Source organism: Dasypus novemcinctus, chromosome 19 (genome assembly GCF_030445035.2).
Source record: "Dasypus novemcinctus isolate mDasNov1 chromosome 19, mDasNov1.1.hap2, whole genome shotgun sequence".
In the NCBI taxonomy this organism is placed as follows: Eukaryota; Metazoa; Chordata; class Mammalia; order Cingulata; family Dasypodidae; genus Dasypus; species Dasypus novemcinctus.
In genome coordinates this window covers 19,343,025-19,612,497 of record NC_080691.1, presented here as the reverse complement: position 1 = coordinate 19,612,497, position 269,473 = coordinate 19,343,025, and the positions used below count along the sequence as shown (strand labels likewise).

Genomic DNA, 269,473 nt, shown 5'->3' with positions numbered 1-269,473 from the left:
GACACTAATAAGCATTATTTTCCTCCCCATTTCACAAATACTAGTTGCAGACAGGTCAGGATCAAAAGGGCCGTGTATTCTCACGTGAAATAGGTGATAAACAATGTCACCTGCCTGTGGGGGCTCTGTGTTTCTTGCCTAGTAAACTACAAAATCCTTAGTCTGGCATTCAAAGCCCTCCAAGATCAATCCCCAATCAATAATTTTCAATCTAGATTTTTCACAACCACCCTCCTCCAAGACACTTCGCTCTCTAAATAGCCTGAATTGTTATTAATAATGGTTTGTTTTCCCTACTAGCTTTTCTGTCCTTGGAAAGAAGGATCCAGGTACTATTCACCTATGGTTCTTCACACATTCACACGCAAATACATTCACACACATGTACATAACACACATACACTGTGCTTTGTGTCTGCTACATGGCATGTTTCAATCACTATTTGTTTAATGAATAATGAATGAATATATGATTTTATTTCATAAAAGAGTAAAGAAAGCAGATACACATAATGCTAAATTACTGTCAGAAAATAAGCCATTCATAGCTTGGAATACAAGATGCAACTTCCATCTCTTGAAAGCAGGGTACATTTTAGTTACCACATGCATACTATGTAACTGTCTTTTATGTATAAAAGGGGAAACTGGCTTTTTGCAGAGAATTCAATGTTTACTTAAATAGCTTCTTCCTAGACCTCAGTTTATAAAGTTTTATTGTTTTATACTTTGTTCACGGGTTGTTAGAGGACTGCAAGGTGATTGGATAAAAAGATGCCTCCTGGCTGGAAGGAAGGGATAGGCAGAAACCCAGATGCCAGGGGAATGCACAGGGTTCCCCCCATAAAGGCCTCTGGACTCCGGAGGATTGAAGTCCCACTTGAAGGTGAGCCTTTGGCAGAGATACTCGCTGAGCCCAGCCTGCCAGCCAGTCTGCAGAGGATAGTCAGGTGGTTCCCCATCTTCTTGATGAGCTTCACCTCCTCCTCTAGGGAATGACTCTCTAGAAGAATCCATTTTCTAACATAAGATCCAAGAGATTTCCCCCTATGTTTTTTCCTAAGAGTGTTATAGTTTTAGTTTTTATATTTAGATCACTGATCCATTTAGAGTTAACTTTTGTATATGATGTAAAATAAGGGTCCAATTTCATTCTTTTGCATGTGGAAATCCATTTACCTTGGCACAACTTGTTGAAGAGACTATTCTTTCCACATTGAGTCAGATCATCCTTGTCAAAAGTCAAGTGGCATAAACAACCAGCAAGATGGTAGCAGAGTAAGGAGCTCCTAGAGTCAGCTCGTGCTACAGGGGAGTTAGTAATCATTCAGAGCTATGTAAAGTCCCTGTTAGGGGGCTCCAGGAGACCAAAAGAGCATCCCGCAACATCCTTGAAAGAATGGATGGAGGAAACTGCACATGTGCAAAAAAGACTCATAAGTAGAGTGCTCCATGCCCCGAGGCCGGTGCCCATCCTCCACTGGAGGCACAAGGCCCCTCAGGACCTGTTCCGTGGTTGGAATTAGAACTCCACTTCCCAAAAAACAGGGGAGGAAGAGACAGTTGGATACCACTTCAGCTACTGATTAGTAAGTTGGGCAGGCTAAAGCATAATTCTAAGGACAGCTAAAGTTTGAAACTGTCCAAGTCAAAAGGAGGCCGGTAGCCACCATTTTAACTCCACCCCTGGCACGAGGGGAAGTGGGGCAGACTGAAAATCACAGTTCTGGCAGGGACGGGCTTCTTTCCATTCAGAATGTATTGTAGCTCGAGCTTAAGCCCCAGCTCCATCTGCAGCAGGGAGGAAGCTGGGGGAAACTTCACCAGCCTCTCCAGGAAAATATAGGCCACTCCACAGAGGCTGGTGATCATCCTACTCTGGTGGCACAAGCCACCTCAGGAGCTATTCTGTGACTGGAGTTGGAAGCTCCATTTCCCAAAAACAGGAGAGGGAGAGATGGCTGGCCACTAACTTCAGGTACTGGTTAGTAAATTCAGCTGGCTAAAATATAACCCTAAGAACAGCTAAGGTTTGAACCTGTACAACTAGGGAAGACGTTGTTAGCCACCATTTTGGCTCCACCCCAGACATGAAGGGAAGGTGGGCTGACTGAAAATCAAAGTGACGGTAGGGAAAGGCTTCTTTCATCCAGATTGGATTGCAGCCCTAGCCTAGGCTGCAGCCCTAACTCTGGTAGGGCCAGCTCCATCCTTTCCTGGTAACTGCAGGTATATCTGGCTGTCACAGACTGTATAGTTGGAAGTCTACCAGGGTACCGCAGTCATTTTGGACCTGCACAGCATAGATTTCTGCCCACACTTGCAGCTCCATTCCCCACCCCAGGCAGGGGAGGAAGGGGCATGAAACTTTATCAGTCTCTCTGGGCAACTAGAGTCTAGGCCTGCAAGGCTTGGATTATTACACATTGCTGTGGCTCTGTCCTTACCCCTAGCAAAGGAGAAAGTTGGGAGAAGCTTCATTGGTTCCTGGGGCAATGAGGGCAGCTTCAGCCTCCACAGCTTGCAGCACCAACTACATGCTTGGCTCCTACTACACAACCAACAGGGGAGAAAGTGCAAGAAAGCCCTAAACTAAGGAGAGAAACTGTACCCAGGATAAACACATCTAGTAAGCCAGATGCCAAGATGCCAAGACACCAACAAAAAATTATAATCCACACCAAGAAATGAAAGAAATGGCCCAGTTAAAGGAACAGGATAAACCTCCAGGTGACATAAAGGAGTTGAGACAACTAATCATAGATATCTAAATAAATCTCCTTAATAAATTCAATGAGATGGCTAAAGAGATTAAGGATATTAAGAAGATATTGGATGAACACAAAGAATAACCTGAAACTATACATAGAAAAACAGCAGATCTTATGGAAATGAAAGGCATAATAAATGACATTAAAAATATACTTGAGGGAAGTGGACTTAGCCCAATGGATAGGGCATCCGCCAACCACATGGGAGGTCTGCGGTTCAAACCCCGGGCCTCCTTGTCCCATGTGGAGCTGGCCCATGCACAATGCTGATGAGCGCAAGAAGTGCCCTGCCACGCAGGGGTGTTCCCCGCATAGGGGAACCCCACACGCAAGGAGTGTGCCCTGTAAGGAGAGCCACCCAGAGCAAAAGAAAGTGCAGCCTGCCTGAGAATGGCGCCACATACACGGAGAGCTGAGACAACAAGATGATGCAACAAAAAGAAACACAGATTCCCATGCCACTGACAACAACAGAAGCAGACAAAGAAGACGCAGCAAATAGACACAGAGAACAGACAACTGGGGGGGGAGGGGAGAGAAATAAAAGAGAAATAAATCAATAAATCTTTAAAAACAAAAGAGAGAGAGACTCACCTTAGACCCAAGGATAACAATAGGTTGAAAGTGAAAGACTGGAAAAAGATATTCCATGCATGAGGTAACCGAAGAAAAAAAAAGGCGGAGTAGCTATACTTATATTAGATAAAATAGATTTTAAAAGATACTATTAATGCACAATCTGAGGAGAAAGTCAGGGGGAAAAATTCCATTTGCAATAATGACTAATAAAATCAAATATTTAGGAATAAACTTAACCAATGATATAAAGCACTTGTATTCACAAAACTACAACTCATTTTTAAAAGAAATCAAAAAAGACCTTAATAATTGGAAGAACATCCCATGCTCACTGTTTGGAAGACTAAATATCATTAAAATATCAATTCTACCCAAATTGATATACAGATTCAATGCAATCCTGATAAAAATACCACCAGCATTTTAAAAATAAATGGAAAACATGATTATGAAATTTATTTAGAAGGGTACGGTAACCCAAATATCCAGAAACATCTTAAAAAGGAAAAGAGAAGTTGAGGGACTCTCACTTCAGACTTTAAATCATATTACCTAGCTACAGTGGTAAAAACAGCATAGTACTGACATAAAGACAGACACATAGACCAATAGAACCGAATTGATGGTTCAGAAACAGACTCTCACATCTATGGTCAAGTGATTTTTGACAAGCATGTCAAATTCACCCAACTCAGGCAGAACAGTCATTCAATAAATGGTGCTGAGAGAACTGGATATCCATAGCCAAAATGAATCAAAAACCTAAATGTAAAAGCAAGAACCATAAAGCTTTTAGAAGAATTTTTAGGAAAATATCTTCAAGATCTGGTAGTAGGTGGTGGATTCTTAAAGGAGATAAGAGGATGACTGAGATGGACCACTGATGTTTGATGTATGTAGAAGTTTTAATTAACTTTACTGTGAGGGTGTGGAGGTTTATGGAGTTGGTGTTGGCACACTGTAGTGGATAACAGCTGGTTTGTGGGTCAGAGTGTGGCTGGGGGGATCAGCTGGGGATGTGGATGCTGGTTGGGGGAGAGCTGGAGGATAGTCTAGGGACTGAATAGCATAGTAAACCCAGAGGAGGATGAGAACTGTGGTTGATGGTACAGATGCAAGAGTGTCCTTTGTGAGCTCGAGCAGAGGTACATCACTATTGCAAGGTGGTGGGAATGTGGAGAAGCATGAGAAAAATACAACTGGAGTGACCTATGGACTGTGGTTAATAATAATAATGTAATATTCATGCATCTATGCCAAATATCCTGTGTTGATAATGGGGGAGTATTATGGGATATGTGTGCCAAATGTACACTATGGACCTGGTAATAGTCAGATGATATTATCTCACAATTTGTAAAAAATGTTCCACCACAGTGTGGTGTGTTGATAGAGGAGTGTTGTATGGGAATTCTGCACATGCACATGATTGTTTTGTAAGTTTACAACTTCTGTCATAAAAATGTATTTCTTAAAATGGTAGTAGGGTGGGTTGGGGGAAAAATACACCCAGTGTAGGATGGAATAGGGACTGTAGTTGGTGTTAAGATTTTGATGATGTACTTTCATCATTTGTAACAGATGCCTCACAGCAATGCAGGGTGCTGGTGGTCGGTTTATGTGTGGGACACCTGTACAATGTTTTGCATGTTTTCTTTCTAAGTTCACAACTTTTACTATACACTTACTGTTTATGTATGGTCATATATAAATTATATAAAAATAATAATAATAGGCTGTGTTGGGGGGAAAATACACCAAATGTAAGATACCTTAGTTGGTAGTAATATTTTGAGGATGGTCTTTAATCATTAGTTAAAAATGTTTCACAAGAATGCAAGGAATTGTTTGTAGGGTAAGATATGAGAGCCCTGTATGATATCATGTATGTTTGTTTTGTAAGTTCGCAACTACTACTATACACTTATTGTTTATGTATGTTTATATATGAGTGATATAAATTTTTTAAAAACTAAAGAAAAGTCATGTGGCATAAACGCTTTTGTGAATCAAAGGACTTCATTACGAAGGTGAAAAGGCAGCCCACTCAGTGGGAGAAAATATTTGGAAAGCACGTATCTGATAAGGGTTTGATTTCCATTCCATGTAACAAGATCATAAAGCTCAACAAGAAAAGAGCAAGCAATCCAATTTTAAAATGGGCCAAAGACTTAGATATTTCTCCAAAGAGGAAAACAAATGGCCAAAAAGCACGTGAAAAAAATGGTCAATATCACTAGCTTTTAGGGAAATACAAATCTCAAAGAATGATCATTATTTTTAAAACAGAAAACAGTTAAGTGCTGGAAAGGATGTGAAGAAATAGGAACGTTCTTTCACTGTTGGTGGGATTGTAAAATGGTGCAGTCTCTGTGGAAGACGTTTGGTAGCTCCTCAGGAAGCTAAATATAGAACTACCATATGATCCAGTTTCCTCTACTAGGATTATATCCTGAAAACTATGACACGAATAGACATCTGCACACTAATGTTCATAGCGGAGTTATTCACAATTGCCAAAAGATGGAAACAAGTCAAGTGTCCATCAACCAGTAAATGGATAAACAAAATGTGGTATATATGTACAATGGAATACTATGCTGCATTAAGAAGAAATGACCCCCAAGTGCAACGGCAAAGACCAAAAAAGAAGGAAGGTCCAACAATGAGCCCTTGATACTAATAACAATGCTTGTGAGCCTGTGCACCTGAAATAAGAACAAGGCCTAGAGCTGTAGGGTGCCTAAGAGTTCCCTCCTGAGAGCCTCTGTGTTGCTCAAATGTGGCCAGTCTCGAAGCCAAACTCAGCATGTAAATGCATTGCCATCCCCCCAGTGTGGAACATGACTCCCGGGGATGAGCCTCCCTGGCACTGAGGGATTACTACCAAGTACCAGCTGATGATATAACTAGAAAATGACCTTGAATAAAAGGGTCAACTCGGACCAACAGAATATCTCAGTCTACATATAATACCAGGAGTTAAAAATGCTTTTTGACCTGAATCAAGGGGGAAATGGAAAGGACAAATGAGTTTATATGGCTATGAGTCTCCAAAAAGAGCCAGGAGGTTATCAGAGGGGTTGCCCTTATGTACACCTCAGCAGAGTCCCAGAGACAGATAAAGTAGATACAACCCAGGTACTGGCTCTTCTGAGGACTACAGAGACCCACAGGTTCTATGGTCATGGTAGATGGAGTTCAGCACCATGTCAGTTGGCCCTACTTTGGAGTTTGTGTTTCTGTGTGATGGAGCTGGATCCAGATGTGATCTTTGTTCACAAGCCTCTCCTGTTACTTTTACCAGAATTGTAGTTGGTGCTGGGGTTTAATATATACCCAGGGAACCTGAATCTCTGGACTAACCATGTGATAGCCAGGCCCTGAGTGTCAACAGACTTCAGCTCCTATAATCTGGTTTATTGGACTTACCCCACTTAGCTAACATGGAGTTGAAGAAGGTCAACCACCACACCATGGAGCCATGAGTACCTACAACTGAAAGCAGGAGGATTGCACCCAGCATCCATGTGGAATCTAAGTCCCCTCTTGTTACAGACGTGGAGTGGACACATTCCAAGGTCCACAGGATAGAGGAATAGAGTATGGATTAGAGTGGGCTTACTGATAATCTATTCATGAACTATTGTGATTAGTAATCGAAGAAAATTGGTGTGGCATTGGTGTGGAGAAAGTGGCCATGGTGGCTGCTGGGGATAGGGAATGGGAGGAAGAGATGAAGATGTGGAGGCATTTTCGGGGCTTGGAGTTGTCCTGGGTGGTGCTGCAGGGACAGTTACCTGACACTGTATGTTCTCCCATGGCCCACTGGGTGGAATGTGGGAGAATATGGACTATGATGTGAACCATTGACCATGAGGTGCAGCGGTGCTCTGAGATGTATTCACCAAATGCAATGAATGTCTCATGATGATGGAGGAGGTTGTTGTTATGGCGGGAGGAGTGGGGTGAGGGGGGTGGGAGGTATATGGGGACCTCATATTGTTTTAATGTAATATTAAAAAAATAAAGACAAAAAATAAAAAAAGAAGAAATGAAATTGAGACACATATGATAACATGGACGAATCTTGAAGACATTATGCTAAGTGAGGTAAGCCAGACACAAATGTATCAATATTGCATGATCTCACTAATATGAACTAAATATGAAGAATAAATGCATGGAGTTAAAACCTAGAGTGTAGGTTATTAGGAGATAAGAGGAGGGTTGTGAAGGGGATCTGATGCTTAGTTTTTGCAGAACTTTTAATTAATTTGGCTGTAAATGTGTGAAAATGGATAGAGTTGATGATAATACATCAGTGTCATAAACTAGCAGCTGGTTTATAAATGGAATTGTGGCTGGAAAGAGTAGTCTAGGGATGTAAAGGTCAATTGAAAGAAAGCTAGAGAACAATCTAGGAACTGAATAACACAGTGAACCCAAAGTGGACGAAAACTGTGGTTAATAGTACAAATGCAAGAACATCCTTAAGTGAACTAGAACAAATGTATGTCACTATGGCAGTTGGTGGGAATGTGAAGAAGCACGGAAAAATACAATTAATGTAATCTATGGATTATAGTTAACAGCAATACTGTAATATTCTTGCATCAATGTCAAAGATGTACTGTGTTACTAATAGGGGAGTAGAAAAAAGTGTGCCAAATGTACATTGTGGATCATAGTTAGTGGTAATAGTCTGATATTATCTCAAAATCTGTAACAAATGTTCCACAACGCTGTGGTGTGTTGGTGAAAGGTTGTTGTTTGGAAATTCTACGTATGTGCGTGATTGCTTTGTAAGGTCACAGCTTCTGTAATAAAATTATATTTAAAAAAGAAGTCAAGTGGCAGAGATGTGAGAGTTTATCCCTGAACTCAGTTCCACTCCATTGGTCTAAATGTCTATTCTTATGGTAGTACCAGAGTGTTTTAATTATGGCGATTTTGTAGTAAGTTTTGAAATTGGAAAGTCTGAGTCCTTCGACCTTGTTCTTTTTCAAGATTGTTTTGTCTATTCAGGGCTCCTTGTGATTCCATATGATTTTGAGGATTGGCTTTTCCATTTCTGCAAAAAAAGGCTGCTGAAATTTTAATTGGGGATTATGTTGACTCTTTGGGTCATATGGTAATGATCCTTTCCAAACTGGCTGCACCATTTTACAGTAACACCAGTAATATATAAGGATGTACTATACATTCAAATGCATACTGGGAACCTAGTACTTGCTATTTTCTTTTTAACTTTTATTTATTTATTTATTCTGTTTTTTTTAAGATTTATTTTTTATTTATTTCTCTCCCCTTCCCCCCCTCCCTCCATTGTCTGTTCTCTGTGTCCATTCACTGTGTGTCTTCTTCTGTGTCCACTAGGATTCTGGTCAGTGGCACCTAGAATGTGTCTCTTTTTGTTGTATCATCTTGCTGTGTCAGCTCTCCATGATTGCGGCCCCACTCCTGGGCAGGCTGCACTTTTTTCATGCACGGCAGCTCTCCTTACGAGGCGCATTCCTTGCACGTGGGGCTCCCCTACACGGGGGACACCCCTGCATGGCACGGCACTCCTTGTGCGCGTGAGCTCTGCACGTGGTCCAGTTCACCACACAGGTCAGGAGGCCCTGGGTTTGAACCCTGGACCTCCCACGTGGTAGGCAGAAGTTCTATCAGTTGAGCCAAATCTGCTTCCCTATTTATTTATTTTTAATTAAATTGTCTTTGTTGCAGTCTCTCCAAATTGATGTCCAGATACCTCCTGCTTTGTAGGTTCCCAAAACTGCCCATTCAGGCAGGATTCTGTCCCCACTCTGCGAGTTTTTTGCAGGAGAGATGACAAGGATGTATTCACTTGGACACTATCTTGCCCTGCCTCCCTCTCTCTCCTTGCTATTTAATCATGAATCCTATTCAGTAATGTCATGAGACAAAAATAACTGAATAATTATCCAAGATTTTAAAGTTACTCAGTAATGGATGATTATATTCATGATTTTTGTTTTTTTGGAGGTACCAGAGATTGAACTCAGGACCTTGTACATGGCAAACAGTTCAACCATTTGAGCTACATCCACTCCCCCATCCATGATTTTTTGTATCTCTGAACACTATACACCCCAAGTAGAATTGTGGCATGGCCAACTTTCCTCACTGCTCATTAGGCAGTAGCTTACCAGCAGCTAAGTGCTTTCATGTCATCACTAGCTCCCACAACAGATGGGAAAGCCAGCTGCGTTACAGAATGCATGCTTTACCTACTGCCGATCGGATCTAAAACTTTTGAAAGTTACAGACCCCGTGCAATTCAAAGACATCATGTTAGGGAAAATAGACAATTGCTCTGATTGCTCTGAACAAGAAAAGTATAATCTGTGAACCAGTTCTCCTGTGTTGCATGCCTAAACACTCTCTTTTGATAATCCAAGAAAATCCAGCTGAGGAAAGAAAATATTGAATAAAATGAGCTGTGACTTTGAGAGAGTCATGCAGAATCTCATGGTTCAATCAATACAGAAAGTTCTGAGTAATTAACTGAGCTGCTGGAGAAATTTGATCCTGGCCTGACAAGCACCATTAAGTGTTTCCAGATCCATGGTAACATTCCAGCTTCTCAAAGCTCAGGAACTGAACTGACCTCACTCCCAGGGGAAAGGAACTCTCATCACTGTCTCTGGACCTCCTATTTCATCCAAAGTTGATATCACAATCTGCAGATGAACTGACCAAATGAATTACATTTCCATTGTTAACTCTCATCATTTGTTTGAACCCACCTAGTGGATCTCCTAGGACTAGTCAGTGAAAGATAATGAACATAACTTTCGACAAGTATGTGGGTGTATTTTCCACCTACCTTTTTTTTTTTAGGTATCGAGGACCAGGGATTGAACCCAGGACCTTGTATGTGGGAAGCCGGCCTTCAACCCTTTGAGCCATGTCCATTTCTTTGCAGAGACCCTGACTCATTCCATTTCCAATAGAAGTGCTCATGTCAGTTGCCAGCTGCCTTTAATAATAGAAAGAAAAACTAAATTTGCTCTTTGCTTTTCCTTCTTTGAATGTTGTTAATTTCTTGGTGCTTTTTTGTTTTGTTTTGTTTTGTTTTCTAGCTGTTTACGTTGTTGGCAGGAGTATCTAAACCCATAATGTTTGATAAGCTTTAGTGTGACCACAATGCTGAGTAAGGGCCACAAAACCTCAGAGGTATGACAATAAGAGTGCTTGCTCCCATAGCTGGCGCCCCATCCCACTCAGGGCTGGCTGACCAGCTGACCTAGGACGGATGTGGCTGGGACAACTGGGGTGGTTCTCTTTGTGTTCCTCTCTTTCTCTAGCAGGCCTACCCAGAGAATGCTCTCACGGTGAAGGCAGAGGTTCAAGAGAGCAAGTGGAAAAGCCTCTCGAGTCCTGAGCTCAGAAATGGTACATGACGACTTGCACCGCATCCTGTAGGCCAAAGCGTAAGGCCAGCCTTGATTCAAGGGTCGCGAAACAGACTTTGCCTCTTTAGTATGAGGAACTGCAAAGTTACGTGGCAGAAAGTGTGGCTACATGGAGGGACACAAGTTACAACCACAATGAGATACCACTGACAGTGCCGTGTTGACTTGTGAAGCAACGCTCATGCATTGCTGGTCAAGACTGTCAAATGGTACCGTCATTCTGTGTGAGGAAAGGGTTAAGTTTAATTTTCACATAAAGACAAAGCCTGAGCTGGCTCTGCAGTTGGAAGAGGGAGGGAAAGGGGTTCCAGGGGCTTTGGCGCCAAGAATTTGAAAAGTGGTGCCAAAGCAGGGGCGGGGCCAAAGAGAGGGCAGGGCTAAAGGCAAGGCAGCCAATGGTGAGAGGTGAGGGCGGGGCCAGCAGTGAAAGCCGCTCCCGGAGTGAAAGTGGCGCCGAGCCCACGCAGCCGGTGGGAGGTGGGAACGTAGGGAAGGCAGGAGCTGTGGCTCACAGCAGCGCGGGTAAGCTAGTTCAACCTCTCGGATAGGCTGTAACCCCTTAAGTACCCGGGAACAGGGGAGGGACCTGCGTATTAGGTTCAGGGTATAAATGTCATTGTTTCTTGCTGTTTGGCGCAAAGGCCATTTTATCCAGGTCGAGCCCCCGTTCTTGCAAGATTGTTAATAAAATTCTTTTCTCCTCCACAAATGGGGGAGCTTTTGTTCTCTTACAGGTGCAGCTTTCTTTCTAACACTTTGGGAAACTGGCAGTTTCTAATAAAATAAAACACCTCCCCTAGTGTGGACACAGGGATGCTGAAGAATTGGGGCCGTAGGTGCACCCCACCACAGGCTGTCCGGTCCAAGCAAGGAAAGCATTAAGTTCAAGAGGACTAGATATGCATGACTTTTGTGTTTTTAACCTCACTAAGCAATTGTATAAATAGATTAATGGGCTACCTTTAACAATTTTAGGTTTGATTCTTGTTTTTAAAAAATTCTGTCCTCTAAATATATGTTTCACTTCTGATTGGAACCATCTGTGAATAAACCTCCTAATAATAGAAATCAACATCAGACCTTAACTCTGCAAAGTCTCAGAACAAATTGGAAACACATCCATCGCATTTCTTCTTTTGTCATTAAAAAAAACCTTTTTCTGCTAGAACTCAGGATATACTATAAACTTGATTTAAAGCCTAATCCAATCTTGAGGGAATGAATAACTAGTCCTTGTCAAACCAGATTTATTGGAAAATTCAAAGTGGTTTCGTGCTTTGCAGCTCCGTTTCCTATAAGGTTCTGAAACTTCTGAGCATTATTCATTTGATCTTAAAAACTGAATGATTCTTTCATTCTTTATTTTCAGGCTCTTAAAGGCCTTGATCCACAAAAGCAATTAAGTTGTCAGAGAACCTCTCTAATATCTAATATCCTGCTCATTTTAAGTACTTTGAAGAGGTATTTTATTCACTGTGTGTATAGATGAGAAAGGAAGGAAATTCTTCTCCTGGATCTTGTGTCAATTAATGAGTAAAAAAAAAACAAAGGACATTTCTTAGGAAGGGAGAATGGTTTCATACTGTGTGTGTGTATGTGGGTGTGTCTTACAGAGAAGAAATCCATTATTCTAGAGAAAAGATGAGAATAATTTGTTCAGAGAGCCTGGTGGAGATGGACTGTGTCTTGGCTTCCTAGAATTTATTCTCTTATATAGTTCTGGAGGCCAGAAGTCCAAAGTCAAGGTGCTGGCAGTGAGGGGGTGGGAGGACAACACATGCTCCATTAGAAACCTGTGGATAAGGATCGTGCCTTGCCTCTTCCAACTCCTTTGCAGCTCCTTGGCCTGCAGATGCATCGCTCTAGCCTCTGGCTCTGTCTTCACATGGCCTTCTCCCTGTGCCTCTCTCCTGCTCTCCTAAGGACACCGGTCATTTTAGGGCCCGCCCTAACGCAGCATGTCCTCATCTTAACTTGAATACATCTGCAAAGACGCTATTTCCAACTAAAGTCCCATTCACAGTACCAGAGTTAGGACTTGCTGCAATCAGCTTACAATAGTTTGGCTCAAAGGGAAGGCAGCGCAAAACTTTATGAAATAAAAGACAAAGTGACAGACACAAGAGAGGAGATAAAGATGGGACCAGGAGACTCACAGCTTCTGGAACTGAGAGCCTCAACCCTTGTTTCCACCTTGTATTTATTGGAAACTACCAAGGAGCTGTGTGCTATTAGAACTGCAACATCATCTACAGTAATAGGAAACAACTGCAACACCTAACAACTGCAACATCTACAATAGAACAGGTGTAACATTTACAATAAGGAACAGGTAAGCCAGTTTCCCACAACAAGAACTCCTACATATCCTTTTTTTGGGGGGTTAGGGGTGGGGGACAATTCAACCCACAGCAGATGGATATATTTGTGACCAATTTCTGGCTTTGCTGCTCCCTCTCCACACTTGGAGAGGCATAGCCTTTGGAACAGGCATGCGAAGAAACTGGTTAATTCTAATAAATATCTCACGGCAAGATCATTATTGGTAAATTTTCAATCATAAAAAGAAACTTTAGCATCTTTCCATGATGATATTAATGTTGCTGTGTGAGGAATTTATGAAATAAAAACTGGATTCAAAAAATTTAAGGCCAAAGCTCATTCCTTCTATCAAATATTTTAGGTTTAAAAGTGTTTCTGTCGGTGTGGGAGAAGTGGGGTGGGGAGGTGGGGGGCATAAGGGAACCTTTTATTTTTTTAATGTAACATTTTTTGAGATATATATCTTCAAAAAATATACAATGTACAAAAATGATGGGGGTGGGGGGTGAGGAGTGGGTCATATAGGAACCTCTTATGTTTTTCAATGTAACGTTCTTTGTGATCTATTAACTTTAATTAAAAAAAAGTGTTTCTGTGGGAAATGGTCATGGTTCAACCAATTGGGCTCCCGTCTACCATATAGGAGGTCCAGGGTTCAATGCTCAGGGCCTCCTGGTAAGGGCAAGCTGGCCCATGCGGCGAGCTGGCCCACGTGGGAATGTTGCCCTGCACAGGAGTGCCATCCTGTATGAGAATGCTGCACAGCACAGGAAAGCTGCCCCGTGCAGGAGAGCCAGTCAACGTGGAGAGCTGGTGCAGCAAGATGACACAACAAGAGACACAGAGGAGAGAAAATAAGAAGATGTGGTGGAACAGGGAGATGAGGTGGTGTAAGAGAGTGATCGCCTCTTTCCCACTATTTATGCTGCCTTGCTACATCTAAAATTTATAAAATGTCGACAACTCCACATTGAAAGTGAAGCTAATTCTTCATTTCCAAATTTTCCTACTGCCCTTCAAAACCGGGAAATCCCAGCTCTCAGATGGTTGCTGAGGTTGCTTGTTTTCTGGGAGAAACAAATACCTTTAGTAGGAATTTTTCATATCAAGAAGTAGGGCCTGGGGAAGCAGACTTGGCTCAACAGTTGGGGCATCTGCCTACCACATGGGAGGTCCACGGTTCAAACCCCGGGCCTCCTTGACCCGTGTGGAGCTGGCCCATGCGCAGTGCTGATGTGCGCAAGGAGTGCCGTGCCACGCAGGGTTGTCCCCTGCGTAGGGAAGCCCCATGCGCAAGGAGCGTGCCCCGCAAGGAGAGCTGCCCAGCGCGAAAGAAATTCCAACCTGCCAGGAATGGCAGTGCACACATGATGCAACAAAGAGAGACACAGATTCCAGGTGCCTCTGACAAGAATAGAAGCAGTCACAGAAGAACATACAGTGAATGGACACAGAACCGACAACTGGGGTGGGGGGGGTAAGGGGAGAGAAATAAATAAATAATAAATTTAAAAAAAAAGAAAGAAAAGAAGTAGGGCCTGGGAAATGCAAATCAAAACTACAATGCAATTCCATTCCACACCCATAAGAGGACTAACAAACAAAAACTGAAAATAACAGTGTTGGTAAGATTCTGAAGAAACTGGAACCCTAGGACATTGCTGGTGGGATTGTAAAATGGTGCAACCACTGTGGAAACAGTTTGGTGATTCCTCAAAAGTTAAACATAAAATTCCCATATGACCAGCTATTCCAGTTCCAGGTAGATACCCAGGAGAACTGAAAACAGGGACTCATACAAATATAGATGTTTCCCATGTAATGAAGTCCCGGGCTCAATCCCTGGTACCTCCTAAAAACAATAATAATCAACCTCTATTACAAAAAAAAAACAACTCACTGAACTGAAAACTTAAGACCCATGTATTTTCTTACATCTTAATTAATAATTTTTTTAAAAGAAGGGAAAAAACTAGTTCCAATACAGTGTGATAAATGCTATGATGTTCTGAGTACATGATGAGATGTGCACATGAAATCTGGGTACTGGCCAGCTTTGGGGTTTCAGTGAAGGCTTTCTCATGAAACAGAGCCGGGTAGTGGTCGTGGCTCAACTGATAGAGCATCCGCCCACCATATGGGAGGCCCAGGGTTCAAACCCAGGGCCTCCTGACCTGTGTGGTGATCTGGCCCACGCGCAGTGCTGCTGCACGCAAGGAGTACCATGCCACACAGGGGTGTCCCCTGCGTAGGGGAGCCCCACCCGCGAGGAACACGCCCCTGCAAGGAAAGCTGCCCTGTGTGAAGAAAGCGCAGACTGCCCAGGAGTGGTGCTGCACACATGGAGAGCTGACACAGCAAGATGATGCAACAAAAACAGACACAGATTCCCAGTCCCGCTGACAAGAAAGAACACACAGTGAATGGACACAGAGAGCAGACAATGGGGCGGGGGATGGGGCGATGAATGAATGAATGAATGATCTTTAAAAAAAAGAAACAGAGCCAGTACTGGATGTGGCACCCACAACAAAGAATTATCCAGTCCACAATGTCAGTAGCGCCAGGGTTGAGAAACTGATTCAAATGGAAACATTTTTCCTACCTAGCATAATATTACTGGAATTATTTCAGAATCATATTTTCACGTAGCAAACAATGTATAAGGTGCTAGGTAAGCACTGTTGAAAGCACTTTTAAAAACAAACATAAATAAGTAAGGTGATGAATGCACAATTATGTGATTATACCTAATACCATTGATTGCACATTTTGTATGAATTGTATGCTTTATTAACATGTATCAATAAAATTGATTTGTTAAAAACAAAAACAAAAACAAGCAAACACTCATATGATAAAGAGTAGATCAGTGGTTGGTAGGGCTTCGGGCTGGGAGAAAAGTATAACTAGAGAGAGGAACTAGGAGGAAGAGAAGATTTTTGTAACCATATTTATATGTGCCCAGTTTTCATAGAAGTGTACATTTATAAAGGATGTAAAAACTGGTGGAACAGCAATGTGGAGAAAGGACCCCAGTTTCACCCAAGGCTGAACTGCAAGGAGAGAGGCACCCAAGAGGCTCAAAGAGCTGAGGTCCAGGGAGAGATGAGCCATATGCCTGATAGCTTGCAGCTGAACTCGGGAAGAAAGCAGAGCAGCTGAGACTGAGAGAGGAGGCCCAGGAAAGAGGCCCCTGCTGCTCACAGCCAAGTTGTTCACAACTTACTTGCATTTCGTGTCATCAGTATTTTGGATTTTAGTCATTTTAGTAGGCAAGTAGTAGTATGTCATTGTTTTAATCTGCAATTCCCCTATGTGGTAATTTGAGTCTTTTGTGAAGCCCAGAAAATTATGTTCTTAAATTGATCCACTCCTGTGAGTGTGGGATTCTTTTGATTAGATAGGATTTAGTTGAGAGTCATTTTATTGGATTGCATCAGGAGAGCATATCCCAGGCTGGGTTTAGGTTCTCTTGCTGGAGTCCTTTATAAATGGGAGAGACAAGACTGCAGACACAGAGAAAAACTCCTAAATTCTGAGCAAGAAAGCCACAGACAGAGGAGTCAGAAGCTGAAAGCAACAGTACCTGGAGTGAAGGCAGACACCAGCAGACACCTCCGCTGTGCCCTGCCATGTGCCTGGGACTGCCCACAGCTGCAGCTTGGGAAGAAGGCATCTCCTGATGATACCTTGATTGGACATTTATTCTCAGCCTCAGAAACTGTAAGCTTTTAAACTAATAAATTCCCATTGTAAAAGCTAACCCATTTCTGGTATATTGCCTTGACAGCCTTTAGCAAACTAAAACACCTAATGACATATGACGTTCAGCATCTTTTTTTTTTTTAAAGATTTATTTATTTATTTCTCTCCCCTCCCCGCCCCAACCCCGGTTGTCTCTTCTCTGTGTCTATTTGCTGCGTCTTGTTTCTTTGTTCGCTTCTGTTGTTGTCAGCAGCACGGGAATCTGTGTTTCTTTTTGTTGCATCATCTTGCTGTGTCACTGTGTGTGCGGCGCCATTCCTGGACTTTCTTTCACGCTGGGCGGCTCTCCTTATGGGGCGCACTCCTTGTGCGTGGGGCTCACCTACGTGGGGGACACCCCTGCGTGGCACTGCACTCCTTGCGCACATCAGCAATGCTCATGGGCCAGCTCCACACGGGTCAAGGAGGCCCGGGGTTTGAACCTCGGACTTCCCATGTGGTAGACGGATGCCCTAACCACTGGGCCAAGTCCGTTTCCCAGCATCTTTTTTATGCTTATTTGCCATCTGTATATCTTTTTTGGTGAAGTGTCTGATCAGATATTTTGTTTGTTTTCCTATTGTTGAGTTTTCAGAGTTCCTTGTATATTTTGGATACAAGTCCTTTATCAGATAAGTGTTTTGCAAATGTTTTCTCCCAGTCTATGGCTTGTTTTTTCATTTTCTTAACAGTGTCTTTAATGGAGCAGTTTTAAATTTTAATGAAGTCTTCTTTATCAATATATTCTTTCATGGATCATGCTTTTAATGTTGTACCTAAAAAGTAATCGTCAAACCTGTCACCTAGTTATTTTCCTCTGTTATCTCCTAGAAGTTTTATAGTTTTGTGTTTTACATTTAGGTCTATGATCCATTTTAAGGTAATTTTTGTGAAAGGTATAGTGTCTGTATCAAGATTAATTTATTCTGACTCTTTTTGCCTCATTTGCCTATCTTTCTTATCATAATTTGTCTTCTTTTTTTATTGAGTTATAAGAATTTTTAAAATATGTTCTAGATATGTTTGTTATCAAATACATGTTTTATAATTATTTTCTCTCAAAAAACAAAACAAAACAAAACTGGTGGAACCTGAATAAGGCCCTCTGTTAATAGTACTGTACCAATATCAATTCCTAGTTTTGACAATGTCCTATGATTATATAAGCCGCTAGCATTGGGAGAAGATGGGTAAAGTGTACCCAGGAATTCACTGTACTATTTTTGCTACTCCTTATGGATCTTAAACTATTTCAAAATAAAAAGTTGTTTTAAAAAAAGTAACAATGCATATATAATTTGCTATATGTGAGGCACTGTTCTAAGTCATATATATATATATACACACATAAATTGAAATCTCACAACCTTATGAGGTGCATACTATTATTGTGCCCATTTAGCAGATGAGAAAACAGAGTTTTAGTAACTTACCCTAGGCCATGCATCTCCTAAATGGCAAAGCTATAATTCAAATGCAAGCATTCTGATTCCAGACTCTTGACTCTCATCAATAGTCTGTATTTCCTTCTGTGTAAACTATTAGTTCATCTCTTTTCATCAATTTTGGAGTGGTCTATAAGTATTCACCTTATATGTTTATATATTTTAATTAGGAGTAATATTGATTACACATATTTCTTTATTCTCTCATTTCATTTTGAAGATTGAAGATTATTTTTATTTATTTATTTATTCCCCCCACCCCATTGTTTGAGCTTGCTGTATGCGTGTCTTCTTTTTAGGGGGCACCAGGAATTGAACCTGGGGCCTCCCATGTTGGAGGGAGGCACCTAATCACTTGAGCCACCTCTGCTCCCTCACTTCATTTTGTTGATTATTTTATTACTATCTTTGTTTAAAAGTTTTTAAAGTCTATCTGTATCCATAAATTGTGCCCCTGGTAATTTTTTTTTTAATTTTTTTTTATTTTGAGATTCATCCATGTTGCACGTATCAATAGTTCATTCCTTTTTATTGCTGAGTTGTATTCTATTGCATAGATATGCCAGTATTATTTTATCCATTCACTTTTTTTTTTTTAAGATACTGGGGATTGAACCCAGGACCTTGTACATAGGCAGCAGATGCTCAGCCACTGAGCTACATCTGCTCCCCTCTCCTTTTTATTTCATATTTACATCCAGAATAAATATATTATGCTTTAAGTTTTTAAATTTTTATTTGTTTTTTGAAAGATTTATTTATTTATTATTTATTTCTCCCCCCACCTCACCCCCCGGTTGTCTGCTCTTTGTGTCCATTTGCTGTGTGTTCTTCTGTGACTGCTTCTATCCTTATCAGTGGCACCGGGAATCTGTGTTTCTTTTTGTTTGGTCATCTTGCTGTGTCAGCTCTCCATGTGTGCAGCACCATTCTTGGGCAGGCTGCATGTTCTTTCGCACTGGGCAGCTCTCCTTATGGGGCGCACACCTTGCGCGTGGGGCTCCCCTACGCGGGGGACACCCCTGCGTGGCAGGGCACTCCTTGCACGCATCAGCACTACGCATGGGCCAGCTCCACAGGGGTCAAGGAGGCCCTGGGTTTGAATCGCGGACCTCCCATGTGGTAGGCGGACACCCTATCCATTGGGCCAAGTCCACTTCCCTAAGTTTTTTTAAAAGATCTATTTAATTTTTGTCTGACGTAGAAGTTGTGGTAGCTTGGGGTTTAAGATTTGCCCAGGCACAAGTCCTCAAATCCTCATCAAGCACAGTCATCACACATTCTCAAACTCTGAAACCTGGGTCTTCTTTAGTATGAACTTAGAGCAAAGAATGGTCAGATTTTGCCAAAGTTGCCAGTAAAAACCTACTTGGCTTCTGGTACCAGCTTTGCCTGTAGGTACCTGTGCGATGCTTCGCACATTTAAAGCTAAGACGCAATTCTTCAACTGTAAAATGAGGAAGGTGCATATTTGAAGGGTTCTTCTGGATGGAAAATTCTATAGCAAACATTGAAGGACTCATTATTCCAGAACCTCCAGGTTTTAGTAAGACTCTTCAACTCATGCCATGTGATGAGACTACTATTTTAAAAAATGGTATACTCTAGCTACTTTTCATTTTTAACTATGATTAGAATTTTCTTTTCTCCTCAAGGACATGCATATTTATTTAGTGCATTTAGTGCAGTCCTGACTATAAGTGCACAAACTAAAAGCATTATCTTTCAATTCAGACAAAAAGGCCAAGAAATCGACAACTAAAAAGGACACCCCAATTGAGATGAGGTTCCCAGTGGGAAAGTCACCCCCTCATGCTCCAACCTGGATACTGCTGGTCTTTACCTAATGAGTGATGGCTTTGTTTTCACACTCAGTGTGACCCAGTTCTCACGTAGTCATCGTTGTAGAGGGTCTTAAAGCGACTGTCACCATCTGACGGCAGTGTCAAAAACACAACTGTGTTCAGTTGGAGTGCCACCCGGCATTGTTTTATGCAAATCCAATCTGTGTACCCCTCTCTATTCCGCCTCTCCAAATGTGGGTCCAGGTGCCTTTTGTCGGGAGAAGCTGCACTGAAGCCTTGGCTCTGATTTCCTCAGCCAGAGAACAAAAGCAGAGAGAGTTTCTGTTCTAAAGAATAACTTCTTTACTCTATCACATATGGTGTGGGAGGCCAAAAGTTACTTTATGATGTAAACAAACAAACAATAAGTTCTCTAGGTTGTAGTTATGATAAGGAGAATAAGGATGTTTTAGGAGGTGGAGAACTTTTTCTACCCTACAGATGACAGTTATACTACTCTTAACATAGACTTGGTGAATAGGATTACTTCAAGTAGAGAATGACGAGGTGGAACACTAAATGTATTTCTCCATCTTCGGCATCTTGCCACTTGTGGGAGGTGAATGGTGGACCCCCTCAAAACCATAAATGATGGTGACCACTGAATCTGTCACCTCATCAAACTGGGTGTGACTTGTGCCTTGTTGGATTGCTAGAATGTAGAAAGAAATGTATTGCTCTGTATTGTTTTCGTTTTTTTAAAACAACGTAATTACTACTTGACAAGGACCAAACATTATTCTAGTTTCACATTTAATTTGAAACAAATATGTTTTCTGGTTTATAAAACACACACACATACCCATGCACGAAACAAACAGACAAAACCTGTGATATTACCTGGAAACAGAATCTGTACAGACGCAATCAAGTGAAGATGAGGAAATACTGGATTAGGGTCAGCCCTAAACCCAATGTAACTGGTGTACTTCTAAGAGGGACATTTGCAGAGACAAACACAGACACAGAGAAGGCCGTGTGAATTCAGAGGCAGAAGCTGGAGTGGTGCATCTACAAGCCAAGGATCGCCAAGTATGGGTAGCACCCATTGGAAGCTGGAAGAGGCAAGGAAGGACTTTCCCCTAGAGGCTTCAGAGGGAGCATGGCACTACTGACATCTCGATTTTGGACTTCTTTTTTTTTTCAGAACCATGAAAAAATTATTTTCTAATATTTTAAACTGCCCAGTTATTGCAGCCATAGCAAATCAAATGCCAGTTCTGGCATTTTTCTTTTTATGGTGGCTGTTTAAGCTCCATGAGGAGATGATCTGTATCCCTTGTTTGGTGCTTGGCACGAGGTAGGCACTCAAGATTTATCAAATGAGATGTGACATGAATATTTGGGAAATTGCACCAATTCAGCATTTCATGGGTAGGTAAATTGTTTCTCCAAGGAAACTGGATGATGTTTACAGTATCCATAAAGAGGTTATAAGTGAATGAAGATTTAATGTACAAGAATTAAGTTGTTTTGCAAGATCTGTCTCTTATTAGAACACATATGAGTGATAATATTGGGCTGGGAATAGGAGACTTGGCAGCTAATCTAACTTTCATCCCAGCCTCACTAAGCCCCAGGCAAGAGAGTGCACATTTGTGACTCAGTTTCCCAACCATGAAAAGAAGAAAAACCTGTCCCCTTTCTGCCTACTAAGGGGGATCATCAAGGGGAAAAGTGCTCTGATGTACTTAAGAGAACTATACATTTACCCAATATTATAGGTTTTACTCTATGGAAACCAGTTTAAAGTTTGGCTTCTCTTATACTTTCAATAGCAGAATTTTCAACCATTTAGCAAAGTTTAAGACCTAAGCCACTAGTTAATAATCATTTCTCCATTTTACAGGTGGGAGAAAATTAAGGCAGAAGAAAAATATATTCAAGTTGACAAAGTAATTCACTGGAAGAATTCTAAAAGGATTTTAGGAGTCCAAAACAAAATGAGTCTGTTGCAGAGATGGTTCTCTAAAGTGCAGTCAGTACTGGTTAAACCATTTTTACTGTACAGGAAGCTAATCAGACAGGATTCATATAAGATCTGGAGTCAACATGCAAATGAAGGCATACTTTTTCATTCTACTAGTGAGTAGGTTTTATGATCTATCTACAACTTTGGCATTTGCAAACTCAGATGGTTAGAGTCCCCCTGGTCTTCTGAGTCATGGAATTTAAGCAATGGCCCCAAAGAAGATGGATTACATTGATTGGGTAAAAGACTTATATTTGTGAAGGTGAGCAAGGATAAATACCACATGGCAAATAAGATCCAATTCTCAGATTCTTTCCTCTTGCTCATATCTAGGCATCCAGAGCCAGGCACTAAACTAATGATGAAATTTAACTCAGGTGTAGGTTGGATAAGAGTGACAAGAAATATAAGTGCTGGAGATGGTACAAGAATGGAAGAAGGTAGAGAATTGTTAAAACTGGGTGATGGTGATAGATACATAGGGTTCGTTCACTTTGAATACGTCTGAAAATTTTCAAAGTAAGGAATGGCTTGGCTCAGCAAGTTTTTTACCAACTTTGGCAAAGGTTCACATGATCTTCCTCCAATACCTTGTTTTTGTTTTTTTTAAAGAAAGAATGATTTAACTAACTTGTCAAATCTTTCCTCTCCACATAGCATTAATACAATAGAATCTTGCATAATGCAATATTTTTCTTTTGTAATGGGGAGATTACATTTTTTTAAAATCATACAATGTTACAAAATATCTTTGGTTCATAGTAATGCAATCATACAGTATGTTTTTTTGTGTCTGATTTGCTTCATGCTCAACATAATGTCCTCCAGGTACATCCATGTTGTCATATGCTTGATGATTTCATTTCTCATAGCTGCATAATATTCCATCGTGTGAATACACCACAGTTTGTTTATCCATTCATCAGTTGATGGGCACCTGCGTTGTTTCTGACTTTTGGCAATCATGAATAATGCTGCTATAAACATCGGTGTGCATATGTCTGTTCATGTCACTACTCTCAGTTCTTCTGGGTATATACCCAGTAGTGGTATTGCAGATCACATGGCAAGTCTATATTCAACTTCTTTAGGAACTGCCAAATAGTCCTCCACAGCAACTGTACAATTCTGCATTCCCACCAACAATGAATAAGTGTTCCTATTTCTCTAATGCCTTGTTGTCTTTGAGAGATTCCATTGCTTGAAAATAGCCAACCTATTGCCCTATTGTCTTACATGATATTGAAAGAAATAAAGTCAGTAACTTAAAAAACAATGTAGTTAATGAAATTTTTGCTGGTTTTTTAACTAAATGAGAGAGGCTTTAAAATTATTTGATTTTCAGTACTCTGTGAATTCAGTAAAGGGTTTGGTTTTTTTGAGGGGTTAAAAAAACTTAATTCAGGGAAACGGACTTTGGCCCAGTGGTTAGGGCGTCCGTCTACCACATGGGAGGTCCGCGGTTCAAACCCCGGGCCTCCTTGACCCGTGTGGAGCTGGCCCATGCGCAGTGCTGATGCGCGCAAGGAGTGCCGCGCCACGCAGGGTGTCCCCCGCGTAGGGGAGCCCCACGCTCAAGGAGTGCACCCATAAGGAGAGCTGCCCAGCGCGAAGGAGGGAGCAGCCTGCCCAGGAATGGCGCCCACACTTCCCGTGCCGCTGACGACAACAGAAGCGGACAAAGAAACAAGAAACAAGACGCAGCAAAAAGACACAGAAAACAGACAACCGGGGGAGGGAAGGGGAATTAAATAAAATAAAAATAAATCTTTAAAAAAAAAAAAAAAACTTAACTCAGAGAATAGCCCCACTCTATCCTGCAACTAGTTGAGCGGTAAATTATCCCACATGTCTTGGCAATTCTGCTTTTTGTCTTTGAAATACAATGCATTAGGCTCTTTTGATTTTAAGTTAGCAAAGAGACCACATTTTCCTAAACCACGATTGGTCGATTAGTATACAACTAAAAGAGTATCATTATATAAAGTTTGAAACAAAGAAAAAATTTTAATCACATAATGCATATCTTATCTTGAAAAGTTTACAGTGGTTAAGCACAAAACCCCTCTCAAGTTTCGACCCCACATTTAAGTATTTAGGGATTATGAGCTCATTTGTACTCTATTCACTCCATCATAATTTTTTTTTTTCATTATTATACTCTTTCTCAGTCTTCCAGAAGGAATTTACTCAACAAACATTTCTTGGGAGCGTGCTTTTTACTAGGAATAAAGCTGTGTGCTGGGAACAAAAGACAAGTCTTCCTCTTCAAGCACTGTAGGGAAACAGATGTGGTTCAAGTGACTGAGCTCTGGCCTACCACATGGGAGGTCCCTGGTTCGGTTCCCGGTGCTTCCTAAAGAAGACAGAGAGCTGGCACAAAGGGCAGGTGCAACAAGAGACACATGGAGGGAAACATTATGAGAGACAAAACAAGGCAGGAAGTGGAGCTGGCTCAAGCTATTAGGCACCTCTCTCCTACGTCCGAGGTCCAGGATTCGGTTCCTGGTGCCTCCCAAAGAAACAAGGAAGATGAACAGACACAGCAAGTGCAAACACTGAGGGAGTGGGGAGAAATAAATAAAATAAATCCTAAAAAAAAAAAAAAAAAAAAGAATTGCACTGCTTTAAAATGTTCCCCAATTCTTAAATCTTGTTCTACCCTTGGATGTTTTAATTTTCCTTCTCTGACCATAGTCCAACTGTATTAATTATTTTTTATATTCCTCACATACCTTCAAAAAATTATTTTAATTATTTCATTGACATATAATGCACTATCATGCAATTTACCCATTTAAAATATGACAGCTCAGGAAACGGACTTGGCCCAATGGATAGGGCATCTGCCTACCATATGGGAGGTCCATGGTTCAAACCCTGGGCCTCCTTGACCCGTGTGGAGCTGGCCCATGTGCAGCGCTGATGCGCGCAAGGAGTGCCCTGCCACGCTGGGGTGTCCCCCACGTAGGGGAGCTCCACACGCGAGGAGTGCGCCCCGTAAGGAGAGCCGCCCAGTGCAAAAGAAAGTGCAGCCTGCCCAGGAATGGCGCCGCATACACGGAGAGCTGACACAACAAGATGACACAACAGAAAGAAACACAGACTCTTGGTGCCACTGATAAGGATAGAAGCATGGAAGAACATGCAGCTAATGGACAGAAAGAGCAGACAACAGGGAGGTGGGGGGGGAAGGGGAGATAAATTTTTTTAAAATCTTAAAAAAATAATAAATAAAAAATAAAAGATGACAAGTCAGTGGTTTGCTTCTTGCACTTAGCATGTTTTCGAGGTTCATTCACCTTGTAACATGCATTAATACTTCATTCCTTTTTTATCATTGAAAATATTCTATTGTATGGAAATACCATATTTTGTTTATCCAGTCATTTGTCAATGGATATTTGGCTTTTTTCCACTTTTTGGCAATTTTTATGCATAATGCTGCAATGAACATTCATGTGCAAGCTTGGATTGAACCTGGAACTTCATATGTAGGAGGTAGGCACTCAGCTGAACCATATCCACTCACCTCATATATGTGGACATATGTTTTCAGTTCTCCCGGGAACATACTTAGGAGGGGAATTAATGGGTCATATGATAACTCGACTTAACCTTTTGAGAAACTGACAGACTGCTTTCCAATGCAGCAGCACCATTTTACTTTTCCACCAGCAGTGCGTGAAAGTTCCAAATTTCTCCATCCTCACCAACAGTTATTATCTGTCTTTTTAAATTTCAGCCATCCTAACGGGTGGGAAGGGGTATCTCACTGTAGATTGTAGAACTGCTTGTTTTCTTCCTAATGAGAAATATGGCTTTGTACTACCAGCCAAGTTTTTATTGTTTGTCTAGAAAATTAGCAGAATTAATACTTTCTCTTTCAATGAAGTTCAGTTGCTAACTGTGAAGCAGGCTAGTAAACATATTTGGCACGCCAGTCCAGGAGCTTATTGGTGAGTGAAACTATGGCCTACAGTGTGTTTCATGCCTTCCTTTGGTTCTCCATTTTAAACAGGTTTCCCTACGAGTCCCCACAGGATACAATCCCAGGAGGGAAGGGGCTGGGGCACAGGAACTCTCTGCATCCATGCCGCATGCCCAGGCTTATTAGATCTGACCCCAGTCAGGAAGGCTGGGGTGCAGGACAGGAGCTCACTGCACCGCTCTTTCAATCCCTTTTAGTAGCCCTCGTCTCTGCCCTCAGGGCTGGCAACCATTGCCTTCTGTCACCCTCTCCCTTAGGGGGTGCACGGCAGTGAGGAAGAACGGGGACCAGCTTCACGGGTCAATGCCTTTGCAGGCTCACTTTTCTAGGAAGGGGTGGGCAGAGCCAAAATGGATGCCATGGGAGTTCCCTTCGCCAGGGCGGTTACAAGCCAGGATACCCCTGCATAATTAACCTTCACCCACACTTTTACCTTCCTACTTCTTGCTACTGAATTTCTCTTTACAGGTTTGTGTTAGAATGTTTTGGAATGTTTTAATAACTGGGAAACTGGGAAAACACCTTTGCTAGCAAGGAAGCTATTGCCTCAGGGCCCCAAAGCCTATTAGTAAAGCAATTGATCATTAATCACTTAATGGCCTTTTGATGGCTGGTTTACTTGGGAAACTATCAGACAGTAAAGTCATAAAACTAGGACTGTGTCTAAGACTTCTGGATGGATAGGAGGAAGGAGCTTTCTGTCCCTTCTCCAAGGAGGGAGCAGTATTCAGCTTGGAGGGCATCTGATCTATTTGATCTCTCTTCCAAGTCCAGGTGGCCCTGGAAATGCCTGGCAGGAGGGTCTCTGATTCCCAGGGTGGCGGGAACCACAGAAGTAACTCTGAATGTCCCCCAAGACTTTTGAGGGCTTGGGTGCTTCGATTCAGAGAACACCAAATGTTTCCTGAGATTTAACTAGGGAACTTCTGTTTGGGTAACAGTGCAGTCAGTCTTGGACCTTGGAATGTAGGGATGCCAAGAATCAGAGCAGTAAACTGAGTGGCCCCCATTCCTTGGGCCCATCCATTCAGAGAGCAGCCAAATATCCCCTGAGATAGACACCTCAGGAGCTTTGATTTGGGGTAACTGCTCAGTCTCCCACCAATTTGGCTTGGGTGCATTGATCTGATATCTGGAATCAGATATTCCCCAAGACGTAGGTCGCCCACAAGGACACTTGCAGGCCAGGCAGGCTCTGAACATTAAAATTCTCAGGATACCGGGAACAGAGTTTCAGCTCCAAATTATGTGGAGCAGTGAACGCTTTAGTCAGATTAGGACTCTGGGACACCAGATCTGTCGACTAAAAGGTGCTTCTTCATTCTTCCTAGAATAATGGGCGCAGCCTCTAGCATACGAAAAGACTCCCCACTGGTGTGTATTCTTGAGAACTGGACAACCCTACCAACTGAATGGTTGAAGAAGGAGAAACTAATCTTCTTCTGCAACACTGCATGGCCACAGTATAGCCTTGACGTGGCCAAAATTGGCCTGTAAATGGTACTCCTCTAAATTATGAACATATTTTGCAGATAAACCTGTGTAAGAAGGAAAGAAAGCAGTCAGAGGTTTTGTATGTTCAGTTTTTTATGGCTCTATGTCAGGATACTTTGCATCCTGATATAAGATATCAACCTGAAAAGGAGGGTGATATCTTAGATGATCCCCTCTTCACTTCTCCCTCTCCAGCCTCTGCTTCCGCACCTCATGTGCCCATAGCTAGCCCAGCGGGAGTCGCTAGGAGTGGAGCATCTTTCCACCCTAATAAGGGATGCAAAAATGGCCTCTATTCAATAGAGGAAGCAGCAAATGGAGAAGTGGAAACAATTAGAGTCCATGTTCTCTTCTCCATGACAGATTTAACTCAGTGTAAGGAACAGTTGGGGCGATTTTCAGAGGACCCAGATAAGTTTACCGAGGAATTCCAGAAGTTAACCTTAAATTTTGAGCTGATGGGAGAGACATGCATGTTATCCTAGTCTTGTGCTACACCCTAAAGAAAAACACCACACTTGGGAAGGGGCCCGGGGGGTGCCAATGGGATGGCTGCCCAGCAACCCCAGCAGTATGCTGCAGGAGTCGTGGCAGTTCCAGAGGCTGATCCTAACTGGAACTACCAAAGGGGCCAAGCAGACATAAGAGAGACCATATGATAGCATGCCTACTAGAGGAAATGAAAAAATGCATCATCAAGTCTGTTAATTATAAGCCACAGGAAATAACCCAGAGGCATGGGAAACGGACTTGGCCCAGTGGTTAGGGCGTCTGTCTACCACATGGGAGGTCCGCGGTTCAAACCCTGGGCCTCCTTGATTCGTGTGGAGCTGGCCCATGCGCAGTGCTGATGCGCGCAAGGAGTGCCGCCCCACGCAGGGGTGTCCCCCGTGTAGAGGAGCCCCATGCGCAAGGAGTGCACCCCGTAAGGAGAGCCGTCCAGCGCGAAGGAAAGTGCAGCCTGCCCAGGAATGGCGCCACCCACACTTCCCCTGCCGCTGACCACAACAGAAGCGGACAAAGAAACAAGACGCAGCAAATAGACACAGAGAAACAGAGAACAGACAACCGGGGGGGGGGGGGGGGGGGGGGGGGGGGGGATTAAATAAATAAACAAATCTTTAAAAAAAAAAAAAAAACCCAGAGGCAAAAGCAAAATTCTGCTCTGTTTCAAGGGAGACTAGTAGAAGCTATGAGAAAGTTATACCCAAGTTAATTCAGACTTACCGGAGGGACAGAGTATATTAAAAGTCTATTTTATTGGCCAGGCAGCTCCAGATATTAAAAGAAAACTCCAAAAGTTAGCTCTAGGTCCTGGAACCTCAAAGAATTCTCTTTTAAAAGTAGCTTTCTCCATCTTCAACAACCATGACCAGGTCTTGAGGAATTGAGGGAAAAGAGGGACAGGCAGAAGGCTCAGCTACTTGCAGTTGCCATAAATGGCAGCCGGCCACCTCAGGGTCACCCGAGCTCAGGCTCCAGACCATCAAGATCCTGCTCCAACTGTGAAGAGCTTAGCCACTGGAAGAAAGACTGCCCTAAACCATGTAAGGAGCTCCCGGTCCCTGCCCCTGGTGTGGGAAAAACCGGCCACTGGGCTCAGGAGTGTGCTGAATCCTGAAGAGGAGGCGGAACACAGCCAGAGGCCCTGGTGGAAACGGCCCCCAGGGAGGACTGAGGTGGGGCCGGGCAAAGAACAGCTCCTTGGATGACTCCGTGGAACATCGAACTAGAGGAGCCCTGGGTGACCTTTGCCGTGGCAGGTAAAGAAATCAATTTTTTAATTGATATGGGAGCCACCTATTCAGTTCTGACCTGTCACTCCAAACCTCCCTCCCCTAGAACCTGTCCAGTTGATGGTAAAACTAAAATTAGATCTTTTACTGAGCCTCTCCTCTGCCAAATAGGAGACCTAGTTGTAAGTCATTAATTTTTAATTGTCCCTGAATGTCCCACCCCCTTACTGGGGCAGGAAATACTTCATACTCTGGGGGCATGTGTCCAACTAGTAGGGATTAATAGAACCTCTAAAGTGCCTGTAGCCCAGTGCTCAAAGGAAGAAAGCAGGACTCTGTGTTTAGTCATGGTCTGGATAAAAAGTCAGGTGTCTCATCAGTAGCTATTCCCCAGGAAATCAATAGTAAAGTAAATTCTATTGTCTGGGAAACCGGGATATCCACAAGGGCCCTCCAGATTCCCCCAGTTTCCATTTCTTACGATACTAACGAGCCATGCCCTCACAGAAAGCAGTACCCCTCAAAGAGGATGTTATTAAAGGCCTCCACCCTACAGTTAAAAGGTTCTTGGAAGGAAGCAGATTTGGCTCAACTGATAGAGTCCACCTACCACATGGGAGGTCCAGGGTTCAAACCCAGGGCCTCCTGACCGTGTGTTGAGCTGGCCCACGTGCAGTGCTGATGTGCACAAGGAGTGCCGTGCCACGCAGGGGTGTCCCCCGCATAGGGGAGCCCCACGCACAAGGTGTGTGCCCCATAAGGAGAGCTGCCCTGCGCAGAAAAAGTGCAGCCTGCCCAGTAGTGGCACTGCTCACACAGAGAGCTGAAACTGCAAGATGACGTAAGGAAAAGAGACACAGATTGCTGGTGCCGCTAACAAGAAGATAAGCGGACACAGTGAATGGACAGAGAGAGCAGACAACTGGGGGGCAGTGGGGGGAAGGGGAGAGAAATAAATTTAAAAAAAAAAAAGGAAGAATGTCATCTTTATGTAAATTACTCTAAAATAGTCCTAAACAGTATTCAAAACCTGCGAAATGAAACCCAATCAATGTCAGAGAGATGCAGCCTTTATAAGCACCTGGCCTTTTCTACTCTTGTGGTCCAGTATCCTCTTAGTGGGACCATATATTTTCAAAATTCTAATCAAGTCTATTTTTTCCAGAATCAACATCTCATTAGTCATATGGGGACTTAATCCATTCACCTAGGATGCCAGATCCATCTTCCTCTGACTGAGATAGAGCAGCCGGAGAGTTTTACCCCTTGTCAGGTAGGTCCTACTGCCTCTAACCAGCAGGAAGTAGCTACAGAAGAAAATCATCTCCCTTTAGCACCCTTTTAAGAATAAAGTTTTAAACTCTCTGCGTGGGGAATGAAGCTGTCTAATAAGACAGGGAATCAATAGATGGATCTGGAACCTGGCAGAGAGTCCACAAGGACATCAATAGTCCCCAAGATGGCTGCTGGAAGACCCTCCCCAAGATTCTGCCATTAAGAACAAAGACTTTTTCTGGAAGCCAGGAGAAACCCCGGATATTCCCCAAGGACACTACCTCACCCATCAATCCCTTATGAGGCCCCAATGATAATCAATCAAAACTGCAAACAGTTGTAACTCCTCCTATGCCATTAGCAAAGGGGTGAAATAATTAATGGTTCAAAAACTGGGTGTGAGGCCTAAACGCTCTCGTGCCTTTGGACCCCAACTCAGGCTGCCTTCTCCCCCACTTGGATAATTACAGAAATAAACCTGGGGATTTATAATCTATAATGGGAAATTGTAGTCTGTAAATCAGCCCACTTTATCACTTTTTAACCCCTTCCTCTCTTCCTGGGACTCCTGCTCTGTTACTTTCTCCCATTTCTCATCCTTCCCTGCCTGAATAAATTACTGGCCTAACTCACCCGACATGCTCTTGAAATTCATTTCTGCAGCACTGTCCAGAAACTAGACAAAATCCAGTAACAAATGGACATGGTGAGTCAAAGATTTTTTTTTTCTCCAAAGAACAGGAGTTTACTGGATAAGAAATTAAAATAGAGTATCTGCTCAGTGCTTAAAGCAAGAAAAATAAGGAAATAAGCTAATATATTATTTCAATTTGAAAAGGAAGAGATGTGGGTGTGTGCCTGTGGGTTTTAGGGTGTTAGTCTGACCTAGGTACATACCAGCAAGTCTATTAACAAGGAACAGAGTAGTTTTAGGTTCTCATTGGAAGTGAGGTGACATTTTACTACATGTTCCTTTCTCTCCCTATTAAAATACTTAAAATTTTGTAGTTACAGGTGAGAGGAAGAAGTGTAGAAAACAGGTTTGTTTTCCCGTCCTAGCTCTCCCAGTATCTTAATATCTTTTAAACAAATCGATACTTTAATATACAATGTTTCTATGCCCACCCCACCCTCCCCCCAAAAATAAAGATGAATCAATTCCAAGGGATTACCCGAATTCTATTGTGCCAGGATTTGGTTATTATTTTGACTATCCTTTTAAAAGAGCAGCTGGGACTTGAGAACCCTGGTTTCTTCAAGTGTTTTCAATAAAACCTTGTATTTAAGGGCGTGTGTAAATGCCCCTCCTCACTGGACCCTCCGGTGAGAACTGAGGTCATGAACGAGAGGCTTGAACGTCTCTACACATCTCCAGAGGAAATCTAAGACGATTGCCACAGAGGCCTTCAAGCCAACCAGCGTTTTCAAAGTTACCACGGCTCTTCCCACCCCCACCGCCCCGAGATCAGGACGATTCACTTATGAGAGCTCTTTGGGGAACCCGACCTCTCCTTCAACGACCCAACCAAGAAGACCGCCCGCGAGCGCCTCCCGCTGCGCCGAGGCCCGCCCACCTCCGCTCCGCGCCCAACCGCGGCGCCGGAGGCCCCCGCTCGGTTCCCGCCACTTCATTGGCTCTAATGACCGGCCCCCCGGAGGTCGGCTTCGGATTGGCTGGCTCGGCCGCCGCTCGGCGCTCCTTCCCCAGGCGCGCGGCGAGCGTGGCCACGCCCCTTACGTCCGGACGCTCGGTGGCCCGGGGAGGCGGCGGCGTCGCCGCCCAGAAGGAGAGTGGTCGGCTGCGCGAGGAGCTGCTATGGTTCTGAGTTCCCGGACCGGGCCGACCCGGACGAGGCTGGCGCGGCCATGAAGGTGAGGGGCCGCCGGAGCCGGGCAGACCCTCCTCGCCTCTCCTCCCCTGCCGGGGCGCCCTAAGCGCCTGTTTTTTTTTTTCACCTCAGCAGTTACCCTGCCGGCACCTCGGAGAGCTCCGTTGGTGGTGGTGGGGTCTCCCCGCCGGCGTGTGGGGCCCTAACCCGCCCAGGGTTGAGCTCCTGGGCCCCCGGACCCTCTCGAGCTCCCCCCAGCGCCTCCGGTTGGCAGCCCGAGGAGAGGGGAGAGGCCGGGCGCCCCCCGCGCCTGGCGGGTCCCTCTGCGCCGGGCCCTGTCCGCCGCCTCCGGGGCCTGAGGCAGAACCACTCCTGCCCGCCTCAGCCCTCCGAGCCTTCGCCTACGGCGTGCCCTCTCCCGCCCCGAGTCCTTGAACTAACCCAAATGTCGGGAACGCCACCGTCGCAGGATGGAAGCTGCAGGACCGAAGGGAAAAGGAGCGGTGCGGGGAGTCGTGAGGCTGGGGCCAGGCTAAATGGTCAGAAATGCCCGGGGAGGGGATCCCACCCTGAAGGATTTCTTTTTAGGCTTAACAGTGGGAACGTGACCTAGAGCGCTAGGAAACTAGATGTGCCTCCGTCACCGCTAGGTACGCAGCAAGTAATTTGACAGCTTGAGTTCTCCAAGGTGGGTGTGAGAGCGTGGGAGCATCACAGAGAAGTTAGAAGAAAAAGAAAGAAAGAAAAAAAGAGGGGTGGGGGGAGATTCTTTCATCCTCATCGCTGAGAGTTCTAAAGAACTCTGTACAGCAGTCAATTCAGGTATTGATTTATTTGCCGAACTCTAAGTGGGATGATAGTCCTTCAGACATGGACGATTTCATTAATCTCAACGAAGAGGAGTGCTTGGTGTGGGTAAGGAAAGTAACAGCACCCTCCCTTCACAGAGCAACAGAGATCTACTTTGGGAGATTGAGAAGGAATGTCAGGTGGCTGAGAAACTTTAGCAACCTAAACAGAACCTATATTCAGCACATATTTTATTGAACATTTACTATGTGCAAGCCAAGAGGGGGGGGGGAACATCACGAGTGAAAGTAATTCACAATACAGTCCCAATGAGGAGTTTGCCAATCAAAAAAGAAGAGGCAGTCACAAGTTACTGCATCACAAGACAGAAATGTAATGTTAGGTATCAATAAAATGTAAAACCCACAGGTCAGAGAAAGGATACTTCTGGCTGCAGGAAGCAAGGAAGATTTTTGGAATAGGTGACTTTTGAACTGTGCCTTGAAGTGTGAGGCTATTTTAAGAGCGGTTTGTTTGTTTGTTTGTTTTTTGAGGTATTGGGCGGGGGATTGAACCTCCGACCTCTAGGACTCCCCTGAGTTGTTTTTGTTTTTAGGAGGTACCCTGGGTCAAACCCTGGACCTGGTATGTGGGAAGCAGACCCTCAACCACTTGGGCTTCATCCGCTCCCCCCAGAACTTGTTTTTAACTTCCTGGTTTGGTTATAAAATACGACTTCAACTTAGAATACCTCTTGAAATACCCATAACCAGCTTTGTTTCCTGAAAGCCATCATCTTGCTTTGTGAAGATCCGGAAACAAAGGAGGCGTCTTTATATATAATGCCGCGAAGAATAGAACTTCTTTATTAGTATTAATATTCTGACCCATCAAGGAACTAAATGTAACAGAGCTAGGGACAGGTACATTGTTGAAACTTTTAATCAAGTTCTTTGAAAAAGAAATGTTTTGATGTAAGAGATCTCCTGGAAAAATCTCTCCTCAAAAAAAAAAATAGGTATTTTCTGAAGCAAAATGCAGATCTGAAAACAAATCATTTTGTGAAAGATGACAGAAGATACTTCTTTGCATGTTTTTATGAAACCAAATTCACAAAATTAGAATTTGTTTATCTTTTAACTTTGTTTTTTATTGAAATTGTTTTTTTTTTTTGTTTCTTTATTTTGTTGAGGTACTGGGGAATGAACCCAGGGCCTCCTAGGTGGGAAGCCTGTACTCAATCACTAAACCACACCCGCTTCCCTGAGTTTGTTTTTTTTCTTGTTCTTTTTGCTTATTGTTTGTTTTTGTTTTTTTTTATGAGGCCCTAGGAGCCCAATCCAGGACCTCCCATGTGGGAGGCTGTCACTCAGTCCTTGAGCCATATTTGCTCTCCTACTGAAATTGTTTTAACTGTGAGCTAAACTCATCTGTAGATGTCTGTTTATAGTCACTGATTCCTGATGTCATAGGAATTCAACATGTGAATGTTCATGTAAGCAAATACTTCATTCACTGGAATTTGAATTTCTTTAAAAGTTAAGAAATTAGATAAAGATATCGTCACTCACAGCCAAGAGTAGGTGATTTTAGTATATGTGTGGAATGGGTATTTACTTCATTTTTTCCCTTTTTTTTGGTTTAGAAATTGATGCTTTGAAATAGGTTTACCTCTGAAAGACGCATGGAGTAACTGTCTAACCTTAGAGTCACATCTCTATACTACTCTCAATAAGGATTTTTTAAAAATCCAAATTGGTGTCCTATGTTAATTTAAGTCTCCTTCCTGTTTCTCTTTTTATTGATCTCACCCTTAATTGTGCTAATCATATTCATTCTTAAAAGCTCAAAATGAGGTATCAAAGAGAAAGTGATTTACTGAATGTAATTTAATTTCCCTTTTTTCCCCTCCTCTGAAAGATGGGGGAGTGGTGTTAAGGATCAAGCATACTGTTTTAAAAATAAAACAAAAAGCAAATATACTTAAGGTAACATTTATGATCTGCACAGGTTATTTTAAGAATTGTATTGTGCTTGCTTTGGGAGCACCTATACTAAAATTGGAACATAACTTGCAGAGAAGATTAACAGAGCCTCTGTACAAGGATTACACTCAAATTTGTGAAGCATTCCATATTAAAAAAAAAAAAAAAAACTTAATAATTTGACCAAATGTCTTGCCTGACAATATTACATTTTTAAGGTCAACATCCGTTTTTGCAACCTGTTTAATGTCCAAGTGGTATGAAAGAAATAATTTAGGGTATAGAATTTTCTCCCTTATGATGTATATGGTTAGATATTTGGTTATTAGGAAAGCAGCATTCCCTGAATGTTGTATGTCAGTTGAAGCAACAGTTTCAGTAAGAAATTCTTTCACGTTCTAAGGAACATGTTTCTAGGATGAATCTGTAAGTAGTATAAAGATTTTGCTGATCTCAACTTTTTCTTTTGCTTTGAGTTCTTGAGGAAAGTTGAAACTAATTGAAATTTAAACCACAAAACTTATTATTTTGTCTTACTGGCATTAGATTTTAAACACCTTTTTCGTATTGTTTAAACACAAGGACATTGAGTTTTAGCAAACTGTAGGCTGTTTGGAGTTTAAAACAAAGCCTATGGTGAGAATTCTCTGAGGCAGTCTTCAATAGTCCTTGTAGCTCCTTACAGCATCTGAGAAAATTAATATTCTAGATTTGAAACATCTGGGTTCATCCTTAAATAACTGTAAAATATTACTATATTTAGAGTTGTGGAAAGCAAAGGAGGTGGCATTATTACTGCTGTTAACCTACTTTAATCAAAAGGAATGGCTTAGGCTATTTAGTTCTCTGTTGTTTTCAAAACCCATCAACTTTCAACTGTCTCTTTTTTGGCTGTCATTTCTTCACCATACGTAACTTTTTAAAAAGATTTATTTACTTATTTCCATCCTCCCCTCCCTGCTTTGTTGTTAGGGCTCTCTGTTTGCTTTGTGTCTGTTTGTGTGTAATAGTCTTCTTTTTAGGAGGTAGGGAGAACTGAACCTGGGACCTCCCATATGGGAGGGAGGCGCCCAATTGCTTGAGCGACCTCCACTCCTAGCTTGCATCAGCTTGTTATTTTGCTCTTCTTCTTTTGGAGGCACCGGGAACAGAACCTGGGACCTCCCGTGTGGTAGGCAGGCACAGCTTGAGCCACTTCTGCTTCCCTCTAACTTTTCTTACTCTTCATTCTAGTGTGGCTGGTTAATACTACACTTTGGTGTAATTGTTAAAAGGGATAATATGCTGATGTTTAGAATAGGATTCAAAATTTGTAGTAAACTATTTTTTTAAATTTTGCATAATGTTTTTTTGCCTGATATTAACATCTTGTAACATTAACATAACATTTGTTGTTTCAAAGAAAAAGTCTTAAATAAGCAATATTACCCATATTCGTATTTCACATGGGATTTTACTATGCTATACAGTCTCATGTTAGATTTTTTAGCATTCCTTTTAGTAATATACAAGACCTTAGACTTCCCTTTCAACCACTGTCATACTGAAATAAACTTTTATTTTTTATTTATTTTTTTATTTTTTTAAATTTTTTTTAAAGATTTATTTATTTATTTAATTCCCCCCCGGTTGTCTGTTCTCTGTGTCTATTTGCTGCGTCTTGTTTCTTTGTCCGCTTCTGTTGTCGTCAGCGGCACGGGAAGTGTGGGCGGCGCCATTCCTGGGCAGGCTGCTCTTTCTTTTCACGCTGGGCGGCTTTCCTCACGGGTGCACTCCTTGCGCGTGGGGCTCCCCCACGCGGGGGACACCCCTGCGTGGCAGGGCACTCCTTGCGCGCATCAGCACTGCGCATGGCCAGCTCCACACGGGTCAAGGAGGCCCGGGGTTTGAACCGCGGACCTCCCATATGGTAGATGGACGCCCTAACCACTGGGCCAAAGTCCGTTTCCCTGAAATAAACTTTTAATTTGAGCATTTTGAAGTACTCCACCCCCGCCATATACAAACACAAACGCAGGGTTTCTAAAAGCACATTAGGTCACATTCTAAGACAGCTGAATCTTGATGTCATTTGAAAACTCTGGCACTTGCAGAAAGAGGGCTGGGCTGCTGCTCTTGTAGAGAAACAACACATTCCCTGCTTTTGTTGATTGCAGTGGTGTTACAGAATGGGCTTACATTGGTTGAGTCTGAGGAACCTGAGTGCTTATAAAATCGGTGGTCTGTTGAGGTAGAAATAAGTGTCAACAGCACTGGGAACTGTGAATCCCACTCACATGCAAATTTTTTAGTTTTGTGGATATACTTCCTTCCCGCCCCACTTATGTTCCTACAGAGGGAGAGGAAATTTCTATTCTAATTCATTTCCCAGGAGGAAACAAAATGAGAACACTTTCAGTTTCTCTGCTACCAACTCCAAGTTGGTGAGAAGGAACTGAACATACTCTCTGGGACCTTCTCAGGTGTGTCTTCCTGTAGGGGGGATGCATTCTGATCTTCCCTCAGCTGGATGATAGACTTAGTGCATCTGCTGTGCTGGTGGCAAATTATCAAGGTCAGTTGGCTATAGCTAAAGTCCTGTTTGCCAGTTGGTGTTATCAGTAAAAATGCAAATATGTTAATTTTCATTTTTCTGTCTTATTTCTTAATTAGCTTCAAAATTCAGAGTAAAAAAAAGATGTGTTAGGGAAAAAAAGTGTGTGTTATTGCTCCCTTAAAATGCAAACATCTTGTACTGGCTTTGAATATTGAAGAGAGACAGAGGCTGCTATTGGATACCAGAATAACATGAGATCTAGGTGTCTGGGGCAGTTCAGACAAGAGTCTTTAGAGTTTAATTTCTTATCATGAGCCATGGAAGTTTTTAATATGATGGCTTTTTTTTGTTTTTTTGTTTTTTTAGGAGGTACTGGGCATTGAATCCAGGATTTGGTATATGGAAAGCAGGTGCTCAACCACTGAGCTACATCCACTCCTCAGTGAGAGTTGTTTTTTTCATTTGTTTTTAGAAGGTACCAAGGATCAAACCTGGGGCCTTGTACATGGGAAGCAGGCACTCAACCACCTGAGCTACATCTGCTCCCAGGCTGTTTTGTTTTTTTAAGATTTTGTTTATTTATCCCCTCCCCCTCGTTGTTTGCAATTGCTGTCTGCTCTCTGTCCATTTGCTCTACTCTATATGCATTTGCTGTATGCTGTCTGTGTCTGCTGGTCTTCTCTTTAGGAGGCCTGGGAACTGACCCTGGGACCGCCCTTGTGGAAGAAAGAGGCTTTCAATCACTTGAGCCACCTTAGCTCCCTGGTTTGTTGTATCTCTCATTGTCTTTCCTCTTTGTGTCTCTTTTGTTGCGCCATCTTATTGCGTCAGCTCGCCTTCTCCAGGAGGCTCCAGTAACGGAACCTGGGACCTTCCATGTGGTAGGCAGAAGCTCAGTTGCTTGAGCAACATCCACTTCCGCAGGCTGTTTGTTTTTTTTTTTTGAAATTGTTTGTTTATTTTTTCCCCCAGGCTGGTTTTTAACTGATACCACCAGGTAAACTTTAGTTGGTCAGTATGGAATGGTCCCATAGAGTTTCAGCCTTAAGGGGGTGAGAAGGAAAGGGATTAATTAGATCATCAGGAAAAAAGGCTTTTACTTTCAGTAAAATAGTTTTGTGTCAGGCGTAGGTAGAAAGTTGTCTTAGTTTGTTAGTCTCTGTTGTTTTTGAACTACATTCATGGTCAAGGGAGGAAATTTAGCTGTCTTACAGATATTGCTCTTTCTAACCTCTTGGATTCATGTGGCTTATCGTGTGGAGTCACACTCTTAACCACAGTCCCAGGTAGGAGCTGGAATTTTTAGTTACATCAGCCCAGGCCATGGCTTTAGTTTTCAGAGATCTGGAGTTGGGCTTTACTCACAGAAGAGTGATAGATTTTTTTTTTTTTTAAACAAATAGAAAATGGATGGGGAAAGATGGTTGAGGAAATATAACTTAGTGAATTTACTGCAAACTCAAAACCTAAAGAGCTACATGTCTGTCTAGGAATTGGGTTTGCTCAGAAAATCTGGGAGGAAATGGTAGTGGTTTGGAAAATATGCTTCGATCTGCCTATCAAAATGCGAGCAGTGTGTGAGTAAGAGAAAAATAAAGGAATATAGGCTGATTAAACTGGAGAAAGATCTTTAGGGAAGACAAATGAAAAGGAAAACATGAACTTAGATATCTAAAACTTTTAAAGGGAAGGCGCATAAAGAGGGAAGATTTTTGGTTATTACCCTGTCAGGTAAAGGTTTTGAGGGTTGCCTTGAGCTTATTATTTTTAATTTTTATTTTATAATGAGAAGGCAGAAAGAACATAGACGTATTCATTATTTTCACTTCTGGGGAATGAAGAGGAAATTCCTTTCCCTTTATAGAAACAGGAATAGAGTAAAATTGTTACCCTCCAATATTAAGGTCTATACAGAGATTCCACCTATTGTGCCCACATAAATCCTTCTATTCCCTTCACCACCAAAGCTGTGTAGTGGTTTTTTGTTTTTTTGTTTTTAAATCTTTTTCAGTCTAGAATTTTAATGATAGGATCATTACCGTGGTTCCAAAATTTAACTCTCATTGTAAAACTGGTCTCCAGTAGAAAAGATAAAACATGGAGCTGTGCTATTTTTAAAATGGAGTGTTGTTTGAGACTTTTGGCCTCCTAGGTCAGAATCTTTTTTTTGCCTTAATTGTGCCTCCAGTGAGAGGCACAATTTGAAGTGTCTAAGAAGCATGCAATATTTAAATAATATTAAATTGCCATTAATATAGAGAGACCTTTTATGTAGTTATTTACTTGTCAGTCATATGATGCTGTGGGAGAAAGAATGGTTTCTGTCCACAAGGATATACCAATCTCATTGTGGAAACAGACTTCACACGTGAATTAGGAGAAGGATAAATGCCAACCTACCTATTTAATTGTTTAGTAGCTAGGTGCATAGGAAACTAAAACTCCTCCAGAATGTCACTGCTTTAAGCTCTTTGGACGAAGAAAAGTTTATCCCCTGTGCAGGATGGGGTAAAGTGCTTTCTGCAGTTGCAGTAGGCCCCCAAAAAAACGATTATGTACAAATCAAGTTTATTAAAATGTTTTCAGTTTTAAGAGAGCTGCTGTTTAAAGGACTGGGCTAATCCTTTGCTAAAAGAACAATTGCCTTAAATTAACTCTTAATAAATCTTTAGATTCTGAAGTATATTCGTTTAAATGAAAATTGCTTTGTAAGTATGAATTACTATACCTGGAGAATTACCCCGTGTTGAAGCCATATAATATTTACATTGACGCTGATACTTAAGACTGTTGGAATCTTGTATTATGGTTTCTTATTGCTTGACCTCCTTTCCCTGTTCTTAATGTAACATTACTTCTGGTTAAGAGCTTGTTGGGCAAACAGTAAATGTTAGAGTTAGATAATAAACAAAATAGAACTGCATTACCATATGCTGCCATTTTAACTAGTAACATCTCACCTACTTGGATTCCCATTCCCTTTCACATTATGCTTAAGAATTAGGACGAAGGGCAAAAGCCTCTTGATTTCAAACACTACAGCTTTTCTATTTTAAGTATGGGAAAATGCCATAGGCCCTCACTAAAATTTGTTTATACTTGCTTCTAACAAATTTGATTATCAGATTTCTGAGTCTGTAGTAAAAAAGAAGACAAGCTGCTATAGGTAGGTATAGGGATAGCAGTGATGGCTCGCAGAGGAGTAAGAGACTAGCGAAAAAACATAAAAAGCAGTTCATTCTTTCTGGGGTCATTTAGTGGAGTGGCAGACAGCCCTCACACCTGGGGAGGCCGTCATGATTAGTGAGTCATCAAAATTATAAATTTACTATTTTCAGTTTGAAAAGGCAGAATAACTACTTTTATTTATTTATTTATTGTTACTTTTTTTTTTTAAGACTTATTTATTTCTCTCCCCTTCCCCTCCCCCCCACCCCGGTTGTCTGTTCTCTGTGTCTGTTTGCTGTGTGTTCTTTTTTTGTCCGCTTCTATTGTTGTCAGCGGCACGGGAATCTGTGTTTCTTTTTGTTGCATCATCTTGTTGTGTCAGCTCTCCGTGTGTGCAGCACCGTTCCTGGGCAGGCTGCACTCTCTTTTGCGCTGGGCGGCTCTCCTTACAGGGCGCATTCCTTGAGTGTGGGGCTCCCCTACACAGGGGACACCCCTGCGTGGCATGGCACTCCCTCCGCGCATCAGCACTGTGCATGGGCCAGCTCCACACGGATCAAGGACCCCCGGGGTTTGAATTGCAGGCCTCCCATGTGGTAGACGGACACCCTAACCACTGGGCCAAGTCCGCTGCCGCAAATAACTGCTTTTAAAAAATATTTCCTTAATGTCAAATTAATATATTCTTTGTAAAGAATTGGAAAGTAGAGAAAGAAAATTAATGACATTTGACATTAAAATCTACATAGCTTTAATTGGCATTTTAATGTTTTCCCAGTCTTTTTTTTTAATAAAAAAGCTTTTATTTACATGTGCCATAGTTTATTATACCCAGCTACAAATGAGAGAAGAGAGTTTAATGAAATTAAGTCATTAGGATTTATATTCTTCCTAATAACTGATAGCTGGGAGAATCTAGCCCAACCTATGATGCTGCTGTGCTGTCTAGTCTGGTAGGTGCCAGCCTAAGGTTGTCAGATAAATACAAGATGCCCAGTTAAATTTGAATTTCAGATAATTAACTTTTCAATATAAACATATCCAAAAATTGCACTGGATATCCTTATATCAAGTAATTTTTCCTATGTGAGCATGTAGTGTTTTTTAATGTAAGGGATTGGGGGGTTGCTTTTTTGTTTATGTCTTTCTTTTTGCTTAACAGTATATAATGAGTATCCCTAATGCCAAATATTCACACAATAGGAAATGGTTTCCTTCCAAATAGCTTGAAAATTTGGTGCTTAAAGGAACAATCTCTTAATTATTTAGGGCAAACTTACCTCTTCAGAATGACATTCCCTAAGGATCCAGAGAGCCCAGGTTTTACTTAGCTCTAAACTGTGGTTTCTAATTATGTTTCTTTTCAGGCGGGTGCCACGTCTATGTGGGCTTCCTGCTGTGGACTGCTGAATGAAGTCATGGGAACTGGAGCTGTCAGGGGCCAGCAATCAGGATTCACAGGAAGCAGTGGTCCATTTAGATTTTCACCAAACCCTGATTTTTCTACGTACCCACCAGCAGCTACAGAAGGACCTAATATAGTATGCAAAGCCTGTGGGCTTTCATTTTCAGTCTTTAGAAAGAAGGTGAGTTGTATGAAATGTAACATACAAAAGACACATGGGTTAGTGTTTTTTTGTATTTTTTTAAAGATTTATTTTATTTTTCCCCTCCCCCTCACTGTTTTGCATTTTTCTCTGTCTCTTTGTTGTGTGGTCTTTTTTTTTTTTTCAGGTACCAGGGCTGGGGATTGAACCTGGGTCCTCGTATGTGGGAAGCTGGTGCTCAAATCACAGAGCTACATCAGCTCCCATGGTCTCCTTTTTAGGAGACAGGAGGAACTGAACCCAGGACCTCTTGATGTAGGAGGGTGGTACCTAATCACTTGAGCCACCTCTGCTCCCTGCTTTGTTGTATCTCATTATGTTTTTTACTTGTGTCTCTTGTTGCATCATCTTGTTGCATCAGCTCACCCTGCCTACCTGTCATGTCAGCTTGCTGTCTTGCTTGTCTTCTTTAGAAGGGACCAGTAACTGAACCTCCCATGTGGTAGGCGGGAGCTCAATTGCTTGAGCTGCATCCATTTCCCAAGGATCAGAATTCTTGACTGTAGGTTATTTTGAATAGCTAATAAAAATCACTTCTTTTTATAAAAATATCAGAAGTCTGGTCCTGTTCACCATTTCCCATTTAGAAAAGTACTCAGTTAAAGGGACCGTATTCTTGCTTGAGTTTTCTAACTGGACAGTTTTACTTCTCATATCATTCAGGCACCTTTTCTCCTGAACTCTGACACCTGTTTATACCATTCGATTTTTGATGCTTATTTATTTTTTAAAGATTTATTTATTTATTTTCACATCCTTGTTGTTTTCATTTGCTGTGTCTGTTCATTGGTGCTGGTCTTTTTAGGAGGCACCAGGAACCTCCCATGTGGGAGGGAGGCACCTAATTGCTTGAGTCACTTCCGCTCCCTGCTTTGTTGTGTCTCTTGTTATGTTTTCATCCTTGGGTCTCGTTGTGACAATTTGTTGTGTCAGCTTGCCATGCCAGCCCGTCGTGTCAGCTGTCTTGTGTGTCCTTTAGGAGGCACTGGGAACCAAACCCAGGACCTCCCATGTGGTAGGGAAGAGCGCAAACGCTTGAGCCACATCCGTTTCCCGAGATGCTCATTTTTTGATGCAAGAGATTTAGCCTGTGGTTTTGTTCAGAGGTGATTTAGTGTATTGCAAGTCTCAAAAAATTTATTCCTCACCATGTTAACTCTCCAATGAAGAAATGAGTATAATGAGGGGCCTATTGTTTATAAATTCTACCATGATAATCTTATTGTGATAAGGTAGTTACTTCACTGGGACATAAAGCAGTTCTTCCTGAGAATCATCATATTGTTAGGTCATCTTGCAGTCTTTGATCATCAATTCAGTCCTTTTGAAATACTTTTTAAAAAATGCTTCAGCTTTGTGGAAACAGTGCACCAAGCAGAAATGACCACATCTTAGTGTTCTCTAGTGGAATGGCTTTGTAATTAAGACTGTTTAGCATACAGATACTGTATAAGTGGGGCCCTCTGTTTTCCTGGATTGACCTTGAGAAATCAGTTGCCTTTCTCATTAGCTCTGTGTTATGCTTTTTTTTTTTCCCCTCTTCTTTAAGTGAAAAAATTGTTCATATAGAAACAGACCAGGAACAGAGTTTGTGGCTGTGCTTTCTGCTCAATGTGGTTCAGATCAGCTATGTTCAGCTAATTATATGTTTGCACAAGGGGGAGGAAAGGTTTTAATTCATTAACACAAGAGTGTATGTTTTTTCTTAAAGTGCTATATTTGAACTTCTATGAATCTAAGTCAGCAGTGATTTTAGATTTTCCATGGCTTTTGGAACACTAAACCCTGTGAAAATAGGTTAGCAAAGAACACTTAATCAGAACTCAAATTAAATTTTAATATTGTAATAGAAGGCAAGAAAAAAACTAGTACTTTCATAATAATTTGTCTGACTCATTAAATGCTTCTTTTTTGTTTCTTAGCATATATGCTGTGATTGCAAGAAGGACTTTTGCTCTCTTTGTTCAGTCTTACAAGAAAATCTCCGTAGATGTTCTACTTGTCACTTACTACAAGAGACGGCCTTTCAGCGCCCTCAGTTAATGCGACTGAAAGTGAAAGACCTACGGCAGTATCTCATTCTTAGAAACATCCCAATTGATACTTGTCGAGAGAAGGAAGACTTGGTGGATCTAGTGCTCTGCCATCATGGACTAGGCTCTGAGGACATGGACACAAGCAGTCTGAATTCTTCCAGGTCACAGACTGCTAGCTTTTTCACACATTCATTTTTTTCAAACTATACAGCCCCCTCTGCTACTGTATCTTCGTTCCAGGGAGAGCTTATGGATGAAGACCGGACCACAGGATCTGGAATGCTGGCACAGGTAACTGCATTGAGGGCATATATAGTAGGGCCTTCAAGGTCTGGTAACTTGAGAAATCACAGGCCGGAGCAGAGGCCTCACATGCAGCTGAACTCAGCACTTGTAGAGCCTTATGATTTGTAGTCTCAGTACTCACATACCGGGCAGTGCTATAGTCAGCTATCCACAGGACCCAAAAGTAGCTCATCATCTCTTGACCTTAATTATACCTCATCTTATATGGAATAGTATTTGCCTCCAAATACGATTTATTGGGGCTGTTAAATAACTATTGAAATAAGAACTGTGAAAGAGTATACATGTTTGGAGGATTATTAGTGCAGGTGTCAGTGACCATGGAAATAACCAATAGTGTAAATTAACCTAATGCCTAGTTGCCTTTCTGCAGTGAAAATGTTCTAATTTAGGTTACAGGAGATTGTCATCTGAATGAGTGAAAAAGTTATTTATTGATGTTAAAAAAATGCCAGTAGAGAGTATTGTCCCAATGAGATCCATGGGCATCCTCACTGAATGGCATGCACGGACTTGTGATTAATATTCATTTGTATATTTGAGTAATTCTAAAATGCTAAAAGAATTAACAATTCTCCCAATATTTAATTTTCTTCCCTGAGAAAAGGAGTAATTAAATGCAGAGGAAAATTTAGCCTGTTGCCTCCCAAATAATAATCATAAATTAGTTAAGTCCAGGGTAGGAGTTTTATTAGTTCCCCAAATGAAAATTAGCATAATTTGGTACAAACATCAGGCCACATCTGACTTTTGTGCCACTTCTGGGTGGTATGGATGGGATGCTACAATCTGATTGCCTGTGAATTGGTGGAACAGAGTATCTGAAATTGGAGCTGATGACTGTTGTAGAGCTTTGGTCAAAATACAGTCAAAAGGGAAAGGCATTAAAGAAGGCATTTCTGTTATTCCCAAAGAAAGGAGTTCCTCTGGTTGTGAGGGATTAAAAACAAAACAAAACAAAACTAGAACTAGCATCAGCCACCAGTGAAGTCTAGAAAACATTCTTTGGGATTACAATGCCAATGTATGTTGTAGTGGGACTGAGATCTTTCAAATTCCATGCCCTTCACACTTGGGCTGATATTAGTCAGAGAGGTTGTGTCTTCCCATCTGTATCTTAGAGTCTGCAGTTAAATTAGCCATTTATAGGTCCCTTGATAATGATTCAGCATAATCCCTGGGGAAGACCTGGTGCTTACAGCTTCAACATTCTTTTTTTTTTAAAAAAAAGACTCGTTTATTTATTTATTTAATTCCCCCCTCCCCCGGTTGTCTGTTCTCTGTGTCTATTTGCTGCGTCTTGTTTCTTTGTCCGCTTCTGTTGTCAGCGGCACGGGAAGTGTGGGCGGTGCCATTCCTGGGCAGGCTGCACTTTCTTTTCACGCTGGGCGGCTCTCCTCATGGGCGCACTCCTTGCACATGGGGCTCCCCCACGCGGGGGACACCCCTGCGTGGCACGGCACTCCCTGCGCGCATCAGCACTGCGCATGGCCAGCTCCACACGGGTCAAGGAGGCCCGGGGTTTGAACCGCGGACCTCCCATGTGGTAGACGGATGCCCTAACCACTGGGCCAAGTCCATTTCCCAGCTTCCACATTCTATGATGAGACCGTCCTCCAGGAGTTCATACTCTTACATTTTATAAATCCAGACACTCAGGCATTTGGCTTTGGGATAACTTTATGGAGAATAAGTTCTTTATGAAATCATGTAGGGCCTTACTCATTAGGAGGGGCAGCAGCATTCTGGATACAAAGCTGTTGGGTATGCCAGTTGTTGGGGTAGTTCTTGGGGAGGTTTTTTGGAAAGGTTTTCTCTAGTGATAAATATGGCTGACACCGTTAGGACAGTATGATTCCTGGCCTAATCAGATACATTTCATGTGTAGGTACACAGTGAAATAGCTTCTGCAAACACAGAAGATGACGACGACGACGATGATGACGATGACGATGATGACGAAGAAAATTTGGAGGAGCGGGTGAGCCCTCATATAAAATCTGATTGCTGACATGTCAGCCTGGCAGGGAGGAAAACACCCAAGTAGACATTTATCTAGATTAACACAGGGTGTTTATTCTGGTTTGAATTTAGGGCATATATTAAAACATTTCAAGGATTGACGAGCAATCTGGAAAGCCATCCAGGGCTCACATTAGACTGTAGGGTTAGTGGGAACAGGCTGTGTTCCTTGCTGTGGGAGGTCTGGATTTGTAGGAACAGAGACGATGGAAACTATCTGTGATTTCAGACCCCTGGTCTCTCTAGAAAGAGAGTGAGAGCTTCTTTGTCTGATCTGTCAAGCCTTGAAGATATCGAAGGGATGAGTGTGCGCCAGCTGAAGGAAATTCTGGCTCGGAATTTTGTTAACTATTCTGGCTGTTGTGAAAAATGGGAGCTGGTAGAGAAAGTAAACAGATTATACAAAGAGAATGAAGAAAACCAAAAGTCATGTAAGTTTCTTTTCCTGTGTTTACCTCCAGTATCCTTCCTCAGGCTTCTAAAAACTGGGCTGTTTTCATCACAATTAAGTCAAATTTAATTCTGAAACACTATGTACCTTTTTTGGTGCACATGAAATAGTTTAGTTTGTGCATCTGTTAAGTAGTAGGTTTATTATATGATGTTGGCTTTGAGGCCACCAGTGCCAGATGAGATGGAGTTTTGTTCAGTCTGTTTTTTTCTTGCCATAATTAATTATTTGGTAGAGCCCTAATGGAATTCGTCTCTAAAAAAAAAAATATTTCTTCATTAATGCCTCTGGCAGCCCAAGCCTTTGGTTATCTCCATTGTAGCTTTTAAATCCTAACAGTGGGGAAAATTTTTCTGTAAATATTAAGAATTTCTGAAGTATTTATGGATGAAGCATGTATCAGAAACCTTCCTGTGGGTCAGGACCAAGCTAGAGCATTTATGGTCAAGAAAAAAAAAAATTCAGTGGCATTCAGAATGATAAGTTTTATATTCTTGTCTAGAACTTAAGAATCCTCTCAATAATAATTCAGCTTTTGTTGATAAATCGTTTATGCTCAGATATGCAGAAAGTATTCTGGCACACCTGTTTTTAAGAATGATGCCATCAGGGAGATAGAGGACTCTTAAACCTCAGAGCCTTCAAAGTTCTGGACTGGTGAATGGTCCACGGCTGGAGAATGGTATTCTAGCCATGAAGGAAAGAATCCATTTATTTAGTAAATAGAAACCATTTTTAGTGTGCTATGCCAGTACGTGGTCCTTCCCATCTTAAGGATGTGAGGTGCAGGAGGCCCAATGGTATGTGTGAGTTCAGAAGCTCCTTTCTCAGTTAACTCACAGCTTAATGTAATTCTGGCTTGGTCTCTATCTTGGCTAGAATACGTTTTGTTTTGAGCTGAGCTGGAATCTTTCCTATTTGGCTTTGGCTCCAAGCCCCTCTGACCAAAATTCACCCTAAATAGCCTTCACAGGCTGGCTCCTTGGCTTTCTGTTCCTAAGTTTTTTTAGGAGGTACCAGGGATTGAACCCAGGACCTTGTACATGGGAAGCAGATACTCAACCACTGAGTTACATTTGCTCCCCAATGAGAGTTGTTTTTTTGTTTGTTTTTAGGAGGTACCAGGGATTGAACCTAAGACCTTGTATGTGAGAAGCAGGCGTTCAACCCTTGCTACATCTGTTCCCCTCTGTTCCTAAATTTTGAAGAGCTATGAGAGAGATCAAGGCTCCAGACCTCCCATCTACTATCAAAAGCCCTCTAGCACCCTTTCCATTGGCTCATCTGTCCTTTCATCCCATTGATCCTTTCTCCCTCAGGTTCCAATTTGTAGTCATGGGCATTTAACCTTAGATTTCACAGCCTGCCTTGTCAAGATATTCTTTGTAAAATTTATTTCAAGCGATGATGGCCCATCAAGCTTGAATCCTGTCCTTAATCCCCTTGACCCATAGAAAACTCTATGGCCAAATCTCAGGCCAATTACAAATCCCTTCATCACCTTTCTTATTCAGAGCTTGGATTTTTCAGAACCTAAACCTGGCCCACAGCCAGGGCAGCCCATGTCTTTTTTTAAAATATTTTTAAATTTATTTTTCCCTCCCTCCCTTGTTTGCCCTTTCTGTGTCCATCTTCCTTGTTTCTTTAGGAGGGACCAGGAACTGAACACTGAACCTGGGACCTTTGATGTGGGAGCGAGGTACCTAATTGCTTGAGTCACCTCCTTTCCCAGCTTTGTTGGGTCTCTCATTGTTTTTCCTTCTTGTGTCTCTTGTTGCCATCAGCTTGCCATACCTGCCTGTCACACCAGCTCGCTGTCTTTCTTTAGGAGGCACCGAGAATCAAATGAAAGACCTCTGGACCTCCCATGTGACAGGCAGGAGCTCAGTTGCTTGAGCCACATCTGCTTCCTGGCCCATGTCTTTTGAATTTGAATACAATAGCACAGCATGGCCCGTTAGCACAGTTAGATGACCTGAGAGGCTTCTGAGGCCTTGGGTGTCTTCTCCCAACTACAGGCCACTTGTACAGTTCCTTTGAACTTCCTTAAGAGTGTGGATGTAAAGTGCCTTTCACTACTTGGTGAGGCTCAGACCCAGACTTTTAGTCATACAAGTGGAGCTGCATTAAGCTGGAAATTCCCAGTGTCCAGACTCCAAAGCCCATGTGTAGGACAGCCTAGGGTTTTAAAATTTTTTATAAGTACAGAAGTAATATATTCATATCACAAAAACCCTGTTACCTAAAGATACAAAGTGGAAGGGAAGCGGATGTGGCTCAAGCAACTGGGCTCCCACCTACCACATGGGAGATCCCAGATTTTGTTCCCGGTGCCTCCTAAAGAAGACAAGCAAGACAGCGAGCTGACGGGACAGGCAGGCGCAGCAAGCTGACACAACATAATGCAATGAGACACACGAGGAAAACATAATGGGAGAGCGGGAGAGCCAGCAAAACAGGGAGTGGAGGTGGCTCAAGCGATTAGGAGCTCCGGGGTTCAGCAAACATCAGACAGACACAGCAAAATGCAAACAATGAGGGGTTAGGGAGAAATAAATAAAGTACATCTTTAAAAAAACAACAACAATCAAGTAACTAATGTGGGTTGAGCACTTTGTACCTGGCACTAAGCCAGGCTTTTCCCGTGTGTTTCACAAAGCCCTTTGGGCTGTAGGCATTATCATCATTGCCATTTCTGGGTGAGAGAAGAGAAGTGTAGAGTAGTTGGGATTCCTTCTTTTACAAAACTGGGGTCACACTGGGCCTCTATTGTTGCTCAGCAGGTGGCCAGTCTGCCTCTGGGCTGGGTGGGTGGCCGTGCCCACAGGCCTAGCTCTCTGTTGCCTTCCAGATGGTGAGCGGCTGCAGCTGCAGGATGAGGAGGATGACAGCCTGTGTCGCATCTGCATGGACGCCATTATTGACTGCGTCCTGCTTGAATGTGGCCACATGGTCACCTGCACCAAGTGCGGCAAGCGCATGAGTGAGTGTCCCATCTGCCGGCAGTACGTGGTGCGGGCCGTGCACGTGTTCAAGTCCTAAGGCTGAGGACTCACCTAGCAGGACACTAGCCCCCTACTCTATCCCAAACCAATCAGTGCACAGAAGGGACTGGAAACTGTTCAAAGGCTAGTTATTTTTTTAAATTATTTTCACTACTCTTGGGGACAAAAAAGTTTACCCTAAGTTGTGAAAACACTGTTCTGTGCCAGAAGCCTGTCTGCCTGTGGACAATCTGAGTGACTCTGGCTCTCCCAAGTTTTATTACACATCCCATGATCACAAATTCTTGAAGTCAGAGTTTATAACATATCACCATCAGCTACTGCTTTCTTTGGAGGACACTTATCCTGGTCTCTTATTTCTCTTCCATCCTATTTTTAACTTAAAACTGCTCAGATGTTTGAAACGTCTGTTCCCTGTGAATGAGATCACTGTCCACAAGTGGCCTAATGGTATCCGCTGAGTAGCGGTCCCTCTGAATTTTCACTTAGTTACATATATTGTAAATGCTAGTATTTGATGAATGTAAGTTTCCACATTTTTGCTATTCCTGCACTTAAGCATAATTGGGAACAAATGACATTCTATAGCCAGGGTCTAGATTAAATATATCTGTTTTTGTTCAGGTACCACTTTTTATAGCAAGGGCTGCATCTAGCTGTTTCATTAGAGTATGGGTGTTAAATTCTTTATTAATGCGTAATCAGTTTACACTGTTTTGTAGAGTGAAAGTATTTTCAGTGGTACCTGTTAGCAAATTTCAACCTTAGACATAAAATTAAAAATTAGATTTTAAAAAATACTTCTGTTGGCATTGTCTTGGTCAGTTTCTAATTCACTTGGATATGGTATGAATGTCTATGTCCCCCGGGCCTCACAAGAGATGTCAAAATGGACTCTCGTGCCCTGTGATCTACCTTTGTTTCTTGCTTATCTCAGCAAGGATATCTGTGCACTCACTCTTCTCTGTGACCATGTGCTGTCCTAGGTGCTTTAAAATTATGCCCAGCAGTCCTCAGAAGAGCATTCTGAAATAGACATTGCTCCACTTTACAGATGGGAAACCTGAAAGCTAAGAAGTTAAGGAACTTGTCTAAAATCTCAGAGTTAAAAAATGGCCATATCAGTATTTGAACCTGGCTTAGATTCCAAAATTTTTCTCAACACTTTCAATACCACATAGTAAATGAGAAACTGGAGACATTAGCTTATGAAGTAAAGTTCTTGGATCTATAACTATCTAAAATCTTTTAGGTCCAGCTCAAATCAGAGTGTTCTGTTGGTTTAGTTGAGACCATCTGTATTAGTCAGCCAAAGGGGTGCTGATGCAAAATACCAGAAATTGGCTGGTTTTTTAAAAGGGTATTTATTTGGGGTAGGAGCTTACCAATACCAGGCCATAAAGCATAAGTTACTTCCCTCACCAAAGTCTATTTCCTCATGTTGGAGCAAGATGGCTGCCGATGACTGTGAGGGTTCAGGCTTCCTGGGTTCCTCTCTTCCCAGGTCTTGCTTCTGTCTGGGCTCAGCTCCTCTGTTTTCTCCACAAAGTCAGCTGTAGGCTATCAGGCAAATGGCTCTGTCTCTTTCCCTGGGGGCTTCAGCCTAAGACTTCAGCATCAAACTCCAACATTAAGAACCCTCAACTGTCCTTTGCCATGCCTCTTATCTGTGAATCCCCACCACCAAGGGGTGGGGACTCAATGCCCTAATGATGTGGCTCAGTCAGAGCCCTAATCATAACTTAATCACACCCAGGTACAGATCAGATTACAAACATAATTCAGTATCTATTTTTGGAACTGATAACCATGTCAAACTGCATACCATCTGATGGATTTAGTCCCAGTGGGAGTAGACAGATATGTTTTTAAGAAATGCCTGACTTCTCAGTTGAGTCCTCCTGTTAATATTTCTCTTTTGACTCTGGAGCATATAACATATGCCTTCAAATGCTCAGATACAACTAGTCAAAATAACCTTGAACTGAGTGAGGCAGTTCAAGTGGTACCTGCTTAGGGCAGAAAAGTTCTTTTATGCTTTTGGTCACGTAAACAAGTTCTTACAGGTATTTTCAAACAGTCTTCTCCTGAAGGGATGGCTCATGCTTGCCTGCAGAGCCCAGGGTGGTGTCTGCATGCAGTGCGTCATAACCAGCTTGAGAAGCTTATTACTTCCCTACAGCTCAGCACCTGCTCAGCTTTATAAGGCTCTTATGAGATGGTGACTCCAAAATTTAACATTTCTCCCAAAGTAACTAATTTGATGGTGGTAAGTCTTTAAATCTAGTCTGGCAGGTGGCAGTAAACAAATGTATATGGAAGCTAAGCAGCACGTACCAGTTTTGTCTAAAATTGGAGAATTCAGATTTATTTGTATAGCTCAGCTTAAAATAGCTTGTTTTAAAGTTTCTCCCAGGGCTACATATTAGGTCTTAGTTGCTTATTTTTAAAGAGTACAGAAAACTCATAATGGTAGACTTTTTCAGAGAACATTTTGAAATGAAGTAACTAGCTTTGTGACCAGCCAACAAATTTTTAGCATAACTGGCTTATGTGGAATAAATGGATTTCAAGGTACTAGAGTTTGGCAGAAGGCAAGCACTTCCCCACCCTGAAATCTGCCATGGCTTTTCAAATTAATTTTTAAAAATAGTAATATATAGTTACAATTCTGAAGGTACACAATGGAATGCAATGAAATCTCCTTGTCCATGTCCTCAGGTAGTAGTTCCCTTCCTTCGGAAACAATGTTGCTGAGTTTCTTGGATGTGCTTCCAGAGGCTGAGTATAAAAATCCAACACTAGGGAATGATGTTTCAGATGTGCTGTGGTATCTTCTTTTGCAAATATTCATATCCCTCAGTGGAAGGGATGGTGTTTCTCTTCTGGGTTAAGAAGCTACAGTCTAACACAGCAAGCATTCCCTAAAACTTTCGGTCCTGTCAGGCTTCTTCATAGTTTGTGGGCTCAGAGAAGCTATTTGTAATCTCAAGCTTAGATTGGCTACTATTCATTTATGAAATAAAATGTTTGTCTGGAGATGGACTTGTAATGGGGTATAATCTTACTGGATGGTCCTTTATACTCAGGGGAAACATCTTTATCCACCGAGCAACTGCAGCCTCAGTCCTGGAGAGACCCTTGTCTGTTCCACTGCATGTTGCTATCATGGCTTTGACCCTGGCCTTGTAGCACAATGGTTAGCCCCTCTCAGCCTCATCTCTTGACAGACTCGCATGCTCCAGAAACAGTGCAGGGAAAAAAAAGTGCCTCTCACCCTGAGTCCTAGAGTCCTTGACCAGTCCCAGCTACAAGGCTCCATATTTGCTATTGAGTGACTGAATGCAAAGATCGTTCCTCTGAAAACCACTGTCAGTAGTAAAAGTAAAATAACCATCTTATTTGATGGTTCGCCTGTAGGCAACATTCCGTGTTGAATGATCAGAACTTGCAAAAGTAAGCCATGTACTGAAATAAACCAGTGTCAGGAACCAATGTGGCTCCAGTGGTTGAGAGCTGACTTTCCACATAAGAGGTCCCAGATTCAATCCCCAGTCCGGGTACCTCAAAAAAATAAAATAAACCAGTGTTAACTAATCCAACTCTAATTAGATCCTCCTGGATTGAATTCTGGGGAGCAAGAAAGGGTCTTTGGGTTTAAGAGAACAGGAGGCACATATCTAGATAGGCTCTTTGTCCCATTATAATAAGGCTTTTTTGCTTGGGCAAAAAGGAAAAAAGGGCAAATATGAACCTACAGTTAGCAGGAAAAGATGGCCTTATGTTACTATTCAGTATTGTGCAAGGAAGTTATCTTCCCCATTTGCAAAGTCACTAGAACAGTTGTTTCTGTACATGAATGAGTGGGCAGGGCCCTGTCTTTACAACAAGATCCATGGTCTAAAAATTCTTTCTCCCTGGTTTGTCTACCACCTGGGGGAATTCTGTCAGAATCAAGCACCTCCTCCAACCAGCCCGAGCCAAGGCTATCAGTGGGATGTGGCCTACTGGAAAGGCTAGAGCGCCCCCTGCCACTCGCAGCAGGAGGCTGAGGAAATTACCCGTCCCCTGCCTCCTCCAGCCTGGGCTACCTTTTTAGGCCCTGGTAATGTCAAATTGGCTGTGGAAGTTACCTTGTACAGATGTGGTAGGAAGAACCACCTTAAAGCAATCTGTACCTAATCCCCACACACAGCCACGGCTGCAACACAGCTCTTTCCCACTGCCTGTATTAGTCATGATCAGGGAGGGTGTTTCTGAAGGGGAGAAACAACAAAACACGTACCAAAGGACTGCTGCATTTCAAATGAGTGAGATAGTAGAGACTGGCCTCGAAACAGTATATACGATTAGGTATATTAGTGTGGAGATGCTGTGACTCCAATCAAATTGTTCACTCACTCCTAGAACAGAAACCCTCCAAGTCCAAGAGTGAGTTTTTGTACAATTGTTTATACAAATTCAACAAAGGTAAAACCGCCTCAGGGAAGGTCTAGGAAAACACCACCTTACAACAATGGCACTTATGAATGCATCACTTTACAGTTAGGAAATAGCCATGTAATAACCCTGAAACGAGAACTCAACGCACACTTCAAAGGAGAAAAAAGGAAAAGAAAGGCTATGCTGGATTATTTATTCTATTTCTTGACTCACTGTATAAATTAGATCTATAGAGAGTACAAGAGCTCATGCTGGAGTGAAGTCCTCCTGAGAGCAAAGGCTGAAGTCTGAATTTAAAAATTTTGAGAAAAAGTGAATTCTACATAGAGAAAACTTGGCAGAGAGAATCTTATTCAACTAATAATTTACATATTTCCACAACATGCTCGTGTAACTTCTTGACATACAAAGCAGGCTATAAACTTCCAGTTAAACATGCTTTTATGTGGAAGATCTTAACCCACTTTGTCAGATCTGGGCACATTTGTAGATGGATTCTTTTTGTCGAATGAAGTACAGGTTAAGTTCTCTCCTATTTTAAGGAAACCACGAAAATTGGCAATCTCAAAACAATAAAAACACTGGTATGTATTCAAACCTTGCATAAATAACTTTTAAACAATTTGTACAAAAATAGTTCTGCATAATGTAAGATGTAACAAACCAAACAAAAAAATGTGTCAAGATGGCAGCAGAAATGTGGTGTATGGTCCACTCTATAAGGACACCGAATCCTTGGAATATAAGGAATGAGATGTCCAAAAACCAAAACCCCACCAACAAAACCAGTAAGCTCATGCTTAAATAAGAGAATCCCCCAAAGTTCGTCCTTCTCTGATGGGAATGTCTTCTTGATAAAGGCCACCTTAGAAATGGTCTGTAAAGCAGTGCAGTTATGTTTCAGAAAGACCAAAGGAAAGGGTCCGGCTTGCTCATTCTAAGAACGGGTAGTTGAATGGTATGTATTTTCCTTGGTGAGACTTGCAAAATGGAATCGTTCTGTGGTCTGTTGTTCCAAGTTCCAAATTGAAAATAAAATCCCTCGTTTTTGTAAAGTCTTTCCCCATTCCCCACTGGCTTCCCTCCCCCCCACCCGCCCAGTATTTACATACTTGTCCTTGGACTAACTCAGTTTTTGCAGGAGTTTTTCTTCCACTTGCCCAAACTGGACACTCACAGACATTTCAGCTATGAACTGCTCACAGCCTTCCTTGGTGACTTGCTTGCAGTACCTTAGGTCAATGTGACAGATATTTCCACAGCGTTTGAAGAAAGACAGGCACTGATCAGTGACCTTATTGCAGTCTGCAGAGAAGAGTAAACAATGTGAGGTGGGAAAAGCCCCACAAGGCCCCGAAATCCCAGACATTCAGTCTTAGAGAAAGGGGCGGAGCTTGCATGAATGTTCAAACCCACAATGCCTGGAGACAACTGTATTTGGCTAAAAGCTCTCTTCTTCAAATGGGGAGTGGCTTCTCACCTACCAACTCTAAAGATTAATCTATGCCTGAAAAGCATTCAGACGGTACCAAGTGAAAACCATTTATAATCTTACCATTTAGCCTCTATATTCTCCCATAAATAGGGCTTCCCATGGTTTTAAAAAAACATAGGATCACATGATAGGTTGGGAATAGCTGGCTTTTTCACTCATTATGTTGTTGTGTATGTTATTGCACACTTAATTGCTTGCTCCCTTCAGATAAATTTCCTGGAGAGAAATGCCCCAAGAGTAAGGAGCGCCAAGGTCAGCTTAGAATTTATTAAAGAGCAAAAAAAAGAACCCCTAAGTCCACACTATACTGTGTATTATTTAATATCACACCTGCACCAACACATCTCCCCAAGAAAAATGCTTTTTTTGAATTTAGTACAAGTTCATGTACCCCTTGTTAGGAACCTCTGGCTTAAATGCTGCTCTGTCACCTAGCTACCAGCATTTCTGAGCCATCAAGGGTTGTTTCTTTACTGAATGTTTTACCCGAAACCTATGGAGAAGACCAGTATGCTAGAAGGGACTGCAGCAGTTTTGTCCACAGAGAACAAAAGCAGAATTCACAGGCCTTGACTATCCCTCCCCTCACTTGCAGACAACTTTTTAAAAAATGTGGTAACATTTATATAAACATAAAATTTTTTAAGTGTACAATTAAGTGACATTAATTACACTCACAATATTGTGCTACCATCAACACCATCCATTACCAAGATTTTTTTGTCACCCTAAAAAGAAACCCTGACTCCATTAAGCAGTCACTTCCCATCGCCCCTTGCCTGTCCCTGGTAGATGCAATATAGACATGCTTTGACTGAATTTCTACCAGCCTGTACTTTGTTTTTTCATCCCCTCTTCTTTTAGAATTGAATCCACAGTCAACTGGCTTAAATGCCAAATAGCATCCAGCTGAGACACAGTCGCCACTCTGGGCAAGACTAATCATTTTTCCCTTCCCTTGATCGCATTAAGTTTGAGGCCTTTGTTTCTCATCACTAGTATCATCGCTTTCATTTTTCTTTGGGCTCCCAATTTCAGGGATTTGGGAACCAAGAACCAGTAAGAACTCTGGCTGGTCACAAGTTAGCCTTCAAAGTGGGGTGGGAGAGTCTGATCCAAAGTTGTCTGCTACGGATGACAACTCTGAAAACAGAGCCACGGAGGCAGCTGGGACTCCAGGTTACCTTTTACATCAAGCCATGCTGCATGTAACAGGCAGTCAAGAGATGCATTGTAGCTCCCTCAGCCATCAAAGATCCCCAAAGGCAGAGTTCTCTGGGGTGAGAGATTCCTGTTCTGGAGAGATGGTGCTGAAAGGTAGGAACTGGGGAACTAGGAAAGTATTTCAAGGGGGAAGAAAAGAACGGAGCAGGTGATAAGGTGGGGACTGATCAGAGGTGCTCGCGAAGAGGTGGCAGAGCTGAGTGTGAGTGAGGAATGAGATACATCCTAAAAATGGGATTAAACGACTAGGGAAGAGATGGAAGGAGCTGGGAAATGGGGGGAAGGGGAAAGGAAAGCTGGAAGGTTCTGAGGAGAAAGAAGTGACCCAAAGCAAGGGCTCCTGAAGGTCACAGGCTGGGCAGCCAGTGGAAGGATGCTGCAGCTGAGGCTGGGAGGCCATCTGGCCACAAGCATGCGCTCCTCGACCCAGGAGTCCCCCTGCTTGTTACAACCTTTTCTTGCCAAAAATTTCTAACCAGAATCTCATCAAAGTCTAAGGCTCTACTTGGACAGGAGATAGAGGGAATGGAATACAAGTTAAATGGCACCACGAAGCCAACACAGAGATCAATCCCAAATGTGGAACATTCTTTTAGAAAAACCCAAATGCCAAGGAGAAAAGATGACAGGAGTGTTCTACAAGAAAAGAGATTACATTTTAGATCTTTCCTTAGGCGTCAGAATGCTCATTCTTAGGAAAGGTCCCCATTCTTAGGAAACATGTTTAGAGGTGTTTTGGGGTGGAGTGTCGTGATGTCTGTAACTTTCAAATAACTAAAGAAAAACATGGCACATTGTCAACAACTGTCATGTAGTGGAGGATGCATGTGTTCCCTTGAAATTCTTCCAGTTTTTCTATACGTTTAAACTGTGCAAAATGGCAATTTGATGTGATGAACAAAATGGGTTAATTAAAGGATGTTTGTCACAGCCAGCAAATAACCTAATGAAAGGAGAAGCATTACAAATTAAGGCAATGTAATTTATAAAGATGAACCCCTACCACACAACAAAAAAGCTCCAGAGAGATCAAATAACAGTTTCTAAAAATGATATTGCAAATAAGAAAATATGAGACATTCAAAAGCTGTAAGTGGAAAAGCCTTTTTAAAGGAAGATAAAACAGCCACATGCCACAAATGAAAAAAAAAATTTTGATCATCTCAAGGTTAAAATTTTTTGCATGTTCAGATCAATCAATCTAGGATCAAGATGGAGTGAGAAATTTCAGAGCTCCAAGCTTTGAACGCCAGCAAGAACTGGCAGAAACCTCTTTCTCAACACTCCACAAAACAGTTAAAGAACTGCAGGAACAGCACAAGCACTGAATCAAGAAAAGGCCTCTTAAAAGCAGTTGGATCTCAAGGCGCCCTGGCTGACGCCTTCATCCCTCACTGGAATGAATCCCTGCCCCCAGTTCCAGAGAGAGCAGAGTAACCCTTGAGCACATTCAGGAAACATGCATGTCTGCCCCAATCTGTCTGGCTGGTGGACCGAGAGACTCATCCCAGAATGTGGCCTGCACGTAGAAGGCAGCTCACCTACAGAACACTATGGGAGCGCAGTCAGGTGGCAGCTTGGGACCAGGGATTGCTGGGTAAATGACATGGTGCAGGGCCCAGGCCATCAGGAAACTGTTTCCTAGGGAAGAGGGCACTTTCTTACTCATGTAAAGGGGGGATTCCTAAAACACACACATGCCCAAGACAGGACACATGCACGCAAAAGATCAGTGAGGCTCCTACACCTTGGCCTGGAGCTATTCTCTAAACTCCTTGTATGGATGAGTCCTGAAGAAAAGCACTAACTAGCACAGGTTAATCTGTAAAGACTGGGAGAGGTGTTGCTTTTTTCTTTATTTTTTTGTTAGCTCTGCCATGACACTGTAACACTAGCTTAAAAGGAATAGATGCTTCAGAATCTATATTCCAGTGATAACATTAAAATACCAAAATGTCCATGTTTCAACCAAAGATTACAAAACATACAAAGAGAGGAAGCAGTGGCCAGGGCAAAGGAAAAGATTAAAGCATTAGAAGCTGTTAAGCAGGAGGATTAGACTGGGGTATTCCAGACAAAGACTTTTATAAAATTAAAAATCCCCCTAAAGGGGTGAAACAGCAGACTGGAGGTAGGAGAAGAAAGAATCAGTGAACTTGAAGAGAAGACTCATGAAATCTTCTAGTGTGAGGAGCAGAAAAAGGAAAGAGCCTGAGAAACTTGTGGAGTACTATCAAGCATACCAATATATGCACTGTGGAAGTCCCAAGAGGAGAGGAAGAGAAAAAGGGCAGAGAGAATATTCAAATAATTCATGTCTGAAAAATCCCCAAATTTAAGGAAATACATGAAATACTTACATCCAAGATGCTCAACAAACTCCAAATACAATAAACAGGCCCACACTATACCATGGTATAATCAAACTGTTGAATGCCAAATTAGAGAAAGCCATGAGAGAGATGGCTACATGTCACATACAGTGGAGCCTCAATAAGATTAAGTGCTGATTTCTCATCAAACTATGGAGGCAAGATAGCAATAGGATTTAAAGAGCCAGTCAGTAATTCACATCTAGCAAAACTATTTCAAAAAGTCTGTCACCCTTAGATCCACCCCTTCAGTAAATTCTAAGGGGAGCTGTGTAGTTGGTAGGACAAGACACGACATGACCGACTAAAGCCATGTAAAGAAATAAAGATTTCCAGTGAAGATAATGACATGGATAAATATAAATTTCAGTAGTACTGTATTTTTGATTTGTAGCTCCATTTTTATTCCTATGAAACATAAAAAGCAAATGTATAAAATGTAATGATAAATCAATGGTTCTGAACTCCTCTCGTATAATAAATATGTCATTTGAGACAAGATCTATGTAAAGGACAAAGGGATACAGGAACATAGTTTATTTCTGCTATTGAAGTTAAAGTGGTATCAAAGCAAATGAGATTTTTACAGATTTAGGATGTTAATTGAAGGGTTTCTTGTTTGGGGTAAAGGGTAAGAGAAAGCAATGGATGGTGGTGAGGGTGCTGCAATACAGCGAATGAGATTAATCCCAATGAATGGTATGCTTCAGAGGGGTTGGGATGGGAAGATTTATATTTCCCCAATTAACAAAAAAAGAAAGAAACTAAAATAAACACAGAATGACAATTAAATGCAATAGATGATACTGGATGGGCTCTGACAATGGAGGAGAAAAGACTTAACTGGATATAACTGGGACTTAAGAAAAAATTGGAATATAGAATTTAAGTTTTATATCAACGTTAAATTTCTTGGTAAGTGCACTTAAGGTGATTACATAAGTGAATATTCTTGTTCATAGGAAATGTACATGGAAGTAGTGTGTTCTAGGAGTATGATGTATGTGAACTCCTTAAATGGTGAGCAAATAGGTGACAGGATGATATGGGCAAAGGTGGCAAATGGTAAAACTGGTAGATCTGGGTGTCTTGGGGGGTGAGGGTAAACTGGAGCTGAGATTATTTCAAAGTTAAGTAATTGGAGGGGAGCAATTAAAAGAAAAACGACAAGCTGGAAAATACAATAACAAGAAAATGAAAAGGGGATAGCTTCCTTAATTTATAAAGTGTTCTCTTAGACCACTATGAAAAAGACTTATCTAAAAACAATTGATTGTACACTTTTGACAGAATAGCCAGAAACAGCAGCTATGTAGAGTGGGACATAGAGGGATTGAGGGGAGAATTTTCTTGTTTGTCTATTTTTTTAAATTATTACTGAAATAATGAAAATGCTCTAGTAATGACTGAAGTGATGAATGTACAACTATGTGATTATAGCAAATACCACTGATTGTACACTTTGGATGAACTGTATGCTTTTTTACTAATAAAATTGATTTAAAAAAAAAAAGACATTATCAACCTAAAGTAGGGAGCAGAAGAAACTTCAAAACAAATGACGCTCTCATAAGATGGGGAAAGAATGCCGCCAGTGAAGCCTGACTATGTTGCTGGGGGGAAGAAAAGGACCTGCCACCAGTTCAGACAAACATGGCAGACTGAACACACTCCTTCATCTCCACTTCCTCTGACACGGCACACAAATAAGAATAAAGTTTTTTTAAAAAAATTTAAAATAAAAGCCACAGAAAGGGAAGCAGATTTGGCTCAATGGATAGAGCGTCCACCTACCACATGGGAGGTCCAGGGTTCAAAACCAGGGCCTCCTACCCATGTGATGAGCTGGCCCACACCCAGTGCTGATGCACTCAAGGAGTGCCCTGCCACACAGGGGTGTCCCCCATGTAGGGGAGCCCCACGTGCAAGGAGTGCGCCCCGTAAGGAAAGCTGCCCAGTGTGAGAAAAGAAAGTGCACCCTGCCCAGGAGTGGCACCCCACACATGGCTAGATGACACAACAAAAAGAAACACAGATTCCCAGTGCCGATGACACAAGAATATAAGTGGACACAGAAGAACACACAGCAAAAGGACAGAGAGAGCAGACAACGGGGTGGAGGTGGGGAGAGAGCCCCAGAAAGAGAATGGATGAGATTACAATGGTAATAAAATTTTGGAAGCTGGAGAGAGGTAACTGACAATAATAGACTCGAGAATGTTTAATCAACTGAGAGGAAGCAGAGAAACAGAAACCTACAAAATACCTCAATGGTTCAGGTATTGGGAACAGGAATGCTGGAAAATGGGAGGAAGTTGGGGTCAGAAACAGAACGACTGGTTGGAGATCTGTTTAAGGATCAGTACGGCCCAGACGTCCCTCTCTCCCCCCCATGTAGAAGTCTGGAGCTTTAGTCTCTCCTATGGGTAAAAGACCAAGTATCTGGAAGTGGCCACAATGTACTGTGAAGTGAGGGACACATACTTAACAACAGGGTGAAAGGAAAATTTACCTCCTGACTGCTGAGACCCGTCCCTCACCTCAGCCTCATTCTCCTAACCAAACCCAGAACACTGGCAGCTAGACCTAAGCCCTCCAATTAGGGGTCTGGGGTCAGAGCCTGCTTAGGGACTTTTGATGAGGTTAAGAGGGAAGAACTAAAGATCTGATGGGTTTCTCCAAAGAAACAATCTAGGGAGAGCGGCTGTGGCTCAAGTGGTTGAATGCCTGCCTACCACATGGGAGGTCCTGGGATTGGTTCCTGATGCCTCCTGAAAAAACAAAAACAATCAACAAGCACAACAAATGATAAAACCAACTGGGGAAAAAGAAAAAAAAACAAAAAACAAAAAAAACACACCCAACTCAGGGGGGCCAATGTGGCTCAGTGGTTGATTGTCAGCTACCCACATACAAGGTCCTGGGTTCAATCCCCAGCCCCAGCCACCTCAAAAGCAAATAATCTAGGCAGACTCCCTGCACCTGCAGGCCAGAGCAGACAAGCTACAACCTGATCATCCTTCTCACGCCCCACTTAGATTATGGAGAGCCAGGGATCAGCAGAAAGCCTCTTAGGAGGCCACTGACCACATCTGAAGAAAACAGACTGTGCAAGGAGAAGAAAACAAAACCAACATTTAATACCCTTAGATAAAGTATCTGTATCCATCTCTTCAACAAATGGTGCTGGGAAAACTGGAAATTCATATGCAAAAGAGTGAAGATAGACCCCTAACTCACCACATAGAAAAATCAACTCAAAATGGAACAAAGACCTAAATATAAAAACCAGAACTATAAATGCCTATAAAAAAGCAGAGAAGCATCTTCAGAACCTGTTATGCAACAATGTCTTTTTTTTTTCACTTTATATCCTAAGCATAAGCAACAAAAGAAAGCAGATAAATGGGACCTCAACAAAATGAAAAACTTTTATGCAAAGAACTTTATGATGAATGTGAAAAGAAAACCTACAGAATGGGAATATTAAGAGTCACATGTCCAATAAGGGTTTAGTATCCAGAAAATATAAAGGAATCCTACATCTCAACAACAAAAACAACCCAATTAAAAAATAGGCAAAGGACTTAGACATTTCTTCAAAGATGATAAACAAATAGCCAAAAAGCACTTATTTCATACCCACTAAAATAGCTACTATTTTAAAATATCAGAAAATTACAAGTATTAGAGAGGATGTGAAGGAACAGGAACAGTCATTCATTGTTGATAGGATTATAAAATGGTACAGCCACTGTGGAAGACATTTTGGCAGTTCCTCAGAAAGTAAAGGATTGGAAATGGATGTGGCTCAAGTGATTGGGCTCCTGCCTACCACATGGAAGGTCCCTGGTTTAATTCCTGGTGCTTTCTGAAGACCGCGACCTAGTGTAACAAGATGATGCCAACAAGAGACACAAGAAGAAAAAGCATAATGAGAGACACAACACTGTACATCAGTTTCAGTAAATATAGTATGAATATAGAAAAAGATTATTGCTGTGGAAGGGAAAAGGGTTTTATGTTGGATATGTGGGAGTACTCTATATTGTATATATGAATTACTGTGATCTAAAACTTTTGTGAAGATAAGCTTAATAATTAGGAAAAAAAAAGAAAAAGGATGTAGACACTGAGGAAAAGATGGAAGTAGGTGCCTTGCCAATTTGCATACAGGGCAACACTTATTGCAGTGATGGAAGGCAAAACATCAAAAAAACAGCTTTTGCATTTTTTAATTCTTTGATACCCCAATTTATTTTTATCTTAATTTTTCTAAATTTATATGTATTCTATATCTAACCTTTAAACTTATCACTATTATTCCATTTTTATTGGGCTTCACTTTTGAAGAAGTTTTGGATCAAAGAGAGGTTCAACAATGGCAGCGGAGGAATACTGGTGTGGGATGTTATTGACAGGGGACACATGGTTGGCAGGGAGTTCCCCAGGGCATATATCCAGGGTACATAAAAATGTTTGGATATTTTCATAGTGGTTACAATTAAAAACAACAACTGAGGGAGTGCTGAGTTCTAGCCAGGGGAGCTCTATCACAGTCCCTAAAGGAACAGCACCAATCCCCTAAGTGCAACGGCAAAGACCAAAAAATAAGGAAGGTCCAACAATGAGCCCTTGTTACTAATGACTATGCTTGTGAGCCTGTGCACCTGAAATAAGAACAAGGTCTAGAGCTGCAGGGTGCCTAAGAGTTACCTCCTGAGAGCCTCCGTGTTGCTCAAATGTGGCCAGTCTTGAAGCCAAACTCAGCATGTAAATGTGTTGCCTTCCCCTCAGCGTGGGACATGACTCCCGGGGATGAGCCTCCCTGGCGCCAAGGGATTACTACCAAGTACCAGCTGATGATGTAACTAGAAAATGACCTTGAACAAAAGGGTCAACTCGGACCAGCAGAATATCTCAGTCTACATATAATACCAGGAGTTAAATGCTTTGTGACCTGAATAAAAGGGGGAAATGGAAAGGACAAATGAGTTTATATGGCTATGAGTCTCCAAAAAGAGCCGGGAGGTTATCAGAGGGGTTGCCCTTATGCACACTTGAGCAGAGTCCCAGAGACAGATAAAGTGGATACAACGACAGGTATTGGTTCTACTGAGGGCTACAGAGACCCACAGGTTCTACAGTCATGGCAGATGGAGTTCAGTGCCATGTTAGTTGGCCCTACTTTGGAGTTTGTGTTTCTGTGTGATGGAGCTGGACTCAGATGTGATCTCTGTCCACAAGTCTCTCCTGTTACTTTTACCGGAACTGTAGTTGGTGCTGGGGTTTAATGTATACCCAGGGGACCTGAATCTCTGAAATGACCATGTGATAGCCAGGCCCTGAGCCTCAAAAGACTTGCAACTCCTACACTCTGGTTTATTGGACTTACCCAACTCAGCTAACATGGAGGAGAAGAAGGTCCACCACCACACCAGGGAGCCAAGAGTGCTTACAACTGAAAGCAGGAGAATTGCATCCAGAATCTATGTGGAATCTAAGCCCCCTCTTGATATAGATGTGGCGTGGACACAACCATTCTAAGGTCCACGGGATGGAGGAATAGAGTATGGATTAGAGTGGACTTACTGATATTCTATTCATGAACTATTGTGATTGGTATGAAAGAAAATGTGGCATTGGTGTGGAGAAAGTGGCCATGGTGGCTGCTGGGGGTAGGGAGTGGGAGGAAGAGCTGTGATGTGGGGGGCGTTTTCGGGACTTGGGAGTTGTCCTGGGTGGTGCTGTAGGGACAGCTCTGGACGTTGTATGTCCTCCCATGACCCACTGGGTGGACTGTGGGAGAGTGTGGGCTATGGTGTGGACCACTGACCATGAGGTGCAGCGGTACTCAGAAATGTATTCACCAAATGCAATGAATGTCTCATGATGATGGAGGAGGTTGTCGTTGTAGGGGGAGGAGTGAGGCGAGGGGGCTGGGGGGTATATGGGGACCTCATATTTTTTTAATGTAACATTAAAAAAATAAAGACACACACACAAAAGACACAACAAAGCAGGGAGCAGAGGTTCCCGGTGCCTCCTAAAGAGGACGAGCAAGACAGGGAGCTGATGCAATGGGCAGGGGTGACAAGCTGACAAAACAAGAGACACAAGGGGAGGAACATAATGAGAGACAACAAAAAAGCAGGGAATGGAAATGGCTCAAGTAATTAAGTGCCTCCTCCCCATCAGTGGGTCTCAAGTTCAGTTCCCAGTGTCTCCTAAAGAAACAAGGAAGATGAAGAGACACGTAAGTACAAACAACAAGGGGATAGGGAGAAATAAATAAAACCTAAAAGAAAGTTAAGTATGACCTGGCAATTTCACTACAGGTTTATATACACAAAAGAATCCAAAGCAGAGTCTCAAACAAATACTTGCACATTGATGTTCATAGCAGCATTATTCACAATTGCCCAAAGATGGAAACAGTCCAAGGTTCTATCAAGAGATAAATGGATAAACAAAATGTGATATACACTGGAATATTACTCAGCTGTAAAAAGGAATGAAGTTCTGACACATAGGCCAACAGGGATGAACCCTGAAGATGTCAGGTTGAGTTAAATAAGCCAGAGACAAAAGGATAATTTATGCCCTCAATGATAAGAAATAATAAGAAACGAGCAAATTCACAAAGTCAGATACCAGAATACAGGTTTTCCCAGGGGCTGAGATGGAGGCAGCGAATGGGGCATTAATCCTTAAACTATACAGAGTCTCTATTTGGGTTGAGAGAAAAGTTCTGGTAATGGATGGTGGTGATGGTAGCACAACATTGTGAATGTAATTAATACCACTGAAGTATATTTGAATGGAGTTAAAAGGGAAAATTTGGGAAGCAGATGTGGCTCACACAATTGAGCTCCTGCATACCACATGAGAGGTCCTGGGTTCAGATCCTGATGTCTCCTAATGAAGATGAGCAAGACAGCCAGCTGATGCAACAAGAGACACAAGGAAGAAAACACAATGAGAAACACAACAAAGCAGGGAGTGGAGGTGGCTCAAGCAATTAGGCACCTCCCTCCCACACAGGCGATTCTGTGTGGATCCCAGTGGCTCCTAAAAGTAAGATGAGCACACAACAGACAGAAAGAGCAAATACAAACAACAAGGGGGCGGGGAGAAATAAATCTTAAACAAAAAAAAATTAAGTTGTATGTTAGTAAAATAGACTTATAGCAATGCAAAACAAGAAAGGGCTGTACAACACAAGTAGACTATAGTTAATAGAATATAATAAAATTCTTTCAATTATAACAAATGTACCATAATACAAGGCATTGAAAATAGGAGAGGGGGTTATATGGGAGCTCAATTTTCTGCATAATTTTTCTGTAAACCTGTAACATAAAAAGAAACATTCACATATATCTGTATCCAAGAAAGAACAACAAGCTATTATACAAAAACTCAGAGAACAAAATATAACTCAAAAATTAGCTCAACAAAATGTACTTCATAAAATTAGGCTGAACTGTATGAAATTACCAACATCTGATTGTGTTTTGACCTATATAAACACCAATTTCTTATGGTTCAACCTCACATAATAGAAATGAACAACTCACTATTATGGGTTTGATAATAAGTTGAGGAAAACAGAAAATAGAGTAAAAACAAACATAAAATAATATAAAAGAGGAAGAAATAAGATATTGGAGCGCTAATCCAGAAGGAGAAAACAGGAAGGAAGAAAATAAAATTTCCCAGAATAAAGTACATTTACAGATGGAAAGGGCTCATGTGTGTGCTTAGCTTGATGAATGAGAACAAACTCATACCAAGACATCAAAAATTTCAGAAAATTAGAGGCAAAGAAAACTTCCCATAAACTCTCAATGAGAGAAAACAGATTCATTGAAGGATGAAGAATGAAATGACTTGGTCTCAGACTCTGGAAAGCAGAAGACAGTGGAGCAATGCCTTCCAATTTCTGAAGAAATGTGGTTCCCAAACTAGAATTTTATATCCAGCTGAACTAGCAATGAAATGTAAAGATGCAATGAGGATCTTCATACATACAATATCTATAGATATATGTCCCCCACCAAAATGAAAGAGTAAACCAAGAAAGAGGACATGGAATCAAGGAGAGAAGACAAGACAGAGGCCGATGGATCCCCGGGATGATGGCTGTGTGCACGCAGGGGTACCCAGTCCACCTGGGAAAAGCAGTCAGAGAGGAGGAGGAAGGACAGGTTGAGGAAGGGAGGTCTCAGACAGAAACTGGTCAGGTGTTTGATGAGTTTGTTGTATAGGGGGAAAAGTAGACAATCTGTTGTACTGTTTGCTTAAAATCAAGCAAGCAAAAATGAGGACATCATCAACCTTAGGGAATCAACAACAAAAGAGAATTGTGCAAGAAGAAAATTAATCATAGTACATAGAAACAGAGTCCTAGTATTGGCTCAACGGCAAGTAATACTCACATGGTCATAATAAGGTAAATAATAAATAACCAAAAATTATGATATAACTGGAAAGATGAAAGAAAAAAGGGGAATAAGAATTTAAGTGTATCAAGTCCTTGCATTTACCACAGAAAATCAATAAACATACAATGTCTGAGCAGACGGAAAATATCAACTAGCAATTTAAGCTAGCTGTTTGGAAATATGGAGATAGATATGAAAGGAAGGGCTATGAGTAGGAAAAGAGTAAGGCAAGGGACTACCTTGGGCACCCACCCAATAAATATCACTAAAATGAAATTCAGCCTGAATAACAACAGCTAGACAACTGTGACTTTGTCACTAGATGAGACCCTCCAACCAAGTTCATGGATCCCAGAATGTCTGAAAGTAGAACGAGTTCTGTGGTATCTCGTTTTATCATTAACTAATTACACTCCAGGAGGAAGAAAAAATTGAATCTGGAAGAAACTGGGCCTAAAGGTCTACCTTAATGTATTTCACAGCTCTTACAGAAGGCAGGCAGAGATCCACATGGATGGATGAAAAGATGACCTCAACACATTACGTGGTGGGAAAATAAAATGTAGAAGATTATTATACACTCAAACATGACCTGGACTGCACTGGGGCAAGAAGGGTTTATACTGGTATCTCTGCTATTCAGACAATCACCGAATCAGAACATAATAGGTTAATATGCAGAAAGTACTTAGAACAGGCCTGGCATAGAGTTAAGTCCTATATGTGAGTGTCACCTACTAATATAATTTGTTTAAAAATTTCCCAAGGTGGGAAGCAGAAGGAGAGGAAAGGCCCTCCTGGGGTGAGGATGGAGCATGCTGTGGGCCGAGGTGCCTGCCTGGTCCTCCTCCAAGGGAAAGTCCATCAGCAGTCAAGTCAGGTGCACGAGCTGAGCCTGGAGCTGGTGCCACTGGTTACCTCACTTCAGGCACCTCTCTTTTCTCTTGCCTCCATGGGGTGGGACAATCCCTGCCACCAAACCATGGAGGGATGGCTTCCTAGTCCTCCAGCTACAGGATTCTCTCCTACTATCCGAACCCGCCATTCTGCAGCATGGGTGGCAGAATGTGTGTGTTTATCAGGCAGAGGACAGGGTTCAAGGAGCAGCAGATGACTACACGCTACGTGACTCCCGGGGAAGCAAACATGACTGGACTGTGCCCAAATGTAATCCAAATTATGTGATGTTCTTTATTGCTCAGTAATTTCTGGAATAAAGTTTCTCTCTCTCTCTTTGGCTCATCCAAATCTCACAACCAATCTAGAACACCCTAAACTATCAGACCATAAACTGGTGAGTGTGGGCTAAGAATGTGGGAGCTTCGCCTCTTTCACAAACCACACCATCAGGCTGGGGTTCTTACTAACCTCCTCCAGCACCACCAGGAAGCAGGGGGAGGGAGGATCCTGCAGTGCGTGTGTCGGAGAATGATGACAGAACTGTGGGGTTTCCTTTTTTATTGTCATTAACAGTTCCCCTGACAGCAAGGGTCACGAGGGGGAACACATGAGCCACAACAACCAAAGCAAGAGGCCAGCGGCAGAGCGGCTCCCCTGGACGACCACGCCCTCGCTGGAAGCCCCGCCCCGCCTTGTTTCCCACTGGCCTCCCACATGCCCTGGCTCTCACCAGCACTACTCCTTGTCTGTATCATTTATTACAAATCTGAAAAGCATTTACTGTTTGTCACATGTCTACCCCCAGCCCCAGCATATCCTAGAACCTGGCCAGACCTGCTCACCTGACAGGTTGATTTCTGTTAAGGAGTCTCGGGTGGTGGTGCCCACGGCAGTGAGCAGGTTGATAGACTGATCTGTCACGTGGTTACAGTAACTAAGGTGGAGCCTGGAGAGCAGGGGCATATGGCGGATGATGAGCCGCAGGGAGGCATCTGTGATGTCTAGGCCTGCCAGGCGCAGCTCCACAATGTTCCGGAGCTTGCTCCGATTGTCCATCTGGCCTGGTGGGACAGGAAGGAGAGTCCCACTGACACAACACTCTAAAAGACCCACCAACCAACAAGAAACTCACATTTTGTTGAAATACAAGTGTTCTCAAAAGCCCCGAATTAGTCCCTATTTACAGATCGGAAAATTCCACATCAAATTTTAGATTTCTAGATTCTCTTGAAAACTGAGAAAACCTAGAAACACGGAGCTTGCATTCCACCCAGCAGTGACCGGTTGACTGGAGGAGAGATGGCGCAGCGTCTCTGAATGACTGCTGTTTGTTTGCTTTAGCTACTCGCAAAAAGTGATGGCTCAGGTGGCTCAACCACCCATACTGACCCAGAAGCGAGAGGAGGTTTGATGAGAGACAGACGCATACAAAAAGCTCCAGGAGTGGAATCTTCGCGGGACCCAAGGAGCCTGCCCTCTCTCAGCAAGATCCCCTCCAAGCCTGAAGCTGACTGAGAACAAAGCAGCCTGTAATCAGGCCAACCTCCAGAAGAGACAACTCAAGGACTTCGAGGCCAAAAGAGGCTTGAGGATGCACATGCCAGATGGCGTGTGTGGTCGACACCACACCAAATGGCAATAGGCACAGATCTCCAGTGAAGCCCTGGGCATGGCCCTGGCCTGGCAACTCACCTGGCCTGTTATCCGTGGGTGGGGACAGGAGATCCCGCATCTGGGCATCCTTCAATCCTTCTACCCACTGGACATCCAGGGTCCGGAGCAGAGGACAACTGGAGCTACAGAGGGCAGAGACTGCAATCCACGAGCAGCCAGACAGCACCAAGTCTCGGAGCCCTGGAGTGACACGCAAGTGGGTGGCGGGTCAGGGGACACACCTCCCTCGTCCCACCGCGGCACGCAGGCGGGCCCTGGCCGGGTGGCTCACCAGGAAGCCGGTTGATGAGCCAGCTCAGCTGCTTCTTGGAGATATTGGTCCAGCTGAGGTCCAGGGAGACAGGCTGTCGCCGGATGATGCCGCTCAGCATCAGGGGCGTGATGGACTTGCAGTGGTTCAGGTCAATGCAGGTCCATAACCGCTTATCGCAGCACCTGGGGGACAGAGCCAGCACAGGTGGTGTTCAGAGCTGGGGGCTCCCTTGGGAAGCACCCCCCAACCCACCGGGCTCGGGGAGGCTGCTCGACTCAGTCCCCTGCCCCCTACTCTGTTTGGCTCCCCTCCTTCCCACCTCAGGCTCCTCAGCTGATTACCACAGGCTGTTCTCAGAAAGTGCCAACAACTCCCCTCAAGCATTTACTGTGGCTTTCCAGGCCCTCCTTGTGCCAGACTGCACGGCCACCCCGAGAGGCAGGCGTCATAGCCTGAAGGCAAGGACCTGGCCAGGTCTAGGAGGCTAGCAAATACCAGAGCAGGGATTCAAGTCAATGCTCAGAGCCCCTATTCTTCACCCAGGCCAATTCTCAAAAGACAAGGACTCCATTTGGTCCTTACTACATCTTCCAAAGAGCTAAATCAGGAATGCCAGCAGCTTTCATCTCGGAACTTGGCAGAGAACAAAGCTGTCCTGGGGCTTAGAAGTAAACAGGACCACAGGTAAGCTGTTGTGTTTGGCGTGGGTACAAGAGTAACAAGTGGGGTGGCACATCTGTGTCCCCGGTCCAGTCTGTGTGACCCTAGAGCAGACGCAGGGTTGACCTCCCTGGCCCCTGCCCAAGACCCTCCCTGGCCCCGTGAGAGCTCGGCTGCAGGTCCCCTCACCAGCGGTTCCAGGTCCTGCAGACCCGCATGCAGACACACAGGTCTTGGTGGCTGAGGTAGCTGAAGACGGCCATCCACACCTCCCTGTGCATGACGTGGGCTGCCCCATCATCCAGGGGCAGCGAGTCAGGTGGGGGGCTGATGGGGGGCGGCCGGATCACATGTCGCTCCATCTGGATGCACTTGGGCGGGGACACAGAAGGGGGAGGCCGGGAGATGACGCGCGGTGGGCTCCGCAGGCCCGGCCCCAGCTGGTGCCGCAGCTCCCTGGCGGTGCCGTTGAGCCCCTTGCTGAAGCGGTGGGGCCGCTCACAGAAGCCCGGCGGCCGCTTGGGCTCCTCATTCTCGCTCTCAGGCTCCGATTTGATGGGCTGGTGGTTCTCGTTGGCCAGGCTGCTCTCAGTCTTCTGGATCTCTTGGTTGAGCTCCTTGCTCAGCTCCTTGCTCAGCTCCTTGTTGGGGAGCCGCCGTTTCCGCCGCATCTTCACCTTTTTCTTCTCCTCGGGGCCCTCTGCACCCTCGGTGCTGGGCCCAGCGGTGGGGGAGCTTGAGCGTGAGTGGTCACTCTCCCTGGTCTTGGGGGGCGCCTCAGGCAGCTCGTCCTCAGGTTCCTGCTTGAAGCGCCGGAGTGGCTTGTTGGCTAGAGCCATGCGATCCTCACTGTTCTTCCAGGACCGCCGCTGTAGGGGCGAGAGGCCGGGGAGGGGTGAGCCCAGGGCCCATCACCCAGGTGCTGGGGTGCAGCTCTGACAACTCAGGATAGGCTGGGAGCACAGGGAGGGCAGGAGGGGAGGGGAAGGGAAGGGAGGTAGTACCTTTTTCCTGAAAAGCTTATCTTCCTTGCCAGGTTTTAGCTGTCACAGGAAAGAAAGGATGCAGAGCTTGTGCCCAGGGTTTGTGGACTGGCTCCCTCCATAGCCAACCCCCCCACGAGCCCACCATCTCTGCAGAGTAGGGGCTGGAGGGAAACCTTCTCCACAAATCCCATCTCCTTCACATCAGACTGATGGAAGGGGTGGCCCTGCCGGCTAACTTCAAGGAGAAGCAAGTAGGAGTATGGTCAAACTGTTCCCACCCAACTGACCTCCCACCCCAGGACCAACCCAGAAATCTGAAATCTCTCATTTAAATTGGACTTTGCTCTGGAACTTGGGCCTCAAAGGCTGGGCCGCTGGGAGGAGCAACTCCAGACGCCACCTTGTGGCTGAGGCCAGGATTGTCGGAAGCTCCCGAGATCCATGGGGCCTCCCAAAGGCAGCTTCAGCTGAGGTCCCGGAGCAGGAGCGAGTCAGAGCCCCCGGGCTGGGCCTGGGGGGCTACAAGGAGCAGGCCCAGCAGCAACGCATCCGTGGACCAAGGGCAAGTAGGCCTGGACGCGCAAGTCCCCAGGGCCTGGGGCGGGCGGGCGGGCAAAGTGGGAGCACCTGCTGCTGGAAGTAAGTGAGACTGGATCTCCACCAAGGGCTGAGGCTGCTGCCTAGAGGGGGCCTCGGCGAAAGGTGAGAGGAGGAACCGGGGGACGTTTGAAGCGTCGAGGCCTAAAGGAGGTGGGAAGAGGAGGGACTCGCTGGTTTCCCCCTCCTTTCTTTTGGGCCAGGCTCCCAGGACTAAGTGGCCCACTCAGGGCAGCAAGAGGCCAGGGCCCTAAGCCCCCACCCCCCCCCCACCCCTCACCCCGCAGCACCCAGGGACCAGCCGGGCCTCCCCCGCCCCTGCCCCCCGCCCCTCCTGGTCCAGCGCCTACTCGCTTGCGTCCACTCAGCTCTTGGGGCTTCTCATATTTCCGCTTCCTCCTCAGGTGCACGTCGTCAGACTTGCGGCGCAGAATGCCATCAGGGGGCACCTTCTTGGGGTGCTCGTCTGACCTGCGCCGGGGCGCCTCCTCACACTCACTCCTCCGCTTGGCAGGCTCCTGCCCTTCCTTGTTGTCCCGGTTCATCTTCTGCTCCTTGAGCAGGGAGCCGGGCAGGTTGGAGGCGTACTTAAAGCCAGGGCCACGCTTTTGCTTGTAGGCCAAAAAGAGAGAAGGCACAGACCGACTGTATATCTTTGGACTCGCCCCCACTCCCTGCGGGTGCAGGGCCCACTGGCCCCTCCCCGCCCCCTGCCAACCCCAGACTCGGAGCCCAGCACTCACTTTCCCGGTCTTGCCAGCATGGTTACACTTGGGACACTCCCAGCAGTTAGGAAGCTCGTCGTTGACCACACCCTCTGACTCCTTAATCTGCGAAGGACACCAGGAGTAAGCACTGGAGGGGGCGAGGGGGCTGCGGGAACAGCAACACCCCCTCCCAGATGCCAGCCCATCCCATCTTTGCCAAAAAAATCCCCGAGTGGTATCGAGGGCCCCCTAAGGGGCTTTGGGTTCAGATCAGCGTTCGAATCCTGATTTTGCATCTTACTTGCTGAGCAAACCTCTCAGTCCCTGGGGCCAGCACCGTCATGGTAAAATGGAAAGAGCTCCCACTTGCTGGCTCCAGTGAGAAAGCGAGGGAAGGCAAAGGGCACTCAACAAAGTGTTCATTTAGCGCACGGTGCCAGGGGCTGAGCACGAACAAGTCCGACGTGGAACTCCCTGCTCTCGTGGAGTTGATGATCCAAGAGGGCCGTGAGCAGGCAATTAAAAGAGCGCCTCCTTTAGAGAAGTGGGGGGTTCAAAAGAAACACCCCCCCAAAGTAAAGCAGGAGCTTCTGGAGTGAAGCCGGGCACATCCACCTGAGCTCCCCAGCACCCACACATCCACCAGCTCCCCAGCCTCTCCCAGCTGACACGAGCTGACACGTCGGTGGGGTGGGCGGGTAGCAGACACGCAGGCATGGCGGTCACCCAGAAGTAACACTGCCCTGGGCATGCCGCAGGAACAGGTTCCCAGCGCAGAAGAACAGGATCACGGCCCTCTGCTTTCTGGGGCCTGCCCTCCCCTGCCTGGGTGCTTGTTCTCCCAGAAGCCCCGAGTCAGTGTCCATAAGCCGCCCGACCACCTGGAGGGCCTTCCTCTGCCCCAGGTTTCCAGCATAAAACACCATGTCCTCGGTCTACGGAGGCTGAGACTCTGCAGTGGGCGGCACTGGGAGGTCAGGGTGCCTGTTCCCTCAGGAGATGCCGGAGGAAGCCCTAAGCGGCTCCAGCTCCTTCCTGCACTACTGCACTAGACTCCTCACCTGACACAAAGAATGTCCAGAACTAACCAAGCCACCGGAAGCCCCCAGCCCCTCCCTGTCAGTCCCCAGGAGGGAACCTAAGCGACCCCCCCCAGGAGCATCACCAGAGGCTGAGGAGGGCCCCTCCCCACTCACCTTCAGGCACCCTGGGTGGATGATCTCATTGCAGATGGAGCACTCCATGAGCATGAGGTTAAACTTGCCCTCTTCCTCGTCCACTGTGTCTTCCTTCCCGGCCTCGCCACACACAAGGCACACGGCGGTGTGGGGCAGCACTGGCTGGAGAGTTGGGAGAGCACAGGAGTGAGCGCGCGTGGGGAGGACGCAGGCCAAGGGCGACAGGGAGATGGCAGACAACCGCTGGGGCACCACACTTTCAACCCCACATCCCCACACCAGGGTGCCAGGCACCCAGTGCTCTGAGAAAGCAATGAACAGGACAGATGTGCATCTATGCCATCTGAGCAGAGGTGGGGCCCAGACAAATGACAAACAGGCGGTGACTAGGAGGGCAGTGCTACAGCACCTGGTAAATGGTGAGCAGGGGTATGCGGGAAAATCAAGAGAGGGCCAGGGCTATTGGAGCTGACAGGTGAGCAAAGATGAAGTTCTTTCCAGGGGAGAGCAGGTAGGCTGAGGCTGCTGCTCACCAAGGAAATCCACCAGACCAGAGGGATCCGAGACTAGTCCAGGGACCCCAGAAGTCCCCAAGACCTTTCTAGGTGGGTCTGTGAGGCCAACACTATTTTCAGAACAATATCCAGACATTATTTGCCTTTTTCACTGTGTTGATACTTTCCCTACTATGGCAAAAGCCGCAGTGGGTCAATGTGCCTTAGCACAAGTCAAGGCAGTGTCCCCACTGGGCTAGTTGCCACCATATATAATTTATTGACACCCACACAGAACAACTGCCACTTTCATTTAGGGATGTCTGACGGAGAGCAAACAGTATTAATTTATTAAATTCTTGACCCATGAGTATACATCCTTTCCAACACTGTGTGGCTGAGGAGCCGCGTGTGCGGCCCGAGGGACACTGGCTATCCACAGCACTGGGCAGAACAAGCCACTCCATGCGGAACATCGTTTTCATGTGAAGAAGTAGTAACGGGCAGACGTTTTCACAAAGACAAAAGAAGTGAGCCTGTCACTTCTGGAAAAATAACAACATTTGTTGCAAATGATAAAAATTCAAGTTTTCAGACAAATGTTAAAATTTTGGAAAACTTACATTAGCCATTGTTAGTTGGAGGTCTTCCCAATATTTTAAAGACTTTTCTGATGAGACTGATGACAATATTAACAGATGTGGCTTTCTGATATTGTGCAATGATGGGTCAACACTCAGAAATTCAGCATTAACTCAGCAAACCAATATTTTCCAAATGACCAGTGCATGAAGTTACAGAATCACACATGAGTATATGAACAATTCAAAGGGCAAGAAGGACTAATAAGTCTTATGTAACAGCTCAGAAGTTCATTGATACAGTTTCAGATTCTACATTGCAACTAACCTTTAAGAAACTGCCACCTGTTGCACTGTGGTGGAATATCAAAGAAAGCCTGTACTTTATTGAAAAGGCTACTACAATATCCCTCCCTTTCTCACTGCACGAGGCCAGATGTTCCTCATGTACTCCCACCAAAACCACACCCCAACAGACAGGGCCTGAGCTCACAGGAAGGCCCAGGGCTAATGAGCTGAACAGAAAAGAGATTTATGAAAACATAAACCAATGTCACTCCCCTTACTATAGTTTGTGTTTTTTAGAAAATAGTTGTGTGTTTTTTCCCATAAAAATAAGTTATTTATGTTAAATGTACAGTTTCTTGTAATTTAAAAATTAAAAAAACCTTTAAGGTTGCTCAGTTTTAACTTCTAAAACAGTAAAAACCAATAAATATAACCCCCCATAAACTTTCCTTGGGTTCCTCCTAATTTTTAAAATTATTTTTGTATTTTTCTTTAGTTTTCATTTTTCTCATAATTTTTAAGAGGCTCAAGGAGTCCTGAGAGCAGACCATTTGTGAGATGATGCACCAGACTAACTCTAAGCCCCTTGAAGAAAGGGGCCACAGCAGAGGCATTCGCCACCGCACACACCTCGCCTCCCTGTGTTTAAAGCAGTGCCCCGTGTGCAAAATAAGCCCACGTTAAATTTCAGGGAGGGGAGTGGATGTCGCGCAAGTGGTTGAGCACCTGCTTCCCATGTACGAGTCCCCAGGTTCAATCCCCGGGACCTCTTCAAAAATAAAAAACAAAAACCTGTTGAACTGTTTTAGGGGAACTTTAAGTAAAATATCTGCGGGATCTACGCTCCATAGATATGGGAAAGTCTTTACAAAATGGCACAAAAAAATCCAAATAAACAGAGCACCGAAGGGAAAAGACAACAAATACCTAATGAGCACCTGCTAAAGCAAGAAACGGCTGCTCCCCTCGAGGTCTGTGGGAAGACAAAGACATAGGTCACTAAACTCCATGGAAAACGTGAAAAGTTGTGTTCAAGTATTAGGGAGGACGAGAAGGGGCAGACGCCTAGTTCTGAAGGGCTTGCAGGACAGGGAATTTGGGCTTGTACAGGTAAAGGACTGGAGGGAACTCCAACAGCAGGGGCTGGCACGAGGAGAGAGAAGAGCGAGCGGCCATGCTCAGCAGGGTGGGCTGCAGGGGCCAGGGAAGGGCAGCCACAGGCATGACGGACGCGAGGGAGTGTGGATGGAGCATGGGGCACACACCAGGTGGCCAGGAGACGGTCCCTGATGGGACAGGGACTGAGAGGAGAACGACTCTGCAGTAGGCAGCACAAGGAGAGGCACCCAGAGAAAGGAAACCCAGGCCTCGCTTGTGACGAAACGGTGCTGGATGCTGGCAAGGGAGGGTGGTCTGTGGAAGCCTTGCGGAGGGAGGGAACAAAGAAGGGCTCAGCCTGGTTCCAGAAAGAGGGAAACTTTGACACATCAAGAGGGGTCCAGGGGAGAGTGGATCTGACCCAACGGATAGTGCGTCCGCCTACCACACGGGAGGTCCAAGGTTCAAACCCAGGGCCTCCTGACACGTGTGATGAGCTGGCCCACACACAGTGCTCATGCATGCAAGGAGTGCCGTGCCACGCAAGGATGTCCCCCACATAGGGGAGGCCCACGCACAAGGAGTGCGCCAAGAAAGGAGAGCCGCCCAGCGCAAAAAAAGTGCAGCCTGCCCAGGAATGGGCACACATGGAGAACTGACGCAGTAAGATGACACAACAACAAAGAGAGACACAGATTCCGGGTGCCACAGACAAGAATACAAGCAGGCACAGAAGAACACACAGTGAATGGACAGAGAGAGCAGACAACTGGGAGGTGGGGGTGGGGGGAGGCGGGGAAGAGTAGAGAAATAAATAAAAAATAAAAGTTAAAAAAAAAAAAGGAGTCCAGGGAGCAGATGTGGCTCAGGCAGTTGAGCCCCTGCTTCCCACATAGGAGGGCCCTGGGTTTGGTCCCTGGTGCCTCCTAAAAACAAAAAACAAACAACAAGCAAACAAAGGAAAACACCAACTCAAGGGAACCAATGTGGCTCCGTGGTTGAACATCAGCTTCCCACATATGAGGTCTGGGGTTCAATTCCTTGCCCCGGTACCTCAAAAAAAGAGGGAGCCAGAAGAAGAATAGAGGTGGGCGTGCTTATGCCGTTTGTGGGTAAGAAGGGGAAGGAAGTGTCCAAGGAAGTAGAACGGCTGGAAGAAGCTTTGTCCAAGGAAGTAGAACGGCTGGAAGAAGCTTAAGAAGGACCCACAGGCCAGGCAGAGTCTTGAATGTGCTAGAAACCACGTTGGGGAGGGCAGGGAAAGGCAGGGGAGGGGAAGAGAATTACAGGAAAGTCAAGGTCCCTCAACCAGCACTCAGTGTGCCAGGCACTGTGTTGGGCCTGAGTTGCAAACATAAATTAGAGACAGCGGAGAGAGCCGGGCTTCCTTTAACTGTGCTTGGGAGAGCAGGGGTGGGAGGAAAAATAAAAGAACCCCTTTGGCCTAGTGGAGGGGTGGAGGTATGAGATGAGACCTGGAGATCCCAGAGCTCAGGGACCACCTGGCTGAGGGAGAGGGGGAGGAAAGCCTGGGGAACTGGTAAGGGTCAGAGGACAAAGTGGAAGAGACCGTCCACTTAGTGCCAACACAAGGAGTTTTAGGCAAGACTACTCTCAAAATATGCAGGCCCTATCAACAAACTCTCTTGAAACCTGACAGAACCCAAAACACACATACACATTCATAGACAGAAATTTATACTTAATTTCAGCAGGGGTGCTTACAAATCCCTGAGAGCCTCTTAAAGGACCTGGGGTGCAGGCACTGACTAAAAACACAAGTGCTGCACGTGGTAGGAGGACAAAGTGCCTCTTAGCTTGGGGGGTGGGGGTGGGCAGCCAGGAAGGCAGGCACCAGGGTCTCAGAGGAGCCGACCCAGAGCCCAGGAATCCCGTCCCTCCGGCTCAGCCTGCTGGCCGGTGGGAGCAGGGAGCACTGCCCTACGGCACTGGCGGCTGGGCCAGGAGGAACTCCCTATGGAAGGGAGAGTGGGGTGTGCAGAGGGATCCACGGGAAGCGGCAGGACCATTCCAAGGCGCCAAACCTGTATCTTCTTGGCCCGTCCTGGGGTGAGGCAAGCCACCCTGTGCTGCTGGCAGAGACGTGTCGAAGCAGCTGGAGGGCCAGCTCCTCAGCACCCAAATCACCGCTCCTTATGGGGCAACCCCTCCGGAGATGCACAGACCTCCCACCTACCAATCACTTGCAGGCAGGGCTGGAAGGGAGGGCCTGGAAGCATCATTAACTGGACTATAAAAGTTGGCGAGGGCACAGCCAGGACAGGACTCGCTGGTAGGGTATCTTTGATGGTAGAAACTTTAAAGTATCTGGCCACAACCATTGGATTATGAAGAAAAAGGAGCCTGGGGGAGCAGATTCAGCTCAGTGGTTGAACGCCTGCTCCCCATGTGCGAGGTCCTGGGTTCAATCCCCGGTACCTCCTAAGGGGCAATAAAAAAAAAAAAAAGCCTAAAAGCCTGAGCTGCCCCAGGTCCTGTCCTGGAGAATCTGACAGCAGCACTTGCCCACCTCCCCATTTTTCCACAAGGGAACACCTATCAGGGCGTTCTGGAGCCCAAACGAGACCAACAAGAGCTAAGCAAGAGGCCAGGCGGGGGCTGGATTCCGAGGCGGTCAGGGTCCTGGGGGTGCAGAACTCCTCCTGGCCGCCCCTCCCTCTCCCCTCATGAGGGGCTGCGGGGCCGGCGCACTCACCGCGATGCACTGCCGCATGATGCAGCTCTGCTTCATCCGCCCCGGGCCCCCAAACTTCTTCATATCCTTGCAGAAGTGGCACTCCCCACACTCGGTCCGCAGGCAGGCCTCGCACTTGCGGCATCGCGTCCGGCGCCGGCGAGCTCCGGCCGTCGTCCGGTTGGCAGCCAACTTCACCGCCGAGGCCGGGCCCAGCTTCCCCTTGGGCCTACCTACCGCCCGGTTCTGCGAGAGAACAGATGGGACGGGTGAAACGGGGGTGGGGGCTGCCGGGCCCCAAGCAGAGGGCACCCTGGCTCAAGACCCTTCTGTGGTTCCCACCCTTAGGGTAGGCCCCTGTCTGCTGCTCTGGCCTCTGCTGCGAGGCCAGGCTGGGCCGCTGGTGCTTCCCCAGACGTGGTGCGTTCGACCCTGCTCCCCCCACTCCTCCCGGCTGGCGCCCACCCAGCCCAGAGGACCAGTTTCTGTGCTGCTTTCTTCCGGCACCCCAACCAGAGGTAGCAGGTAGCCCTCACAGCACTTATCCCACAACGTTAGCCTGTTCTCTCGCTGGCCTTCCCTGAGACCAGGAGCACAGCAGCAGTCACCAAGGTGTCTTGCCTACTACTGGCTCCCTAGAAAACTGCCTGGAACATAAATATTGGTGACATCACCAAACCCCAGGGAGAATGACAGGTTAACCCTGAGGTCCTTCACCTCTGAGACCTTCCCTGAAGTGGGCCCCAGATGCTTCTTTCCTCTCACTCAGAGGAAGACAGACACGTAGATGGTCAGAAAGCAGGACAAGGTCCCCAACGAGCCGGCATGGTTCCTGGCCCCCAGGCCCAGTGCTCCTACACACCCAGGCCCTGTGGTGGAGCTGCTGGACCAGCCACTGCGTCCCGTGTGCACCTGGGGCTGACGGAGGTAGGACCAGGAGGGCAGACAGGTCTTCTGCCCATGTTTAGAATGGCACGAGTGTGCTGAAAACGGTCAGCCCTCTGGCAGGCGGGCACTCCACTCGCCCTGGAATCTAGCCGATCACCTGGCGTGTAATGCCGAAGCCTCTGTCCAGCTGATTGGAATGCCCTTCAGTCCAATTCCATCCTTTTCACTTCAGCATCTGTCACACTTGGACTCCAAGACGAAATCCCAGCCCAGCCCGTCTGTTAACTCCTGTCGTAAGTACATGCACCCCAACGGTAGAGGGGCCTCCCTCCAGACTCCCTCTCCCACGACACCATGCACAGCTCCCAGACACCACCTTATACGAGGCCCCCAGGGAGGAAAATCAGCCCCCTGCTCACGAACAAAGCCTCACCGTCATCCCTTTTCTTCCACAACAGGGGGGGTCCCTGCTTGGTTCCTGACGGTTTCATGGACCGCACCCCATCCTGGTTCCAACACCAAAGCTGACCCTGCCCACAGATGAACCTTCCCAGGGTCGGCAGCGTTCAAGGAAAACACCAAGGCCTCTGGCGGCTGAAGCGCCTGCCTCGGGAAGCCCTGCTGCGCTGGACCTTTGTCCCACTTGCTCTGAACTGAGGTGGAAAGGGAGACGCCGGAATCGGCTTCCCTGACCCACCTGTCCTGGCCGGCCCCTGCCTCCCCAGCCTCGGCTGCCTTTCCCTCAGAACTTATCCAAGGGAGCGGAGGTAGCTCAAGCAGTTGAGCTCCAGGCTTCCCACATACGAAGTACTCGGTTCAATCCCTGGCCCTGGTACTTAAAAAAAAAAAAAAAAAAAAGCATATTACTCAGAACAACAACAACCAAGTAATCCAGACTAGCTCAGTCATGTCCACCCTCACCGCTGGGGCAGCCCAAAGGCCTGTCAGGAGGGAGGTGGGAAAGGGCAGGGTCTGCCGGCACACCAAGCAGCAGCCTCAGGAAACAAGGTTGCTCCAATGCCAAGTTACTCTTCTTTCAAGCTGCCAAGGCTCTCCAGGGTCTTCTAGTGAGGTCTGGGGCTGATCAGACGCATCAGTAGCTCTGCAGCCACTTAGTGCGATAAATAAGACTAGAAAGACCTCACATCAGTTCACGTCAGGTTTTGCCGCCAAATAAGTAGAAAAGTAGGGGGTGGGTATTTTTCAGAGCCTTTTTGATTTTAGAACTCCGCATAAGTGAACCTGAAAACAAAGCAGCCAACACAAAGAGCAGCAAAGACCACGGAGAAGGAGCAGCTGCAAGGGTGGCCCAAGACCTTCTCCAAGCCCTACCACAGCGGGTGCTGTGCTCATCGTTTCAGATGCTCTTACCTCCTTTTTCCAATAACAACCCCTTGAGAGATGGACCAGTGGCCCCATTCTGGAGACGGGAAAACAAGCTAGAGACTGGTCCAAGGCCCCTGAGCAGCATATACCCCAAAGCCACGGTCTGAACACTGTAAATCAGAGCTGAACATGCCCGTGAAGTGCGGCGTGGACGGCACGGCCCTGGGGGAGCATGGCACTTCATGCCAGACGCCATCAGCGGGAAGGGCGCCCGCAGAAGGTGCGGGGAAGTACATCTCCTCCAGGAAGTGGAAACCCAGGAGGTTTCTCCTCTTCCCAGGCCGCAAGTCTGTCTGATTCTAACCCACATCAAGACCACTGGCCTGTTATCAACTTGCTCCTTAAATCCACAAGCCAACTCCAGGGAGTCCAAAGAGGCTCAGGGAGAACAGACGGAGCTCATGAAAAATGGGGCTGTGTTACAGGCAGATCCTGAGAGGCTCGAGTCAGGTGCAGAGTGGGCAGAGCATGACACTTATGGGAAAACTTCTGGGAACAAAACCAGAGGGGGAGGCCTCCAACTCTGACCCTGGGAGCACAAGCTCCCGAGGACCAGCTCTCTCCTCCTACGTAGGAAAGTCAGGTATAAATAACCACTGAGAGCCTCTGGCCTTGCCAGCCATGGGAGGACAGTGTCTCTGGAAGGAAAAAGTTGGGCCAATGCAGCCAGAGCCACAAAGCTGGCATGGGCCTATGAAATACTGCCCCACTAGCACTCCTAACCTACTGAAAAAAACAAATCAACCTGGATCCAACCACAGCTGAAGCATCCAGAAACATGAGACAGCACCAATGCCCCAGCAGAAGAGAAGGACAGAGCTGCTGCTTCTGAAGACCCCAATGCAGGCCCTTCGTACCGGGCTGCCAGGGGCTTCTCTCTCCAACCCTGTAGGAACTGGACACCAGCTGGCTTATCAAGAGGAAACTGAGCAACACGTGAAATGCAGGATCCTAAGAATACTGACAAAATCAACAAGTGAGAAAGAACCTTAGAGGTGGTTTCTATTAAAATCTCCAACTGGGACTCCAAACAGCCAACCAGGAAACCACATGGTAGTAGAGTAATAAAAACAGGGACAAAAAGAATAAAAAGGAAGGTGAACAAGCCAAAGCTCTCTCATTTTTGCATGAAGCTTGTGATCTACTCTCTTTTGGGTGATACCCCAAGATTTAAACACAGTTTTAAACTCTACTTTATCCTGCCCTTACCTCTATTAGTTTTTTAACGTAAAACAGAATGCCTCTGTTAATTTAGGCATGAAGTATTCTCAGCAAAGGGAATGCTGGTATCCATCAACTTTGACCTATAAATCAGCCTCTCCCTCCACAAGCCCATTTGTTGATCTTTATCAGGCTTGGGGTTAGGACAGTATGGAATCCACATATTAAAAGCAGTGTTCCAACACCTTTTCTCCATCAGCAAGTCAAAAGCATCCCCTTAGTATCCCCCTTAGAGAGAATACCATCAGGTGGTCCTTTCATTCACGTATTCACTCCACAAAGATTTAATGAGTGCCTCCTATATACGAGATACTGTCCTCAGAATATTCATGGGCGGAACTCCACAATTCCTCATTTCAATTACTGGCATCAATCAAACCTACTAGGATTAATCTAAACAAATAGGAAGATATCCTGTGTTCACCGACTATAGACAATACTCCCCAAAGCCACCTACAAATTCAATGCAATATGGATCAAAATGCCAAATGGCTTTTTTGCAGAAATTGATGAGCTGATCCAAAAATTCATATGGAAGGGAAAGGGACCCAGGATACCCAAAACAACCTGGAAAAAGCAGCACAGAGTTGGAGGACTCACACTTGATGATTTCAGTATTTTCTACAAAGCTATGGTAATTAAGACAGTGTGGGACAGTCTGAGGGCAGATACAATGATCAAGGGAATCAAGAGCATAAAAACCTCACATTTACCACCAAGTGCCAAGACAATTCAACGACGGAAAGAATAATCTTCAACAAATGGTCCTGGGTCAACTGGATAGCCACATGTAAAAGAAGAAAATCAGACCCCTACCTCACACCATACAAAATGAACTCAAAATGGATCAAAGACCTAAATGTAAAAGCTACAACTATAAAGCAATTAGAAGACAAAGGGGTAAATTTTTGTGATCTTGGATCTGACAATGGTTTCTTAGAAATAAAAGTACAAGGGACAGTAGAAAAATGACAAACTGGACTTCAAAATTCAAAACTATTGTGCTTCAGAGAACATTACCAAAAAAGTAAAAAAGTAAAAGTCCAAAGACTGGGAGAAAATACTTGCAAATCGTGTATATGATAAGTGTTTATATTAAAGAACTCTGACAGTACAATTAAAAAATGGGCAAACTATTTGAATAGATATTTCTCGAAAAGAGAGATACAACTGGCCAATAAGCACATCATTACCCAATAGAGTATAACCTGTACTGCACACTGCAGACTCATTCCCTCTCACAGTCCCCCACCCACCCACCCAAATGTTCACCAGCTGTTAATTATGTGCCAGATTCAATGCTAGGATAGTGAGGACATGCTCCCTGCTTGCAAAGGATTACAGTCTGGGACCACAGAGGTGTAATGCAACATGATGATGATGACCATGACAAAGAGGACATTAAAACCTAACATTTACTTAAGGCTTACTAAGTGCAAATCACTCTTTTCAAATACCTGTATCAATAATTTATGAGGAAGGAACTATTATCTCCACTTATAAGTGAGGAAACTGAGGCACAGAGCAGTTAAGTAACTTTTCCAGTTTTATACTACTAATGAGTGGGAAAGCAGAGAGATGAACCTGGGTAGGTAGTTGCAAAGCCTCTGGCATGCTGACCCAGATGAAATGTCTCATCTCACTGGGAAGGGAGACTGGGCAAAGTGTCACAGAACACAGGAGGTGGCAGCCAAGGTAAGTCTTGGAGGAAGAAGAGGACTCTGCAGGCCAGGGGCTGGGGTGGGGCTGGGGAGTGGAGAGTCTAAGCAGAACGAACAGTAAGATAGAGATGTGAAACTACATGACACATTCAAGGAGCTGCAAATAGCTTGGTATGGCTGCTACAAACAGCTCTGAGGTGGCAGGAGCCCGATCCTACAGGGCCTCCAATAACACATTAGGGAAATCTGCTTCTGGAAACAGTGCAGGGAGTGGATACTTTTGGGTGGGTGGGCAAGGAGATCAGTTAAAGATATAAAATGGAGCTTATGAAGGTGTGAATTAGAGCAACAATAGAAGGTATTGGGCTGGGTGGGGGAGGGGGGTGTGATTCAGGAGATTTTCAGAAGCAGATTCTGAAAGACCCGGCTGATTGCCTGATCAGGAGGTATGCATGCAGGAAGAGACCCGGAAGACTCTGAGGTTTCTGGCTTAGGCAACAGAAGAAAGGGGCTCAGGAGAGGGCAGAGAACAATGTCTCTGCTCTGGAGTTGTTCCTCCTGAGGGACCCATGCGACATCCAAAGAACATGCCCAGAGAGCAAGTGGGACCAGAGAGAAGACACACAACTGGAAATTAGTATTGCATAGGTGTTAAGACTAGTTAAGTCCGGGAGGCTGTCCAGAGAGATGGGTGGAGTGAAAACAGGGTCTTGGGGAGGGTCCTGAAGACTAAAAATATTCAAGGGGCCGGCAAGAAAGTGCAGCCTGCTGAAGAACAGCCAGAAAGGCAGGACAGTTCAAGGGAAGAGTGTTAAGAAGGGAGCAGTCCAGTGTCAACTGCAGATGAGCAAGAGAGTAAAACGTGGCTGTATGTTTTTATAATTAAGACAGTTCTCAGCTTGCCACCATACTACCAACCACCGCAGTGACAGTGCTTCAGGGGATAGCCAGAGCCCCCCAGACAGCCTGGCGTGCCTTGATCATGGGAAGGCTGCGTTCCACTGTACAGTGCATCCAGCCTTAGTTCAACATAGTCCTGGCCAGTATCTTCAAGCAATATGGACATCCTAGAAAATCAAGTATTCTGCCATAGCATTATGGGCCTCATAACACACACCTGTAGACTCCAGGGAGGGCTCTGGCTTGTTTATATAACTAAGCAGAAAGAGCAAGAGAATAAAAACACAAGGACTACCAGAAACCCAGGGGATGGGAGGACCTCTGGAGATCTGGGGAAAGCTAAGGGCCTTTTCCCCAGAAAAATGCACATGGGCAAAAAGTCCAAGACTTTTGCATATAATTTAGGGAAGATTCAGGGACCCCTGTCAAAACCTCACTGCTTAAGAAGCCATATTAAATAACACAGTAGTTATGACTATACAAAATTTCTGGGTGTTTTTTTTTCCCCCATAATTTCCTAATTACTGGTATTTATCAGCAAGAAGCAAAATTCATTGTTTTAATTATTTTAAAAAGCTATAGAACTAAAAAAAGCTATGAAACTATTTTTAATTTGAGGGCTAAAAAAAAAAAATACCACAATGGAACAAGAATTCTTCTCACTAATGGTACTTTTTGAAAGACCATCTCCCCAAACTGGAAAGCAGAGCAGAAGAATTTTCCAATACTTTTTGCACTGGAGAAACAAACTAAGTCTTCAGAAATAGGTCGAAGGGGGCACACTGGCCAAAGAGCATGCAAGTGTCCTGCTAACAGGGCTCACTCGCCATCACCCCCCTCTTCCCACCCACACATTGCAGCATTTGGGATCGGGAGCAGCGGAAACCCAGGGAGCTGCAGGGTAGATGACCCAGTCCAGCAAAAGAGGCCTGAGAAAAACACCCCCGATGCAGCCCAGGACTGGGCACCAGTCACAGATTTTTAAGGTGGGCAGCTAAAATTCTGCTGAGGGTTGGGGTGGGGGCTCGGACCTACTGCAGGAATACAGAGCAAGGCAGCTTCCCAAGAGAGCCTCCCACCAGGTCCTTCCATTAGGCAGGTGGGCAAGTGTGCCCGCAATTCCCCACTCCAGCCTCCTCCGAGAAGGGCCTTCTCCTTGGTGCTAAGCCCACTCTGGTAGGGGGCGTGGCCGTGGAGGTAGGAGGAGTTAGACGTCCTGGGCCCTTCTTCAAAGAAGATTTGGGGGAGACTGAGGTCTAGAGGCTGTGAACTGTGGAAGAAGGAATCTGCAAGAAGGCGCTCCTCAGGCCCCCAAAATTCCAGGGCTGGGAAAACTGATGAAGAAAGGGTAGAGGCACGTAAGGGGCAGCGAGCCTTGGCAGGGTCCCCCAAGTGTAGGGTACCTTATCTGACAACCATCTTCTCTATTGGGACTATGGGAAAAACCTGCTGTCCTACTGTCTTGACTCAGGTATCTTCCCAAAGCACCTGAGAGGGGAAAAAACACACACACACCATCTTAAAATTAAAATGAACATCACAGCCACAAGAACGCCTATTGCAAACCATTTCACAAGTGCCCCAACCCGGCTGATTGACAAGAGGAGAAGGAAAAAAATCTGGCTACAGGGTGTACAGGTCTTCTCTGATGGACGCCTCTCTCAGGAGTGGCAAGATCTGAAAATGTGTTTTTAAACCCAGAAACGTCTTAAGTCTTGTTGCCACAGTGTCAGAAGATTTTATCTACCACAGACCATAGGGCGGAACCAAGTTTAAAAAAAAAAAAAAAAAAGGCAAACAGTAACAAGGAACCTCTCTCCTGAAACACCAAAGCCTACTCAAAACTGAACCCGAATGACCTATGAACGACCAGATGCCACAAAAATGGAAAACTGACAGAAGGGATTAGGCAGCCCCATACTGAACTGCATATCCTCAAACCAGGAATTTAGATGGGCACTAAGCAGCAAGACTCTGAGAGCCATTCACACACTCTGCTACTGAAGTTCCTGGCTACAACCACTTGGACTGGCTCTAGGTGACCCAACTCCAAAAAACCAGCGAGATTCAGTGACACCTCATGAGGTACACTTGCCCGAAGACTGTCCAGCAAAGCTGAACAAATAAAATTCAACTTTCCCTGTTCTTTCAAATAAAACCACTTAATACTATGTGCCACACTGAACAGCAGCATATATAGTACTTCCTCAATAGCGCCTAAAAGGTTCCTCACATTTAGGCCTGAACATTCCAAAACATCTTTATGCCACTAGGGAAATGCACTCCAGATTTCTAAATAAGCACCTTATTCTGCCGGTCTAATGCCCGCATCCTAACTCGGCCCACCCAATTCTCAGCTCCTTCCACAGGTCCACCTGGTCCGTATCCCGCTGCTAATATTATCTAGCAGATCACTCCACAGAACCTAAACTTTCTTCCCGGCTTCCTCGCCAGAAACCTTCCAGGAGTAAATCCACGCCGTAAACTCACCGGGGGCTTTGTTTTACGTGCAGGCTTCTGCCCCGCGGTCCCCAGAGAGGTGGCTTTTCCTTCTCAATCCAGCCCAGGCCGAACACTGCCATCTGGGGTCACTGCTTCCTCCCGCCGCCGCCCGTGCGGTCTCGCCGGGGTTCCGGATTCCCCGCGCCGCCGAGCGCCCGGGCGGCCCGAGCCCGCTCCCCTTCCTGTCGCGCTCTGCCCACGGCGGGCGACGCGCGGCGCCCAGACAAAAGCTCCCGCCGTCGGGCCCACGGGCGTCGGGGCCCCGGGCTGCCCACTGTCCGGGCCGCGGGCGTCCTCCCGCGCCGAGGCCGAGGGTCCCGGTGCAACTTTGCCAACAGAAAGAACGGCGGCGGCGGCGGCGGCCGGGGAGGCGCCCGCGGGGTCCGGGCGGCAGGCACGCGCGGGGGCGCCCGGGGCGAGGGCGCCGAGGGGAGGGTGCGGCGCGCCCCGGGACCGCCCGCGCCCGCAGCCCCGCACCTCGCCCGCCCGCCCGGCCCCCCGCGCCAGGCCCGGCCCGCCCGACGGCGAGGCCCCGCGGCCCACATTGTCCTCGCGGCGCACGGCCGGCCACCCTCGCGCACGGCCGCGCACGCCGCTGGCACACGCCCCCTGCCCGGGCCGCCGGCGGCTCCCGCGGCTCCCGGGCGGCCCCCGGCCTGCCGCGCTCCCCCGCGCCCCGCGCCGGCCCGGCCCCGGCGGCCCCGCCGGCGGCCGCTGCAAAACTTTCTCCTCATCGCGGCGGCCTCCGGCGGCGCGTCAGTCAGGCGGGCGGCCGGCGCTCCCTCCTCAGCCCCACCCGCCAGGCCGACCTGGTCCGGCTCCGAGTCATAGTCGTCGTCCTCGGCGCTCACGGACATGGCCATGGCTCATGGTGGGCCCAGGCTCGGGCGCGCTGACATGGCTGGAGCGGCGCCGCCGCCGCCCGCCGGGAGCAGGCTCGGCTCGCGCGGGCTCGGCTCGGGCTCCCGCTGCCGCCTGGAGGGAGCCGCGCCGCGCGCCTCGCACGCCCGCGCGGGGGGGGGGCGGGGCGGGGCCGGCGGGGCGGGGGGCTCATGCATATGCATGAGGCGAGCCAGGAAGGGGCTGGCCCCCCGGGCCGGCGGGCCAATGGCGCGGCCGCGGCGCTCGGGCCGCACACAAAGGGAGCCCGGCCGGCGCTGACACGGGGGCGGGCCCCGCCGGGGGCGGCCCCTCGGGGCCGGCGCGCGGGGCCCCGGGCTGCGTGGGGGCGTGCCCCGCGCCCCGCCCGGCCCGCGCCCCGCGGGATGCACATGGGTGGCTGCCCGCCGCCGCCGCCGTCATTGCCGCCGCCGTCACAGGAAATGCTCGCCCGAGCTGGGGTGGGGTCTTTTGTGTGGTCCTGCGGGGCGGCTCGCGGGAGCCCCGGGGCGCACGGGCCGCGGCGCGGCGCCCCCCCCGGCTGCGGGCACACGGGCTCGTGCGCCCGCACGGGGCCAGGACGGACCCGCGAACCCCGGAGCCCGGCCCCGGAACTCGCAGGCCGCCGGCCTGGCCACGGCCTGGGGGCCCGGCGTCCCCGGGCCGCGGGCGGCTGGGCCGGGCCGCTCCCCGCGCTGCCCTCTCGGCCTCCCGGGGGCCCTTCCAGGTGGAGGTGGGCGGTGTGGGGCGTGCGGGCGGGAGCTCTGCCGACTCGCCAGCCGCGGGACTCGGGCTGCCAGCGATAACGCCCGCCCTCTGCCCGGGTGGGCGTGCCACCCTCTAGGGCGGAAAGCCCCCCCACTGCCGCACCCAGCAGGCGACCTGCGAAGGGGGGGGGCGCCGCAGGCTGGAGCCCACCCGGTTCTCCTAGGAAACCGGTGTGCCCTGGGCTAGCTCGGGAGGTTGGGTTTCTAAATTCTGGAACTAAAAATTCCTGCGTTTACTCCAAGAGTGGCCCAGTCTTGTAGAAAATTATTGCCAGAAATCCAGATTAAGACTCATTAAAAAATATATAGTCTTTCAGGCCCCTGCGCTGATGGAGGAGCTGGAGTGACCAAAGCTGGATATGCAGATAATGCACAGGGTGGCTTTCCAAGGGACATCACCTATGCACACATGTACCTGCTCAGTTTCTTCATCTATAAAATGGCAAGTTTTGTCCACCCAAGGGATGGCTAACCTGTAAATGGATGGGAGGCTTTCCCCAGAATAAGGCCATTAGCTGTAGAATAGGGGGATGGCCTCTGCCACATCACTGGTGCCCAGGGCCACTGGCAATAAAATCCACGGGTGGGGAAAGAAAGCCTGGGCAGGGAGGCCTGGTAAAGTAACACTCAGGAGGCATCTAGCAGGAACCAGGGCGAGTGAATGAGCAGGATGTCAGTTTTACTGAGTGGATTTTAAAGTTGTCTGAAATTTATGTACCCACTGACACAACGGGAAAAACTCCCAGCAGCCTTGCTCTTTTCCTCAAACATATCTATTCCGGGTTTCCTTCCTCCTCTCTTACATTTTTCATAATCCACTCATGGTTAACAATAAAAGTAATAAGCAAAAGAATAACTTCCTCACCTGATGCCACCCCCAAAGGTCTGAGCTTCTGAAAAGCTACCTGGTCTGGACTGGTCTGTCTGACCCTAGGGGCCACTCTCTGCCCTCAAAGAAAGGGGCAGGGCTTGAGAAAAAATGCTAATCAAGCTTTCACTTCAGTGCAATTCCTAGGAATGGGTCAAAACTGCAAGGATAAGGAGGCCCTGGAAAGACCCAACCTGGTGAGAGAAAAGTCTGGAAGTAGGACTGTTTCTCGAAAGTCTCTCCCATTACATATAAGCAGAGCAAGTATATTTTGAATTGTTTGGGGGGTTGATTTCTTTTGAAGACTCTCAAACGCTCACTTCTGTATTTAAGGAAGTAAAGACAGTCAGTTCTTTTTAATAATCATGGCTCAAAAAAGAGAAAGGCAAAGAGTGGGCAAACGGAAGCTGCCGATAACACACACTTCACATGGACCGCCAACTCCTTCCTCTCGTTATCTCATTTCAGAACTGGAGGCCCCAAGACTATTAGGAAGCAGCTCTGAAGCCCAGGGTCCCTTACAAAAGCACTTGTCTGTGTCGTCCACCCCTACCCCCCGTCCAGGAATATGACCAGCTAACATTTACTGAGCCTTTCTAAGGGCAGACCTAGTGCTAAGCATGCTGTCAACATTATTCACCCCATTTTACAGATGAAGAAGCTGAGGCACATCACTGCTAGGGAGTTAAGGAACCTGGATCTGAATCCGAGGCCTGGGCTCCTAACCACTCACTCTGTGTCTCATGACGCTGGCATAGTAACCCCAGCAAGACGCACATGGAGAAAAAAATTAGCTGCCCCTTACTAGAGTCCATAAACTGTATTCTTGGTTGAAATCTACTTCCCAGGCAGGTAGGTAGGGTCTTGGTAGAAAGGCTGCTGTGTGATCTATTGGGGGCCAGCTGGGGAGCTAGGAAACTAGGATTTAAGACATGATAAGGCAGTGGGTTCTCTCCAAACCCTAGGCAGGCCCCTGCCAGCCACAGTACTAACACCTCCTACAAATTCCTCTTTCTCCCTCACCCATGTTTCCTCTAGCTACCTTGTACACACAATTATCCAGCGGCATCCAGTGGTACTCGTTCTGTAGTCATAGTGTGCTGGACTCAATATAAAATACAAATTACTCCATCCTTTACCCGGGACATGGCCATCGTAAAACTTAGGGTTTACACTGCACGTTGCCCTTGCTTGGTCCTTTCTCCCTCTTGCCCTTTTCTGTGACCCTAAGGACAGCACACTCTCCCCATTCCACTTAGCCCAGGCTTGCTTTCTTAGAAAGAGCTCCCCAAAGCCGCTTCAGTGCTTACTCTGAGCCAGAAGGATCCAGGACTTCATCAAGTGGTGAGGAAATAAACAAAAGCAGATGGAAGCCTAGTCCTCCCCAGCCATGCTCGTCACCCACACCCCCCTGCTTTCTCGCCGGGTGCTATGTGATTTGCTGGTCTGCCTATCAGACCACGGGGCCTCGAATGTTGTAGGGTCTTAGCTGCCTCACAGGGTGGGGCTAGGCAGTGTGCTCAGGTGAGGAGGCGTGAGGGCCACCCTTAACAAGAATTCCCTCCTCCCCCACTTCCCGGAAGGAGAAGGAGAAAGGGATGCCGTGGCCTCTGGGCCTCCTGGGGAGAGGGTTTCTCCTCATCCCCACGTTGCAAAGCGCACGGCTCAAGCTTGGGAACATGATTTTCCAAGGGATCTGGACAGGAAAAGAAAGTGGACTCCCTTTGTGTCCAAACTAACGACAGGCTGGTACCCCGCCAGACCAGCGGCCACCCTTTGGGAAACAGGCCTCCCCAACCTGGTAACAAGTGATGCCTGACAAGCAATAAAGGGGGCAGGCTTCAGGTAGTTTACTATTGTTCTACCACTTTTCTCTCTTCCTCCCTGTGATGGTTGAATCGTGGTCTCCACAAATCCACGTCCACCTGGACCCTCAGGACATGACCTGGCTTGGAAAAAGGGTCAGTGTAGATCTACTTAGTTCAGATGTGGGGACCCTAAATCCAGTGACTGGGGTCGCGGTGAGAAAAGGACACACAGGTCCGTGCAGGGAGGACGGCCATGTGACAGAGGCAGCGGAGGGAGGGCCGCAGCCCCCGGGGAGCCCGGCCTGCCCACTCTCAGATCTTGGACTTCTGGCCCCCAGGTTCTGCTGCTTTATGGCAGCCAGTTTGTGGTCATTTGTTACGGCAGCCCTAGGAGACTAATGTACCTGAAAACAGAAGGTCTTCTGGAGAATTATTTACAAGGCAGGGTAAAATGTAAAAGGAATTTCTGCCTCCTGTCAAATAGAACTCAGGACTCGAGGGTTAACCGGGTGAAGCTGATTCAGGAAGCGACTGACGGACGGAGAGCTGCAGCCATTTCTATTAAGAAAACTACTCATGTTATTAACTGCTCCCCCCACCCCAAAGTCATTCCACAAGCATTTTAAAACTGCATATACTCGTCATTCGGGTCTCCTCTAACGGGACATAGCTTTCTGTTAAATGGGGTTTCTCTTTGAATAATGTCTCCTTATGCTGCCAAACTCAACCAATAAATATTTATTCACTTGAAGTTCTGCATACACAGAATTTTTTAAAAATTAAAAAAAAAAAAAAACCAAAAAAACCAAAAAGCCAAACAGCAAAAAATCTCATATAACAAGTGACTGGCACGGACCTGAGATGCCGTCCCCCTCCCCATTTCCAACACCTTAGCAGATCTTTTCCCTTCTCTGTTCATTTCCTTCCTAAAATCCAAAGACTGAGTGTTCAATTGATGAGAGAAGTGGGTTCACTTTTCAATCTCCCCCCAAAAGGAGTGACTAAATATATATCAAACGCTGGCATAATTCCAGCCTACAGTCAAGACTTTTGTGAACTTTAAAGTATTTTTCTTAACAAGACCAAATCTGCCTTGCCTTCCCTTACTAACCAGAGCTCCATTCACACACTGTCCCACCACCCTCCAAGGAAAGACCCTGGAGAAACAGGATCTAAAATTCTATAGAACTTGGACTCAAGAGAAGAAGAAGAAGATAAAAAGAAGACTCCAAAGATTACTCAAAATGGGATAATAAAGCAGACAGTAGAGACAAAAATATAGCAAAAAAATGTTCATCATTCATAGCAGCGCTATTCACAACAGCCAAAAGATGGACACAACCCAAAACCCATCAACTGATGAATGGTTAAAGAGAATGTGATGTACCCATACAATATCATGTTATTTGACCATAAAAAGGAATGAAGTTCGGATACATGCGACAACATGGATGGCCTTCGAAAACGTTACACTGAGTGAGAAGCCAGACAAAAGTACACAAAATGTATATTACGTGCTATGTCCAGAATACGCAAGTCCATAGTGACAGCAGATTAGTGCAAGGGGAGAATGGGGGGTGACTGCTTAATTTGGTATGGGGTTTCCTAATGGGTGATGAAAACATCCAGGCATAGACAGAGGTGATGGTTACACATTGTGAATGTATTCAATGCCACTGAATTGTACACTTTGTACATTTTATGCTATGCAAACTTCACTCCATTTTTTTAAAAAGTGCGTGTAGTGTGTGTATTCATCAGCCGGTTTTTGCTAGGTTAGTTAAACTGGGCAAAACCGTTACAAACAAAAAATGTCAGTACCAGGAAAAAGCCCGGGCCTGCCCCCAGGGCCTATGCACAAGCTTTCTTCCATCTCCAGGGAGGGGGCCCTATGGCCCTATCATCTAACAGGACCTCAGCAGGGATCTGAGTTCCTATCCCTGAGAGGACGCCTGGCTAGACCCTGAACCCTGGAGCAAATTCAAACTCACCAAACCAGAGTTGAATCACCTTTTAAAGAACTGCTGACTGTCACCGCGGGGGTCTAATGGGCTCCCACAGTGCCTTAAAGCCCTCGCTTAGAGATGGGACGCCTCCTGGGCAGGGAGTGGGCAGGGGAGCCACTGGGCCTCTCCTCTGCTACCATCCACCCCGTTCTTTAGAAATGGCTCATCGCCAGCTGGCCAATTTGCCTCTAAAATCCCCCTGGATGTGTGAAAATTGGTAAGTTTGTCAAGACACTCAAAATAGAGAAAGCCTGACAAACCTCATCTGTCACCATGTGAATCAGCCATTAAACCCTCTACTTTGAAAATTGGTATTTAAAGGAGAAGAGGGAAGCAGATATGTGGCCTTTTCAGGAAGAACTGCATTTAAGGGCATCCCCAAGCCCTGAGGGCAAGCCCCACTTCACAAGAGAATGCCAGCTAACTCATGCCAGAGGGAGGATCGGCTTAAAAGAGGGCTTTGCAACTCCTGATAAAATTATTGATAGTCAACAATTATTGACTTTGTATCGAAACTATTTGTGACAGGTCCCTAGAGGCAGGGAAGCACAGGGCTGCCTTAAACTTACCCAAATTATTCTCTGAACGAAACTGAGTAGGGGGAGGGGGAGAGTCAGGCCTTCTTCACACTTTGAGTTAACTTTAATCTAACCAAGCCTTTGACCTCATTTCCAGCTTACAGAAATTACAAGAGCTAAAGGAACAAGCTAAAAACACCACAAGGAAGCAATTAGACCGACACAGAAGGTGGGACGTTCTGCAGGGCACCTGGTTCCATCTTTTCCACATGCCAGGGTCCTGAGAACTGTCTAGATTAAGAGCCAACAGTTTCAGACTCAAAAGGTCACATATTGTCTGATTCCACTTCTGTGGGATGTCCAAAATAGTAAATCCAGAGAGTCAGAAAGCATTAGTGGTTGCCAGGGGCTGAGGAGAGAGGGAAGGGCTGCTAATGGGTAGGGGTTTCCTTCTGGGGTGATGAGAAAGTTCTGGAACCCCACAGAAAGGGTGGCTGCAAAACACTGTAAATGTGATTAATGTCACATGAGAGTGGTTAAACTGGGGGATTTTGTGTTGCATATACGTTACCACAATAAAAAATTAAGATGAAATAAAATCTCCTCCTCCACAACCACAACCCAGAGTAGCAGGCCTCTCCCCACACTGGCCCCACACCCAGCCCTTTTGTCTCACAAACAATAACTGAGAGCAAAAAGAATCTAAATCGCACACACACAAAAACTATATTCCTTTTTATGAGTGAGATCTCCACACCTCCTTAAAGAGCTCTGCTGGTTCATCATCTCCACTCATTGGTGGAAGGTTGGTGATTCAGAGCAGGAAACTATAGCTTTCACTTTCCACCTAACTTTCTTTTTTTTTTTTTTAATTTTTTAAAGATTTATTTTTATTTATTTCTCTCCCCTTCCTCCTGCCCCAGTTGTCTGCTCTCTGTGTCCATTCGCTGTGTGTTCTTCTGTGTCCGCTTCTGTTCTTGTCAGCGGCACCAGCAATCTGTGTTTCTTTTGTTGCGGCATCTTGCTGCAGGGCCACTCCAGGCAGGCTGAACTTTCTTTCACGCTGGGTGGCTCTCCTTGCGCATGGGGCCCCCCTACGCGGGAGAAACCCTGAGTGGCATGGCACTCCTTGCGCGCACCAGAACTGCGCGTGGGTCAGCTCCCCACAGGTCAGGAGGCCCTGGGTTTGAACCATGGACCTCCCGTGTGGTAGGCGGACACTCTAACCGTTGAGCCGTCCGCTTCCCTACCTACTTTCTTTTGTATAATTAAGATCCCTCTGTCCCAAATGCACTTGGCCTTCCTCTGAAGCAAACATGAAGCAAAATTAAACTCAGGAAATGTTTCACCTGTATTCAGCCAACCCTGCCCTTTGCTCTGTAGCCATCTAAATCTGGAAGATAGGTGAGCTGATGGCAACATTCAGTGGCTCACACCCATCTGCTCCCCAGAGCCAAAGAAAGCAACCTTGAGACAGGACTCTTTGGGGCCTTATAACTATAAACTTTTTTTTTCCAGGAGGCACTGGGGTTTAAACCAAGGAACTCATATATGGGAAGCAGGCGCTCAACCACTGAGCTACATCCGCTCCCAGAGAGTGAAATTATAGAGGGCAGAAAACCAAATGACAACTTACCCCAATGTCTGTGATCAAGTGTCCTCCTTTAAAATGGGAAATATAGGGTGGCATTTAAAGGGGGGGAAAAAAGTGTCTGGAGAATAGGCCATTGTTCCATAAATAAAACCCAATCATGACAAGCAGTGCCTGCCCAGCTTCCTAATTATTCCACCAAAGACAGAAGTCTTTGAGTTCAATATCTCAAGTGCTTTCCAAGAATTTGTCTTTGCCATTATTAACACAGACAGCTGAGCAGGTTATCAAACTAAGAAAGAAAGCCTGGGCTGAAGACTTTAATTACAGATTATTTCAGCTGAACTACAGGTTATTTCAGCTGCTACAGATGAGAGTTGAAAAGTTCCAGGTGGGATAAGATCTCTCTAAGCCCAAGGGTATGGGGAGGGGGCACCTAAATTGTGAAACCAGGGAGCACTGAGGAATTCTTCTGCTGAGTGTTATCCTAACAGTTGACTAGCAATGGAAAGCGAATAAGTCATCAGAGAGAGGACTCGAGGCACTTGCTAAGCACCTTAAGGAGAGCAAAGAGATGGAAACAGACTGGGCATGTCTTCATCTTTTAGGAGCTCTGGGAAAATCCTGCTATCGTGTTCATTCAACAAATAATTCCTGGACGTTTGCCATGTGAGAGCGATTTTCCGTGTCCACATACATGAAATGGGTTAGTGAAAAAAAATGATTAAGAGGAGAGCCCTGGTCTTCAAGAAGCTACTGGAGGCTTAGGACAGAGATGGTCACAATAAACAAAAATTCGGAGTGGAACATGCAAGTCCAGTAGAAAGAGAAATGGGGTTCTCGGCAGGAAATGGATGGCATCCTCATGTCAAGTCCTGGAGGAGAGGTCAACGAGGCTGGAAAACAGGGTGAAGGGGAGACCAACAAGACATGCTGATGCACCCCAAGATCAGCGAGCATGAGCAGTCATGACCTCTCTTCCTTGGAGCTATGGATGAAGGCTGGGCACGATGATCAGAAACGCAGGGAGAAAGGGGGCTGTAGGACAGGAGTGGGGCCTTCAGGAGAAGGAAACAGACCAGGTACAGTAACCCCATAGGGGCAGGTCGGGGAGTAAGGACCCTGACCTACCCCTCCTTGCCGCCTTCCCATCTGCTGGTGCCTCCCAACCCAACCAGAAGCCAGCCCACAGGGCAGGGTGGAGAACGGTAAGAAGCACCTGGACTATATCCAGCTTGGGAAGCCTTCTGGATAAAGCGGGAATTAAGTTGGGTCAAGAAAGGTGGAGAGAATTTGTATGTGAGGAAATGAGAAGAGCATTTGGAGAAGGAGAAAGGTGTGAGCCAAGGTGATGGGGTAGGAAGGTCAATTGAGAATATGGAGGAATTACATTCCCCTGCAGTGTAGGAGAGCCGAGACCAGAGAATGAGATTCTAAGGGAGAGCTACAGTTTGGGACTTCTACAGATTTTGAAGAACATGACCCAACACATTTTATGAAGCCAACATCACCCTAATACAAAGGCCAAATAAAGATACCACAAGAAAATAAAATTACAGACCAATTTCACTAATGAACACAGATGCAAAAATTCTCCACAAAATACTTGCAAATTGAACCCAAAAGCATATCAAAACACTTACATACCACAACCAAGTGGGATTTATTCCTGGAATGCAAGGCTGATTCAACATAAGAAAAGCAATCAATGTAACACACCACATTAACAAATTGAAGGGAAAAAAACCACATGATCATCTCGATAGATGCAGAAAAGGCATTTGACAAAATCCAGGATTCCTTTTTTGATAAAAACACTTCAAAAGATAGGAATAGAAGGAAAATTCCTCAATATGATAGAGGCATATATGAAAAACCCATAGTCAACATCACCCTCAATGGGGAAAGGTTGAAAGCTTTTCCTCTAAGATCAGGAACAAGACAAGGATGCCCACTGTCACCACTGTTATTCAATATTGTACTAGAAGTCCTAGCTAGGGCAATAAGACAAGAAAAAAAAAATTAAAAGCATCCAAATAGGAAAAGAGGAAGCAAAACTCTGTTTGCAGATGACATGATCCTGTACTTAGAAAATTCTGAAGTATCCACGACAAAGCTACTTGAGCTAATAAATTAGTTCAGCAAAGTGGCAGGATATAAGATCAACATGCAAAACTGAGTAATGTTTTTCTACACTAAGACTGAGCAATCTGAGGAGGATATTGGGGAAAATTCCATTTTGAATAGCAACAAAAAGACTCAAATACTTAGGAATCGATTTAAGCAAAGAAATACAGGACCTATATGCAGAAAACTACAAAACAATGCTAAAATAAATTTTAGAAGACCTAAACAAATGGAAAGACATTCCATGTTCATGGATTGGAAGAATAAAGATTGTCAGAAGAGGTCAATCTTACCCAACCTGATTTATAGATTCAGTGCAATACCAATCAAAATCCCAACAGTTTACTTTACAGAATTAGAAAAGGCAATTACAAAATTCATTTGGGGGAAACGGACTTTGGCCCAGTGGTTAGGGCGTCCGTCTACCACATGGGAGGACCGCGGTTCAAACCCTGGGCCTCCTTGACCCGTGTGGAGCTGGCCATGCGCAGTGCTGATGCGCGCAAGGAGTGCCGTGCCACGCAAGGGTGTCCCCCGCGTGGGGGAGCCCCACGCGCAAGGAGTGCGCCCGTGAGGAAAGCCGCCCAGCGTGAAAAGAAAGAGCAGCCTGCCGAGGAATGGCACCGCCCACACTTCCCGTGCCGCTGGCGACAACAGAAGCGGACAAAGAAACAAGACGCAGCAAATAGACACCAAGAACAGACAACCAGGGGAGGGGGAAATTAAATAAATAAATAAATCTTAAAAAAAAAAAAAATTCATTTGGAAGGGAAAGTGCATCCGAATAACTAAAAGCATTCTAAAAAAGAAGAGCAACATAGGAGGAATTTCACTGCCTGACCTTGAAACATATTACAAAGCTACAGGGGTCAAAACAGCATGGTACTAGCATAAAGATAGACACACTGATTAGTGGAATAGATTTGAGAACCCAGAAATAAACCCTCACCTATACAGTCAATTGGTTTTTGACAAACCTACCAAGTTAATGTTAACAGGACAAGAGTCTCTTCAACATATGGTGCTGGGACAACTGTATATCTATAACCAAAGGAATGAAAGAGGACCCCTATCTCACTCTCTATACAAGAATCAACTCAAAATGGATCAAAGACCTAAATATAAAAGCCAGGACCATAAAACTACTAGAGGAAAATGTAGGGAAACATCCTCAAGACCTTGTAATAGACAGTGGTTTCTTGGGCCTTACACCCAAAGCATGTGCAATAAAAGAAAAAACAAATAAATGGGGCCTCCTCAAAACAAAACACTTGTGCACATCACAGGACTTTGTCAGGAGGGTGAAAAGGCAGTCAACTCAATGGGAGAAAATATTTGGAAATCACATGTCTGCTAAGGGTTTCACATCCAGGATATATAGAGATGTTACAACTCAACAATAAAAAGACAAATGACCCAATTAACACATGGGCAAAAGACCTGAATAGACATTTGTCCAAAGAAATGCAAAGGGCAAAAAAACACATGAAGAAATGCTCAACATCACCAAGGATAAGGGAAATGCAAATCAAAACTACAATGAGATAACATTTCATACCTATCAAAATGGTTATGAAAAAGAGAACTACAGTGCTGGGGAAGATGTGGAGAGACAGGAACACTTATCCACTGTTGGTGGGAATGCGGAATGGTATAGCCACCGTGGAGGACTGGTTGGCAGTTCCTAAAGAAGTTGAATATAGATTTGCCACATGACCCTGCAAGACCACTTCTGGATATATACCCAGAAGAACTGAGAGCAGGGACACAAAGAGACATCTACACACCGATGTTCACAGCGACGTTATTCACAATTGCCAAAAGACGGAAACAGCCCAGGTGTCCATCAACAGATGAATGAATAAACTGTGGTATATTCATACAAAGGAATATTATGCAGCTGTAAAAAGAAATGAAGTCCTAAGGCATATGACAACATGGATGAACCTGCTGAATGAAGCAAGCCCGACACAAAAGGGCATATACTATATGATTGTATTATTATGAACCAAATATATTGTGTAACATACTGCATGATTAAAAAGAAAAATTTTTATATGTAATTGAGAAATGTATGTTTTTATTCAACTATGTTTTCTTTTTAAATTGTTTATATTTTCAATTATTAAATGTACAAAATAAAGTTTAAAAAAAAAAAAGGAAATGGAGGCACTCAAGTTTTTATAAAAAAGGAGCGGCATGATGAGACCTAAACTGAGAGATTCTGGCCTGAGAAGGGACTGGGCCTATTGGCAAAGAGGGACATCTACAATCATTCTGCGTCGGGTTCCCAGAAGAAGACAAGAGTCTTCCTGCCTCAGTAAATGGGACCTGGGATCAACCCAGCCACCTCCTCTCCTCCCCCCAACATCTAAACCATCCCCAGATCCTGGATCCTATCCGTTTAATATCTGGCATCTTGTCACGAATCCATTACCTTCTCACTGCCGGCACCCACGCAATCCACCAAGGGACCTTGAGCAATTGCCTCCTAACCCACCTCCAGCCTCCCACTGTCGCCCCTCCTTTGACAATGGCTCCCCATGGAATCTGGGATAAAATCTAGAATCTTGGCCAGACCTCCAGTATATGGGACCACTGCTTAGCCCTCTGTGGTGGCTTGGAGCTCTGTATCCCAGAAAAACCTGTTCTTAATCTTAGCCCATTGCTGCACATTGTAAAGGGGACTTTGTGATAAGGTCCCTTCAGATAAGGGGGGGGCAGCAACTGAAACAGGTGGGTCTATAATCCCATTACTAAAGGTCTAAAAGGGAAGGCCACAGAGGAAAAGGCCAGAGGGAGCAGCCAGGGGAGGTGGCCTCGTGCACTGCCCTGTGACAGAAAAGCCAAAGGCCAAGGTCGCCGGCAGCCAGCCCCGGAAGGCCAGTCTTCTGGGAGAAAGCACTGCATTGATGACGTCTTGATTTTGGACTTCTAGCCTCAGTGAGCCAATAAACCTCATTGTTTAAGCCCTTTGGAAGGCACTTGCTATGGCGGCCAGGAAACTAAAAAATAGCCTCTAAGCCCAGCTGGCACCACATGTTCACCACTTGCCCACCCTGTCCCATGGCCCCCCACCCCCTGGTTCTGAGAACTCTTCACTTGCGCTGTTCCCTCTGTGTGGGGAGCTTTGCTCTCTGACCTCTCACCTTTCAAGTCTCAGCCTAAATGTCTCTTCCTCACAGGCCTTCCGTGACACCACCTGACCCCGGTTCAAAACCAGTCACTGTGCACCACCCTTGTCCATGGCCCTCTTTTTGCTGTTGCTGTTTTTAGGAGACACCAGGGGTTGAACTCAGGACCTAGTACATGGGAAGCAGACGCTCAACCATGGAACTACATCCACTCCCCTACAGTACTCTTGTTTTTCCGCTTGGATTTATCACAGCAACTAATTTTACACAAGTTGATCCTTGTTATTCATAGATTCTGTATTTGTGAATTTGCCTCCTCGCTAAAATTTATTTGTAACCTAAAATCAATACCCGTGGTGCTTCTGCGATCAATCACGGGTGAGCGCGGGGCGGCAAAAAATTCGAGTCGCCCAACACACCCGTTCCCAGTCGAGGTCAAACAAGGTGACACTCTGCCTTCCTGTTTCAGCTCTCACACCCTAAACAGGTGTCCTTTCCCCAGCGTACGGAGGCCCCCATTTCCCACAGTTTGTGCTTTTCCTGGGGGATTTCACCGTTTAAAATGCCCCCACCTAAGCAGAATCCTGAAGTGCTGTCCAGTGTTCCTAAGCACAAGACCACAGACGGACCTTACGGAGAAAACACGGGTTAGAGCAGCTTTGTTCAGGTATGAGTTACAGTGCTGTTGGCAAAGTTCAATGATAATCAACAATTTACGCTAAATAAGGTATATTTAAACAGAAACCCCCGTAAAAAAAAAAAAAAAAGGTTCTGCATTATCAGGTGATGAAAATGTTGTGACCAGAGATTCCCTGGAACCTAATCCCGTCTTGCCGTGGGGAACAGGGGTTCAGCCCTCAAGGATTCGATGCTCCTGGAGGCTTTAGAGAAGGAAACTGCTGTGAATGGCAGGAATCCACTGGCCTGATTTCTGTGTCCACCTGTTAATTGTCTGCACCTCCCCTAAACCGTTAGGTCTGCTTCTTCATCACACACCCAGTACCCAGCACGGGCCATGAGGAATGAATGAAAACATGGAAGGAGAGAAGGCAAGCAGGCAAAGAATTATTTTAAAATAAGCCCTCATTTTGGGTTACCCCAAGGTGGTGTCAATAGCCTCGAGCTCTTCCCTACAAAGGGCCAGCAGCAGGTCAAACTCCTCTTTGGTCACACATGGTGCCATCCTCAAAACGTCCCCTTCCTGGCTTCAGTCTACTCCCCTAGAAAGGGGGATGCGCTGATGGGACCTGGCCATCGGGCTCACCAGCAGGTACCAAATAATGTGTTTCAGCCACTAACAAATCTGGAACCAGAACCCACATACCCTGGTCAGGCCTGGGTAGCAGCTTGTCGGAAATGGGGACATCCTCGAGAACCCTGTGGATTGCAGGTCAGGAGCCCAGGTTTTTGTTTGTTTTTTAATTTGGTTCCTTTCGCTGCAAGCTGCAACCATGGCTAACATGCTTCTCTTGTCTTTCTCTGCACTCCTGAGCTCCACACGCTCCGGCAGGTGCCACGCTCCTCTCAGGCTGGCCCACGAGGCCTTCAGGGGACTGGAAAGGACTGGACCAGCACGCTGAGACCCTGGGCCCCAGGGCTTCTCCTTTCAGGGAAGGGATCAAGGAGAATCTGTTTGGGAAACCAGGAAATACCAGTCCCCTTCAGCACAGCTCTACTACAGAGAAATTAAGCCATTCAGACCGTCCCTTGAGATTAAGTTTTGCACAAGGAAATCATCTTTAGGCATGGAAAATGCCTCTGAATCATTCCTCCCATTCCCTGCTCTTCCTCCAAAGCCTTCAGGGAGCAGATGGGGCGCTATCACTCACTTGCAGCCATAATTATGAAAACTGGGCCCAGCACGGAACAGGGATTTTACTCACAGAGGAGTAAACTGAGGCTCAGACTTGCCCCAGACCAAAAGACTGGTTAGCAGCAGAGCCAAGGGTCAACCTCTAGCTACACCGGACTCCAAATCTCACCCAGGAAGATTTTAGAACCTTCAGGGAAGTGGATTTGGCTCAACGGATAGAGCGCCCACCTACCACATGGGAGGTCCACGGTTCAAACCCAAGGCCTCCTGACCCGTGTGGAGCTGGCCCATGCGCAGTGCTGATGTGTGCAAGGAGTGCCCTGCCATGCAGGGGTACCCCCTGCGTAGGGGAGCCCCATGCACAAAGAGTGCACCCCATAAGGTGAGCCGCTCCACCTGAAAAAAGTGCAGTCTGCCCAGTCTGCCACATACACAGAGAGCTAAAGCAGCAAGATGACACAACAAAAAGAAACAGATTCCTGTGCTGCTGACAACAACAGAAGCGGACGAAGAAGAACATGCAGCAAATGGACACAGAGGACAACATGGAGGGGGGGGGGGAGAAGGGGAGAGAAATAAATAAAATAAATCTTGAAAGAAAGAAAAGAATACAAGCAGACACTGAAGATCACACAGTGAATGGACACAGAGAGCAGACAACTGGGGGGTGGGGGTGGGAAGGGGATAGAAATTTTTTAAAAATAATACATCTTTAACAAACAAACAAAACAGAAACTGCAGGGTCCCAGGCCCCACCTGGACCTACTCACATCGGTGTGCAGGGTGGGGCCTGGGAAGCTGTACTTTCCACAAGCTCCCCAGCTGAAGGCGACGCGGCCCGCCCGAAGAGCGTCCTGCGGAAGCCCTGGAGAGGCCGGACGGCCTGGCAAGGTGACCCCAGCAGCAGCCCCTCTGGTGGGCGCCTCCTCACCAACTCCACCTCTCCAACTCCATTACGCCGGGGCGGCAGCAGTGGGGAGCGGGGCCTCTGTTACTGAATTCCGTGCCTCCAGCGCGCCAACTGCGGAGGAAGGGGGGCCGCCAGGCAGGGCCGAGGTGCCACTGCCCAGGTGTGCCCGCCCTGCTTCTCCGGGGCTCCTGGGTGGCCTTGCAGCGCCCAGGAACGAGGCTGATCAACAACTACCCGAGACGAGTGTCCCCGTGTCCCCCGTCAGGACACTCGTACACCAACACTACAGCCTCTGAGCAGGACCACACTCGAGAAAAACGGCCAAGAACTGAGACTCGAGTGGCAGCCTGGGGTGGCCGCTGGAGATGACGGACGAGGCAGCAGGCTGCATCCCGCTCTCCAGAGGCAGCCACGGCTCTGACTTCCCTCCTTCCTTGGTTTCCTTCCTTGTCAGTGTCCGGCCCAAGCAGGTCAGCTCACTAACAAGGCCGGGGTCACAGGCCGCGCCTCAAATAAGCTCGGTTCTCTCGGCTCGGCCCTGAGGTCGCTGACGGGGCCCCCCAAATCCTGCCACCTGGTCATGAAAGGAAACGGCCCTGGCCGTCGCTTCACAGATCCCTCACCCCTCGTGCCCACGGCCCGTGGGGGAGGGGTGACCCTGGCGGTTCAGGGCATCTGGGATTTGAAGGACGCCACCTCAGAAGTGACCTCCCAACGCCTAATCGCTTCCAGAAAAGGGCTTTGTGCTCCTGGAGGGAAGGGCGCAGATCAAAGCCTTTCTAGCTAATCATCATTTAGCATTAATTGCTTGCTAAGTAACCCGACCCGAGCCAAATACCGCTGCCCCCCCTCAGCTGCCCCCCCTGGCACCGAGAGCCCCAAGGAGCGCCCTTGATCTTTCAACCCCGCCGGCATTAAATTGAGGGGAAGGCAGCTGCAGACCTGGGAATCGAAGGACCCGGTGGCCCAGGCAGTGGCTCGTCGAGTTACCTCTTCCTTTCCTGTTAACTTTTTAACCTCACCAGCCAGGAAATGCATAAAGCAGCAGGGCACTCCCTCCCCCTCCTCGCGGCCACGTTCCACTGCCTGTGGTGAAAAGGGGCTGGCTCTGACAGGCTGTGTGACCCCAGGCAGCCCAGCGTGCCTCTCTGAGCCCCCAGTGCCCTTAGCTGGACCACAGACATAAGAATATCCACCTCCTAGCCCGCTTGAAAGGACTAAATAAGACGATGCCTCTACACACTGGCACGGGGACCAAGGACCCCTAGGAGGGTCGGCCGCCCCGGCAGGAGCTAATTTCCAGAGCTCGATGGGGAGTGCACGGCATTCACTCCTTTTCTTCTTTATACCTTTCTGTGGCTCTGAAATAACTTATAGTAAAGCTTGAACATTTAGAACACATAAATTGAATTAGAAAGAACAAGACTGTGCCAGGATGGCTAAGGTCAAAGAGACAGACAATAACAAGAGTTGGCGAGGGCGTGGAGAAATCAGAACCCTCACACGCAGCTGGTGGGGATGTAACATGCTGCAGCTGCTGGGGGAGACCGTCTGGTGGTTTCTCAAAAGGTTTAGCGTGGAGTTACTCTATGACACAGCACCTCCACCCCTAGGCACATACCCAAGAGAACCGAAACATAAGCCCACACCAAAACCTTTACATCAACGTTCACAGCAACATCACTCGGCAGGGCCGAAAGTGAAACAGCCCAAATGTCCATCAACAGACCATCAAAAGGCAGAAGAGCCATACCATGGGGTAGTCCTCAGCTAAAAATAAGGAATGCTGCAACACTGATGAGCCCTGACAACATGATGCTAAGTTAAAGAAGCCAGTCACAAAGGACCACATATTATGCAATTCCATTTACAAGAAATATCCAGAATAGGGAAATCTATAGAGACAGAAAGTAGACTGGGGTTGCCAGGGGCTGGGGGGTTGCCAGGGGCTGGGGGCGGGGCAGGGGGGGAGTAGAGGGGCTGCTAAGGGGCACAGCGTTTCCTTGGGGGTACAAAAATATTCTATGAGATTGTGGTGATGGTTATACAACTCTGTGGGTTTAATAAATAAACAATCCTGTACCCTTCAAATGGGTGAACTGTATCGGATATGAATTATGTTTTAACATAAACCATTAAAAAAAAAAAAGGCTGGCACCCAGCGAGTCTGCGCTGACGCTTCTTCCTTCTCCCTCTCCACCACTCTTTCCCAACCAGCCCCGGGCTCTGATTTCTCCCACCAGGGTACTGATATGCAGGCATGCTCATCGTGTGCCCAAATCAGATTCTACACGCCCATCTTCCACAGCAATCTTCAAGTCTTTCACACAAAGCCATGTTCTTGTCTCCAGGCCTTTGGAGGAAAGGGGGGGGGGGCCGGTTAAAAAAAAAAAAAGGCTTTTAGCCCCTCAAGGGTCTCAGGCAGGGGAAGGGGGATCCATTCGTCCACCGCTGTGAAGCCCTGGGGAGACCGTGATTTGGCTCCCTCCACTAACTGTGAGATCAGGTGGATGGTGGTGTGTTTTTTTAAAAGCCCATGTCCTGTCAACCCTAATAACCCCCCTGGAGCATCGCTCAGCCAGGACTGAAGCGGGCAGTGAGGCAAGGCCTCATTGTACCGCTCACGGGAAGAGGCGCCGCGGGACCCGAGGGCTGTTTCGGGGTGCTGTATCTGCAAATACAGTTTGTGGTCGATAAGCAGCACTTGCATTTATTGCAGATGCGGGGGTAAGACAACTTTAAAGCCCCACACTTTCCTACAGATTAGGGACCTAAGAAAGAAGTTATGGTGTGGCAAAGCCTTGTTTGGTCCTCTTGTCACCTGTATTGCCACAAAGCTCCAGAGAGAATTCAGCACCCACAAGTAATGGGTACCCACAAATCCACACTTAGGAAAGTACGCTAAGTAGCTAATCAGACAAAAGCGAAAAGAATATTCCACAGCAATGCTGTCCAGTAGAAATAAATGCAAGTCACATATATAATTTTAAATTTCTTCTAACAACATTAAAAAAAAAGGTAAAAAGGAACAGGTGAAATCAATTTTATTTAGCCAGTGTATCCAAAATATCAATTCAACTAGCGCTGCCAGATTTAGCAAATAAATATACCAGATGCCCTATTGAAAATTTTTTTTTTCTTTTTTTGAGGTACAGGGGCCGGGGACTGAACCCAGGACCTTGTATGTGGGAAGTCAGCACTCAACCCCTGAGCCACGTCGCCTCCCTGAGTTTTGTTTGAGTGTTTGTTTGTTTGTTTGCTTGTTATTTGTTTTTGTTTTTCTTTAGGAGGCACCGGAAACTGAACCCAGGACCTCCCATGTGGGAAGCAGGAACTCAATCACTTGAAACACATTCGCTCCCCTGCCATATTAAATTTTAATTCCAGATAAACAATGAATTAAGTATGTCCCAGCAAAATACATGGGGCAGGCTTATACTTAAAAAAAAAAAAAAAAAAAGTTGCTTGACAGGGTAGCCCGATTTTGTTATTTGGCAACCCCAATTTTAACATATAATCAATATGGAATTTTGTTAATGAGGTATTTTACATTCTTCTCACACTAAGTCTGTAAATCTGGTGTGTATTTTACACCTACGGCTCATCTCAGTTTGGACCATTTTGGATAGCACAGATCTAGAATGTTCCTATGGAACTTTTTCTGTAATTGCAAAAAAGAAACAAAGGAATTAGGAAAATGACCATTCACAGGGGCCTGCTGAAGTTAAAACTAACATTTAGAGAGAGTTAATCATGGGCAAGCCCTTGTCCTAAGGTCTTTGTTTGCATTATCTAATTTAGTCCTCACAATAATCATTTCAAGTAGGTACTAGGTAGAGCATTATCCCTTTTTATAAATGAGCAAGGTAAGTTCCAGAAGTGTAGATAATGTACTCAAGAAAGTGGTGGGGCGGATGTCGACAGACAACAGACAGCCACACGGACGTACACACACACAGCCTGCTCTAGCAAGGCCTTTGGAGAGCCGCTCACCGGAACGTCACTGGTTCACTCTGGTGGACTCTGAGTGGGCACTGGTTACGTTTGGTCTCTCTGTCAAACAGACCATCTTTGAGTTCCACCGCTGCCATTTACTAACCAAGGGCCCTAAACAGGCCTCAGTTTCCCTGTCTGTAGAAAATGGGCGACATAACTATCCACATCAACAAGGCAAGGGGCACAGAGGAGTAGCCAACTGCAACTGGCTCCTAATAAGGTCTCAATAAGGCAACAATTGGGCACCAAGGTGGAAGGGAAAATGGACGTTAAATGTGTGGAACCAAAGTAAATGGGGGGTAAGAGAGGAGTTTCTTGAGAGTACACAAGGATGGATATAAAACATGTAATATTACACCATAACATATAGGAGATGACAGACTGATAATGTAAACCATAATGTAAAACATAGGATAACTAAAAATGTAAAGAACTGTGTATCCTAAAGTATGCACCATAATGTAAACACAGATGTCACCTTGTTAGAAAGCTAATGTCTCAGACTCTGTACATCACTTTAAGTAAATATGATATGAATAGGGCGTAAGAGTATCACTGTGGAAGGGAAAAGGTCTTCTGGTGGATGTGTGGGAGTGCTGTATATTATATATATACATTGCTGTGGTCTAGGACTCCTGTGAAGAAAAGCTGAATAATTAGGGGGGGGGGGGGGGAAATAGGATGTGGAATTTTTTCAAGTCAACATTCTTTATCTAAGTTCTTTATCTAACTTTATCCAAGTTCTTTATCTATCCTTTAAACTCATCGCTATATGCCATTCCCTAGTAAGGGACCATGACATTATATTGGGCTTCAAATTTCGGGGAGTTCTGGATCACAGAGTGTTTCAACAATGGCAATGGAGGGATACTGGTATGGGATACCAATGACAGGTGATATATGACTGACAGGGAGCGGTACAGAACATATGTCCAGGGTGCATGGTAATGTTTGGATATACTCATAGTGGCAACAATTAAAAACCACAGTAGGGGGGGGTACTGGGTTCCTGGCCAGTGGTGCTCTGTCGTGGTCCCTAGGGGAGCAGCGACAGTCTCCCAGGTACAGTGGTGGGGACCGGGAGGGAGTGAGGGTTCAACAGTGAGCCCCTGATACTAATGACTATGCTTGTGAGCTGATAAACCCAAAATAATAACAAGGCCTAGAGCAACTTTGTGCCTGGGAATTTCCTTCTGTCAGCCTTCATGTTACTCAAATGTGGCCAGTCTCGAAGCCAAACTCAGCATGTAAATGCAATGCCTTCCCCCCAGCGTGGGACATGACACCCAGGGATGAGCCTCCCTGGCAACGAGGGACCACTATCAACTACCAACTGATGATGCAACTGGAAAATGACCTTATACGGAAGGTTCAATGCGGATCAGCAGAATATACATGTCTACATAAAATACCATGACTTTAAAATGCTGTTTGACCTAAAGTAAGGGGGAAATGGAAAGGAGAAATGAGTTTATATGGCTACGAGTTTCTAAAAAAGAGTCTGGAGGCTGGCAGAAGGTTTGCCCTCATGCACAACTGAGCAGAGTCAGAGAGACAGATAAAGCAGATACAACCCCCAGATATTGGTTCCTTTGAGGGCTAAAGAGACCCATGGGAGTTATGGTCATGGCCGATGGGGTTAACTACCAGGGCAGATGGCCCCTCTTTGGAAATGGTGTTTATGTGTGATGAATCTGGACTCAGATGGGATCTCCCTTCATAAGACTTTCATGCTAATGTGTTGGAGGTGCAGTTAATGTTGGGGTTTAAGATATATTTAGGGGATTTGAATCTTTGGACTGACAATGTGATAGCCAGATCCTGAGCCTCAACAGACTCCAGCACCTACAATCTGATTTATTGGACTTACCACACTCAGCTAAGATGGAGGTGAAGAAGGACAACCACCACACCATGGAGCCTAGAGTGATTACAACTGAAAATGGGAGGATTGCATCCAGCATCCAGGTGGAATCTGAGCCTCCTCTTGACATAAAGGTGCAATGGACACAACCAATCCAGTGTCCACATAGAAGAGGTGGCATTGGATTGGGAAAAGTGGACATAATGGACAAAGGGTATGGGGAAAGGCAGGAAGAGATGAGAGGTGGAGGCGTCTTCGGGACATGGAGCTGCCCTGGATGGTGCTTCAGAGGTAATCACCGGACATTGTAAATCCTCACAGGGCCTACATGATGGAATAGAGGAGAGTATGGGCCATGATGTGAACCAATGTATATGAGGTGCAGAGGTGCCCAAAGATGTACTTACCAAATCCAATGGATGTGTCATGATGATGGGAACGAGTGTTGTTGGGGGGGGGGGAGAGGGGGGGTGGGGGGGTGGGGTTGAATGGGACCTCACATATATATTTTTAATGTAATATTATTACAAAGTCAATAAAAAATAAAAAAATTAAAAAAAAAAAAAAAATTAAGGCAACAATTATTCCTACTAGATTCGATGCCCTTTCCTCTAATTTTTTTCTGGTGAGCATCAATGGTTTTTACCAAGATTTAAAAAGTTATTTTCAAGAGAAGGCAAGCAGCCCTTGCAGCAGCTGGAGGAATGAGAAGGTTAAGAAAGAAGGACTGAGGAAAAGAGGAAGGAGAAATCCACACAAGGACAAGAAAAGGCGAGGCGCGACTTTCCCACCATTTTCGGAAGGACCACCAGAGGGCACTGCAGACAGTTTCCACACTAGGTCAACACTCCCTTCCAAAATCAACGGGCAGCCGCCGGGCGCTTATCCTCCAAGAGCACCACCGCCTTACCTTGGGAGTCTTCTTCGGCCAAGTGACCACGGGGACCCCGGTGATGGCGAGACTGGGGTCATCGTCCGCGTGCTCCTTCAGGACGTTCTGTGGCCAAACAGAGGGAACGTATTAGCTCAGGGCACGGAGAGCCTGGGGAGGGGGCATCTGAGGGGGCCAGAGGCGAGGCCTAACCCAGCAGGACCCCGAGAGCGTTCCACAGTCAACGCCTGCCCCCCAACCCCACCCAAACACTCGGTTCAAATCACCTCACCAGGGTTCATCCACCCCCCAAACCCCCCCACCCTGGGGTCCGCCAAACACGCAACATGCCCCTCTCCCGAGTCACTGAAAGTGCCTTCAACACCAGGCGACTTAAAGATTCATCTGTTTCGAACCAACCATTCATTCATTCATTCATTCATGGGATTTAATCAGCAAAGGCTTCCTGGGTCCCTAATCTGTGCCGTGGCTGTGAACAAAGTACCATCCCCGTGTCTGCAGGAGTGCACATCTGGGGGGAGGCAAAACTCAGGCAAGCTCTACGAAGTTCTCCATCTTGCCTTGGGAAACCAGGGAAGGACTCTGAGCTAAGCCTTGCAGAATGAGCAGGTGCCTGCTTGGTGAGGAAGTGGAGGGCCAGGCTGGCAGGAGCCGAAAGTAGCTGGAGAGAATCAGATTTGGCCCAACGGATAGGGCGTCTGCCTACCACATGGGAGGTCCAGGGTTCAAACCCCGGGCCTCTCTGACCCGTGTGCAGCCGGCCCATGCGCAGTGCTGATGCGCGCAAGGAGTGCCTTGCCACGCAGGGGTGTCCCCGCGTAGGGGAGTCCCACGCATAAGAAGTGCTCCCTGTAAGGAGAGCCGCCCAGCGCAAAAAAAGTTCAGCCTGCCCAGGAATGGTGCCGCACACACGGAGAGCTGACGCAGCAAGATGACACAACAAAAAGAAATACAGATTCCTGTGCTGCTGATAAGAATCCAAGCAGACAAAGAAGAACACGCAGCCAACGGACACAGAAAACAGACAACTGCGGGGGGGGGGGGGGGCCGGGAAAGGGAGAGAAAAAAATATCTTAAAAAAAAAAAGAGAAAAAGAAGTAGCCGGAGCGGAAAGCTGGGAGGATGAACATGGCAGTGAGGCTTCTGCCCCTCACCCCGGGGTTGGGAGGTCTGCAGCATGGCCTGGCAACCTGCCCGCTCGATGACGAGCAGCACTGCTGCCCGAGCCTTTGCTCAGCACACTCGACACACGGCTCAAACCGCTTTACGCGTGTCTTCTCATTTGCTGCTCGTAACACCCCATGAAGTAGGCATGTTACCAACTCCATCTTACGTATGAGGAAACTGAGTCAAAGTGTGGAGTTTGGTCACTTGCCCAAAGGCAACAGCACACACGTGGTGACCGGGGTTTGAACGGGGACGGTGGCCTCCGGAGAGGACGCCCCTGCCACTACCTCCTGAGCATCAAGATCTCTGCTGTCCACAGGCCTGTTCGTGAAAATTACCAAACTGGTTTTAACTTCTGAAAGTCACCCCGTTTTGTGTTCTAAGTCACCAAACCACCAGGGGTAGAAAACAGAAGGCAGTTAAGAGTGACTGGATTCTGGAATCATCCAAACATATACCCTGGGGAAAGTGGTGCTGTCACGCTTTGGCGACATGATCCTCTCAAAGGGCTAATTTACTGTGGAAAACCATAGGAACTTGCTTTGCAGCTTGGTAAACTAACTGCAGATTGTCCACTTTCCTATAAAACATGATTAAAATATACAGGACCCCACGCTTGTACAAAAAACAAACACACATCTCCCTGTGACTCCCACGCATGTGTCACCTTATCACACGACACCAAGCGCTTGCCTGTTCTTGGGCACACAATCTCACTTCACTCTTACCGAGTACGCAGGGAGGGCAGGCAGGCAGCGCTGGAGGCACAGCTAAGGTACACACATCAACTAGGTACTCGCAGAAACAAAAACAAACACACCCAGCTGACACCTGCACAACGCGAGATCTGACCTTGGGCCAACTCCCTGATGCTTCTCGGGGCCAGCAGCTCGCCACATTTATTCTAATCTGGGTGTGGAAAGAGCTGCAATTTTTTCTTGGTAACATGGGCCCTAAACACAGGTAGACACGTGATCTGTTTGACCAAGGATGGAGCTGTCTTGCCAAACTGCTGGCAGAGAAATGGGCCGTGGCGGGCGCGTGCCAGGCGGGGGCACATCGTGGGCTCCCCTTATGAATGAGCTTCAGGCTCTGCAAGGGGAATGCGGACTAGAGGCGCTTCCAGACGTCTGCGGGGCTGACTTTAGACCCTCATGCATGTGTGGGAAGCCACCTCACCGAAATAGCCCTAATCAAGCTCGTGAGGCTCCAAGGACTTTGAGACACTGCCCCAGCCTGGAGAGGGCAGAGCTTGTGACTCCAGATCTGTTACCACCCTTCCTGTCCCACACACTAGGACTCGGGCTGTAGCCACAGTATGCCATAAAAGCCCACGTAGGGACACAGGCCTGTCACCAGCCCCTTCTGAATCTTGGCTGTTAATTTTGGGATTGCACAGAACATCCTTTCAGAGATATCCAAGAAGCCAGGAAGGGCAGAAGAGCTCAGATGATAAACGTCAGCTGAAGATTATTTTACCTCACGTGCCCTAACCCGCCACTTCTAACTGACTCAGTTGACTATCCTGCTCTTCCGAGCACCGTCAGGAAGGCTGCCTTTTCCAGCGTGTCTGCTACCACACACCAAGCCCTCTCCTGGCAGGAGGCAGCAAGTGGCACTAGTGCAGGGCTGCGGCTGTTCGCCGTGCAGCCTGCTGCCCGGGCGCAGACCTGCTCTACCAGGCACCACTTCCTCAAATCCCACAGTCAATGCCAACCATTTCTAAATGCCACTTCCCAAGGGTCTCACTGCTCCATCCCCAGCGCCTCATATAGCACCTGACCTTCAGGAGGCGTCCAGGACATAGCCAGGAAAAAGAAACACAACAAGTAGCAATTGAGGGACATTCTACAAAATCTGCAGTATCCTCCAAACTGTCCACGTTGTCAGAAACCAAGTCTGGGAACTGTCACAGCCAAGCGGGGCCTCGGGAGAAATGACTAAATGAAATGTGGGCCCCTGAGGCAGAAGAAAGGACATCAGGGAAAAACTAAGGAAATGGGAATAAACTACAGACTTCAGTTAATAATCTAGCAGTATGGCTTCATCAGTCAAAAACATGTCATACTCATGTAAGATGTTAAGAGGGGAAACTGGGGGGTGGGGGCGCGGGTTTCCATGGGAACTCCCTTATCTATCTACTCGATTCTTCTGTAAATTTAAAACTATTCTAAAAAATATACATCAATTAATAAAAACAATTTTTAAAATGCCAGTAAGTATATTTATCAGCATTTTAGAAATTGTTTTTATTAATTGACATTACAAGCAAGGAAGACAGGAGTCTTAGGCTGCTGATTTTCCTCGCTTGCATGCAGTGTATTTTAAAGGAAAACGTAACAGGAAGGAGCCGAGAACGGACACGATTCGACTCAGGGGTAGGTTTTCCTGGGGGGGGGGGTCACCCAAGGCTGTGGGGGGCAGTGGGAGCAGTCAGTCCCCGCGAGGAGGGGCATGCCGTCACTGACGTGGTTTAGAATCGCCAGTTCATAATGACGATAAAAAGCAGACTGGCTTTCACTGGGTTTTCTTTTTTAATTATTGTTTTACACCCACTATATATATATATTTTTTTAAATTTCTCTTCCCTCACCCCCCCACCCGTGTCTGTTCTCTGGGTCCATTCGCTGTGTGTTCTTCTGTGTCCGTTTGCATTCTTTGTCCGCGGCACGGGGAATCTGTGTCTCTTTTTCTTTTTCTTTTCTTTTTTTTTTTTAAAGATTTATTTATTTATTTAATTTCCTCCCCTCCCCTGGTTGTCTGTTCTTGGTGTCTATTTGCTGCGTCTTGTTTCTTTGTCCGCTTCTGTTGTCGTCAGCGGCACGGGAAGTGTGGGCGGCGCCATTCCTGGGCAGGCTGCTCTTTCTTTTCACGCTGGGCGGCTTTCCTCACGGGCGCACTCCTTGCGCGTGGGGGCTCCCCCACGCGGGGGACACCCTTGCGTGGCACGGCACTCCTTGCGCGCATCAGCACTGTGCATGGCCAGCTCCACACGGGTCAAGGAGGCCCGGGGCTTGAACCGCGGACCTCCCATATGGTAGACGGACGCCCTAACCACTGGGCCAAAGTCCGTTTCCCTGTGTCTCTTTTTCTGCGTCAGCTCTCCGTGTGTGCAGCGCCACTCCTGGGCAGGCTGCGCTTTTTTCTCCACGTGGGGTGCACTCCTTGCACATAGGGCTCCCCTATGCGGGGACACCCCTGCGTGGCAGGGCACTCCTTGCGCGCATCAGCACGGCACATGGGCCAGCTCCACACGGGTCAGGAGGCCCGGGGTTTTAACCCTGGACCTCCCATGTGGTAGACGGACGCCCTAACCACTGGGCCAAGTCCGCTTCCCTATACCCACCATAGACCATGTCCCACCCCAGGCACAGCACTGCCGCTGCCCCCTTCCCCTCGGTACAGTACGCACCCGGGGGGTTGAACTGGGCGGTGAGGAATGAGTCAGGAGGGCAGGGACCACGTGCTCTGTTGAGCGAATGCGTGAGAGTACCTTGTACTGAGTTACTCCATGCCAAGCATGATAATGAAGATTGCACATCGCTCCCTCATCAAACTGCCTCGACTACCCCGACGGGCTTCATCATTTCTGCGGCACGGGGGTGGCAAGAGGCTTGGGCAGGTGACGAACTCCAGGCCACACAGCAGATGTGGAGACTGGGCTGAACCCGTCCAATTCCAGAGCTTGTGCTCTTTAAGCACGACCTCATTGGGCCTCTCTTGGAAAAGAGGAGGAGCAGGGCAAAACATCCCTCCTTAAGCAAAGGATTCAGAGGTTCTAGAAGGTACAGCGTGGGGACCTAACCCCTCACTAGTTAAACCTTTTCTGTTATGCTTGGGGGAAAAAAAACAGTTGTAAGTCAGAAGGCCTGGGTTCAAGTTCTATGGCTGCAGACTGTGGGACCCCGATTCTGCCCACCTGCAGGTGAGAACAATTGCGCCCATCCACGTCCTCTGTGGAGCTGGATGAGCCCTGACTCCAGTTCTCACTAGCACGTACAGCCTGCGTGCACTGGCCGTAGACCAAGCCTGTCTGTGGAGTAGGGCTGATTCTCCCCATTTCAAAAGCAGAGACTGAAACTCAGGGGTGAAGTGACCCGCCCGAGGTCACACAGCTGGAAGGTGGTGGAACCTGCTGTTCACACACCCGGCTCCAAAGCCTGGGGTGTGAGCACTGGGCAACGCAGCCTCAGGAAACCATCCCAACCCCCTCTGGCCTGAATGGACACTCCGTTCTTGAAAATCTGAAAGAACTGATTTGGCCACCAGCTTCTTAGACAGCCTCTCTCAAAGTTTCCCCCAATCACAGAGGAGGTGCTTATTTGGAAGTGGGCCCCCACAAGCACGATATTTCTTTGACATTTCATGTTTTCTCTTAATAATCCATGTGAATTTCACACCCTCCTCCATGATATATCAGTTTTTGTTTTAACCAAAGAATAAGGTTTTCAAAAAAAGTTTTTTAAGGAACATTAAAAAAAGTTTTCGAGGAAGATCCTCTGCACTAGCCAAAGCCTTTCAATTCCCCCTGACACAGTCACGTATCTATATAGGGCTAAGGAAGGGGCCCTTCACTTCCACAGGACTTTCTATCCTGATCTATCTCAATCCCAGTCTCTAGGCTGGGGACAACAAACTCAAATGCATCCAGGGCCCAGACAGGTAAAGAGAAAGAGACAAAGGAAGGAGAACGCTAGGGAGTGGTGAGGTCTGTGGCAAACTGGAGACCACACGCCCTATTTAAAGAGGGCAGCTGCTACTCAATGCCAACCTACTGACCACCTATGGGAATATAGTCCAGCCAGATGTCTGATTTTCAGAAGAACACAAAGAGCCCCATTTTTATGTGAAATCTCTTTCCACTTTAAATTTTAGTGACAGATAGGAAAGGTGTTTGCTTTTGTAAAAACACATGAGCCAAACACATCTGTGGGCAGGTTCGGCCTAGGGGCCATCAATCTGCAAATGCTGCATTGCATGACTAGAAACACTGCCCACCTGCCTTCAGGTCCTCTGAGTCTCCTTTTGAATTGTCTCGATATTGCCCGTTCAGTCCAATTCAGAGCTGCAGTCGGTAACTCACAGGCATCTGGGGTGAGGCCTCTGTTGTGGACTCCTGGTCTCACGCTATAGCTGGCATCATTGTAAGTTTTATTAAGCAGAGCAACCTCCTAAAGTGCCCGAGACTGAGCATCTCACAGCACCCTCCCCCAGGAAGCCAAGACACCCCCCACTGTGGCCACCAGGGGGCGCCCTGGGCGCTTTCCCGCAGGGAAGTGTTTTCATTTGTGCCTGCCAGGCTGAGAGAAGAGGCGAGGAGTCTAATTGGAGATTTTTCTCTCTGAGAAATAGACTGTGCTGGAGGGAGTCTGTCGCCGTGTCCCTCCGTTCTGCCTGAATTTAGACACTCCCGGGGGTCTCAGGAGCACAGAGACAGGGAAGCCTGGATACCTGCACCCATTCAGCCCCCACAGGGTTACGCCCGCCAAGCCATTTGCAGACTGAAAGCCCAGGGCAGGCTTTCTAAAGGAGAAAAATCCAGGCTCTTCTGGACGCTGTCCGAGTCCTTCTGGAAACTGCCTCCTTTTCGACCTAACAAGATAACCACAGACAATGGACGTGCCAGTTCTCTGTTCCCCTTTATGCCAACTTTCCTCAAAGAGCTTAATTAGTCAACAATGGATTCAGGCCCGTGCTCCCCAGGGTGGGGCGTTAATAATTAGAAACTCCATCTATGCTGCGACTAAAAATATCTCCACTGTGATAATAAGGCAGAGCCAGGCATGAGCAAAGAACTGCCAGCCGCAGGCCCAGAAAAGGGAAAGTGCGGTGTCAGGAGGGCGGCTCCCAGGGCTGCTCTGGGGAGCCCAGCAGCCTCAGGGGTCCCCCCGCTGGCACAGGTAAGGATCCCCCAACCGGGTGAAGAAGTACCTTGTGGGTTGAACCCCCCAAAAAGACACGGTCAAGTCCTAACCGCTGCTTCAGGGAACGGGGCCTTATTTGGAAATAGCGTCTATGAAGGTGTGATTAGTTAATAGTTAAGGAGGGACCCCACTGGAGTAGGGTGGGTCCTAATCCACTAGCACTGGCGTCCTGAAAAGGAGAGGGAGATTTGGACACAGGGACAAAGAGATCCCAGAGAAAAGAGGGTCACGTGCGGACGGAGGCAGATCCGCCGGCTGCAGACACCGGCCATGGAATGCCCTGGAATGCCAACAAACCACCTGAGGCTGAGGATTCTCCCCTAGAGTTTCCCAGGCAGTGTGGCCCTGCCCACACCTAAATTTCAGACTTCTAGCCCCCAGGACTCAAGTACATTTCTGTTGTTTTAAGCCATCCAGTTTGTACGGTATTTGGTGCCAGTAGCCCAAGGAAACTAAGAGGATAATAATGACACTATCAGCTCTAGTTTACTGGGCATTTATAGGTTATCACCTGGTTGAATCCCCACCACCTGACACCAGAACCTTTGGTCTTATAAGAGAACACCTGAAAACACTGGATCCTCACAACCCTTCCAGCCCCGTGGCCCCAGGCATTATCTTACCAATCAGGCCTGCACTCCACCTGTCAAAGGGGTCTCTGACAAAGGCCTTCTATGGTGGTGAAGTTCATGTGTCCATGTGCCAAGGTTATGGCATCAGCTGCTTGGGCCAACACGGGTCCAGTTGTAGCTATGGAGGCACTTCCTAGATGGGACTGGCATTCACCATCAGTTGACCTGAAGATGAGCGACTGTGGTTGCCAGAAGAAGAAATTCTGCCTCAAGACCACACACTCTGCTCCTCTGAGTTTCTAGCCTACTGGCCTCCCCTAGGGATTTTAGATTCAAGACTCTACCATCAACTCACTGGAATTGCCTGCCTCCCATCCTGTCCTACAAACTTAAATTTGCCAGTCCCTGCAATCGCACGAACCAATTCCCTAAATTAAACCTCTTCATATAGAAACACACACACCCTGTTGCTTCTGTTTCTCTGGAGAACCCCAATACACACGCTCCAACCTCCAAGCTCAGTGGACTTGGGGCCCTGGGCCCAGCTTCTCCACCACCTTGCCATCACCCAGTTATTTGGAAATCATTTATGATGGGTTTCAAGATGAGACCTGCCCCCAGAAAGCCACACACCCTGCTGGTCTCCCCTCGGGAGCCACAGCCTCAGTCTGAGCTCTGGTTGATGTACAGATCCAAGGGGCAAGTGCTCAAGGAGGCTCCCATCTTCCTGTGAATTACTTGGTGATGAGTGGCTGCAATCTAAGAGGGGAGAGGGTAAAGATACTGATGGGTAACCCAAGAGAGGGTTGAGGGGAACCTGAGAGGAAGGGAAGGAGGAAAAGGAAGGGAGCTGCAGGGGAAGGGCAGGGAGCTGGCATAAATCCTGTCACCTAAGAGGAGCTAACTTTTCTCCTGGAGCTTATGCTGTATTATGTTACTCAAATTAATTCACAATAGAGGTCCCTGTTATTATCCCATTTCAGTGAGAGCACTGAAGCTACAGGAGGCTAAGCGCTTCATTTGGTCAAGGACCACAGAGCCTAGACCTGGAAGGACGAGGACATCTAGTCCAACATGCCTGTTTAACCTAGAGGTGAAAAGAGAGGTGGAGTGTCTTGGTCAAGGCCACACAGCAAGTAGCTCAGAGAAGAAGCCAAACTGGAAGGTCTCTTGGTCCTGTTCTCCCACAAGCCAAGATTCCTGCACCTCCACCAGAACAAGTCTTTAAAAAGGGGGTAAATGCACCTCGATGCCAAATTCCAAAAGGTTTATGCAAAAATGAGGGAGTTGGATTTCTCAATTACACTTTTACAGGATTATAGAATCTCCTTTCACAAACCAAATTAAATGAAATACTCATTTCCATTTGAATTGAAAGGGAAGTTTTCAGGGTCCAAACACACTCCTCTGATTTGTTCTCATCCAGGTGACAAAAAAGGACAAACTCAACTTTGAGAAGTCCTGCCCACTAAAAAGAGTAAGATAGACTGATGGGGGGGGGAGACTTATGGGTAATGACGTAAAAAGGAAGTTTTAAGGGAGAGAAGCGAGTTGCCATAGAGTATATGACCTAGTTTTCTTTTTATTATGTGTAGTTGTTTGTGTATATAGGAGGGAAGCTCCAGGAGAAAATCACTAAATGGTTACCACTGGTTACCTCAGGGCTTAAGAACTGAGGGGGAGGTTTGCTATTCTGCAGTCTAAAATGTGGAAATTTTTTATAGTGATTGTCTAACATCATTACATTTAAAATTTTTATAATATTTTAAAAAGTAAATGTCAGGATGTAAAAGACCTTACAATGAAACATCCAGAAGAGAGAAATCCGTGGAGACAGACAGTGATCTGGTGGTTCCCAAGGGCTGGGGGAGGAGGGAATGGAAGGGACTGCTTGATGGGCACGAGGTTTCCACTGGGAGATGGGAAGGTTCTGGAACTAGAGAGTGGTGAATGTACTACATGCCACTCAATGATATACTTCTTAAAAATTTTATGTTGTGTGTATTTTACCACAATTTTAAAAGTGCATTACTATCTCTTACAACTGTGTAAGAAACAACAATTATCTCAAAATAAAAAGTAGAAAAAAAAAAAAAAAGAATTTCATATAAAAGCCAAAACCCAGCCGTCTGGGGACAGAGCTGTGTTGGGGACCATCTCCCATCTCCGGAGCTCTGGCCACCGCGAGCAGCAGCCTTTGAGGTCCCACAGAATAGGAGAGAAAGAAAGGTGACTTTTTGAGGTACCACAGATTGAACCCGGGATCTCATACATGCACAGCAGGCGCTCAACCAAGGGGCTACATCCGCTTCCAAGAACTTCTTTTGTGTTTTTGCAAAACAAGGCCAAAGAGCTTAAGTGGTAAATCATTAAGGCAGGAAGCACAACTGGCCGGAAGGGAGAATTACTACAGAGCAGTGGAGGGTACAGGTACTAAGCGATCCTCTAGTTCTCAGCCAAAGCCAAAGAAACCTGAGAAGAGGAAACGGAGCGCCGAGAAATGAAGGGAACACAGCTGCCCATTCTCTGTGACAACACTCCTACACCCTCGAGGTCAGTCTTGGGATCGAAACCTCTTCTTGGTCTCCAGGCCTGGGCGGGGCTGATGGCCAGGTCAGAGATCCAGGAACTCCCCTGCTCCAGAAGAGAACAGCTGGACCCACTTCCTCCACACAGACACCTGTCCACACAGCATTTAGAGGCACTAGCAGCAACTCCTATTTTCCTAGGGATCTCAAGACCTGTCCACTTATTTACAAGGCCTTCGGTCTGAAAAGAGCCTCCTAGGACCAGGCTCAAATATGCAAAGATCTAGTCAGATAGGCAGGGGTAATCAATAAGTGAAGGGCCAGCCTGACCTTAAATGGTAAGTGACACTCAAGGAGGCATTAGAGAGTGGTGGGGACTGAGGCATATGGAAAGCAGGGGCCCATCTAAAGGCAGCAGCTGCTACTCACCTCCTCACACCATTTATTGCCAGCCAGGGCCACAGGCCCAGGGTGGCCAGGATATTTGGCATGGCCCTCCTGAATTTTTAATGTTGACAACTAATTACGAAAACATGCTTAATACTAGGCAGGCCAAGTACAGGGATTGACAATTGGCCTCTTCTGTTCCAGGAGCAAATCTGTTCCTTGTTCTGAATAGAGAGCCAAGCAATCACCTCACTACCTTCTCCCTGGATCTGGGATGGCCTCTGAGAGGAGGAAATGCTTTCCCTACAGCCGCCCAACAGAGCAGAGGGGTGCCTCTGCGGTGTGGAGTGGGCCAGGGACCCCTGCTGGCCTGAATACGTGGCCTTGGGCAAATTACTCGGCCCCTCAGTTCCTCAACTGTCTCATCTGTAAAATGGGGACCATGGAAGCACTACGGAAGGCTGCTGGGAGGTTCAAATGAGTTTATATGTGGAAGACCCCCATACAGCGATGGAGATGTGGCAGCACACCCTACCAGGCTGGCAGGGGAGGGCCACCTGGGCCCTTGCAATCTGTCTAAGCCCTTCGCCCTGGCCTCCTCCACAGCCAGAGGCCCAGCAGGCACGCATAGCTGAGGGATGGTTGGGGGCTGGGTCCCAGCCCTAAAAAGAAATCTGATCAGCCAGGAGCACTGCACGAACAGATCCGAGACACGAAGGTGCTCTGAAAGCAGGGGCTCCTAACCTTTTTTGTCCCATGAACCCCTCTGCCAGTCAGATGAAACCACGGGCCCCTTACTAGGTCCACACTGTACTGTGTATTATTTAGTAAATATATCCCACCTGCACCAACACAGCCCCACAAGAATGTTTTTTTTTCAAATTTCAAGCTCATGGACCCCTTGTTAAGCCCTGTTTTAAACGGGGGGGGGGGGGGGGGAAGGTTTTCCAAAAGCAGAGAACAGCATTTCCTCACCAGACAAATGTGTTCTTAACATCTTAACAGTATCTGAGATCCTGAAACTATTACTAAGTTTATTATTGATGGAAATAACTGTTTTCCGGGAAGCGGACTTACTCCAGTGGTTAGGGCGTCCGTCTACCACATGGGAGGTCCGCGGTTCAAACCCTGGTGCTCCTTGACCCATGTGGAGCTGGCCCACGTGCAGTGCTGATGCACGCAAGGAGTGCCCTGCCATGCGGGGGTGTCCCCCACATAGGGGAGCCCCACGCACAAGGAGTGCACCCCATAAGGAGAGCCGCCCAGAGCAAAAGAAAGTGCAGCCTGCCTAAGAATGGCGCCGCACACATGGAGAGCTGACACAACTAGATGACACAACAAAAAGAAACACGGATTCTCGTGCCGCTAACAACAACAGAAGCAGACAAAAAAAAGAACATGCAGCAAATGGACACAGAGAACAGACAACTGGGGCGGGGGAGGGGGGAAAGGGAGAGAAATAAATAAAAAATAAATCTTTAAAAAAATAAAGTAACTGTTTTCCACCTTATACTATCTCAGAAGAGAAGGAGCCCCATGGCTTCCTTTTAGGGAACCCAACATACAAAACCCTGTCCCACAGGCTTAGGGATCCACAAACAAGCCAAGTCCAGGGTCCAAGAGCCCCGACACTGCAGCCAAAATCTAAACATATTTTGGGGGTAGGGAGAGCCAGTTATTTTTCATAAGACCTTCAGAAGGGATCAGCAATCTCCAAAAGAACCAAGCATCAATGAAACAGACCCTTTAACAAGTACAGATTTTTTTTTTCCGGTACCGGGGCTGGGGATTGTGTGAGGAGCTGGTGCTCAGCCACTAAGCCACATCAGCTCCCCTGAGCTGGTTTTCTCGTTGGCTTTGCTTGTTGTCTGTTTTAGTCTTTTAGGAGGCAGCAGGGACTGACCCCGGGACTTTCCATGGGGGAACAGGTACTCGGCCACTTGGACCACCTCTGTCCCTAGGAGAGATTTCTTTATAAGGATATTCACCACTTTCAATTTCACAGCACTTGGCGGGAACACACCTGCCCATCCAGCGAGGCACACCTGGATAGATGATGGGGGGCACTGTCTCCCTCTGCCGGCTTCCGATGCGGGCGCTAGGTGCCACCCTTGACTCCAAACGCTCAAACCCCCGGGTCACTGAAACCCTCAAGGGCAGGTTTTTCTCAGGATCCATATCCTAGGGCCTGACACAGGTTCCTAAAGGAACAAACGAACTAACAGTTTCTGGGTTGCGTTTGCAACCATCAAAGAAGCTTCATTAACTTCAGTTTCCAACCGCAGCCGGCAGCTGGCCTCACCCGGGGCCTCAGACATTGGAGAAGGGAGCCCAAGCGCCTCCGAGGCCACACACCAAAGAGCCGCACCAAGGTCGAGACAAGAAGCAGTGCCTGGGAGCAGTGCGCACGCAGGAGCGCTGCAGTCACACCTGCATCCTCCTCTGTGACCCACCTGCTGTGGGACCTCCAGCATGTCCCTGAACCTCTCTGAGCCTACTTCCTCATCCGAGGCAGAAGTAACAGTACTCCCCACTTACCCAGCACTGGCGCCTGGCAGGTAACAAGATTTCAGCAAGTGTTACGATTATGATTACCACAGGATAAGGCTTGCCAACGATTTCCCGCTGCTTACTTAAACGCACTGTATATTCACACATGCCACTCCCTCTGCCTGGAATAGCCTCCGCCATCTGGAGAACTCGTATGCAACCATGAAGCCCCATTCAAATTCCCCCTGCAAAACTGTCCAAGAACGCTGGTCTCTGGTGTGGCAATCGGTGTCCCCTCACCCCATGCTCATGCCCTGGGTACATGTGGAATGCTCGGTGGCACTGAAGGCCCTGTCTTGGGATTTCTCCACCTGTCGACCTCCCCGTTAGACTGAGCCACCTGAGGGCAGTGAGGGTGCCCTCCTCCTTCTGCCTGCAACACCCAGCACAGCAGGTGCCCGGTGAGTCCTTGCTTGATGCCCGACCCCAGGCAGCCCGGCAGTGCCCACACGTAGCTGGCCGCCCAGAGGCCCACCCGGGGAAACAGCAGCTCCCACGAAGCAGGGGCAGGCTCCAGGGGCAGCCGGCCCAGAGCGGCAAGTCCTGCTGACCAGGAAGGAGGGGTGGGGCTCCCACACCCAACCGCTGGACCGCCAGCACCGCCCCAGGCCTCAGGCGAGTGCCGCGAAAGAACACGTCCACCGCAGAGAGAGGGTCCACCAAGAGACCCCTCCGCGGCTCCTACCGGCGGCCTTCGCGCGGACACCTGGACGGGGCTGCTGGGACCAGGGGCCCCAGAGGGGCCTTCTCAGTGCTCGGCAGACCCCGGGCACCGCGCCCCTGGCCGCGCCGAGCCGAGCTGCCTCGGCGACCTGCCCACCACGCCCCCTGCCCGCCAACCCCGGGGGCCCACCTTCACGCCCTCCAGGAGCGCCTGGGGGTCCTCGATGCCCTCAGGGACGCACTTCTTGTTCTCGGGGAGGGACTCGAGCTTCTCCACCAGGGCTTTCAGGCCCTTCAGCTCGAACTCGGTGAGGTGGGTCCACTTGGCCGACACCTCGGTCGCTGGCGAGCCGGTGGGCGTCTTGGGGTAGTCCCCGGGCGTGGCTGTGGACTTCACGCTCTCCTCGGACTCGTTGGACAGCGTCCTCTTGAGGAACCGCAGGGCGGGCGCCTTGGGCTTCTTCCCGGGGCCCTCGGGGTCCTCGGAGGGGGTGCTGCCGGGCGCGGCGGGGCCGTCGGCGGGCGGCTGGGGCGCCTTCTCGCCCCCCTCCTCCTTCTCCTCCTCCTCCTCCTCCTGGGGGTGCTGCTCGCAGGACTCCTCGTCCATCTCCAGCCAGGAATCAGACGAGAGGCCGTCTACGCTGGGCTTGCCTGGGGCATCTGCGGGGTGGGAGGGGGTCACGAGAAAGCCCGAGGCAGCTCTGGACGCCCACCCTCCAGAGCTCGAGCGCCTACACAGTCAGAGGGGCCTAAGCCCCCCCGCCCCAGGGGACAGCTCGGGGACAGACAGGTGTGCGTTCAAATCCCAGCTCTGCGTCTTCCCAGCTGTGTGTGCCAGCAGCTTGCGCCCCACCTCCGAACACACCTGCCTTTTACTTTTAAACGTATACAGAGAAGGCGAGAAAAAATATATAATCAGGCATGTTCTCCACCACAAAAACAACTGCGCAAAAATAGTATTGTAACAGAGCAAAGAATACTTCCTCAGCGGGAAGGCTGAGAGAATTAAACAGAGCCTCACCCAGCAGGGTTCCCGGCACACTACAAGAATTCAACAAACGAGGGTCTCCCTAAAGCCGCCCCTTCTCTTTGGCAAATGGGTTAGAAGAGTCCGGGGAAAACTTCTTTTAAAGTTTTAAAGTTTTAAAGTAAAAATTTCTTTTAAAGAAAAAGGTGGACACTGCTCCACCAAACGCTGCCTCAGGATTTTCTCTCAGGCCCACAAATGGAACAGGACGTGTCCTTAGAATTCCCTAAATAGCCTCCGTTTTCTGGCCCTGGGGGCTGCCACCAAGGCAGAAGCCCCTTCAGTCCCCCAAGCCTCTCTGTTCCCACAGGGCCTCGAGGTTCCTGCAATCGGGGCGGGTACGGGCGGTTTCATAATAACTCGCCGTCTCTCCTACTAGGCTGGGACCCGCAGAAGCAGGTTTTAGGGTTTCGGTATTTTTCAGCACCTGGACCCTCCACCATCTGACAGGAACCAGAGCCACAACAGGCACCCATCCCCCCACTAAGGGAACCGTCCCCGTCCCCGAGGCGAACAACCCTGCCGAAGGGAGGCCCTGCCCAAGGGAGGTCCCGTCCCCCACCCTGCCCGAATGCCTAAAATGGCTGAGGATGGGGGTCAGGGAAGGGGGAGGCGGCAGCTCACGGTGAGGACAAACCATCTACTACTCCTCACGCCTGCACAGGACGGCCTGCAGAGCCACCTCGCCCGCCTGGTCCACGAGGAGCACGGGCAGTGAGCAAGGCACCCGGGAAGCCCTGAGCTGCTCTGGGCAGAGCAGGCCCGAGGAAGCGCGTTCTCCCTCCACTGCTCAATCCCTCCATCATTCTCCCTCCATCTCTTCCTCCGGGTGGAGGCCTTTCTCAGCCGCCAGATGCCACTTCAGGGCTGCCGTGGGCCAGTGAAGACTCAAGGGCAGGGTTGGGGGCGCGATGTCCCTGTAAGCACAGGCAGTAGCAGGGCCCGCAGCTGCTGCTCCAGGCACTCTCGGCCCTGCCCCTGTAGCAGCCACTGCTCTCCCGGGCTCTGGGCACCCCTCCCACTGGCTTCGGGATGGCCGGGTTTCTGGGGGACTGGCTGCATCTCCCCAGCCTGCTCCTATAGAAACAAAAGCCCCTCCAGGGCAGGGGTAGGGGTGGGAGGCTAGAAGCCACAGAGGAACAAAAGGCTCTGGGACTCCGCGCCCCAAGGGCCTCCCGTTTCAGCCGCTGCTCCAGCAGGGACCAGGTCCCCTCCTCCGCACTCGCAGAGCCACGACCAGACCTGGACACCACCCACGTGGCCCCTGCAGACGGAGCCCTCCGCATTCCAAGCGGGAGCCTGACAAGGGCTCCGGGATTCTGCCCGACGCCCTGGTTCAAAATGACCCCCCCAACCCAGGGCCCTGGTGAAAAACCATGTCTGCCCGAGTGGAAAGGCCGAGACCGCCGGCCGCCCGCGGCCCACTCACCAACGAGCATCGATTCTCTCTGGTATTCCTGCGTGAGGTGGGACCTCTGGGTCACACAGTACACGTATCGCTCCAGGACATACCAGCACATCTCATAGTAGAAGGGGTAGCGGAATTTGGGCTGCACCTGCAACCAAAGAGCCAGGTGGGGCGGAGGTCAGTTTCCACGGGGAGAAGGGGCAGGGTGGAGGGAGAGAAGGGTCTGGGGAGGGAGGCTCACGGGGGCGTCATTTTCATCAACTTAGCAAGAGCACAAATGATGGGGAGCAGCTGGGGGGGTGCTGGAAGGAAGGGGGGAGGGAGGCGCTGGAAGGGGCCAGAGGCCAGGAACATGCACGGAGGAGGAGGGCTGAGTGCGAGCGCACTGCCAAGGTCACAGACGTGCGCACCCCGGGAAGTGGGATGCAGGAACAGAGCTCCCCTCTGACTACGGGCAGAGCCGAGGGGTACCTGCGGCCGGGTGCCACCCGCCCTTTCTAGCTGCAGCCAACATGGGCTCCTCGCATTTCTAGGAGATGCTTGCACAGACTCTGGTCTCCCTCCCTCCCCAGTAGAAACCAACCTCCAGACTTGACCCATTTGCCATCAGGCCACCAAGCAAGCCCCTGCACCCTAGGAGGCGGACCCATGAGGACCGGAAGCAGGCCCCCCACCTCTGCAGGGGTGGGGCCGCAGGGCTCCACCTCTTGCTCCCCCCACACACACCCACCTGGCACTCCCCTGCCTTGATTTCCACAAAGGGCTCCCAGGGCTCTAGTAGGGGTCATCCTAACGTCAGGGGCTGTGCGCCCGCCCCGGGGCCGGATGGAGAGAGCCTGGTGGAGACAGGCTGGTGCCTGAGGGCTGTGAAAGGGTCTAGGCCCCAGGGAGAGCCTCCTCTGGGGCAGGACAATTAACGGATGAGATGGCGGCAAAGGATGGGAAGGAAGCAACATCACGGATGGCACTGGCAAGGATGAGGTCTCCAGAAACTGCATCCTGAGCGGGCAAGGGAAGGAGGATGTGGCGGAAGGGGGTCCCCGTCTCCCACCGCTGGGCCCTCTTCTCCGGAGGCTGCACATCCACGTTCAAACCTTGCCTGCCTTTCCCACCCTCTTGCCAAGAGCACGTCTGCCTGGAGGGGCCCCTGCAGATGCCAGAGGCCCACCCTTGTCTCCCCTATTCTCCAGGAACTCGGAGCTACAGGTCAGCCAGAATGCTGTCCCACCCCAGCCGCCTTGGCCCTCTGCTGGTCCAGGAAAGGAGTCAGGGAGCAGATAACATTCTACCTCTGGGGACAAGCAGACCTGGGTCCTCAGTCCGCCCTGGAACACAGTATCGAGGTGCCCACCTAGAAAAGGCCCCACTCCGGCCTCGCTGAGCGTGTCCGGCTCTCAGCTCCTCACCCGCGCCAGGCCCCGTGGCCTCAGCTTTCAGCCAAGAGGCCCCTTCCCACTTGGTGGGGTTCACTCCTGCACCTGCCCCAGGGCCCATCGGAGGCCCTGCCTCTGGAGGACGGTGTGCTTTGGAATGAGATCATGGCCATCGCATGCTTTTGAGCTTCTTGGGAGAGGCATGACATCGGGACCACTATCTAGCACTTTCCTGGACTCCAGCTACTCTCCTGAGAACCCCAGTTTTATTGCTGGAAGAGGATAAATCTTTTCTCTCAAAGTCACTGGATCAGTGTCCTCCGGAGACGCTCCAGAGCGTCAGGCAACCCGTGACCTCCAGGGAAGCGGGATCGGGGGTCTTGGCTCCACCCCATTCCAGAGGAAGGGCCAAAGGATTTTGCAACAAAATTGCCAGCACCTCTAAAGCAGGCAGGGGAGACAGGCAGGCCCAGCCCACCCACAGACCCTCACTCACTTCTCTAGACTCTAGACTGGTAAAACTCGAAAGTTCGTTTTAACATTTCGAATGTCTGGAAACTGTTCCACGACACCTGCATGTCTTTCTGGATTAGGGGGGAAAAAATTGGGACTGTATTTCAGGAAGGGGAAGATTAGACTCCCCTCACTGTTGCTGAACCCAAGGGAAACCATTTGGGTGAAAACAAATGCTGATGAGGGAATCTGAATTTTTTTTTTTAGTTTTACTCTTTTATTTTTTTTTTCCAAGAGAGCACTGTGGGAAACAAAATTTGCAAAGAGGTGACTTACAAACAGGTTGCCGCCTTCCACCCTTCGCCTTCAAAAGGTTCCAGCCACATGCCTGGGAACATTAAACACATCATTGCTCAACATTATTTGTTGACGAATGCGGAGCCTCACCAAACTGAGTTGTTAACCAAGGTCAGTCCAGAACGAAAGACAAGGCAGTGAGAAAGCATGCAATGCTCCCGGCCTGGAGGGTTAGCCAGCCCTCGGGGGTCTCCAGGCTGGCCCGTTCCAGTGGCACCTGGCCTTAGCCCTTCCTTGGAGGCCCAAGTCATCTTAAGATCCGCGTGGCCTTGGGAGAGCAGAACCATAGGTGTCTCGGTGGCTCTAGAACTCCCAGGTCTCAAGGACTCGAAAAACTGAAATATGAGGGTGGGTGGAGGTGTTTTTAAAATATGGTTTTCTCCTGGAAAAAAAAAATCAATGAAAAAAAAAAAACCCAAAAGCCCAATGGTAGGGGGAGAAGGGGGCAGGAAAGGTAAATTATTTGCAACTTCCAAATACTTATTTCCTGGCTGGGAGGGAACCGGGCGTGCAGGAACAACCTTGCCTGGAAGATTCCTTTCGCTAGAGCCATTGGGGGCAGGGGAGGAACACACAGAGGCGGCAGATCCACACACCACCCTTAGCAACGCCCCTCTCCCGTACCAACCTAACCAGGTTAAAACCATGGAGTGACAGCTAAGAGCACACAAGCCCCGTATTCCCTCTCGGCTGTAGTCCTCCTCCGCCTGTCTTTAGAATGGGAAGGGAGGGACTTCAGTGGCCCCGTGGGGACCGAGACACCTGCATCTTTTGGTGCCCACCTTCCGTGCAGGGTGAGGTCACCAATCGCCCATCCCAGTAGAACTCAAGACCTGGCAGCCCAAACCACAGATGACGTGGGGGTCCCCCGAGCTGGACAGACGGGGTCACCACCCCAGGGTTGCAAAGTCAAGTTCTCTTTTCTAAGCCTCACCTGAACCATGAGGCTTGGAGACTGACCGTTTCCAACCGAAGCTATGTTTCCCGACTCTTGAAAAACGGTTTTGAAGGGGCCATAACTTCTTAAGAAAAAGCGCAGGGGCGTAAGGAACGAAGCTGGGGTGAGCTGACGAGGAGCCCCAGAGTTTATCTGGCTTTATCCGCTCTCCCCAGGACCTTTGGTCTGCCTTGCCTCCTGAGACATAAACCACTGGGCCCTGTAGCCAAGTCCCACTCCAAAGACCAGAAACCAAAGCAGATTAAATGGCCTGCCCACCAGGCCCCTGCCCCGTCAACCTGTGCCAGTGACACCGACGGGAGTCCCCTCAGACGACAGGGCAGCCAGCTTGGGGGTGGGGAGTGTCCCGCTGCTCGCCACGCCTGGCCTCTGCTGCGTCACCCCACCCACCTACCCACCTCTCAGGGCACTGGGGGAGGGGGCTGGGCTCCTAAGGGAGGGACAGGGGCCCAAATCCACTAAGAAAGATGCAGATTCCCAGGAGGAAGAAGCCTGCTGCACAGCCAGTTGTCGAAGGCTACAGAAGACCCAGCGCCTGGAGTCGGGGGCCCAACCTTGCCCTCTAGATTTCTCCGCAGTGTACACCGGCCAGTCTGCGAACACGAACTGGTCTGTTCACTGGGCCCAGCCCAAGGAAAGCTGGCCGGAGTCCCAGGCGGCACTTGACCCGCTCCTGCTCCCCAACGGCACCTGGCCCCCCGAGCGCCGCGGAGGTGCAGCCTCCAGTCCAGGCCTGGGGCTCACCTTCCCCTTGCCTGCACTCAGAGGGTAGTTGTGTGACAAGAGAAGGTGTACGAGCCCACGCCACGGGGGTCTTGCAAGGACCCCGGGAAAGACTCATCTCTGCATATCTGGACTTTCACACGTGCAGATGCCCTAGCAGCTCAGCAAACCTCACAGCACAGCCCGGGGTCATCCCCAGAGACCCTAGAGGCCCCTCGACGTCATGACTCTTAGGAACATACTTGGAGTCATTTCTGTAATTCCATGCGTCTGCCTCCACAGGAAGTTTCTTTAGGGTCGGGTATGCTAACACCATCTTAAGCCAAAAAAGTCACCTCCAAGGCAAAGCCCAAGAAGAAAGGGTGCAGTAGGCCCATACGCTGGGTTAGAACCCAGCCAAAAAAGGAACCAAGAACTGACACAGGCTACAACACAGAGGAACCTCGAAGGCATGGTGCTCAGCGAAGGAAGCCAGACACAAAAGGGCAAATACTTGATGATTCCATTTCTGTGAACTGTCCAAAAGAGGCAAATCCAGAGGCAGAGGGCGGACGTCAGGGGTTGCCAGAGGACAGCTAATGGTCCCAGGGTTTCTATAGGGGGAATGAGAATGTTCTAGAATGAGTGGTGACGGTTGTGCAACAGAATCAATGTCCTCAAAACCCCTGACCTGTATAAAATGGTGAATTTTATGTTAGGTGAGTTATATCGCCATAAAAAAGGGGAAAAACTGAATAGGTATAAAATAAAAACAAAAACAAAAAAAGAGAAAAAACGGGCCCTCCGTGTCCCTGAGTTCCAGCTTCCTACCCTCTTGAATGGTCTCGAGTGCTTGTGGGACACTAGCGAAGTCCCTGCATGGGAAAGGGGTGGCAGGTTTCCGGCAGTCAGTCCTTCTTCCCAGGAGGGACCCTCGCAGAGCAGACGGAAGGCAGGAGGGGTCTGGCACCTCCGCCTGGTTCTGGGGGTGAGGGTCGGGGGAGCAGAGAGCAGGGGGCCCACCAACCGGACCCCACGCTGCGTTGAGGCACTGAACCGGAGACCCTCACTGACGCCGGCTTCCTCAGGGGCTCGCCATACTATTTGGGGCCAAAACCTGACCTTGAACTAGGCTAGGCTTTCTTTGCACAGTCCCCACCCCCCACACCCCCCAAACAACAACAAAAATCCCCTAGTCCCAGGCATTCTTTACACGCAACCAGAAGGGAAAGGAGAGTTTCTGACATCTCACGGTGCTTTCTGGAGAGATACTTCCTCATTGGCAAGGGGGTTTTGGCTGCCACCAGAGGTGGACTGAAATTCCACGGAGCATCTCCCCACCCTCCACCAGCAGGACCAAGGCCCGGGAGCCAGGAGGAGGGTGGCACCGCGGAGGGCTGCAGACGGCCTGGCGGGGCAGGCCCCAACAGCACCCAGGGCTACGGGAGGGGCTGGGAGCGTCCCCGAGGAGAGAAGGGGCCTCCTTACCCGCGTCCTGTCTTCGATCTCGTAGATCCGCAGCTGCATGGGCACATTAAAGCTGTGCAGGATGTTTCCGCCAAATACCAGAGAGTCTACAGGGGTGTAGACCGCATGGATCCAACCTGGGGCAGGGAGGGCAAAGACGGGGTGAGCCGGCTGGCTGCCTGGGGTGGCCTCGCCTCACAGGCCCCAAGCCAGCACGCAGGAGAGTGCGGGAGTGGACGAGTCCTCACGACCGGGAGCGAAGATGCCAGGGCCGCCTGGCACGGGAAGCCGAGCCCCTCCCGGCTGCACGGAGGCTGCACTGCTTGGCAGTGGGAAGCCACGGGACGGCCCCCATCTCGTGAGGACCTCGAAGCCAAAGGACTCCCCCAGTACTTGGCCGCAGCAGCCAGCGGAACGGCAGGCCCCGTCCTCCCTGCCACAGCTGGCCAGGGAGCTGGAGACCCCTCACTTGGGCTGCGCACACACCCTGAGCCGAGCTTCCAGATCCAGGCCATTCCTTGGCCCGGGTCTGTCTTCTGGCCCCTGGGGACCTTCCGAGGCCACCCCCAGGTGCTCTCCTCGGCTGCCCTTCCTCAGGGCTATGCGTAGGCCAGCCCCTCCCCATCAGCTCTGCTTCCCCTCGGCCCCAAGCTCGGCTGCTGGCAAGCCCGACTCTCCCCGAGACTGCGGCACCTTAACCACACCAGGCCAGGGCTTTTTCTTCTCCCCAAGCTCCTAGCCCAACACCCAGCACCTAGTTTCATGACGATTGTAATAGTAACTGCACACTCGCCTAGCACCAGGTGCTGTTCTAGGCGCTTAACTCATGTAACTCTCGCGAAAGTCCTAGAAGTATAGACTGTCTGCTCAACCCCAGGTTACAGGTGAAGAACAGCCCGGGAAAGTCAAGTCACAGGAAGTGACACTCCACTTGGTCTGTGAAGGCTAAGGGAAAAAACAGCCTCCTAATTCGCAAAGAGCCAGGACATCTCGATTTGGACCAGCCGTATTCCAAGTGCTTCCCAGCCACGCTGGACAGGCAAGAGCCAGGCTGTATTATAACTGCCCGCAACTTCCAGATGCTGACACTGAGGCTAAGAGAAGGCAGGTCACTTGCTGAAGACACAGCTTGCAAGTTAGGACACACTAGTTGGTAGGCTGGTAAGAGTCTTTCATTTTTTTAGGAGGTACCGATGATCGAACCTGGGACCTCATACATGGGAAGCAGGCGCTACACCTGCTCCCCCCCACCTCTTTATTTTTTGTGTTTAACCCTTAAGCTGCACTACTGCTTTTACAGAAGGTTTAGCACAGGCCTGCGAGAGACAAGTAAACAGACGTGTAGGGGAGGTGAAAAACAGACATGGAGAGAGAGGGAGACAAAGACAGGGACTGGCAGAGACAGAGAGATGCCCAGCAAGAGACGGAGGAAACCAGCCAGGGGGACACCCAGACCCCGTACCTTCGCCAGCCTGAGAACAGGAGCCGCCCAGCACCTCTGCTCCCGCCCGCATCCCAGCTTCGGCAGCTCAGAGGAAAATGACAGAGACCCCTGTCCCCAAGCCTCAGAGGCCCAGTGAGGCTGAAACACGTGGCCCTGAGTCACAGGCAGCCACTGCTGCCCAGGCAACCAAGCTGCCACCTGGAAAGAGACGGAGAGGCTGGGGACTGCTGGCTTCCACTTGGCCATAGGCTCCTGGTGGGGGCGGTGGGTGGAAGAGAACAGGTGGGCCTCAGGGGTGGGTGGGGGAGGGGTCGTCGCGCTTGTCTGGAGTGGCTGGGACAGGAGAGCAGGCCTTCTGGAGCCTCCTTGGGCATGCAGCCCCAGTCTCCAGTCCGGCCTGGTCCACGGGAGCTGGCCCAAATGGCGGGTGGGTCACTGCAGTCTTGTCAGTTCCCAGGCCCCCTTTTGCCATCACCTTCACCTCGTCCGCATGCGCCTTTCCTTTGAAGATCCCCGGGCTCTGCACCTGCTCCAGCTCCCTCGCCCCTTCGAGCAGGAGCGAGGACTCCTGGGTCCCCGGCCTCCTGCCAGCCCAGGGCACCGGGCTGACCCCTCTCCTGGTTTCCATTTGCCCCTGAAAAATGAGGGTAACCACTTCCTCCAAGAACTCAATCGCTGCCAACAATCACATCTATGGTGGTGGCCGTTGCATCAGTCTGAAGGGCGGGAAAGTGAGGCACGCCTGTAAGCCCACGGTGCTGAGCCCGGCCCGACCTCCCCTGCACTCTCTGCTGGCGGGAAACGCAGACACACCTGACATACATCTGTTACCGTCACGTGTGAGCCAGGAGGAAACCACAAGAAAGGAGCTGTTAAAAGGAGGGGGCAGGGGGAGGCATGGGGGGAAAGAAAGTCTACATTTGGGGAGTGGATGTAGCACAGTGGCTGAGCCCCTGCTTCCCATGTACAAGGTCTGGGGGTTCAAGCCCGGTTCCTCAAAATAAATAAAAAGTCTACAAAAAGGAAGGGGCAGGGAATCTGTCCTCCCAAGGTGCCGAGGGATTCTGGAAGCTTCTCCCCTTCTCCTTCTAAGTCACGGCCTCACAGGTGGGTCAGGCTGTCCACAGCACCTGACAGCTGGATGAGGTGCTGCGAGTCGAGTCTCCCTCCCCAACCCCAGCCCTTCTCCCAAACCGGCAACAGGAGACAAGGCATCCAGAGGCCCATGCCAGCTTTCCCAACGCATCGCGCTCCTGCCACCCTGACAGTGTGAGTGGGCAGGTGGCCCCAGGCTGGTGACGGGCTGGGGTGGCCGGCCTCGGCCCCGGCCTCCGGCTCCCCACCTCGAGTCGTTGACAACACGGAGGCGATACACAGAGTGGGCCAAGCAACAAGGGACAGATGAGGCCAAGGAAGGAAAGCAGAGGCCCACAAAAGCTCCTGGTGGGGCATTTGCTGGCCGAGAAGGATGGTGGGGACCCACGGGCCTTGTGGGAGTCCATGGGCCCCATGCCCACATCTGCCTCCACCTTCGTGACCGCGCAGGTCCCAAGACTCGAGGCACCTCACGAGCTCGCCCACGGCCTGGCTGGGCCCCCAGGTTCCTCCACAAGCTCCCTGCCCTGGGCTGGGCCCAGGACGGCCACTGGGGCTGCCAGCATGGACCAAGTGTGGCCTCCAGCCAAAACTGGCAGGCCACGGGCAGCACTGGACCCACCTTAGTTTAACCCACCCCGTGTTCTAAAACGGAGAAATTTCACACGGCAATCCGAGTTGCCTTCTTTTGCAGAAAAATGAGAAGCTCAAGCTTCTCGTGTTTTTTTCTGGGTTGAACAGTCTCTCCCCAAAATTCACATCTACACGGAACCTCAGAATGTGACCTTCCTTGGAAATGGGATCCTTATATAATTAGTTAAGAGGCAGTCAAGGCGACTAGAGCAGGCCCTACATCCAGTGATGTGTCCTTATAAGCAGAAAGAGAAGGGGATGCAGACAGACACAGAGGGAAGGTGGCAGGTGGCAGTAGAGGCAGAGACCAGAGTGAGGGGCTACAAGCCCGGGATATCAAGGTGGGCCACCAAACCACCACAGCTGCAAGAGGCAGGGGAGGCCACCCCCTAGGAGCGTCCCAAGGCACTGGGCCCTGCCTGGAAGTCAGGCTTCTGGCCTCTAGCACCGTGAGACAGTAAACCTCTGTTGGTGGCACTGTGTAAGGCAGCCCTAGGAAACAAATGCAGCCAGCATGTTTAATCTGACCCATTCTGTGTAATAAAAACTGGAAGTTTCATGTAACAATCTGAATTGCTTTCTTCCCCAGAATAATGAAAGGATGGATACACTTCCGCCCCACTTCCTCCTGCCCCTAACTGCCTGCAGCTACAGAGCAGTTGCTCCCATTCACTGGGCCCATCACCTTTAAATGGATCCAGCCCACTTCCCTATGTCACCCCTGCTCTATACCCATTTTACAGGCAGAGCACTGGAGGCCCAAGTCCCACCTTTGGAAATTCTTATGATAAGGCGAGGAGGGGAAATACTTTCAGGTGACCCCAGGGCCCTGGCCACAGGGTCATGCCTGGGCACCCCTCCAGGCACGGCTAAGGGCCCCTCTCCTGGGCTCTGCCATCCCGGCCACGACCTAGCTGGACATGTACACAGGAGGGAGGGAACCTGTGTCACATCTCCCCAGGGCCTCCCCCACAGCACCTGGCACAAAGGGGGAGCTTCTGCAAAGTTTGTGAAATGAGCACATTTCCTGTTCCCGATGATCAGGCCAAGCCCTGGTGACACCCCTGCCACTGCTGGCTCCGGCCGCAGTCTTCCTGACCCTGAATGTGGCCTGGCGAGGCCTCCATGTTTTCCTACCTCCTCTGCCTCGTCAAGGGCTGGCCAGCTCAGCAGGACAAACCCAACCATGTCCAGTCCAGGCCCGACTCCTCCATCACCTTCTCCAGTCTTCCTCCTCCAGGCAGCTTCCCTGGACTGCCCAGGAACAGGGCCTGGAGAACCACCACCAGTAGCAACCCCTTCACCCTCAGGCACGAGAAGAAGAAAGATACACTGCGTCTCGCAGAAGTACCTCTTCTCGCATCCCGTGAGCGTTCATGAGAGGCCGGCGCCAGCGTGATGTAGGAAGAGGGGTTTCCTTAGAAGGTCCCTCCATGAGGACGAGAATCCGGGCCAGAAGCAGGAAGCAAGAATTAGATGCTTCACTTTCGATGCAGAAAAATTCCCGTTCCGGGGGCTCCAAACCTACCCTGGACTCCCCGAGGCGTTCCCTCCGCCAGACCCAACTCCCGCGCATCTCAGGTGGGGCTCAGAGAGTGTGGGTGCTGGAGAGAACCCCCACTTCTAAGGGAGGCCCAAGCAGCTCATCTAGCTCAACAACTCCAAAACGCCAGTCCTTAACGGTTTTCACCGGTTGGCAAAGAATGAGAAAAATAAAGATAGTGGAGACTTTTATAGGGGCAGAACTATCAAATTAAAGTACCATCCTATATGCTGAAACTGCATACTTGCAACTTCTTTAGTGTCAAATATCCTTTCTTTCATGAAGCAATTGTAAATGATGGTTTTGTTTGGATTAATGCCCATTTTTAGCAAAATTACAAATGGCAGTAACCTGCATCAGTTCCAAATTCACACTTAGTTCATTTCCTGTCTACCTCTGAGAAGATGACAAATCCCAACTGCCCCTCTTCTACTACTCACCAAAATCCAGAAACACCCTCAAAATCCTCACTCAAAACCAAGCAGCCACGAGTCCTGGCTGGGGTCTAATCAAGCCCCTTCTAGTCCTTTCTTCAGTGCACGGGCCCCATCCACTGCTTCTCCACACTTCCTCAACTTTCCAAAATTAACATCCCCCATCCCAGACAAGGCGGAGGACCCAATCAGCCACTTGGGGGTCTGAGCCAGGCCCTGAGAGAGGAACTATAGGCCATTCTTCCAAGGACAGTTCAGGGCCAGCCCTACCCACCCGCATCTAGGGGAGAGCCTAGCCCAAGGTCACAGAAGAGCCAGCAGCAAGCCTACGTTCCTAGGAAGCCTCCTTCCGGATTCCCTGTTCCCATCTACAATTCCTTCCTGTCCCAAGGGGACCCTCCCTGCCAAGAAGGCCCGAGGACCAACTGTGGCCAGGGTAAGTGTCACTCATCCCCACTATACCCGCCCCCTCCAAATCCTAAATTGTCCTAATAGAGAATTCTCCACCTTCTGCCCAGCTCTCTGGAAAAGCCCAGCTGTGCAGTTCCCATCTCCACTGCAGGAAGTGCTACCAGGACCAGAAACCTCAGCGTGACTGACCAGCTTCTCCATCCAGCAGATCTTAGGGGCCCTGAAAAATAGTCTTATTCCTCAGGCACCACTGATTTTCTGCAGGCTCCTCGATACATCGATATCTAGCCTCTACTTGTATATCTCCAATGATGAGGAGCTCACCCCTTACCACAGCAAGGCATTCCAACGTCATCTCAGGAGACAATCCTTCACCTTCCTCAGGTAAAACAGCTCCAACTCCTCCTTCAAACTCATCTCACCTGATAAGGTCTCCAGACCCCGCTGTCCAGGTCAACTTCCCGTCCAAAGTATGACGCCTCAAAGAACACAGCCTCCTGCCTGACCACCTCCACACTATCCAGGGGGACAGTTCCCTCCCAAATCCCGGCCGAATGCTTCCAGTAAGGCAGCCCGAGACCTCACTCCTGGCTCCGGGGAATCGGCCACATCCACTCTCCACTCAGCTTGTAACCAGTCCCTGGAGCCTGCCCTTCCTCACAGGCTGTCTCCCGAGCCCTGAGGGCAACTGTCTACCCCGTCAAGGCAGGACCCCATCATCCTCTCAGGCAGCAATCTCCCTCAGAGAAATCCTGGCGAAGACATTCAAACTTCCCCAGAAGGAGGGCCCAAGGCTTTTTCCCAGGGAAACTGGGGGGAAAGGGAAAGAGAATTCTAGCCCCCAGGGCAGGGAGAGCCAGGTCAGATGGGAGGGAAAACTGCCACCATTCTTCTCCACAGCCTGAGGCCTGCTCCTGTCAGGGACTGCAGTGACCTGTTCAATCCCCCAGGCCCAGCAACGCCCCAGCCACCCGCCAGAAAACCCTGGCTGCGGGAGACGGGAGACGGCTCGGGAGACGGCTCGGCTGCTAGGGAAGCCAAAGGCTGCGTGAGAGCCCAGCCCCAGGCCTGCCAGAACCTACCAGAAGGGATGAAAAATGTGTAGCCCTGTTTCAGCTCAATTCTTTGGCATCGTTCCACGCGGTCTCCCAGAAAGATGTCGCTCTGTTTGCCTGACAGCACCCACTCCTCGTACAGTGCCAAGTTGTGCAGGGTTGGAGGAATCAGCCAAAAGATCTTGGGAAGAAAAGAAGGCAATCAGCTACACCCCAAGGAAGCACCCCCCACCTGCCTGGGAGGGGAACAAGATGGAGGGGCGGAACCCATCTCCCGGGAGCCCCCTCCATGACCAAGGCCGAAGGGTCACTGGGGTGGCCACGAGGGCCCGGGCAGCCCTGCTGGGACTCCCTTGCCTGACTTTTAGGAATCTTTGTTCCAGCTGAAAATACCAGGGAGGGAATACTTCCTGAACCAAATGGAACATTCTTTCTCCTGAGCCAGGGGCTTGTCGGAGAGGTGGGGGAAGGAGGAAGGGGAATTTCCTAAGTTGTACGATAAAACGGCCCAATAAATAAACCCAGCTTGCGCTCACTTTGGAGAAGGGAGGAAAAACATCTGGAACCAAACAGGATGACTTCCTTCCAGAATTTCTTCCAACACGTTCAGTTAAAACAAATGCGCAGGCAGACCCAGCAGAGCAGGGCGGCACACACATTCTCGGGAAGCCCACACATGCGTGCGGAGACACCTACACGTCCCCCACTTGGACAGACACCCAAGGCAGACACGTCCTGCCTTCTCTCCCAGGCTTAGGTCTCACCCTGGGGGAGAATGTTCCTGGAGGCAGGGGGCACTGTGGGTCCCACTGCTGGGGCAGAGAGGACGGCTGGGGGAACTGTCACCGTGGAGGTTCTTGGGAGCCAAATCAGATGGTCGAATCTGGCCTCAAGAGCTCAGAACATTGGACTGGGCGAGCAGGTGCAAGTGGGTGAGCAGATGGGATGCAGGAGAGCTGACCAGCAGGCCCAGGGGCCACTTACTCCTGAGAGTACTACAGAGCAGGGGCCGGCTGGGGGAGGATGGAAGGCGGGGCAGGAGTGAGGGAGGCCCCTCCATGCACAAAAGGCCAAAAATTCACAGTAAGCTGAAAAGACCCATCCGACTCACCTTCCCACCACGGAAAACGTGGTACCAAACAGAAGTGCCTCCAAAATCGATGTGGAAGTCGGTGAAGCAGCCTTTCACGCTCATCAGACAGTACCTACAGCACACAGCCAGGGGAGCAGAAAAGCCAGCCAATGACGAGACCGCAGGGGGCGAGCCAACAGCCTGACCTGGGGCCCTTTTATTAAGACTGGGGCTGGGGAATTTTTGTTTAAATCCACATCAAATCGGGAGTTCCCCGTGGGGGAAGCCCCTGTGATCAGGTGACACATCGCGAGCACTGGCCACCCGTCCCAGGGACGGGGGTCAGCATTTCTGTCTTCGGGTTACTGTGAGAGCTGACAGCACCCAGGCCACACCTGCCTCCTTCCTCGCTCTGGGTTGACACCCTGGCCCCACCCCACCCCACCCCAGTGAAGAGGCTGCCTTACTGCTCCGTCCAGCTGCTACCTGCAGATCTGCAGGCCCCTCTGCAGCAGCTGGGCCCCCTGGGATTCAGATGTGAGCCAGCTGCACAGCTTGCCAACGGCCAGAGGCACTCGGTCCCCCATTCAGTCCTTCACTCTTTCAACAGTCATTTACGGAAAGCCCACCAGTGGTCCACTGGGACAACCTATGAACGCCTAAGACCCCTGCCCTCAGAGACCCAACACTCCTAACGGAACAAGCACAGGGCAAGTTCAGTAGGATGCAGAGGGCAGCTGACTGCCCAGGGAGCGATGCAGTTCAAAAGCAAAGGGAGAGCAGCCACAGCAGACCACGGATTGTACGATCGCACTTACATGACACGTATAAATAGGCAGACCTATCAAGACAGAAAGCAGATGAGTGGTTGCCTGGGCGTGGGGGGAAGGGGAGTGGAGAAAATAGGTGTGATTGCTGAGGAGCAGGGGTTTCTTTTTGGGGTGATAAAAATGTTCCAAAATTGATTGTGGCAATGGCTGCACAACTCTTACTCTGTGAACAAACTAGAAATCCCCTGAACTGCATACTTTAAATGGGTGAATTGTGTGCTGTATGAATTATATCTCAATAGCACTGTTAAAACAAAAGTGAAGGGCTTAGGGGAGCAGGTGCAGCTCAGTGGTTGAGCACCTGCTTCCCATATATGAGGTCCCAGGTTTGATACCAGGTACCACCTTTAAAAGATAAATAAAGGGTGGAAGAGAAGACCCTAGAGGGGGTGGGGGAGTGCGGGGAGAGAGGCTGGGGTGGAGGGAGGCACTGGGTAGCCAGAGGAGGGGTGCACTCGGGAAGCAAGAACCCAGCAGCCCTCCTCCGGAGCTCGAGCTAGATATAGATAGCCCACCCTTCCTGGCAGAAGCCGCCAGTCCCCGCCCTCCTCCCCCTCCATGCTGCCCTCCTGGGGGGGCAGAGCTTAGGCAGGAGGGGGACGAAGCAGGCTTCCAAGTCCAGGCCTGGCAGGCAGCGGTGCCAGGGGCCCCCCCCCGCCCCCACCCGCAGTGGCACAGCCCCGCAGCAACCCCACCGCCTCCTGCCGTGCACCTGGGGTCCTCCAGAGGCACGCACACACATGCTTACCCCACTGACCTCTTTTCCCCCGCTGCTTTTCCATGGTTTGGGGAAGAGGGGAGGAATGGGGCGGGACAGCAAGGGAGGAGCCAGCAGCAAGCCCCAGGGGAGGTAAGGGGGGGGTGTGGGGCAGAGCTGGTCGGGAGGCGCCCCCTCCCTCGGGCTGCCTTTGGCACCTCACATTCAGGTGCACCCGGGGCTCGGCAGTATGCAGGCGGCGTGCCCCGCGTCCCTCCTCCGGATAGGCTGGAAGGAACCTTAACCATGTGTCTGCGGGAGGCTGACAAATCAGAAGGCCTGCCCGCACATCAGAGCCCCGCTGCCTAGCAACCCCATCGGAGGGGTGTAGCTGACAGCACAGGACAGCGCAGCGCTGTCACGGCGACCGGCGCGGGCTGCGGGCTCGGCTGGGTGCTTCGAGACCGGGCTCCCGGCTCCGCACCTCGCCCGCCAGCCCCCGCGGCCCAGCCCCGGCCCCAGTCGGAAGGCCTGGCTGAGCCTCTTCCCCAAGGCACTGGGGGCGGAGGGGTGCGATGCTGAAGCCCGCACCCTCCCAGCCCACGGACCACCCCGGCCACTTCTCCAAGCACCACTTCAAAATATTAGTCCTCATCTTCCTAAAGCCACCTCTCGTCGTTTTCTTCTAATTTTTCGCCTAACCTTGATTTCGACCCCCCGCCAGAACACCGTCAAAGGGAAAACAGTTTAAGTGTGTGTGGGGGGGGGAGGGGGGAGTGGAGCAAGGAGAACGTGCTGCCTTTGAGCTGCAGCAGGGACCCACCCAGGTACCCAGACCCGAGAAGAAACAAGGGGGACCTGGCTCCCAGGCCTGCAGGCTAAACCGCACCATCCTCCCCAGCACGTGTCGAAAACCGGAGGCCCTACGAGCTGCAGGCCGGCAGTGCAGGGAAAGTTCTCCAAGTTGTGCCCGGGTCGGATCCGCCCTGCGGGACCCCTCCCGCAGCCACTGAGGCCCGGGGGAGCTGGGGGCGCCACTTCCAGGCCCGCCCCTCCCGGAGGCGCCCCTCCTCCCACAGTCCCTTTCCTCCCGGCCAGCGCCAGGCCTCGGGGCTGCCTCTCCCGCAGGGCGATGACAGGCACTGGGCGGTCAGGGAGGCGGTGACAGGACGGCTTTGTCCGAGCCCCCGCCGCCGCCCGCCCGGCGCTCGCCCTGGGTCTCCCCCTGGCTCGCGCGCTCTGGCGTGACGCCTTTGCACTGACCTCTACAGCTTCCTCTTCCAAAGCGCACCGCAGTCACATGGGCACCCCGGCGCGGTGCCACGGCCGCTAAGCTCTCGGCGCCGCCGGCCCTCAGGCCCGGCTCCCGCTTCCGCCTCGGCGGCCCCCGGCCAGCACACGCGCTCCCCAAAGCCCCGCCACCCCCGGGCCGGAAGGCTTGGTATAGGAGGCACCCTCCAAGTTGAGTGGTGGGAATCGGGAGCCCCCGAGCTGAACACTTGGGGGGGGCGGTTCCTGTCCCCCAAGCCCCCGGTGCCTGGGGAGGAGCGTGGGAGGGGGCGCTGCACCTGCAGCGCCAAGTTTGGGGAGCAGCCTGGAGTCTGGGGAGGCGGGGCGGCTCCACCCGCGCTCTTCGCTCCAACTTAGCGCAACTCCCCCGGCTGCGTCCCCTCGGGCAAAGGTCTGGCGGGGGGGAATGGGGCCTGGCAAGGCGCACCGGGTGCCCAGGCCAGAGGCGGCAGCGCGCGCACGCACACACACTACACACTCACACACACCCCGGGAGACACAAAGGGCTGCTCCGCGACGCCGCGCGGGCGGGAGGCGACCCACACCCCGCCCCGGCGCACCACAAAGGCGCGGGGCGCACGGGCAGCCCGGGGCCGCCGGGCGCGCACAGCAGGGACCCCGCCCGGCCCCGCCCGGCGCGCCCGCGGTTACCCTCGGCCGCGCGGCTCCCGCGCGGCCCCTGCGGCGGCGGCGGCTCGACGAGCGCCCGGGCCCCGCGGCGACCCGAGCCGAGCCCTTGCTCGCTTCCTTCCTTCCTCGGGGAGCCCGGCGCAGCCTGCGCTCATCCCCGCGCTGAAACTGAACACCCGTGCGGCGCGGCGGCCGCCAGGGAGGCGGAGGGAGGCCGCGGTGGCGACAGGGAAGCGCGTCCCGCCAGCGCCAGGGGACGCCGCCGCCGCCGCCGCCCACGGCCGCCCCCTTGCCCCGACCGCGTGGGGGCCCAAGGGGAGCCACCCCCGTTCTTCGGGTGGGCGACCGGGGACCCCGGGGACCCCCGTTTCCCACCAGTGTGGGCGCTGCCCGGCGATTGGGGCTGACAACCCAGCAAAGTGCCCCTTTCTTAAATGTGCCGGAGCCCCTGGAGCTCACCTGAGCAGGCTTGGCAAGAACCAGTGCTAGGAGTGGGGGCAGTCGCTCGGGCTTAGCTGTGACCTTGGCGCCTGCCCCCCTGGGCCCATTTCCTCATCCCTACGAGATGCTCTTCTGCTGTCCTCTCCCTAGGCGCCCCCTTAGAGGGCTGTAAACGCCATCGTGGAATCACCGTGGGAATATAAGGGACCTAGCACCATAACGCTAATAGCATCCCCAGGACTGCCCCCATTGCCCAGATGAGGAAGCAGAGGCTCAGAGGTTCAGTTACTCACCCTGGATCACTAACCTAGTCACTGGCAGAGCTGGGATCTGACCTGAGCAGTCTGTCTGTGAAGAGCAGCGCTTCTCCCCAGATCTGGGGCAAATCCCACCTCTAGCAAGCAGAACCTGGAGGCGGCAGCCCGACCAACCACTCGACTTCCGGCAGAAGTAGGGGATTCGGAGCAAATCAGAAGACCCACCTTCCCCCCCGGGCATGCAAACCAGGGCCACCGCCCTCCAACTCTTTCCACTGCGTCCCCACACCCTTCCCTTCCCCCAAACCACAAGGGGGCAGGAGATGGCTACAGAGCCTCTGCAGGGGTAGAAACAGCTTCTTAGGTCAGACTGCATCCCCTGGGGCTACTGGGCAATATTAAGAGTTCCTGATAACAGCTGTTTACATGCACCATCCCATTCACCCTGAAGGCAGTCCTCTAATCCCTGGTCTCAAGAAGAGCACCCTGAGCCGTCTGTAGGTGGTCACCCACTGGGGCCTGGGTGGTACTTCCTGGTGTCATTTATGGGCGGGCTCACCCTTTAGCACCTCCCCAACTGTCTGTCCCCCAGGTCAGACTGTGAACTTTATGGAACTGGCTGAATTTTTTACCTTGTACATGTTTGCCTATTTGAAAATAATAATAATTCTGCATAAATCCAAATCTTAGATTTGAGCACAGGTCATCGTCCTTGAGCAAGGGCTTTTGCCAAGTTCACAGAACAGTGGGGTTCAACGAGCTAAGAGATGAGAAGGCCCCGGCCAGCTGGACCAGGCTGCCCACAGGAGGAATGTTATTACACAGACTCAATTCAGCTCCTTGACGGCAGGGACGACATCCAATTCTTCTGTGTAAGTGCAGCACCCAGCCACCACCCCTGTGATTATTTTAAACAGCCACGTGGCAGTAGACCAGATCTTCATCCTTTCAGCATCCCCATCTGTCAAACCAGCCAGGGGTCTGTAACTCCAAACCAGGCCCCAGATGAATGTGGTTTGGCCACACTATTAAAAAAAAAAGTTTGAATTTTTGAAGGCCCGCCTCTCCAGTTATCCACAAGTGTCACAGCAGTGAACTGCTATGAACCTCAGTTTCTATCTGTGAAATGGAAATACTATCACCTGCCTCTCGATATTGCTAGATATGGCATGCCAAGTCCAAAAGAGCATCTGGGGCCGTTCACAGAGGATGCTGGCTTTACTTGTTCCTCTTTTAAGGAGGCACTGAGGTGGAGAGGAAAATCTGGGAATCCAGAAGCATAGGGCCCACCCCTCACTCCAGTGTGACCTCAACAGCCAGTCTGGATATACTTCCCGTTTGATACATTATTCAGGCATGATCATTTAGGCCTACCAGCAAACATGGCAGCTGAGAAAACCTACCTGAGTTAACAGGTAAAAAGGAGTTGGAGAGACAGACATTCTATGCAAATTTGGAAGAGTTATGCCCCCCAGCAACTGGAGCCCAGGGTCTCTCTCTACATGAAGTCACAAACGACAAGCACCTTGTCTCCCACACGGATGACAATCTTCATATACTGAAGGCTTCATTTTTCACAGCCTCGTGAGGGAGACAGGGTACGGATAACCCGGTCCCCGCTCTGTAGAAGGGAAAGGTGAGTCTCTAGGAGGCAATGAAAGACTTGCCGTGGCCAACAGAGAGGAGAAAAGCCATGAATGAAACTTGTATCCACTTCCATCAGAACTGGATTTCAGCTTTTTACACACAAAAAAACTTCCCCTGTTCTTCCTGCCACCCACAAGGAGAAAAATGTAGCCAATTCTCAATTATTTGGGGGCCAAATGTGCTGTAATTGGGGTCCCCCTTTTCCTGGGCTGCTGGGTTCTTTCACCTCTTACAAACCACAGCATATCTTCACTACACCAGCAAATTTTGATTCTGCAAGCCTGTGTGCTATAGTAGCAGATAAGCAGGAGATAGCTAATTCTTTTGCAGACTGTTTACAAATACCCATCAGTCCAAAGTGGAAAAGGTACGTCCAGGCCATAGACCTGGGAGATTGTGGAGGCTTTAAAATATAGCCACAATTCTTAGATACTCTCCCATCAAGAGGTAGAACTTAATTCCTTCCTCTTATAGTATGGTTGGATTTGCTTTTTTAAAAAATTTATTTATTCCCCATCCTCTTGCCACTTGCACCCACTGTCTGCTCTCTGTGTCCATTTGCTGTGAATTCTTCTGTGTCTGTTTGTCTTCTCTTCTTCTCTTTTAGGAGGTACTAGGAACCAATCCTGGGACCTTCCTTCATGGGAGAGAGTTGCCTGAGGCACCTCAGCTCCCTGGTTTGTTTGTCTCTCATTGTCTTTTCCTGTCTCTTTTTTGTTGTGTCATCTTGTTGCATCAGCTCTCTGCACAGGCCAGCCCTCTGCGCAGGCCAGTCGCCTTCACCAAGAGGCCCCAGGAATCAAACCCTGGACCTCCCATATGGTAGAAGGGAGCCCAATCCCTTGAGCTACATCCGTTTCCCTCAACTTGCTTTTTTTAAAAAAAAAGATTTATTTCTCTTCCCTCCCCCCCTCACCCCGGTTGTCTGTTCTCTGTGTCTATTCGTTGCGTCTTGTTTCTTTGGCTGCTTCTGTTGTTGTCAGCAGCATGGGAATCTGTGTCTCTTTTTGTTGCATCATCCTGTTGTTATCAGTTCTCCATGCGGGTGGCACCATTCTTAGGCAGGCTGCACTTTCTTTCACGCTGGGCGGCTCTCCTTATGGGGCGCACTCCTTGCGTGTGGGGCTCCCCTACGTGGGGGGGACCCCTGCGTGGCAGGGCACTACTTATGCGCATCAGCACTGCACATGGGCCAGCTGCACACGTGTCAAGGAGGCCCGGGGTTTGAACTGCAGACTTCCCATGTGGTAGACGGATGCCCTAACTACTGGACCAAGTCCGTTTCCCTTGACTTGCTATTAATGAGTAGAAAATGGCAGAAGTGACAGTCTGTGACTTCCAAAACTAGGTCATAAAAGTCACTGTGGGCTATGACCTCAGAATGACAAAAAAAAAAAAAAAGAAAGAAAAACTAAAAAGCACCATGGCCTCCTCCTTGCTCTCTCTCTTGAATCACCAGCTTTGGGGAACAAGTCGCCATTTTGTGAGGACACTCAAGCAGCCACGTGGTGAGGAACTGAGGCCTCCTGCCAACAGCCAAGAGCCACTTTGGAAGTGGATCCTTCAGCCCCAGGCAAGCCTTCAGATGAGGGCAGCCCAGGTCCACAGGATCTCATGACCACCCAGCTAAGCCACTCCCAGACTGCTACCTACAGAAACTATGAGAGAATGTTTATTGTCTTGCCTGAGTTTTTTAACTACTAGATTTAGGGGCTTAGTACGCAATAATAAATACCTAATACAGGGATATTTCCAAATAACCACTGCTGTTTATACAGCTATAAGGAACTTCCTAAGACAAACAGTTCTATATAGCTGAAACATTGGTGCCAGGGAATGACAGAGGGGACACAATGGGAGAAACACACAGTGAGGGGAACACTCACTCACCCTCACCCTTCTTTATGTTTCTCCGTGGCAACTGTTGCCTTCTAAATTATATTTGTTCACTCGTTTGCTTGCCTGTCTCTTCCCTCCATGAGAAGGGAGACATTGCTTTGTTCACAGGACTCAGAATATTATATTGCATATGATAGGCACTCAGTAAATGCAGCAATAGGTAACTACGACACACTTACACTCCTTGCAAATCTTTAGTTTCCCAAAAAGTTGCAACCTCCTCCCTCGACTCGTCACCACCCCTTACCTTCATTCTCACAACCAAAACCCACTAATAATCCCTAAAGCCCTCACCACGATCGAGCAGCATAAACCCAGGAGCCAGACAGAAGGCAGCCACGTGTTCCTAACACTTCCCTCTTCCCGCCTGCAAGCCTCCAGTCAGCTGGGCCATCAGCTGTCTGGCTCTCCTGGTGCCTCCAGCTTGGAGCCTCTGTGACTTCTGGAAACACTGTCATTTTAATTAAATTCCATAGAACCATTCTGTGGTCCCAGGGGACTTCATCGTTTTGGGAATTCTACCTACCTTATTAACTGAAATCAGCATTCATTTCAGCGGAACAAATGGACTATTTCCAAGGTGACAATTTCCTTCCTAACAAGGTTCATCTCCTATCACAAGTTCCTACGGCCACTGGTGGGGTTTGTAAATCTATTTGCCACACACACAGCCCAGCCAGTATGTTGAGCATATGGGTCCTGGAAAACTGTAAGAACCCATCTCTTATTTTTGTAATTAATATTCTAAGCATAATAATAGAGCTTGCTCTATTTCAAGGACTCTTTCAGTAAAATAAATATCTGGATATCTCAGGGAGGCAAAATTTCACTAATTTATTGAAATCCACGCCGCACGATACTGTCTATTTGACCTACACGAGCCCACTCCCCGCCTTGCGGGGCCTCTCATCTCCCCTGCCCACCTCCTTCAGCGAGATGACGCAGTCACTCCTTCCTATCTGTTCTGTCCCACTCCCTTCAGTCCTTTCTCCACACAGCAGCAGGACAATCCAGAAATCAAACCTGAAACCCTCGGCCCAAGCCCTTGAGGGGGTTCCCTCTGCTCTTAGTTCAAAGGCCCGCCCCCTTCCCCCAGCCGGCACCCTCTGCCCCTCACTCATTCTGCCCCAGCCCTGCTGGCCCCTCCCTTCCACAGGTCCTCTTTGCGCCCCCACTTCCCGCCAGGTTCTGGGCACAGGGCAAGCTCTTCCCAGTCCAATTTGCCTAATGAACACCCTCGCGCTCTTGAGCCCCCGGCTTGGGGCACCTTCCCTGACCGGACGGGCCAGGCACCCCAGCCTCTGCCTGGCCCTCACAGCTGCTCCATTTCCTTGGTTGCTCTGATTGCTGGATTGCCACCTGTCTCTCTCTCCCCACAGACTCTAAGCTCCCTGAGGCCAGGGACCCTGTCTGGCTTTCTCTCCAGTGCATTCCCTGCTCCTAGCACCAATTGGATCTGCTGAATGAATGAATGAACGAATGAATGAGAGTGGTAATCTGCCTCTAACTAACCTCTGGGCCCTACGCCCATTCCTCTGGCTCAGGATCCCTGCACGTCCTCTGCTCACCCCTGCCTGCATCCTCCCCCTTCCCTCCCAGCACCTCGGTCCATTAAAGCCCAGTTGGAACACCCCCATGTCCCTCGCAGGAAACCTTCCAGATGCCACCAGGCAAAAGGCTTCCTCCCGCCGGTGTTCACCTCCCAGGGAGTGTTGCCCTCTGCCCGGGAGGCAGCTACCCCTAACACTCTGCTGCCTTTGCCACGGGCCAGGGGCTGTTAATTCTTATTCCTCTTTCCACTTCCCCATCCCAGAGGCCCTGTAAATTTTGCTGCCATCGCCCAGCCTTGGACTGGGAAGGAGTCAAAAACCCTACCTTCCCCCAGCCTCCCTTAGCCCAGACTTTTGCCTTCAACACAGCCACGGATGGAACGGGTGTTCTGAGCTTGGAAGCAAAACCTCGAGGGGCGCCTGGGCCGGCAGGAAGCCTGGCACGCGGTCGGCGTTCAAGACGCTGGGCATGAGCCGCTGACAGCCTTCAGGCTCCCGGCATGCCCGGCAGCGGCGCTCCGTGGACACGGAGCAGGCAGAGCCAACTCTTCTAGGAAGCCCAGGGCAGTGGCCAGGCCTGGGACGGCCCAAGACCCAAACACAGGGGCCCGAGATGGTGGGAGCGCCCGAGAGGGCTTCCTCGCTGGGAGGGGGCTTGCCCAAGGAGGGGGCTGAACGCAGCAGCCTCGAGCCTTCTCAGTGACCCTGCAGTGGGAAGACAGCCCCTCGCCCTCCCCCTCCCTCTTCAAGGAGCCCCCAAGGGCGTCTGCTGAATAAGAGGCCTCAGGACTCCTTTCAGGAAAGGGGTTCAGGGGACCAAATCACCAAGGACCAAAAGACACCAGAATCCTCCCCAGCCCTCCCCAAAGCAGGGTCCCCTGAAAATGCCCACACCAGGTCATGCTGTCACCCGGACGGAGTAGACAGATGGACAGGCAGACACACTCCCATCTCACCCCCCGCTGGATCCCAGACCCCAGGAAGAGCTGGCGGGGATGGAGATTCCAGCCCCAAAGCAGCAAGCAGAGCTGCTGCCTTCCAGAGAAGCAAGAGGCCAAGCTGCCCGCACCAAGGCCCCTCAGCCCCGGGGTCCCCGGGGTTCCCGGGGTCCTCGCCGCTCTGTGGCCTCAGCCAGGCCCCGCCCAGGAGGGGAGCGGCTCCCAGGCCCCGGCCACGCCTTCTGGGCGTCCAGGACCTCCCTGCCAGCCTCCCCCCACACCCCGGGCTGGGAAAGCCCCGACGCCTCCCTTACTGCACGCCCCCCGCCCCCAGCTTACTTCTTCACTTTGGGGTACTTCATCTCTGCGATGGCGTTCGTGGCCTCCGTCTGCTTATCCTTCAAGTGCTGGGGCCACATGTTGTCCACCCAGTCCACCAGGTCTATCTGAAAGCCAGACTGCCGTCAGAAGTCCCGTCTCCCCCTGCCCGCCGGGCACGAGGCCCCCGCTCGCCCCGGACCTCCGTCAGCCCGCTTCACCGCGTTCAGGCGCCGTCCTCCCACCCCGACCAGCATGCGAACAAAACCCCCTCCCAGCCCTTCCCTGGGGCCAGCCTGGGCCGTGCCCACCCCGGCCGCCCCCTTCGCCAGGCCCCGGGCAGCAGGGGAGGCAGGGGGAAGGAGATGAGGAAGGAGACGAGGCCGAAGGGGTCGGCGCAGGGGCCGGGGCCTACCACGGTCGGACGCTTGACCAAGTGCTCCAGCTTGGTGTGGCTGAACTCGAGGCTGATGACGTTGTACAGCTTGTCCCGCTGGGCCTCGGGCGTCTCATAGTAACGCACGAACTGGGACATGCTCATCTCCGTGCCCTTCTGGGTGTTCACGTCCATCACGTCCACCAGCCGCCGGCTCCCTGCGGGAGGAATCCATACGTTGGGGGCTGCTGCCAGTGTAGGGTTCCAGATCCCACTTGGATGACCCATAAAATCCCCACTCTTCCTCCAGGGCTCTCCATATGCCTCACCCCTTATTCCAGGTCTATCCAATGGCCTCATCTGGTTTGTTTCCCTTCCCGAATCTCTTACCAAGCTTTCCCTCCATCACCACTGCCTCCACCCTAGTACAATCTGCTGTGACTGCTCTCCTAGGTGACCCCAAGAGCTCCCTAAGGGGTCTCCAGGCTGCCCATCGTCAACAATGCTGCCAGGAGGCACTTTCTAAAGACCTGACCATGGATGCTCCTCTCTCTGTATAAGACCTTCCATGGCTCCCTATTGCCTACAAAAGAAGCCCTCAGCAGGGCACCTCAGGCCTTGTTTATTCACAGCACTAGGTGTACTCGTAGTTAGTTATAGGTGTTGAGTCGTCTCCCTCTCTAGTCTGTAAGTCCAGGAAACTTACTTGATCTCTCTGAACCTCTGTGCCATCTTCTGATAGGCTGGTTGAGAGGATTAAATCAGATAATGAAAAAAGTACTTGACCCATTTCTGGCACATAAATGAATGGGTCTCTGCGCTGTCATCCCTCCCCCCACCCCAACCACTAGCTCTATACACAGTTCTAAAAACTGGACCAGAGGCCCGTCTGTCTTGCTCACTCGTCTGTCCCAAGGACCTGGCACAGAGGAGGGGCCCGGTATGCTGAGGGAATAAAGGACTGCTGGATGTTATTCACTTTATGTCCTGTCCAGGCGTGACACAACGTCACGTACAAACGAGGGCTGAACGGAGCATGCTCCCTCCTCGGGGAGCCCAGCCCCTCCTCTCCCCGGAGACCGCCGAGTCCCCCACCATGTCCCACACAGAAGGAGAAGGGCTCTGGCCCGGCAGGCAGGAACCCTGGTGCGAGCCCTGGATCCCCCGCCCACTAACAAGCCCCCAGGGAAACCGGGACCCTTCCAGGGCTCTGCTTCCTCATCTGTCCGATGGGAATAACAATGTCTCCAGAAGTCCAGCCGAGGGGAAAGAACACCCCACGCCACACTTAAGTGCTTCAGGTGGAGAGGAAATGGTCAGAAGGGACAGCCCAATCCCTGGGGATTTCTTAGGAAAGCTGGCGCCTCCTGTTGGGACTCAAAATAAGGACCACGGCTAGAAGAGGCAAACCCCATCTGATAAGGACAGCCCCCACACCCCACTAACTCAGTGACAAAGACGTGGCCCACGGAGACTTGGGGCATGTAAACAAAACCAAACAAACCCAACCAAAAACAAGAGGCAGGTGGTGGCCTCCTCACAGGCGGCCTGAAAGGGTGGTCAAACCAGAGGTCAGCAAACTGCCCGGAGCCAAACCCGCCCATCACCTGTTTTCGTCTAGTCCGGGAGCTAAGAAAGGCTTCCACACATCTTTAAATGATGGGGGGCTGGGGACGGGGGGACGAGTCAAAAGAAGACGATTTCAAGATAGGAAAGTTCCATGACATTCAAACTTTAGAGTCATAACTAAATATTTTTTCTTTCGTGTTTATTTTATCACTACCTTTTTATTAGAACATGTTAGGGTTTGAACTGTGCCCACCAAAAAGACACGTTGAAGTCCTCATCCCCAGTACCTCAGAATGTGACGTTATTTGGAAGTGGGATTGTTAGTGATGGCATTAGGAAAGATCAAGGAGGTCACAGTGGAACAGGGCGGGCCTATCGGTATGACCGGTGTCCTCGGAAGAAGGGGAGAGCTGCACCCAGAGCGGGGAGAAGGCCAGGTGAAGAGGCTGAGATGCCTGTACCAGCCGGGGATGGCCAGGCTCCGTGGCAAACTCCAGGAGCCGCGGGGGCCAAAAGGGGCGCCCCCGAAAGCCTGCGAGGGGGCGGGGCCCTGCTGGCGCCTGGACTTCAGACTTCTGCAGCGAGCACGCCCCTGGCGTCATAAGCAGCCCGACCTGGGGGCTCTGCGCCAGCCGCCGTGGGAAACTCGGAGCCCAGCTTGTTCCTTACAGCCGTTCCAAGGTCGCTCTCATGTAGCGCCAGCAGCGGCCACCAACCCTCACAGCCTGCAGACCCGGCAGCGCGACAAACCCTCGTGGTGCTCGCGAGCCCACGGAGGAGGTCCTCGGGCCCCACTCCCCACTCCACGCAGGACCCGGTCAACATTCGCTGAATAAATGGCCCGAGGAACCCAATAATCAAAGCTACCGTCTTTCAGTTTCAGCGTCTCACTTAATTTTTGCAACAACCCCAGAAACCAGGTGAGGGAGCGGAGGCCCGGCGACTCCGGGAGTGGCTCAAGCCTGCAGAGTGCTCTCTTCTTGCCAATTACAGCCGCCGATTGGTAGGAAATAACAGCACGGGACTACATAGCATAATGTGGTTTAAAGGGAAAGTTTTAAGTTGTGTGTATGGCACTAGAATAAAAATTTTAAAAAAAGAAAAACCAGGACTGTACGATAGTGACCCCTACCATAAACGATGGACTGTAGTTAATAGTACAATTAGGGACGTGGACATGGCTCAACTGATAGAGCGTCCGTCTACCGTATGGAGGGTCCAGGGTTCAAACCCAGGGCCTCCTGACCCGTGTGGAGCTGGCCCACACGCAGTGCTGCCGCACGCAAGGAGTGCCATGCCACGCAGGGGTGCCCCCTCATAGGAGTGCCCCACGCGCAAGAAGTGCACCCTGCAAGGAGAGCCGCCCCGTGTGAAAAAAGCGCAGCCCGCCCAGGACTGGCACCACACACATGGAGAGCTGACGCAGCAAGATGACACAACAAAAAAGAAATGCAGTTTCCCAGTGCCGCCGGATAATGCAAGCGGATGCAGAAGAACACACAGCGAATGGACACAGAGAGAAGACAATGGGGATGACAGGGAGAGAAATAAAAAAAAAATAGTACAATTATAAAAATGTCCTTTCATGAACTGTAGCAAATAGACCACACTAATGTAAAGAGTTAATAATAGGGTGGTATGGGAATTCTGTGTCTTACGCGTGATTTTTCTGTAAGCCTACAACTTCTCTAACAAAAAAATAAACTGCTATTTTGAAAAAAAAAAAAAATTTACCGAGCGGTTCAGCACAGACACTGGGCAAGCGTGTTATGCAGAGCTGATCTGAAGTTAATGATGGGAACAGCACTCTGAGGTGAAACTTCCATTATATCCATCTGACCGATGAGAAACTCAGGTCTGGGGAATAGAGTTGCCTGGTAATGCCCAGGTGGCGAGTGGCAGAGCGGGGATTTGAATCCATCTCGACCGAATGCCAGCGCCAGGTTCTTATCCCCCCAGCCAGTACTGGATCTTTACCATAGGCTGCGAGAGAAACATGACCCCGCCTGCCGTGGCTGGCTCTGTGCCCCACGGATCCAGCTGTGTTTTCCATTGGGAGTGCAGATCCACCAGGGGGCATGGCCGACCTTTGATGGAAATCCTGGCCCAGCCCCTCTGACCCAGCTCCCCTGCGGAAAAGGCTGCACTCCCTTACCTGGGGCTCTGGGGCTCCTGAACAGGTGGGCTCAGCTCAGCTGGCTGCACACCTCCTCTCCTCCCCAAGCCTGCTCAAGGATGCTTGTGCGAAGCCTTCCCTTCGCCCAGCCCTCCAAACTCACTGCTTCTGCCCCAGCCGCAGGGTTTGCTGCGCACGTAAGAGGAAGATAAAGGATCCTAAAATCAGCCCCAGAGGCTTGTGGACTGCAGCACAGCAGGGCTGCATAAGGCAAGGCTGGGGCACAGGCTGGGGCTGTGCGGGTTCAAAGCCCCCCCTGGGCCCCTCGCGGGCCTGTCCTGGGGCCACCCAGTGTCTCAGAGCATCCTGGTCTGTAACCCAGGCATAAAAGCAGGGCCCAGCCCACGAGTCGTCCTGCGGTGTGCATTAGATGATGCACATGCTATTACGGGCAGACTCAGGGACTTGCCGAGTCGGCACAAGGTACGTGTCAGCCTGGCAGCCCGTGGACTGAGCACTAAGAACCTCACGACATGATCAGACTACAATGGGTACAGGCGGGATGAGAAGACAATGTTGTCAGTTGGGTAGTGGTGACGGTTGCACAGCTATGACGACATCACTAAGCCGAACACTTAGTAATGGAGATGTATAATATATGACTTGCGGCTCAACAGAACCATAATCAGGCACGAAATGACCAACAAAATTGGTTTTCTAGAAGCATTTTTTTCCTTTCAAAAAAAGTCTTTCATCAATTTAGAAACCACATATAAAAAAATGTAAGATACTATTGTTAAATCACGTATAATCCTTCACTCTTAACAAAAGCAACAATTCTGTTTCTTCTGATCGTTCTCTCGCTTTCTTTTCCAGATTGTTTTCTTTTTTAAAGATTTATTTTATTTCTTTCTTCCCCCACCCCCTCGTTGTTTGCATTCGTTGTGTCTGTTGTGTGCTGGTCTTCTCTTTCTAGGAGGCACCGGGAAGCTCCCGTGTGGGAGGGAGGTGCTCATTGCCTGAGCCACCTCTGCTCCCTGCTTTGTTTTGTCTCTCATTGTGTTTCCTCGCTGTGTCTCTTGGTTGTGTCATCTCACTGCATCATCTTGTTGCGTCAGCTCGCCACACCAGCCCATCGCATCGGCTGGCTCTCTTGCTCATCTTCTCCAGGAAGCACGGGGGACTGAACCCAGGACCTCCCATATGGTAGGCGGGAGCTCAGTGGCCTGAGCCACATCCACTTCCCCAGATTGTTCTTGATATGAACCTCACCCCTCCTCACAGCTTAAGATCCTGGGGCATGGTCTCTTCCAGAAAGTTCCAAGGAGACTTCATTGACTAGCACAACACCCTTCCCTCTGCCAGCTAGGCAATTGTGCTTAGTTTTGCACAATCTTATCTACTTAGGGGTACAGGTGTATGGGGTAAACTCTGCTGACAGGCAAGGAAATGATCAGCCTAACTCAGGTCCGTAGTGGGTTGTGAGGTGGGCCCCAAAAGCTCCACCCACCAGGAAGCTCTGAACATAACCTTATTTGGAAGCAGGGTCTTTGCAGAGGTAAGGAGGGCAAGGGTCTCCCGATGAGACTGTCCTGGCTGCAGGATGGGGCTAGCTCCAGTGATGGGGGTCCTCATAAGAGAAAGGCTGCAGGAGGGTTCAGGCCAGACGCAGGGGAGGAGGCGCTATGATGAGGAGGCAGAGCTGGGGGTGATGCCACTACAAGCCAAGGATGCCAGGGATGGGCGGCGAGCACTGGAAGCCAGGACAGACCCAGGCCGAGCCTCCCTCAGAGCCCCAGAAGGCACCAACCTGCCAGCACCTTGATCCCGCCTTCTGGCCTCCTCTGGGAGACAACACATTTCCCTGTGGTCATTGTGAGAGAAGCTGCAGGAAAGTACTACGCGGATAGTGGTCCCTCTGGGTTAGGGAGGTCCCAGGAGCATCTAAGGAATTGTGATCCTGGTTTTTTTTTTTAACTTCTATCGTGGTAACCTATATGCAGCATGAAATAGCCCATTTTAGCCATTTTCAAGGGTACAATTCAGTGGTGGTAACGACCCTGACAATGTTGTGCTCCCACCACCACCACCATCCATTAGTGAAACTTTCCCACCACCCCATGTGAAGTTTCTTAACCTGGGCAGTGGGTGTTCATTTTGTTATGTTTCTTTAAATTGTCCTGCATATGTCCAGGTGGAATCTGACCCTCCTCTTGACATAGAGGTGCAATGGACACAACCAATCCAATGTCCACATAGAAGAGGTGGCATTGGATTGGGAAAAGTGGACATAATGGACAAAGGGTATGGGGAAAGGCAGGAAGAGATGAGAGGTGGAGGCGTCTTCGGGACATGGAGCTGCCCTGGATGGTGCTTCAGAGGTAATCACCGGACATTGTAAATCCTCACAGGGCCCACTTGATGGAATAGAGGAGAGTATGGGCCATGATGTGAACCAATGTATATGAGGTGCAGAGGTGCCCAAAGATGTACTTACCAAATCCAATGGATGTGTCATGATGATGGGAACGAGTGTTGTTGGGGGGGGGGAGAGGGGGGGTGGGGGGTGGGGTTGAATGGGACCTCACATATATATTTTTAATGTAATATTATTACAAAGTCAATAAAAAATAAAAAAATTAAAAAAATAAAAAATAAATAAATTGTCCTGCATATGAATTCATTTCTCACACGCACCACACACACAAATGCTTCAAGGGACTCAGAAGTTTCAGGCTGAGGTCTGGATAGAATCAGAACTTTAGGCAATGTCCCCAGTTTCTGCCAACGAGCTAAGACTGCTTCCCTCGAAAGACGGTGTGGGTGAGCGGGAAGACCCATGGGCGGTGCTGGCCTCCAAGAAGGCTCGGCAGGAGGTCCGTCTCCTCCCCTCTGGACCCTGACTGTGCTAATGGGCTGACGGGAGGATGACTTAGTGTAGCACTTTGATATTATTTATGAATTCCAAAAAAGATATTGACTATGTTTGTAGACCGCTCTGCTTCTCTGGGTGTGATACCGTTTGATGGTACCAGATTCAGCAGAGATGCCTTTGATTACATTATGTTAAGACTGTGGCTTTGATTCGACCACGTCATTGGGGCGACTCAGTTTGAGTCCTCACCCCCTTCGCGGGCTATATAAATGGACACTCAATCAAGGAGACGACAGAAGTAGATACACAGGAGAAGATGCACAAAGGAAGAGAGACAGCTCCCCAGACAGGCAGAGGCCCTGGGAAGAGAAGTGAGCCATTTGCCTGATAGCCTATCGCTGACCTTGAGAAGAGAACAGAGCAGCTGAGCCAGAAAGAAATGAGCCCCGGGAAGAGAGAAGCATCCTATTCCAGCCTACGGCTAAGATTGAAAGAAGCTGAGACCACGGAGTCTTAAAAGGGAAAAGGAAAAAAGAAAAAAAAAAAACAGAAGAGGGAAGAGGAAGGCTGAACACTCACAGACATCTCCACCATCTTGCTTCAACACATGGCAATTCAAGGAAGTACCTCTGAGTTGGACTCTTCAGGGCCTTGTAACTGTAAGCTTTTCCCTAAACAAATACCCTTTATAAAAGCCAACAGAGGGAAGTGGACTTGGCTCAACTGATAAGAGCTTCTGCCTACCACATGGGATGTCCAGGGTTCAAACCCAGGGCCTCCTGACCCTTGTGGTGAGCTGGCCCACGCGCAGCGCTGATGCGCACAAGGAGTGCCGTGCCACGTGGGGTGTAGAGGAGCCCCACGAGCAAGGAGTGCACCCTGCAAGGAGAGGTGCCCTGCGTGAAAAAGCACAGCCCGCGCAGGAGTGGTGCCGGACACATAGAGAGCCAACACAGCAAGATGATGCAAGGAAAAGAGACACAGATTCCCGGTGTCGCTGACAAGAATGCAAGCAGACACAGAAGAACACACAGTGAATGGACAGAAAGAGCAGACAATGGCGGGGGCGGGGGGGGGGGGGGGGAAAGGGGAGAGAAATAAATATAAAATAAATCTTAAAAAAAAAAAAAAAAGCCAGCATATTTCTGGTACTTTGCACCAGCGCCCCTTTGGCTGACTAACACACTCGGTCGACCCACATGGCTCCACACACGTTAACTGTCCCTTGCCTCCCCCATGAGGCCTGATACAAGGTGGTCACGGGCAGGCATCTACTATAAAAAGTAGCTTCACCCAGAGAAAAAGGTCGTGCACAGATGACATCACACTGCTGGACCCCACACTGTATTTGTCAACTTGTTTCTTCTCTTTCTGCCGACCTACTGTGGAAGCACCATGAGGGCAGCAGCTTCGGTTTCCCTCATTACTCCATCCCAGGGACCGAGCACCCTGCAGGAGCTCAGGAAATGTATGATGAGTGAATCAATGATGACGGTTGGATGTTGCTCTGGACTGAACTGTGCTCCCCAAAAAGACACAGTCAAGTCCCAAATGCCGGTTCCGTGAATGCTAACATATTTGTAAAGAGGATCTTTGGAGATAATTCGCTAAGAAGATGCCAAACTGGATTAATCTAAAATGCCCGGTGTCTTAGAAGGAGAGGAAATTAGCACGCAGTTAGGAAGATGGAAGGGGACAGAGCTGCACACAGCCGTGCGACGGAGGCAGCGACTTCTGCCACAAGGCAAGGAACAGCAGGACTGCAGGCCAGCCATCTCCGGAGCCCGAGACTTCAGAGGAAGCCCGGCCCGGCTGACACCTTGATATTGGACTTCTGGCCTCCAGACTGAGACAATAAATTTCTGTGATCTAAGCCACCTAGTGTGTGGTACTTTTTTATAGCAGCCCTGACAAATGTATCCTATGATTCCACATATAAATGGCAGCTGAATGCAAGAAAGGACCCGGGCTCTTGCCTGGGTGGGTATGTGGGACCATCGCCACAACGGGGAGGAGGATGGTCCCCGATGTGGGAAAACGTCACCCTCCTGAGCCATCGGGAGCCAGCTCTGGGACCACTGTCACTGCACACGGAAGGACGGTCAGTACAGTGTGGGGAAGCCGGACTACATTTCTAGCACTAACCAGAACTCCCAGGCCCCGCACGGTGGTCTCTGGGGTACCCCAGGCACCCCCACATCCCTCTGATTCTTTGCAGATTCCCAGAACCCATGGGGCCTGACTGGAGGCAGAGGCAGGGCCCACCTGACCGCACCTCAGGCAGCCCCACCTTCAGATAAAAGGGAAGGCAGGCCTTGGCGCCGGCTGCGCAGCTTCAGGCAGGCGCCTACCTTCCTGTGACCAGAGCAGAGCCAGGAGGAGCAGCTGGGGCCCGTGGGGGCTGCAGGGAGGCAGGTGAGATTATTGGGAGCCGAGGGTAGGGACACTCGGTTCTAAGAATAGCTTCCTTGGCCTGCTGGGGGCTCCATCCTGCTCCCCAGGTATCCTGGAAGCTCCAGTCCCTGGGGGGCTCAGAGTGGAAGCTGGTGGGAGGAGGAAGGGGAGTCAGCTCCACTCCCTGCTTGGGCTCTACAGACAACCAGGGAAAGTCCCCAAAAAAGTCACTGCTGCTGGGTCCAGGCCCCCAGGTGGCAGCAGGAATTACAGAAACGAAAGCATGGTTCCAAGGGAGGCAGTGATCATTAGCTTTGGAGATAAGGGCCAGGTCTGAACCAAACAGCAGAGGGGGGAAAGTTTCTTTCCATAGATATATCCCAGCCAATAAATGACAAAACAATGCTAGAATTAAACCGCCATTTTGCAGGTCCTAATGAACTGAAGGACTTAGGCACTGAGCATCAACGGCTGCTAACATCACAGAAAGAGAGAGAGGCCAAATCTAAATCTGATCAAGAGTCCAGTTCCAACTACCAATTTACAGTAAATAGAGAAGACAGAGGAACTGAAGTAATCCAAGGAAATGCCGTTGGCAATATCCAATCAGTGAAGTGGCTTTGACTCAACCGATAGAGCATCCACCTACCACATGGGAGGTCCAGGGTTCAAACCCAGGGCCTCCTGACCCATGTGGTGAGCTGGGTGCTGATGCGCACAAGAAGTGCCATGCCACGCAGGAGTGTCCCCTGCCTAGGGGAGCCCCACACACAAGGAGTGTGCCCCATCAGGAGAGCCACACCGTGCAAAAAAAGGGCAACCTGCCCAGGAGTGGCGCCAAACACACAGAGAGCTGATGTAAAAAGATGATACAACAACAACAACAAAAAGAGACACAGGGCGGCAGACTTGGCCCAGTGGTTAGGGCGTCCATCTACCACAGGGGAGGTCCACAGTTCAAACCCAGGGCCTCCTTGACCCATGTGGAGCTGGCCCATGTGCAGTGCTGCTGCGCTCAAGGAGTGCCGTGCCACGCAGGGGTGTCCCCCAAGTAGGGGAGCTTGATGCGCAAGGAGTGCACCCCGTAAGGAGAGCTGCCCAGCGTGAAAGAAAGTGCAGCCTGCCCAGGAATGGTGCCGCACACACAAGAGCTGACACAACAAGATAATGCAACAAAAAGAAACACAGATTTCCGTGCCACTGACAACAGAAGCGGACAAAGAAGACGAAGCAAATAGACAGAGAGAACAGACAACCGGGGTGGGGGGAGGAGGGGAGAGAAATAAAATAAATAAATAAATCTTGAAAAAAAAAAAAAGACAGATTCCCAATGCCGCTTGCAAGAATACAAGCGGACACAGAAGAACACACAGTGAATGGGCACAGAGAGCAGACAACTGGGGCGGGGAAGGGAAGAGAAATAATAAATAAATAAATCTTAAAAAAAAAAAATCCAATTACAAGTCAAACAACTCAACCTCCCTCTCTACTACCTGGTACCTAGGACTGTTGAGGACACAGAGGGGAGTGGAAGTATTTCCTACCCGGCAAAAAACTACAAGCCATACTAAGGACATGGAAGAAATAGCCCAAGAAAAGGAATGTATCAAAGCCCCAGATAAGACGCAGGATTTGAGACAACTGATCAACAAGATGCATGCACATATCCAAAATCAAATTAATGAGTTGAAAGACAATATGGCTAAAGAGATAAAGGACACAAAGAAGACACCATGCAAATTTGAAAACCTGAAAAGTAACAGAGCTCATGGAAAGGAAAGACATGATAGGTGAGATCAAAACCAAATTAGGAGGGAAACGGACTTGGCCCAGTGGATAGGGCATCTGCCTACCACATGGGAGGTTCGCGGTTCGAACCCTGGGCCTCCTTGACCCGTGTGGAGCTGGCCCACGCGCAGTGCTGATGTGCGCAAGGAGTGCCCTGCCACGCACGGGTGTCCCCCGCATAGGGAAGCCCCATGCACAAGGAGTGAGCCCCGTAAGGAGAGCCGCCCAGCGTGAAATAAAGTGCAGCCTGCCCAGGAATGGCGCCGCACACACGGAGAGCTGACACAACAAGATGACGCAACAAAAAGAAACACAGATTCCTGTGCCACTGACAACAACAGAAGCGGACAAAGAACACGCAGCAAATAGACACAGAGAACAGACAACTGGGGCGGGGAGGGAGAAATAAATAAAATAAGTCTTTAAAAAAAAACAAATTAGGGAAGCAGATGTGGCTTAGGCAACTGGGTTCCCGCCTACCACATGGTTCAGTTCCTGGTGCCTCCTAAAGAAGACAGCAAGCTGGCAAGATGAGCAGGTACAGCAAGCTGGCACAAGATGATGCAACCACTGGAAAGGAAAAATTCTGAGAGCACCAAGGGAGAAGCAAACCATTATATACAAGAGATGCCCAGTAAGACTTAGTGTGGATTTCTCATCAGAAACCACAGAGGCAAGAAGACAGAGGTATGGTACAATAAGGATGCTTAAAGAGAAAAACTCCAGCTGAGAATTCTTTATCCAGCAAAATTGTCCCTCCAATATGAAGGTGAGTTTAAAACATTCACAGACAAAGAGAGTTCATAAAAAATAATCCACCTTTACAGAACAGACATCTGCACACGAATGTTCATAGCAGTTATTCACGTTTGCCAAAAGATGGAAACAACCCAGGTGTCCACCAACTGAATGGATAAACAAACTGTGGTGTATACACATGATGGAATATTATGCAGCTGTGAGAAGAAATGAAGTAATAAAGCACTTGACAACATGGATGAACCTGGAGGACATTATATTGAGCAAAGCAAGCCAGACACAAGAGGACAAATACTCGTACGATTGCACTACTATGAACTAAATGTACTGTGTCATCTCATGGAATTAATAACTTGAATATATGGGCCACCAGAAAATAGGGTGAGGTTAGAGAATGGAAAGCCAGCATGGAATAGCCAGAAATAGCAGCTATGTAAAACAGGGGAAACAGAGAGAGATCGAGAGGTGAAGAAATTTTCTTGTTTGTTTCCCTGTTTGTCTGGTTTTTGTTTATTATATTACTGTTGAAATAATGAAAATGTGCTAATAATGACTGAAGTGATGAATGCACAACTATGTGATTATACCAAATTCCACTGACTGTATACTTTGGATGAATTGTATGCTTTATTAATTTGTATCAATAAAATTGATTTATTAGGGAAAAAAAAAGGCACACCAGCCAGTTGCAATGGATGGACCTTATTTATATTCTGATTCATAAAACTGTCAAAAAGAATATAAGAATAGGTAAAGTTTACAATCTATATAAGACAACTGGAAGTTTGAAAAATGAGTTTGGATATTTGGTGGTATTAAGGAATTAATGTGTTTTTTTTCCTTAATTAGATATGATGATAGTATTGTGATTATGTTTTTAAAAATTCCTTATCTTTTTAGAACAATGTATTAAAAAAGTCATGGGTGAAATGGTAAGATGTCTGGATATGCTTCAAAATATTGCAGGAGGTGGTAAGAGATAGGGCATGGATGGGACAGGGTTGACCATGGCATGGGGCTGGGTGATGGGAAAACGAAGCTCACTATACTTTCTGTGTGCTTTTATTACTATAGAAAATGCTCTACAATAAAAACTTTTAAAAAATTAAAAATCCCAGCTGTTATTTCCTGGTGCCACAGCTTCAGGAAACACAACTTTTCTAGACTTGGAGGGTCTTCATTTGTAAAATGAGACTTTTGGGGAAACAGCTGTGGCTCAATCACTTGGGCTCTGGTCTACCGTATGGGAGGCCTTAGGTTTGTGTCCCGGGGCCTCCTTGTGAAGGCAGGCTCACCTGCATGCTGCAGAGAGCCACTGGCCCGCAAGCACTGTGGAGTGCCCAGCCCATGAGCACCGCAGAGAGCCAACTCAACACGGTGACACAACAAAAAAGGAGACAAGCAAAAACACAGAAGAGCATGCAGCAAACGGACACAAAGAGCAGACAGCAAGCAAGCAGCAAGGGGAGGCGGGAATCAATCAATAAAAATAAATACAGACACAGAAGAACGCACAGCGAATGGACACAGAAAGCAGACAGCAAGCAAAAAGCTGCGGGGAGGGGGGAATAAAAAAAAAGAGAGAGACTATTGGTGAGGAGTAGTTGGCCTATAGATGGTAAGAGCCTAACACCAAAAGGACAAATACTGTATCATCCCCAATCATTAGAATATGAAATTCATAGTCAGAAACTAGAATGCAGGTTACCAGGGCCAGGAGTATTTCTGTCTGGGGGTCCTGGAGAAGATTTTGTAATGGATGGTGGTCACGGTAGCACAACATTGTGAATGTAATAAACACCACTGAAATGTATCCTGGAAAGCAATTCAAATGGGAAATTTTATGTTTCATATATGGAACCACAATAAGTAAAAAAAAAAAAAACCCAGAGAGAAACACAAACAAAAACAGAGCTGTACAACACAGAGTGAATGCTAATGTAAACTGTGGATTGTGGTTAGTAATATAGTTATAACAGCATTTTAAGAAAGGTACCAACTAATGCAAAATGCTAAAAATGAGAAAAACTCTGTCTGGGGAGTATGTGGGAACTCTACTTTCTGCATGGTTTTCTGTAAATCTGCTGCTCTAAAAAATAAGTAAATGAATGAAGGAAAGGAGTTTGTTTTAGAATGAGAGCCTAACATGGAGTCTGGTACATGGTGGGGTCTGTAACGCACTTCACCTCTAAGCCACTGAGCAGGCCTGGGGAAAGAACCCTGAGGTTCTAAATATTCTGAATACAAGGTGAGGAATGGTCCCAATCAGACCAAAAGGGAAAAGGAGCTCCTTCTCCCTCAGGAAGCCAAAATCGAACCCTGAGCCACCATACCCCCACTGGAGACAAAGGGCACCCTTACTCTTCCTTGAAGACCAGGCTGGGGCCGCACCTGCAGAATCACGGTGAGTGCCTCAGATGCCCGGGACGGGGCCAAGAGCCCCGCACTGAGTTCTGGTGCCAGCAAGACGGACCAGCTGCATCCTCGGACAAGTCACCGAGCCTGCTAGAGGTCTGCGTCAACAAGAAAGGGCTGGCCTCTAAACTTGTTTTTCTTTACCACAGAACTCTTTCTACAAACAGAAGCTTTGACAGGAGCCACATACATAAATAAAACAAGCAGCCCAAGCTGAAGACAGCCAGGTCCAGAATTCACAACTGGATTCCAGGGAGTTCCCTCAGAAAGCCACCGGGTTAGGTCATTGTCAAGCCCTGTTCTAGGGCCAACACACTGGTTTTTCGTCTAATTCCTACACACTCAGATCATTCCCCTTATATGTGAGCAGAAGGGCTTGGGGGGAGGGGGCAAGAGACTGAGAAGCTCGCCCGAGGGGTCACTGGGGACATTTGGGGCCTGCCCGTCCCTTTCAGCCTGAGCTCAGAGATTAAGAATTAGCGCTCCATCTTCTCAGGTTTCCAGGCTGATCCGCTACTGCTGGCAAAAGCCAGCTGGGCACAGTGCTGGCTTTGGAGCAGGGAGCTCAGCACAGGAGGAGGGGGCAAGTGCCCCAAAGGGACAGAATAAGCTGCCCTTGGGAACCTGTGAGGGACCCGCAGTGCTGGACTCCAGGTCCCTGCAGTCAATGAGTTATGGGAGAAATTTTCCACGTCAGAGAGTGGCTTGGCATTCCCAGGTAGGCCAGGGGCCCACGCTCGGCTCAGCCAGCCTCTCCCTCTCCGTCTCCTTACCATAACCTGTCCGCAGCCCAGTCTCCCTGATTCAGTGGCTCAGAGGCTGCGCACACAGCAGACAAATTCCAGTTGCAGAAATTAATCTGTGGCCCTCGCTTTGAAGGCTCCATCAGTCAGCTCTGAGAGCTGTGGTCTCCAAAGGAGACCCCTGGAAGGCCACCCAGGCGCTGGCCCCACTCCCCTGAGCCCCGCACAGCCAAGGCCTGGAACGCTGCCAACATCTGCAGGTGCTAGACTGGCTTGTGGCTCTGCTGCCTGGGCCAATCTCCCCGTCCACCTCGCAGGGACAGGGAGAATTAGCAAGCCCACCGGCCACAGGTTCAACCTCACAGCAAGGCCTTGGGTATGTTCCTCCACCTCTCTGGGCCTCAGTTTCCTCATCTGTAAAGTGGAGCTAATAAAATCTACCCCATGGACGCGGCACAATCATTAAAAGCAGGGATCCTTTTGAGGACACTGTCCCCACCTGACAATGTGCAAAGCTGTAGGAAAGGAGGAGCCCGTGTCTGGGGGCTGCTTCCCAGGTCCGGCACCAAGTCACTGGGCAACTCGAGAAAGTCTCTCGCCAGATCGAAGCCCCAGTTTCCTTGCTGTGAAGTAAGAGGATGGAGAAGTTCCCCCAGTTTTCCCTAGCCCCTCCTATCTTTGGGGTCTTTACCCTTGGTGCCCTGCCCCTTTTAATTATCCCCAAGGCAGATTCAGTGCCAGAGTGGCAGGCTGGCTGTCGCCTGTGTCCTGGCCTCAAGACTCCAATCCTCATAGGGTCGGGGATGGACACAGAAGGCACAAACTCAGATTAACATTTCTGAACGAAACCCCATCAGGCAAGAAAACCAGAAAAGACATCCAAGCTAACCACGACAACAACAACGAAGTCTGTTTTTTCAGGATACTGAGTTAGCTGCAGTATTGTCCAGAAGTGAAGAGAATGATCTCTAGGTCAGACTTGGGTACACCTCCTTCAGCTCCTTAACCTTGGACAAGTCCTCTGAGCCTCAGCTTCAACGTCAATAAAATGGGCAGAGTGATCAGTAGGGTTTTATGCAGCTCTGACAAAATAATAGCAGAGAGGTCCCTGACGCCTGACAAAATCTCAGTCAATCGTAGCTGATGCTATCAGTCACGTTCCAAAGGAGCTACCCCACTGGGGAATGATTTGCTTTAGGAAAAGAATGCGCAAAAGCAAGCACAGTTTCCCTAGGCCTCCAGCACAACCGAGATTTTGATTTCAGAGCTCTTCCCGGAGAGGGAAGTCAGATCGATTGGGAAGACAGGTGTTCAGCTTGAAGAGAAAACATACCTGAGAATGGGATGCAGCCCCCCACGAGCCCTCCTCCGGGGGCGTGATCCTCAGCTCCCGACACCCCGTGCCTTCCCCCCCCTTCCTCCCCACCCGGTGGACGCCTGCCCAGCCTGCCGTCCAACCCTGACTTCTCTTCTGAGCTCAAATTCAACGTGGCCAGAATCCAGCTCATCTACCCACACACACCGGCCTGCCTTTCTTCTGGGGTCTGTTAGAAGCATCATCTTCTCCCAGGTGCTGAGATCCGCACCCACGCATGAACTCGACTCTCTGATGGGCCATCTCACTGCCTGGGCAACTCCTTTCTCCTCAGGTCTCAGTTTTTCCCATCTGTGAAATGGGAATGCAGGACAAGAACTCTTAAGAGCTCATCCAGGGTTTAAAGAACAAAATGTCTATGATTCCAAACCAGTTTTAAAAAGGGCCAAGGGGTTCCTAAAAAAGTTAAACACAGAACTACCATATTGGGGAAGCGGATGTGGCTCAAGCAGTTGAGCCCACCACATGGGAGGTCCCGGGTGTGGTTCCCAGTGTCTCCTAAAGAAGATGCACAAGACATTGAGCTGACAAGACAGGCTGGCACAGCGAGCTGACGCAACTAGGCAACACAACTAGGCGATACAACTAGATGATGCACCTAGACTATGCACCTAGATGACACAACAAGCAGGGAGCAGATGTGGCTCAAGCAATTGGGTGCCTCCCTCTCACATGGGAGGTCCTGGATTCAGTTCCTGTTGCCTCCTAAAAGACAACAAGCAGACACACAGAGCACACATTGAACAGAGAGCAGACAGCAAGCACAAACAAGCAGGTAAAATAAATAAATAAGTAAAGAAAGAAAGAAACTGCCTTGTGACCAAGCAATTCAACCCCTAAGTATATACCAAAAAAAAAAAAAAAAATTGGGCTCAACCAATTGGGCTCCCATCTACCATATAGGAGGTCCAGAGTTTGATGCCCAGGGCCTCCTGGTGAAGGCAAACTGGCCCACGCAGAGTGCCGGCCCACATGGGAATGCAGCCCTGGGCAAGAGTGCCCCCTGTGTGGGAATACCGCCCTGTGCAGGAAAGCCGCCCCGTGCAGGAGTACCAGCCGATGCAAAGAGCTAGCACAGAAAGATGACAAAACAAGAGACACAGAGGAGAGAAAATAAGAAGACATAGCAGAACCAAGAGATGAGGTGGTGCAAGGGATTAACTGCTGTGTCCCACTCCAGAAGGTCCCAGGATCTGTTCCCAGAACCACCTAATGAGAATACAAGCAGACACAGAAGAACATATAGTGAATGGACACAGAGAGCAGACAACAGGGGCGGGGGGAGAAATAAATAAAAAAATAAAAATAAATCCTTAAAAAAAAATTTTAAACAGGGACTCAAGCAAATACTTGTACCCTAATGTTCATAGTACCATTATTCACAAATTGCCAAAAGGTGGAAGCAACCCAAATATCCAGAGATGGAGAAATGGATAAACAAAATGTGGCATAAACATGTAATTGAATACTATTCAGCCATAAAAAGGAATGAAGTACATGATAATAAAATTTTAGTAATGGAAGGTGGTGATGGTAGTATCACATTTAAAACTAATTAATGCCACTGAATTATACAGTTAAAATGGTTAAAATGGCACATTTTGTTATATATGTCACCACCACAAAAAAGGACTTCTATACTGATACATACAAATCTTAAAAACATGCTGGGAAGCGGATGTGGCTCAAGTGATAGAGCTTCCGCCTACCATATGGGAGGACCTGGGTTCAATCTCTGGGGCTTCCTGGTGAAAAAGAAGAAGAGAAAACGTGCCCCCCCCGCAACAAGCCCACGCCCACGCCAGTGCCTGCGTGGTGAGCCAGTGCTGCATAAGTACCCCCGTGAGTACCCATGTGTGAGCCCATGTCCCGTGCAAGTGAGTCACACAAGACGATGACACATCAAAAGAGAAACAAGGGGAGAGTCAAGGTGAAGCACAGCAGAAACCAGGAACTGAGGTGGCGCAATTGACAGGGAACCTCTCTCCCTATCAGAGGTCTCCAGGATGGAATCCCAGTGAATCCTAGAGGAGAGAAAATGAGAAGACAACACAGACAGCAAAAACAGCAGGGTGGGAGGAGGGGGAATAAATAATTATATTTTTTTAAAAACATGCTAACAAAAGAAGCCAGACAGGAAAGGTCACAAATTGTATGGTCCCATTTATATGAAAAACCTGGAATAGGCGAATCTATAGAGATAGAGAGAAAGCAGCTCAGTGGTTGCCAGGGGCTGGGGGAGGTGAGGGAAAGGATAAGGGCTGAGAATGGGTTCGGGATTTCCTTTGGGGATGGTAAAAATGTCTCCAAACTAGACAGAAGTGATGGTTGCAAAACATCATTTTACGTTCTGTGAATTTTACCTCAATTAAAAAAAAAAAAACAGAAAGAAAAGATGCGAGGACAACTCAGTCCTTTCTGATTTCCAAGGAATGAAAATGGACCCTTTCCTCACAGCATGGCCTGTGGAGGGCAGGGCCCCAGCCTGTGAATCTCTGACTCAGTAAATCTGTAACAGAATGGGTGGAGGAGGAGAAAGTGGTCGGCCAAGGCAAGGGCTCTGTACACGCTGAGAGTGGGCTCGATCCTGGCTCCACCTATACCCACTGCCTCGGTCTCCCTAAGCCCTGATCCCCTTCCTGAAAAATGGATGATAACAACTAATTCCTATGGTTACTTGTGAGGACAAAATGAGGTCATACAGTGAACTCCCCAGGAAAATTAGGTAATTAGTACTCTATTTGAATAGACAGTTGAAGATTATTTTATGAATCCCAAAAAGAAAAAGATTATGTTTGTAAACTAATCCATCCCTCTGGGTTTGATACCCTTTGACTGCATTAAATTCAGCTGAGGTATCTTTGATTCGATTACCTGTTAAGATTAGGGCTTTTGATTGGACTATGTCAGGCGGCAGAGACCCCCTTATTGGGTCTGATATAAATGGACATTCACTCAGATGGACACAGGAAGAGACACCTCTGTCATTTCCGATGTGTGAAAGAAAGGAGAAGGCTCAAACAGCTGGGGGTGGGGAATGAGCCATTTTGCCTGATGGCTTACAGCTGAAATTGGGAAGAGAGTAGAACGGCCAAAACTGATACAGAAGGCCTGGAAAGAAACAAACCCTATGCCAGGAGAGAGAGGAAGTCCTAGTAGACAACCCCTATGCCAGTGTGCTCTGAAATCGGAAAGAAAGCAGAGCAGCTGAGCCTGAGAGAGGAAGCCCAGAGGGGAGGGCTGAACCTTGCAGAGTTAGCGGCCATCTTGCTTTACCACATGGCAACACACCAGGATTGACAGTGGCTGATATTGGTGAGAAAGCACCTTTGCTGATGCCTTGATTTGGCCTTGGAACTGGAAGATTTTATCCCCGAATAAATCCCCATTTTAAAAGCCAAAAGCAGGAAGTGGATTTAGCTCAATGGATAGAGCATCCGCCTACCACATGGGAGGTCCAAGGTTCAAACTCAGGGCCTCCTGACCCATGTGATGAGCTGGCCCACGCGCAGTGCTGATGCGCACAAGGAGTGCCATGCCACACAGGGTGTCCCCCGCGTAGGTGAGCCCCACGCGCAAGGAGTGCACCCTGTAAGGGGAGCCGGCCATCGTGAAAAAAGTCCAGCCTGCCCAGGATGGTGCCACACACATGGAGAGCTGACGCAGCAAGATGACACAACAAAAAAAGACACAGTTTCCCAGTGCCGCTGACAAGAATACAAACAAACACAGAAGAACACTCAGCAAATGGACACACAGAGCAGACAACTGAGGCGGGGGGCCGAGAAGGGGAGAGAAATAAATAAATTTAAAAATTAAAAATTAATTAAATAAATAAATAAAAGCCAAAAGCTTTCTGGGGGGAGTAGATGTGACTCAAGTGGTTGAGCACCTCCTTCCCACATGGGAGGTCCTGAGTTTAGTCCCCAGTGCCTCCTAAAAACAAAAATAAACAATAACAGACAAACAAATGAGAAAAACAACTCAGGGAAGCCAATGTGGCTCAGTGGTTGACAGCTGGCTTCTCACATATGAGATCCTGGGTTCAATCCCTGGCTCTGATACCTCAAAAAAAGACAAAAGCTTTCTGGTAGTTTGCATCGGCGTCCCTTTCTTGGACTAATACAGATGCATAAGTGAACATTAAATAAAGTGATTTTTCATGAACAGATTTTTCAAGAAAAGAACCCAAAGAAAATATTACCTGGCTTAGGTACTCTCATTAGAAAGAAATGCAATAAGGAGATAATATGCAAAACTGGAAAATAAAATGGTGCAGCCATTGTGGAAAACTGTACTTCCTCAGAAAGTTAAGCATAGAATTACCATGTGACCTGACATTCCCACTTCTAGGTCCACACCCAAAACACAAGAAATCACGGACCTGGACAGAAATCTGTACATCAGTGTTCTTAGCAGCATAATGCACAATGGCCAAAAGGTGGAAACCATTCAAATGTCCATCAACAAAATGTGAACTGTCCATGCAATGAAATATTACTCAGTCATAAAAAAGAATGAATTGCAGGTACATGCCACAACATGGATGAACCTTGAAAGCATACTGAGTGAAGTAAGCCAGACACAGAAGGGCAAATACTGTATGATTCCACGTATGTAAAACACCTAAAATATAGAGAGACAGAAAGTAGATTGGATGTCACCAGGGGCCAGGAGCAGGGGAGAATGAGCAGTTACTGTTTAATGGATTCAGAGTTTCCTTTTTGAGGTCATGAAAAAGTTTTGGTAATGAATGGTGGTGATGGTTACACAACATCGTAAATGTAATTAATGCCATGTACACATAAATGGCTAAAATGGCAAACTTTATGTTATATATATGTTACAACAATAAAAAAAATTATACACACAATTGGAATACTATTCGGCCATAGAAAGGAATGAAGTTCTGATATGTGTTACAATATGAACCTTGAAGACAGCAAGTTGAGTGAAGTAAGCCAGACACAAAAGGACATATATTGTACGGTTCCACTTACATGAAATAAGTAGAATATGCAATTCATAGAGACAGAAAATAGATTAGCAGTTACCAGGGGCTAGGGGCAGGGGTAATGGGGAGTTACTGCTTAATGGGGCCACAGTTTCTGTTTTGCATAATAAAAAAGTATTGGTAATGGGTGGTAGTAATGATAACACATTATTGTGAATATACTTAATATCACTGAATTGAGCATATTAAAGAGGTTACAATGGGAAATGTTGTGTTGTAAATGTCACAGTAAAAATTTAAAAATAAATAAATTTCCAAAAAATGTGCTTTGGTGTGTGTGTAGAAAAATAAATCAAACGTGGGAAAATGTTAAGAACTAGTGAATCCTCTCCTCTTGGCAAGCTCGGCCCAGGTGGCTGCCAGGGACCTGACTGGCGCAGGAAAAGGAAAGCCAGAAGGGGCGAGCCAAGTTCAGTTCACCACGGGGCTGTTTGGGAAAACCAGCAGAAGTTAGCAAAGGATCAGAGGAAGATTTGACACACACAGTGAAGGCCCTACGAAGATAGAGCAGAGACAAAATCAGAACAGGTTAGCTTTGAAGACGAGCCATGCAGTCACAACCCAAGGAATGTCTGCAGCCACCAGATGCCGGAAGAAGCAAGAGCCCTTGAAGGAAGCATGGCCCTTTTGACACCTTGGTTTCAGCCCAGTGATACTGATTTTGGATTTCTGACCTCCAGAACTGTTACAGAATAAATTTCTGTTGTTTTAAGTAAGGGGGAAAAAAAAACAAGAAGTGAACCTAGGAAAAGTATATTTGGAATTTTTCTGTAGGTTTGAAATTTTTCAAAATCAAAAGTTCGGGGAAAAGGCAGCAGACTTGGCCCAGTGGTTAGGGCATCCGTCTACCACATGGGAGGTCCGCGGTTCAAACCCCGGGCCTCCTTGACCCGTGTGGAGCTGGCCCATGCGCAGTGCTGATGTGCGCAAGGAGTGCCCTGCCACGCAGGGGTGTCCCCGCGTAGGGGAGCCCCACGCGCAAGGAGTGCGCCCCATAAGAGAGCGGCCCAGAGCAAAAGAAAGTGCAGCCTGCCTAAGAATGGCGCCACCCACACGGAGAAATGACACAAGATGACGCAACAAAAAGAAACACAGATTCCCGTGCCGCTGACAACAACAGAAACAGACAGGGAAACGGACTTTGGCCCAGTGGTTAGGGCGTCCGTCTACCATATGGGAGGTCCGCGGTTCAAACCCCGGGCCTCCTTGACCCGTGTGGAGCTGGCCGTGCGCAGTGCTGATGCGCACAAGGAGTGCCGTGCCACGCAAGGGTGTCCCCCGCGTGGGGGAGCCCCACGCGCAAGGAGTGCGCCCATGAGGAAAAGCCGCCCAGCGTGAAAAGAAAGAGCAGCCTGCCGAGGAATGGCGCCGCCCACACTTCCCGTGCCGCTGACGACAACAGAAGCGGACAAAGAAATAAGACGCAGCAAATAGACACCAAGAACAGACAACCAGGGGAGGGGGGGAAATTAAATAAATAAATAAATCTTAAAAAAAAAAAAAAAAAAAGAAACAGACAAAGAAGATGCAGCAAATAGAAACAGAGAACAGACAACCGGGGTGGGCGGGAAGGGAAGAGAAATAAATAAATAGATAGATAGATAGATAGATAGATAGATAGATAGATAGATAGATAGATAGACAGATAAATAAATAAATTAAATCTGTTTTAAAAAGTTCAGGGGAAAAATAACACTTTTCCTTCCTGCTTTACAGATTTTGTACTATCAAAAGGAATAAAGACAGTGAAAGAGCTTTTAAAAGTATACTCTGGTTGACAAGTCCAACATCCCTTCATAACAAAAGTAGGAGTAAAAGGGAACTTTCTCAACACGATAAAGGGCATTTATGAGACACCCACACCAACTATCACACTCCATGGTGAAAGACCAAAAGCTTTCCCCCTAAGGTCAGGAAGATGACAAGGATGCCACTGTCACCACTGTTACCCAACATTGTACTAGAAGGAAGGGGACTTGGCCTAGTGGTTAGGGCATCCGCCTACCACATGGGAGGTCCACGGTTCAAACCCGGGGCCTCCTTGACCCATGTGGAGCTGGCCCATGAGCAGTGCTGATGCATGCAAGGAGTGCCCGGCAATGCAGGGGTGTCCCCCACGTAATGGAGCCCGATGTGCAAGGAGTGCGCCCCATAGGGAGAGCCGCCCAGCGCAAAAGAAGGTGCAGCCTGCCCAAGAATGGTGCAGCACACACGGAGAGCTGACACAACAAGATGGTGCAACAAAAAGAAACACAGATTCTCGGTGCTGCTGCTAAGGATAGAAGCGGTCACAGAAGAACACACAGCAAATGGACAGAGAGCAGACAACTGGGGCGGGGGGGGGGAGGGGAGAGAAATAAATAAATAAATAAATCTTTAAAAAACAAACAAACATTGTACTGGAAGTTCTAGCCAAAGCAATTAGGCAAGAAAAAGAAATAAAAGGTATTCAAACCGGAAAGGAAGAAATTATCTCTTTTTTCAGATGACAAGATTATATATACAGAAAAATCCAAAAGAATCTACAAGGTACTAAAACTAAATGAATTCAGCAAAGTAGCAGCATACAAAGATAAACGTGCAAAAGTAAGCTGGATGTCTGTATGCCAGGAGTGAACATTTTGAGAAAGAAATTAAGACAACAATTCCATTTACAATAGCATCTGAAAGAGAAAACTACCTAGGAAGAAATTTAACCAAGGGAAGAAAGACTTGGACATTGATAACTACAAAACATTGATTAAAGAAGTTAAATCCCTGGCACCGAGGGATCACTACCACATACCAGCTGAAGAAGCAACTAGAAAATGACCTTGAATTAAAGATTCAATGCAGAACAGCAGAATATACTTGTCTACATATAATAACATGACTTCGGGAAGCGGTTTGACCTAATGTAAGGGGGAAATGGAAAGGAGAAATGAGATTATAAGGCTGTGAGTCTCTAAAAAAGAGTCTGGAGGTTGTCAGAAGGAATACCCCTATGTACAACTGAACAGAGTCTAAGAGACAGATAAGGTAGATACAACCCCAGGTATTGGTTCTTTTGAGGGATAAAGAGACCCACGGGTTCTATGGTCATGGCAGAAGGGGTTCACTGCCATGACAGATGGCCCTTCTTTGGAGCTGGTGTTTCTGCGTGATGGAAATGGACTCAGAGGGGATCTCTTTTCACAAGACTTGCATGCTACTTTATTGGAATTGTAGTTGGTGCTGGGTTTAAGATATATGTAGGGGATTTGAATCTCTGGACTGATAATATGACACCCAGGCCCAGAGCCTCAACAGACTTCAGCTCCTACACTTTGATTTATTGGACTTACTCCACTCAGCTAACATGGAGTTGAAGAAGGTCAGCCACCACAACATGGAGCCTAGACTGTCTACAACTAGAAGCGGGAAGAGTGCATCCAGTACCCATGTGCAATCTAAGCCCTCACTTGACATAGGTGTGCAATGGACACAACCAATCCAATGTCCACAGAGAAAATGTGGAATGGGTGTGGGAACGGTAGCCATGGGGGCTGCTGGGTGTGGGGAACGGGAGGAAGAGATGAGATGTGGAGGCGTTTTCGGGACGTGGAGTTGTCCTGGATAGTGCTTCACGGACAATTACGGGACACTGTAGATCCCCCCAGGGCCCACTGGATGGAACGTGAGAGAGTCTGGGCTATGATGTGGACCATTGACTATGGGGTGCAGTGATGCTCAGAGATGAACTTACCAGGTGCAATGGATGTATCACGATGATGGGAGAGAGTGTTGCTGTGGGGGGAGTGGGGGGCGGGGGTGGTGGGGTTGAATGGACCTCATATATTTTTTTTAATGTAATTTAAAATAATAATAATAAATAAATATTTTAAAAAATTTAAAAAAATAAAAATAAAAATAAAAAAAAAAAAGTTAAAGACCTAAGTAAAAGAAAAGATATCCCATATTCATAGACTGGAAGACTTAATATTGTTAAGATGTCAATACTGTCTAAAGCAATCTACAAATTCTGTGCAATCCCTATCAAAATTCCAGCAGCCTTTTTTGCAGAAATGGAAAAGCTGGTCCTCAAATTCATATGAAATTGCAAATAGCCAAAACCAAATTGAAAAAAGAAGAACAAAGTTGGAGGATTCAAACGTCCTCATTTAAAAACTCACTACAAAGTTACAATAATTTAAGCACTGAAGTACTGGCATAAGAATAGACATATAGACCAATGGAATAGAATTGAGAGTCCAGGGATAAATCTACATATCTTTGTCCACTGAGTTTCAACAAGGGTGACAAATCCACTGGGGAAAGAATTGTCTTTGAAAAATGGTTCTGGGAAACTGAAAGTTCACAGGCAAAAGAATGAAGGTGGACCCATACTTCTCACCATATACAAAAACTAATTCAAAATGGATCAATGACCTACATATAAAAGCTAATACTATAAAACTCTTACAAGACCTAGGGAAATACCTTCAGGACTTTGTAGTAAGCAGTGGATTTTTGGTTCGATTTCAGACCAAAAGAATAACAAGAAAAAATAGATAAAATAAACTTCATCAAAATTAAAAACTTTTATGCATCAAAAGTCAGTATGGAGAAGCATACTTGGCCCAATGAATAGGGCGTCCGCCTACCACACGGGAGGTCCACGGTTCAAACCCAGGGCCTCCTTGACCTGTATGGAGCTGGCCCACACGCAGCACTGATGCACGCAAGGAGTGCCATGCCACGCAGAGGTGTCCCCCGTGTAGGAGGGTCCCACGCAGGAGGAGTGCGCCCCGTAAGGAGAGCCGCCCAGCATGAAAAAAAGTGCAGCCTGCCCAAGAATGGCGCCACACACACAGAGAGCTGACACAACAAGATGACGCAACAAAAAGAAACAGACTCCCAGTGCCGCTGATAAGGATAGAAGCAGTCAGAGAAGAACACACAGCGAATGGACAGAGAGAGCAGACAACTGGGGCGGGGGGGAGGGGAGAGAAATAAATAAAAAATAATAATAATAAAATAAAAAATAAAAACTTAAAAAAAAAAGGCAAATAAGGATATGAAATGATGCAGAACCTCTTTAGCCACTACAGTAATGCAAATCAAAACTACAGTGAGATACCACTTCACGCCCACTAGGATGGCTATTATTTTAAAAACTGAAAATAACAAGAGTTGACAAGGAACTCTAGTATATTGTTGATGGGAATGTAAAGCGGTGCTGGCATGGCGGGAAAACGGTTGGGTGGTTCCTTAGAAAGTTAAACATAGACTTACCATATGACCTGACAATTCCACTGCTAGGTGTATTCCCCAAAGATATGAGAGCAGGGATTCAGTCAGATATATGCACACCAATGTTCACTGCATCATTATTCACAATAGCCAAAAGGTGGAAAGAACTCGTGTCCATTCAGCCAATGAATAGATAAAATGTGGTCTATCCATACAATGGAATACTATTCAGCCATAAAAGGACTGCACTGCTAGTACAGGCTACAACACGGATGAATCATGAAGACATCATGCTGCGTGAAATAAGCCGACACAAAAGGGCAAATATTGTATGATTTCTCCTATATGAAATACTTATAATAAGCAAATTCAAGAGGCAGAAAGGAGAATAGTGGTTTTTCAGAGGTGGGGGGAAGAGAGAATGGGGGATGAGGATTTGGCCCAATGGATAGGGCGTCCGCCTACCACATAAGGTGGTCCGAGGTTCAAACTCTGGGCCTCCTTGACCCGTGTGGAGGTGGCCCATGCACAGTGCTGATGTGCACAAGAGTGCCGTGCCATCAGGGCTGTCCCCCACATAGGGGAGCCCCATGAGCAAGGAGCGTGCCCCATAAGGAGAGCCGCAGCACGACAAAAGTGCAGCCTGCCCAGGAGTGGCACCGCACACACAGAGAGCTGACACAGCAAGATGATGCCACAAAAACACGACACAGATTCCGGGTGCTGCTGACAAGAATACAAGCAGACAAAGAACACACAGCAAAGGGACACAGAGAGCAGACAACTGGAGGGGGGGGTGGGGAAGGGGAGAGAAATAAATTAAAAAAAAAAAAAAGAGGGACTAGGAAGTTATTGCTGAATGAGTATATGTTCTGGTTTGAAATGATAAAAATAATTTTGAAATAGTGGTGAAAGCTACACAGTATCTTTTTTTATTTTTATTTTTTTCTCCCCCCTTCCCCCATCCCCCAGTTGTCTGCTCTCTGTGTCCATTCGCTGTGTGTTCTTCTGTGACCGCTTCTATCCTTATCAGCGGCACTGGGAATCTGTGTTTCTTTTTGTTGCGTCATCTTGTCGTGTCAGCTCTCCGTGTGTGCGGAGCAATTCTTGGGCAGGCTGCACTTCCTTTTGCACTGGGTGGCTCTCCTTACAGGGCACACTCCTTGCGCGTGGGGCTCCCCTATGCAGGGGACACCCCTGCATGGCCCAACACTCCTTGCGTGCACCAGCACTGCGCATGGACCAGCTCCACACGGGTCAAGGAGGCCCAGGGTTTGAACTGCGGACCTCCCATGTGGTAGGCGGACGCCCTATCCATTGGACCAAGTCCACTTTCCTCTTTTTTTCTTTTAAGATTTATTTTATTTATTTCTCCCAACCTCCCTGTTGTTTTTCACTTGCTGTGTCTGTTCATCTTCCTTATTTCTTTAGGAGGCACTGGGAGCCCAACCCTGAACTTCGAATGTGAGAGGAGGTGTCTAATCACTTTAGCCACCTCTGCTCCATTTTGTTGTATCTCTTATTATATTTTTTTCCTCCCTGCATCTCTTCTTGTGTCATCTTGTTGCATCAGCTTGCCATGCCTGCCCATTGCTGTCTTCTTTTAAAGACACCGGGAATCTCTGCTTCCTGCTTTGCTGGGTCTCTCATTACATTTTTTCTTCTTGTGTCTCTTGTTATGTCATCTTGCCATGTCTGCCCATAGCACCAGTTCTCTGTCTTCTTTAGGAGGTATCAGGATCCGAACCAGCAACCTCCCATGTGGTAGGCAGGAGCCCAGTCACCTGAGCCACATCCATTTCCCCACAATATTTTAATATCAAAGAACTGTCCACTTAAAATAACTAAAATTATTTCAACATTATGTATATTTTCCATAACTAAATATGTGTTTTTCTTATTGTTTACGTATGTTCATGTATAAATGATATAATAATAATAATAATAATAATAGGGTGGGTTGGGGGAAAATACCTTGGTTAGTAGTAATATTTTGAGGATGCTCTTTAATCATTAGTTAAAAATGTTTCACAACAATGCAAGGTATTAGTGGTAGGGTGAGGTATGAGAGTCCTGTAGGATATTATGTATGTTTGTTTTGTAAGTTCACAACTATTACTATACACTTATTGCTCATGTATGTTTATATATAAGTGATATACTTCAATAATTGTTTTTTAATGTGTGTGTGTTTTTTTTTAAAGCATACGGTGAGTGGAGCTCCCAGGCAATGCAACAAGGCAAAGAAAATAAAAGGCATAAAGAGTGGAAAGGAAGAGACAAAACATATTATCGGCAGATGACATGATTGTTTAACTTAAAAAGACAGCCTTTACAGTAGCAAAACCACAAAAAAATCAAATACATAGAATAAATCTACCAAGATATGCAAGTCCTCTACCACAGAAACTGAATAGAGGGGGGGTACTGGGCTCCTGGCCGGGGGGTCACTGTTGTGGGCCCTGGGAGAGCAGTGGCAATCCTCCAGGTGCAACGGCAAGAACCAGGAAGGAAGGAGGGCCCAACAGTGGGCTCCTGATACTAATGACTATGCTTTTGAGCCTATACACCTGCAATAAGAACAAGGCCTAGAGTAGCATTGTGCCTGGGGGTTTCCTCCTGACAGCCTGCATGTTACTCAAATGTGGCCACTCTCACAGCCAAACTCAGCGTGTAGATGCGATGCATTCCCCCCAGCGTGGGACATGACACCCGGGGATGAGCCTCCCTGGCACCGAGGGATCACTACCACATACCAGCTGAAGAAGCAACTAGAAAATGACCTTGAATTAAAGATTCAATGCGGAACAGCAGAATATACCTGTCTACATATAATGACATGACTTCGGGAAGCTGTTTGACCTAATGTAAGGGGGAAATGGAAAGGAGAAATGAGATTATAAGGCTGTGAGTCTCTAAAAAAGAGTCTGGAGGTTGTCAGAAGGAATACCCCTATGTACAACTGAACAGAGTCTAAGAGACAGATAAGGTAGATACAACCCCAGGTATTGGTTCTTTTGAGGGATAAAGAGACCCACGGGTTCTATGGTCATGGCAGAAGGGGTTCACTGCCATGACAGATAGCCCTTCTTTGGAGCTGGTGTTTCTGCGTGATGGAATTGGACTCAGAGGGGATCTCTTTTCACAAGACTTGCATGCTACTTTATTGGAATTGTAGTTGGTGCTGGGTTTAAGATATATGTAGGGGATTTGAATCTCTGGACTGATAATATGACACCCAGGCCCAGAGCCTCAACAGACTTCAGCTCCTACACTTTGATTTATTGGACTTACTCCACTCAGCTAACATGGAGTTGAAGAAGGTCAACCACCACAACATGGAGCCTAGAGTGTCTACAACTGGAAGCGGGAGGAGTGCATCCAGTACCCATATGGAATCTAAGCCCTCACTTGACATAGATGTGCAATGGACACAACCAATCCAATGTCCACAGAGAAAATGTGGAATGGGTGTGGGAACGGTAGCCATGGGGGCTGCTGGGTGTGGGGAACGGGAGGAAGAGATGAGATGTGGAGGCGTTTTCGGGACGTGGAGTTGTCCTGGATAGTGCTTCACGGACAATTACGGGACATTATAGATCCCCCCAGGGCCCACTGGATGGAATGTGAGAGAGTCTGGGCTATGATGTGGACCATTGACTATGGGGTGCAGTGATGCTCAGAGATGAACTTACCAGGTGCAATGGATGTGTCATGATGATGGGAGAGAGTGCTGCTGTGGGGGGAGTGGGGGGCGGGGGCGGTGGGGTTGAATGGGACCTCATATTTTTCATAATGTAATTAAAATAAATAATTTAAAAAAAAAAAAAGAAACTGAATAGAGGAATACATGCCATATTCATGGATTAGAAAACTCAACATTATAAAAATGTCAATTTCCCCAATTAATCTACAGAATCAACACTATTCCAACCAAAATCACAGCAGCGTTTCAAAAAATATTACGAGCTGTTTATAAAATTCCCATGCAAAGGATGAAAAACCAAGGCAATCTTGAAAAAAGAACAAGGCTGCTGTGATTGGCGTTGTGGTTTGTGTATGCTCAGGAGACATGAATCTCTGGACTGTCCATGTGCCAACTGGGCTCTGAGCCTCAGCAGAGTTGCGACACCTACCCTCTGGTTCGTTGGACATATCCAGGTCAGCTAACAGGGAGGTGAGGATAGTCAACCTCACCAGGGAACCGAGTGTCTACAACTGCAAGCAAGAGAAGCTCATCCATCAGTCATATGGGATCTAAGCCCCCTTTTGATTTAGAGGTTGAGTGGACATCGCCATCCCAGGGTCCACAAGATGGAGGAATATAATATGGTTTGGAGTGGACTCACTGGTATTGTACTATAGAACGGCTGTGCTTCTAGCAATGGAAGAAATTGCATCATTGATGTGGAGACAGTGGCCATGTGAGTTGCTGAGGGTAGGGAGAGGAGGTGTGATATGGGGCATTTTCGGGACTTGGAGCTGTCCTGAACGATATTGCATGGACAGATGCAGGACACTGTTTATCCTGCCATAAGCCACTGGATGGACTGGGAGAGAGTGTGAACTACAATGTAAACTATGGTCCATGCTGTGTGGCACTGCTCCAGGGTATATTCACCAAATGCAATGAATGTGCCTCACTGATGAAAGTGGATGTTGATGTGGGAGGATAGGGGAAGTGGAGTATATGGGAATCTCTTACGTTTTTTAACATACCATTTTGTGTGATCTACTTATCTTTTTTTAAAAAGGACAACAAAAAAAGATTAAAAAATATGCAGGTTATGAGAAATAAAAGAACAAGGCTGGAGGGCTTTTATCAGATAGCAGACCTATTAAAAAGTTAATTAACACAGTGTGGCACTGGCACAGGAAAGACAAACTGACCACTGGAAATGATTAGAGCAGCCAGATGGAAACACATGCAGTCACCCAGTTTATAACAAAGACAACTGCAGTGCCGTGGGGAGAGGATTCTTTTTCAATAAACAGTGTTGAAACAACTGGATATCCATATGAAGGAAAAAGAAAATCTCGACCCCTAACTCACACCAAACACAAAAATCAATTCCAGATGAACTGCAGATCTAAATACAAGAGTTAATACAATAAAGCTTTTTGAAAAAAACATATGAGCATCTTTATGACCTTGGAGCAGACGTACATTTCTTAAACACAAAAAGAACTAATGGGGAGAAGCGGATGTGGTTCAAGTGATAAGGTCTCCACCTACCATATGGGAGGACCCAGGTTTGATACGTGGGACCTCCTCATGAAAAAGAAGAAGAGAAAGCGCGCCTGCACGGTGAGCCAGTGCCCATGTGGTTAGCCAAGTGCCCACGTGAGGGCCCATGTGATGAGCCAAGTGCCCACACAGTGAGCCAGTGCCCGCGCAAAGTGACTCATGCTACAGGATGATGCCGCAACAAAAGAGAGATGAAGGGGAGAGTCAAAGTGAAGCACAACAGAGATCAGGAATTGAGGTGGCGCAATTGACAGGGAAACCTCTCACTACATCAGAGGTCCCCAGGATCAAATTCCTCTGAATCCTAGAGGACAAAGATGAGAAGACAAAAAAAGAGAAATAGATACAAAAGATCACATAGTAAATGGACACAGCAAAAACACAGGGTGGGGGCCAGGGCAGGGAGGGGAAAAAATAAATAAATCTTAAAAAAAAAAAAGAATAGGTAAAATAGTCTATATTAAAATTAAGAGATTTTGTTCATTCAACTCTATTTTTAGGGGCAGGTGTAGCTCAGTGGTTAAGCACATGCTTCACATGTAAGAGTTCACTTGTACCTCCCTTAAAAAAAAGTGTGAAAAGGCACCCCACAAAGGTGAAAATCTTTGGAATATATATCCATATTTCCAACAAAGGATTCATGTCCAGTATATATAAAGAGCCCTTATGATCAAAAAGAAAGAGACAGACAACTATTTAAAATAAATAGTAAAATAAAATAAGACTGGATCAGATATTTCCCAAAAGAAGATATCCAAATCGCCAAAAAACATACAAAACCGAGTTCAACTTCACTAAATCCACACTGCCTCACTCCCAAAAGCATGGCAGGAGGGCGAAAATGAAAAGGACAGAGAGGATCACACTTCCGTGGAGCAAGCAGGACACTCACATGCTCTTGGTGTGGTTACAAATCAACTATTTGACAGCATCTACTAAAACTGAACACACGTGCATATCTTCTTTCCCAGCAATTCCACTCCCAAGCAGTCACCCAACAGAAATGCACCCATCCGCTCATCTAGAGTCATGTTCTCGAACGTGCATGGCAGCCCCGTACATTCAGCCTTCGGCTGGCCACTACCCAGTAGCCCATCAATACTAGAATGGATAAACGGTGAAAAAGTCACACAATGGAAAAGTGTATGACAATAAAACTTCTACAACTACGCACAGCAATACGGATGAATCTCCTAAGCGCCAACCTCGCTGTTAGAAGCAAGCTGACGGTGGAAGGCGATGGTGGGAATTCTGGGGTACTGTTACCCTGGTGTGTTCAATTTTTTTTTAATTAATTGAGCTGTTCAAGTACTTTACTGCATGAATATTATACTTCGAGAAAAAGTTTTCTAAGTGTACAGTGTTACAGAAATAGGAAATGCTGCTTTTCAAAACCAAGCAGAGCGCTAGAAACATAGCCAAGGTGTCTGGCTTCTCAGCCAGCAAACTAAGAGCACCGCCAAGGGAGAGCCTGATTTGAGGTCACAAGAGAAGAGTGTGTGGCCCCAGGTTCTACACCAACCCCTCTCAAGCAGCCCCCTCCAAAGATCCAGCAGTCAGGGCGAAGGCTGCTGCCACGGAAGAAGCCAGAAGCAAGGAGGCGGAGACTCCACCTCAGTTGGTCCAGCCTCCCTGCCACATCCTTCCCTATTGTTGGGAAGGGCATGTTTATGTCTCCCAGCAACCCTGGAGCACCAGGTTTTCCTTAGCCTCAGTCCTGTGTTTTTGTTCTTATTTTTTTGTTATTGTTTGTTTCTTTCATAGTCATGTACTTTTTTTGTTTGTTTTTTAAAGATTTATTTATTTCTTCCCCCACCCCCCCGACCTGTGTTCTGCTCTGTGTCCATCTGCTGTGTTCTTCTGTGTCTATTTGTCTCTCCTTAGGCTGAACCCGGAACCAATCCTGTGACCTTCCAGAGTGGGAGAGAGGTGTTCAATCTCCACTCGGGCCAGCTTGATGCACAGGCCAGCTTGCCTTCACCAGGAGGACCCTGGTATCGAACCCTGGGCCTATATGGTAGATGGGAGCCCAATCGCTTGAGCCACATCTGCTTCCCTATAGTCATATAGTTTTGTTTTTTTTTTTTTTTTTTTTAAAGATTTATTTATTTATTTCTCTCCCCTCCACCCCCCTCCCTGGTTGTCTGTTCTCTGTGTCTATTTGCTGCATCTTTCTTCTTGTCCCCTTCTGTTGTTGTCAGCGGCACAGGAATCTGTGTCTCTTTTTGTTACCCGTGTGTGGGGCTCCCCCATATGGGGGACACCCCTGCGTGGCATGGCACTCCCTGTGTGCATCAGCACTGCGCATGGGCCAGCTCCACAAGGGTTAAGGAGGCCCGGGGTTTGAACCGCGGACCTCCCATGTGGTAGACGGACGCCCTAACCACTGGGCCAAGTCCATTTCCCTAGTCATATAGTTTTGATGGGGCCAACCCTGGCCACCAGCTCCAGGGATGGGTTGCTTTAAGCCTATTTGAGAGAATCCAGGGACTTTTTTTTTTTTTTACGGTTTATTTATTTATCTCTCCTCACTCCCTTGTTCTTTGCACTTGCTGTGTCTGTTAATCTTCCTTGTTTCTTTAGGATGCACAACAACCAAACCCAGGCAGCGGACATGGCCCAGTGGTTAGGGCGTCCGTCTACCACATGGGAGGTCCGCAGTTCAAACCCCGGGCCTCCTTGACCCGTGTGGAGCTGGCCCATGCGCAGTGCTGATGCGCGCAAGGAGTGCCCTGCCACACAGGGGTGTCCCCCGCATAGGTGTGTCCCCCACGTAGGGAAGCCCCAGGCGCAAGGAGTGCGCCCTGTAAGGAGAACTGCCCAGGGCGAAAGAAAGTGCAGCCTGCCCAGGAATGGTGCCGCACACAGGGAGAGCTGACACACAAGATGACTCAACAAAAAGAAACACAGATTCCCGTGCCACTGACAACAACAGAAGCAGGCAAAGACGATGCAGCAAATAGACACAGAGAACAGACACCTGGGGTGGGGGAGGAAAGGGAGAGAAATAAATAAATCCTAAAAAAAAAAAAAAAAAAAAAGAATGGAGAAACTGAATTTTTAAAAAAATTTTTTTTTCAAAAAAAAAAAAGAACCAAACTCAAGACACCTCAGATGTGGGAGGGAGGTGCCTGATCGCTTAAGCCATCTCTGTTCCCTGCTGTTATAACTCTTCTTATGTTTTTCCTCTTGCGTCTCTTGTTGCAGCATCTTGTCAGGTCAGCTTGCTGCACCTACCCATCGTACCAGCTCCCCATCCTGCTCGTCCTCTTCAGGAGGCACCGGGAACCTCTGCTCCCTACTTTGTTCTGTCTCTCATTGTGTTTTTCTTCTTGTGTCTCTTGTTGCATCACCTTGCTGTGTCAGCTTGCCGTGCCTGCCCATTGTATCAGCTCACTGTCCTCTTTAGGAGGCTCCGGGAACCAAACCACAGACCTCCTTTGTGGTAGGCAGGAGCCCAATAGCTTGACCCACATCTGCTTCCCAATCCAGGGAATTTTTTTTTTCTTTTTCCCCTTCGCCTCCCTAGCCCTGCTGTTTTTCCTGTCTGTGTCCATTCACTGTGTGATCTCTTTCCATTTCTTTTTGTCCTCTTCTCATTTTTTCTCCTCTAGGATTCACCAGGATTCAATTCTGGAGACCCCTGATGTGGAGAGAGGTTCCCTGTCAATTGCGCCAGCTCAGTTCCTGGTTTCTGCTGCTCTTCACTTTGACTCTCCCCTTGCCTCTCTCTTTTTTTTTTTTTTTTTTAAGAGAAATTCACTCCTTTTTTCTTAGATTTATGTTTTATTTATTCCTCCCCCTTTCCCCTTCCGCCGGCCCCAGTTGTCTGCTCTCTGTGTCCATTCGCTGTGTTCTTCTGTGTCCACTTGCATTCTGGTCAGAGGCACCAGGAATGTGTCTCTTTTTGTTGCGTCATCTTGCTGTGTCAGCTCTGTGTGTGTGGCGCCACTCCTGGGCAAGCTGTGTTTTTTTTGCATGGGGTGGCTCTCCCTACGGGGTGCACTCCTTGCATATGGGGTTCCCCTACAGGGGGACACCCCTGTGTGGCAAGGCCCTCCTTGAGCGCAGCAGCACTGCGCGTGGGCCAGCTCATCACACGGACCAGGAGGCCCGGGGTTTGAACCCTGAACATCCCATATGGTAGGCGGACTCTCTATCAGTTCAGCCAAATCTGCTTCCCCCTTGTCTCTCTTTTTTTTTTTAAGATTTATTTTATTTATTTCTCTCCCTTTTCCCCTCCTTCCCCATTGTCTGTTCTCTGTGTCCATTTGCTGCATATTCTTTTTGTCCGCTTCTGTTGTCAGCGGCACGGGAATCTGTGTTTCTTTTTGTTGCGTCATCTTGCTGCATCAACTCTCCATGTGTGTGGCACCATTCTTGGGCACACTGAACTTCTTTCACGCTAGGTGGCAGGGCGCTCCTTGTACTCATCAGCGCTGCATATGGGCCAGCTCCACACAGGTCAAGGAGGCCCGGGGTTTGAACCACTGACCTCCCATGTGGTAGACGGACACCCTATCCACTGGGCCAAGTCCATTTCCCCCCTCCTTGTCTCTCTTTTGATGCATCTTCATCTTGCTGCGTGACTCACTTGTTTCACGGGCACTGGCTCAGCACGCAGGCACTCATGCGGGCACTGGCTCACCACGCGGGCACTCAAGCGGGCACTGGCTCACCACGTGGGCACTCATGCGGGCACTGGCTTGCTGTGCAGGCATGTTTCTCTTCTTCTTTTTCACCAGGAGGCCCCAGGGATCGAACCCAGATCCTCCCATATGGTAGACGGAAGCTCTATCACTTGAGCCACATCCACTTCCCAATCCAGGGCCTTTTGATGGACCTACTGGGGGTGTGGAGGGGGGCCTTAAGCTGATGGAAGCCTAGAGCTGCTGGTCAGGTTTGCCAACCCCTAGGAGAAGCCCACCAGAGTACATGGCAGAAAGAGGAAGCAGAAGCGGAGATCAGGACAAAACAGTCAGCTTCTCAAGGTCACCTTGCAGCACTGCCGTCTAGTATGGAGGTTACACCCTAAACCTGCTGCATCGGCCAGCTTTGCTCAGGCCAGCTTCCGCTGCATTTGCCTGTGTCCCTTCTGACAAATAGGCCTCCTCATCACCCTCTGGAAGCTTGTAGATACTCTCAGAGCCGAAAACGGACATCATAATGCCCCATGCTAACTGCAACCGCAGGCTCCCCTCACATTTTCAGAGCATGCTAAACGGCCACAAAGCCTTCAGTAGTCATCATTCCATTTGATGGTTATGGAAATACCGAGGGAGATATGGGGCAGGTATTACTGTCCTGGACTTTTCAAGAGCTGGCAAGGACATCAGAGACTGTCAAATTGGATCTCCTTGTCTCCACGATGAGAAGAATTAGACTCGAGGAATAGAAGGGGCAGCCTGAACACAACAAAGCATAAGAGGACCACAAAAGACTTGAAAGTTTCTCATGGGGCCCTGCAGACAACGTGTGCCCTTCCTTTTATTTCAGGAAAGCTGCAGGTATAGAGGTTGTGATGTCACCTGAGTTGAGAATCAGGCCCTAATCCCTGCTCCTAAAGAGACTCTCCTCAGGTCCATATCCTGCCTTTACAATAAATACTAATGGGACTAATTATGGAGCATTCATCTCCCACACAACACTCAGCATTCCTTAAATTCATTCTCTTAGATAATCCGTCTTCTTCAAGCAGACTGTTATTACCTCCATTTTGCATATGAGGAAACTGAGACTTGGACAGGTTAGATAACTGGACCTCCAACCGGGTTGTCCGACACCAACATTGAACTGCCTATGCCAAGACCTGATTTAAAAGACACATCATCCCACTTGTTGTATGGATCCATTCATATGAAATATCCAAAACAGGCAAACCTAGAAAGTGGATTAGTGGTTGCCAGGGACTGAGGGGAAGGGAGAGTTGGGAGGTGTGGGGTTTCTTTGTTGGTTTTAGTTTTTATTGTGGAAACATTTGTACAATGTGAAATTTCCCATTTTAACTACTTCCATGTGTAAAATACAGTGACATTAATTACATTCACAATATTGTGCTACTGTCACCACCATCCATTACTAAAACTTTTTCATCACCCAAAATAGAAACTGTGTTCCTATTAAGCAATAACTCTCCATACTCCCTGTCCCCCCAGCCCCTAGTACCCTGTAATTTCGCTCTGTCTCTGTGAATTTGCTAATCACGTGCGTGCTACCATACAGTATCTGTGTACTTTTGTGTTGGCTGATTTCAGTCAACAAGATGTCTTCAAGGTTCGTCCATGTTGTGACAAGTTGAGGTTTCTTTTTGGGGTGATAAAAATATTCTAGAATTATACAGTGGTGACGGTTCCACAACACTGTGAATATATTAAAAACCACTGAACTGTACACTTGAAAAGGAAGAACACGGTAAATGTTACAACATGTATTATCTCAATACATAAAACCTCGTATTAACTCCCCCCATCCTGCCAAAATAATCAGATCCCATCACCACCTCCCCAGCCCCTGCTTAACCCTCCACAACGGCTGCCCGTCGCAATAAGGATCAAACCCAGTTCCCCACCGCCGCCAACAAGACAGACATGACCCGGCCCTGTCGGCCTCTCCCGCCCCTCCTCACTCCGTTCCCCAGCACACCAAGTTCACCCCCACCTCGCAGCCTTTGCCCTTACCAGTCCCTCTTCCTGGAATGCCCTCTCCTCCGAGAAGCCCACCCATCTAAAATAGAGTCCATGGTCCTCCATCCCATTACCCTGCTTTGTTCTGTCATTGCCTTTATCACTATTTCTTTATCTCTTTTTTAAAGTTTGTTTATTTCTTCAGGCCTGACTCTGACCAAGACAGCAGGGACCTTGTCTGTCAGGTTTATGTTTTCAGCTCTGAACGTGCCCACCATGTGGGAGCTACTTGAAAAGCACTTCTGGAAAACACAGATTTATGGAAGGACTTCCAGCGACAACTGCAATGCCACCTGCTACCTGGCCAACAGTCCAGAGTGCCAGTCATCAGCCGCACTCGCCACGGGTGCTAGGAGAGTCAAGGGGCACACGCGAGACCCTCCGTGGTAAGCCCTGCCCTAGGCCTGCGGGAAACGCTGAGGCGGCGGAAGGAACGCTCCCTTCCACCCAAGGCCTGGGCGTCTTTTAGAGTTTACTGAGCAACCCACAAACAAACGCAAAGGAGGGATCTCAGATTGCTTTGCTGACACCCAAGCAGGAGGCCGGGGTCCAAACTGGTTCCATAAAACCAGGTGCTGGGAAACACCCTCTAAAATACAGCTTCTTGTGACTTTGCAATCTGACATGTTCTCCAGAATGAGACGGCTGCAGCTAACACCTGCTCCTCCCTCCTCCCACAGGGGCTGTTTCTTTTCAGAGGCAGTTAAAAGACTAAACAGGCAGGTGGTGATGGCTTTTTTCCCCTTCCCTTCACCTCCTCCCTACTTCAGCAGCTCTGAGCTGCATGCAGGGCAGGCAACTTACCCACTAGGAGTTTGACATCTCGGACTGTGAAATCAGGGTCAGGCATCCTGGAAAAAGACAGCACACAGATTTTTGGTGGGAAGCCAGAAACAAGGGGCTAGATCCTATCCTGGGGACAGGAGGATGCAGTTTTTGCAAGACAGTTCCTTCCCTTGTTCTCAGTCCAGAAACCCAAAGTGAAATCATCCAGAGCAAGCCAGAAGACCAATCAGCGCCTCCAGGGAAGGTCACAAGCCCTTCCCCACCCCAAGAGGCAAACCAAACCCCCTCGCTCTCCCCCATACCTGAACCCCGCACTGCTACGGAAGGTAGCCTGAGATCCACTGGCCACCCACTTTTCTGGGGAAGACGGAAGGTCAAGGGTGAGGGCCAGGAGCTGGGCATTCAGACACCTGCTTTCTTTTAAGATGCGCAGCCTCACTGTGTATTTCTCTCTCCCTATAGAAACTACTCTCCATGAGCAGCTGCATGGGGGGTGGGGAGTGGGGAAGGCACTTTAAGTTGGAGAGAAAAAAAGGACACACATGAGACCCATTCCAGGATCTGTTCACACTGGCTCCACTGACTGTGGTGCCATTTCCTTTTAATCCACATGGGAAGGCAAGCCCTGAGCCAACCCAGCAGGAGATGCTGGAGAAAAGAGGCAGCCTGGAATGCCACCCTCGGCCTCCTCCCCTATCCCCTGCCCAGGGCGGAAACCTGTTTTTCCACCTGGAGCTCTGAGAGATCTCAATGTGGGAGAATGTAAACTGGAGGTGGTGGAGAGGCAGGCAGAGAAAGGAGAGGCACAGGCCTAAAACCCCAGGAATCACACCCTGTGCAGGAGGGAAGGATTTCCCACCCAGGGAGAGTCTGAGAAAAAGAGTACCTAAGGCGGGGGGCCACCGTTCCCTTTAGTAAGGGGGTACACATAACTGGAGGTGGGTTGGGGGTGGAGTCAGCACTGCTTAAAGTTCTGTGTGCCCTTTGCCCAAACTCTCTGGAAATGCACCAATCCTTGGGGAGTTTTTTCCCCTTTGTCAAAAAAACCCAGTCTAGAGCAAGGAGATGCTTTTCCCAGATAACTGAAGAAAGATCCTTCTCAGTGATAAGAGGTGGGGAAAAGTGGGAGAAATCCATCCCAAGCCATATACCGGGTTAGGGAGGGAGAGAAGGGAGAGACGTGATTAGTTGCCTCGACTTACTTAATTCCCAGTCCATCCTTTTCGCGGAATATCAGGGGAACTCTGAGAGCTTCTCTCTGCACGTACTCATAGTTGAAATCTGCTTGGACATTTGAATGAAAGCAAATTGGTTAAGTCACAGAGGGGCAAATGAACCACAAGCAGTTGGGTGGGGGAAGAAAACATGACGCAGGGGCAAGGATGGTCCTTGACGCAAGTACAAGCTCTATGGCCAAATCTCCCTGGAAAAGGATTAGGCAAAGCCCAGGAGAAGCCACGAAGCCTCGCCACCAAACAGTCCTCTGCCTACCCAGTCACTTACTCCCGGCATGCCCCACGGGTCAGAACTCTTCAATGAACAGCCCAAGGCTGGCGAGGGCTGCTGAAGGAGTCCCGTGAAAGAGCTCTGCACAGAAGCAGCCAGGGCTCTTGCCCAGAAAGAAGGACGGACCGAGAAACTCATCCCAGGCTGGGCTCAGGAAGCAAAGGGGCTGCAAAACTGAAGAATGCCAGCTGGGGGATCGGAAGCCCGGGAGAGGCTGGGAGGAGGGCCGACTGGAACTAGACTTAGTATCAGTGAAGATCTCATTGTGATATCCTGCCTAGTGGAGGAGAGGGGAAGGGAGCCGGTTTCCCTGGAAACTGTGTATTTGGTGCCAAAATAACTAGGGAACCAGGCAAAGCTCTGTGGTCTTCAATGGGGAAATTCTCCCGTAGCCAGCACAATAGTTGTTTCAACTGGAGAATGGGGTGGGATGCTCCCTAGGTGAAGGTGGTGCAAAAGGCGCTCGGAAGGCCTAAGAAAATCCACAGGGTGGTTGGCCGTTCTGGGGTCTGTCGAGTATAGCCCCCCCAACACCCCCGCTGCCAAAGCCCTGGAGAATGAAGGCAGTCTTAATTTCTTTCCTCCCCCAGTTCCGAAGCCAGGTAATCTGACCCAGCCGCATCCCTGACAGAGAGCTGAGTGACGCTGAGCTAAATCCTCACGTCCCCAAAGACATCTTGTAACTAAATCAACCCCACGAGGGCACAGGCCTTCCCTGGCCACCAGAAGGGAGCCCACTGTTTCCCTAGCCCCAGGGAAACAGTTCACCAGGGCAGCCTTGGGGGAGGAGGCTAAGGCAGCTCGGCTCACAAGAGAGGGAAAGAACAAAACCCAGAGCCGGGGAAAGCCCTGACCTCAGCAGCTCTGATCCCCAGGGGCTCACATTGAATGGGGATTCCTAAGGATTTAAAGGAAGAGAAGTTTAAGAAGCTTCTATTTTGAATCCAGGCTAAGGGCTGTTTGGGTCTCTCAGCTCCACCCTCGAGTTCTGCGACCAGTTCTGAATTAACTCGCAAAACCCCAGGGCCGTCTCCTTCGAAAGGAGCAGAATTAAGGATACCCTTTCGAGCTCCATTGCTGAAATACCTTCCCCACTCCATAGCCTGCGGTCAGGCGCTTCAGGACAGCTTCAACTTCCTCAAATGAGCCTGAAAAAACAGTTCTAGAGACCCAGGACTAAGAATTCCTCACGAATGACTAGGAAGAGTTTGCACATTGTTTTCTCTTAGGATCTGCCACAGAGCTCTGAAAAGTGCACAGAGAAGGGAGAGGAACTAAAATCCCATTAATGCTAAGGAAATTAAGGCCGGCCACCATGTGTAGCCCGCCAGGAACCTACCAGCTGAAGAAATTTCTTCTTCCCTCCCTCCACAGCTACCCCCCACCTCAGAAGCACAAGCGCCCCAGGAGGCAATGGGCACAAAAGAGAAACTTCAAAAATGCAAAGCTGGGATAGTCTCTTCTTGGGGCTAACCCCTCAGCTCCAGCCACTCGACCGGAACCAGAGGAGGGAGGTACTTCCCACTTATCAGCTCACTGAGGGATGGAAGGATTTTCTAAGGGAGGGAGGATAAACAAAATGCAAACGGTAAAGGAAACTCAAAACTCTGAGGTAAAAAAAAAAAAAAAATGAACCTACACACCTCAAAAGTATAGGAAGATGCCCGGGTAGGCAGGGGCATCTCCAAAACTCTGACCCCACAGGCAGTGTTGGGTTCCTGGCGAGCGGGGCCACCGTGGCCCCCAGGCGGCGGCAAGGGAGGGCCTGGGCCCTGGAGCATCCCGCCCTCCCACTGCCAGGGCCAGGAAGAAACCCAGGCCCTGACGGCCTCAGGCTGGGGGAGCACTTCAAAACCCCAGAGGCTCCCCCAACTGCTCTAAACCGGCAGGGCCAAAAAGGGGGACAGCTCTCAAAGTCTCAGGCCTGGGAAGGGACGCAGATTCCCCCAAGGCTGCCCTAAATCTTCACTTCAAACTGCCAGTGGACATGGATATAGCCTTATGAGGGAGGCGGGCATCACTCCATGTCACTCCTTGAGACTCCAGGCCTCAGGCTTAGGTGGGGGGGCTCACCCCAATAACTCCGAGCTCACTCAGGCCCTGCTCCAATCTAACAGAGGGCTTGAGGGGATGGGGCCCTGCAGGCCACAGGTCTGGGGGGCGTGACCCATCAAATCCCCGGCGCCCCCAGTGCTGGCTCCTAACTGGCAGAATCAACGATGGCACGGGATTCGGGAAGCTTCAGGCCTCAGGGGGCCTTACTCCGTTCCCCCGAGGGGCACCCCGAGCCCCTACTCCTGTCAGGCGGCGGTACCTCAGGTAGCACCCGGAACAGGGAGCGCGGCCGGCTCGGGGTGGGGGAGGACGCGGCGCTCCCGCCTTCCCTGGTCCGCGCGTCCGTCCGTCCGTCCGTCCCCAGGTCCCCCAGTCCGCCGACCCCCTGGCTCTGCCCACCCTGGGGCTGCTGGGGTGGGCGCCAGCCGGGCCTAGGCCCACGCCCGGCCCCCGTTCCCGCCTGCCCTCCCCCCTCGCCACCCCACCCCACCCCCCCAGTGCTCGGCCTCGTTTCGTCACCGGATCCCCTGGAATGGGGGACGCGGGCGCGAAATACGAACCCAGCCACCGGCAGCTCCCTCCCCACGTGCGCGCGGCCCGCGGCGCGGGGGGCGGCCCGGGGAGGGGACGCCCTCACCTTTGCCCTCCATGGCGTGCACGAAGTCCCCCTGGTACAGCTGGCTGCGCAGCTTCTCCTCCAGGCTGAAGCCGCGGACGCTGACGATCTCCTCCACGTCCGACAAGTCCTCGTTCTCGTCGTATCTCTGGCGGTCGATCGGGCGCTGCGGGGACCCAAACCAGAGACCCCGGGACATTACTGGGGAACCCGAGGGTCGCCCCTCACCTTGGGCCCAGCACGAACAGGTGCAGGAGCCGCGCGCCCTGCACCCCACCCCTGCGACCCGAGCAACTTTGCGCAAACGCCAAAGATGCTGAAAATCGGGATAACGAGAAGGGCCCGCACCCCCAGGGTCCGGCAGCGCCCTTCACCGAGCACTCCTCTCCTGCATCTTTGGAGGCCATGGAAGAGACATCTGGGGGGGCCTCTCCCTCGCGGCCCACCCCGAGACGTGCTGGGCTTTGCCCACAAGGCCGGGAGCGCGGTTATGTAAGCCGGGAAGGGGGCTCCGGGCGCGGGCTGACGGGGTATATGTAGGCCCGGGAGGAGCCGCTGCAGCGCCCGGCTCGGCGGTAACTGCAGCCCTGGTGGCGGCGGCGGCGGCGGCGGCGGCAGCGCCGGGAAGCCGGAACCAGGGGCCGGCGGCATTTCTAAGGCTCGAGCCGTCCCCGAGCTACCGGGGAAGCAGGAAAGCTGCAATGGAAGGGTTGAGACCCCCGCCGCCCCCGCCGACCGACCGCCAGTGCAGGAAGGAGGGAGGGGAGTCGGGGCTTGGGAGGGGGAGAGGCAGCCGGCCCGCCACAAAGCTCCCATCGGAGACCCCAAAACGCACCAGCAGCTGCCTCATCTCCCCACAAGCGCTCGCGCACACTCACTTCCTAAGGCGACTCCCCCACCACTCCCCGCATCCCCCTTCCTCCTCCCTCCACCGCCCAGCGCCCGGCCCCGCAGTTCCCCAGATTCCGGGCGAACCCCGGGCCCGCTCGGCCCCCCTCCACGCCTTTCCCCGCCACCACCTCCCCACTTAAGTGTCTGAGACTCTGAGCCTCACAAGGGACTGGAGGAGTAAGCTGCTTGCTTCCTTTTGCATGCAATTTATTATATTTTTTTCCGGTCCTCTTGCAAAATACAGAAAAGGAAAGAAAAGGCAGCAGGAAACAAAAATAAAAATCATATCTATCATTTACCAGATACAGATTTTGGAAAAAAAAAAAAAAAAGCTACACACCAATCTTCTTCCAGAGTCTTTCTCTGCCTCCATTTTTTTTAGGAGAGTTCACCAATTAATTGTCAACACTCCTGCCCCCAGCATTTTGGCCGAGGGGGGAAGGAGGGGAGACCAAAGAAAACAAACCCAAAAATAAATAAATAAAGCAAGCCAGAGCCGAGATCTACAAAGTTCTGCACCAACACTTGGCCAGATCCGTTTGCAAAGTCCTAGGAAACCATTTTCAGCAGTTGGGGGGGGGGAGGCGTCGACGTCATAATCCCCGGAACGTAAACATTGTTGCCGATCCCGCTCGGAGCCCGCGGCCGGGCTAGTTGGGGTGGGTGGGGGTGCTCGGCCCGGGATGGGGGGGGAAGGGGGCGGCGGCCCGAGGAGGTGTTGGGGGGAAGGAGCCCGGGAGGCACCGAGCGCCGTTAGCGCCCTGGCATCGCTGTTTTGTTGTTGGGTCACGAGTGCGCCTCTGCACGCAGGCGCCGCCGCCGCCCGGGAGTAGTGTGCAGAGCTGACTTTTGGAGGGCTGAGTTGCCGGCGGCGGGGGCATCCCGGAGACCGTGGGGCGGGGAGGGGGGGGGGGAGGGAGGTGCAGATTTGCACGGCTCTTCTCAGCGGGAGGCGCGGAAATGCAAGCCGAGGCTGCGGGCATTAAAATCCCCGGGGCCTGGCACCCTCAAAAATGACTCCCCACCCCCCACTCCACCCCCGCCGCGTTTTAATCCCTGCCTCCGGGGCCCAGGGCCCCCTCGGGCTATCCGTTTTCCTCTTCCTTCCCCGCCCCACCCCATTACCTACGTGACCGACCCAAACTCACAGCTTTTTGAATATCTAATGGTTGGGGATTTTTTGTTTTTATTTTTGTTTTTTGCCTTGTTGCTGCATAGTCTTGTGGCCGAAATTCGGGGCGGAGGCTCAGCCTCTCCAGACCTCCGTGAGCGGACCTGCCATATGGAGGAGGCACTTTGGGACTCCAGGAAAGGAGCGCAGCCCATAACTGTTTGGAGTGCAGAATTCTTAAACGCCCGGGACTCAAGACATGGAAACATTCCCCCCACCCCACACCCACCGTGTGGGGTACACAGCCAGCCCCGGGCCTTTTCAGACCTGAGTTGACCCGAAGACATTGCTTTCATTCATTCACTCTGCCGGCCTCGGTGGAGTCCTTTCCTAGGCAACGAGCCCTGGAGCAGAAGTCGAACATTTTTTAAAGGTCCCTGCGCTCGCCAAGAAGAGGAAATAGATGCTCAGGAGGGAAATAAGGAGAGAATCGCATCTGGCGCCTCCTAACGCGGCTGCAAAGAGCGAAGGGTAAGCCCCTAAAGGCCATTTAGGAGATAAGTCGGTGGAAAAGTGCGTGGTGCACCTTGGGAGGGGGCTTGGGGAACTGTAGGCACCTCTTGATTAAATCTAGAGGGCTTCTTGGCTGAGGTGTTGGCACCCTCTATACATATGCGATTGTCTCTGATTAGAACGAGCACGCATCCCTAGCCAAATCTCTAGCACTGGTGCCCATTCCCAGCACTGGCATCTAAGTGTGTTGTCCTAGTCTTCCTTTGTGAATAAACTTTCAAGTTGACTGAGAAAAAGACTGGTCTAGCTCTACCTGGGCATCCTGGTAGGCCTGGTCTCAGTGGGGTGGAGAAGATCACGGCTGGGTGACACGCCAGGGCCACATGGTCATAGCAGGCTTTGCAAAAAAAAAAAAAAAACAACTATGCATTAATTTTTATTCCCTCAACCCTTGGGGCCATAGGAGATGGTCGTTTTGCAGATGAGGAAACTGAGGCTCGGGGAAGTTATGAATCTGGGTAATGGCTCTGCCTCCGTATTGATCAGGCAGATATGTGGGAGGAAGTGGCTCGCCCACAGCAGATCGTCTGTGAACTCAGCCTCGTACTAGTCAACCCTCCGAGACAGCTTCCTCCTCGCTCACCTTAAAGTTTCCTGTCACGTCTTTCCGTAATTCTTTCCCACCCGCCCCCAGAGGCTGCTCTTTGAAGTTTGTTTTAATACAAGTCCACACGCTCTAAAATCTTGAGGTCGGCTCGAGGCTGGCAAACTTCAAAATTTGTTTCCAAATTGAAATCCGCCGCATTGGCACCACCTGGAGCGGCCAGTCCTGCCTTGCTCAGTGCGAGACGGAAGGGGAGAGCCAGGGACCTCCTTTTCGGAGCTTCACTTGCTCACAATAACCCTGGAAGGGAAGTATTACTATTATCCTGCATTTTGCAAATGAGAAAGCCGCCTGGGCCAACACAGCTCACCCGAGATTGCACGGCTTGTTAACAGGGCTGCTGGGGCTCCAGCTCAAGCCTGGCACCCCATCACCTGTTTTTCTGGCATAGAAGGTCTTCGCTACTCCCACATAATGAAATAACCGTGTTCCAAGGAGACTGTGAAAAGTGAGTTATGGAGAATAAAGCAAAGCTGTGCAGAAAGGACACTTCATCTTCCTAATTCCTCCTTTACACCCAGAGACCCTTCTCTCTCCCCATATGGCCTCAAGGTGTCCCAAAAGCTGGAAAGACCCGCTGGCAGTCACCTTAATGTAAAAAAAAAAAAGTTAGGTCCATCCATCACCTTCCCGGGGGATTCCTGGCCTGTCACAGTGGGAAAGGGTTGCGTATCACCCAATTTCATCCCCTCCCTTAACCAACCGCCCGGAAACCGCCAACGGGGGAGAATGGGCCCGCTGGGGGTTTGTTCCCCTTTGACGCCCCCTCCTAAGTGGTCACTCTGTAAGTGTTGGGCCATGATGGATCTCCTTCTCCAGCGATATTTGCATTTTCCCTAAATGCATTTTCCCTAATTGGCAGATGAAAGGCTTTGTCCTCCAGGAGAAAGAATTCCAAGCATCTGCTTGAAGGTGGGGGGAGGTTATTTGGGGCCAAAGGGGGAAGGGCCAAGACCCTTTAGCCCACTGCCTTGGCTAATTGTCCTTGGGGAGCAGAAAGTAGGTGAGCGAGGGGAGCGAAGCCTGAGGTGCTGATCCCAGAGGTGTACTTCTTCCTGCAGGAGAAAGACACCCGGACTGTTCCATAAGCCAGTTAATTCGAAACATCATAATAATGACTTCCGGATGCTCCTGTGCAGTCATACAAAAGGCCCAGTCAAACCCTGCCTGTGTTTCCCCCATTCATTCATTTCTTCATTCATCAAAGGTCGATTGAGCAGCTCTGTGCCCCAAGACGGAGGAGAGGAAAAAGATAGGAGAAACAGCTCCTGTGGTAGACGAACTTCCGGGCTGGGCTGGAAGCGGACCAAAGGCTTTCCAAGGGAGCTTGGAGTCCAGAATGGTTTTTTTGAATTGTTGGAAACTGAAACTGTTCCCATACACATATGTCGTTACAATAGCGCCTGATTTTTTTTTATTAGAGACGTTATAGGTTTACAGAAAAATCATGTTGAAAATACATACAGAGCTCCCATATACCGCCCTATTAACGCCTTGCATTAGTGTAGTCCATTTGTTTCTGCTCCTGAATTCTGAGCGCTTACTCTGAACCAGTCTTTGGGCAAAGCACCTCACATTTGTTCTCTGAATCTTGGCCAAAGCTCCAGGTGGGAGGGGCTGTAATTCCTTACTTTTATAGCTGAGGCACAAAGAAAGGTCAAGTTACTGGTACAAACTTCACTGGTATGAAATAACAGGCAGGATTTGAATCCAAGGTGAGTGGGAAATCAGGGCCCACAGGATTTCAGTATCACTATGCTGTGCCTTCCTGCAGGGCGGACTCATTGAACTTGATGGTGGAAATAGTCCATATCCACACTGTTTGCCACATGAGATTATTGAGCTCGAAATGTAGGTCATGGGCCTAAGGAACTGAATTTTAAATTTTAATTAAATTTTAGATAGCTTTATGTTGCTGAATGTCTACTTTATTGTGTAGCACAACCCTAGAGCATTTTCCAGAATTTGTCTTAACTTACCTATTAGACTATAGGTTCAAAATTAGACAAAATCAGACCTCAAGATCTGTCGTGGTGCTAGATCCCTATAATCAACCCTGCAGAACATTTATGGAATGAGTGAAGGGTCCTGGAAAAAATAAATATTGGAATGACAAGGTTGGGTTGGGGAAAATCCAGGATTTCAGCAAAGGTTTCCCAGAAGAGGCCATCTGGAGTGGTAGCCTGGAAGCCATGGGCTCTGAGCATCAGGCCACCCACATGGCTCTGTGAAGGTGCTTGGGGATGCCAGCTGGATATCAGATTGTCCCACCTTTCCAGATCTTACAAATAAACTTCTCAAGGCCAGGTAATTGATTATGGGGCAGGGAGCCTTAGAAAAGGGTAACCACTTACAAAAATATATCCTAGTGACAGATTCAAGCATAAAATACAATCCATTGTAACCCAGTTTGCAATAGAAGTTAGAAAATGATCTAAAAGTTGGGGAACTAATTAATTCTTGAACCGTCTGTCTGCCCAATGAAGTGCTATTGAATTATTAAAAAGAACAGGGTAACTATATTGATGTGGAATGATTTTATAATATCCTTGAATTTTTAAAAAAGGTGCAGAATGTTAATACAATATTGTGCTGACCGCTTATGTAAAGCAAAAGGGATATCCCAAATATGTGTATTTTTATAGGCGGAGAATTTATTTGGAAAGAAATGTAAAAGGGTGGGGAGGGAATGGACAAAAGGAAGAAGGAAAAAAGAAAACCTATTCTTTGGTAATGTTTGAATTTTGACCACATGTATTCATTAGTGTTGTTTGATTTTTTTTTTTTAATTAATTTTTTTTTTTTTTAGGTACTGGGGCAGGGATTGAACCCAGGACCTTGTATGGGGGAAGCCAATGCCCAACCACTGAACTACTCTAGCTCCCTCCTGATTTTCTTTAATATATATGTTTTTTTATTAGAGATGCTGTGAACTTACAAAACAAGCATGTGCAACATGCAGAATTCTCATCCCACAGCCCTCCACCAACACCTTACTTTGTTGTGGAACATCTGTTACAGATTATGAGAGAACATCATCAGACTAGTACCACTATTACCCTATAGGGTACATTTGGTATATTTTTTACATACCCCCTTATTATTAGCACAGTACCTTCTTTGACATTAATTAGTGTTGCCTGATTTTTTAATCTTACCGACTTCATTTCATTGTACATGCTGTGGTGCCTTTTAAATTTTGTACCACACAGATGTTTATTACCTACTCAAAAATGAATCTCACGGGGGAGTGGATGTGGCTTAAGCAGTTGAGCACTGGCCTCCCACATGGGAGGTCCTGGGTTCGGTTCCTGGTGCCTCCTAAAGAAAAAACAATTGACAAGAAGCAAACAGACAAAGGAGCCATGGGGGGGGTTCATTGTATTCATTTTTTTTTTTTTACCCAATAAAGTTCAAAATGAGGCAAAACTAAATTGTTTAAATATAGCTATAAACATGGTAAAGAATCAATAAAAGCAGGGGTACAATTAACACAATGCAGGAAAAGTTAATTCTGGGGAGAAGGAAAGGGAATGTCATCAGGGTAGAGGGACTAGTGACTTGGTGTTAATCCAGGTGGTAGATGCCTCGATGGATTTCTTTCAACTGCTCTGAGACATTTTATACATTCTTTTTTATTTACAAAAAAGTCCACACAAAAAGAATTGTCTTAAAATTCTTTAAAATCTTTCTCTCCCAGATACTCCCCTCTGAACACATCTCCCCAAAACCCACCTCTAGCAGTCCCTTGGGCATATTTACAAACTTCGACAGGTATTTTCTTTTATTGTTTGACACAAATAGTACACAATGTGCTGCGCCTCACTTTTTCACTGAACATGATCTTGTAGATCTTTCCATATACGACCATACTGTCTGTAGAATTACCTCATTCTAAAATATTTTTTAAGGATAAGGACAATCTTGACTTTAGTAATAAGGAAAAAAACCTCAAGATAGATTACTGGTCAGAGAAAAAACATGTCACAGGATAACTTTCATATTATGATCCCATTTATGTTTTAAAAAAATAAACTATATTTGGGTACATATTCACATATCTATTCTTAAAAAAAAAAAGCTTGGGAGCAGCAAACCATTATTTTTACATCTGGTGAGGGGAGAAAATTTTGAGAGGGTTATATATGGATTATGTATATGACTCATATTTCTAACAGTCTTTGTGACTTTTTAATTTTTAAACTCGGTCCCTAGGAGTTTAAAGTATCAGCCCAAGGACAAATGGGCAGAATTATATATAGCCGAGTGTCAGCCACTGGCCATTTTAGAAGACTTAAGTTTATATCTTAGAGTTCTGCATTTTATGGCTCTTTTCCTGAGTGAAGATTGCAAGATTCTCTGGAAATAACAACAGGTAGGCTAATTAAGGGGTTAATGCCAGGAAGAGAGTTATAAAAGTTCAGAGATTCTTTCAAAACAGGCAATTTGAGGTTGATGGACAAGGGTATTAACCAATGGAAATCAAAATCCAAGCATTACTTCATCATTTTAAACTGTCATTGGTTGACAGTCCCCAAGGGACGGGCAGCTGGGCTGGCAGTTAACCCTTTCAGGGAGGACTGTTCCCTTTCCACTTACTTTATTTTGAAAGTTCAAGTAGAGACAGATGAAAACCCAAGAAAAGTCCCCATACTTTCAAGGGTCACCTTTGATCTCACCCCAGAGGGCATGATTTTACCCACCCACCTCCAAAAGAAGCACAGGAGTACACATTTCCTGGAGAAAAGTTTTGAACTTTTAAAACAGAATCAGCTGATTTTGCTTTGGGAGAGGAGAAGGGAGAAGAGGCGTTTGATTTGCTTTTTGCGTTGTCGGAACAGTGACCCGTGTTTGAGCCGATTCCATTAATCTTGCAAAGTGATCAGTCACTGGAAGATCGAATTGCATTTCCTGCCCAGAGATGTGGAGACAGATGACCTTTGCCGCAGCCCTCGGACCCCCGGTTCACAGCTGGAGAGAGGATGTGTCAGCATTTACTTTCAGGTCTCACCCAGCCCTTTGTTCAAAATTCAAACTCTTTGTGTTCAGGCTGCTGCCCTGATTTTGGTAGTTGTTGATGCTGCTGTTTCTCAAAGTTGCGAGACCTCCCAAGTCTTGCGACTTTGAGAAACAAACTCTTTGGAAGTATCCCTGGAGATGCCCTAGAGAGGGCAGCAGAATGGACAGGGAATTTGAGGAGAGACTAGTGGGTCTTTTGGCTTTAATTATCTCCCCTTCCTGGGCTCCCTGAATGTGGCAGGCTGAATTCCAGGAGCCAGAAGCCCAACAAAACTAATCCTAATAGCGCATGTTTATATGGCTCTATTACGAAAAAAGCTTTTACACGCATTACTTCATGTAAAAGGCACTGCTAAAACAAGCATTTACTCCAGTGAGCTTTTGATACTCTCGAAGGTGGTGAGCTATATGATCTTGGGCAAGGTGCCCAAACTAGGACTCAGTTTTTCTCATCTGTAAAATGGGGGTCTTGGTATCAGACACGTAGGAGTGCTATAGGATTGAATGGACCAATATTGACTTAGCACTTGGTCTGTGGTGGTCAGTAAATGGTGTATCTTCATTCAAATGGTTTGTAGTTGCTGTCTGCCTCATACAGCAGAGCCGGAGGGTTTGTCTTCCGGGAAAACAAAGTCACCTCTAAAAATGCCTCCTACATAGTTGGCAACCAGAAAGTCTAGAGTGTGAAGTTACTCCCAGAGCTCATCACTGTGAACCCAGCCTGGGGCATGACAGCCGTGGAAATGGGTTCCTTCATAACAACATCATCACACACGGTGGTGACGGTCACACGGTGTCGAGAATGGAAGGAACACCACTGAACTGTATACAGTAAGCCGTTAAAATGGGAAGTGTTATGTTGTAGATATGTTACCACAATACAAATTTTAAAAAACGTTTCCAAAATAACGACAGCAACAAAACAGCAGAAAGGAAGTCGGCCTCCTGGGTTTCATGACCTTCACAAACCAGCTGTGAATTGGGGACATTTAGCTCTGAAGGGGAAGGCCGGCAGAGATGGAACAACCCCCGTTCGCCTCTCCATCATCAGGTCTCTCCCCAGCTGGCTCCTTCAACGTCCGAATGCCTAACTATTTTCAGGTCTTTGCATAAACCTGCTCTTTCTCTTCTCCCAGTCCTCACATATGCTGATCCCTTTACCCAGGCACCCGCTCCTGCCAGCCCTCCTCCCCTCCAGAGTTCTTGTTTATCCTTCTGGAACCAGTTCCCTTCCATGCCCCTTCACCCCATGATGCTTATCACATTATCCCATTGTCACTTGTGTCCCCACCGGACTGTAAGGGCAGGGACCACCTCTGGCCCGTTTGTTGTATGGCCTACCTAGCACAATGCCAGCACCTCCTCGGGAAATATTTGTTGAGTGGCGGTCCAGTGCCTCAGTCCTGCTTCTCATCCCCAAACTCCTCACCCTTTCAGAAATCAGGAATAACAGTACGGAGATTTTATTTTCCTGGCTAACCCTTTGCAGATGGAGGCAGCGGCTTTTTAACCCTTCTTGAAATGAGTCATTAATATATCGATTGTTTATTGAGCATCTCCTTAATTCATACAAGCCGTCTTCGTGGGAAAGCCTCAGCCTTATCCCATAGAGAGCGCACCTTTTGCCCAGGGGTTGGGACGTTGTGAACTGAGGGCTCTGAAGACCAACCTCTGAGACTTCCCCCTGCAAAGTGAGAGCAGATGAGTTTGCCCAGTTTCCCCAGCACAAGACCCTTTCTCATTGGAAACATTTCTCATCATTATAATAAAATACTTTTATCTGTGTAGAAGTTTAAAGTCTGTCTCTCTTATTTGAAGAAAAGATCTCTGAGGAGATAAGCGTTGTCTGTCTTGTTCTCTGCTCCATCCTCAGGCCCCAGGGGCTGGCTCATAAAATGTACTCAGCAGAAGGTCGAGTGAATGCTTGAACGCAAACTCTAGAAATGTGTCAGGATGATCAGCTAGACCCTAAAGTGCACCCCTCTGAAGAAGACACAAATATTCGTAAAAGCCCTCTTGAAGTGAAACAGGCATGGTGGTGTGCCTGGGGAGGGGTAGTGCTCTACAACTTTCTAGCTCCCAAGCCCAGGCTTGCCCCCCACTATTGCACACTGCCTCTACGGGTTCAACATATCTGCTGGGTAGAAATGGAATTCGGGAGCCAGCCGGGGAGCAGGCGACCAGCCACCTTGAGCTGCTGGGGCCGAGGGAAAAGCACCCCACTTCATGAGCGGGGGAGGGGAGGCCGCTATTTGCAAGTGACTGTGGCTTCCCCTGGGCGGGCCCAGGCTAATCACTCAGCCACTAACCTCGCCCAGCACGGTGGCCTGGGGGATGGGAGAGGAAGGGGCGGGGCAGGGACTGGTGGGCCTCCAAGTTGCAAACCCGCAGAACCTCTGGGGTGGGTGGTCTTCGCCTTCTGTTCCCAAGCTCTGGGCTCGATTCGTCAGCCTGAGTCTCTGCTCAGGCTACAGCACCGCAGCTATCAGTGTTCACGCTTCATGTCTGCACTGGGCACGGACCTTTCGGTACTGCTTTGGGAGTCCTCTGTTCACTTAGCCTAACTTAACCCGCTGCCAGATCTTAAGATCTTGGGAGGAGGGTGGGTGTGTGTTTTGTCGGCGCCATAGTCCAGTCCTTGGTATGGTAGGAGCACAGTGAGGAGTGATTGGCGGCATGGGCTCCTCAGTCTTGCCAGAGGCTCGACCTCAGCCTATGAGCTGTGTGACGGTGGGGAAGTGACTTGGCCTCTCTGAATCTCATTTTCCCCATCTGTACAATGGGAAAATGACAGCCAGATTGTTGGAAGGATGATATGAAGTAACAATCACACGCCCTGCTTCCCTTTTCTGCTTTCATTTTTTTTTTTTTAAAGATTTATTTACTTATTTATTTCTCCTCCCCCCCCACCCCACCCCGTTGTCTGTTCTCTGTGTCTATTTGCTGCATCTTGTTTCTTTGTTTGCTTCTGTTGTTGTCAGCGGCATGGGAATCTGTTTCTTTTTGTTGCGTCATCTTGTGTCAGCTCTCCGTGTGTGTGGCGCCATTCTTGGGCAGGCTGCACTTTTTTTCATGCTGGGCGGCTCTCCTTACGGGGCGCACTCCTCGTGCATGGGGCTCTCCTACACGGGGGACACCTCTGCATGGCAGGGCACTCCTTGCGCGCATCAGCACTGCTCATGGGCCAGCTGCACACGGGTCAAGGAGGCCCGGGGTTTGAACCGCGGACCTCCCATGTGGTAGACGGATGCCCTAACCAGTGGGCCAAATCCGCCGCCATCTACTTTCATTTTCTGTGTAGCACTGATCACCATCTATCATACTATATAATTTACTTATGTTATTTTATTTTCTCCTTCCTCTAGGATATCAAATCCACAGGACAAGAATTTCATTCTGTTTTGTTCACTCAATATCCCTGGCACCTAGAACAAAGTTTGGCACATGATAAGCACCTCAGTAAATATTTGTGGAATAAATGAATAGATGGATGTAAATTGATTGGTGCTTCATAGGTGCCCAACAAGGGTAGCTACTGTTAATTTAGCATTACGAGGAAGAACTCGGGCTCAAATCTAACTGGAAACAGTTTAGGGCAGGGAAAATTTTGCAACATCATAGGAAGTAGAGGATAGAGGTTCAGGCTGATAAATCTTGTCTGTACCACTTCCTGACTGTATGTCCTGGAGTACATGACTTCATGTCTCTGTGACTTGGTTTCCTTGTTTGTAAAATGGTACACAACAACACCTCCCTGGTAGAGTATGATGATAGAGTGTACACGTAAAGCACTTAGTAAAATACCTAGCACATAACTAGTGTTCAGTACGCATCAGCCACCATTACTCATGATAATATCCAGGATCCAGGGGACTTCTGAGTCTATTAAGCAGTTGCCAAGCACCTTAAATATGTCAGAGGCCAGTGAGCTTAATTAATGTCTGTTCACCTGAATCTGTGAGTGCCTCAAGGGAAATGACCCTGTGTATATCATCAGGGACCTTGGCCCCAGCAGAAGTTAATACTCAGAAATGCTGGAAAAATTACACACTTCACTCAAATATGAGTTAGAACACACAATAGCTGTTAGAATTAATAATATTAAGTGCCTACTACGTGTCAGGCACAAGATCCTGACTTTTGGAGAACTTATAACCTAGTAGGGGAGACAGACCTTGTTGCAATAGTTGTACCAGTTGATGTTACATTGCAACTAATAAATAGGTCACAAAGGAGAAAATATAATGGAGGGGGTTGCCCAGGTCAGGAGTTGGGGCAAAGCCAGGGAAAGCGGTACCTAGGAAGCTGCATTCATTTCCTCCTGCTGCCATAACAGATGACTAACAACGCAGATTTATCCTCTCAAGTTCTGGAGGCCAGAAACCCAAAATCAAGTTGTTGGCAGCGCCACACACCCCAAAGCTCCAGGGGAGAATCCTTCCTTTTCCTCACTTCCTGTGGCTCCTGGCAATCCTTGGGGCTCCTTGGCTTATAGCAGCACCACTCCAATCTCTCCTCTATCGTGAAATTTCCCTCCTCTCTCCTCTCGTGTGAAATTTCCCTCCTCTCATAAGGACACCGGCATATCAGCCTCATTTTAACTAATCACATCTTCAAAAAGATCCTATTTCCAAATAAGCGCCTATTCTTGGGACCGGGAGTTAGCACTTGAACATACCTTTTTGGGGGCCATAACTGCAACCCATAACAGCATCTTAAGAAGGTCCCTGAGGGAAAGAAAAGAGAAGAATTTATCTGCCAGTTCCTGGTTGAAGGTACACTCCTACTTCAGCTCACACATGGGTGAACACTCAGGAGTTCCCTCGGTGCTTCACGATGCCCCGGAGTGGAAGGAGAACTAGGTAAACGAAGGTCAGGCAAGAGGCTAAAGGGTTGTGCTTTTGTGAAGTCTTCAGAGCCCTTACATATTTGGTCACCATATCAAATGCTCAGTATGAAACAAATGGCCAAGAGAAGTCACCTAGATAGGGTGAAGCTGAGAGCATGCAAAGAGGCCCGTTACATGCACATTTGCTCGGCAGTGAAAACTCAATGGCCCACAGTTATATGCATCCAGGTGGATCTAATTTTTAAAAGTTCAACAAAAAAGCAAATTGCAGCAGTATGCATAGAGTATAGTATTCATACAATATCAAAAGCTGGCCAGGACACAGCAAACCCTGCAGTCCCAGGGACCTGTCTCTTGTTTCTACAGTGTTGGTTTTTTTGTGGTTTTTTTTGTTTTTTTCTTTCGTTCCTTTATATTTATTTATTTCATTTATTAGGTTGCTGGAGTTTTTTGGTTGTTTGTTTTGTCGACAGTGTTGGGATGGAACACACCATGGGGATAGCCCTCCACACACACCCTTTAGCCTTTGACCACCCTCCAACCTCCCCTCCAGTTGCCACCTCCAGGACCATCTTTTCCGCCTTCCCCTGCCTCTGGGACCTGCTAACACCCCGTGTCATATGGCTAGCTCCTCCTTGTCAACCAACCAAGAGCTCAGAATCATTTCACCAAAGTGAAGGCCTCTGATAACCGCCTGGTCAACCTGCATCTGCGGCCACCTATGCCCACGTCTGCCTGGGCTTCCACTTTGCCCACGACGATGTGTCCCTGATGGACGTGGGCCCCTTCTATGAGTTGATAAGGGAGAAGCAGGAGGGAGCAGAGCATTTCTTTTTTTCTGTTAAAGATTTATTTATCTTCCCCCACCCCCTCATTATTTGCACTTGCTATGTCTATTCATCTTCTTTGTTTCCTTTTGGAGGCACAGGGAACCAAACCTGGGACCTCCAATGTGGGACGGAAACACCTAATAGCTTAAGCCACCTCCATTCCCTGCTTTTTTGTGTGTCTCATTATGTTTTTCCTCTTGTATCTCTTGTTGCATCCTCTTGTTGCATCATCTTGTCGCATCAGGTTGCTGCACCTACCTGTCGCACCAGCACGCTGTGCTGCTCATCCTCTTTAGGAGGCAGCGGGAACCTCCACTCCCTGCTTTGTTGTGTGTCTCATTATGTTTTTCTTCTTGTGTCTCTTGTGTCATCGGGGGTTCCTATACATTTCCCTAGCATCTGGCTTCTGCCTTAGCCTCTCTCTCTGCCCAGGAGGGTTTGTTGTTTTTTTTTTTTCTGAGGTACCAGGGCTGGGAATTGGACCCAGGACCTTTTATGTGGGAAGCTGGCACTACTAAGCCACACTGGCCTCCCTGAGTTGGTTTTCTTGTTGGTTTGCTCTTTGTTTTTAAGGAGATACCGGGAACCGAACCCAGCAGGTGCTCAACCACTTGAGCTACACCTACTCCCAAGGAAGCATCTTCTTAACCAACCACTTTACAGTCATTTAACAAGCTGTGATCCAAAAATAATGGATAAAACTTTTTGCACTAAAAAAAAATTAAAAAGTCCAGGCTATGTACCTATCTACCTGCCTATCTATCTAATAACATTATAAAGAGAAGCAGTGGGGGAAGCAGACATAGCTCAAGTGATAGGGCTTCTGCCCACCATATGGGAGGATCTGGGCTCAATCCCTGGGGCCTCCTGGTGAAAAAGAAGAGGAGAAAGCATGTCTGTGTGGCAAGCCACTGCCCACATGAGTGCCCACATGGTGAGCCAGTGCCCCGTGCAAGTGAGTCACGCAGCAGGATGATGATGATGCATCAAAAAAGAGACAAAAGGGGTGAAGTGGACTTGGCTCAGTGGTTAGGGCATCCGCCTACCACATGGGAGGTCCGCGGTTCAAACCCCGGGCCTCCTTGACCCGTGTGGAGTTGGCCCATGCGCAGCGCTGATGCGCGCAGGGTGTGCCCTGCCACGCAGGGGTGTCCCTGCGTAGGGGAGCCCCACGTGCAAGGAGTGCGCCCTGTAAGGAAAGCCACCCAGAGCGAAAGAAAGTGCACTCTGCCCAGGAATGGCGCCACACACACAGAGAGCTGACAATAAGACGACGCAACAAAAAGAAACACAGATTCCTGTGCCGCTGACAACAACAGAAGCGGACAAAGAAGAACATGCAGCAAATAGACACAGAGAACAGACAACTGGGGCGGGGGGAGGGGAGAGAAATAAATAAAAAATCTTTAAAAAGAAAGAGAGAGAGAGAGAGACAAAGAGGAGTCAAGGTCAAGTGCAGCAGAGACCAGAAACTGAGGTGGTGCAATTGACAGGGAACCTTTCTCCACATTGGAGGTTCCCAGGATCGAATCCCAGTGAATCCTAGAGGAGAGAAAATGAGAAGAGAAGACAACACAGACAGCAAAAATAGCAGGGTGGAAGTAGGGGAAGGCGGGGGATAAATAAATAAATCTTTTTTTTTTTTTTTAAGAAAAAGCAATGGGACAATAAACACAAAATCAAAACTGCAGTTAGTGATTACTTCTGGGGGGTGAGGAAAAGAAGGTTGGGCTTGAACCCTAGATAATTTCAAAGACACAGATACTGTTGATATTTTATTTCTTAAGTTTACGATGGTAATAATCATTTTTAACCCACAAACATGTTTCATGTACTATTTTTGTGGATGAAATATTTCCAATGTTTTAAGTTTAGAAGTGTATAATATTCCTATTTTTATATTTATCCAAAATGACACAATCTTTATTACTTTGCTTGACTGTATGTAATCCTAAAAGTAATTTAATGACTTAGTTTTTCTGACAAACTCTGTATTAGCCATTTCATACCAAAATAATTGGTACATTATTAAAGTTATTTTGTAAATGTTCTAAACTGACTGATGATTGAATATGAGGCCACAATAAAAAATAATGAGTATCATTTTCTTTATTAAAAAAGAATGAAAATAAAGGGTCAGATCATGCAAGGCTTTGTGCTATAGCAAGGACATGAGTCTTTAATGATTTCTATGTGTTGTTTGAATTTTTGCAACAGGAATAGATTATAATTTTAAAAATTAATTTGTCATTCTAAAAGTCCATCCAAAGGGTTATAGGTATGCCATTGAGGGAGAATGAAACGCTTCATTTTATAGCCAGGGAACTCGGGCCAAATGGAGGCGGGCAGCTTGCCAGAGGCCCCAGTACTCAGTGCCAGCAAAACCAACAGTAGAACCAAGATGCTACCTTCTTGATTGACGCAGGAATGAACAAACAAGGGCTGATGGGGGAAAGGGACAGCAATGGAACAACAGGTATTGATGGAATACATGCCACAGGCAAGGTCTGCCGTGAGTGTCAAGGAGACACCGAGGAAGGTGAGCAGGGGGTGGGTGTGGCCTCACCTTCAAAGAGCTGGTTCCCAGGTGAGAAGATAAGACTGGGAAAGGTACCTCCCAGTAGGAGGTGATAAGGGGACCCTCTGTACTCTGTACACACCCACCTTATAGCCTTATCTCTGCCTGGTCGGGTTACTGATTTACAGGCCTTTTTAGCAGGAAGACTTAGGGCTCCTTGAGGACATTCATTCAGTCATTTATTGAACTACTGTATACCAGGCACTGATCTGGGACAGCTGGTACACAGTAGATGCTTGATCAAGGAACACTGCACTGGATGAAAAGCTCAGAGCCTACCGTTGAGTGGGTATTCAATAATTGCTCCTTGAGGAATAAACTGAATGAATAAATAACTTGTGCCAGGCCTGCCAATAACTGGTATTCAATAACTTTTGAATTGAATGAAGGAAGCGCTAGAGTTAGCCATGGCACACAGTAGGAACTCATTAAATGTTGTAGGAACCTGTCTTCCTGACCCTACCTGGACATGTAACCCCAGAGACCAGACTGGCAGTCCAGACCATCCTCATTTATTCAACAAACATTTATCAAGTGTCTGTTGTGTACGAGTCACCAAGGCTATAGCAATGAACAGGGCAAGGAAGGGTTTTTCTCTCTCTCCTTTGCTTACATTTTAGTGGCAAGAGAGAGAGAAATAAAAAACAGGTAATGATAAGGGCTATGTTAACACTAAGTAAACCTGATGGTGTGAAAGAGACTGGACAGGGTGGTGGGTGGGATGAGGAAATATGGGAAAGGCAAGAAGCCGCCAGCCATGTGATCTGGGGGGAGAGGCCCTGAGGCAGGAATGGTTTTGACCTTGGAAAGAAGAGGGAGAAAGAGGACAGAAGAGCCTGATAGGCAGGGCCAGATCAGAGACGGTCCTGGGTAAGGAACTTGAATTCTCTCCTAACTTGGATGCAACCTTGGGGTTGACTGAATAATGCTCCCCAAAGGTGTCCATGTCCTAAATCTGCAGCCTGTGAATATGTTAACTTATATGTAGCAAAAGGAATTTTACAGATGTGATTAAATCAAGGATCTTGAAATGGGGAGATAATTATCAGGGCGGGCCCAAGGTAATCACAAGGTTCTTCGGGGGAGGAAACCAGATCTGATATGGTTGACTTTTTAGAAGGCTTTTCTGGTTACAGTGTGGAGAGTGGCTTTTAGGAGGTGCAGGAGAAGAAAGAGACCACCGTACAAGTTACTGCAGACGTCTGGGCAAGTGATGATGGCGACCCCACGTACAATGGAAGCCATGAGGGTGGAAAGAAGAGGCAGCTTTTAAGAAAATGTTAAGGGACTTCTGAATGGATTGGATGTGGTGGGGGGCAGAAAGCAAGGACTCAGGGTGATCAGCACCCCAATTTCTCCACCTTCCCTAGGCCTTGCTAGAACCACATTGTACTTGACCAGCAGTTGCAGGGATGCTGGCGTTTTTATATGATTACACCGCGACAGTTCTCAGAGAAATAAATGCCCTCAGTGTAGAAGGTTTTTACGAGCCAGGGCAGGGGATGAAAGGCGGTCAGGCGGAAGAGAAATCCCAGGGTCAGGAGATAGCTGCGCCTGGACACTTTTCATCTAAACCTGAAAACATTTTTAGTTCTCACTCCCTGAAACCGGGTGTCACTTTAAATACGTGTTTGGCAACATCACTGTTCTATTTTCCTTTTTAATTACACAAAGAGATCCTGGAAACAGCCCAACCCCTGGGGTGGGGGAGGCAAGGGAAATTTGACTGCCGTTGGAGGCAGAGCCACCAATTAAAAATCAAGTGGACTTGCCATCCTTTTGAGGGAGCACGGAGTACAAATTTCCAACTCCCCTGAACTCGGTATGGTCAGCCCTGACTCAGGATTTCTAAAAGGAGACTGCGAGAGTAGCCTGCTTAGAATGGAGAGAGGACAGGTGGCCAAGTCTCAAAGATAAAAATATCACCAGTACTAGCCCTGCTGTACCTGCAGTTGGTCCCTAGACCTCTGTCCTCTTCCCTCCTTTCAGCCTCCAGGGCAGAAAACAACTGAGGAGATAGCTCATTCTCCTTTACACCGCACTGCAGCTAAGGAGATAGCTCGTGCACATTTACAAGGCACTCCCTACTATAAGAATTTATAAGAATTCTCTTTTAATAGGCTCAGTCATCCCAAGAGCAGAGATTACCACTATCCCATTTTCTGGATGGGAGACTCAAGAGGTTCAGAATGGCCCTCTCTGCCCACTGTGGTCCACTCCTTGCCCACTCTCTGCTTTGCTCTGAAGCATAAACCCTGGTGGCTGCCCAATCAGTGGAAGTCGGGGGCAGGGGCAGGGAGAAGCCGGCCTGTTTCTCCCTCGCTCCCGCCAGCAGCAGCTGTGTCTTTGGGGTTCCACCTCCCATCCGAGTACCAGAAACGCCACATCTTCCCTCCAAGCCCCGGATCTGACTTCACCCCTAGTTCTTTCATTACCAATGAAACAATTCTCCATATAAATTCCCCTCTTCTAGTAGCTGCTTTTCCTGGTTGCCTTCTCACCGATAGACTTACTGCCTTTGGTAAATCCTCACAGATTAGTCAATTCATTAGGTTTGGAACAAGGCAACTCTTTATTTTTTGAGCACAGCACATCCCACAAGGTGGGGGGAAAAAGCAATAATAATTTATTGAGCGTTGTACTGATTGCTGGAGAAATGGTCTGTCGTGGATCACTCATAATAGTCCCATTACTTTTCCCATTTGACAGATGGGGTTCAGAGAGGTTGGGTTGCTTGCCCTGAGGCACAGTCAGAAGGTGGCAGTGCTGGAATTCAGCCCGAGGTGTGCTGAGCTCTGAGGCCTGTACCCTTCTCTAATCTCCAATCTCCACTGACATCCTCCACGTACTTGTGGCCCCCTGACAACTCCCTTAGACTTCCTGGCCAGCTCTAGACTCCACCCCACCCTGGGTCCTGCCTGATCTCAGGTCTCCAGTGGGCCTCGTCAGTCCTGTTTTTTAATGGAGGATGCTACTGGTTAGTCCTGCTGATACAGAGATGCCCCAGAGACACGTACACATTGATGACACAGATTCCAAAATTTTCTTCCAAAACGTATATAGACATGTAAAGGACCCAGGATAATCCAAACAAGTTTTTTTTAATCTTTTTAAATTTTTAATTAAAAATAAACACCTTGTGTCGAGGGCCGGCTTTCAATAGATCACAGCAAGAGAGCTGCTCTGCTACGTATGAAACTCCAATCCAGGTCATCTGAGAGGTTTAGCACCAGATCCCCCATGGACATGCAGTGCGTGACAGGCGAGGGGGCAGCCCCCTTTCCGGCCACGCCCTGTTTCCCGGGACGAGGGGCATTTCAAACAATTTTGTAAAAGGACAGGCTGAGGGATTTATTCTACTTGAACTTCCAGCCTTATAATAAAGCTAGAGTATCAAGACAGTGTTTAGGGAAGCAGTTGTGGCTCAACTGATAGAGCAGCCGCCTACCATATATGAGGTCCATGGTTGGGTACCCAGGGCCTCCTGACCGATGTGGTGAGCTGGCCCAAGCGCAGTGCTGCCACTTGCAAGGAGTGCTGTGCCACGCAGGGGTGTCCCCCACATAAGGGTGCCCCACGCGCAAGGAGTGTGCCCTGCAAGGAGAGGCGCTCCGCTCCAAAAAAGCACAGCCTGCCCAGGAGTGGTGCCGCACACACGGAAAGCTGATGCAGAAAATGACGCAACAAAAAAAGCGACACAGTTTCCTGGTGCTGCATTACAAGAATGTAAGCGGACACAGAAGAACACAGAGAATGGACACAGAGGAGACAACAGGGGTGGCGAGAAAAATAAATAAAATAAATCTTTAAAAAAAAAAAGACAGTGCTTATTGGCATGAGACCACTAGATCAATGGAACAGAATAGAGTTCAGATATGACCTTCATTATAGCCACCCGATTTTTGACAAAAATGTCAATGCAGTTCAATGAGGAAAATTTACTTCATGCTACTCTCAAAAATTAGCTTGAGTGGGGATGTGGCTCAGTGGTTGAGTGCCGGCTTCCCGCATATGAGGTCTTGGGTTAAATCCCCAGCCCCGGTAACCTAAAAAAAAAAAAGAAAATTAGCTTGAGATGTATCACAGATTGGGAAGCAGACATGGCTCAATTGACAGAGCGTCTGTCTACCATATGGAGGGCCCAGGGTTCGATCCCCAGGGCCTCCTGACCTGTGTGGTAAGCTGGCTCATGCCCAGTGCTGCCACCTGCAAGGAGTGCCGAGACACAAAGGGGTGTGCCCATAAGGAGAGCCGCCTCGCGTGAAAAAAGCGCAGCCCTCCCAGGAGTGGCACCGTACATACAGCAGAGCTGATGCAGCAAGATGACGCAACAAAAAGAGATGCAGTTCCCAGTGCCACCCGATAACGCAAGCAGATGCAGAAGAACACACAGCTAATGGACACAGAGAGAAGACAATGGGGGGGGGAAGGGGAGAGAAATAAATTAAATAAAATCTTTTAAAAATTAAAAAAAAAAGAGAAGCAAAAACTATAAAGCTTTTTAAAGAAAGACATAGATGAATTTCTTCATGACCTCGAGGTTGGCAAAGATTTCTTAGCCAGGACATAAACACACTAACCATAAAAGGCATGAGCACATACCAGAAGGGGAGAGTGAGCCCTACATGCCCATGAATTGGGGAGCAGGGATGCAAAGCGGGCAGTCCCCTCCCCGTGGGTGATTGCGGAGACCTAGGCCCGGATAATCATTTTGGGATTAACACCAGAGTCTAGTGTCCAAACCCCAATTCTGATTTTTGCAACCAGTCCCTTGACAGTCTCTTAACTGTTTCCTTTATCCCAACTCTTCAACTGTGAAAATCCTCTGGATTGCTGCCTTCCAGGTGCCTGGTGGAATTGACACCGGCAGCAAAGGAATTTCACACATTGTGTGTGACACACGGAGGGAATCACAGGAAGACAGGTACCAACTTCATCGAGGGGAAGCTTCTAGACTGTTAGAAACAAGGGAGAGGGAAGTACATGGCTGCTGGAAGGAATGAACTTCCCATCACCAGAGGTATACAAGCTCTGTCCTGCAAAGACCTGAGCTCAACACAGAGGGGCTATTTTTAGTAGTAGTAGTAATTTTGGGGGTCCAAGTTTTAGAGTAATCGGAGGGGAGGCAAAAATGGGAAAAGCAATAAACAGGCAGGTGATGATGGGCTGGGACAAAGTGCTCCCTTTTAGAACTGAAAATGGGATTTCCCTGAGGCTTCTTTGTTGGGTGGGGAGGGGCAAAGTGGTTCCACTTCTGCTGGGCATCAGATCTACCCCTTCCAAGGATCTGTTTATGGGCGTGATTTGGTGTCCAAGTTCAGGGTTCCTAAATAGGTATTTGTAATTTGTAATATTTCCATTTTACCTAAAAACAGCCAGGCCCAGAGAGGTTAAGTAATTTGCCCAAGGCCACACTGAAACTGACTGTAAGGGAACATCCAACCCAGCTTTTAGGATTATAATTTTAAAAGACTTAAAATCATCTCGGAGTGGGGAGTGGCGTATATGGGAACCTCTTCTGTTTTTAAATGTAGGTTTTGTGTCATCTATTTAAAAGATAATTTAAAAATAAAATAAAATCACCCAGCTCAAATTTACTGGAAGAACTTACTAAAACCGTAATTTGCATGTTACGGGAGAGTCTGATGCAGAGGGTGGGATCACCCCCCCACCCCACCCCCACGATTAATACTTTCTTTTTTCCACCCCATGTGATGGAGGTTGCTGCCTCGCAGGGCAGCTCAGGCCTTCTTGGGTCAGCCCTGGGCCACGGTCTGTTTAACTAGTCCTTTTTCCCATTGGTCCCTACACCATCTGGCGCTAAAGGCGACTGGAAAATTCTGATTGGCCTTTTCAGGAATAACCCCCCAAAGGGCTGAGGCACACCTCCCGGCCACTAGGGGGAGGAAAGCGTGGTCCTTGGCGGCCTTGGGGGCAAAGGGAGTCCCAATCCGGATTCTCACCTTCCCCCTCTCCGCCCCCCGCTTGCTTCGGGTCCCTTGGCAAAGGGCGCTCACCCGGGCCTCAGTTTCTCCATTGGGGATGGGGGTTGGTGCGTGTCACGGTCCCAGCTGGCTCTCCCCAGGGCAGAGGACAGCTTACTACCCGCGGGCCCCGCAGCGCTCGAGGACCCCGGGGCGGGGGAGGGGAACGACGACGGCCCAGACCCAGCCACCCCCACGGCGGATTGCGGTTTTCGCTTTTCGGCTCTGCGCACAGGGTGGGATTCAAACCCCAGGGGATCGGAAGGCGAGGAGAGGGGCGCGAGGAGGTGGAGGAGGGAAGCGTGGTCCCCTCCCCACTCCGAAGGCCCCTTCGCAGCCGCTGCTGCAGGTGTTCTTCCCGGATCTGCAAATCTCCCGTCCCAGCGTCCAGCCCTGTCCCCTGGAGCCCCGCGGCCTGGGTCCACCCCCGCACGTCGAGCTTGCACCCGGTTCCAAAGCCCGGCCGTTCTCGGGCCCCGAAGACGTTCCCTTACTTCAGCCGCTGGACGTGTTCGTGGAGAGTCCCCGGCTGTGCCAGGCCTGGGGAGACAGCAGTGACAGAGGAAGACACGAGCTCTGCTCTCGGGACGCTCACCTGCCGCTGGAAGGACAGACAGTCCAAAATCAACTGGACGGTTTCAGATACCGTGGTGGGCAGGAAACTAAAGTCCAGGGAGGTGACAGAAAGTGCCACGGGGCCACTTTGGATAAAGAAGGCCGCCTTTAGGAGGCGACATTTGCGCTGAGACGCAGATGGCCAGTGTAAGGAACAGGAAGTGCAAAGGCCACCTCAAAGAAGCATGCCCAGTGGGGTGAAATTTCAAAATTCCGAGCTCCAACTCTTCATAAAAACACTTAGAAAGGCCTCTGGGGGAATCCCGGAGGTCGTTCGGGGGAAGGGAAGCCTTAGTTGCTCCTGGATGGTGAGTGGATGGAGGGGCGCTCTCTAGTGGTGACAGGACTTAAATTCCACATCACTAGTGGGGAATGCCACACGTTTGCCACTAGACTATGGGCTCATTATGTTAAGCGTCACTCATGCCTGTCTCTCCCACATTTATTCACTCAACAAACATTTACTGAGCGCCGAGTATGGAGTGGGCGCCTGTAGCCCCGCTGGGACCACAGTGAGGTGTTGCTGGGAACCGGACGTCCTCCACCCCCACGCCACCTCTGCTTCCCACTCCTCCGCAGCTAACCTGGGCTTCTAGGCCCCAACAGTCAGCTGCGGCTGTTTCAGCTATTTGCATTTTTTGTCCCCCCCCCTCCCCAAAGTTCCTCTCACGCGCTTTGTAGAGCTGGCTTTCCTCTCATTTCGTCTCAGCTCCAATGTCACCTGCTCAGAAAGGTGTGAACTTACTGGTTTATAGCCTCTTCTCACCACTAAACTACGAGCTCCAAGAAGGTTCCCTTTTTCCTGGACTGCCTGGGCTTAACACTTAAATAGGTACTCAGTAAGCGTTTGCTGAATGAGTTTGTGGATTCAGTCATTCAAAAAATACTTATCGGGTGTCTGCCCAATGCGTCACTCACTCTGGGGATTTGTACTGGGAAGAGGAAAGTGAACAGTCAGATCAAAACCTCCCGCCTTACAAAACGTAACCCTGCCCCGAGCAGTCTAAAATTAAAATCGTATCCCTCGAGCTCGCGTCCCCTTTAGCCTGCTTTATCTTGTCGATACATCTTCAAAACTATTACACAATTTATATATATAGAATATATTAAATAATGTACTCTTTTAAGAGCGTCCAGCCTCCACTAGAATGAAAGCTCGGCGAGGTAAGGGGATTTTGTCCATTTTATTCACCACTCTACCCTCAGCGCCTAGAAGCGAGTTGGCACCCAGTAGGTGCTCAATAAACCCTAGCTGATCTCTCGATTTCAGCCGGCTCTTTTTCCTGCAGACCTTGGGCCACCTTGTTCCAAGCGGAAAATGGGCTTCAGAAGGCTCCCAGAGGTGACCTCAAACGGCCCGACCCAGGAGACCGAGTTCCGGGAGCAGGGCCATCCGAGCAGCTGTGACACGCGAAGTGCCGGGAGCCCGCGGCCGGCGGACGCCGGGCGCTTCCAGGAAGAAGGCGGCGGAGGGCGGCGCCGCGCCCGGGGCTGTGGGCGGTGCTAGCCTAGGAGACGCCTCACGTGACGCGCGCCGGCCCCGCCCACTCCCCTCGTGGGCCGGCCGTCCTCGTGGGCGGGCACATGCAAATCGGCCCGGGGCGGCGGCCAATCGCGCCGCGCGCCGAGGGTCCCGGGCCCGGGGCTCGGGGCCGCAGGCTGGCGCGCAGGCTCGCGCCGCGGCCGCCTGGGGCTTTGGCGAGCGGCGCCGCGAGCCTGCGAGCTGAGGCGGCGGCGGCGGCGGCTTCCTCCGCCTCTTCCTCGTTCTGTGAGGCGGGCCGGGGCGAGGCCGGGCCCGCGCGGGGGGCCGGCGGCGGCCGCAGGGGCCGGCGGACGTGCGGCCGGCCCGCGCCTCTGCAGCGTGCTCCATGCATCCGGAGCCCGCCCCGCCCCCGAGCAGCAGCAGCCCCGAGCTCGCGCTCAGCGGCGGCAGCACCTCCAGCGGCAGCCGCCGGAGCCGCCGCCGCAGCGGGGACGGGGAGCCCCCCGGGGCCTCGCCGCCTGCGCCCGCCCTCCCCTACCCCGACTGGATCGGCCAGAGTTACTCCGAGGTGATGAGCCTCAACGAGCACTCGATGCAGGCGCTGTCCTGGCGCAAGCTCTACTTGAGCCGCGCCAAGCTCAAAGCCTCCAGCCGGACCTCGGCTCTGCTCTCCGGCTTCGCCATGGTGAGCTCGCGCCGCCCCGCCCCCATCCCCGACGGGGCCTCCCCTCCGGGCGGGCAGGGGGTGAGGGCAAGAGCGGGCGGCTGGAGGCGGCCTTGGGCGCTGGAGAGGGGCCACACGTGCCGGACCTGAGCGGGCGACTAGTGACACCCGATGTCTGCGATCGGGCGGGGGTAAGCCGGAGAGATGGCCCAGGTGGGGGCGGACTCAGGTGCCTGCAGGTGGGCAAGCCTGAGACAGCCAGGGGGGAGGAACACAGCAGGAGCCAGGGACCCCCAAAGCGAGAGCTGGAAGAAGAGGGCCCCAGGTGCTTTCAGGAAGAGAACGCCCCCGAGGGTCTGATCCATTTGAGGACCAGTGTCGGGAGGTGGGGGTGAGGAGAGCGGCAGAGCTGTCGCCCTGGGGCCCCACGCCTGAGGCCTTGTTTAATCAGCGAGCCCCCTGTTCCACAAGCCTGGGGTTTGACAGCCACTCCCCACCCTCAGTTTCTTCTCAAGAAAGTTCCACTGAGTCACTGCGTGGGGAGGAGGAGGGGTGGGATGGGTTGCTGCTGAACGGGCCCTTTCTTGATTTCGGGGCAGGCACATTGTGCTCCCCCGTCAGCCCCAGGTCTCAGCGTGCAGGCGAGTGAGGCCTGCAGGGCGGGCTGGAGAAGTTTCCCTGTGGAAACTTCAGGCCTGTCTCCGGGTCTGGGCTCTGCAGGACGAGTCGGCAGCAGCACTTTGGGTAACATCAGCCTGCCTGAGTGGGGTCTCTCCACCCACCCCCTGTGCTCCTGGGTCTCTCTGGCCCAGACCACTCCCTGCAACCGCACCCCCTTGGCCGTGAGGGAGGGAGTGGCGGCACCATTTGTGTTTTCTTGGGAAGGGAGTGTGCCGGCATCGCTCCTGTGTTCTCCAAACAAGTGGGCTTTTGTAGTGGGTTTTGGAACTTTCTAGAATCCCTGAGAGGGCTCAGAGCACGCTGGGCCCCATTGGAAAGGCCAGGGAGATCCAGGAGCGTGCCTGATGGCTCTCCCAGCTCTGCCACGCGCTGCCTTTGTGACCTTGGGCAAACCACTCTACGTCTCTGGGCGGTTTCTGAAATGAGGGCTGCTACTCTAAAGTTTCTCTGACTTTGAGAATTAAGTTGAGGGAGCCGGTGAGAGAATCCGAATCTCCCCAGGCGGGTGTGTATAAGGGAGTGGTATTCTCTAGGTCAACATGACGGAATTCTCTTTTCTTAGTCCTAAACCCTAAGAAACCACAGTTTCTATGTGCCTGAAGAATCACTAAGAAGAGCTGAGACTTCCTGAGCACTCACTCCGTGCTGGGCAGTGTATGGGCTTCCTAATTCCCCTACTAGCTCCTCGGCCACCCTTTGAGATGATTTTTGTGAAGGATCTTTTCCAAGGACACACAACAGAATTTGAACCCAGGTCAGCTGGCGTCCAGAACAACATTGCTGACCCACTCGTGCCATATTTCGTGGTTTCTTGAGCACTGATAGATGTCCAGCCAGGGACATATTGTGACCAGGCCGAGGGCATGAGAAACAGCAAAAGTTGCTTTTAGCAGGGGGAAAAAAAAGTTTTGCAACTTTGGGGATCGGGGTGGGAGGTGGGAGAAGCTGACACCAGTACCGGTGAGCTCCTCACTACAGGAGTTTAAAATGGTGCGTGGACTTCCCCACTTTCTTGGAGTTGCAGTTTAACCTGCCCCAGGCCCCTTCAGGAGAGTGCAGATCGAATGAGTGACATTTCCTGTCTTCTGAAGTCCTCTCTTCAAGTCTCGTAGTCAAGTGTTGACTCTTCTTCCTCTTGCTAAAAACAGCGTGGGGAAGTCATGGGGTAGGGGCGGCTCACCCAGACTGCCTCTTGGGGGCCTTTGCTTTCCCCAGCCCGAGTGGAGAATACCTCCTGGCTCTGCTGGTGGAGGCCAGAGTTCTATAGGCGAGGGAGGGCTGAACCCCATGGCAGCCTCCAGTCTGGGGGAGCCTTTGGAAGAAGGTAACTGCGTTGGCTTGAGGCTGGAGCTCCAGGAGGAGAGATGGGATCGGGGACCAGCAGTGCCGATCTGATTGCACCCCACCCCCACTGCTGACACCCAGCCTTGTGAGCGGGCCAGCAGGAGGAGAGGGTATGCTGGCAGCTACGCCATGGTAACAAGGGTGAACGAGTTTCCTGGATTACAATTCCTTGGTCAATGAGTCAGCACAACCTACTTCCTGCCCCCAGAGGGCTTCCTTCCTAGAGACCTGGAAAACAAGAGGGACTGGCATGAACTTTGAGCTCCAGGGGTAGGATGGAGGCCAAGCTCAACTGCTTACCAGGTGAGGTTGAGGGATGGTCCCCAAGGAGCCTGGGAGGAATTGAGAGACCCCCACCCCCACCCTGTATGTGGAAGGGCCTAGCCAGGGTTCTGTGTAGTGTTGGGTATAAGGTGTGTGGCCTTAGGCAAGTGGCTTACCTCTTTGAGGCCAGTTTTCTCATCTACCAAGAGGGGCAAAGATCCTGCTCTCCCGTGGACTTGAATGAAGGCCCAGCCCGTGGCTGGATTAAGCCCATGAAGGGTTGAGGAATTCTCAGGATCTGATGATGTGCTCCTTGGCTACACCCTCTCTGATGTGCCAGCAAGATTCTCACTCTCGACAGCATGCCCGGAAACAACAGGCCTTGGCTGGGCTCAGCCTCCCAGTCCAACATAATATCCAAAACAAGGGCCCCTGGATGGAGCATATGAGCAGCATCCTACAGGGGACCCTTGAGCCCAGGGTACCCTTGTAGGCTGTGGTTCAGTCGGCTGTGCCTTGGTTTACCTCTGTACAAGAGGCAGCTAGCTTCAGCCCCACCTCTTCAGGGCTGTGGCCTGCTGGGAAGGGAAGCTCTGTAACGTAAACCTAAGCAGAAGATAATTGGGAAGGTCAGCCTACTGCTGTAAACAAAATGCTTTCCACGACCTGGGATCAATTATTTTTGGATTATCTGCCTCCTCAAGTTCTTTGCCCTTTTTGTTCCCAGGTCCCAGAACGGGTTCAGAAATTGCTTGGTGTTTCTGTGAAAATGAGTTAGGGCTCAAATCAAAAGACATTATTGAGCCTCTGAGATGTGTTCAGAGGTTGGGGGCATGGAGTTGAACAAGAAATTACTATTACTCCTGATTGTAGTCATCATAGCTGGTGTTGATTGAGCTCTTGCAATTCGGGCTGGACACTGCCAAATTGCACACGTACATGTCTTGTGGTTTTCCTACCTACCTGGTGAGGGTCGGTGCAGTGTCCTAGATGAATGGCTTGCCTGTGAGTTAGTATCTGCAAAGTACTGAGGATACACCTGGTCCAAGGTAAGTGCTGTAAAGGGTTAGCTGATTTAGAAGAATGTGATTCCAGTGAAGTCTTGAGGATGGATTGAGCTCTGACTAAAGTGTTAGGGCTTTGGGGGAGAGCCTCCTGGTCAGAGGAGATGACATGAACAAATTTACAGAGATGAGAAACGACAGGGTCTTGGGGAAAGGCATGTGAACCAGTGTAGCTTGAGTCAGTGGTATGCAGGGCGTACATAGCACAGACAGACGCACAGGCAAGATGGCGGGAGACCTCGAAGGGCTGTTTAGGGAGTTTGAAATCTTGTATTGAAGCTCTCAAAGGTTTGGAGCAGAGGAGTTCCATGATCAGTTCAGTGATGATGGTAGTTACTATTTATTGAACATGTTATGGCAAGCAAGAGTCTGGGCCCTTTTTATTCATTTTTATTTAGTCCTCACAACAGCTCTTGGAGGTACCAGCTAGTAGAAAGCAAGCCATGGTCCGTGTAACCTGCAGTCCACCCTCTTTTTCCCCTCAACCACTGACCACCCCCTTAGTTGTTGATAATTGGGCGTCGACGTCTTTGAGATGCTGGATTTGCATGCTGGGCTATGTATAAATGGAATTTTGCCAAGTATCCCAGAGGGGAAGAAGCTCCCTGCCCAGGAGAAAAGCCTTTTGTGAAACTTTACAAGTACCCGTGGTGTATTTCTGGAAGTTTCAACTGGGAGCAGTGTGAAGCGCCTGCTGGCTGCTGGATCCTGGGCTAGTGAAAAACTCCACACAGGATTTCCTGGGCTGATCAGTATGGTATTGGCAGGGACAGGAAGAGGATTCCCTTGGAGAAATAAGGCTAAGAGAGGCTGCGCTAAAAGTCCACAGATCTCTCTGGTGGGACGTCACGGAGGCCTTTAATATGCTACCCGGAAGGGACATCTCAAACTGATGTGCCATAGCATGTTTTCTTCAGAGGAAAATCTCACGGGACTATTCTTTGGCAGTGCCCTCTTTAGGGTGCATTGGTCTGGAACAGGGGTTGGTAGACTTTTCCTGTAAAGGGCCACACAGTAAATAATTTCTAGCTTTATGGGCCACACGGTCTCAGTAGAAAGTACTCACCTCTGTCATTGTAGCTGGAAAGCCAGCCACATACCTATGTAAATGAACCGCCATGGTTGTGTGCCAATAAAACTTTATTTACAAAAACCACAGTCTGCGGGCCATAGTTTCCAAAGCCCGGTCTAAGCTGTGATCTCCAACCTTGCTTCTAATACAATCTTCCATGCTCAGTGGCTCACCGAGACTCCTTCCCCATATATGTCTTGGATGCTGTGGCCTGAACCATCCCAAAAGTCGGGTCGGCTGTCTTCATGTATTTCTTCAATAGCCTTTTTCCTGAGGCCTCTGAGGGGCCAGGCACAAGGCTAGATGCTGGAGAGATAAAGCAGAGGAAACATGACCTATTATATCATCACACCCCGCTTGATAAGTGCGGTGATGGCAAGCGTTGATTGAAAGACACTTGTGACAGTCTGAAAATAATTATTTGCTTAAGCGCTTAGTGTCTGCACACACCTCTCCTCGGGGCAGGGATTTTGCTGCCTTATTCCCTCCCTTATCTCCAGCAACGAGAAAACTACTAGGTATCTAGTAAGTTCTCAATAAATATTTTCCACAAATGGACAGAGGCCCCTGTCCTAACCTGGGAGGCCAGGGAACAGGGATGACTTGGAAAACAAAAACTCGAGAAGTGGACCTGGCCAAGTGAAGATAGTCTAGGCCTGGTCTTTTTTTCCCTCTGTCTTCAGGTTGCAGCTAATTAGTGGCCTTGATGTAAATTTAGTGAGCTGCAACCAGCGTTTTTGTTTTTTTTTTCTTCCCAATGAAATAAGAGTGGAATAGCAAGTCGCAGCATGCATCACATGTTAGAAGAATAGGAGATACTGTGTGCTTCGAGGGTAAGTCTCGTCTGGTAAAACGTTTGTTTCTGTTAGGGATGCGTTTGTTTCTCTTTATAGACACCTTTGACATACCGGGGCCTCAAGTGGTCTAAGTCGGTGAACCATGGGTCTAGGCCCCAGTCGGCTCTTAATAACTGGTTTGCATTTGAGGTGGGGCTGCAGGCTCAGACAGCTCTAGGTGGCCTGGGTGACTGCGGCCACCCACCCCTTAGAAGGGGGAACAAGAGAAGGCCTGGACTTGGAGAAGGAAAGCCGTGATTCCCAGCTGCAGGCAGCAGGGTCCCGGTGGAACGCAGCAGGCATGAGGTGAGGTAGGCGGCCCTTGGGCAGGGTGGGCGAATGCCTGCCAGGCGCAGCCGGGCCCCAGCCTTAGAAGGGTCTGTGGTCCTTTTCTTCAGCTCCTGTGTGAGGTTTGGCATCCCCAGCGTCCCCTCTGGGGGTCCGTGGACCAGTCTGAGATGTGGATGGCACTCTCACCCTTCCTGTCCCTTAAGGACCCCTGCGGCCAGGTTCAAGAGGCCCCGGCCGGCTGGGAGCTGTTTATTTTGGGTTGCCGGACTCAGCTCTCTGGCTATATTTACCTTGTGAAGCTGCGTGCAATTTGATCTGATCTGATCGCTCTGGGACACGACTGAGGCCCTGGGAGTTGGCTGCCAGAATTGCAACGTCCCCCCTGGCTATACTCTGCTTTCCCAGAGCCCCAGGGTCCCGCCAGGGGGGAGATTTTGAGAGCAGCAAGCCTGCGGGTAAAGGCAGCAGCGCTTCTTCCCATGAGCGGGCTTCATCTGATGAATCCTCAGTGCCCTGCTCCTTTCTTCTCTCTACATCTTTCTTTTACACAGCCTCGTGGCGCTGAATTTGGTTCCAAACATGGGAACGGTACCTGTAGGCAGCCAGTAGGCAGCCTGCGTGATTGGGGTTCCGGGAATTGTAGGGTCTAGCGAGAGAGAGGGTGTCTTCCGGAGCTCAGTGGAGCTCAGTGGCGGGCCCTTTCCTCTTCCCCCCGGGGCGGGGGCGGGGGGAGGGGGGCGGCGGGGGCCCAGCCCCCTTACCTCCCAGACCTCGGGGAGCTTGTCCCCAGCTGCCCCTATGGAAGTGACACCTGGGGAGGCGGTCTCTCTCCTGCGGCGGTGGCCCCCTGGCCCGCTGTGGGTTGAGGCACACATTCCCGGTGTAGTTGGGGCAGCTTGAGAATGGGGTGGGCCAGGCCCAGAGTGGGGGGCGGTTCTCTGCAGCCTGAGCTGCGGGCCTCCTCCAGGCAGTTGCTCTTCCATTTCAAGCCCCAGGTTTTTCTTTTGAATTAACATTTATTGACCACCTCTGGTATGCCAGGCCCCGTGCCAAATAAACACACGTCAAGGCCTCATTTGTGCGACAGTGTGAGGGGCGCCTCCTGTTACCCCCATTTACGTGGATCTTAGAACCAAGTGGACCTGAGTTCGGATCCAGGCTACCCCATGCAACAGCAGCACCCCCACCCAGCCCCTGGTGGCTGACCTCACCTCTTTGAGTCTCGGTTTCCTCCTTTATCAAAGAATAATAATGATGTTGCTAATAGTCATTGATATTTAAATAGAGTTTATTACAGGCCAGGCCTCGCCATAAGGGCGTCATATTCATGAACTCAGTGAATCCCCGAAACAGCTCCAAGAAGTAGGTCCATTCATCACCCCCTTTTATAGACAAGGAAACTGGCCCGGAGAGGTTAAAAACTGGCCCCTTGGTCCCCAGCTCTGTCGGTGGAGGAACAGCCAAGATTCTGGCCCCAGGTCTAGGCTCTTCACGCCTGGGTGGAAGGAGACACAGGCCAAGCGGGGGTGCATGTGACGCAGGTGAAGCACCAGGTGGTGAGCAGGTGGGAACGCAGCCTGTGCATGCCCAGCGCCCAGCTTGGGGCCTGGCCCCTTAAGGGGTCATGACATTTCTGGTGAATGAATAAGTAGCTGGCGGCCCGGGTCAGCCAAGCAGTGGGCCTCTCTCGCTTGCCCTTCTTGGGTTTCAGGATCCGGGGCAGCAGGCCAAAACAGGAAGAGGAAGTGCGGGGCGGGGAAGGGGTAGTGGACGGTGCCCCCCCTTTCCCTCCTCCAGGCGTGGGAGGCCTGAGGACAGAGACCACCCCGTGCCCCGGGGGCCTGCGTGACACCTGCCCTGACGCCCAGTGTCCAGGGCTGCAGCCCCCGCCCAGTACCTCACCCTCGTACCCGCTGGCTCTCGGGGTTGGCTTCAGGCCGCCAGTGGCTTTAAAATGGTAGAAACTCTGATGGTGCTGCCCCTGATTTACGTGAGGCTGAAACATTTTGTAAGCATCTGGGCTGAAATGGACATAAAGTCCCCAATTCTGGGACGTTTTAGACAAAACTCTGGAAGGGTGGTGGTGGTGGCGGTGTCTGCGAATCCACTTGAAATTGTCTGGAAATCCTGTGACTGGCTACGCGTGGGTGTTTCAGGGAGCATGTCCGTGATCTTTGCCAGATTCCCTGAGGTGTCCGGCCCTTGTTCTCACCATATCCCCCATATGACAGATGAAGTGGGAGCCCAGGGTCACACAGTGGAGCAGGGAAGGTTCTGGAGCCAGAGCCCAGGTCTGCAGGTTTGGTCCTGGGTTCCTTTCGGCCCGAGCACACCGCTCCTGCAGGAGGGTAGAAACCTCAAAAGGGTTCGTGTAGTAACAGTGGGTTTAGGGGTGAGCCTTCTCAACATCGTACTCACAGTAAGTCTCATTGTTAGTACAGGTCCACTAGTATTGTAGCATTTAGCCAGGCGCTACGTAGTTTACATGGATTAACCCGCTTAACCCTTCCGATAAGGCCTGCAGTCACTTGACAGGTGGGGAAACCGAGGCACAGAAAGGCCCACAGACGAATAAAGGGCAGCGCCAGGGTGTGAACCGGGTGGCCTGGGTCCAGAGCCCGTGCTCCCCACCTCTGCGCCGAGCTGCCCTCCCGGCCACTGCGGGGCCCAGGGGCACAGGGAATGAAAGGTCTTGGGCACACACCCTCTCCAACAGGGCCACGCGTTTCGGGCAGAGAGTGGGCGGGGAGGAGGTCACACCACCCCACTTCCCAGGACGGAGGAGGGCCCAGGGCCAGCTGCAGGCACTCTCCACCCTGAGCCTGGCATCCACTGCACGAAGACTTGATAAACAGGTGCTGTCCTCCATGGGATTGTTTCCGTCAGCACCCGCTGCCCCAGCCCCTCCAGCCCTGGCTTCAGCAGACCCTGGCAGCATGCCCACCACCCGCTGCGCCCAGCTCTGATCTGATGAGCTGGCCGCTTTGCATGGGGGTGATTTGCGAGGCCCAGGTGAGAAGCAGCGGGTAGCAGGCCTGGGGCGTGCCCCGGTGACCCTGTGTCCACAGGTCTCCAGGAACTGGGGAGCAGCTAGTGCCTGCGTCAGCCCTGGGGCCTGGGCCCCTGGCCCGGGGTGGAAACAGCCCTGGGGCTTCTGGCCTCCCTGCCCTCCCCTGGGTCCCAGCCCACCGGCCTCAGACTGCTGGCAGCCCAATCCATCCTTCCGGGAAGCCTCTCTTCGGTTCCTTGTCCAGCGGTGCACTGTGTTCTCAGAAAGGGCCTGGAGGGCCTTCACCTTGCCACCACCCCCTCATTGTCACCAGAGCAGGACGCAGAGAAGCCTCTGCTTGGGCGTGGAGTGCAGGGCCAGTGGGGCGGAGGTGGGTTTTTTTGTGTTTTTGTTTTCTCTTTCACTTGTTATTTTGCAGTAATTTCAAACTTAGGTCTTGGGCTTTCATTGTTTTGTTTTGCTTTTAATTTTTATTGTAATGTGTAAAGCACAATTTCCCATTTTAACCACTTGACAGCAGTGGTTCTCAGTACTGAGTGACAGTAATTACTTCGTAGTATTGTGCCACCATCTATCACCAAAACTTTTTTGTCACTCAAACAGAAACTGCTCCCATTAAGCAATAATTCCCCATTCCACGCCCCATCTCCCCTTTGCCCCTGGAACCTGTAATCTATTTTTCTGTCTCTGTGAATTTGCTTATTCTAAGTATCTTATAGAAGTGAAATCATACAATATCTGTTCTGTGTCTCGCTTATTTCACTCAACATGATGTCTTCAAGGTTCATCCATGTTTTTTTTTTGTTTTTGTTTTTTAAAGATTCATTTATTTATTTAATTTCCCCCCCTCCCCTGGTTGTCTGTTCTTGGTGTCTATTTGCTGCATCTTGTTTCTTTGTCCGCCTCTGTTGTCGTCAGCGGCACGGGAAGTGTGGGCGGCGCCATTCCTGGGCAGGCTGCTCTTTCTTTTCACGCTGGGCGGCTCTCCTCACGGGCGCACTCCTTGCGCGTGGGGGCTCCCCCACGCGGGGACACCCTTGCGTGGCACGGCACTCCTTGCGCGCATCAGCACTGCGCATGGGCCAGCTCCACACGGGTCAGGGAGGCCTGGGGTTTGAACCGCGGACCTCCCATGTGGTAGACGGACGCCCTAACCACTGGGTCAAGTCCGCCGCCCGCTGTGTTCTGTGTACACTTGTATTCTTGTCAAGGGCACTGGGATTCTGTGTCTTTTTTTGTTGCATCATCTTGCTGCGACAGCTCTCCATGTGTGCGGCGCCACTCCTGGGCAGGCTGCACTTTTTTTGCGCTGGGTGGCTCTCTTTACGGGGCATACTCCTTGCACGTGGGGCTCCCCTACACGGGGGACACCCCTGCGTGGCCCGGCACTCCTTGCGCGCATCAGCACTGTGCATGGGCCAGCTCCACACGGGTCAAGGAGGCCCTGGGTTTGAACCCTGGACCTCCCATGTGGTAGGCGGACACTCTTGTTGAGCCAAGTCCGCTTCCCAGATACACCACATTTTGAGCATCCATTCCTCTGTCAGTGGACACTTGGGTTGCTTCCACTGTGTTTGGTTTTTAATCCCTAGCTGGGATAGGCATGGTTACCATTTGGAAGGTGTTTTCCGTCTGCCAGGAGCTGTCATTTAAATTGTTAAAAGTCTCAGGAACTGATATTATATCCCTCTTTCAAAATTGGAAAATTGAGCCTCAGAGAGAGGTTCAGTGATTTTTCCAGAGACACACAGCTAGTGTGTGGCAGAGCTGGGATTCAAATCCGGGCAGCCTTCTTTCTTCAATACTTCCTGCCCCTTCTCATCCCCAAGTGGGCAGCTCTTACTATCCCCATTACACACATGTGGAAACTGAGGTTCCCAGAGGCCAAGGGACTTGCCCAGGGTCCCAGCGCCAGAGTGGGTGCACACTGCCGCTCACCCGCCTCCCTCCCGCCCCCCAGGTCGCCATGGTGGAGGTGCAGCTGGATGCTGAGCACGACTACCCGCCGGGGCTGCTCATCGCCTTCAGCGCCTGCACCACGGTGCTGGTGGCCGTGCACCTGTTCGCGCTCATGATCAGCACCTGCATCCTGCCGAACATCGAGGCGGTGAGCAACGTGCACAACCTCAACTCGGTCAAGGAGTCGCCCCACGAGCGCATGCACCGCCACATCGAGCTGGCCTGGGCCTTCTCCACCGTCATCGGCACGCTGCTCTTCCTGGCCGAGGTCGTGCTGCTCTGCTGGGTCAAGTTCCTGCCCCTCAAGAAGCAGCCGGGCCAGCCGCGGCCCACCAGCAAGCCCCCCGCCGGCGGCGCAGCTGCCAACGGCAGCAGCGGCGGCATCACCCCGGGCCAGGCGGCCGCCATCGCCTCCACCACCATCATGGTCCCCTTCGGCCTGGTCTTCATCGTCTTCGCCGTCCACTTCTACCGCTCGCTGGTCAGCCACAAGACGGACCGGCAGTTCCAGGAGCTCAATGAGCTGGCCGAGTTTGCCCGCTTGCAGGACCAGCTGGACCACAGAGGGGACCACCCCCTGACACCTGGCAGCCACTACGCCTAAGCGTCCCCGCTAGGGGCGTTTCAGAGCCTTGGCCTTGACCTCTTCCCCATGACCTTGTCTTGCCCCAGCCTCAAGGACAGCCTGTGCAGGGGGCTGGGCTTTCCTCAGGGGGCAGAGTAGAGGGAAGAGAGGGGGGTTGGTTGTTTTTTTTTTTAAGAGAAATTGCTGCACTTTGAAATTTTCTTCTAAGACAGTAAGCACTTCCTGTCCTTCCAGACCCAGGTTCACCTCCTGTTGGGAGGCAGTGGGGGCCAGAGCAGGGACAAAGGCTCCCTTTGTGCCTCCCTGCGCAGTGCCACCTGCACGCTTCCTGACCTTGCTGTCTCGAGCTCCCTCCCTGTTCAGAGCCGAGTGTGCGTGTGTGTGTGAACACAAATATACTCTAAGGGACAGCTCCTCCTGTGTCTGTGTTTGTTGGGTCTGGGCTCCTCCGTCTTTTTCTCCCCTGGTTCCCAAAGTTTTTTTTTAAATGTTGCCAACATTTTATTTTGAGAAATTCCAAACCTACAGAAAAGTTGCAAGAATACTAAGTGAAATATATACATACAGTCTTTCCTTGAACCATATGTTTTATTTGCGGTATTTGTGATCTTTCATACCTAAATACTTCCTCCTAAAAACAAGGTCATTCTACCTACCCACAATTCAACGATCAAGTTCAGAAATTTTGACATTGATTCAATATCAGTATCTAACGTTAACATCCATGTTCAAATTTCCCACCTGTCCCATAATGTCCTTTTTGGCAGCGGTTTCTCCAATCCAGGATCATGCATTGCATTGAGCTGTCAGGTCTCTATGCAGTTACACACCAGCTCATTTAATCCTTGCCAAGCCTATGAGATGGGTACTATTATTATCCCTACTTTACAGAAGACAAAATTGATGCTCAAAAGAGGTTAAGCAACTTACCAGGTTTCGAACCTGGGAAGTCTGGCTCAGAGCCTAGGCCCTCACGAAAACCTTACATGGATGGCCTGATTCTGGTGCTTCTTGAAAAATGAGAAGACCCCGCAGCACTGGGTCCACCTTGCTGGGCGAGCAGGAGCAGGAACTGAGTAACAGTCTCCCATTGCCCTGGCCTGTTGGCCAGTCTCCGCACTCCCTCATCATCCCAGCCAGCATCGCTTACGTTACTCGCCTGGCTCCCCTAGGCCCTTGAGACTCCTGTGTTCCAGAAACCCAGTATGTAAAGTAGTTTCACAAAAACAAAATGCTGTGGCTGAAGGGGAAGTCGGTTGGTTCATCAACAGGCCTGACATCAGTCTTTCTCCCATCATTGTTCCTGGGTCTGTTCCCAAGACTTGAACCCAGTTTGGAAAGTGTGACCTTAAAAGCTCTTGTCCCCTCCCCTGCTGTCGCTCTTTGCCTCCACCTTGCATCATGTATCACCAGGACCCACGCCGCCCTATGCCTGGACCGCCCTCTGACTGGGGTAGAAGGGCCAGGTAAGACTGGGCAGAGGCCCCTGTGTGAAGTCCCCACTGGTCCCCAGAGGAGACCTGGACATGTTTCCCACATTCCCTAAGATCGCTGCCTGCTACCTGTGCAGAGGCCCAGGAACTGGCTGGAATAATTGCTGGACTGTGGCCCTGTAGTCTGATTCTGTTCTCTTTGCTAAACTTGTCTGAACTCAAGAGTCACCTGTTGGCTTGTAAAATGCAGATTTCCAGGCTCTTCCCCTGGAGATTCTGGTTCAGGTTGGTGTGGCTGTCCTTGGAATGTATGTGTTTTGTTTTGTTTTATTTTAGGAAGTACCAGGGATCAAACCCGGGACTTCATACATGGGAAGTAGGTGCTCAACTACTTGAGCTACGTCCGCTCCCAGAATCTGTTTTTAACAAGCACTTCAGCTACTCTTCACACATAGGCAACTTACAGAAACACTGATAGTTAAGAACATAACCTCTCTTTAATGTCAGTTTTATTATATTTTGAATTGAATACAACAATGAAAACTTGCTGTCTCCCTGTTCTCCGCTCCCCAGAGACAACCATCATTACCAGTTTACTGTTACCAGTATACTATGTTTTATACATAAAAAATGCACCCCTTCCCCCCACTTTTTCTTTGCAGCGGTGGCCACCTATACACACTGCAAATAGACCCAAGTTTGCGTATGGGTGCTTTCTAACTTGATGACTTGTGAGCTTCCCTGACCCTCAGTTTCCTCCTCTGAAATGGTGCTAATAGCAGGACACTTCACAAGGTGTTGGGATCACAGAAGAGGAAACACTGGAAGCTGGAAGCACTGTGCTGGCAGTTACAGTTATTTCTAGGTTTCAGGCTGACCCTGCTCAATATTGGTAATATCAGTGGAGCCTTTACCACGTGCAGACACTTGCACCAGGTTTCAGGGTTTCTCAGCTGCAGCACTACAGACATTGGGCCTGGGTCATGCTTTGTTGTGGGGGCCATCCTGGGAACTGGTATGTTTAGCAGCGTCCCTGGCCCCTGCCAGGTGCCAGTAGCAACCTCACTCGCCAGCTGTAACGACCAGAAATATCTCCACATAGCCACATGTCCCTGGGAGGGAGGCAAAGTCGCCCCCAGTTAAGAGCCACGGCCTTATTTCATCCTCACAATAACCCGGTGGGAATACTGTTATTGTTCTTTGTTACAGGCAGGGAAACCTAGAGAACAGGGAGGTTTGGTGCCATTCCCAAAGGCGCATGACACACACCACTGCTGGGATTCACACGCAGGCAGGCTGACTCCAGAACTCCCACTTTACACATTATCCAAGAGTCCCTCTTATCTCGCAGGAATGTTGTCCAGACGAGAATTACGCAAACCTCTTCCCTGGCAGCTGGCCCCAGTCAGCCTCTGTACGTGTTACTTGTCATTATTACATCTTGTTATCAAGTCCTTAAGAAACGCCTCTGAGGTCCGAGGCCCATTTTACAGATGGGGCACCTGAAGTCACATGCTTAGGGGCCCAGAGCTGCTAAGTCAGGGGCTCTTGGCTCCCTGGGGAACTCTGGAGAAAAACAACAAAACAGGCCTCATCCCAGACACAAAACGTTGGGATCTCAGCCTAGGACCTGGGCGTCCTTTATCTTTCAATTCGCATGTGATTGGGGGCTGTGAGCCCCCATGTTAAGCAAGTCGGGGCTGAATCTCAAATCTCATTGGCCAGTTGGCCCAAGGCAGGCCCTTTCTTCTGGGAGTCCCGGAGGTCCAATTTGGAAGGAGCTGCCCTTCCTCCTGCCCATGGGGTCCTCCCTCTACCTGAAGCCCCTCCCCAGCTCCCCCCCCAGCCTCAGCGCAGGCCCTGGGCTCACGCCACCGGGTTCTCCTTTATTCTCAGACACACAGGAAGCGAGTCGGGATGAAGGCTGGAGGAAGAGGGTCCCCACGCCAGGCAGGTAAGCCTGGCCTCCCTGGGGCGGAGAACAGTAGGGTGCTGGGAGGAGTGAGGCACCCACTGAGGGTGCCAAGGGAGTGCCCCGTGACACCACTGGCTGCTCCAGAGTGAGCCGCGCCGGTCCGAGCAGTTGGGTGCCACGTGCTTGGATTTCTCCGGCAGGGCTGTGCTCTGGCATCCTGTGCGGGGGCAAGGGAGTGGTGCAAAGCTGGCACCTCTGAGGTGCTGCACCCATGCTCTTCCTCTCTCCCTCCCTCACACCCACCCGGGGTGGGGGGGGGGGTGCCAGGACTACACAGGTGGAGAAATGGGGGCCCAGCAGAGACCCCCTTCCTCAAGTGCATATGGGTGACAGGCCACCTGCCTCCTAATCCAGGGCTCGTCCCAGCAAGCCTGGGTGCAAATGGAAGGATTTGGGCTGGTGTGGAATGAACCGGCCTTCATGATAAGGGGAGGGACCAAAAGGGAGCAGATGGGTGGCTGGAAGCAAGAAACCCACTCTCTCTGGTCCGGCCTCAAAGCCCCTTGGCCGTAGGAGACCCGAGCGGCCTCAGCAGGGGCAGAGCAGGCAGGCATGCCCACCCCTCACCTGGCATCAATCCTCTTCCTTCTCCGTTTCCTTGAACGTGGCCAAGGCTTCCGCCAGCACACCATCAGGGTCTAGAACTTGGACCTAGAGGGAAGCAGTGAGGGGTTGTTTGGGAGCCAGGAAGGCCCAGGGCTGCCAGCCTGGCTGAGGAGGCCCTGACTGAAGACAAACCCTCGTTGTTGGCTCCCGGGCTGGGCTGGGTGTGGCCGGGTGCTGGTTTCTGCCTCTCTCAGGGCATGGCCGCAGGGCCCTGGTGAGGGCAGGAGGGGGCTGCCTACCTGAGGAATGGGGAACTGGGTGGGCACAGGGGCCTCGTCACGGCCAAAGTTGATCATGGTGCCACACTTGGCCACGTCGTCCACCCAGAAGCCTTCGAACAGCTGACCACGGTCCAGGTGGAAGAAACGTCCCGACCCGTTCTTCAGGCCTCTCTGCCAGGAGCCCTCGTAGCGGTTCCCGTTCTCTGGGACAAAGGGAAGCGTGGGCGCTGGGCTCTCCGCACAACCGGGCTGGATGCTCCATTAGGCCCAGGCTAGACCCTCCACCCTGCCCGCCAGTTGGCCAGAAAGAAGGGTAACCAGGCTTGCCAAGGTGAGCTGGGCTGGGCGGAGTGGGGGTGGAGTGGACCGCCCTGTAAATTTTAGGCACTGGGGGTTGTCAGTGATTTCCAGAATCAGACCTGTTTCAAGTCAGGCCTGCACCACTTACCTGTGCTTGGGCAAGCAATTCTTTCAGCGTCAAATTTCCCACCTGCCAAAACTAGACTAATAAGAAGAAGAGGCAGTATCTTTTTCAGCACTTACTCTGCCTGGCTCCATGTTACGTTCCTGCCCTCACTTAATCCTCACAAAAACAGCTCTGGGAAGTGGTATGGACTCCATTGGACAGGTGGCATCTTGGAAGGCTCCCGTGTCCAACCGACTCGCCCAAGGTCACAGAGCTAGGAAGTGGGAGGCGGAGCGCCACGCCAAGGCCTGTTCATCTCAGCAGCCACGATTAAGAGAGCACTTAAGCAAACCGCCCGAGGTCACGCAGCTGGTAAGAGCACAAGCCAGGGCTGGAGCCCAGGCAGGCTGCTCCAGAGGCCCGGCCGCTGCAACGAGGCACTCACAGCTCTAAGCGCAGGGCTGGGCCCGGCAGGCAGGGAGCTGGGCTGCCGGGGAGGGGGCGTCCTGCCTCTGGAGCCCCCCGGGACCGTCAGAATGCCAGGATGTGTATGGCAAGGGCGAAGGAAATGTGGAAGTGACAGTTAAATGTCCCCTTGTTAAAGGGGTGGCCGAATGAGGTGTTTTAAGTCCTTACTTCTGAGAAAGTGGCTGGCCTAGCCCTTCCCCAGCTGCACCACTGCCTCAGCTCCGCCACCTTCACCGGTGGCTGGAATCCTGACTGCTGTTTTTTCACGAGAACACCCACTGTGCCAGGTGCTAGGGAAACTGGTGAAGGAAACAGACGCAGCCCCCTCTCCCGTCTGGCTCGCAGGGGGAGGGACGAGGCTAGTTTTGCAGAGCGCTTCCCAGGTGCCAGGCCCTGTTCTAAGCCCGTGACAGACTCACCCACCGAGTCCCACCACAGCCCTATGAAGTAGGTGCTGTTATTCCCATTTGACAGATGAGGAAACGGAGGCACAGAGAGGCAAAACACCTTGTGTGAGATCACCCACCCATGCTAGGAAGCGTAGGAAGCAGGTGCTGAGATAATGGGTGGGGAGGGGAGGATGTGCTTCCTTTGGAGTGGACAGGGACGGCTCCCCTCGGTAGGGGACAGTGCAAAGATCTGAGGGGAAAGCCTCCCAGGCAGAGCGAACAGCAGCGCCAGGGCCCTGAGGCAGAAATTGTGGGAGGAACTGAAAGGAAGTGAGCTTGGCTGAAACCAAGGGAGCTGGGGGAGGGAGGTGTGGGGGGAGGGAGGTGTGGCGGGATGAGCAAGGCCCTCAGGCTAGGGGCCCCCGAGCCCACCTGAGGGCCGTGAGCAGATCCTGGGGCCACAGGGAGCTATGGAGGAGGGGAAAGCCGGGCAGTGGGGAGGTCCACCTCGTGTCTGGAGAAGCTTCCTCTGGCTGCTGTGCGGACTGTGGATTACGTCCTGACACCAGTGTCAGCTTCTCCCTTGCTCGTCCCCTCCCCTGGCTCAGGGCATAGATGCTCCTTCTCTTCCTCAGGTCGCAGTTCAAACGCCAGCTTGTCACAGAAGCATCCATCCCCTGCTCTGAAGTGAACCTACACTAGCCCCTGGCCCTCGACTCCTAAGTCATCTGCCCACACTCCTTCCAGTTCTCTGTTCTCCTAAGCACTTTTGTGTCCACCACTACAGGCTGTGTGACCCGGGGCAAGGGACTCAGCCTCTCTGTGCCTCAATTCTTTTATAAAGTGGGGGTGGTGAGAGCACCCATTTTACAGGGTCGTTCTGAAAACCCAGTGAGCCTCAGCACCAGGTAAGTGTAGGCTCCTATCAGCTCCCTTGCTGGAGGCTCCGCCCCCTGAAGGCAGGGATCTGGTCTGTGCTTGGGGGGGGCGTGGCCAGTGCCCCGCCCGGGGGTGGGGCTCGGGGCGGGGCCAGGCCGCCTGGGGCGGGGCCAGGCCGCCTGGGGCGGGGCGGGGCACTCACTCAGGCGCAGCATGCCCTCCCCGTGGGGCTTGTCGTTCCACCACTGGCCCTCGAAGACGTCGCCGTCGCCGTAGTACATGCGGCCCCACCCGCTGCGCTGGCTGCGGCACCACTCACCCTCGTAATACTCCTTGGGTCCGAAAAACTGGATCCCATAGCCCTGGAAGCACGAAGGTGTCCTTGGCCACGGCCCCCGCGCACCCCCCCAGCCTTCGGGGTCCCTCGGCTCGACACCTGGGACTCTTCCTTGCCTCCTCCCTCCCCCAGCGCGACGACTGTCCCAGGCCATGCCTTGAGAACCCCGCCGGCCTGTCCTCTCCCCTCCCTCCCTTGGTGCCGCCTTCCTGGAGCCGCCAGTCCCTTCCCCCCTCCCCCACGCGGCCCTCCCCTCCCCCAGAGCCAGGGGGAGCTTTCAGACGCCCACCCGATCACGCTGCCCCCCAGCTCTGGTCGTGACCCCACTCTGAGTGCAGGCTCCCCTGGGATGGGATGAAGCACTGGGGAGATAAAAGAACACCAGCACCACGCTCAGTGTCCTGCCGCGGGGGTTCCTGACCTCCCGCGGAGCCCACCCAAGGAGGCTGGATTAAGCAGCCCCCAAATCCTGCCTGCCTGCGGTAGACTTCAAACCCTCCCTCACCCCTCTCCTTGCTCCAGCCCGTCACCCCAGTCGACACACACACAACACACGCTGCTGTTGGACATTTCCTTCCCTCTGCTGCTTCCGCCTCCAATCCCCTTCTTCGTAGCAGTTTGTGGTGTCACGTCCTACAGGAAGCCTGCCCTGAATTCTCTAGCCTGGGCTCCCTGTGAAAGCTCTAGCCTAATGACATATGTCATGTAAATTGATTATTTGGGGGCCTCTCTCCCCCACTAACCAATAAACAATCTGAGAGCAGGGATCATGAAATCCTGGGCTCTTCCACTTAGCTGTGTGACCCCAGGCAAAGTACCTAACCTCTCTGAACTTGTTTCCTCATCGGTAAAATGGGAATGATAATAATAATGATGTTCTTTGGTGAAAGTTAGGAGAAGTACCATGTATCACTCGCGAGGCTCACGACAGAAGGTACTCCACAGCAGTCCCTATTCTCTGTTTTCCTGGCACGCAAAGAGGGTTCCTGCGAGGTTGTAAGTGAACCTGAGGAAGTCCGTCCCCAGTGTGGGCTTACGGGTTGAGGACCCTCCCTGCCTGCCTCACACCTCTGGAGATATCTCCAGCCCTTCCTCTGGTCCCGCAGCCCAGGCAGCGGCCTCTGCTCTTCTACCCTCACTTTTCCTACCACCCCCTTTAATCCAGGCCCAGCAGAAAGGGAATTCTCAGAAAGGGAGCCCCAGGGAAAAGCCAGCCCGGAAATGAGCAGGAAGAGGGTGGGGTGTCCTCGCCCCACAGAGCCTGCTGGCTGCCGGGAGCCCCAGGGTTTCGTGGGCTCCTCCCTGGCCTCTCCTTGTGCTTCCTGTTTCCTGGTTTTGCTCTGAGAAGCCTTGGCAATCCCCCACCCCTTCCTCTGCCCCCTCCACACACACACACACACACACACACACACTCACACACACACAGTGCGCACAGCCTGGCTTCAGCCCCTGCCCCAAGGCATGATGGGAACGACTCACCGCTTTCTTATCGTCTCTCCACCAGCCAGAGTACACTCTGCGGGACTTGCCTGTTTCTTGGTCGAGAAGGCTGAGGGTGCCGTAGCCATCTCGTTTCCCAAACTTCCAGTCCCCCTCGTAGACGGCGCCTCTCTTCTTCCAGATCTGTATGCCTTTTCCTGCGGACACACGGGGGCCGCGCTGCAGACCCTGGTTTCGGGGCCCTAGCCTGGTGCTTCTCCAGGGCTGGAACCGGGATGGTGCCTTGTCTCTAGAAGCTTCCAGAAAACCCCCGAGAAAGTTCCATGCCTACAAGAGCTCCCCAGGAGAAATCTGCCCCTACGGCATTGACTTGAATAATGCTGCATGGCTACCCCACCTGACCCAGGGGTTCTAGAAGAATGTTCTGGATGTTTCCTCAGTTCCCCTGCACACAGATGTGGGGACCCATCTCCTAGGACTCCTGCTCCTCCCCCTCCCCCAGCCACACCCCCACTGCCCCAACTCCCCTCCAACCCACCAGCGTCCCTGCTATTAACAGCTGCCCCCCGGCCCGTGTCCCTGCCGTTCCCTTGGCCTAGGCCAAATATCCACAAGGCCCCCTCCTACCCCTCCCGCCTTTACTCAAACCACGTTTTCTCAGTGAAGCCTCTCCCGGCCACGCCGTTTGAAACCACAGCCTCCCTGCTATTTCTTTCCTGAGCCCTAACATGATAGATAATTCACTTCTTCGTTGCTTATTGTCTATTTTGGTCTCTTCCACAAGAATGCGAGCTCCATGAGGGCACAGGATTTCACCTGTTTTGCTGTTCCCAGCACAGGCACTGCACAGGTGGCCAATATTTGTTGAACACAGAAATCTGTTCAACAAGGGGATGAATAAAAGATTTGTTGAGTATCTATGTAGCCACTCCACGCCACAGGAACAAACCTGACATTGTCTTTCTGGGCTCTGTGCCCTTGGACGAGGACCTGCCCTCAGAGTCCTCACCTGTAAAATGGCGGGAACGGCTGGCACCTACTCACGGGGTTGTTCTGAGCACTCAGTTAATATACATAGAGCGCTTAGAACAGTACCTGCAATGGGAAACACGGCATCGGTGTCAGCCCTACTTTTATTTTTGCTCTTGAGCCCATGGTCTAGCAGAGCCAGGCAAACTGCAGGGGATGTGGGTTGTTTGCCCTTGTCCGTCTCTTTCCTTCTGATAAGAGTGGCCCAGTTTTTCTTCCTTTTCCTTTTCCCTGAGGTTTGGGTGGGGCTGACCCTTCCCCCTGGCAGGCCCAGCCAATCCATGTCTTCTACCCGCCCAGGGCACTGGGATCCGGGCGGTGAAGGACATGTGACCCAAGTTGGTGCAATGAGCTTGATCTCTGCTCTTCTGCTGGAGCTATTGGAAACGAGGCGCCCTTTTTCTGCCCCCAAAGTGGAGGCGTTGTAACAACTTTCTGCGGGGCCCCAGGGGGATGAGACTGACCCAAGGATGAGGTCAAAGGAGAGGAAAGCCAAGAGGACAGATGAAGAGAGAAGCAAAGCTCACATATTTTTCAATAGCCAAAAGCAGGTTCAGGATTCTCTGAAATACCAAGGAGGGGCACTTCGCTCAACTGGGAATCGAGAGATTTCCTAGTAGGGGTGACAGTGGAGACTGGAAGGCAGAGGGAACTGCATGAGTGAACGTGGGGTGGTTTGAAACTGATTGGTGCACAGGCCCAAGCTTCGCAAGGGTGGCTTGGAGCTCTCCTGCTGCAGGCAAACACTGAAGACCCATCTGGGAATCAGTAGCTTAGCATTAAAGAGGAAAGGTGCCTTTCCTCTCCTAGTCCAGGTGGAAAAAATCCCAGGGAAGTCCTCTGATTGGTTCAGTGGGGTTACATGCCCACCTCTGTGGCCAGGGTGGGAGGGGCCTGTTGCAAGGTACAGGGTAAGTGCCAGAAGCAACCGGAAGTCAAGTCAGAGACAATATGCTCCCTACCCAGGGAAACTCCTAGTCTAACTGGGAAACAAATACGCACTACAGGAGTCCAGAGACCTGGATTTAAGTCCGAGCATTTTCTCTTGCTGGTGGGATGATGTATCAGTTGGGGTAAAGTTGGGAAAACAGAAACCACTCTAGGTATTTCAAACAGAGAACATTTAATACAGGGAATTGATTGCACAGGGCACGGAAGAGCTCAGAGTCTAAACAGGAGATAGCGAGGCAAATCAGAGTTTAGCAAAGGCCCCCTGGAGCTGGAGGGCCAATGGGAGGACTCATTGTCACCAGAGCTCAGGAGCCGAGGCCACCTGGCAAGAGTTAGCGCCATGGTAGGGGGTGTCCAGTGGGGGGCTGAAATGGTGCAGGAAGGGGCTTCCTAGCAGGAGCTGTAGCCACAGAGGAGATACAGCCACTGCCAGAGATGCCACCAGAAACAGAGAGACGGGAAGAAATAGCCTGGCCTCTCCCTCCTTTCCACACTCCAGTCTTCCACTAGGGCCGCCCACTGACTTTACCTACTTGGAAGCCAGAGAGCAAGGGAGTCTGGGAAGTATAGTTCTGTCACTCCAGAGCAGAGCAGGGAAGGGCAAGGGAATAGACCTGAGAGCACACAGGAGAATGCCCTGCACAGTGTTCTGAGATGAAGCAGTCTTTCAGCCTCAGTCTCCTCTTCTGAAAAATGGGGAAGAGCAAGCCTAATTCTTCCCGGGGCTGTTACTGGAGCAGGCAGAGGACAGTGCTGTGTAAACTTTATATGAGACTCCACCTTGCTAACAGATTGGCTCTAGAGACTCTTCTTGTTGGCTTGATGACGTAAGCAGCCACGTTGGGAAAGCCTGTGTGGCCAGGGTGGCCTCCAGCTGACAACTGGCAAGAAGCTGGGGCCCTCAGTGTCACAACTTGAGTGTGAGCTCGGAAATGGATTCTTCCCCAGTCAAGCCTGCAGGTAAGAACACAGCCCAGCTGACACCTTGATTGCAGCCTGTGACACCCTGAGCAGAGGATCTAGCTAGCCATGCCTGACTTTTGACCTGCAGGAACTGCGACATAGAAAATGCATATTGTTTTAAGCCCCTAAGTCTCTGGTGATTTGTTATGCAGCAATAGAAAATTAATTTTTCTGGCATCATCATCTTCTAACCACCATTTCTTGAAAATTCACCATGTACCAATTTCATCCTTGATCTCAATCAATTAGCGTGATTATTAGTATACCCGTTTTAGGGAGGAGGAAACCAAGTGTCTACAAAGTTAAGTGATTGCCTAAGATCTCATGGTCAAGAACTGGCAGAGCCACACAATCCACCCAATCTAATTTCAAAACCTATATGCTAACATGATTTAATCAAATGAATGAATGAATGAATGAGCGAGTGAGTGAAAAATCTGGAAAGCAACCATGCAAGCAAACAGCAAGATCATTTCTGCATCCAGCAGTCTTCATCTCCTTAGACCTACCTGACAGGTGGAGATTCCTGTCCTCTTCCCTCTTCATAAACAAACCTAGGTCAAGAGCTAGCAGTGGTCGGTCCTGCAGCTTCCTGATCAGGGTGTCTAGATCATTAACCTTCTTCCAATTGGCAGTCAAGAGCCAGGACAGTGAAGCCCCAGCGATATCCCAGGAGGTGGGGTGTAGAGAAGGATGGCCTTGATTTCTAACCCCTAGAAGGTACCTTCCTGCTATGGAGATTGCCCTCATCTCCTCCCCCATGGCGGGGGCTGGAAGTCCAGGGTCACTGCTGTGGCTAGCAACTTTCCTACTGTCTTCCTGCAACTGACCCTAGCTGGAGCCTTAGGGGGGGCATGTGACTCTGGCTGGGCCAATCAGATCCCTGTTGGAAAACTTATACATTGTTGGTAGAAACGCAAAATGGTACAGCTGCTATGGAAAACAGCTTGGTGGTGCCTCAAAATGTTAACACAGAATGACCGTATGACCCAGCAATTCCATTCCTAGGAATAAATCCAAAAGAATGAAAGCCTATGTCCACCCAAACACTTGTACATGGATTTTCATAGCAGCATTGTTCACAATAGCCAAAAAGTAGAAACAGCCCGAATGTCCAACAATGGATGAATGGATAAACAAAAAGCGGCATATCCATATGATGGAAAATTATTCCATCATAAACAGAAATGAAGTACTCATACATGCAAGAACAGGGATGAACCTTGCCAGACACAGAAGGCCACATACTGTCTGATTCCATTTAAATACAATGTCAGGAAGCGGACTTGGCCCAGTGGTTAGGACGTCTGCCTACCACATGGGAGGTCCGCTGTTCAAACCCCGGGCCTCCTTGACCCGTGTGGAGCTGGCCCATGCGTAGTACTGATGCCCGCAAGGAGTGCCGTGCCACGCAGGGGTGCCCCCTGTGTAGGGGAGCCTCAAGCGCAAGGAGTGTGCCCTGTATGGAGCACTGCCCCGCACGAAATACGTGCAGCCTGCCCAGGAATGGCACCGCACACACGGAGAGCTGACGCAGCAAGATGATGCAACAAAAAGAGACACAGATTCCCGGTGCCGCTGATAAGGATAGAAGTGGTCACAGAAGAACACACAGCGAATGGACACAGAGCGCAGACAACTGGGGCGGGGGGGAAGAAATAAATAAAAAATAGATCTTTTTAAAAATAAATAAATAAATAGATACAATGTCCAGAATAGGCAAATCCATAAAGCCAGAAAGTAGATTAGTGGTTGCCAAGGACTGAAGGGAGGGAGAAATTGGGGCTGAATTGGGGTTTCATTTTGGGGTGATGGAAATGTTCTGGAAGTACATAGTGGTGATGGTTATACAGCATATTGACTATATTAAAAACCATTAAATTGTACACGTTAAAATGGCAAGCTTTACGTTGTGTGGCTCATATCTGAACCAGCACTAGTGCTGAGGTGGCCTCTCCATCCTTGTCACTGAGATGCTGGCAGTCACATGCCAATCATGCAAGTTTTGTGCAACCAGGAGGAGAGAAAAAACCATTCAGGGAGAAGCCAAAATCAGGTGGAGAAATAGTCCTGAGAGTTGTCCTTGATCTTGGCTCCATCCCTGGCTTTTGAGTAATTTGCTTTCACGAATAGAATGTTCCCCTGCTTTGCTGTAGCTGTCACCCTTCACCTGGGTTTCGGCAGTAGCTTCTGAACGGGTCTCCCTGCTTGCACTTCCCGCACCGTCCATCCCAACCCAACGGCAGAGGAAACTTCAGGACGTGGCAGACCCCCGCTCTCCTCTGCTCTCCATACTCCCGAAGTCCCCCGTGTCCCACGGAGGGAAACCCAACATCCTGACGGTGACCACCTGACCCCCTCCCCGCCCGTCCTCAGTCTGTTCCAGCCCTACTGGCCTTCTTGCTGTTCCCTCCACAGGGACAGGGATTGCTCATCCCTGCAAACATCCACTCCGCAAACTCTCTCACCTCAAGCCTTTGCTGAGAACTCACCTTCTCACTAAGGCGCGAGCGTTCTTTTCAATTCTGCAAACCCTGGATCCCATTACCCTGTGCAATTGTTCTGGTTTCCATATACTTACCTTCTCTGATAGACTGTTTTCCAATTTGTTATGTTTGTTGTTGGCTGCCTGTCTAGCCCTGCTAGAGTGCAAGCTTCACGAGGGCAGGCATCTTTGTCTGTTTTGGTTACTGCTGTTATCTCCAGAGTTTAGTACCGTCCCTGGCATATAGTAGGGGCTCGGTAAATACTTGGGAAATCAGTTTGAGTTGGGTTATTGCGAAGTCATAGGAACTCACCATTCAGTCAACACATTTGGTGCAGCCCCACTATGCGTCAGGAAGGGTGAGATGATATAGTGGTAAGTAAGAAGGACCCCTACACTTTTGCCTCGGAGGTCAGGACAAAACTTCATGGCTCGTGAGGCCCCTTCAGTGGGTCCTCCTGACCTGTCCACCCTGTCTCCCCTTGCTCACTCTGCTCCAGCCACACTGGCTTCCGGTCTGTTCCTTGAACAAGGCATGAGCCCTCTCACCCCAGAGCACCCCTCCACTCTGACCCACTTTCTAGAAGCTCCCCTTTGCCTGGATAACTCATGCTCCTCCATCAGGGCTCAGCTCCAACACCTCCCCCTGGCTGCCTGGTGTAAGTTCTCATGATCCCCTTCTCCTCTCCTCCCTGGTAGCCCCCCTCATACCCCAAGGCCACCACTTTGGACAGTGGGCCTTGAGGAAGTCATTTCCTGACTCTGAGCCCGTTTCCTCATCTGTACAACGAGGATGTTAGCTACTCCGTGGTATCTCTGAATGACTGGAAGCTCCCTGCAGGGTGGGACCAGGCCAGGTGCTCAGCACAGGGCCTACCATGGAAGAGGAGGTCAAGAAACATCCCCGGGGGGATGAAGGAGCAGCCCGGGAGCTCCCTGGCCATACTGTCCTCTGCGCAACCGCTCTTGACCGCCTCCAGTCTGCTTACCACCGCGGCGGCTAATGTCAGCTTGGTCCACAGGCGTGTCTGGGCCTGGCTTTCTGCAGCCCCAGCCCTGGATGGGCGGTGGGAGAAGATGATCTTCACCGCCAGGGTCTGACCCAGAAGGACCCACCTCTCAGAGGGCCAAGGCAGCCTTCACCTCACAGATGGGCCAACGGGGATGCGGAGAACGGAAAAGGACCTACGCAGAGTCACACAGCTACGCAACCACAGAGCCGTGCTCAGAGGCGCCTCAGGGCCCTGAGGGCTAGCCCAGGGTTCCGTCCCTGGGACGCCAGGACTGAAGGATACCACACACAGAGCTCAGAGCAGCCGCACAAAGCCTCGCCTTGAGGGTGAGGGTGGACCATCGAGGAAGGCTGCCAGGCACAGCCCACGGAGAACATTCCAGAAGTTACCCTTCTGCGCAGATCCTGGACTACCTATGCCCTTGATAGCCATCATCTCCTATCCTTACAAATGGGCATCGTCCCATTTGACAGGAAAACTGAAGCTCAGGTGGCATCATGACTCACTCAAGATTGTGTTCGGTGCAGCTGGAATCGAACCCAGGTTTATGGACTCCAAGACCGGAGTGGAGAAGGAAGAGCACGGACTCTGGAACTGCCAGCCCTTAGGAGATGTCCAGCCAGGATTTGGGATCTAAAACTCGGCCTCCCACCCCCTACCCTCTTCCAAGCCCCAGGGCTTAGTTTGTATCACCAGGACTGGTGTATCACCAGCAGCTCCACTTTGGAGCCTCAAGGTTAAATTTGGGTGGCGGACTTGGCCCAGTGGTTAGGGCGTCCGTCTACCACCTGGGAGGTCTGCGGTTCAAACCCCGGGCCTCCTTGACCCGTGTGGAGCTGACTCATGTGCAATGCTGATGCGCGCAAGGAGTGCCCTGCCACGCAGGGGTGTCCCCCGCGTAGGGGAGCCCCACGCGCAAGGAGTGCGCCCCGTAAGGAGAGCCGCCCAGCGCGAAAGAAAGTGCAGCCTGCCCAGGAATGGCACCGCACACCCAGAGAGTTGACACAGCAAGATGACGCAGCAAAAAAACACAGATTCCTGTGCCACTGTCAACAACAGAAGCAGACAAAGAAGACGCAGCAAATAGACACAGAGAACAGACAACCGGGGTTGGGGGGGAGAGGAGAGATAAATAAATAAATCTTTAAAAAAAAAAAAAAAGGCTGAACTTGAAGACCAGAATCCCAATTGCAAGAGGTTTCTGGAGAGGAACCACCAGCTGTGCTAACAAGCCTTAAGCTTAGCCCAAGTCTCAGAGGGAAGGGACTGAGCCCAAGTCCCCAGAGCCCCTGCTGCGGGCTGGTTTCTCAGGACCCCTCAGTCTCCTGCTAGCCCCCAGCGAGCCTCACTCCATTCTAAGCCAGGCTGAGTTTGGTTCCCGGAGCGCCACAATGTGGAGGCCCCTTGGCTGGCCGGGCCGGCGCTCACCCCTTAGGGAAGCCTCGGGACCCATGCCACGCACCCAGGGGGCTGCCGCACGCCGTTTTCTGGTTCCCTGTGGCCCCCAGGGCTCAGCGCCCACACTGGCTGCCCGCGCCCTCTGGGGTCCCCCCACTTACCGTGCTTCATGTTGTCCCTCCACTCGCCCACGTAGCAGTCCCCGTTGACAGCGTAGACCTGGTGCCTCAGTCCATTCTTCCGGGCCTTGCGGTCCCACTCCTTCCACAGGGGATCCGACTTTTGGGGGCACTTGACCATAGGCATGTTGGTCGATTCTACAGGGCTGGAGGGTGCTGGCAAGGGATTAGGGTCATCAGAGGCCCAGTGCACCCCACGTAGTGTCCGGAATCCTGGGGCTTCCCAGGGGAGGCACCTGACCGAGCTCAACTAGGTGAGTCATGTGTGTTCCGAGTCCCCGGGGCAGATGAGCAGCCTGTGGTGGGGACCCTTTCCGCTGGACGGACTCTCGGCTGCCTCTCCTCGGAAGGGGTCTGATGGCACAATCGCTTGGGAGCCCAGGGATACCAGCAGAGCTGGTGGGATTGTGATGGCATCAGGAAGACGCTGCCCACGGGCAGGCGGTGACGTTCGCGTTTAACCACCAGTGTGACCCGCAGGAGTGGATGCTGGGCCTCCAGCTAGAGCCAGGCCTGGAGACCCCCGGGGGCGGGACAGGCAGGGGTGAGCCCTGGGCTCCACTCTAGAGGAGCGAGGGGCCGCCGGGCAGGCTGCAGGCTACAGACTCAGCCCGCGGGGGTCCTGAGCCCAGCACCTGCAGCCTGAGCCCGCTTGGCCTTGCCTCATCTGTCTAGGGGATGGGATGGTGGCGAAGTTCCAGGCTTTGCCAGATTTGCTAGCTGTTGTATCTAGAAGTATCTAGGGTGGCCCACAGTCCCTGTTTGCCTGGGATTGCGGGGTTTCCTGGGAGCCTGGATTTTAGTGCTAATGTTGGGACAGTTCTACCCGGATGGTTGGGACCCTTCTTCTCCTGCTCTCTGCCTCAGCCAGCTGCCTGTGTGTCCCCTCGCCTGGCTAGGCTTCTCGCCTCCTGGCCCTGCCTGGTGGAGCTACAGAAAGACTTTGGGTGGCCTCAGTCCTCTCTCCAGTCTGGGAGTCCCTCCGCCCTCCCCCATCTGTCTCCTCACATCCTCGGGGTCTCTAGCACAGACATTCATGTCCATCCGTCTGTCTCCATAGGGCTTGTGCAGGGTCATAAATACCTGTCTCCACCAAAACCCGGGACCCCATTCCACCGCAAAGAAAGCAAGCTGAGGCCTAGCAAATACCAGCTGTCCTCCACCGGGTCTGGCAACTCCACGCACATTCCAGCAGCACCAGCAGCAGGGGTCAGAGTCGAAACAGTTAACCGCCAGCAAGCACAGAGTGGCCTCAGGGCTGGCGTGGGTTCCAGGAGAGCCCTGGGTGGCACAGGGCCAGCTTCCTGGGCCAGCGACAGAGCAGTCACATGCCGCCCCGCCCTTAGGGGAGCCTGGGCTTCATTTACGGCTCTGCTGTCACCACAGTGAAATTCTTGTATTTAATGAGCAAGGGGCCCCACATCATCACTTTACAGAGTCCCGCATACCACGTGGGCAAGTCTCAGGTCTGGAAAGCCTGGAGAGCTGGGGCCGGCTGCGGAAGGACTACTCTGGCTGCATATTGGCCTCCCCAGTCTTCACTTATCCTCTATGTCCTTCCAGACCAGCCTAAATCACATCTTCTCCTTCCGGGAATGCCAGGGATTGCAAGCTGCGCTCCACCCCCAATGGAAGGAACTCCTGGAGGGCGAAGCCTGGGTCTTCTCACCCCTCCTAGGGCCCAGCACACCACAGGTCCTTAGGTCCTCAGCCAAGGAGAGCCAGGAGGGTCCTGCCTGACTCCAGCCTCCCCCACTAAAAAAAAACCTGGCTACAGCAGGAGCCTCCAGGACTCTGACCCAGCTCTGGGACCTGTACCCTATGGCTTGTTACATATTTTGAATAGGGAACAGGACACTCAAGGCAAAGAAACACCAGAGCAACAGCTGGGAGAGGGGAACCAGCCTCCGTGCTAAATTTGACTTTGGAGGGGGGGGTGCATTTCCAAGTGTTAGCAATCTTTACATTGAAATGACCTCACTTTAAAAAACTAATGCATTTATTTAAGGAGACTTTACATATCATTACCATAAAGGGAAACCCAGTATCAGTGCCCTCAGGCAAAGGTAACTAAAAGTAAAAATACAAAAGAAACCAATGTGTTTGTCTTGGCTAGATACAGTGACTCTGAGGTCTTGGCTCAGAAAAGACCAGGAGGGAAGTGGATTTGGCTCAACTGATAAAAAGAGCGTCAACCTACCACATGGGAGGTCCAGGGTTCAAACCCAGGGCCTCCTGACCCATGTGATGAGCTGGCCCACGTGCAGCACTGATGCGTGCAAGGAGTGCCGTGCCACGCAGGGGTGTCCCCCCCATACGGGAGCCCCACACACAAGGAGTGCGCCCTGGAAGGAGTGCGCCCTGGAAAGAGAGCTACCCCGTGGAGAAAAAAGCACAGCCTGCCCAGGAGTGGTGCCACACACACGGAAAGATGACGCAACCAAAAGAGACACAGATTTCCGGGGAGAGAAATACATAAAAAATAAATCTTAAAAAAACAGAAAAGCATAGGGAATATTAAGTGTTCAACAAAAGAGACAGAGATTCCCCACCGTGCCACTGACAAGAATCCAAGTGGACAGAGAAGAATGGACACAGAGAGCAGCGGGGGTGTGTGTGGGGGATAATAATAAATCTTTAAAAAAAAAAGAGGCTAGCGAATGTTAAGTGTTGATGCCACCGTAGTCCCAAATTGACACTTTCTCCGTGTCTTACTCAGAATTTTAAGAGAACTCAGCCCATAACTTTCTCACCCTGTTACTGGTGCGGCTTACCGCACAGGCAATCATCCCCACCCCACCCTTCGGGGAACAGGCGTCTCCCCCAAGAGGAGGCTGCAGTCTTAATCGTGAGCTGCTGATGAGAAGGAAAGCCTTGCAAAGCTGTTGGTGAGCGGGCTCCGGGGGCCGTTTCTAAATAGCAATAATGAGAAGTGAAGGTGAAGGGCGCGGGTCCAGACGGCGGGGGGCAGCCCGGAGCCCCGGCCCCCGCCGAGAGGTTGGGAGATGGGGCTCTGCGCCCCCGGCTCTCACCTGCGCTGCCCGGTGGGCGGCTCCGGGCTCCCGAGTCCCCGGGCGGGAGGTGGGTCGCGAGGCCCCAGCCTCAGTCTGCGCCGCAGCGCGCCGGCAGCCGGGCCTCGGCGGTGGTCGCTATGGCAACGCGGCGCGAGCCGAGCAGGGCCCGCCCCTTCCTGGCGAGACGCCGCGCGCGAGTCCTCCCGGCCACGCGGGGAGCGCGGGGAGCGGCTGTGGAGGTCAAGGGCGCGCTGCGGCCGCGGAGGCCTAACCTCGCCTGGGCGCGGGCCCGGCGTGCCCTTCCCGAGGAGAGTGCATGGCCCTGCTTCTCCCTTCGGGGGTCCCCTGGCTAAACACGACCCCCGAAGCGGGCGGCCGGAGGTTGGGGCTTTTCTGCCAATTTGCAAAGACCAAGTGGCAAAATTTGAAGGGAAAACCGGCCACACAGCGGTTGCGAATGTGAGGGAAGTTAGAGACCCTCCACTGCCTGGAAGATGCGCCCATTTTACCCAGGCTCCAGTGGCTCCTCAACTGCCGCCCTCCAGTGGCTCCCCTCGTCACTCAGGAAAAGCTACGGTCCTTTCAGGGGTCTACAAGGCCCTGGGTGATACCTGCCCACCCTGCTGCCCTTACCGGGGAGCTGAGCTCTAAAGAGTTCCATGTGGGAAGCGGATGTGCCTCAAGTGGTAAGGCCTCCGCCTACCCTTGGGGAGGACCTAGGGTGGATTCCTGGGGCCTCCTGGTGAGAAAGAAGAGAAAGTGTGCCTGTGTGGTGAGCCAGCGACTGCCCGGTGAGCCGAGTGCCCATGCGCGGGCCTGCATGGCGAGCCAAGTGCCTGTGCGAATGCCCGCGCCGCGAGCCAAGTACCCATGCGAGTGCCCGCATGGCAACCCGAGTGCCCGCGCAAGTGAGCCACACAGCAAGATGATGAAGCAACAAAAGAGGGACTGGGAAGAATCAAGGTGAAGCGCAGCAGAGACCAGGAACTGAGGTGGCGCAATCGCCAGGGAACCTCTCTCCACATCAGAGGTCCCCAGGATGGAATCCCGGTGAATCTAGAGGAGCAAGATGAGAGAAGACAAAGAAATAGATACAGAAGATCACATAGCAAATGGACACAGACGGCAGAAACAGCAGGGCAGGGGAGGGAGGGGAAGGGGGGTGTGGGGGGATCTCTGGGCTGATCACCTGGTCCTCACCCCAGCCTCCCTCTGCTCCAGCTCTGCACACCCACTTCCTTGCTGTTCCCCAAAAGCACAGGGCACGTTCCTGCCTCAGCGCCTTTGGCTCCTCTGTGCTAGCTGCCTGGACACTTCCTGCTCCGGAGAGTAGCCCTCTCCTCCTTCAGGGCTTTTCCCAAAGGCCACCTTCTCCGGGAGAGCCTCCTGGAGCACCCTGGTTAAAACTGGAATCTCCACAGACTTCCCAGCCCCCATTCCTGCCTGACGTTCTCTCTAGCACCTCAGCACCGTGTATCCATGTGCACACGTGTGTGTATATGTGGACATAGATATATACATACAACACGCATATATCTTATTTATTTTCTGTCTCTATGATGGCAACGGTGTTGGTCTTCCAACCTTTAATCTTGAAAATTTTCAAACCCACAGAACTACAAAGAACATCTATTATAACCTCTGATTATATTCAACAGTTATTTTCATTTTGCTGTATTTGAAAGAAAAAAAACGTTGTTTTTGTTTTTGTATTTCCACTGCTCTCTGCCTGGGACCTAGAAGAGTGCCAGGCACAGGTGGTTTACTCAATAAATATTGGTCAAATGAATGAATGTGCTTTCAGGGTCTCTCCTCTCCAGGAGTCCATGGTCCTCAGGTTAAGGGATCCAGCCCCTTCCCGCAAGGTCACAAAAATCCAAACCTGCCTGGGAGTGTCCAGCCCGCCCCATCTGCATGCTGCACTGCGTGCCCAGTGGGAAGTGTGCACGTGGCGGGATGCCTTTTTCTAATTTGTACAAAGCCACACTGTAGGCTACAGGCAGCCCTGGAGGAACTATTTTCCTGGGGTAAAGGTTTCCCCCTGGCGTCCAGAAGCAGATCTGTCTTGCCTCAAAACCCCTCTGTGTTATTCCAGGCTGTACCCCCCACCATCATCGCGTGCACTTAGGAAGTACTTGTTGAATGCAAGAACGGTGTGTGCTGGTCATTGGCCCCCGTGTGTCCTCAGATCCATTCTTCGTCCTTCCCCTGCCCTGCTGGGGTGCAGAGGGGCTGCCTCTGGCCAGCTGTACTTTTCAGTTGACTTCCAGCAGCCACCAGCTAGTTAGAGACTAAGTGGAGGAGGCTAGGAAAGGAGGAGCTGGGCATATCGTCCCCTCTGCCTGCCCCGGGGTGGTGTCTCTGGAAGGGTGCTGCATCTGGTTCCACTGCCTGCTACCTAAGGCTGGCCCCGGGGCTCTGTCACCATCGTTGTCCCTCCAGCCTTCAGTGCGGTGGTTGAGGCAGGTCAGCCAGGAAATGAGAAGCAGAGCCACAACATGGCCGAAAGACAGCATTGCAGCAAGACCCTGCTGAGACCTTGAGTTTAACCTTGAGTTCCCAGTTTCTCTTTCTGGGACCTACCTTTGGCCCCGAATATTCCAAATAGGCCTCACCACTGTTCCCCACCATTGGAGGAGTAACCAATAACCCTCCTCTTATTTAGCAAAAGGGAAGAATAATGAATAGTTTAAAAGGTAATCATAAAAGGCAGAGCTCACTCTCTCTGCCTAGAGGAGCCTGCACCAAATCTTGGTGTGTAATTCCGTCATTCTCTCCCATTTCCCAGAAAGCTCTGTTCTTTTCCTCCATTTCCCGGTAAGTTCTTTTTACTGGCCTAACTAAATTGGCGGGTTCTTAAATTCTTTTATGCAACAGAGCCAGGAATCTACAGAAGTCCAACACTTCCTCGTCTTCAGTGGTGACTTCCTGCAGTTGCTCATATTGGGGCTGTCCTCCTTTCTCCTGGTGCCCTTTTGGGACACATTTGTAACATACTCCCCTGTATTGAATTCCTTCTGTCAAACCACCTGGCACGGGTCTTTGGTTTTCTGCTTGGATCTTGACTGATACACAGTGTGGTCAGATGGTCAATATATGTAACCAGCGAGATTGCTGCCCAGTGGGTGCAGGTGGAGTTAAGGCCCAAGAGACCTGACAGGCGATAGTAGATAGTGTCGGTGTCAGCCACGATCCCGTCACGCCTCATTTACCAGTTCTGTGGGCTCATGCCCCCATTTCTAGGGGCTCTGCTTCTTCCAGCTCTCATGTGACCTTCTTCAGAGGACTGCCTTGGGCTGCTAGAGGCACTTTGCCTGGTGGGGAAGAGAGCTAGAAGTGCCTGGGAATTAGTGCTCTTTGGGCTCAGGGCAGCCCATAGATAGGTGACTGAACAACATGGGAGGGAGAAAACCCAGCTCCTCCTTAGCGGCTGGACAAATCCTCAGGTATAATTTTTGTTCTAGCGATCTCTGTGGGATCAGGCTGAGGATGGTATTTCTCTTGAAATCACACTATTGCTTGGCTTCTTCCTGTCCAGCTCCCCCTTCCCATTATCCACTTTCTTCTTCTGGGAATACCTCCTTCCTAAATCATATAAACATTATATATACTTTCTTTTTTTAAAACAAAATTGATCTATTAGTTTCCTAGAGCTGCCATAACAAACTGTCACAAACCGGGTGTCTTGAAACAACAGAAATGCATTCTTTCACAGTTCTGAGGCCAGACATCTGAAATGCAGGTGTCAGAAATGTTGGTTCCTACTGAAGGCTCTGAGGGAGAATCTTCTATGTCCCTCTCCCAGCTTCTGGCAGTAGCTGGCAGTCATTAGCATTTCTTGGCCTCCATTGTCACATGGCCTTCTTCCCTGTGTGTCTCTTCCGTGTCTCTGTGTTCAAATCTTCCCCTCCTTTCTCTTATAAGACACAGTCATTGGATTTAGGGCCCACCCCAGTCCAGTGTGTCCTTATCTTGACTTGATTTCAGCTGCAAAGACCCTATTTCCAGACAAATATTCACAGGTATCAGGGCCTAGCACTTGAACATAAATTTTGGGGGGTACACAATTAAATCCACAACAATTGAGGCCAACTTGTAGCCCTAAGGAGAATCATCACCATCCCAAAGAATGGTAGAGCTTTTCCTCAGGGTGATACTCAAGAACATCATTTTAACAGCTGAATATAGTATTTCATTCACCTGTTTCCTATTGATGGGCATCAAAATTCTTGGCAGCTTTCTCCATTAAAATGCTGATTGGATGAATATCCTTCCACATAAATGTTGGCCCACATCTCTGCTTATTACCTTAGAACAAATTCCCAGAGCAAAGTTATGGGTCAAAGGGTAAGAGCATTTTTGAGTTTTTGATATAAATGCTGATTTCCCTCCAAAGAGATCATATCAATTTTATCAGCAGAATATAAGAGTGTTTTTTTACAGCACTTTTGCCCTTTGCCCACATTGGGTATTATTGTTTTCAAAGTTCTCATATATATATATATATATATATATTTTTTAGGAGGTACCTGGGATTGAGGTACCCAGGACGTCACACATGGGAAGCAGTTGCTCAGCCACTTGAGGTACATCTACTCCCCTATTATTATTTTCTACTACTGCTTTTGGTAGTACCACCAGCAGTAGACACTTGTTAAGACTGGTTTCTGAGCTACATCTGCTCCCTCTTATATTTATATTTAATTAGTTAATTAGTGAGAGGTATGTTTCTCTCTCACTCCATAGAATTGTAACTGATGGACAGGGAACTTCCACAGAGAATCTTGTCTCATCCACAGCTCTTTTTGTTGCGAGCTGAGAATCCATATCATGCCAAATGGGATATTTATTACGAGGATATGAGAGTATCTGATGGAGTCCAAGAACAGGAAATTCAGCTGAATTTTACAAGGAACTAAATCCCAGAACTGTAAAGCTGTCAACAGCAAAGTCATTCACATCCTCTCTCTCTCTCCATCCCTCTGCATGTCTCCTTCATGGCCCAAGGGCTGCTGAGTTGTCAACTCCAGGGGGCACCCTTAACAATGTAGACCACTCCCGGGAGCACAGTTTAAAATAAAATGAGAGTGGGGCTTCTGATATCGGTACAATGGAATATGTCTTAGTTTGTCAGAGTTGCTTTGACAAATACCTAACAATCAGTTGGCTTAAACAAGAAGCCTTTATATTATCTGATGGTTCTGAAGGCTAGATGTCAAAATTCAAGATGTCCAAAAGAACATGCTCTCTCCTGAGGTTGGTAACATTCCAGCAACGGCAGTCCTTCATCATCTCTCTCTCCTCTCTGGTTTCTTCTAACATCTATCTTCTGGTTTCTGGCTCCTACCAGCTGACTGCCTCTGAATTTCCTCTTTATAAGGTCTCCATTCATGGGGGATTAAGGCCCACCCTAATTCAATTTGGTCACACCTTACCTAATAATAACAGCTTCAAAAGTTCCTATTTATAAATGGGTCACACCCACAGGATACGGCCATAAAAAGTAATGAAATTCTGATGCATGCTACAGTGTGAATGAACCTGAAAATATGATGCTCAGTGAAAGAAGCCAGTCACAAAAAAGCACATACTGTATGGTTCCATTTATATGAAATTTCCAGAATAGGGAAATCCATAGAGACTGCAGCAAGTACATTAGAGGTTGCTTAAGAGAAGGTCAGGGGACGTGGATTTGGCTCAAGTGATATAGCGTCCACCTACTGCATGGGAGGTCCAGGTTCAAACCCAGGGCCTCCTGACCCATGTGGTGAGCTGGCCCACATGCAGTGCTGATGAGCACAAGAAGCACCACGCCACATGGGATGTCCCTCACATAGGGGAGCCCCACGCACAAGGAGTGCGTCCGGTAGGGAGAGCTGCCCACTTGAAAAAAGTGCAGCCTACCCAGGAGTGGCACCGCACACACGGAGAGCTGACGCAGCAAGATGATGCAACAAAAAGAAACACAGATTCCTGGTGCCACCGACAAGAATACAAGCGGACACAGAAGAACACACAGCGAATGGGCACAGAGAGCAGACAACTGGGGGGTGAGGGGAGAGAAATAAATAATAAATAAATAAACAAATAAATCTTAAAAAAAAACAGTAGGTAGGAGTATGGAGAGTGGAGGGGTGGAGGGAGACTGATAGCTAAAATACAGGGTTTCTTTTTTAGGTGATGAAAGCATTCTAAAGTTGACTGTGGTGATGGTTGCACCTATCTGTGAGTATAATAAAAAACCATACCAATCATGCTATGTGGATTATTTAAAAATTCTCCCATGCGTAATATGTGCCCTCTATGTACTCTCAGATGTCCAGAGGGAGTCCCAGGCCACCCCCACACCCCACCCCTTTTTTTTGAGACTTCCACTAAATTACAAATCAGTGAAATGCTAAAGAGAGTAACACAAAGTATGGTAAATTTTATTAAAGTATTCATTTGAAGTGAACAAAGTTGAAGTGCGATATGCATACAGAAAAGTGAAAATATCAGTGCAAAGCTTGTAAGTATTCACAAACGGAATTCACCCTTCTTGTCAAAAACCAACAGTCTCTGAGACTGTACCTCTCTTGAGGAAAATATCAAAAGTTTAAATCTGAGTCCCTTAATATATGTGAGGCCTGTGTAGGCCCTCTCCATTTCTTTCCTTTTCCCGCTTACTTATTTCCTAATCTCTGGGGTTGTGCTGTCAATAAGATGGCTATTTAAATTTAAATTATATAAAATAAAAAATTTAGTGCCTCATTCACACTAGCTACATTCCAAATGCTCAATAGCCACTGTGGCAACTGGCTGCCTTATTGCACAGCATAGATCCAGCGTATTTACTTTATCACAGAATGTTCTGGATAGCACTGCTCCAGAGGGTGAGCTCTCAACTTTCATTCCAATTTTGTCCTTGGAAGGTTTCCTGTTTTTTGGATTGGTCAGTGAAATGCACTGTCAGACCCAACCATAATGTCTGTAGGATCAAGCCAGTGGAAATAACAGTGTTTGAAAATAGTTGTTGGGCAAAGAAATACACTTAAGAAATTATCCCAAAGAAAAATGCACAGCCTCACTAGCAATTTAAAAAAGTGAGAGTTAAAATACCCCTACCATACCATTACAGGCTGTCTAGACTAGGGAAAATGTGTAAAGTTGATGAACAGAACACTGGCCATACTGTGGGGGGAAAAAGCGATTACATACAGCAAGCCAAGCTGGAAACTGGGTAAATCTTCCTGAAGAACCATCTGGAACGCTGCTGTGGGAACTATAAAACTACTTTCTGTCCGGATAATCTCACAAAATGACTACATTTATTCAATGCATTGTTTACCTGAGACTTAGTACTAGGTAATTCATGTTTATTTATTTAATTGACTTCACAACAGTCCTACGAGGTAGGGTAGGTTTGCTATTTCCATTTTAAAAATCAGCAAACTGTTAGGTTTACAGAAGTTAGATAACGTTTCCAGTGTAGAAACGGTATGGAAGTGCCCAAGTCAGGATTTAAACACAGACCTCTGGACTTAGGAAGACCACGATACCTCCCAATTCTGAGAATTACAGCCAAGGGAATATTATACATGAGGGCCGGTGTTTATGCAAATACATACATATAATTATTACAAAAGGGAAAATTGGAAAATGCACATCGGAGACAACGAAAATAGGATACGATCGGGCACATATTACGCGTTCAACAGATACTTAGTTTTAAAAAGCAATTGCATGAAGAAGGTCACTGGTCCTTTAAAAGCCGAGGCGGGGCGAAAAGGAAAAGGAGGCGGGCGTGAAGTGACGTAACCTACTCCGTGCCTCTTTTAAAGGAGCATGCGTATAAAAGGTTTGCGCTCCTTTTCTTCGCCATGTCCCTGCATTCATGGCGCGTGCGCTACCTGAGCCTTCGGCTACTCCCGGCTCCGCCTGTATACGTAGGTGGGCGGAGACGTTTGCGTGGGCTCGGGTGGACCCACATTCTCCCGCGCAATTAACCAGCCCCGCCCCCTTGCGCACAGGCGCGTACATCGCCATAGCCCGTGAGGTAGAGGCAGAGGTCCCGGAGTTTGCGCCTGCGCTCTGGGCGCCCTTGCCGGAAGTGGAAGGATCGGGTTCTAACAGTAACGCGCTGAAGCAGAAAGCGCGGCAGAAGCGTCTGTCACTGAGTATGGGGCCGGGAGCTGTCCAAAATACCTTGCTCCAGAATGACCAAACCTAGAAATGTGTAAACCATAATGTGGACACAGATAACTCAATTTTCGACTTAAATAAGGTTTTATAAGATTATTGCAACTGATATGTGTGTTGCAGGTTTTAAGGAGAGGGACCATTTTCCTTAAGTTTTCTTTTTCCCCATTAATTTTTTCGTTTCTAGAAGACTTAGGTGCCTCCTATATGCCCAGTTTGGAAAAGAGTGGTTTAAATGAAATAGAAGACAAGTTCTTGCCAACACAATGTTATGTCCTAGTTAGGAAAGCTTTAGGAAGATATGTTAGAATCCAGAAAAGAAAACAATTCTGTATACAATTAAGAGTGATGTTAGGGGAAGCAGATGTGGCTCAAGTGATTGGGCTTCCACCTACCACATGGAGGGGTCGTTGGTTCCGTTCCCAGTGCCTCTTAAAAAAGACAGGGAGATGGCGGGACGGGCAGGCTTTGCAAGATGACACAAAAAGAGACACAACAAAGCAGGGAACAGAGGTGGCTTAAGCGATTAGGCCCCTCCCTCCTACATCGGAGTTCCTGGGTTCGGTTCCCAGAGCCTCCTAAAGAAACAAAGAAGACGAACTGAACAGACACAGCAAGTGCAAAACAATGAGGGTGTGGGGAGAGATAAATCTTTTTTCTTTTTTAAGTAATTTTGTGTCATAAAGGCTATAGATGCTTTGGAAGACCCTTGTGTTCAGTTCCTCAATGTTATTTCATAAACATTTGTAGAGAGTGTATTATATTCTTTATATGTATATTGTGCTGGATACTGGAGATTTAAATATGACTATAATTCAAACCCTGTCCTGAAATGGTTCACAGTCAGGGGAATCTCCATGAAAAACTCAAGTGTTGAACTGAACATTGAAGGAGCCAGTACGTTTTAATTTTCAGAGAGGAAAGACCATGTGGTTCAGGTGTAGGATTAACATGGGTGAGGTCTTGGAGGAATGATAGGGTATGGTAACTCTGAGACTCTGTTGACCACAATGGAAGGATGACATCAAAGAACATGGGAGATCATGTCCTAGAAATATATTGGGGCTGGATTGGGGAGAGGAGGTGTAGAATGCCAAGCCAAGGAATTTGTATGTAAATCCAGTGATTAGGAGCCATTGTGTTTTCTTGAACATGCGATGGAGGGCATGAGGCAGAGGGCCACTGTTAGACCATAGCCACCGGGTTAAACAGGAACATTGGGGAAACTGTTTAAGAAAGTCTCAAGTTGGTGCATTCATCAGCAGAAAAACATCCATACAAGAGTTATGAGCTATAATCAAAGGTCCAAAAAAGCTGAAAGCAAAGGGAAAGCTGATTTATGAATATACTGAGGAAGTCAAGAGACAGTCTATGGGGCGAAGGAGAAAACCTTTCCCCTTCTGGGTTATGTGGTAGTTTGAGATTGTATGGACCCCAGGAAAGAGCATATCCTTAGAGCTAATCCATGCTGTGGGTGTGAACCTATTGTAGGTTGGATCTTTTGATTAAATTACTTCAGTTAAGGGCCTTTAGATTACTTCAGTAGGTGTGACCTGGGGTGGGTCATGATCCTCTTACTGGAGTCCTTTATAAATGGGATGAATTCAGAGTCAGAGAATGAGGAACTCAGAGAGGAACCCACAGAAGCTGAGGGAGAGAGCCACAAGAGCTAGAAGCTAAAATCAAAAGAACCTGGGAGAGAGAAAGCCACAGGAGTAGCCAGAGCCAAAAGCAGCAGAGCCTAGAGAAGGCAGAGACTGCCTTGTGCCCTGCCATGTGACAGGAGTGCAGGATTGCCAGCAGCTGTGTTTTCAGGGAGAGAGCTTCACCTGATACCTTGATTTGGACAGTTTTCTCAGTTTTCTCAGCCTCAGAACTATAAGCGTGTAATAAATTCCCATTGTAAAAGCCAGCCCCATTTCTGGTATATTGCCTTGGCAGCCTTCAGCAAACTACAGCAGGTAGCCACCACCTGCGTAAGCCATTTTCCCCTTGAGGGAGAAGGATTTTAGAAGGGTCCTAAGGAAAGAATGACCCTGCTATAAAAAGAATGAAAAGCTTCATAAGTGCCTCATGAAGAACACAGGAAAATAATGAAAAAGAGATCAAGGAAAGTCTCAAAAGGGCTCACAATACATCTGTTAGGACAATCCTTCCCACACGGCCAGCTTCATGCATGAGTGACCTGTGCAGTCAGCCATGGTTTGACTTAATGTCTGTTCTCATCATCTTGAAATTCTTAATGTATATTTTTAACAGGGGGCCCCCATTTTCACTTTGTATTGGGCTTCATAAATTATGTAGTCAGTCCTGCCTCCCTCCTTCTGTTTTCCTCTTTGTCTTTGTTTTACTCCCTTTCCTAGTTATTCTTTCTTCTCTTCCTCTTTCCTCTCTTCTTTTCTTTTCTCTCTTTTCTTTCTAGTTTCCTTTCCTTTGTTTCATCCCACTCTTTTAAAACTGAGTTTAAGTACAGTGTGACCTGGTAAATCTCAAAGCATGTTCCCAGTAGGTCTTTTTTTTTTTAGATGTATTTTTTATTTACTTTCTTTAAAAAAAAAAAAGATTTATTTGTTTCCCCTCCCCCTCCCCTTCCCCTCCCCCCTACTTTATTTTTCTTTATCTCCCCCTTCCCATAGGTGGTTCACTAGTCTATTCATTGCTTGCTAGCTTTCTCCAGGAAGCACCAGGAACCGAACCCAGGACCTCCCACATGAGAGGGGAGTGCCCAACTGTGAGTCACATACTCTCCCTGTGGGCTGTGGCATCTGCTGGCTTGTGGCCTCTGCTTCTGCTTCTCCCTGGTAGGTCCTTAATAAATAGCTGCTGAATAAATGGAAGGATGAATGAAGGAGAATTTTATTATCTCTGGCTCTTTAAAGGATGACAAAAGAATTACCAAGATAATTAACTTTGTCCAACCTTTCCACTCTTGTGAATGGTTGAGTCTCTGAGCTACTAAAACAAGTCCTTTCCCACCTGCTTCATTTTCTTTCATATTTTCCCTGAATTTGATACTGACTTTGTCCTGTGTCTCAGACATGTGCTGGGACGTGATAATTCTGGCAGGTAGAGTGGATGGCTTTGGTCAGCGTGGAATATTCCTCAGTCCTCCTGAAATTGACACTCGTGGTGGTTTACTGAAATTCAACACTCCATTCCCTTTATTTATTTTTAGGACATTTTTTTTATTAGGTTGCAAATGCCTTTTTTTTTTTCCCCGCCCCCTCCCCTCTACCCTGCTGTTTTTGCTGTCCGTGTCCATTTGCTGTGTGATCTTCTGTGTCTCTTTCTCTTTTTGTCTTACCATTTTTTCTCCTCTAGAATTCACAGATATTCGATCCTGGGGACTTCTGATGTGGAGAGAGGTTCCCTGTTGCTTGCACCATCTCAGTTCCTGGTTTCTGTTCCACCTTGCCTTGCCTCTTCCCTTCATCTCTCTTTTGTTGTGTCATCATCTTGCTGCGTGACTCACTTTCACGGATACTTGGCTCACCATACAGGTATGTCTTTTACCAGGAGGACGCAGAGTTTGAACCCTGGTCCTCCCATATCATAGGCGGAAGCCCAGTCACGTGAGCCACATCCATTTCCCTCCATTCCTTTCTTGATGGCACCTCTCCAAATGTGTTAGTCTTTTGTTTATGGAGGTGACCCTCCTCCCGAGCTCCAGAGGGTGAATTATAATTGGTCTATGGCAGGAGATGGCAAACTTTTTCTGAAAAGGGCCAGATAGTAAATATTTTAGGCTGTGCAGGTCAAATGTTCTCTGTTACAACTTCTCAACTCTGTAAATGAATGAATGTGACCACCTGTCAAGAACACTTTATGGACATTGAAATGTGAATTTCATATAATTTTCACATGCCACAAAATGTTCTGATTCTTTTCCAACCATTTGAAAATGTAAAAACTGGTGGAAACAACTCAAGGGTCCATCAGCTAAGGAGTGGCTAAACAAAATATGGTGTATCCATACAATATCATGGAATATCATCAAATATGACTATAAAAAGAAATGAAGTTCTGATAGATGTTACAACTTGGATGAACCTTGAAAACATTATGCTAACTGAAAGAAGCCAGTCAAAAATGACCACATACTATCTGGATTCATATCAAAGCCCAGGATAGAGAAATCTATAGAGACAGAAATTATATGGAAAGTGGAGGTGTCTCAAGTAGTTGGGCACCTGCCTACCACATGTGAGGTCCTGATTCAGTTCCTGGTGCCTCCTAAAGAAGACAAGCAAGACAGAGAGCTGATACGACAGGCTTGCCTGGTGAGCTGACACAACAAGATGACCCAATGAGGAAGTACAGTGAGAGAGACAACAAGTGGGAGTGGAGGTGGCCCAAGCCATTGGGCACCTCCCTCCCACATGGGAGGTCCCAGGTTCAGTTCCCAGTGCCTCCTAAAAAGAAGGTGAGCCCACAACGAACAGACACAGAGAGCAGACAGTGAGCACAAAACAACAAGGGGGGAATAAATAATAAACTTAAAAAATGTGTATTAGTAGTTGCTTAGGGTTGGGGGAGAAGTTAAAAGGATACGGGGTGGGCTATGATGTGAACCAATGTATATGAGGTGCAGAGGTGCCCAAAGATGTACTTACCAAATCCAATGGATGTGTCATGATGATGGGAACGAGTGTTGCTGGGGGGGGGAGAGGTGGGGTGGGGGGATGGGGTTGAATGGGACCTCACATATATATTTTTAATGTAATATTATTACAAAGTCAATAAAAAATAAAAAAATTAAATAAAAAAAAAAGGATACGGGGTTTCTTCTTGAGGTGGTGAAAAATATTCTAAAATTGTGGTGATGGTTGCACATAGCTATGAATATACTAAAAACCACTGAACTGTACACTTTATTTCTTTTTAATTGTGCACTTTAAATGGGCAAATCATGTGGTATGTGAATTATATCTCAATAAAGCTATTTTTTAAAGCAAAAATCATTTTCAGCTCATGGGCCATACAGAAACAAGTGGCAGGTTCGATTTGGCCTGCAGGTCATAGCTTGCCAAGGCCTGCTGTTCTCATTCCTTTCGGCTGTGTGTGGTTGAGGCACAGATGTATGGTGCATTTGTTACAACTGATGAAATAATATTATTATTGTATTGTTAACTATAGTCGATGGTTTACATTAGGGTTTCCTGTTTCTGTTGTAAAGTCTTATGTTAAAACACTTTTGGGACTGCTACATTGTCCCTAAGCTATCTCAAGTAGCCGTAGCGGGTGGCTTTGCAAGGTGTCAGCTTGTGTAGTTGAACTGCATTTCCCCATATTTCTTCCCCTGTATGTTTCTGGTTGGGATGGGCTACTAGAGACCTTTTTTTTTGAATGAGATTTGGAATGGGAATGAAACAACAGCCGTATTGTTTTGTTTTGTTTTCAATTCTCAATAACTCATAGTGTATTTATAAAATGAAAAGCCCTCATCAAAATACATTTTTCACTGGGAAAAATAAATAAGACAAATGGATCTACACAAAGCAAAAATTAACTTTGGTAGATTTCAGTATGGTACACAGTCCATATCAAGCACCACGTTGTTTTTTTATGCTTAGAAGGGCAGGATGAGGTCACCAGGCACTTGTAGCTAACTGCAGGCTCACCTGTTGGTGCGGGGCAGCCACCTTCCCTGGATCCCCCTGCAGCTTCTAAGATTCCTGGGCCAGGTGTGTGGTTAACTCCTAAGAGCGCCAACCGTTTCTGCAGGACATCCACATTTTCAAGGTTGCAGGCGGGGAGAACTGACTTGGATTCCAGTGTGTCCTCAAGGACACTCGTGGGTATCTATTATCCTTGCTCTCCCTCACTATACATTCATTTTCTCTTTTCCCGGTTGCCTGCTCTGCAGACTTCCAACTCCAGTATCAGACACAAAGACAGTGGCTTCATGGAGACTGTTTAACCAGCTCCACAACTGGGTAAGATCCAATCTCTACAGCAAATCTTTAAAAAATTGTGTGTGTGTGTGTGTATCCTAGTGGTCCTGCTTCTCTGAGTGAACCCTGACTGAAACAGCGTGCAATCCAGGTAAACACTGTGCTCACCAGACACATGAGATGTCGAGTTAAGTCCCATAGGTTTCCCTTCCAATCAGTTTTTCTGCCACTAAAACACTCTTGTATGCTCATTACCATTTTGCAGTGGGCTCCTATAGAGGTGGATAAATGCAGCGTTGAGCCCAGAGATGAGGTGGGGCTCTGAATCCCGTGATTCTACAGCTACTTGGAACAGATGAAGAAGCATGGACAGATGATTCTGTCAGGTCCAGTCAGGGACACAGGAAGCACTGTGATGAATCAGACAGGGGAACTCTAATACAGGGACTTTATAGCAGAGGGAGCTGATTGCATAGGCAGTAGAAGAGGTGAGAATTCCAGCAGGGGAGAGTAGGCAACGCAGGGATAGTAACAGTAGGAAGCTACAGCCCCTAGGGCTGGTGAAGAAGGAGGAGGCGGAGTTTCCAGAGCTCAGGGACAGAGTCCCCTAGAGAAAGCGGGAATCATGGCAAGCATGTTTGGGTACTGGAGCTAACCATGATCCTAGTAATGCCACCCAAGGCAAAGAGAGAAGGAGAAATAGCCGAGCTGCTGCTTTTCTCCAGCCCTCCCTTCTCTCACCAGTGCCTCCCATTGGCTAAACCCAGTAGGAAGCCAGCTATCCTGAAAGCCTAGAAATTTAGCCTGCATTTTCATCCCCTTGTGACAGAGCTGAGGAAGGAGAAGGAGAAGGAATGAACCTGAAGTCAAATAGGCAAATGACCAGTACACTAAGTTCTCATCCATTCAGTAAGTACTTATCAAGTTCAAGAACCATGGGAGGTGCTGGGGATATAGCCTTCTTTGAAAGGTCCCATGGTTCGAGACAAGAATTGTTTCAGAATGCTAGTGAGAAGTCTAAACCTTAGGGAAACACAAGATTTCCAAAAGATGCCACAATAATTATACTTACCATTTCCCTAAACATGCTCGTGTTAATAGATGTTAACTAATCTTATACACAATATACTTGTCAATTTAACAGTTTTCCAGAAAGAAGCACATGAGATTGGCAGCTCCTTCAAAGATGTTAAAAACTTTGAAAGAGGGAAGTGGATTTGGCTCAACAGATACAGTGTCCTCCTACCACACGGGAGTTCCAGGGTTCAAACCCAAGGCCTCCTGACCTGTGTGATGAGCTGGCCTTTGTGCAGTGCTGATACACGCAAGGAGTGCCATGCCACTCAGGGGTGTCCCCTGCATAGGGGAGCCCCACGCGCAAGGAGTGCACCCCGTAAGGAGAGCTGCCCAGTGCAGAAAAAAATGCAGCCTGCCCAGGAGTGGTGCCACACACACGGAGAGCTGATGCAGCAAGATGACGCAACAAAATGAGACACAGATTTCTGGTGCCGCTAACAAGAATGCAAGTGGACACAGAAGAACACACAGCGAATGGACAGAGAGCAGACAATGGGGGAGAGGGGAGACGGGAAGGGGAGAGAAATAAATAAAAAATAAATCTTTAAAAAACAACAACAACAAAACAAAAAACAAAAAAACTTTGAAACATCCTTTCCATCCCTTCTTGTCCCTAACAAGGGAAATACCTGCAGGTTTGGAATTAGAGTACATCTAATTTCTTTGATATCATTACATTTCATTTCCAGAACACATTCTTAATCTTGTAGTTAATTGTAGTTTCCTACATCAGAAATTTAACTTTTCCTGAAATCTGGCAACAATAGCTGCATATCTAGAATGTTCAATGAAATTGAGATTGTGTTGCAAATAATATATATCTCACTTATTATTTGAGATGTTACACCTAAATATGTCATTAACAAGGAAATTTGATCCTAGGTACCCCTCCAAAGAAGGGTTCTCTATGATAAATCCCTTCCCGTGTTTCAGACTGTATCACCTAGCTTTTGCTGTGAAGCAAACAGTAATCCATTCTCAGGGCCGTTTAACAATAAATATCCATTTAGTTAACTCATTTTCAGGTTGGCAGGGATTGGCTGATCTAGGCTGGCTTGGCTGGGGTAGCTCTGTACCAAATATCTCTCATCTTCCTTCTGGAATCAATGGGCTAGCTCAGTCATATTCTTCTCATGGCAGTGGAAGAAGTGCAAGAAAGCAAGCCAACTTGACTAAACACTTTTTAAACCTCTAGTGATGTTGGCAAAAACAATTTACAGGACCAAAACCCAAATCAAGAGGTAGGGAAGTATACGTTGCCTATGGAGTACACAGTATGTTGTTGATCTGGTTACAGTGATTCTTTACAACACAGTTTTCTATACAAGATACTATCTCAGATCCCTAGTTATAGTGTGATAAAAAGAGAGAAACTTGAAGACAAGTTCTGGGCCTACAATTTAGTGGGTATCTGGACAGATATTAGTCCTTTGAATCTGTTTCCAAATCTCTAAAATATGCAATGATATTTGCCTGTCAGGGTCGTTAAGAGAATTAAATGAAATAATGTTTAAAAGCATAAATAGCTGACACCTCTTCACATTAAAGTTGTGTGGAAAATATATAAATGGTGATGTCTGCCCTGTTATGAAACAGAACGGGAAGCTGAGCAGCTGGTAACTCTTTGAAGTGCTTCCTGTGGCAAGTGGAATTTTGTCCACATTTCAAATAGCCCATCACAGCTTTCATGAAAATCCACTTAGATTGTTTTTATCTCTTTATTTTTTTATTTTTTATTTTCATTTTTTTTATTCCACTTAGATTTTTAAACCACCAACCACCAAACGAAATACATTTTTCAAAGGTGAAAACAAAAATGCTTCACCTCTTTTAGGGAGTGTGAACCCTTTGGAAGACATTTTGGCATTAACTAGTATAGCTGAAGATTTGTGTAATCTTTAATTTGGCAATTCCTTCTGTATTAGGGTTCTCTAGAGAAATAGGATGGGTGAGTTCAAATTTTGTAGGGCAGGGCACAAGCTGGGAACTCCATTGATGGTTTTCAGTGAATTCCCTGGAGAAACTAGCTGAAGTAGAGATGGAAATTCTCCCTTCTGACTGCTGAAATCATCACTTCTCTTAAGGTCGTCAGCTGATTGGATGAGACTTTTCATTGTCAAAGGCCATTCCCTCAGTTGTAGATGTAATCAGCCATATATGCAATTAACTTATTAATGATTTAAATCCACAAAATATCCTCACAGTAACAATCAGGCCAGGGCTTGCTTGACCCAAAAATTGGACACCAAAACCTGGCCAAGTTGACAGATGACCTTTACCATCAAACCTTCCCCGTCATATACTAGGATTAATTTCTTTTTATCAAAAAGGAGTCTTGAAGCATGTTGGCAATTAGCAATTCCACGTGATGGAAACATGGGTGTGTCATGTTATTTTTTCTTCTCCCTTCCTCCTACCTTGCCTTCCCTCCCTCTCGCTCTCCCTTCTGTCCTTCCCCCTCTCTACCTCCCTTCCTTCCTTCTTTCTTCTTGCTTTTTAAATTTCCCAAAGTAAACCAGAAAAATATTAGGCATCATAAAACACAATGCTTTTCTCTTTTTGTTCTATTCCATTCTATTATTCCATTCTATTCAAGGACTCTCTTCTTCACTAGTCACCCTTACGCTGAAGAGGGAGGGCGCCAGACATTCCCTCTAACTCCTTAAACTGAGAAATGAGATTTGGAGCTTTGTTTCATCATAACAAAATTCTACTAGGCAGAAATAATTGGGAAGTCTTGTGTTATTAATCGTCCTTTGCCTTTCCTTTGAAGATCTTTTAATATCTTTTGTGTGATATGATATTAACAGTAGATATGCCCATATGAGGAGGAAATCTAACTGCTCATTATTGTAAGCCCAAGGCCAAGCATGGAGCCTGGCACATAGTCATGCTCAAAAATAGAAACAGCTTCATGATAAACCATAAAATCTCCTCTTTTAAAGGGTACAATTCAGTGGTTTTCAGTATATTCACAGGGTTGTGCAAGCATCACCAGTATCTTATTTTAGAACATTATCAATACCTCCAAAAGAAACTCCATACCTATTAGTGGTCATTCCCCTTTCCCCCTTGGCAACCACTAATCTACTTTCCGTCTCTCTGGATTTGACAACTCTGGACATTTCATGTAAATAGAATCACATATGTGATCTTCTGTGACTGGCTTCCTGAGCATAATGTGTTTTTCTGTTTGTTTTTCGTTTTTAATTAATTAATTTTTATTTATTTCTCTCCCCTTCCCCTTCCCCGCCAGTTGTCTGCTCTCTGTGTCTATTCGCTGTATGTTCTTCTGTGACCGCTTCTATCCTTGTCAGCGGCACCAGGAATCTGTGTTTTCTTTTTGCTGCGTCATCTTGTTGTGTCAGCTCTCCGTGTGTGCAGCACCTTTCCTGGGCAGGCTACA

General features: G+C 48.8%; 4 protein-coding genes, 2 long non-coding RNA genes and 1 other non-coding gene across 10 annotated transcripts; 4 read left to right on the top strand and 3 right to left on the bottom strand.

Moving 5' to 3' along the window:
* Window positions 1–32,367: 32,367 nt before the first annotated feature.
* On the top strand, window positions 32,368–55,850 carry RNF34 (ring finger protein 34). The gene is made up of 6 exons (XM_004451328.5): window positions 32,368–32,490; window positions 42,293–42,511; window positions 44,455–44,859; window positions 46,763–46,855; window positions 47,126–47,327; window positions 50,199–55,850. Exons 1-6 carry the CDS (start codon window positions 32,485–32,487, stop codon window positions 50,387–50,389), a joined length of 1,116 nt encoding a protein of 371 aa, XP_004451385.1. The 5' UTR covers window positions 32,368–32,484; the 3' UTR covers window positions 50,390–55,850.
* On the top strand, window positions 35,267–35,377 carry LOC111762523 (U6 spliceosomal RNA). Its single transcript, XR_002795629.1, has one exon. It is a non-coding gene; the product is annotated as a U6 spliceosomal RNA (small nuclear RNA).
* Window positions 54,785–196,880, bottom strand: KDM2B (lysine demethylase 2B). 3 transcript variants are annotated; one of them, XM_058281345.2, is made up of 23 exons: window positions 196,656–196,880; window positions 195,446–195,590; window positions 192,450–192,528; window positions 191,266–191,312; window positions 152,311–152,489; window positions 151,917–152,023; window positions 141,438–141,531; window positions 140,354–140,507; window positions 133,733–133,848; window positions 128,423–128,549; window positions 126,157–126,626; window positions 112,194–112,280; window positions 80,466–80,690; window positions 75,307–75,450; window positions 74,147–74,233; window positions 73,754–74,014; window positions 73,434–73,547; window positions 72,825–72,863; window positions 72,010–72,689; window positions 71,179–71,342; window positions 70,926–71,087; window positions 70,076–70,294; window positions 54,785–56,100 (listed from the first exon to the last, which is right to left on the bottom strand). In XM_058281345.2, exons 1-23 carry the CDS (start codon window positions 196,686–196,688, stop codon window positions 55,919–55,921), a joined length of 3,915 nt encoding a protein of 1,304 aa, XP_058137328.1. In that variant the 5' UTR covers window positions 196,689–196,880; the 3' UTR covers window positions 54,785–55,918. The 3 variants fall into 3 exon arrangements, with proteins under 3 accessions (XP_058137328.1, XP_058137329.1, XP_058137330.1); XM_058281346.2 differs by lacking the exon at window positions 196,656–196,880 and adding an exon at window positions 196,260–196,337; XM_058281347.1 differs by lacking the exons at window positions 151,917–152,023; window positions 152,311–152,489; window positions 191,266–191,312; ... (1 more) ...; window positions 195,446–195,590; window positions 196,656–196,880 and adding an exon at window positions 144,867–145,015.
* Window positions 196,881–197,067: 187 nt separating this feature from the next.
* LOC105745482 (uncharacterized) lies at window positions 197,068–202,032 on the top strand. Its single transcript, XR_002795628.3, has 2 exons — window positions 197,068–197,957; window positions 199,665–202,032. It is a non-coding gene; the product is annotated as an uncharacterized lncRNA (long non-coding RNA).
* Window positions 202,033–215,580: 13,548 nt separating this feature from the next.
* LOC131274561 (uncharacterized) lies at window positions 215,581–218,848 on the bottom strand. Its single transcript, XR_009181814.2, has 2 exons — window positions 218,358–218,848; window positions 215,581–215,925 (listed from the first exon to the last, which is right to left on the bottom strand). It is a non-coding gene; the product is annotated as an uncharacterized lncRNA (long non-coding RNA).
* A 1,447-nt stretch (window positions 218,849–220,295) lies between these two features.
* Window positions 220,296–231,896, top strand: LOC101446748 (calcium release-activated calcium channel protein 1). The gene is made up of 2 exons (XM_004451324.5): window positions 220,296–220,646; window positions 231,148–231,896. The coding sequence occupies exons 1-2, from the start codon at window positions 220,347–220,349 to the stop codon at window positions 231,748–231,750; spliced, it is 903 nt and encodes a 300-aa protein (XP_004451381.1). The 5' UTR covers window positions 220,296–220,346; the 3' UTR covers window positions 231,751–231,896.
* A 1,747-nt stretch (window positions 231,897–233,643) lies between these two features.
* On the bottom strand, window positions 233,644–251,223 carry MORN3 (MORN repeat containing 3). Of its 2 annotated transcripts, XM_004451323.5 has the most exons (7): window positions 250,937–251,223; window positions 247,887–248,060; window positions 239,926–240,083; window positions 238,312–238,471; window positions 235,986–236,170; window positions 235,708–235,791; window positions 233,644–235,297 (listed from the first exon to the last, which is right to left on the bottom strand). In XM_004451323.5, the coding sequence occupies exons 2-6, from the start codon at window positions 248,029–248,031 to the stop codon at window positions 235,714–235,716; spliced, it is 726 nt and encodes a 241-aa protein (XP_004451380.1). In that variant the 5' UTR covers window positions 248,032–248,060; window positions 250,937–251,223; the 3' UTR covers window positions 233,644–235,297; window positions 235,708–235,713. The 2 variants fall into 2 exon arrangements, with proteins under 2 accessions (XP_004451380.1, XP_071065883.1); XM_071209782.1 differs by lacking the exon at window positions 250,937–251,223 and having other exon boundaries at window positions 247,887–248,154.
* Window positions 251,224–269,473: the final 18,250 nt, after the last annotated feature.

Bases quoted from the DNA above. Each gene is read 5' to 3' on its own strand.
- RNF34 (XM_004451328.5), top strand. The intron at 42,512-44,454 runs GTGAGTTGTATG...TTTGTTTCTTAG, and splicing joins TTTCAGTCTTTAGAAAGAAG to CATATATGCTGTGATTGCAA. The intron at 47,328-50,198 runs GTAAGTTTCTTT...GTTGCCTTCCAG, and splicing joins TGAAGAAAACCAAAAGTCAT to ATGGTGAGCGGCTGCAGCTG.
- KDM2B (XM_058281345.2), bottom strand. From the start codon at position 196,688: ATGGAGGCAGAGAAAGACTCTGGAAGAAGATTG. The intron at 128,550-133,732 runs GTAAGGAGGCCC...CTTTGGTTGCAG, and splicing joins AGATCGAAGACAGGACGCGG to GTGCAGCCCAAATTCCGCTA. The intron at 56,101-70,075 runs GTGAGCAGGTCT...TCTTCTCTGCAG, and splicing joins AACAGAAATCAACCTGTCAG to ACTGCAATAAGGTCACTGAT.
- LOC101446748 (XM_004451324.5), top strand. From the start codon at position 220,347: ATGCATCCGGAGCCCGCCCCGCCCCCGAGCAGCAGCAGCCCCGAGCTC. The intron at 220,647-231,147 runs GTGAGCTCGCGC...CCCGCCCCCCAG, and splicing joins TGCTCTCCGGCTTCGCCATG to GTCGCCATGGTGGAGGTGCA.
- MORN3 (XM_004451323.5), bottom strand. From the start codon at position 248,031: ATGCCTATGGTCAAGTGCCCCCAAAAGTCGGATCCCCTGTGGAAGGAG. The intron at 240,084-247,886 runs GTAAGTGGGGGG...GTGTGTCCGCAG, and splicing joins GAGGGACAACATGAAGCACG to GAAAAGGCATACAGATCTGG. The intron at 236,171-238,311 runs GTGAGTGCCCCG...CCTTTGTCCCAG, and splicing joins GGAGGGCATGCTGCGCCTGA to AGAACGGGAACCGCTACGAG.